At 43.1% G+C, this 288,358-nt stretch overlaps 1 protein-coding gene across 1 annotated transcript; it reads right to left on the reverse strand.

Annotated features, from left to right (window-relative positions):
* Positions 1–40,790: 40,790 nt before the first annotated feature.
* LOC124594902 (low density lipoprotein receptor adapter protein 1-like) lies at positions 40,791–237,969 on the reverse strand. Its single transcript, XM_047133377.1, has 8 exons — positions 237,854–237,969; positions 94,281–94,438; positions 77,094–77,206; positions 65,990–66,101; positions 62,825–62,954; positions 57,855–57,970; positions 51,638–51,687; positions 40,791–42,647 (listed from the first exon to the last, which is right to left on the reverse strand). Exons 1-8 carry the CDS (start codon positions 237,897–237,899, stop codon positions 42,503–42,505), a joined length of 870 nt encoding a protein of 289 aa, XP_046989333.1. The 5' UTR covers positions 237,900–237,969; the 3' UTR covers positions 40,791–42,502.
* Positions 237,970–288,358: the final 50,389 nt, after the last annotated feature.

Consider the following 288,358-nt stretch of genomic DNA (forward strand, 5'->3'; position numbering starts at 1 on the left):
AGACGGCGGATATTTGATGATGCCCGTGCCATGAAACAGCAAACCGATCTTAGCCGACGCCAACTCCGGGACGACGAAGATGAACAAGAAGATGTAAGTGCAAGGTGACGTAGGTCACCTTCACCGCAAGCTAGCCGCTGAAGCGGATGCTCCCCACAAGGTCTCTATTGCTGTTTAGAAGCTCCAGCTGATCACCTAGCCACCGCAACCTGGAAAACTAAAGGGTACGACCTTCCTTGGAGGTGAGGCCGCTGAAGAGAAAAATGACAGGAAACTACATCAATATCCTCATGGATGGCTGACCAGCCCAAGCTCTTGTGGACTCTGGAGCACCATATTCAGTCATTTCGGAAAAGTACGTTGTCAGTTGCAGAAAACCATATTCATCAACAGCAAAACATCTCTACTGAAGGTGGATAATGGGAAATATGTGTCATTCGTGTGGGTATAAGTGGCCATATACAGCCCTTACAATTCATTGTCTTACAAGAGTGTAGTCGTGACATCATTCTTGGATGGGACTTTTTGAAAGCTTCTCAAGCAATTACAGATTGTGGTCACTTGAAAATTATGCCAGACAAGATGAGACACTGTGGACAGGAAGATGCACATCCAAATGCGTGGAGACTATGTGTGCTGGATGAAGTGATCATTCCTGCAGTCAGCGCTGGAAAGGTAGCTGTCATGTGTCCTGCCATGCATCAACCCATGGATCTTGTAGTGGAATGTAAGAGAAGCATACCACTGAAGAATAACTTGGTCATCTCAGCCTCTGTTGTCTCATTTAAGAACAAATTCAGTGAATTGCTGATAGTTAACTGTCGCCGAGAACCACAGGTCCTTCCAAGATGCAAGTGCATAGCAAATGCTGAGCCGTTAATTGCAGAACAGCTGACTGTCATAGAAACCTCCCATGCCGAGTCTGTGGGCGAAATTAGCGCTACCACTATGAGGCAAGATCTTCTAGCTTGACTATCACCAGATCTCACTAAGGAACAACACAAGAAGCTACTTTCCATTCTTCAAGAGTTCTCTGAATGCTTCAGTCCACAGGTGAAGAGCAAATTAGACAAATCGACGGTGAAGCACCGGGTTAGCATTGGAGACCATCAACCAATAAGCCAGAGAGCATACCATGTATCAGCAACAGAACGTTGAATAATTTACGATGAGGTAGAGAAAATGATGAAGAATGACATCATTCAGCCTATGCAGAGCCCATGGTCGCCACCAGGAGTTCTCGTCAGGAAGAAGGAAGGCAGTTGGCGCTTTTGTGTTGATTACAGGAAGATAACTAAAAAGGATGTTTACCCTCTTCCACAAATTGACGATACATTAGATTGTCTGAAGGGAGCTAAGTTTTCTCAACTATGGACATGTAATCAGGATACTGGCAAATCCAAGTAGATGAGGCTGACTGTGAGAAAATTGCATTCATCATCCCTGAGGGCCTGTATGAGTTTAAGGTAATGCCATTTGGTTTGTGTAATGCACCAGCAACTTTTGAACGAATGACAGATAATCCTCTAAGGCACCTGAAGTGGATGATGTGTCTGTTATTTAGATGACATTATAGTGTTCTCAGAGACATTTGATGAACACATAAAAAGACTGAGGGCCGTGCTGTGTTGGCAGAAGAGCCAACACCGTGTTGCTAGAGGAGGCTGAAATGCACGCTTTTAAGCTCACGCAGACTGGCTTGAGGTCTGGAACAATTAAAGGAGTTGAGTCTAATAAATAAAGTATGAAGCTCTTTGAATACTTAACTTTAATCCATAATTGGAGAACATCGCTCTTGTTGATACGTTAATAACAATCTCAATAAAAACTGGTAATGGTGCCTTGCTAGGTCGTAGCAAATGACGTAGCTGAAGGCTATGCTAACTATTGTCTCGGCAAATGAGAGCGTATTTGTCAGTGTAGCATCGCTAGAAAAGTCTGCTGTACAACTGGGGCGAGTGCTAGGACGTCTCACTAGACCTGCCGTGTGGCGGCGCTCGGTCTGCAATCACTGACAGTGGCGACACGCGGGTCCGACGTATACTAACGGACCGCGGCTGATTTAAAGGCTACCACCTAGCAAGTGTGGTGTCTGGCGGTGACACCACAGGCCATTCTTAAATGTCTCCAACAGGCCGGACTGAAACATAATCCAAGAAAGTGTATCTTTGGAGCAAAAGAAATAAAAATACTTGGGCACCTTGTGTCAAATGAAAGTGTGCGGCCAGACCCAGAAAAGGTAAGAGCTATAATGGAATTTCCTATTCCTGAAAGTATTAGAGATGCAAGAAGCTTCCTCGGATTGTGTTCTTATTACCGTCATTTTATCAAGGACTTTTGTATCAAAGCCAGTCCACTCCAATAGTTGTTAAAAGCCGATTCTAAATTTATCTGGGGTGGTGCTCAACAAAATTCTTTTGATGTGCTGCAATGGGATCGGTGCTGTTCTGGTGCAGATTTTTGATGGAAAAGAGAAGGTTGAAGCCTATGCTTCTAGGACACCTACAAAAGCCGATAGAAACTACTCAACTACAGGATGAGAATGTCTTGCTGTGAACTAGGCCATGTGCAAATTTTGACAGTATCTCTATGGAAGGCCATTCACAGTTGTTACAGACCATCATTCACTTTGTTGGTTGACAGGTCTTAAGGATCCAACAGGACGACTCGCCAGATAGGCACTACATCTTCAAGAGTATGACATTACCATAGTGTACAAAAGTGGAAGAAAACACCAAGATGCCTACTGTCTCCCAAGAAACCCTGTGCATGTCCATCAAGACTATGATGAAGATAGTGACCATCTCACTGCACTCCAGGATCTCTCTCCTGAGCAGAAGAAGGATGCCAAGATATCACAAAATATGCTTGCCTTAAATCAGTCAGAGGATGTGAAAGGACAATTTAAGGTAATTAATGGATTACTTTGCAAGGAAAACTTTGATCCGTTTGGAAAGAGGTGGCTACTGGTGATTCCTAAACACATGCACTTAGATGTTCTAAAGAAATTCCATGACACACCTGGGGCCAGACATTTAGGATTTATTAAGACATACGATAGGGTCCACAAGAGATTTTTCTGCCCAGGTGTATTTAGGAGTGTCCATCACTATGTGTTGCACTGTCAAGAGAGCCAGAAGAGAAAGGCAGTTCCTCAGAAACCACCTGGCCGACTCATACCAATTCCACCAGCCGAAACGTCTTTCAGCGTGTTGGGATTGACCTCCTTGGATGATTTCCAATGTCTGCTAGTGGCTATAGATGGATTATTGTTTGCACTGATTATCTGACATGCTATGCCATTACAAAAGACGTGAAAACAGCTGAAGCATTCGAGGTAGACAAATTCATTATAGAAGACATTGTATTAAAACACGGTGCCCAAAGGTCGTTAATTACAGACCGAGGGAAATTTTTTCATCTGAATCTTGTGACAGAGATAAACTGTCAGTGCAACATTACTCATCACATGACAACTGCCTACCATCCGCAAACTAACAGACTTACTGCACACCTTAATAAGACCTTGGCTGACATGCTATCAATGTTCATCAATGTTGAGCAGAGCAACTGGGACGAGGTGCTACCTTTCGTGACGTTTGCCTACAACACCACCAAACAAGATTTATGCCATTTTTCCTGGCGCATGGGCGTGAGGCGACGACGGTGATGGACACAGTGTTTCCACTACAGCCTGATGATGTGGATGATGACTACATTGGCCTGAGGGAGCTCGGCAGTTAGCTCGACTCTGCTTGCTGCAGGCTTAAGAAAACGATCGCCGAAGATATGACGTGAGCCACCGCCCTGTTGTCTACCAGCCTGGGGACCTTGTCTGGATCTTCACTCCTGTTCAGAAGGTTGATCTCTCTGAGAAGCTCCTCAGGCGCTACTTTGGACCTTTTAATGTTATAAGACAGTTGCCTGATGTTACTTACGAAGCCCTATAAGGATCCTGCAACCCATGGTAAATTCAAAGTTCTAGTGACAGCCAACAAGCGGAAAGGTAACAGAGAACGTAGCCAACGGAAGTTCTAAGAAGATCACTGCCAGGGCGAACATCACTCAAGTGACTCGTTCCTGGACTAGGAGGACATAACACTGAGATGCTGTTCCCTTAAGGAGGGAGCAATATTGCAGAAGAAGCCGAGTAGTGCAGTCCCCATAATCTATTGATTATGATACTAGATTGTTGCATGGAGGGTCGTGAGTTCAAAAACTCACCTGTACTGAAAAATTTTAATTTCTATATTCAGTTTGAGTACATTCTAGAAGTATCCATAAATGGCAAGAAGCATTGTATTGGAATGTTCTGTATCTGTATATATACTGCATGTGTCTTGGCTGGAGGCAGTTCGCTCCATGCTCTTGTATGTGCAAGTGCTGAATAAACCTTCATTACGTGATGTTAGTGTTCGTCATTCATCTATTTACACCTTCCTCTACGTGTCAATATTCCAAAGAGTTTACAAAGCAAAACAGTTTACAAACTTTCTTAACAAAAGAAGAATCTTCACTAAAATGTATTATTATTTTGTAAATGAGTCCAGAAATAAATTTAATAATTAGTGTTATATTGTCCAATTAATAATATGAATATTAAGTATGCCAGAAATTTCATAATTTCAAATATTTTAAAAAGAGAGTAATTTTAATTGCATGTACAGGGTACTAACAAATTAATTTATCTTTTACATATTTTAGTCGAAATATAACACATCGTATAAAAAATCATATGAAGTTCATTCAGTTAGACAGCTGATATAATGTGCATAAATCAAACAAAAACAGAAGAAACAATATTTAATCTCAAAGTAACTAAAAATGAAAACAAAACAGTGAAATTACTTGGACTAATCATAGACCAAAAGCTCTCATGGGAAGGACACACCAATTATCTATGTAGTAAACTAGCACGAGTACTTGTCTTATTGTATAAATTAAGAAACAGTGTGAGCAAGCAATTGCTACTCCACTCATACTATGCTGCAATATGGAATATTGCTTTGGGGTAACTCCCCAGGGACTGAATGTATTTTCAGATGACATAAGAAAGCAATCAGGTGCATGGAGGGGTTAGCACTCAGAGAGTCCTGCAGAAATTATTTTAAATCTCTTGGCATAATGACAGTGCCAAACATGTACATCTATAACTGTCTAATATATGCTAGAGAAAACCTGAAAAAATTGAACGTGAGATGTGATGTGCATGCACACAGTACAAGAAACAGTCACGTGCTGGATTTGCCTTCCACAAGACTTGCTGTAGTCCATAATAACAATAAGTACTTAAGCATAAAATTTTTCAATAAGTTACCATGCTCAGCTCGTACAGTACCACTAAATAAATATAAGAATACATTGCAAACCTGGCTAAAAAACAACGAATTCTATACAACTGAAGAATTCTGAGAAACTAATCATCAAAATATATGTTTTACCTAAGTTATGAAGAAAATGTTTTGATATTATATAAGCTAGTTATTTACTGTGATTCTTTTCTTATGTGCGTATTTAATTACTGTATAAAACATTGTTTTACATAATGCTGAAGAAAAGGTCTTTAGTTCCTTTTCTCTCCTTTCTGTAACTATTTGAATATCGTACTGAAACTAAAACCCTCTGTAAACTCTGACGAAGCCAATTGTATGAAAAATACTGAAAGGCTAATAAAAATATTCTATTCTATTCATCTATACAAGAATAGATAGTATACATGGTATTGGTTATTTCTGTATAAAAGAAAGATCATGTTAGAGGAGGGCAACCCATTATAAAGCCTAGGTGTATTTAATTTGGTGTTATGTATTTTTAAATGCTTAACTACTATAATGACTTGTCCCATATCATGTAGTACTCTCTGTACACAAAATGATTCAATGGATCAATAAAGAATGAATGAATGAATGAATACTGTGAGAATGGCATTGTACAAATATGTAACAATGCCTAATAATGCAGGATAACTAAACTGGATATTCTGGCAGGGTTAGTGAAGTTAACGGAGAAAAAGTTTTGACATTAGCAGGAATAGTTAGTGAATTAGTGATGACAAGATTGTTAGAATGAGGAAAGAGAAGAATTATATGAAAGAATATGACATTCCAAATTTATATAAAAATTTCGTACTACTAGTGTTTGACCTCATGCTTGAGAAACTGGAGCATATGAATGATATGTGAAACTATTTCCTAACATAAAACTTTTTGCTTGTGTAGGCCTATTAGGCATTTGATATTGGTACTTCATGAATTATGTTCTGCCCTGTCATTTATGTAAATAAAGTACATAAAAATGACCATTTATGCCAAAACAATCTTGCTTGTTTGGCATGTGTTACAATTACTGCAATATCAGAAAGGCATATTTCATTTTATGTAGCAGACAGTGATAAAATAGACATAATCAAATTGGAAACCTCACCAGTCTTGGGTACTGTTTGTATTAACAGCTTTTTCACTATCAGACAACGACATTTTGATTTTTCATGTAGAAAAATATTTTATGAAATTTGATGAGATAATATATTCTTTTGCAGAAAGGAAAGGACGACGCATAAAACTGTAGCAATATTGGAGAGAAAAAAATGTTTGGGCCTAAGGACTGAAGAAATGTGTACTGCCCCTCTTACCTCTTACCTTTACTGTTTTTTTTTGTTCCTATATTTAATTTTAACTCACACAAAAGAGAAAGTTATTAGCTAATAGGCAATAAAGAGTGCAAATTTTCTGAAGAGTTCTTATTCCCCAGGTTACAAGTTATCTCACCCATTTTAATTTCCATTGTCCTGAATATAGGATTGATGGCTTACATTACAAAATATACGTGTTTGAATTCCACAGAGCTTACTGCTGCATGAAGAAGCATAGCACTGCACTTTAGCACACTTAAAGTCAAATAACATTTCCTCCAACATATATGTTCTATGTATCAAACTCTCCAGAAAGATGTGTGCTGCAAAATGAACATATTTTTGAAAAATAGATTTTTTTAAAATTTTTGTCATCCGGTCTTAAACGATCGCGGGGGTAAGGGGCAGGCGGCACCATTATCAATTTTTTGTCCCTTTTGGAAATATCAGAGAGCCAGGGCTGTTCATAATTAATAATTAAACATTCATTTCTTTGACCATTCCTCATATGTTTCCTCATCCAAAACATTTTCTTGGTGTAAAGTTTTATGTTTTCCCTCTCTATTCCATTAATCATTTTGATCATGAATTTTCTTTTCTCTGGCCTCAGAGTCCTATTTATTTCTCTTTTTATATATTTTTTATACTCCTTCTTTTCTGCAATAGTTCTGTCCAGAATGGGTGTTTCCCTTGCTCTTTTTCAGGTCTTCACATCTTGTTCATTTGTATCACTGAACCATTTCTTCTAGGTTGCTGGCTTTTTTCACCTAGGATTTCCTGTGCTGCTTCAATTACAGCCTTCTATATATTTTCCCATTGATCATTAACACTTTACATTACTCTTGTCTGAAGCCAGAACTTAAAATTTGTTATGTGCTATGATATTATACTGGTGACACAACTCTGTATCCTTAAATTTCTGAACGTCAAACTGCCTCTTGACCATGTTGTAGTTCTCTCATTTATAACATAGCTGTAGTTGCAGTTTGCTGATTAGTAGGTAATGGTCAGTGTCTGCATCAGCCCTTCTGTAATATCTAATATGTGTCAGATACTTCTTGTACTTCTTGTCTATAAGCATATGATCAATCTGACGGATGATATTACCATCTGTGGAAGCCCTGGTGTAGTGTAACCATTTGTGGAGGAATGTTGCAGAGCTCATCACAAGACTCTGGCTTTTCAGATGTAGTACACTGTCATTTGTTTCCACATATATTCTCTCTTTCCTGATTGTTGGCCTATACATGTTTATCTTTTTCACTTTGACATTAAAATCTCACTACATGATCTTAATATTTCTGGTACCAGTGCTTTCCACTGTTCTTTCTAATCCTCCACAAACTTCTCTCAACTACTCCTCATTGCTTACAATTGTTGGTGCATGTGCATTGACAAGTGTTATATTTCAATACTTATGCCTCATAGCGAGACGTAATATTCTTTTGCTGACTGCTCTGAAGCCCTTCACTTGCCTTAGCAAGCTGTCACTCCCCACAAATCCTGCCCCATGTTCATGCTTTCCATTCTCTTCACAGCCTTCATAAAATATTACTGATTTATTCTCACATCACACATCTCCTCCACACCATCTAGTTTCTTGTAGTACAGTGACATGCTTTCACAGCCATGTTTAAAAGTGGCTGCCCATTTCTCCATGGTGAAAATTGAAGGTGAAAAGCTGCCACATACATTTACAAGCCACAAATGAATTTCAGTTGATGTTAAACCTTCTTTTATGAAGAATTCAATAACTGTATGATCTCGATTTTTCTATTTTTGACACCAAGCACACAACAACTGCTTCTAACAACTGCATACAGTCAACTGCTGCCTGTAATGACTTGCAAGTTTGTGTGGTGTTTATAAACATGTGTAGCAATGTAAGAGAAAAAAATCATATGAGTAGTGCTGCAATCTCTGGGCAAGGCCAAGAATTTTTCAGGCAGCTCTCATATTTATGTCACATTCACTACCTTAAACAAAATCAGAATGTCATGCACATAACATTTCTAGTACACAGTTTTTTTCAGTGCTACATGTTTTTGAAAAAAATTGTTCTCTAGATTGTTTGTAAATATTTCTGCTAAGGTACCTGCTAAACTATTGCCCATGGCAGGCCCATCTATTTTGTGATAAATGCTTCCATCAAATTCAAAACAGATCTAAGTTAGTGATATATCTGATAGCTCTATGAGTTCAAAGACTTCTCCTCCACTGAACTTCCTGTGTGACAACAAGTTATCTTTAATAAAATGTGTAAAAATTCTTTTATGTGAACATTGGTGTTAATCCTATGATTTTTATCTGTCACTTATCTTTTCTTACACCTCTGGCAATGTTTCTTGATTTGTAAATGCCAAGTTGTGCAGTGGTTAAAAAACTGGCTGGGTAAGTCAGTTCAAAGGTCAGAGGAAGGCAACAACACACCAACTCCAACAGGACCATGCCTAAGAAAAGCTGTGGTATTCAAAAGAATATTCAGATTGATGGCTGCTTTACTTTTTACTTAGTGTACAAATTGGCATTGTCTAAGAATCATCTTAGCATCATCTGATATTTTAATATCTATCAAAATTTTAGGAAGTTCATAACTATTCCTTGTAGTAAAAGAATGCTGAAAAGTATAGGCTTCTTTTAATTTTGTGTTAAGTGCTTGTTGTGCTTATGAGATTACACAGTCTGTTGATAATCCACATAAACAACATGCTTGATATAAATGATATTTATTAATATTTTATAAATACGGTTAATCCAATGTACACTTTGCATGATGTACTGTCTACATGAGGTATAGGCAAAGACACTCTTATTGCCAGTGATCATCTTTCCCACTTGCTGTGTGACATCATGATTAGCATTCGATATGACAACACATCAGCTTCTCTCTTTTTGAAGAGCTGAAGCTGCATGATGTTCTGAAGAAATGGATTTCTTCTGTGGATATTGACCAGCTGCGTTGTGGCCGGCTGTACGAGCAGAACACAGCTGGACTTTTTCTCCACGTGTTGGTGGTCTTTCTGCATCATGCATTGTGAAAGATGACATTGATGTAAGTCTCTTACTGGAGGTGCCCACTGTCACTTATGCATACATCTTAATGTGAAGTGAGCACATTGTTGTCTGTTGACCAATGACAGAAGTAGGTGTGTCACAGTTTGCCAATCTATGTCTGATATCTGTGAGCCTGCTTGTTGCATGAACTGTGAGCTCCATGTACATGTGAAAATTTACGCTAGATAGTCCTACCAGTGTGAGTAGTAATGGTGACAGGCATTGGTGGTGGTGGCTTTCCTGCATTTGTCACTGTGGTGTCTTCTGCTAAGTCAGACAGCTGAGTGAAGGTGGCTGCTGGGCTCATGATCTATAAGTTCTGAAGTGGTCTTGAGCATTGTGCAGTTCATGTATCCTCATCACTATAATGTTGGTTTGAGTCATTCATAGGAAATGGTGACTGGCTTACTGTCCTGTCAATGATAAATCTGTTACTCTTTTTGTGTGTCTTTGGATTGTGTGATCTGTGTTGTTGATTGTATGCTTCTTAACTGCTGTTCGTGCTGAGGAAGAAAAAGCCATGGTTAGCTCACTGGGACTCTAAACTGCTCTCCTTAAATAAGTCACGCAGGCAAACAGTGCATATCTGCTCTTTCAGTTAGATACCTTTGTTCCATAGCATTAATATCAGCCCAGAGCAGCTCATGCATTTTTTAATGCTGAAAGTTCATTTGGGATAGATGCAAGAGGATGAGGAATCTTGTTGCAGATGACAGAGTCTCATGTACATGACATACACATATGTGTTCTGTCCTGCAGAATCATATATGGTAGAACTGATATGGTTGACATGGTAAAACCAGACATATTTGCCAGTACATGCACAATGCATGTCACATGACCCACTGCAGAAAGGGTGACAGATAAAATTGTCTCCGGGAGAATGTGCACCAGATGTTAATTGAAAATCCAGCATGTGTTGAAAGTGTTTAAGGGAGTTGGCACCAAGCAAAGGGCCACTCACCTCAGCTATCATAAATGTCCTTGTCAGATGAAAACCCTGGTCCAGATATAATGTTACCCTTTTCTCACCATATTTGGGAATTATGGTATCATTGGCAGCTTTCAATATGTGCTGTGTAGTCTTCACATTTTGCTTGTTAAGTCACTGAGGATTAACACTGATTTCCAGTCCTAAGTCTATGAGGAATTCTTCTCCAGAGTTGTCATTCTGCATGAAAACCTACTACAAGCAGTTGATTGTCAACACTGTAGCATGTGTGCAATGATGTCATGTACCATCTATGAAGATTGGATAACTTCAAGGCCTTCTGCACTACTGGACTGTACTCCCAAATTGTCTGTGGTATGAGCACCACCTGAGAGTGCTACAGTGTCCTAAGTTCTCAACCAGCTGGCTGGCAGAGAACTTGCTGTTAGTCTACTGCTCTTATAAAGTGGCTGATGTGCATTCTGGGGCCACGGGTGCTGGCATGCATTGTCACGCATTTTCCAGACCAGGTGAGCTAGCCTGTATACTTACATGCATTGTGGAGGCATGGGCAGTGGCTGTTATGGTCATGTACATTTTGGGGCATTGTCTGGTCCCTGCTGAATTTATGCACAATAGGTTGAATCACTGAGAGCGCTGATTATGACGTTTGCATTGCAGCCAAGTTGTGGAACAGTACATCTGTATAAACTGCTAAATTTTCTCTAGTGTTTGTTGGTAACTTATGTGACCAAAAATGCATAGTGGGTTTACTGGTAACAGTTCAGGGCCAGCCAAAGAATGTAATGTTTACAGCAATTGTGATGGAGATGTGTCCCCAGAGTATTTGACTGATAATACTTATGTAAATGTATGTCTGGCAGAAAAATATAAAGTCACAACATGGCTTTACTGATATAGTGCAACATCGTGATTGTAGAGTTTCTTCAGTTTGTTTGATCTGTCATAAGTCCTTTCAGGGTCACTATATACATTGTATAGTCAGAAAAGAACTCCTACTTGTGTCAACCACAGCTTTGGTTTGGAGGGTCAAAATGCAGGAAACTTGATGTTGATCACCTTTGCGAAAGTACTCACATTTTGTGGGTTTCTGGCAGTCACAATATTTGTTGGAGAGGTGATGTTTGCAGAAAACAAACCTGATTCCAGAAGTAGGTCTCCTTGCTTCACCGAAATCTTTAGTATAGAAGCTGTTCTGGGTAAATGGAAGCATCAGATTCGACCCGCCTTCTTTGACCCATGATGTAAGGGTGTTGTGGTGTGTGACATCATGACAGTGCAAAGTAGTTAATGAGTTGGTTGTGTGTTTGGCATGACTGAGCCAACCTACTGTGCAGTGCTGTAATTTGTTGGTGGTTAGTAATTGTTTTTTTTGGGTCTATTTTTCTCGAGTTGTAATGTTTTGTGTATTTATTGTGTATTGAATATGTTTCAATTTATGTAGGGATGTTTGACTTTTGAATTTTTGATGTGTTGTGGTTTTGGTTTTCATAGTTGTAGGTGGTTTCCCCCCCCCCCCCCCCCCCCCCCTCTCGATAGTTACGGATATAGGTCAAGGGAAATGACCAATTCCAATTTTCGTAGTTTTATGTGTAGTTATAGATGTTTTGGTATCACCAGCTGTGGTCAGGGAAAATGTCTGATTCCAATTTTCATAGTTTTTGCTGTAGATGTTGGTGTTTTGGTATCATCAGCTGAGGGTGACCTATATAGGTCAAGGGAAGTGTCCGATTCCTGTAGATTTTGTAATTTTTTTTTAATTTCACATTTTGTGTGTTTTGGGATCATGATGTGTTTTTTTTTACTGTTATATTTAGCTTGTCCTCTCCCTAAAACCCCCAATTTCCAGTGGTTGTCCCATTAGTTTGATTGTATTTTTGGAGGGAAATATTATTGTCTTATGTATACGTATTTTTGTGTTTGTTGCCGTGTGTATGTAGTGTCATCATAGACGCCATATTGGAAATGCTTAGAATTACCATTTTTCACATATTGATGATGTCATGGGTCAAAGTAGATGGGTGGAATCGAACACGTCCATAATCCTGCTGTCCCATCCACTCCGTCAAAATGCACGTACAAAAGAGACACTGCTTGTGTATTCAAAATAGAGCTGCCACTGTGGGCTTAAATGATCTGTTGAAAAATCCACATAAACAACAAATCTGATATAAATGATAGTATTTTATTAATACTTGATAAGTACACTTAATCAAATGGACATTTTGCATAGTGTACTGTGTACGTGAGGTACAGGCGAAGGTGGTCTTACTGCCAGCAATCATTGTCTGTGTGTGACATCACAATTAGCATTCAATGTGACACCATAATCTCATAATTTGGAGAAATTATATTATTAACAATTGGTCTAATTGATTTTTCTTTTTTATGTATTTCAGTTTGGGATCTTAACTATGGAATGCTAGGATTCATTATCTTGACAGATTTGCTTTCGGTGCCTGTGTAAAGGAAAGCGGTATTTCAGTTTTTCTTTTCTGAGTGTCATGAAAAAATCTGGTAGGATGAATTTCAACCCCAACAATGCCATTTGAGTTAAAAAAGATTTCTGTTTTCTAAATATGATCGCCATCATAAACAGTGGCAGCACTGCTACACTTATCTGGCTTAGTGATGGTAGCCTCCTCCATTTCAAGTTTTTATTAAAGTTATTTAGTGTTTGATCATCTGTATTGGATGAAGTATTAGGTTTATGTTGTGTAGCTAACCATATATTTTGGGAGAGAGAGAGAGAGAGAGAGAGAGAAAGAGACAGAGAGAGAGAGAGAGAGAGAGAGAGAGAGAGAGAGAGAGAGAGAGAGGGAGAGAGGAAGAGTGATCTGAATCTTGGTCTGACGAGGAGAGGACGCCTACTCGTCATCGTTGAACTCGTCCAAATTCATGGTACATGTAGGGCATGGGGAGACATAAAAGTGCCCCAAGTGGGAACTTCAGGCGGCCAAGCATTTAGGAAATAAAAGGAATTTTGACACAGAACTATCACCATGTGCACCTTATCAGTCGTCCCTGTGGGACTCTGTTTAGGAAGTGGTGTTTGGTTCAGGGGTAAGAGAACGGATTCATATTGAAAGGGTCATGGGCTTGACTCCACCCAGCTGCAAATATTTTTGTCCTCTTTGGTAAATATACGATGAATGTTCCAAGATGAAGACAGATTGCCAGCATGCAGTATCAAAGTAATTCCCCTTAAATGTTCGCCACCAATGCAATGCTGCGATATATATTTTTATCGTCAGGTAAAAAACCTAATAAAAATGTCAAAACTGCACTTACCTCATTGAGAAAGAAGAAGTAATCACTGCCCGAGAAGCTTGCATCAAACCACATTCCATTATACATCACCAGCTATCCCTACACATATTCAACGTCATGCTGCATTATGTGTGGCTCACTGCTGGACTGTGCGATGAAAGAAGCTGTTTTCAGAATCTCAATCAAGTTCGTTTTTCTATGGAGACATTAAAAAACTATGCCACTGCAAAAAGGCAGCACTTATAACATGTGAAACATGTGGTCAAAATTATTGCTTCCCCTGTTTCTTTGATGAGTATCACCCCAGTACATGTAATTGATCAACTCCAAAAGAACAGAAGTATCAATTTACATACACGACATTCCCATGTACATGTTAACTACAATCCCTTTTTAAATGTTTGTAGTCTCACATTTCATCCTATGCCTATACATTTTGTGCTTATATAAATTAATAAAATAACCCATATGATGATGTGGTTAATTGAAATGTCGTCAGTGTATGCATTGCCAAGGAGCACAAAACTATTTGCCACCAGGCGGAGTCAAACCTACGACCCTTTCAATGCAAATCCGATCTCTTACCACTTTTTTTGCATTATGTTTGCAATTGTTCATTGTATTTGGTCATAGCAGGCATCAGATGATACCTGCAGAAGCTTGTTGTTGACCGCTGAGCCAAACACCACTTCCTAAAGGCACTGTCACAGGGATAATTAGTAATGTGCACATGGTGATGGATCCGTATCAAAATTCCTTTTATTTCCTAAATGCTTTGCTACCTGGAGTTTCCACCTGGGGCAATTTCTTTTCTCACCACACTCTAAATCACTCCATCCTCAGGCCACAAATGGCCCACCGGGACCAGCTGACCACCATGTCATCCTCAGCTGAGGATGCAGATAGGAGGGGCGTGTGCTCAGCACACCACTCTCCCGGTTGTTATGATGGTTTTCAGTGACCGGAGCTGCTACTATTCGATCGAGTAGCTCCTCAATTGGCATCACAAGGCTGATTGCACCCCGAAAAATGGCAACAATGAATGGCAGTGCAGGTGGTCTCCCTTCCAAGTGCTGGCCACGCTCGACAGCACTTAACTTTGGTGATCTGACAGGAACCAGTGTACCCACTGCGAGAAGGCCATTGCCTTCACCACACCCTACATGTACCATAAATTTGGATGAATTCAGAGATGATGAGTAGGCGTTCTCTCCTTGTGAGACAGTTGCATATATTTATGTTGGCTACTAAAGTTTATGTAGATATATATGCTGCATTTGTTATTTATGGCAGTAGTAAATATCAGCCCTTACTATGATCTACACACTTTGGATACCCAAGTCAGTTATGAAACGTGCAGTTCTTAGAATTTTTGTCACAACATTGTGGCCACCACACAACACTCTGATCAGCATGCTGCTTCTGGATTGCAGTGACAAAAGAACTGCAGTGATGAAAGAATTATAGTATAGTATATAAAGTGTTCTCAGATTGCACAGTGTTGAAAACCGAGTGCACCGATGCCTCAAGACTTGTCCCTATTGACATCAGAGAACCTTCTGTACATCAACAATGCCTACCACCTATGAATCAATTCTCACACTGTGAGTACAGCTCTGATTAATAGTGTGCAATGATTCCAGTGTGTTCATAGGAACATTTTTGCACCATTCACGCCTACCACGCTGCGTGTACAATATGGAAATTCACTCACCACCCCGCAACAACCATTTGTGTGTCACAAATGATTGCTGGCCATGTTCCCTCTCACTAGCAATCTGATTTTAGATTTTGAGGGTAATACCTTCGTGGGGAATGCTCTCATTCAAACGAGTCCAACATATGTATGACACATATTGCATGCCTCCTGCATCTTCTGCAGCATGACAAGCAAATATCCACTTGTTTAACATTTTGCTGCAACAAACAGGTCTTTTTGCACAACCAGCAGTGACCTTGCCTCCCACATAAGTCAATGCTGCAAATTCTGCCCTCATTTCATGTTCAAAGCTTAGTATTCACCTCAAATTGCCATCTTTTGATGTCAACATGCCATTTTGTGGTTCGTGATGATTGACAATATTTTTACAACAATAGAAGTTCTCAGTGATGATGCTAGATATGTCAATTTTCTCTGCCATCTAGCGACTCAAGCAGAAGTCATCAGTGACATCATCTTGTGGCTGCCTCACACAAACAAGTATGATACAGTGAAATTCACACTCCTACAACATATCTCATGTTCCCCTGAACAACAAGTACAAGAGGCTACATACAATCAACGGCTACATGACAATACTCTGTCATGCTTCTGGCAATTTCTACAGGCAACCGTCAACTATGCCATCATGCCAGATACAGTACTATCAATGGTTAAACTACCAATGGAACTACAACTAGCTATTATTATGCATGTATCTGAACCTCTCAACAAATGACTCATGCTAGCTAACCGCATGTTTTCTGTCATCTTTCACCATTGATTAATAAACAACCAGGATGATGACACACTAGGCAGCACATGGGTATTATCATCTTCAGTGCCAACCACTACCAGCCAAGTCAGCTCAACGCAATCTATGCGTGATGTCACACCTCACCGGCCAGAATGAACACACCATGGCAAGAACACCCTGCCCCCGCCATGGGACAAGGACACACTTGACAATGCAACCTCTTTCTTCATGATGATCATTCTGCTGGTTTCATACTATCTTTGGACAGACAGCCTGAAAATGCCGAAAACCATGCCAGTTCTCAAATGCAATTCTTCCTTGTGGATATGGAATCTCATATTACTTGCCTGCCATGTGACAGTGCACCCAATCTCAAATCGTCATTGACTATTAGTCTACAATTTACAATGCACATGGACATTAAATATCATGGATGTGTGCAAACCTATTATAAGCTTGGACTTCCTACACCACCACAAACTTTTGCTTGACATAGGGCATGTGGCGTTAATGAACCACACTGCTGGGGCTTGGTTTTGGTAACAATTCTCTAAGACTGTGCCCACTAAGCCTCATTCTGCTGGACATGTTTCTACTCATGAGTCTATGACAGAAACAATCTGCCAGTGCATCTCTATGATTCAAAGCATTCTCTCCAAACAGCAACAATGTATTCACTGCTTCACTGAAGCACAATTACTTCACAACGAAAATTCTGACCTCCACTACAGTATCAATGCATTGGAAGCTGAAACTTGCAACAGCACACACACATGTATGCAGGCTCACTTGACAATGACCAGTTGCAACAAACAGGATGCTGTCCCACACTACACACCCCCCTCGCAGCCACACGCCAAATTTCATAGTAATTCTGCCATGCCCTGAGGAAATATTGGGCATCAACAATCACTTCAAACTGGATGCCACAGTTGAAGTGCACCATTCTCTTTGTTGCCTGCCTCAACACCAGTCTCAGTGCAGCACTCATCACAGCCACCACTGCCGTCGCCTGACAATGATGCACACCTCAAGGTCCATACCCCAATATCTGCGGTGTTAGCAAACAGTGCACTGGTCTGGCCACTGCCCACATTTGGGCTTGTGGGTGTGCAGTACATGATGGTACAGTGCATGGGATTTTGACAACTCAGGTGTTCCTCCCGTGAGGCAAAAACCTCTTCACCGGTGTCCCACAGATTTACCAACAGCTAAAACCACCAATCACAAACATTCGTAAGCAGGTACTGTCTACCTGCCTGACAGTTTCTGGGTGTCATGAGTTAAACTTGTTCCCGAGATAGTGGATACAACAAGACTTTCTAGTGACTACAGAGTTCTTAACCCTAGAAGAATTCAAGACAGCTACTTTGTCCCAAATCCTGAAGACTATACACATGTGATCGCAGATCCAACAGCCTTTAGTGTTGTTGACTGCAAAAACATGTATCTACAGATTCTGATGTACCCTGACAATATACAAAAGACTGACATCATGACACCATTGGGACTTCAGAAATAACTCTTTATGCCTTATGAGTTAAACAAAGCTGTGCAAACATGGCAGTGGTACGTTGGTGGCCTCCTCCACCAATTCCTATTTTGTTATATGTACCTTGACGATATTTTGGCTTTCTTGCATTCCTCAGAGCAGCACATCTTTACCTAGTACAAGTTATAGCCATGCTGCAGCAGGGTGCTGGTATCAGCAATGATACCAACTCACAGCAGTGTCAGTTGGAAGTACCATTTCTTGGACAAACACTGATGCGTCTGACCTTAAGCCAACCAATGAATGGACATGGTTAAAAACTTTTCTCTTCCAAAAACAAACCACAACTTATGTCATTTCCTTCTCAGCTGTTACCACAGACATCTCCCACATGGTACTGAGCTTTGGTCTTCCCTTACAGCTGGCTTGTCAGGCAAGGACACACAGAGATGTCTGAGGCATTCCATAGGTCAAAGAAAAGATTGACACAAGCCATGATGCTCTGCTTCCCAACCCAGAAGCTCACCTCACACTCACCACTGATGCTAATGATTCCATAGTGGATGTGGTACTTCAGCACATTGTCAACAGAGTACTTCAACAATTATTATTCTTCTCAAAGAAACTTTCCCTTTCTCAGTCTAAATGGTCATCCTTCAACTGCAGCTTTTCATGGTGTACACAGACTCAAACATTTTTGAGAAGACTTTGAAGGGAAACAGGCTACTATTACACACGACCACAAGCCTCTGGTCAATGCCATTAGAAAACCCTTCCAAGATGCCATCTCACAGTGATACAAACACTCAGATCTCATCACACATTATACTACTGACTTGTCTCACATTCACGATGCCGATAACAACATCTCCGATTATCTGTCTGGAGACTATGCAGCATCCCTGCAATACAATTATGAACTTACAGCATCTGAACAAGTAAAAGACTCGCATTATCATGGATCTCCTCAACAATATGGCTACAAATGTGCAGATCAAACATTGCACTCTTCCCTCTACTAATACGACACTGCCCCGCGACGTTTCTCAAGACAGGCCGCAGCCGATTGTTCTGTTCTCCATGCTCTGAGAAATGTTTGACAGACTAAACAACCTTAGGCATCTAAGCATCAAAGTATTGGTATGATTACTGACAGACAGGTTTGCACGTCCCGACATAAAGTGCAACTGCCGTCGCTGGAGATGGAGTTGGCCCGCATGCCAGCATTCAAAAACAAACTGCTATACCCAATTACAACTTGGACCATTCCCAATTCCAAAGATGAGCTTCTATCATGTCCACTTGGGCACAGTTACACTGCTTACAGATTCTAAGGGATTCCATTACCTACTTTCGACCACTGATTGAACGTCTTGTTGGCTTGAAGCAACTCTCCTATGTGACATCACTGCTGTACTGGTTGCACGCACCTTCGTCAAAACCTGTATTGCTCATTTTGGCACACCCAAGCTGGTCCCCACTGATCAGGTATGCCAGTTGAGCTGGGTCTGTTCAGTGCCCTGTTCCAGGTCTGTGGGATTACCCATGCACAGACCACAGAATTATCACTCTCAGAGCAATGGGCTCATAAGAGATGTCACAGGACCCTGAAGGCAGTGCTAATGTGCCACACTGGTATATGGATCAAAGTGCTGCCTTGGATTCTCCTCTGCATTTACCGAGTGAGGTGTCGCAGTGATTAGCACACTGGTCTTGCATTCGGGAGGATGATGGTTCAATCCCACGTCTGACCATCCTGGTTTAGGTTGTCTGTGATTGCCCTAAATCACCCCAGGCAAATGCCAGGATGGTTCCTTTGAAAGGGCATGGCTGACTTCCTTCCCCATCCTTCCCTAATCCTTTGAGACCGATGACCTTGCAGTTTGGTCTCTTCCCCCAAACAACCCAACCCAACCCTCCTCTGCATCTGCTTCTTATATAAAGAACGTCTACATGCCTCTCTAGCAGAGGTGGTATATGGGGAACAACTAGTTCTACCAGCCATCAACAGGACCTACTGGATCTCATACATCACACCCTCCAACATATTCATAAGATGCAACTGGCACCTCCAGCTCCCCAAACAACCTCTAGGTATTCATACATAATGAGCTCTTCACATGTCAATTCATTGTGAAGACGGATGACAGGTTTGGGGAGCCCTGAAGCCACCATATACTGGTTCATATCAGATAATCCAATGCAGGCCACGGACATTTCTTATCTTGCTTTGCAGCAAGTCTAAAACAGTCTCCTTCTTCCATCTCAAGTCCACCTGGGCCCTACAAACATCTCTGGACACATTGCATACCAAAGATGACATCTTGGTTGACACTACTGTCAACAATAGCATGTTTCAACTTCCTTCACCACCAACAAAGTCATCCCTTAATGACTGATCTCTTGCTGGTCTACCATCACCACCATCACTCCCGGCTTTGCCATCCAGGTCACCCTATGGCCACCCATGACATCCACCACAGCACCTGGCACTGTACCATGTTTGCAATACACACATCAGTTGTGACAGTAACTTCAGAAACAGTCCGGCCACATCAGTTCACATGCCAGCCACAAGATGACGAGTCAACACCTGCACCAACTGTGCACATCAATGCAATAACCCACAGTGCCCAGCAACAGCATGCATAAACCAGTTACTTAACATATATTGTCCACAGAAAACCAAACAGCAAAAATCAGTTCAACCTCCTGCTTCATGTTGATTCAGATAAGTGGGTTTTACAATCATTATTAAAAGAACTTGTTTTTGTATTATAATTGTTAACTTTACTTAGTTGGGTCTTTTACCAGAGATTTATGTTATTAAGTTTGGAGTTCAAGAGTCTGTTCAAGTCATTGTTTATTCACTCCATTTTTAGACTGGTTATTCTATGCTTTTATGGTTGTATTTCTTTAAGGGGTAGATCTGATGGCTAGATGCACAAATTGATGGTTCGTGATTAGTTATTCAAGTTTTTGTTGCAGAACATCGTTCTCCCCCAATTTCTTTCCCCATAGGGAGCATCACAAATGCCACCGCCATCGTATGCCCTAGTGGTGTGGAGCTACAGTGCCTGGTATTTAGTGTCCATCAACACATTGCTGGGCCTAGACACAAGACTCAAAGTTTCTGTGGAATTTATGCTTTTAAAAGCATAAATGTAAGGGAGCAAAATTAGTGAACATAATCTGAATCAGCACGATCCCCATTCGATTAAAAACCCAGTGCTCCACTTCCCAATTCCCTTGGTATTACACAGTGTAACAAGTGGATATCATCAATTACAAGTAGCATTTGAAGATTGACCAAAGACAGCTTTTTCTATTCTGGGGGATCATTTCCAATATTGTACAATGGGGAGTCAAAAAGTTTCTAGGCTAACAAATAAAGAATGACAGAAACTTCGTAATTCCAATTTAAAAAAAAAAATATAATACCTATATACACTAATACACTTGCAGGCATGCTCAGATAACTTCTGCAAATTATTCAAATAAAAAAAAGGTCCTCAGTTTTGAGTTCCAGCCAAGTATTCACAGTATTAATCACTGCATCATCATTGTCATATCATCGTCCTTTGAGCTCTTTTATTAGATATGGGAAAAGAAAAAATTCTAATGGAGCGAAATCTGGAGAATATGGTGGATGACATAACAATTTGAACCTGCAGTCACCAGAGTTTCCAGTGTTGTGAGGGCTTTGTGTGCCAGTGTGTTGTCCTGGTGCAAAAGAACTCGACTCGCCAATTTTCCACGCCTTTTTTTCTTTACCTCTTCTCTCAAACGGCACAGGAGGGTGCAGTAGTGTGATGCCTTGATAGTTATGCCCTTCTGCAAGTAATCCACCATAATCACCCCTTCTGCATCGCAGAAGACTGATGCCACCATCTTACTGGCAGATTTTTGCACCCAGAATTTTTTTTGGGGTAGAGTATGAAGGATGTTTCCATTTTTGTGACTGTTGTTTTGTCTCAGGATGAAAGTGGTGAACCCATGTCTCGTCCATTGTCACATACCTTGCAAGAAAGCCATCTTCATCCACTTCAAATTGGTGGAAGATTTCTTCACAACGCTGCACATGCTCCCGTCTCTAATCTGCATTCAAGTTTTTTGGGACCCACTGAGATGAAACTTTCCGCATTCCCAAAATATCTACAACAATGTCGTGAGCATGCCCATGGAAGATTCCAAATGTAGTTTCAATGTGCTGCAATGTTGTTCAATGATCCTGCAAAATCGTATCGTGAATTGCAGTCACTGTTTCATCAGTGGAAATGATGACAGGCCTTCTGCTTCTTGGCACATCTTCAACACTTGTTCTTCCATGCTTGAAATAGGATACCTAGTTTTTCACTGTTGCATAAGATTGAGCACTGTCCTTAAGTGTATTCCTCATGTCTTCCACAATTTTCTTGGGTGTCATTCCCTTCAAATGAAGATATTCAATCACAGCATGGTTCTTGATTCTCTCAATATTCACCATTTTGCTTATGCTATGGTACACTGTGCATCCAAGTGGCAAAACTAATGAAGCTGGAGACATGAAATTTGACTTGCATACCCACAAAGTGTCACCATAAAAGTGGGTGGTGTTGTTTGTGCTAGACATTATGGTAACTGTCTCTGGCGAGAAACTTTTCAACCGCACCTTGTGAAATGCCACTTGGTCTCAAGAAAGCACCTGCCACCTTTCAGAGATTATTGGATGGTGTGCTTAGGGGACTGAAACCAAAACAGTGTTTGATCTACCTGGATGACATAACAGTGTTTTCAGATGACATGGAAGATCATATACAATGGTTGCAGGAGAAATTCAAAAGACTGAGAACAGCACGACTATTTCTAAGCATCAATAAATGTCATTTTGAAAAAAACAGAAAGAAATTATGTCAACATGTAATGTGTGACAACAGATCCATGCTTGGTCTCAGCAGTTCAGTATTTTTCACTACTGAAGACAGTTATAGGGTTTCAGAGTTTCATTGGTCTCTGTAATTATTATCATTGATTCATAAAGGACATTGCTCAGATTGCCAGACCTTTGAACCATTTGTTACAGAAAGGAGCAAACTTTGAATGGTCTACCAAATGTCAGATGACATTTGATGCTTTAATGCGAGCACTGACATTGGACCCAGTTCTGATGTTCACCAGTTCACTAATGTGAATGATAAATGGGAAAATTTATATAAACTATTCAATAAAGTGCAGTGTTACAGAAAGGAGCAAACTTTGAATGGTCTACCAAATGTCAGATGACATTTGATGCTTTAATGCGAGCACTGACATTGGACCCAGTTCTGATGTTCATCAGTTAACTAATGTGAATGATAAATGGGGAAATTTATATAAACTATTCAATAAAGTGCTAAATGAAACATGTCCTTTAGTAAAAGAAGCAAACGAAACTATTAATCATAAAGCTGGCAATTTACCTCCTGAAATCATTGAAATGAGAGAGAGCATGAAGGACTCCTATATACTCTTTAGAGATACTAAATTACAGTATTTTTTTAAATTTTTTTACAAAAAACAAACTTCTCAGAAAAATACAGAGATTCCTAGACTAACATTAAAGCTCAGAGATATGCCTGTCAAGCAAGCTACTCCAGTTGTGTTAGTAAAACAGCCTGAAAAATAATCTATAAGGGGTGTAGGAAACAGGAATCTCATGAACACATCTGCATACCTTTAAATGAATATGATGAAATAATAAATGACCCAAAAGAAGTATGTCAGAAATTCATGTGAAAGTTTAGTACAATTGGCACAAATGAAATACATGACAGGGCACCAAATTTTAATGTTAAAAACACTTGCTGATCTTTTTTCATCCATGACATTACTGAGAGGATCATCCTAGTAATCATTTCAAAACTTCAATCTAAAATGTCTTGCAGTTGGGATGACATTTCACCCAAGCTGCTAAAGAAATGCAGAGGAGAATTAGTGAAGCCTGTGACACATCTAACAAATACCCCCATCTGACATGGACAATTCTCTGATCTCATGAAAATCACTGAAATTCTACCTGTGTATAACAAGCAAATAAAAACTGACACAAAAAAGCATATATCAATATCAATACCTTCAGAGTGTGACAAATTACTAGAGAAATTAATATTAAATCAGTTTGAGGCATATTTCATCATACATAATCTATTCAGAAATCTACAACATAGTGTTAGAAAAGGAAGGTCTACTGTAACAGCAGTAGCAAATTTTATTCATCAAATATGAAACAAGCTGAATAAAATCAAACAATGGAAAATCCAGGATGGAATGTAACAATATTATGAAAAGGAAAGTTGCTACTCACCATATAGCCGAGATGGTGAGTCACAGATGGGTTCAACAAAAAGACTGTCACAAATAAAGCTTGCAGCGATTAAGGCCTTTGTCAACAATAGATCACACACACACACACACACACACACACACACACACACACACACACACACTAAACCAATGCAACTACATATACAACTGCAGTTTCAGGCAACTGAAACCACACTGCAAGCAGCAGCACCAGTGCATGATGGGAGTGACGACTGGGTGGTGGTAAGGAGGAGGCTGGGGCGGGCAGGGGGAGCAATAGTATGGTGGCGTGGCAGGCAGTGAAGTGCTGCAGGTTAGATGGTGGGCAGGAGAGAGGTGGGGATGTGGGGGGGGGGGGGGAGTAGTGGAAAAGGAGAGAAGTAAAAAGACTGGGTGTCATGGTGGATTGATGGTTCTGTAGTGCTGGAATGGGAACAGGGAAGGGGCTGGATGGTGAGGAAAGTGACTAATGAAGATTGAGGCCAGGATGTTTGTGGGAATGTAGGATGTACTGTGGACAAAGTTCCCACCTGCACAGTTCAGAAAAGCTGGTGTTGGTGGGAAGGATCCATATAACACAGGCTGTGAAGCAGTCATTGAAATGAAGGCTGTCATGTTTGACAGTGTGTTCAGCAATAGGGTGGTCCTCTTGATTCTTGGCCACAGTGTGTCAGTGGCCATTCATGTCACTGGCAGCTTGTTGGTTGTCGTGCCCACATATAATGCAGCACAGTGGTTGCAGCTTAGCTTGTCGATCAGATGAGTGGTTTCACAGGTAGCCCTGCCTTTGATGGGATAAGTGATGTTTGTGACTGGACTGGATTAGGTGGTGGTGGGAGGATGTATGGGACAGGTCTTGCATCTAGATCAAGCTGGATAAGGGAGACAAGGTAACAGGCACTTTCCTGGATATGAGTAAAACTTTTGAGTTTGTAAATCATACAATTCTATTACATAAATTAGAAGAATATAGGATGAGAGAAGTAGCCTTACAACTAATTACCCCCTATTTCAAAGGTAGGAAACAGATTACCAAGCTAACTCGTAAAAGAAGTAAACAGTTGGTAACAACAATCAACCTACAGGGTACTTCAGTGTAGTGTGCCTCAAAGAAGTATATTAGGGCCTTTCCGGTTTCTTGTGTGTGTTAATGATTTAACTGAATACCAAACAGCAAGGTAAGCTGATGCTAATGACACATCTTTTGTCAGCTGCGACTGTAATATGCAAACTGATGCCATCAGTGGTGAAATTGATTACAATGTTATGTCATATTACCTCACTGCAAATAAGCTACCTGTAAATAAAGAGAAGACAGTGCAATACAATTCGTGTTTAGATATAATCAGAATGTAAATGGTACACAACTTATACCTTCATTAGCACTTAGGTATAAAAATGAACAAACATTTTTGGGTATTATTGTTGATGAACACCTGTCATGGAAAGAGTACATAGATCATATTTGTAAGAAAATCAGTACAAATATGTAGCTACTAAAATGGGTCTCACTGATCATGTTTGTAAGAAAATCAGTACAAATGTGTAGCTACTGAAATGGGTCTCGCTGTTCCTGGGCCATGGTAGCTTAATGCAAATATTTTTCGACTGATACACTCACATCTTCAATACGGTGCTGAGATATGAACCAGCAGTCAATACAGACTCACTACTTAGGCTGAAAAATAAGGGGAAGTAAGAGTGGTAGCTAAGGTAAAAAAGAGAGCGGCTTGTAGAGACATTTTAAAAAATGTAAAATACTTACTATCTTTTTGATGTACATCCTGCAGGCAATATTGTTTGTGAAATTAACTCCAGAACATAATGTAATAAGCTGTATTCTACATAACTACAGTATATGGGGAAGGAAAAACTTTTAGAGAACTGAAAGTAAAAACAGGCTGCAGACTGTAGTCCACATGCAAGATGAACAACTTTTTACAACAGACTGTCATCCGATCTCAAGATAGCTAATTTAAAAACCTTAAAAAATAAACTGAAGCTTTTATTAATAGAGAAAAGCTGTTATTCAGTAGAACATTTTAAATTGCAATGCCTCTCCTTAGAATGGTGTTTTCAACAACAACAAAAATCATAATTTTTTATCTTCACTCTGTATATCAATGCATTTATATGCATGCATTTATATCAATTTATATCTGTATATATCTATATCTATACAGGGTGGTCCATTGATAGTGACCGGGCCAAATATCTCACAAAATAAGCATTAAACGAAAAAACTACAAAGAACGAAACTTGTCCAACTTGAAGGGGGAAACCAGATGGCGCTATGGTTGGTCCACTAGATGGCACTGCCATGGGTCAAATGGATAACTGCCATTTATCACAAAGCGAAAAAAGTGATCCAACTAAAACATTCATATTTCTTTATGTACTACATGAATATGTAATAAAAGATGAGGGTTCCTATTTAAAAAGATGCAGTTGATATCCATTTGAACTGTGGCAGTGCCATCTAGTGGGCCAACCATAGCGCCATGTGGTTTCCCCCTTCAAGCTAGACAAGTTTTGTTCTTTGTAGTTTTTTTGTTTGATGCTTATTTCGTGAGATATTTGGCCTGGTCATGATCAATGGACCACCCCATATATATCTGTATATCAATGCATTTATACAAATATATATGTGAACTAAATCTTTATATATGTGAACTAAATCTGTGACAATGTCTGAAAACTGATTGTTATGTGGTCAGAAAATAAACAAATAGATAAAATCTTGTGAGAAAGTTTATTCACAAGTAACCGCACATTCTCATTATATATCAAGTAGCAGACCTCTTGAACTATCTCTGTCATAGGAAGTATGTGAGGTGGTTGTTAAGAATTAAGCTTTGTAAGACCTACAGTTATATACTGATGTGTGAACTAAAGGACCAAAATAACTTTCACGTGATGTGTCACTGCCTAGTAAAAAACCTCATTGAAACTTGGACAATATATATGAGGGTAAGTCAATTATTATCCACAGTTTAATTATATTTTTGTTTATTTTGGTAGTACTGTCATTTTACATTGATGATGCATGCTTTGTTTATTTGTTGTTATATCTTTGCAGTTTTCAAGCTGCTAGGTTAGTTTCATTATTGCTGTGTGCTGTTAATCATGGCTGCTCCAATGTCTATTTGCACCAAAGAAGAGCAGCGTTCAGTGATCCATTTTTTGTGGTCGGAAGGTGTATCAGGAGCCGAAATTCATCAAAGACTTTCAGTACAATATGGGAACAGTATTTTGCCACAACGGAGTGTCTACGAATGGATTGAAAGTTCCAAAATGGTCTCACGAGTGTGACATACGATGAAGGAGCCGGATGACCATTTGCTGTCACAAATGAAGAAACCATTGAGCATTCATGTGAAATCATTCTCTTAGGCAGACAATTAACTATTGACAAAGTGGCACATCATCTGCAAATTAGTCATGTTTCTGCCTACAAAATCATCCACAACAGATTTGGGTTTCATAAAGTTTGTGCAACACATTTGCATAAACAAACATGCTTGTACATCTCAAAAAAACATCCGTATCACTATGGTAATTAAGGGGACAATTTTTTAGACAGGATCATTACTGGTGACAAAACATGGATCCATCATTACAAGGTGGAGAGTAAATGGCAGAGTATGGAATGGAAACATCAAAATTCGCCATGCAAGAAAAAGTTCAAGACCCAACTATCCGCAGGAAAACTGATGGTTACGGTTTTTTGGGATGCACAAGGTCCAGTACCGGAACATTATGGGGAAAGGGGCACAACAATAAACAGTGTACATTACAGTGAGAATCTTACTGCCAGGCTAAAGCCTGCAATTTGAAGCAAATGCCGAGGATTTCTGTCAAAACGTGTCGTGTTGTTGCACAAAAATGCCCGTCCGCATACTGCTGCCCACACTGCTGAAACACTCCAGAAATTCAAATTTGAAGTACTGGATCATCCTCCATATAGTCCTGATCTTGCCCCTTCTGACTATCACTTGTTTGGTCCACTCAAACAGGCAATATGGGGCCATCAATTTGCCTCGGACGAAGTGATGAAAGAAGCGGTGCATTCCTGGCTTACAGCTTAACCGAGAACCTTCTTTTATGAGGGCATCAGGAAGCTTGTACAATGATGGACCAAGTGCATTGAAATGCAAGGAGACTATATCAAAAAAAGATGTTCTTGTAAGTTTCCTATTTGATTACAATAAAATTATATAACTACTTTACGGATAATAATTGACTTACCCTCATAGAAAGAACTGCTGCAGTGTAGTACAGAAAGTAACTGGAAGAAATGCACACTGAGATGAACAGAAATGACAATTTTATTCAAAGACAGTAATTACACTGATTTTCACTGTGATTTATGATGCTCTCCTCAACATTACAAAAGGCTAGACAGGGTTTATACTAGGATGTGTGATCACAATGGATGACAGTACGTGCTCTGCAATGTGGCTCTATGCTGGTCAATGGAGTTCTTGCAGTAGGGCATTCCATTCCCCCACTAGTGCAGTTGATAACTATTGCATGGTCACTGGTGCATGTGGACACACTGCAATACATCTCCTGACCACATCCCACATGAGCTGATTGGATTTAAGCCAGGGGAATGTGCAGGCCAGTCCATTCAATGAATATACTCTCATTCCAAGAGCTTCTGCACCTGTGCAGTTTTGATGCAGTTGTGTATTGTCATCTATGAAAATGAAGTCAGGGCCAAATTTGCTCCTGAAAAAATGCACACAGGGAAGGAGTGCAGTGTCACAATAATGCTGAGTGGTGAGTTTACTGTGTTTGAAGATTTAGATCTCATTACATCCATACAACATTATTTTTCCACATGCCGTAACACCTGGACCATAAAAGATTGTGTTTGATAACATTAGTTTAGGCATATTGATGTTTGCACCTCTCCATATGAGGGTATGTCCAGCATTGTCAACTATTACCTTGTTGCTGGTCCAGGTGTTAAGGTGTGGGGACACATAATGTTGTGTGGATGTACTGAATCTTTAAACTCAGTACATTTGCTGGTTTACATTATTGTGACACTGTACTCCTTCCTCATATCTGTGTGTTTTCAGGAGTGCATATGACCTTGAATTCATTTTTAAGGGTAAAAGTTAACAACTGCATAGAACTGCACAGATCCAGAAGCTCTTGAAATGCGAGGATATTTAGTAGTGCACTGGCCTGCCCATTCCCCCAACTTAAATCCCACAGAGTGTGTGGGATGTATTGATGAAATGTGTTGCAGCTTGTCTGCATGCACCAATGTCCATCCAGCAGGTGTCAACTGTGGTGGGGCATGAATGGAATGACCTGCAACAAGAGCTCCTTATGAACCTTGTGGCCAGGATGAGAGCATATTGCAGAATATGCAGTGCCGTCTGTGGTGATCACATGCCCTATTAAGAACCATGTCCCACTTTTTAATGTCCAGGGGATCCCCATAAATCATGGAGACTTCAGCATAATTATTGCCTTTGAGTATAAAGGTAATTTCTCTTTGTGTCATTGTGTATTTCTTTTAGTAACCTTCTGTATCATAGTGTAGCAATTCTGTTGATGTATGGTCCAAGTTTCATTGAGCTATGTTACTTGGCAGTGACACATTGTCCAAAAGTTACTTTTGACTTTAAGTTTTGCACACCAGTGTATGTAGATGCGTCTTTGATATACATGTTGCGGCACCATTTCTGCATTAGAACTCATTTGTTATCAATTTTTATTAATCTGACATCCTTACTGCTAGGAAACATCCTGCTAACATCATCATGGACATAGAAAGCCTTAATTACATTGCAGATATCATGCACAATCATATCAGATCCCTCCTTGTGAGATGTTTCACCAACTATGCCTTCTTTTGTTAGCAATAGTTTGTAGTAAATTTGTGGTAGACCCACCACTCATTTATTGGGTTACTTTGGCAGTCCTTTCCTAGTTCTTCAGCTGCTTTTAAAATTTTTCTTGATCTTGCTTATGTTTCCTCTCTGCAGCCCTTTTACGTTGTTCTTCCTTTTCAGCCAATGTGAAATACTTTCTTCTATTGGTGTTACTCTCTGCTTTTCTCTTGCTGCTTTGCTTTAAGATGTTTTTCTTCTTCACTTGCTACATTTTTTGTCAAATTATGCCATTTTTTATTCCCAGGTCTATGAGACATGGCCACTAGATTCAGCCACTACTTACATAAGACCATATTTTAGTCTAAGAACAGGCTTGTCACATGACTGATAAAATGAAACTCACAGAATGCTACATGTGATATTTCAGAAACAAACATAATTAGATGAGAATTGATTGTTCAAATAGAATTACTTGATGTTGAGATTAGAGTGTGGTGACACAATTAATCAGAAAACTAAAGACAGTCACTGAGTGACACTAGTGTGTGATATCTTTCTGTCTGTTCGTCTTTGTTCAGTTCTCTTTGTGTGTTGGTAGCAGTTTAACTGTTCTTGTGATGTGTGTTCTGCAGGAATGCAAAATAAATTGTTTTTGCTCACCTGTATCAGTTACATACTGGTTTCATTGTGAATAGTGTTCTCACAAGAGCACAAAAGTTCTCAGTCAGAAACCACTGTTCCACACCATGTCGTAAATAGTGAGGTTATCAGTGACAAATCACCCTCTGAGTTTTGACATCACCGTTGAACATCAGTTATGGAAGCTCAAATTTCTCAAGGAACCCTGCAGCAAGTGGGGTTTAATCAAATACTGTGTACCATTAAAAGTGATGTGATTTCCAAGAACTGTGGTGATGACTCATGTGGCTCATTAAATGTAGAGCGTTTTACAAACTGGCAATATGGGTGTAGTGTCTCAAACTTTTAAAGATATCACACCAATATTTTCAATGAATGCTGTAAGAGGGCAACAGTTCCTACTAATGGAGCAGATCCATTTTTTCCAACAAGACATGGGGTCTCTCTAGTGAAAAATCAAGGAAACAGAAACCCACAGTACTGATTCACAATTGCTGTGGGAGCAATGACTGCTGGATCTCTTGCAGAAGTGTCAACAAATGATTGCAGACTTGGTGCTGGTACTATTTATACTTTCGATCACAAAGAAGGATGTGCACCTTCCCTCGCAGTTACCCAAACAAGATGAATGACTGGTTTTAAGCATGACCTGCCACTCCGCGAAAATTTTCCTATCTCCTCGTGTTTCTACTGATCAGGAAAGATAATTGAAATTGATATTGTTACACAAACTAGACAACCTCTGTGATTTCATACACCACATGCAATGAGCTGAATGTCTTTAGCACAAAAGGGGTGCGACTAAAACATTCAGCCAATAACAGGATGGTTGAACCATGGTATTCCACTGTGAAATCTTGTTTATTGTGCCACAATACATTTTAGTTTTTGTCTCTACCTCTGGTGCTGCTGGGACTGTACATGGCCATTAAACCAAGCACTGGGGCCTCTGCTGAGGAACTCGTTAATGGCAAAACCTTCCAACTTCCATCTGACTTTGTCACACAACAGCAAGAGTGTCCTCCACATGAGCCATCATTCTCATGCAACAAGTATAGCTTTGTATTTTCAAGTTCTGTCCATCACCTGTGTCTCATCATAGAGACAAAAATATTTTCAACTGTGAACATTTATGCACTTGCTCCCGCATAATGTTACATGTTCACAAGCCACTTGACGGTGTGTGGTGGAGGGTGCTTCTGGCACCACTAGATGTTCCCTGTTCCCTGCTCCACTCGTGAATGTCACATGGGATGGATTATTGTTGATAATTGTTGGTAAGACTCTGTATTAGCTCTAATTTCTTGAATTTTCACATCATGGTCATTTCGTGAAATGTGTGTGGGAGGAAGTAATCTAATGTTCAACTCTTCATGGGATGCACGCACTCAGAATTTAAATAGTAAACCTCTCTGTGATACGCAACACCTATCTTGTAGCATCTGCCACAGAAGTTTGTTGAAGATCTCTGTAAAGCTCTCACACTGACTAAATGAATCAGTGATGAAGTCACTGCTCTTCATTGAATTTATTTTACAGATGGATGCTGTCAGGGTGTCTTAACAAACCCAACATAAGGGCCTATATCCAATATTGCACACAAGGAATACACACTGAAGATCCTACAAAATTGTAAACCCACTACAGTATCTTTAGAGAGGCTTAAAACTGTCTAATTGTTACCAGATGATGTTATGCAAATCAGTATTACAACTATCACATGATGCCTACACTGGAAGCCTTGAGTGATGCAGGGACTGTGCCATCAGCTGAGAAGCCTTCAGTGTGGTTGGACACTGCACCGGTTTCGCAGAAACAGTTGTCTGTTCATATCAGGGCTGACCTATTATGGGGTGGAGGAGGGGGGGGGGGGGGGGGGGGGGGAGGGCAATGGTGGCGGCTGTGTGATGACATAGTTTATAGGAAAATTAAATACAGTCATTGAGTGAGTGTAGTGTGTGACATCATTGTTTCTCTTCATCTATGTTCAGTTCTATTTGTTGCCTTACATGTTGTATGTTCTTGCAGGAGTGTGAAATTAATTGCTTTTGTTCACTTATATCAGTTACCTACTTGTTTTACTGTGAATAGTATTTCCACGAGAGCATAGAAATTCTCAATCCAGAAGCCACTGTTCACAGCTTCAGCACAGAAAAATTAGGTTAGATTGTTAGCTGTCCTCTTGTTGGATGAGAAAATGTACGTGAGCAACGAGGTGGTGATGTCAAAGTGTGGAATTTCATGTTTCGCTGCATTATGAAGCATGAAGCAAAGAATCTGGCATCTCAAATTTTTGTCTTGTGGGCAGGAATGTCGCCCATGAGATGCGGCATTGGTTTCACGTCACAGAGATGCCATATTGTATGGAGTTAAACTCCATATTTGATGTTCTTTTTTTTATTATATAGTATGTGGTATGAATACAAGCTTTGTCAAAACATCAGCTCATTGAAAATCTCTCAAAAACACATTGTTTTAGGTATGATTTGTTGTGATAAAATGACAGGAAATTACATATTGGTAATTAGGGACTTCTTTTAGTTGATGTTTTTAGTGTTATAACACATGCTATGAAAGCATACCATTTCAATGATATGGCACAATGGTAACTTATCAAAAGCCAGTCATCAAAACTAGATATTTTGTCTTCATGGAGTTACCACAATTGTTTCTTATTAAAAAAGTGTCAAAATTCAGTCTTCAGATCACTTTCCTTTATTTCCATATGAGTGGTTCCGAGCCAGCTGCTCATCTTCAGGTTTATTACAAAAACTTATTTTATAATTACAATTGGTGCAAATTACAAATGGTTTAAAACTTAAGTTTAGAAAGCGTAAATATTCTTAAAAAATACTTATAATACAAATTTGTGCAGCATGCCCTTTGTTACAGTTACAGAGTAATATGTTGATTGTGAAACTGACAGTTCACTGTCATAACTAGCCATACACTATCCTGCTGCAGCTTTATGATTTTTTTAAAGAAACCTGATTGGTGCAACCCCTATAATGCTGAAAAGTGCTCTCTCTTTCTAGAGAGTGTACTTGTGCAATTTATAGTAAATGCTCCTAACTATGCCATAAAATGCTGATGTGGATTTTAATAGCATTAAAATGTTTTGAAAGAACTTTATAAAAAACTTATCAAAAACATTTTTTAATTATTTTATAGGAATCCTGACTGGTGCAAAGTTTGTAGCAATGGTAAGACCCTGTGCAAACTGATATAATACATTAAAAATCATCCTAAATGTAACAAATAAAACATTGATGAGACCATTATTATTTTTAAAAATATGAAAAGAGCTCTCAAATATTCCAGAAATAACTTCTTCTTCCATTTGGCAATTGATCCTAGAGCCAGTAGTGTTCAAGAGTGCACTGTATGGACTGAAATAATTCACACATAAACAAGTTTCTAAGCATAACTTATTTTAAAAAACAGGGCTTTGATATCATTTAACTTTAAAAGAAATATAGAAAATTCCAAAGCTCTCTTCTCTTCCTCTTATTTGGTGGTCATAAAGTTACTACTGTGCAATGTTGAACGTTGTGTTAAGCTGAAGTTTCCTCTGCTGTGTCCAATTCGCTGTCACCAGTGTGCTGAAGGTTGTCACAGCTGATATTTGGTAGAGTGTTCTACCTCATCCCAAAGCAAGGCTGTAACAGGTCTATGAAAATTTCGTAATAGTTATTATGCATGAAGTTCTTCTGCTCATTAAGTGGTTTCTCTTGATCATTCAATTGGTGGGCATGAATTTCTAGTTCTCCAGGACATTCAAAGAAAAATTTTCATAGCTCTGTTTAGCACTTCCATTTGCTAGTTTATTGTTTGCTATCTATCACATGGTCCATGTCTTGTATTGGATTATGAAATTTTGTAAAAATTCAAGCTTCTTGCATCTTGGAAGAAGGGAGGTCATTGGTTCTGTTATCCAGATGTCAGTGCTGCTGGACGAACCCACTGAGAATTGCATGATGTCACCTATGGTGTGATATGGCCAGAGTTGCTTGTTCAGTAGGGGTCTGACTGCATCAATACTTAGTGGCAGCAGTAGTGGTAGCAGAGAGAGCACAGGATATTGGTTTGGCTGGGAGAGAGGACCATTCTATTAGTGTCCTGGAGTGGTGCATATGAGAATCCTAATGTGATGGGCATTGAGTTGGCAGTCACTTAGAACTACAGCCTGATGGAGGTCATGCTGTGTCTCAGATAGTGGGTGTCATCTGAGGCAGAGTTGGTTTTAATAACAGCACTAGCAAAAGCCAACTCTGTTGATGGTGAACCCTCTGTCTCTCTGATGCTTGCAGGGGACCATTAGGTTATCAGTCACAGTTACAGGCCCATGCAGCAGTGCTGCAAGCATACCACAATTGAGGCTGCTTCTCATCGTATATCATTGGCTACATCAGATGGAAGAGGGTCTGGGATGACTGATAATGCAGCAGTCCTACTGGGGTATTTTCATTTACTTGGTTGATTCTATGGGACTTCAAAAAGACTGAGCATATTCTGTTAGTGTGAATGAGAGCACTGGTTTCATTTTAGTTTGAAAGTTGTCACGCTATACTCAGCTTCCTATTTGACTGAGTGCAGATTGGGCTCTCAATAAATACATAATGCCACTTTTTATACAGAAATCGATATGCTACTAATGGGGTAAACTGAGGGCAGTTATGAGAGGCCATTGTGCTCGGGAGGTCCCCTACAACAAAAATATACCCCAAGGCCCAGACAACTGTTCCAATGCAGTGTTTTGGAGCTGTTAAATGTGTGGAAAGTTTTAGGATGTCATCTGTAATGAGTCACATAAAAATGAGAAATGGACTGGAAATTGAAAGTGGGCATGGTTCCCTGGGCCTGCTGGAGATGGCCATGATGAAGGGACATGTGAGGCAGTTGACTGTCGGTAAATGTTGTCTCGCCCTAGTGAGACACTCAGTGTCCCAGTCAGCATACCAACCAACAGCCGTGGTACTGGCCCAATTTCTACTAGCAGCTCAAACTTTCATGTATGAATCATTTATGCTTTGATGGACAGTTCTAATTTAGAGTTCTTATATAGCCACAAATTAAGCAAAAGTACAGTATTTGTTTTATCATTAGCTGTTTCAGTTATAACTTTATTTATTCTTATCCTGTCTCTTGGAAGAATTTACCACAAAAGTCACCCAGTGAAAATGTTGGAAAACAGTGGGATAGGGTAGCCATTGTTTTTGTCAGAAGGATTCCTCTTACAATTAGGCACGCATGCTGACTCTTATGAGCTGGTCTTCTGATAAACTTCAAATGAAATGAAGCTATTAGAAATTATATTGTCCAACAGTTTCCTTAAAAATAGCTTCCACAGTCGAAAAACTTCTTTATTAAGAGTCATATCGGTTGTTCCGGATGGAATCTGAATGATATCAACAGTCTTTTCTTCGCCCTCTTGAAAGACAGAGGTATTGTTATGTCCAGGCCAAGAGTCCATCAAAAGCAATGAATTAATTTCTGCAACTGGTTAGCAAGTGTTTTGAATGAAATGTCAAAAATTTATTCTTTCCTATTTTTCTAGATTTTGATATGTTGATTATAAGATTTTGCTGCTAATAGTTCTTATTAAAACTTCTGGTCATAATATGCCTTAAGGTCCCAGAAGACAGATATAAAGCAGTGGAAACAGTAATCCACTCATACTTACCAATATCATTCTGTTATATGGATGTATCATAGAATTAATTAGTTGCACAACAGACTCTGTCTTTTTTCATCTCAAAATGATAAACTGCAGTCTGCTTGCAGTTCTTTCATGAAACATGAATGATTGGTGTTAGACCTATGAATTAATGGCATCTCCACTCCACTGTTACTTGAAGTAAAGTTCATTGTTTACAAGTTCCTTTACTGTATGATTTCTTGACTCTGCTTAACCAGGTTGAGGAAGACTTGAAATTAGAAGTGTTCATGTCAATTGCAGTGCAGTCACATAGATTTCCATTGTCAATGGTACATTACCTCTCATAAACTGCTCTACATGATTCATATCTCAAGAAAACTTATTTAAAGATCTGTTGTCCATACTATTTATTCAAGTTTAGGGTCTTAGATTGGCCATTAATTGGTCGTAACATACCTCTTGGCTGATGCATCCCAATAAATTTTGCTGTGGGTGCAACTGACTCCAATAACAGTGCTTGTGGGTTGCTGGAAGGAGCATGTTCCATGGCGAAGAAAGAGGGTTTTAAGCACCATGCTGAATGAAAGGCTATGATTGGACAGAGTGGGAGATTGGTGAGCACATCACAAGGTGGTGCAGAAGACTCTGATGCTGGCAGTGGCTCTGTGTCTGATAGTCACGGGAGTGAGTGAGGACTGCGGACTGGATTAGACACATTGTTTTGATGAGAAGCAGTGTGCTAGACATTCAGGAGCAGTTTTGGATGGTTGTTTCTACGGTTAGCTGGACATTTAACTCTGGCAGACTGTGTTGGTGTTGCAGCTCATTAGACTGTTATATAGGGCCTTTGCTGTACTCACTGGATTTTTAATTTACATCCTTCTGGATATTTTGAGGCTTTAATTGATAATACTAATCTCACCTTATGCTCTGTTCAAGTCGTTGTTTGTACACATTTCTTCGCTCAGTGCTGAAATTGTGAAAGAGGCTATTTTGGATTGATTGACATATTTTGCCACTGAGAATGACATTTCAAAAGAACCACTTTGGATTTCTGTGTCTTGTCCATTGTTGCAATGGCTAATTAGGTGCAAATGTTGAAGTGTATGTTATTTAGGTTAACAATATTAGAGAAGGAAAGCTGCTACTCACCATATAGCGGAGATGCTGAGTCACGATAGGCACAACAAAATTATTTAATTTCACTTTTCAGTTTGTTGCAGAAGCCTGTTATCAGTCTGTGCACTAATTGTGCATTCTTGCATGGGTCTATTTTGTAATTTCAAGTGGCCTGTGGCACATTTGCCCACTCTTGACCAACTGATGGGGCATGTTATTTGATGTACAAGGAGTTGAATGAAATTGTTCTCTTTTAAAATATAACTGTAGGTTAATACTTCACTTTTAATTGTGTCATTCTGTTTAACATTAATGTTATTTCTGCTGGGGCTTGGTCCTATATGTTCTAGTTTTGAAAGAATAACACATTTACTCATTAATTGAGTTGAAGTTTTATGAATGTGTATCTTTTGAGTACCAAGGAGTGAATAAATCTGACACTTTGAACCAATAAATCTGAGATTTTGAGTGAATGTTCAGCAGCTTTCCACTACAGGAACCTTGCTTCCTAGCCAACCCGCTCAGTTGGTGTAAAATCTTAATAGAGAGTGCTTTCAGTAAATTTTTCAGATAGTTTTTCTCTCATGGTTTTGTTATTTTAATTTTGATGCATATTTATTGCTTCATGTAAGTTTTCCTTTCATTTGCGCAGTTCTTGATGGGGATAAAACTGAATTAATGTCACTGAATTTAATGTTTAATGCTAAGCAGTGTGCAAATGCAGTTTTGACCCATAAGATCAAAACTGCATTTGCACACTGCTTAGAATTAAAAATTGAATTCAGTGACATTAATTTAGTTTTATCCCCATTGTTAATACTTACCCTACCACATAAGCAACTGATAATTGCTATGGATATTAAATGCATTTGAATTTGAGGGAACAATAACTGTGGACAATTGTTTTAGAGAAACTGTCAACAAAAACTAAAATTTGCTTCACAATTAAGATCGTGCTGAGTTGCATTAATTGTCTACAAAAATGCCATCAGCCAAGATTATGTGCATGTTGCACATGGATAGCCTGCTACAGGTCCAGTAGGAGTGTACAATTCTCCAACCACCTGGCAAGCTACAAATTTGGCAGTTTTCAACATTCTTTTCTTTTTCTTTTAAAAAAGCATTTCTTCTTAGCAGCTAAAATTTTGACAGGATCTTTCTTTCACTGTATTCTTCCCACATAAAAAAAAATTGTGGCATGCTTCAACATGCCTGATTGGACCACTCACTTGTAAGTTAGTTATTGTAAAAAGTTAATTAAATGTAACACTGGAGAGTCATAAAAGAAACCCAGAAGAACTGCAGGTATCAAAATTTTGTTCACAGTGGGAAAAACCATGTATAAAATAGCCAGAACAAGTAATGACCCCAAAATCTATATGTATTAATGTTACATGAGAGAGGCAGAGAAGAAAGCCATAGAAGATGACATTATTTCCGTTAAAGAGAATGGGAGCATTGTAAAGACAGTTCATGGTGTAGCAGATATTTTTAATAATTACTTTTTTCAAAAAGAAAAGATGAGATAACTGATGTGAGTAGTTAAGATGAGAAAGTAAAAAAATACACATAAGAAGCAATACAGGTGCCATTTAGTAAATTCAAGACTAATCTCGTATCGCCATCTGATATAAGGATTATCATCATGACTAAATAATAAATGTTTATACGGGCTGGGTAAGATCTCTGATAAGACATTAAAAACTTGCAACCTTGTTTTATGTAAAGTTCTTAGTCACTAATGTGACACATCATTAACACTGGATATTTTCCCAGATATTGTTAGGTCTGTCTGCAAAAAGGGTGACACCATAGATATCAATAAGTACTGCCCGACATCACTCTTTAGAGGAATTTCTAAGCTTTTTGAGAAGATGACATTACTCACCTTTGTAGCAATGGGACACTTAGCCAATCACACTTTGTCTTTCAAAAGGGCCATTCCACTGAGTCATTCATTTATACATTTAATGAGCACATAATAAAATCTTTAATTGATAATATATTGCCATTCAGAATCTTCTGTGACTTACTGAAGGTATTTGATTGTGTCAGTCACAATATTCTATTAGGTCAGCTCATTTTTTGTGGGATATATAGTTCAGTAAATGCCTGGCTTAGTTCTTATTTAAGAAAAACAATGCAGAAAGCTACCCTAGGCTGTCTGAGTAATACAAAAAGGAACATCACATCACCTGTATGTGGAAAAATTGCAATAGGAATCCCTCAGGGTTCAGTCATTTGCCCACTACTGTTCTTGCTTTATGTTAAGATTCCACCATATGATTTGAATCAGAAGGCAAAATTAGCCCTGTTCGTAAATGATTTGAGCATTGTTGTAAAGGTAAGCAAAGAAGCATCAACAGAGAAAATAGTAAGTAATGTTTTCATGAAAGTGCTAAGTAATTTTCCATAAATGCCCTTGTTTTAAACTTTGAAAAAACACAGTTCATCCAGTTTTGTATGTCAAAAACATCCTACCTCCTATTAACCTAGTAGACCAACAAAAAATAATAAACAGGGTAAAAGTTTGTAAAAATCAATGTGTGCATACTGATGAAAGCTTACACTGGAAAAACCATGTAGTAGACCTGCTGAAATGTTTAGGATCTGCTATTTTTATCATAAGAATAATTGCCAATTTCAGGGATATATAGTGAGAATAACTGCCAATTTCAGGGTATAGGGCTCAGTAAGTTAACATATTATGCATATTTCCTTTTGTTGATATCTCATGAAACAATATTCTGAGGTAACTCCTGCCTTAGGCAAAAAGTATTCAATGCACAAATGAAAGAAATTGGAATTATCTGTGGTGTTCACACACATACATGTTGCAGGTATCTCTTTAAGCAGCAGGGACTATTAACCACAACCTCACAGTACATTTATTCAATTATGAAATTTGCTGTCAGCAATCGGTCTAAGTTTGAGAGCAACAGAGTTATACATAAGTACAACACTAGAAGGAAAAAGATCAGCATTACTCTTTAATGATTCTAACTCTGGCACAGAAAGGGGTGAAATGGAGTTATAAAACTCTTTGGCAACCTACCCATGGAAATAAAATGTCTGACGGATAGCAAAAGTGTTTTGCAATTTTATACCACAGAAGAAGTCTCGAGTAGAGATAATTAGTATCTTAAAACGAAACCTCTAAATGGCCTGCATGTAGCCTCATAGGCCTAAATAATGTTTTTATATATTTCTATGACTCTTAATTACAAAAAGTGTTTTATGTTTGTTCTGTGGACACATTCCACATTATAACATTTAATGTGAATTTTGTCTATGATGCAAGTATCCAGCTAGCTAACTAATTAACTTCAACAATATAAACAATTAATGTGCATATAATGAATAAATTATTTATTTGTGTATAAGATATATTGTATACATAATAAAAATTTTCTATTTTTATTTACAGTAAGTGAAAGTAGAAGTAGTACAAACAAGTACATCTTGTTTCAAAACTTTTTTTGTCACAGCTACTCTTTAGACATGTACTTCATAAGTTTTTACTAAAAATACCATGTAAACAATACAGAATCATCTTTCAGATGATGAGTATGAAATATGCCCATTTAAAGAGCCATGCATATAAGTTTAAGAAATTTGTATGTGAGCTACATGATGCTGCACAAATAATTTTAAAATATGAAACACATTACAACAAAGCCTACAAAAAATATAGTGTACTGTCTCTTTTGTGAAAGGCAGAGCAATTGGTGTTTCATAATTACATTATTATATCACAAATAGTGCTTTCTATTTACTCGAGAGCTTCCAACTGTATTCATCATTGTTGTGACACGTCCTGGACACATGAATAATATATTACTATGACATAAAATGAATGCCATAAATAGTATTAAACATTATAACCTTTTGCACTTTTCAGATGCCTGAGTAAAATTGGAAATAATAACAAAATTCATGTAATTATGAATAATGAAACTGCTATTACATAAAATTAACAAGTATATAACTGTAATTAATTATTACCTCATTCATACATCAATGTATAGTAATAAATTCAGGAATTTCACATGTAAAAAAAACTAGATAACTGTGTGTTGAAAAGGTTAAGAAAGATAAGATATAGGTTTTGAATGTATCGGTTTATGAGGTAATATTCTATTATTTGACAGGTATCTTCTCACTTATGTATTGACTGTCATGACAATTTATATTGTTCCAAGTACAAACAGTTCAATTTTATTTCATTCTACCAGTTGCTATATTACACAATATACTAAAATAAAATAATTTTTAAGGATTATAAAATCTTAGTATGAGAAAATTGCTATTTGGAGTATTTTGAAGTAACAGCAGTAGTGAAAGCAGTAGAGAGCATAGGACAAAGAATTCTCAGTTCACATACGCAACTTCACAATAGCTTCAACAGTATCTCGCAGTTCCTTACACATGTAACATGGTAACTATGGTGGGAAACAAGAGAGCTTGATAGCATAGCAGTAATATGCGTTCTCTTCCTGAAAGTATTCTAAAAAGAAACTTTCTACTTATCTGAAAGGATGCTACTTTTCTGATGATTACCTGCTTGTGGTGTTCATTGGTAAATCCAGTACAAAATTAATTTCAGTGTAATAAAGCAATATAAATTATCTACCAGTCTCTGTGTGCATGGCACACGGTTTGCACAAAAACGTCAGTATATTAACGTGTCCAGAAATTCACCTGAACAGACAAAATATGGTATTACATTTAACTTCATTTCACATCAAATTGTCTTTCTCATGGACAGCTGAAACACCAACTTGTAAAACAGTTCTTGATATGCTTCACTTTTAAGCAAGCAGGAACTACTCTGCCTTCTTCTACATTACAATGACAGATCTACAATTGTATAACTGTCATGGTATCATTGCACTTTGATTCAAAAGCTGTAAAAATCACTACAATAATCTGAGATTTCTTGAGAGAAACAGCAGTCTCTTGGTTAGAAAACTTCACAGAAGAGTTTTTTTACTTCTGAGATTTGAGTGTCTACATCACTGGTACACCTTTTATTGTGGGGTAAAATTATGTTGCTAAGAGCAAAGAAGGTTGACTGAATGCGTCTCTCCCCAGCAGTTGTTACTGCTGCTGTTGTGGCTGTTGTTCTGCAAAAACTGCATATGGTGCTTTGGTGAATTTGATGAGTTCATGGTGTTTTCTGAATTTGACTTGGGAAACCTGTAAAAAAATTTAAAGAAACGTAAATTTTGGAATGATTTATTTGTTTTGTCAATTAATAAATTAATCACATCACTTCCAATATAAGATTGGAATGAGAAATTGCATTGCTTGCACTAATAAGAAATAATACAGCAAAAATGCCTACATACTTTAAAGGGAAACACAACGATATGAAAACTATTTGCACAAAACTGTAAATTCATAAAAAGGAATGAAATGAGTTGCAAAGTAGATAATTCAAAATAGCAATTATACATGATAGTTTAAATGAATGTTTAAGGTAGGAAGAAATAAATTCCACTCCAAATCTCAGGAAAAAATAAAGATGCTCTCAAACAATTAAAGCTGAAGGAAGTGTGCGTAAATAATTTATCAGGTCGACTGGTGTGGACCTGCTGGCCTACTAAAAAGGTGCATGATTAACAATTCTTAGCCTTCTGTTAAACTTCCTTCCATGGAGTAGGCATAAGTGATTGCTTCAGATTCCATGTTACAAGTCAGATATCTTGCATTGAGATTTTTACTCTAGTTGGGCTGCCTCGAATGAGACACAATAAAGTCCCAGAAAATGGAAAATCAAGGGCAGAAACATTATTCTAAGCTCCAATCCTTGTTTGAATGAGTTTCAAAGTAATTTTGTATCAACCAGAATGTAGCAGGAGCACAGAGAAGTTTCTAGTAAATAATCTTGGAACCAAGTGTATACTAAATGACATACGAAATACTTTCAGTTAAACTCTTAAAACATGCTATTAACATTCCAAGTTGTTACGCAGACATTTTAACATGAGATCTAGGTGGAAGGTGTTGAACTATGGATGCAAAAGATTCTGGTAGAGGTCAGGCCTGAGCTCCTCATTTATGATACAGCCAAATTTAGCAAGCAGTTATGAGGTAGTTGTTACCAAATTTTTAAGTACTCTGTTTTGCTATATGTTGTTTGTTGCTTGTTATTTGCTTTTCTCAGTTTTATTTGAGTAAGAGACTAATCCTGGTCCATCACAAGGCTTGAGTACGATTTTCACAGCACCAGAAGGGATTGGCAATCCCTGTGACCATGTGTCAGTTCTGCTTTTGCAAAAGCATTGAATACAGGTGTAGGCTGCCAGCTTTGCAAGAGGGAGGTGGGTTGTGTTCCCAAGCATTACTTGTCTCACCTTGAGTGCTCTCAGTTCTCATTTGTTAATGTTCATGGCTGACTGTCATGTTACAGTGTCTGCACTACAAGATGTTGGGTGTATAGTGTAGTACAAGGAGGAGAAGGAAGGATGAAGAGAGAAAAAATAAAAGAGAGAGCAAAGAAGTATGAAAAATTCTTCACACTATTAAATTATGAGAATGCACAACAGGTGTAAAACAAAGCAGAAGGCTGTAGGTAAGGAGATGCTGAATGACACATATTTACCAGTCAAGAGAACAATGCCTGCAGCTTTCAACTACCTTATTAGAATGTTATTGGAAGACCTCACAGAAAACCCAAAGAAAGTTTGTTCATATGTAAGGATTGTTAGAAGTACCAAAGGCCATCTCCAGACATTTATGGATGACAAAGAAACTGTAATTGAGGGAAGCAAAAGTGCTTACTGTCATTTTCAAATGTTCATTTACAAAGGGAAACCCAGGAGAATTACCCCAATTTAATCCTCATACCACTGAAAAGATGAGTTAAATAAGTATTAGCGTCAGTGGCATTAAGAAAAAGCTGAAATCATTAAAATTGTACATGGCTTCAGGTTATAACAGAATCCCTATCAGATTCTATACCTAATTTGCAACTGAGCTAGCCCCCATTTTAATCATAGTACAAGGCATGTTCAGAGAGTAAATGTACAAGATTTTTGTATTTTTTTTAGAAAAAGTGTATTTGAGAGAAAATTACAGGGTACTGTTGATACACGTGTTGACTATTTTTCCATATAATCGCCATCCCATTCAAAGCATGTGCAGAGCTGTGGCATAAGCTTATTTATGCCCTCCTCAACGTACTCTCCTGCTAGCTCCTTCCCCCACTTTAGAGACTCTTTCTGCACAAGCATATCAATTGAAAATTTAATTCCACTCATGTATGCCTTCAGAGATTTCTTACTGACATCTTTCATGCAACTGGACACTACAGCATGAGTTTATGTAATGCCGTGTTCCTGCAATACTCACTCTGGTAGGGCCACTTCTGCTACCACTCAATGTTGCCAACCCTCAAAAAACAAAAACCCACAGAATGCTATGGCAACAGTGCACTTACTTCCTGAACATGCCCTGTATACTGTAGATCCCCCAAACAAAGAACTTTACATACTAGCTGGAAGAAAGAACAGACTATACCCATCTACAAAAGAACAACAAAATTATCATCTAATAACCTTAAGGACACCCATCTATTGTAAGTTCTTAGAACATAATATGAGTTTAAATATAATGATTTATCTCACACAGAATGAATCACTCCATACCAACCAGCATGGATTTAGAAAATATCAGTCACGAAAAACTTAACTTGCGCATTTCTCACACATCATACTGACAATCACTGATCAAGGCAATATGTAGACACAGTATTTCTCAACACCCAAAAAGCATTTGAGTCAGAACCGCACTTATGTTTATTATGTGAGATATGTTGTATGGGGCGTCAAGTGAAATTTATGACTAGACTGAGGATTTCTAGAGAGGGAGGACACAGCATGTTATCTACGATGGAGATTCATTGGCAAATCTAGAAGGACTTCAGGTGTATCCCAGGCAACTGTGTTGGGATCCTTGTTGTTGCAACATAACAGACTGACATTCACCAAATGAACAGTATGATACACACCTTCAATACATGTCATGATACACTAGCATATTTCATTTTTCATAGTTAATCTTACAATTATTTTATTGCTTCACAGTATTACATTAGAGCTATTTATGTTCACTTTTCCATAGTTTTTCTCTATAAATCAAGTCCTGCCCAGATGAATCAGTAATAGGGATAAATGAAACACTGAATTGTTAGCATTACATCATTCATATAATTTTTGTAAAACACATTAATTCTGGAAAAGTTACAATTATTAGAAGACTGTTAGTACTAACTATTATTCTAATTCATGTGGGTGAATGTCAGAACCCAAAGTGAACAAGAAAAAATATAGTATGTGCAATAATAATTCTTGTAACTTAATAATAAAAGAAAATGTTGATAAAAAAAATCATCACTGTAATAATATCAGTTTAAAACATCAAGTCAATTTTGACATGAATCTTGTAGCAAAATCATTTGGAATATGAAATTGTAACAACATTGTAAACCTTAACAAAGAAGAGAGAGTCTTGTCAGAACAGTTGACTTCAGTTTGTCTATGTTTGTCTTGCATCTTACAGAGACTATCAGAGTGAAGATAATTGACTACTGTTTTCTTTGTACTGTGTCCGTATATGGGCATGCTTGCTTGTGGTGTGTTTCAGATACAAATCTGCTCATCGTCTCTGAATGTTCTACACTGACTACTTACCTCCCTTGCTCACTGGTTAAGCTTACGGCCGAGTGCTCCTCAAGTGACACCCTACTCACTTGCAATAGCTGATTGATGCTGTATTGGAGAAACTGTTGCACACTCTTTGTGCACTGTATCACCTCACAGCTCACTCCTGATGCATGTTATTAACACACCCGGCACAGCCGACACACCGCTGTGGGCCTCAGCATCCACACACTAAGGTTAGTGACATTGTGTTTCCCAGTGTATTGTCCACTGTCCCATGCAGTGACAACTGTATTCCTTCTTCATGTGTGCAAGATGTACAATTAGGTACGATCATTAATGGCACCTGCCATACAGTGATCATGACAGAAGGCCCTCCCATGTGCTACAAAGCGTCCTGCCTCCCACCAAAGAAACTACACCATGTGAAAGTGGCTTTTAATGACCTTTTAAACATGGGTATTGTAAACCCCTCAGACAGTAAATGGTTGTTACCCATTCACCTTGTGCTTAAGAAAGACAAGTCAGTCTGGTAGGGTGGTGACTATTGGAAACTTAACGCTTGCACCATTATTGACAACTATCCCACACCCCACATCCAGGACTTCGGGACTTCGCCCAGCTGCTGATTTGTGCCAATGTTTGGTGTTCTTGACTGCCAGAAGGCATATCTTCAGAACCCTATGTTCAAAGATGACATTGCTAAAGTGGCAATCATTAGACCACTTGGCCTATTTGAGTTCTGCTTTATGCCTTAAAAAACAAGGTCCAGACATGGTAAAAGTCTTTGTCTCTATCTTGTTCAATCTCTCATTTTGGTATGCCTACCTTGACAATATCCTGATCTTCTGACCTCTGTTGAGGAACATGAGCACCCCCTAGCCTAGGTTCAGGCTGTCCTGAGTGACAACAGCATAGAAATTAACCACAACAAACTGCAATTGGGCCATGCGAGTGTAACCTTTCTCGGTCACACCATCACCGCTGACTGCATCCATCCAGTGTATGATCAGGTCAGTTTCATCCATGATCTCTCCCTACCCGTGGCATACCACAATCTGCACCATTTTCTGAGTATGGTAAATTTCTGCTGCAGACCTTTTTCCCATGCTGCCTCCATCCAGGCCCCATTTGCAAATGCTTTGGCCGGGAAAAATACCTTTGGGAAATGAAAAGTGCAGTGGCCAGATGAAGTGATTCAGGTGTTCAATGCCTTCAAGATTGTACTTTCAAATGTCGTCATGCTCATGCACACAGTTTCAGGTGCACACATCTCTGTCACAACTGATGTGAGTAACACTTCGGTCAGCATTGTTTTTCAGCTGGCAATACAACCAAGTCATTCTGGTTCTTCTCGAGGAAACTCAGGGCTTCCCAGTGCAAGTGGTCAGCAGCTGACTGTGAGCTACTCACAATGAGATACTTCCACAATGACATCGAAGGCTGCACATTTACAATTTTTATAGACAATAAGCTATTTGCTGGTGCTGTTCGCAACCCAGCTCAGGATCTTCCTCCAGTGAGATTCTGCCATATGGACCTGATTAGCCAATATACCACTGACATTTGGTACATCCAGAGGATGGGAAACATGATTACAGATTACCTTTCCAGAGTGAATTCCATCACTTCTCCTTTGGACTTGGATGATCTGGCATGGTGACAGACAGACGACGTCAAACTTCAAAATCTGTGACAGGACCCTAACTCGGTGTGACCTTGGTGTCCCACTGCCTTCCAGCTCACCACTCCTTATACTGAGACGTCTCTGGTCAACCTCTGTCCCTTTGTCCTTGAAGCAAGGTCAAATGTCAGGCAGAATCACCACTGGGCGAATTTGACATGCTGAAGGGATGCCTTCGACATGTGCACATCAACATAGTGGGCCTACTTCCACCATCTGAGGGGTGTATGTTCTTTCAGTCATCAATCAGGTAACCAGATGTCTTTCAGACATCACGGCCGATTCAGTTGCGTGTGCTTTCATCTCCACATGTATTACCCACTTCAGGCGTCCCTCGTCAATTACCACCAATAGCTTATGTTTCCAGAATACTCTCCAAGTCTGATATGAACTGTCCAACTGTGAAGGAATGCCTTGTAGTTGCCTGGGACATCAACAATTTCTGGCCATATTTATTTGGTGAATCATTCATCACTGTACAGACCACCACTCTCTATGCTGGCTGACTAGCTTGAAGAATCTATAAATCTGGTGGTGAGAGGGTCACAGAGGCTTTAGGAGTAAGACACTATAGAGATATACTAAAACCAACACAGACACAATGACGCCAACTGCCTTTCAAGGGATTGTTTGGTGAAACACAGCAGTATAGACAAAATCTCAGTAATCATGCATTTAATGATATTTCTCTTGAACAGAGAAAATATCTGGGATTGCGGAAAACTATAGAGACCATGAAGAAGGAGGAACTGACCAAAGGAGAATCCCAAGTAATAAATGGAATATTGTATAAGAGAAGCTGTGGTCCAATGACGCTGAAATAGTTGGCTGTAAATGAGCTGGGATGACATGCAACCATCTTAAAGCAATTCTATGACACTTTCAGTGCTGTATATTGTACTCCATTAACAGTGCTAGATGTTGTACTTCATTAATGAGCATGCTTTCTAATTTGGACTTGAATGTGCCTATGACATGTTAACATGAACTTAATTTCACATTAACAGAACATTTCCTAGTGGAATAACACTACTGCCAATGACATTAACACAGTTCTCTTTGATTTTGTATTGTAGTTTGTGTGCTGATGATTCATGAAGGCTCTAGGCACAGTCAGATGCAGGCGTAACAGGCCAGGTCTCTACTGATCCACTAAACACTTTGTGAGCCAGTGTACAGAATGCCAGTGATGGGAGTACATGCTGCAGTTACATCCAGGGCATCTATTGTATTTCCAACGCCACCTGCAGCAGTGCCATTCCACCATATTGTAATCAAACTCTTGGGTCCCAAAATTTGATAAATGATGATCAATGGATAATGGCAGCCCTGATTACCTCACCTGCTACACTGTCACCAAAGTTTCAAGATTCCTTATACTGTATAAGGCATAATTTTGAAGCTCAGACCACGCTTTGCAATGATCTCTGACCATGGAAAAAGTTTTCCAGTCGAGACTAGTACCAGATGTGATTGATTGTGTTATCACCTACAGTGTGACAACTGCTACCACCCAAAGATAAATGGCCTGATAGAACACTTTAATAAGACACTGGCAGATATGCTTTTATTGTACATTGATGTTAAACAGAGAGATTGGGATACAATACTGTCCATCACGACATTTGCATATAACACAGCAAAACAAGGTTCTATAGGCTTCACACCATTTTTTATGCTACACAGTCTCAAGGCTTACACTGATACTCAGGATGACTACATGAAATACCTCATCACTGAAGAAGCAAAACAGCTTGTTTTCATATGTACCCTGGGCACCCGGAGGGGGCTGAGAGACTTTGTGTGGATTTTTATGACTGTGCAGGAAGTTGGTCGATCAGAAAAGTTAATAAAGCATTACTTTAGGCTGTATTGTATCCCTTGTTGCTTGTTGAGTGTCACATACAAAGTGGAAGATTGTGACCCTTCACCAACAAGACAAACACACAGAGACATCATCCACGTCCTTTGAATGAAGCTCTGCTACAGTCCTGAGTGCAGATTGACAAGGGGGGTTTCTTATTCAAGGAAACAGGAAACCTGATTGATCATCATGAAGCTTCAACTGGAGAGACTACCTTCAATGCTCGTCACAGTAAAGAGGATGTGATAATGCAACAAGAACATAAGGATCCTCCAGTGCTGCTATAAGGGGACCCAGGACAAGACCCATATCCAGGGTGCTCCAATAGAACCTCTGAACAATGGGTCACTGATTCTCCAGGAGAGGGAGCAATGCCTCAAGCTGTGTTGTGCATCTCGTGAAGTTGCGGTTAGTCTTTATGGCTGGCATGCTGTGGGTCACAAACCCCACAACCAGTAAACATTTTTCATTTAGTATTTATTGTGTCTGGAAGGTTCTTGAAATTTCTTATGTTTGTAATGACTGTGTGTTCTGAGGTATTTGATGTTTGTATAAATAGCAATACTATCTGTCCAGGAGTTCAGTTCTGTGTTATCTGTATGTTGATATCAGTAATAAACCTTCTTTCGGTGCTGTATATTGTACTCCATTAACAGTGCTAGATGTTGTACTTCATTAATGAGCATGCTTTGTAATTTGGACTTGAATGTGGTTATGACATGATAACATGACCTTAATTTCACGTTAACAGAACATTTCCTAGTGGAATAACACTACTGCCAACGACATGAACACAGTTCTCTTTGATTTTGTATTGTAATTTGTTGTGCTGATTATCTCTGAATGTCAGTGCAAATGCAAATAATATTTTAGAGTCTCTGACAACTTTAAAGAAAAAAAAACTGCCACTTCTGGCTAACACACTGCTTTTATTCCAATGTATACCCTTTTTTGTATCACCAGTATTAATTTTTTTTTCTGTTTTGTATTGAAGTGCCCTTATATTCAAGAAATAAAACTTGTACACCACAAGCTGCTATAACTTGTTACGAGGACTGCCCAGAATGAAATGCACAGCATATTTTTCTTCAACAACTCTTTATTGAACATAATGAGAATTACACACATGAAAGAATGGTGTTTTATCTACACACCGTTTTTTTCCATGTATCTCCATCCCATTTATGGCCTTCCTCCACTGTAAAACAAGGGCATACCAATCCCTGTCCTGGTGGCAGAGCCAGTGCTTCACTGTGCGAATCACCTCCTCATCATCCTCAAAATGTCTTACACAAATGGCATCCTTTAATCTGTCCTCACAAATGACAACATCACCTCACTGCCACATGACAGCTGTGACAACCGTGGATGGTCTCCCAGACCGCTGCAAATCACAGAGCTCCGCCAAACTGCCTACTGATGACCTCAACCTCCGTGCACAGTGACTAACTGTACTTCTGTCAACAGCAGATGCTCCATAGACTTTGTACAAGCGTTTGTGAACATTCCCCACAGTTTCTTTCTCTGCAGTGAGAAATTCAATGGCAACATGTTGCTTGTAACGTACATCACCTACAGACACCAGTTTGAAACTGTTGTGCAACTACACTATCTGTCGGAAGAGATGGAAACTTGGCATGCTCACTCAGCAGACTTCAAATAATACATAGGTAATGGTTCACATTTGTAGAATTGTTTTTGGCTGAGAAAAAAATGTGGTGCATTACTTTCTGGGGCAACCCTCATATAAGATCATAAAGCTTGGGTACAAAACAATCTAAACATATGCATTTTCAAGCTCAACCCATGAACAGCAGGTAGCATTAATGATTAATGATTAATTTGCAACAATATTTTTAACAGAATATTATTTTGTCATTAGTGCTGATATGACTAAAGAAAAGTTATTTCATTTTTATAAGACTGTTTGGTACTTACTCTAACTCATAATTCTGTGCATATGAAAAACAATTACCTTGCAAAGTTGGTGTTGATGTTTTCAGTGCTGTCTTCTTCAAAACTGACCTGGAATAGAATGAGAAAATAGTTTTGGTTTCAAAAGAATAAAATGAGGTGAATGAAAATATTACAAAATACATATGTCTACCCAAAACTGAAATAGCCACTGACCAGCCTCAACACTGTAATCACACATTTGCTGTGGAAATGAGCATAAGTAGATCCCATGTATGAAATATGATGTCACAAGAACTGAAATGCAATGTACAGAAAAATAATTCATTCAACTTTGTATTCACAGAATGGCCAAATTGTTGGCTTAATAAAAAAAGAGGAAATTGTGATGTTCTGTAAGCTAGGTATAAATATCATGAAAATGAGAAGGATCATGATGACTACATGCTATCTTAGTGCATTCTGGAAATGAATAAACTCCTGTGAAATGAGCACATGGCACATTGCAGGTGGTGAAGACTCCATTATTCCATAAAGCAATTCAGGTGATGGCCTGTTTTGTTATTAAAAATGGAGAAAAATATTGATTAAGGTACAAATAGGTGGCCTCTTGCTATTATTTTGCAAGCAGTTGACTGAATGACTTAATCAGTTACAGTAGCAGTGCATGGGGGAGTATAATGTTTGAAACACAGGGAAATGAAAATTTAATTGATCAAACTCAAGAATTACGAATGCCAGAATATGTCATCTTACAAATACTTCTAGAATTCAGGTCAGTATGCTGTTTGCACAAACATGTGGTTCCTGAAGAGGGGCAGCAGCCTTTTCAGTAGTTGCAGGGGCAACAGTCTGGATGATTGACTGATCTGGCCCTGTAACACTAACCAAAACAGCCTTGCTGTACTGGTACTGCAAATGGCTGAAAGCAAGGGGAAACTACAGTTGTAATTTTTCCTGAGGGCATGCAGCTTTACTGTATGGTTAAGTGATGATGGCATCCTCTTGGGTAAAATATTCCGGACGTAAAATAGTCCCCCATTCGGATCTCTGGGCGGGGACTACCCAGGAGGATGTCGTTATCAGGAGAAAGAAAACTGGTGTTCTACGGACCGAAGCATGAAATGTCAGATCCCTTATTCGGGCAGGTAGGTTAGAAAATTTAAAACGGAAAATGGATAGGTTAAAGTTAGATATAGTGGGAATTAGTGAAGTTCGGTGGCAGGAGGAACAAGACTTTTGGTCAGGTGAATACTGGGTTATAAATACAAAGTCAAATAGGGGTAATGCAGGAATAGATTTAATAATGAATAAAAAAATAGGAGTGCGGGTAAGCTACTACAAACAGCATAGTGAATGCATTATTGTGGCCAAGATAGACACGAAGCCCATGCCTACTACAGTAGTACAAGTTTATATGCCAACTAGCCAACCGCAGATGATGAATAAATTGATGAAATGTATGATGAGATAAAAGAAATTATTCAGGTAGTGAAGGGAGACGAAAATTTAATAGTCATGGGTGACTGGAATTCGAGAGTAGGAAAAGGAAGAGAAGGAAACATAGTAGGTGAATATGGATTGGGGGTAAGAAATGAAAGAGGAAGCCACCTGGTAGAATTTTGCACAGAGCACAACTTAATCATAGCTAACACCTGGTTCAAGAATCATAGAAGAAGGTTGTATACATGGAAGAATAGTGGAGATACTAGAAGGTATCAGGTAGATTATATAATGGTAAGACAGAGACTTAGGGACCAGGTTTTAAATTGTAAGATATTTCCAGGGGCAGGTGTGGACTCTGACCGCAATCTATTGGTTATGAACTGTAGATTAAAAATGAAGAAACTGCAAAAAGGTGGGAATTTAAGGAGATGGGACCTGGATAAACTGAAAGAACCAGAGGTTGTACAGAGTTTCAGGGAGAGCATAAAAGAACAATTGACAGGAATGGGGCAAAGAAATACAGTACAAGAAGAATGGGTAGCTCTGAGGGATGAAGTGGTGAAGGCAGCAGAGGATCAAGTAGGTAAAAAGACAAGGGCTAGTAGAAATCCTTGGGTAAGAGAAGAAATATTGAATTTAATTGATGAAATGAGAAAATATAAAAATGCAGTAAATGAAGCAGGCAAAAAGGAATACAAACGTCTCAAAAATGAGATCAACAGGAAGTGCAAAATGGCTAAGCAGGGATGGCTAGAGGACAAATGTAAGGATGTAGAGGCTTATCTCACTAGGGGTAAGATAGATACTGCCTACAGGAAAATTAAAGAGACCTTTGGGGAAAAGAGAACCACTTGTATGAATATCGAGAGCTCAGATGGAAATCCAGTTCTAAGCAAAGAAGGGAAAGCAGAATGGTGGAAGGAGTATGTAGAGGGTCTATACAAGGATGATGTACTTGAGAACAATATTATGGAAATGGAAGAGGATGTAGGTGAAGATGAAATGGGAGATATGATACTGCGTGAAGAGTTTAATAGAGCACTGAAAGATCTGAGTCGAAACAAGGCCCCGAGAGTAGACAACATTCCATTAGAACTACTGATGGCCTTGGGAGAGCCAGTCCTGACAAAATCTGGTGAGCAATATGTATGAGACATCTTCCCTCAGAAGAAGAATATAATAATTCCAATCCCAAAGAAAGCAGGTGTTGACAGATGTGAAAATTACCGAACTATCAGTTTAATAAGTCACAGCTGCAAAATACTAACACAAATTCTTTACAGATGAATGGAAAAACTGGTAGAAGCCGACCAGTCAATATTGTCAAAAGCTTTCTCTATGTCTACAAATGCTAGAAATGTAGGTTTGCCTTTCCTTAATCTAGCTTCTAAGATAAGTTGTAGGGTCAGTATTGCCTCAAGTGTTCCAATATTTCTACGGAATCCAAACTGATCTTCCCTGAGGTCGGCTTCTACCAGTTTTCCCATTTGTCTGTAAAGAATTCGCATTAGTATTTTGCATCCGTGACTTATTAAGCTGATAGTTCGGTAATTTTCATATCTGTCAGCACCTGCTTTCTTTGGGATTGGAATTATATTCTTCTTGAAGTCTGAGGGTATATCGCCTGTCTTATGCAGCTTGCTCACCAGATGGTAGAGTTTTTTCAGGACTGGTTCTCCCAAGGCTGTCAGTAGTTCTAATGGAATGTTGTCTACTCCGAGGGCCTTGTTTCGACTCAGATCTTTCAGTGCTCTGTCAAGCTCTTCACGCAGTATCGTATCTCCCATTTCATCTTCATCTACATCCTCTTCCATATCCATAATATTGTTCTCAAGTACATCACCCTTGTATAGACCCTCTATATACTCCTTCCACCTTTCTGCTTTCACTTCTTTGCTTAGAACTGGGTTTCCATCTGAGCTCTTGATATTCATACAAGTGGTTCTCTTTCCTCCTAAGGTCTCTTTAATTTTCCTGTAGGCAGTATCTATCTTACCCCTAGTGACATAAGCCTCTACATCCTTACATTTGTCTTGTAGCCATGCCTGCTTAGCCATTTTGCACTTCCTGTCGATCTCATTTTTGAGACGTTTGTATTCCTGTTAATTGTTCCCTAGTGCTCTCCCTGAAACTCTGTACAACCTCTGGTTTAGTCAGTTTATCCAGGTCCCATATCCTTAAATTCCCACCTTTTCCCAGTTTCTTCAGTTTTAATCTACAGTTCATAAGCAATAGTTTGTGGTCAGAGTCCACATCTGCCCCTAGAAATGTCTTACAACTTAAAACTTGGTTCCTAAATCTCTGTCTTACCATTATATAATCTATCTGAAATCTGTATTTCTTACCCCCAATCCATATTCACCTACTATGTTACCTTCTCTCCCTTTTCTTACTACCAAATTTCAGTCACTCATGACTATTAAATTTTAATCTCCCTTCACTATCTGAATAATTTACTTGCTAAGAGACCTATTTGTTCAGACTACTATTACATTTCAGAAACCAATGAATAAATGTAAAAGATAATGAAAACTGCAGATTACAAATGAGAGCAGTAAAAAAGGCATGGAATCTAGTTGATGGAAATGTAATGAGACAATTAATATTTCTCTGAAGTCTGGGTTCATTGCTTTTACTTTTATATAATTGTGTATAATGTTTATCTCCACTTCAGACATCTGTACTTTAGGTTAAGAATAGACTGGATATTCATGAATAAATGTCATACATACATATCTCTATCTCCCAAAATTTTTTAGTTTTCAAATGGGTGTTTGAATGTTAATTGAATAGAAATGTTTGAATTTCCAGACTAAATTTATCAATGAATATTAACTTACTTTGCATGCCTATCTGTATGCCATTTATATGATTTTGGGGACATAAGTTCTATTATACACTCCTGGAAATGGAAAAAAGAACACATTGACACCGGTGTGTCAGACCCACCATACTTGCTCCGGACACTGCGAGAGGGCTGTACAAGCAATGATCACACGCACGGCACAGCGGACACACCAGGAACCGCGGTGTTGGCCGTCGAATGGCGCTAGCTGCGCAGCATTTGTGCACCGCCGCCGTCAGTGTCAGCCAGTTTGTCATGGCATACGGAGCTCCATCGCAGTCTTTAACACTGGTAGCATGCCGCGACAGCGTGGACGTGAACCGTATGTGCAGTTGACGGACTTTGAGCGAGGGCGTATAGTGGGCATGCGGGAGGCCGGGTGGACGTACCGCCGAATTGATCAACACGTGGGGCGTGAGGTCTCCACAGTACATCGATGTTGTCGCCAGTGGTCGGCGGAAGGTGCACGTGCCCGTCGACCAGGGACTGGACCGCAGCGATGCACGGATGCACGCCAAGACCGTAGGATCCTACGCAGTGCTGTAGGGGACCGCACCGCCACTTCCCAGCAAATTAGGGCCACTGTTGCTCCTGGGGTATCGGCGAGGACCATTCGCAACCGTCTCCATGAAGCTGGGCTACGGTCCCGCACACCGTTAGGCCGTCTTCCGCTCACGCCCCAACAGCGTGCAGCCCGCCTCCAGTGGTGTCGCGACAGGCGTGAATGGAGGGACGAATGGAGACGTGTCGTCTTCAGCCGTCTTCCGCTCACGCCCCAACAGCGTGCAGCCCGCCTCCAGTGGTGTCGCGACAGGCGTGAATGGAGGGACGAATGGAGACGTGTCGTCTTCAGCGATGAGAGTCGCTTCTGCCTTGGTGCCAATGATGGTTGTATGCGTGTTTGGTGCCGTGCAGGTGAGCGCCACAATCAGGACTGCATACGACCGAGGCACACAGGGCCAACACCCAGCATCATGGTGTGGGGAGCGATCTCCTACACTGGCCGTACACCACTGGTGATCGTCGAGGGGACACTGAATAGTGCACGGTACATCCAAACCGTCATCGAACCCATCGTTCTACCATTCCTAGACCGGCAAGGGAACTTGCTGTTCCAACAGGACAATGCACGTCCGCATGTATCCCGTGCCACCCAACGTGCTCTGGAAGGTGTAAGTCAACTACCCTGGCCAGCAAGATCACCGGATCTGTCCCCCATTGAGCATGTTTGGGTCTGGATGAAGCGTCGTCTCACGCGGTCTGCACGTCCAGCACGAACGCTGGTCCAACTGAGGCGCCAGGTGGAAATGGCATGGCAAGCCGTTCCACAGGACAACATCCAGCATCTCTACGATCGTCCCCATGGGAGAATAGCAGCCTGCATTGCTGCGAAAGGTGGATATACACTGTACTAGTGCCGACATTGTGCATGCTCTGTTGCCTGTGTCTATGTGCCTGTGGTTCTGTCAGTGTGATCATGTGATGTATCTGACCCCAGGAATGTGTCAATAAAGTTTCCCCTTCCTGGGACAATGAATTCACGGTGTTCTTTTTTCAATTTCCAGGAGTGTATTATGTATTCAAAGATGTAACATACACATAATATTTTACCTGTTTTTATCATGAATTGAATGATTATTGAATGGTAACAATGAAGTAAACTTCACCAACCTCTATTGCTACAATAATGAACTAAATCTGCTGGGAAGACTGTGCATAGATATAAATTAAAGTAATTCAAATAACTGAAGAAATTGAAGGACAGTACAATAACAAATAGAAGCGATATAAATGTGGAAGAAAGTGATGAAATCTTGGTTACTGTGACTTTTGTTATAGTGGCTTCATTAGATGCTTGTGATTTGTCAGCCATGTTTCCTCCAAAATTAGAAATGGTCTGGAAAGTGAGGGGCCATTTTATGTTTTAACTAAAACTCAGAGACAATTTTCTCCCATTTAATTTTTGAAATGCCACTAAACAACTTACCCATGTGTTTCCATTGTCAGACAGTGTAGCTGGCTCTGATGAAAAGTCAATCAGAAGACTCTTATTCTCACTCTGCAATTTGGTGCTGTTTATTTCTTGTCTTGTGTTACTGAACTCTGAAATGAAATAAAATTGTAACATAAAAAATACTATATTAGCAGTACAGAGGAATATTCACTATATACTTATCGTGACAACATAGAGCGCATTGCTCATTACCCAAGGATGTAACTTTTCAGTGTATGAGTAACAGATTTCTATGGATTTTTAATTGGACAAAATCCAATAAGGATATTAGGTCAATGGTATAGCCACATTAGATATTTAGATACATATACGGTAGTGAAGCTGTTGCCACAATGGAGCTGGGAAGGCACTATATTACAAACAAAATTCTGAAATGGTGATTTTTTTTATTTCATTGTTTCCAAGGAAAAAATCAGTTGCGAAAACAAAAAAAAAACAACACAACATAATTGCTGGCTGGTACTTACAGTCATGATATGAAATATCTAATGCTGCAGATAAACATCTATAACACATTGTCCTAGCATTCTGAACTATTATTCTATTAGTTCTTCCTAGAGGGGGGGAAGAAGGATAAGTTGGGGAAGATTAAAGTGGAAGTGCGTATCACTAAGACTCCAGGATTGGATGTAACTATCTTATTTTAAGGATAAGGAAGGACAGAGATAAAGGAGGAAGCATTGGAAGAGAAGGTGGTCAAAGATAGTACAGTGGTAAGCACTGTGCCAGCTTCAGCCCAGTGATTATGAATTGTGTTATAAAGATAGATTTGAATATAAAAAATGAAAAGGGTAAATTAAGAACTAAGACAGTGAAGAAAATGAGAAAGAGGGGGGAGCAGAGAAAAAAGATAAAAAGTGAAAACAATAAAGAAATTAATGGTACATAATAAATAAAAATTATAATAAAAATACAGGATGATAATGGAAAAAGGGTGTGGGGGATATGTTAATGGAAGTTAAGTCCAGGAAGGTGTGGGCATGAATGTAGGGTCTCAGTAGGCAAGTTCCCAGCTCCAGAGTTTAGGGAAACTACAGGGTGGCACATGAAATGTGTTACCATTTTGTTTTTGAATATAAACTTCATTGTCAATACAATCTGAAAGGAACATATACTACAATGAAGAGCCGTCCATGAAGATTTGTTCTAACTCAGCACATGCTCAATATGTGCACCATTTCGTTTCCTAACTTCCTTCAAATGAACACTGAAGTTAGTGATTGCCCTATGGCACATGTCTTCCATAATTTCACTGCAAGCTTGAAGAATAAGTCTTCTGAGTTTCATTAAATCATGTGGACATTTCGGGAAAATTTTTTCCTTAAGGTACCTCCAAAGAAAAAAGTCACATGGATTGATGTCTGGACTATTGGGGGGCCAATTTTGTCTGTCATTGAAGCAACCTGGAAACCTGAGTGAAATGATCCGCATGTTGAAATGCTCATGTAAAAACTCCAACACAGTGTTTGCAGTATGTGGCCTTGCTCCATCTTACATGAACCACTGCATGTTGAAGGGCAAGGCAGTAGCAAGAAGCTGTGGAATGAAGCTATTGTGAAGCATGCTCAAATAATGCTCGCTGTTCACAGTTTCTTCAAAGCAAAGCGGTCCAATAAATCTGTGACTCGAAACTGCTGCCCACACTGTAATCCTCGGTGCATAATGTTGTCGTTCATGAAGCACTTGTGGGTTTTCAGTGGCCCAAAAGTGTACATTTTGTTTGTTAGCCACACCATCAAAATGAAAATGTGCCTTGTCTGAAAACCAAACGTTGTTGACAGTTTCTTCCCCATCCTCCGCCCACTGAGCAAACAGTAATCTCTGCTGCTTGTGTTCTTCAGTGAGCTTCTGTGCACAGGTCATCTTGTATGGGTACATATGGAGGTCACTTTTAAGAATGCATTGAATGGAGCATCTGGATATTCCCAGTTGCACTGCTGCCTTTCTACACAATTTCCCAGGACTTCTCTGTACAGCAACTCGTACCGCTTCAATATTCTCCATTGAACAAACAGGCTTAGGCTGAGGTCGCTTTGCTTCCAATACTGTTCCTTCCTGTACAAATTTATCGTACAACCTGTGGATGGCCTTCTAGCAAGGGACCCATCATGTGTTAAACTGTTGTCATAAACACCTCTGAGTCACAACAAGGCTTTTCATTTCATGAAAAAGTAACACAATTGTCGATCGTTGCTGTGTCGTCAGTCTTGCATTGTCAGCCATTGCTGCTTACTAGTCTCCTAGCAGCAGTATCGTGAATTACACATCATTTTGTAACTCATTTGTTTTTCCATGCTCTGCTGGTACTGCTGTAGAGATCCCAGCGGGTTATCTAATGTGCGTCGTAAATTGTGAAAGAAACAACTGGTAACACATTTCATGTGCCACCCTGTAGTATCGTGAGAGAAGATCCAAGTACCTATTACAGTGTAGCAGGCACTCAGGTCCCTTAAGTCATGCTGAAGATCGTATTCAGCAACTGTGTACTGGGTCAGAACAAAGTGCAAAATTTTTCTATGCCTATTTATTCAGTAAGCCAGTTTAGTGCAGGTTATTCCTAAATAAATCACTGTTAGTTGATAAACAACATGAGTACTTCTGTAAATTGTTCTGCCTTTTGATTTCCTTCTCATCTGATCCAGTAAGTCTCCCTGACCTGAGGTTCTAGGTGACTTTTCTGAACTGTACCCCTTTTCCTAAACCTCTTCAGTCCTTTTCCTTCAACCCTCTTCCTTCTGCTTCAGCTCAACTGACAGAAAAGGAGCTACTGGTTCCAAAAGCTTGCAGAAGTTAACCCTTTTTGTGTTTGTGTTCTCCTGTCACAGCTTGCTGAGTAGATTTTTTTATTCTAGCCACTCACATTATATAGATAATGATTCAAGTATGTCATACAGTTTGACTGGAACATTGTGAATGTTTAGATGATGACAGAAGATAACAGTGGATGGTGTGGGGAGAGCATCAGGTAGAGTGCGTTTCATATCAGGCTTGTCTTGAGAAAGTCATAGCTTTGGTGAAGTATTGTATTGAGGCATTCAAGACCCGAGTGGTACTGGATGACAAAAAGGGAAGCTTCTTAATTTTTTTGAAATGTGAAATGTGTTACAGTGTAAGAGGAGGATATTCTCCTGAAGATTTGTTTGTGAATAAGACTGTAGTGTAGCTGTTGGAGCAGAAAGCCTTGGAGAAGTTGTTGATGTGGGTGTTGAAGGATTTGGTTGTTGAGCAGATACATTTACTGTGTATGCCTTGACTTTATAGAAGGAAGCATTTGATATAGGGTGGCAGCTGTAAATCCATAGTCATTCTTGTTTCCTAATTGATTTTATAGGCTTGAAATTTGGATAGGGATTTTGGTGAGATGGAGGTCAGTAACAGTTCCTTTTGGTTTTGTATGGAGGATATGACATTCCTCAGGACCCTGAAGCTGATCCCTCTAGCTTGTCGCTGACAGCTTTGTGGTCTGGACTCATAGTGAAGAAGAACTTGTCCACTTCCTGTAAAAGCTTAACTCCTTTTCACAACTCAAATTTACCTGATTCTTTCTCCTCTCTCCCCTCTTTCTCAAATATTTGTTCCACATGCTTCTCCTCCAAGTTCTTAATTGCACTATTAAGTTCTGTTCCTTTACTTGTCACTCTGTCATCATCTCTGAACAGAAGCTGACACACATCCTACAAAGTTGCTATCTTTGACCTCCCACTTTCTCTGCATCTCACCTTATCCTCAAAAGAGGTGGTTTCCTCTCAACTTGGGATCTGAATGACCTGTCCTCTATTTTAAACTTTCTCCAACCTATCCTTCTCTCCTGCTTGAAGAAGGAACTAATAGTTTCAAAAGGTAGGATAGTGTGTAGTTTTATATGTATCTGTGTACACTACAAAATATTTTGCTTGTGAATACACTTCAAATTCTAACTGATAGTTACTTCTACCATCAAGGGACACAAATGCTTCCATGCACTTGAAAACAATGTAAGTTTTAATTGTTTCTGATGTTATATCACCTCCAGATTACTATCTGTTGTCACATATTTTTATATAATTTGCAGTTATGTGATAAACATACTATAGTACTAGGTGTCATGATTGTAAGGCACAGATGAACATTAACTGTATGTTGTACATGAAGAAAACGTCTGACAACACATAACTTTTAGAGCATGGTCATTCTAGTCCTATGACTTCTGATGTTTCATTTCCTCCACTGAATAAATTTAAAATAATGACTGCTCCACCTCTTACATTTTTCTTATTTACAGTATCTTCTGCCTATTGGTTGGCAGCTGATAACCTATCATAGAGTAGACTATGCCCTAGTTTTCTAGTGCTTCTATGTAAGTATGACAGTAATGAAAATGAAATGGAGGTTGACAAGATATGCACCCAAGGAGATTCTTTGCTGCATTCCAAGAGACAGGAAGAGACTAAGACAATAATCTAACTGGAGGTGGGTAGATGAATAAAAAAACATGCAGGAGTAACTTGATTGTATACAACCTAGGACCATAATCCATGGCAAAGTTTAGGGGACACCTTTAAATAACAATGGATGTCAAACTGATGATGATGATGGTGATGATGATGATAAACATTATGTTCATTCTTACCTATCATTCATCACTCATTTTTATGTCAGGTTAAAGTAATCCACCACAATATTAAAAAATCTCTTATCTGCTTTGTAAATTCTTGCTCATTTATTGAAGAATATCTCTTTTTGTTACCACCAATACAGTACTTCAGTTGCTATTTCACAAAATGTAATGACAACTTTTAAAGAACCTGTAAATCTTTCCAATGATATACTTTGACATTTTTCCTTTCTTGAAATGTATACTTCATTAGTGTCAGCAATTTAATTCAGATAACCTGAATATGTTACAATATTCAACTCTGTGATGAGCACTGCTTCTTAGTAATAGCCTCTCCTGGTGTACTTACCTGAGATTTTATGTTTCTGAGACAGCTGTCTGTTGATCTCATCTTGAAGTTTGTTGGATCCTTGAGACATCTGCCACATCTCATAGGCTGTGTTGAAAGACCGTGCCACAGTTAGTGTGACCTCTTGTGCCTGCAAACATAAAATGTACTACTGTACTGTACTCTATTAATGACTCATGCTTACAAAAAATGTAGTGCAGAAGGGAAAAGTGTACTAGTATACTTCAGCAACTGAAAATTATTGCGATAACTCCTGGTATGGATGGTGAATTTGTGAACAGTGATGAATCTCAGAAAGTAAAAGTTGAAAATCACACAGCATATTTTTACAATTAGAATTTGACTATCAACTTTCCCTTGCTTCACACATGTAGCACAAAGTATCTACAACCAGAAGTCTTCTGCGGCATGGTGCTAAGAAAATTATCCACACAAGTCTTCCTCATGAAGCAATCTATCTATTAGTGAAAGCCGTATCAAAACCTTACAGAGATTCATCAGTAATCTCAGTTTTATCTATGTATTCTCATCTACACCCAGGGTGTCCAACCTTTTAGCTTATCTCGGTCACATTGGAAGAAGATGTGAATTTTTGGGGGATACATATTGTACTTACCACACACAGTAACCAAAGAGGAAGGGAGAGAGGGTGGCAGTCAGAGGAATGTAGTTAAGACATATACACAATTTTAAGTAGCTTAGATTTCTGGCTCTACTGACTTGTAGTGATAAGAACAATGGGGGAAAAGGTTCTTTATCATAACTGTACAGATTTCCTTGCATTTCCATAAATTCATGTCTCTAAATGTTTAGTTTCCTAGTTACAACCAAAGTTGCTGTAAAATAACAGACCTGTGCATCTGAAGGATTGGCTAGTTATAAGAATGAGACATGGGGATGGGTCAAGTATAGAATGGGTAGCTATGTTAAGAACAGTGTGGGCCAATGAGAGAATAGCATCATGTGGTGCAAGTTCAAAATTGAAAATATTCAACTTATCATAACTGTACATAAATGGAATTTCATGCAATATATATATTTCTGATGCTGTGATAAATGTTTACTTCTTGGACCGCATTGATTTGGACACCCTTGATCTATACAATAATAAAATTCAATTTTAATTTTTTTGTAATGCTTGTTTCAATTGATAGTTCATATTTGTTTGCAGTTTTATTGTAAATTTTCATTTCCATAAAATGGGGAATATTCTCAAAAAATTTGAGACTGTGATATATTAGTTTATAATTTGATCTATCTCTCCTGTGACACTTATTTTCAAAGAAATTTACTAAAACTGTTGATGACACTGTTACATACAATTGAGTGTTCCACATATAAAGATAGAAGGGGTTGTCATTAACTCAAGGCTTTTACACAAAAGTTTACATGTTTGCCCGTTCTTTCCTGCATTCATGGTCCTCCTAAATTTATGTACAGACTTTTTTAACATCTAATTCAGTCACATTGTTTACTAAGTTCATAACATAACCAAGACTGTTCAACTTTTTTATCAAGACATCCACATATTAGTCTGTGTCAAGATTTTATTTACAAGGCCACTAAGAAAATAAGATCTCTGACTTCATACTTAATTTTGGAAAGGATATCTTTACCTCTCTAAGAGACTGTTTGATGTACTGGATTAGTTTTTCATTTGCTTCACCTCATACCATTGCTACTGAATAATCTGCATAAAGTAACCTGTATACCTAAGATGTGTAATGTATCAAGTATTTACCCTTTGGAAACACCCTACTGAGTCCTTCCCAAGGTTGACTGGATCCAGTCTTTATGTTGCTGAAGAACTACTCAATCTGCATTTGAAGTAAAAGGATAACCCGCTTGAAGGTTAAAATGTGGACTACTGCAGAAGTATAGTGAAATTTTCATATGATCTCTTATAAACGGTTTGTCACATAGCACTGAATGACGCATAAGGTAAAGTAGCTGCAAATTAAAGGCTGTTTACAGATTTTTATGATTCCACATCGTCTGTCAAATGTATAAAAGATGGCAGATGTGATGGGTACTCTGCATAAGCAGAGTACATTGTAACTGACAGTCAGAGTAGTGCAGAGACAGTCTACATGGCCCAAATTGAGTGCTACAGTAGTAGAAATATGTTTTCACTTCTTTGCGTAATCCAAGCTTTTGTACTTGGTTTCTCTTCTAGAAGTTTTTCCCAGCATTATTAACATTTATGGAAATCAGAGCTACCTCTTATTCTCAGCGACATAATAGGTTTTGTGGAACATTGCTCCCATGAACATGAATTGATTCCAAAATGGATAGATAAAAATTCTATGCACCAAGCAGCAGCAGAACACACACAGAAGGTTATAATTAGGTAAGCTTTTAGAGCCAGTGACTCCTTCTTCAGGCAGAAGGGTTGAAGGAGGAGAAACAGGGGCGATGAAAAGGACTGGACAGTTCTAGGAATGAGAAGGAAAGACTCCTCATCACATCTGGTAAGTATTCCCTGACTTGCAGTTCTGGATGACTTTTCCTAAATCTTCCTCTTTTCCTAGACATCTTCAGTTCTTTTCCTTCGCCCCTCTTCCTTCCCCTTCAACTCTTCTGTCTGAAGAAGGTGCCACTATCTCTGAAAGCTTGCTTAACTATAAAATTCTTTTATGTGTGTGTTCTGCTGCCACTTGGTGAGTCGATTTTTTATCTACCCAATTACATTATTTTGCCAAAAATTGATTTTTTTTCATTCTTATATTAACTCTCATGAAGTTTGTTGCAAATAACCCACTACAGTTCAAAAGGAACCATGGTGTACATAATTACAATATCAGAAGAAAAAATGATGTTTATTATTCCACATTAAAGTCTACTTTAACACAAAAAGGGGTGCAAAGCGCTGCTACGAAAATTTTCGATCACTTATCCAGTGATGTAAAATGTCTAACAGACAGAAAAATTATATAAGAAAACAAAGTGAACAAGGTTTCCTTGATAACTCTTTCTGTAGAAGAATTTCTATTTACGTGATATGTAAAGGGTAGTCAGTAGGAAATACTAATTCATATAACTTGTTAATGGTCATCATGTAGCAATATTTATATATGAATATGTAATATAAATATGCAACAATATGTTTCACATCATTATTATTAACTACACAAATTATATATAAAACTATATAACTATACTTACAATTTTCCTTTTAGGGCACAGGAATGCATGGCACTCCAGTGTTTCGTTGCTATTCGTTGCAATGAATGCAAATACGTGGTTGTATGTGGCATCAGCAGAGCAGTAGGAGATCCTGGAAACATATGATAGCATATATCATTCTTGACTGGCCTAAAACATGTATGGTATGTGTGTGTACAGATACTAATCGAAGTGACATTGTCCAAGTATGAAACCCCTTAGACGTAAAGTCTACGTCATGTCTGTCAATATGACAGACAGAAGGAAAGTCTTGACTAGTGAGGAACTGTTCAACAACAGTCTGTGAATGAAATGAGTAGCTTTTTATCATACCTCAGTAAGTAACAGGAAGTAACTGAGGTGTTACCCCAAGACTTAAATATTTTACGGGTCAGACACTGGGGGGAGGGAAAAAAAATTGCAACTCACTCAAGGACAAGGTCATTTTATTGAGAAGTCATGTGACAAGTAGTATATTGTATTAGTATATGATAACAAGTTCAGAGCAAATGAAACACACATCACGGTGAAGAGTGGCCAAACAGTCCATCAGTTATCAACACACAGTGTAAACCCCCCCCCCCCCCCTCCCCCATGTGGTGGCAACATGGTTATGTATTCTCAGGTGCAAAAGATCATGAAGGTGCCAAATAACATCACGTGATAGACTGTCCCAACCATCACTTTGCATCCTTTATTGTGGTTTGGTAATGGTTCTTACACGACATGGACAACGACTATGTTACCACTTCACCATGTCCTATATGTATTGAATTGGTGAGAGATCTGGTGATCTTGCTCACTAAGGAAGTAGCTGTACACTACGAACGGCACATTGCATCACAGCAGAAGTATGTGGACTTGCACTGTTGTGCTGGAAAAGCACATCACTTTCCTGTCAAAGAAATGGCCGTAGCACTGGGATGCAGCCTACTATGTAGTGCGCCTGGTTCAGAAACACCAAATGTGATGGCAATAGTTAATTGTGGCCCCCCATTATGAAGTATGGAGTGGGACCTGTGTATCATAGGCAAATGCCTTAGAGAATAGGCTGCTCACCAGGTGTAAGCTGTGCACGTGTACATCTATCACTTGCATATAGACAGAACCTACACTCATCACTGAAGACAATAAAGCACCAGTCCACTCTCCAGGTAATTCTTTTACAACATCAGAATAGCTGTGCTTGGCAGTGTCCCGGTGTCAGTAGCAGCCTGTCCAGAGGAAAATATGATTGTAGTCCTGATGCAAGCAGACAGTTTCCAATCATTCTTGGTAACACATCAGGTGCAACATGTACCCATATTCCTTCTCTGGATGACATTCAGTTGACCACCACTGCTTGCACAGTGCTTTGGTCTTGACATGCACAAATACTGCATGAACATCTAGAAACCGATCTACAGATGTGGGAGTGTTCCACAGACCACTGCCAAAAGCAGTGACGCACCACTGATACTTTGTGCTCAACACATGGAGCAATCCATCGACATGCCCATGCAGCTTCCCAAAGGTCCAGGCCCTTCACTTGACCCCAGAAAAATGGATGAAGTTGTTCAAGAGGAGTGAGTACATACTCAGTGGGGTTTGACTGCACCCTAGAATGAATTTGCAAACACCGATCATCTCTAAACTTAGCGCATTTACCTCCTGCAGAGTCAAAACAGTTGGGGCACAGATCTAATTTTTTATTCATCCCAGAAATCTCATTGTTTTATCATGCATAGTATAGGACAGGTCACATTTAAGTTACACACACACATAAATATAAACATTTTTATGATATACAGTTATATAAATTATATATTGTTCATATACAGGGTGTTACAAAAAGGTACGGCCAAACTTTCAGGAAACATTCCTCACACACAAAGAAAGAAAATATGTTATGTGGACATGTGTCCAGAAACGCTTACTTTCAATGTTAGAGCTCATTTTATTACTTCTCTTCAAATCACATTAATCATGGAATGGAAACACACAGCAACAGAACGTACCAGCGTGACTTCAAACACTTTGTTACAGGAAATGTTCAAAATGTCCTCCGTTAGCAAGGATACATGCATCCACCCTCCATCGCATGGAATCCCTGATGCGCTGATGCAGCCCTGGAGAATGGCGTATTGTATCACAGCTGTCCACAATACGAGCACGAAGAGTCTCTACATTTGGTACCGGGGTTGCGTAGACAAGAGCTTTCAAATGCCCCCATAAATGAAAGTCAAGAGGGTTGAGGTCAGGAGAGCATGAAGGCCATGGAATTGGTCCACCTCTACCAGTCCATCGGTCACCGAATCTGTTGTTGAGAAGTGTACGAACACTTCGACTGAAATATGCAGGAGCTCCATCGTGCATGAACCACATATGGAGTCATACTTGCAAAGGCACATGTTCTAGTAGCACAGGTAGAGTATCCCGTATGAAATCATGATAATGTGCTCCATTGAGCGTAAGTGGAAGAACATGGAGCCCAATCAAGACATCACCAACAATACCTGCCCAAACGTTCACAGAAAATCTGTGTTGATGACGTGATTGCACAATTGCGTGCGGATTCTCGTCAGCCCACACATGTTGATTGTGAAAATTTACAATTTGATCACGTTGGAATGGCGAAACTAAAATAAGCTCTAACATGGGAATTAAGCGTTTCCGGACACATGTCCACATAACATATTTTCTTTATTTGTGTGTGAGGAATGTTTCCTGAAAGTTTGGCTGTACCTTTTTGTAACACTCTGTATAGTCATCACTCTTACAATATGTTCACATATAGTCATCAGATAAAGATTGCAGAGTAATGCCTGTGTACACTATTTACATTATGTTGTCATGTGTGCAAATAAGTCATAACAAGGAGCCAACAGTTATATCTATTAAATGAGGTAAACAAGTCAAGTGAAAGTGAAGTGGTAACACACATATTAAGGTACTTTACACAAATTATTTTAGATTAGTATTCATAAATTCCCGTACAGAACAGTGGCAGTGTTTCTGTAGCACTGACTTTATTTTGGGTCTGAATCCTTTCTGGCAAGACTGTACACTTTCAGGTAGCTTCTTGTACAGAAGTATTACTCTGTACCTTACACTGTTGTGTCCTTTACATAGCCATTGATCAACTATAAATACGTCACTGCAATGTTGAGTATTCTGGTGGTGAACATCTTCATTTTTTGTAAATATATGTAAACTTCCCTGAATGAAACACACTGTATAATGAATATAGATACAAGACACTGGCAAGATAATGAGCTCTGTAAAGAGGTATCTAGTGGTGAAGGATAGGGGCACTTGTTTCATTGTCTTAATTATTCAATTCTGTATAATAAATATCTTCTTGTGGGAGGAGCCCCAAAAAAGAATGCAATGCGTAATTATTGAGTGCACTAATGCAAAGTAGGCACTTTATAGTGTTTCCATTTCAAAGAATTTTCTTAGAATAGTAAAATCATAACAAGGACTGCTCATTCTCTTTAATAATTCGTCTTCATATATGTCCCAGTGTAGTGTGTCATCTACCCACACTCCAAGGAATTTTGTGGTTATTTCTCGATATATGGGCTCATTCTCTACCCCAATATCATCTATGACAGATGATACCTTTATGTTGAGTGGAAATTAATACAGATTGTTTATCTTTATTTAGAAGAAGTTTGCTTTTGTTTAGCCATTTTACCAGATTATTTTGGTGTTGAGTTGATGATGACAATAATTAGAAAGCAGCATACTGGTCTCATCAGCAAACTTTAAAGGTAGACCTTCCAGAATGCTTTGGGCCAGATATTATAAATAGATGGGGACCAAGTGTGGAACCTTGGGGAATGCCTTGTCTTACTACTTGCTCGTTTGACTGAGCACTTTCACCATTTTTTTGAGGTGATTACTACGTTCTGTGCTTTATCTGAATGATATGACCTAAACCAGTAATTGCTCATTCCTCTAATCCCATAATGTAGTAGTTTCTCCAAGAGTAATTCATGGTTGACAAGATCAAAAAATTTTGCGATATCAAGGAACACACATGTTGTGTGTTTTCTTTCATTGAATGCAATATAGATTTCATTTAAAATGAATATGTTGCTTCATTTATTGATCTCCCTTTCTGAAAGCCAAGTTGATGAAGACTCAGTATGCAATTAATTACCTTTCAAGAAATTAATAACATGATCATGTACAGCGTTCTCAAGGTCTTTTGATATGCTGGATAGTATGAAGATAGGTCTGTAGTTGTTTACACCATTCATTTCACCTTTTTTCAAATAGAGGGACAACTTTTGCTGCTTTAAAAATTCTGGGGAATTTACCTGATGATAAGGAGCAATTTATCTGACAGTGGGTCACACAAGGGATGACAGATTTGTTTCAAAGGTAATTAGATATGCCATCAAAACCACGGGAATGGTTGTTTGATTTCTGCCTTATAATATTGCAAATTTCACTTGGCGTGGCTGGGTCAAGAAAAAGTGATTGTGGGAGTACTGCTGAATTTGAGTGACGAGTGGGTGTGGGAGTCTTGATTAAACAAGAAAACCTGTCAGCAATGTTTATGAAGTGACTGTTGAATATTTCACATAGTTGTTTAGGGTCAGTGATAACACCATGTTCATTTTTAATGCATGTTATTGAGTGTATCTTACCTTTTTTACCAACTGTTTCATTGATCAATTCCCACATGGCATTTGATGTATGACTTGAGCTAATTATGAACTGCCAATTATACAATTACTTTGTTTCGAATTCTTTTGCACTGTTTGGAATAGTTATGCAATAACCTGCTGTCTGTAGTTTTACTGTAGAGATATAGCAATCTCTTATTTCTGCAATAGGATTGTATTCCTATTGTTAGCCATTTGTTATTGATGATTTTGCATGTGTACTGCTTAGCTGCAAGTTTGATTAGGAATGCCACTTCATAGCAATGTTGCAAGACACTCATATATTCATGAACCTTACTGTCAATATTGCTACTGCAGTAGACATCCTTCCAGTCAGCTCTATGGTGCAGATGTGTGAGATGTGCTATATTGTTTTTTTTTTCAGTTGATCTTTTGTGTGTGTGTGTTGGAGAGCTTCTGTCTGCTTATTTGCATCTGGCATAGTCATACTTACTGCCAAGTAGTTGTTATATGATATACCATTAGAGATGCTGTATAGTATGCAAGCAAGTGACAAGTCGGTATTAACAAAAAAGCCATCTATTGCAGAGGAGCTGTTATTAGTTGTCTAGTAGGTTTGTTGTTTACTTTTTCGTGTTATAACATCGCAACATGCTCACTATTTTTTGGGAAACAGTGAATGGTATTAAGAAATCTATATTAAAGTCTCTACACAATTGACCATTTGATCACTGATAACTGTGCCAAATGGATCACTAAACACTACAAATTCCTCCTCCTTCGTATGCACATTTGCTGGAACCGCTGAACACAGTCATTGAGGGTGTTGCATTGTTTTCGTGGAATGTTTGTCATACATATTTTCCATGCAATATACCCTATTAGTGTTACAGAACTACTGAGAAATGAGACACTTGATAAGTCTGATCTTCCTAGCTGCCCACTTTAGAGATCATACTTGTATTTAGAAGTCAAAATGTAGCATATAATGTACGAATTTAATTCTTTGATTTCATTAATTGTTGTCCGTTTTAGAGAATGCATTATAAACTTGAAGTGCGCAGTGCGTTACAAAACATTATATTTCTATGGTTCCCTTACTTTATAGCGTCCTAGCAGGAATATGCAAGTGGCAAACGAAGCCAAAACCCTTTTTATGCTTGTGAAATGGTAAGATGTCTAAATTAAATATATCGAATTTTATAGCTGAATGACATAAACAGCTTAAAGGCTGTAATACGTGACGTCACAGTACAAAAGACGATAGGTTGCCTCCAATATGGAAGCTTTGTGGAACAAAAATTGTTACTGTGCAAGTTACGAATAGCAAGGGCATCTGAAGTGCTGTTACTGCGTAAATGCCATCGACATCTTCATGACAAGGTACTGAATTTTTGTCTTTCAGCGCTACGTAACTGAAATGATCGTTAATGAATTTAAGTTTTTCTGTTACTTTCTCGAATATGTAAAATGAAGTCTTAAGTACATGAAGCGCCAGAGTAGCGTAAACAAGGTAACAGAGCTAAACAAGAATCGGAAAAGCGCAATATTAGGTTTGTAGAGGATTTGTTCCCATTTTCGAGAACTGCACAAAGCAGCGTCCTCAGTCGGTGTATCGAAATTTCTTCTTCGTAACTATTTCCATTAGACCAAATTATCAATGTGATGCGAGGAGACATTGTGAAAGACTTTGAGGTTCATACAGAGGCAACACGTCGTCTGTACGAATAACTATCTAAATTTCTATTTACGCGGCAACGAATCGTCCTTAGCGAAGTGCCGTTGCCAACACTTTATCCATTACTATCACTAGTTGATGCCGGCTTTGGTTGTCGAGCGGTTCTAGGCGCTACAGTCAGGAACCGCGCTGCTGCCGCAGTCGCAGGGTCGAATCCTGCCTCGAGCATGGATGTGTGTGATGTCCTTAGGTTAGTTAGGTTTAAGTAGTTCTAAGTCTAGGGGGCTGATGACCTCAGATATTAAGTCCCATAGAGCTGAGATCCATTTGAACCATTTGAACTAGTTGATACAATGTTCGTGCCACTTTCTGCATGATTTAAGGGAACAGCCGCGCAATGTGACGTTTCGCGTGAAAACGAGGGAAACATTTAAAGAATACTTTTGAAGCAATTTTACGAAAATGCTACGAACGGTTCTCGCATTCATAAGTGGTCGTCAATCAATTGAAGAAGACCGTCAACACGGCAGGCTTTTCCCCTCAACTGGTGGTGCCTATTCTTAAAAGGATCTGCGGCACACCAAATGTAGTCTGTCAGAGAACTTGCAAAAGAAGTTGGTTTCATAACTGGTTCCTGTCATGATATTTAAAAAAAACTGCATATTGATCGAGTTGCAGCATACGTGGTTGATGCCTGGGGAGCACAAGGAATATCGAACACTCTACACTCACTACATCGCAAGAGTTTGCGGAAACGGATGCAGATCAGGAACAGCAGAAGGCCTATAGCATTTCCTTGGGGAACGCCAGATATTACTTCTGTTATACTCGATCACCTACCGTCAGTTACTACGAACTTCTCTGACAGGAAACCACGAATCCAGTCGCATAACTGAGACAGACGATACTCCATAGGCACCCAGTTTGATTAGACATCGTTCCGTTTGTGAGGAACGGTGTCAAAAAGCTTTCTGGAAATCTAAAAAAATGGAGTCACTTTTGATGTCCCCTGTCGGTAGCACTAATTACTTCGTGAGAATAAAGAGTTAGTTGTGTTGCGAAAGAACGGTATTTTCTGGATCCGTGTTGGCTGCTTGTCAACAAATCGTTATCTTCGAGGTAATGCATATATGTTTCAAAATCATACTGCAAATCGCCGTTAGTGATATGGGTCTGTTCAAATGGTTCAAATGGCTCCAAGCACTATGGGACTTAACAGCTGAGGTCATAAGTCCCCTAGAACTTTGAACTACTTAAACCTATCTAACCTAAGGACATCACACACATCCATGCCCGAGGCAGGATTCGAACCTGCGACCGTAGCAGCCGCGCGATTCCGGACTGACGTGCCTAGAACCGCTCGGCTACCGCGGCCGGCGATATGGGTCTGTAATTCAGCAGATTACTCCTATTTCCTTTCTGTGGTATTGGTACGGCTTGTACAACTTTCCAGTCTTTGGATACAGATCTTTCTACGAGCGAGCTGTTGTGTATGATTGCTACGTATGGAGCTATTTTTCAGTATATTCTGAAAGACACCTGGCCGGTATACAATCGAACCGGAGGCCTTGCCTTTGTTAAGTATTTTAAGCTGCTTCGCTGCACCGAGGATATCTACTTCTAAGTTGCTCATGTTGTCAGTTGTTCTCTATTCGAATTCTGGAATATATGCTTCGTCTTCTTTTGTGAAGAAATTTCGGAAAACCATGTTTAGTAACTCTGCTTTAGTGGCACTGTCATAGATAACATCACCATTGTTGTCACGCAGTGAATGTATTGACTGCTTCTTGCCGCTGGTGTACTTTACATACGGCCAGAATCTCTTTGGATTTTTACCAGATTTCAAGAAAGAGTTTCGTTGTGGAAACTGTTAAAACCATATCGCATTGAAGTTGCGCTAAATTCCGAGCTTTTGTTAAACTTCGCCAATCTAGGGAACTTTGCGTTCTTTTAAACCTGGAATGCTTCTTTCGTTGTTTCTGCGACAGTGTTCTGACCAGTTTCGTGTATCCTGGGGGAGCCAAAGAAACTGGTACACTTGCCTAATATTGTGTAGGGGCCTTGCGAGTACGCAGAAGTGCCGCAACACGACGTGGCATGTACTCGATTAATGTCTGAAGTAGTGCTGGAGGGAGATGACGCCATGAATCCTGCACGGCCGTCCATAAATCCGTAAGACTACAAGGGGGTGGAGATCTCTTCTGAACAGCACGTTGCAAGGTATCCAAGATATGCTCAATAATGATCATTTCTGGGGAGTTTGGTGGCCAGCGGAAGTGTTTAAACTCAGAAGAGTGTTCGTGGAGCCACTCTGTAGCAATTCTGGACGTGTGGGGTATCGCACTGTCCTGCTAGAATTGTCCGTCGGAATGCATAATGGATATGAAGGGATGTATGTGATCAGATAGGATGCTCATGGACGTGTCACCTGTCACAATCGTATCTAGACGTATCAGGGGTCCCATATCACTCCAACTGCACACGCCCCACATCATTACAGAGCCTCCACCAGCTTGAACAGTCCGCTGCTGACATGCAGGGTCCATGGATTCATGAAGTTGTCTCCATACCCGTACACGACCATGGGCTCGATTCAATCTGAAACGAGACTCGTCCGACTAGGCAACATGTTTCCAGTCATGAACAGTCCAGTGTCGGTGTTGATGGGCCCATGCGAGGCGTAAAGCTTTGTACCGTGCAGTCATCAAGGGTACACAAGTTGGTCTTCGGCTCCGAAAGCCCATACTGACACTTATTGATGGCCCAGCACTGAAATCTGGAGCAATTTGCGGAAGGATTGCACTTCTGTCACGTTGAACGGTTACCGGTCGCAGCGATGTCGGAGATTTGATGTTTTACCGGATTCCTGATATTCACGTTCAGTCGTGAAATGGTCGAACGGGAAAATACCCGCTTCATCGCTACCGCAGAGATGTCGTGTCCCATCGCTCGTGCGCCGACTATAACACCACGTTCAAACTCACTTAAAATCTTGATAGACTGCCGTTGTAGCGGTAGTAATCGATCTAACAACGACGCTAGACACTAGTCGTCTTATATAGGCGTTGCCGACCACAGCACCGTATCCTGCCTGTTTACATAACTCTGTATTTAAATACGCATGCCTGTACCAGTTTGTTTGGCGTTTCAGTGTATTTCTTTCAATTTAAACCACACTGGTCTATGCTTATGTAGTTGATTCCGTATAATCGATAGGCACTTCACTACCATGACTTACAACGGCGGTGAAGGGTCACATGGCGGTACCAGTTCTACATCATCTAAGAGCTCCAATGCGACCAGTGTGCTATTTTAATGGGTGAGTCATACACTACTGGCCATTAAAATTGCTACACCACGAAGATGACGTGCTAAAGATGGGACATTTAAACGACAGGAAGAAGATGCTGTGATATGCAAATGATTAGCTTTTCAGAGCATTCACACAAGGTTGGCGCCGGTGGCGACACCTACAACGTGCTGACATGAGGAAAGTTTCCAACCGATTTCTCATACACAAACAGCGGTTGACCGGCGTTGCCTAGTGAAACGTTGTGATGCCTCGTGTAAGGAGGAGAAATGCGTACTATAACGTTTCCGACTTTGATAAAGGTCGGATTGTAGCCTATCGCTATTGCAGTTTATCGTATTGTGACATTGATGCTCGCGTTGGTCGAGATCCAATGACTGTTAGCAGAATATGGAATCGGTGGGTTCAGGAGGGTAATACGGAACGCCGTGCTGGATCCCAACGGCCTCGTATCAATAGCAGTCGAGCTGACAGGCATCTTATCCGCATGGCTGTAACGGATTGTGCAACCATGTCTCGATCCCTGAGTCAACAGATGGGGACGTTTGCAAGACAACAACCATCTGCAGGAACAGTTCGACGACGTTAGCAGCAGCATGGACTATCAGCTCGGAGACCACGGCTGCGGTTACCCGTGACGCTGCATCACAGACAGGAGCGCCTGCGATGGTGTACTCAACGTTGGACCTGGGTGCACGAAAGGCAAAACGTAATTTTTTCGGTTGAATCCAGGTTCTGTTTACAGCATGATGATGGTCGCATCCGTGTTTGGCGACATCGCGCTGAACGCACATTGGAAGCATGTATTCGTCATCGCCATACTGGAGTATCACCCGGCGTGATGGTATGGGGTGCCATAGGTTACACGTCTCGGTTACCAATTGTTCGCATTGACGGCACTTTGAACAGTGGACGTTAAATTTCAGATGTGTTACGACCCGTGGCTCTACCCTTCATTCGATCCCTGTGAAACCCTACATTTCAGAAGGACAATGCACGACCGCAAGTTGCAGGTCCTGTACGGGTCTTTCTGGATACAGAAAATGTTCGTCTGCTGCCCTGGCCAGCACATTCTCCAGATCTCTCACCAATTGAAAATGTCTGGTTAATGGTGGCCGAGCAACTGGCTCGTCACAATACGCCAGTCACTACTCTTGATGAACTGTGGTATCGTGTTGGAGCTGCATGGGCAGCTGTACCTGTACACGCCATCCAAGCTCTGTTTGACTCAATGCCCAGGCGTATCAAGGCCGTTATTACGGCCGGAGGTGGTTGTTCTGGGTACTGATTTCTCAGGGTCTATGCACCCAAATTGCTTGAAAATATAATCACATGTCAGTTCTAGTATAATATATTTGTCCAATAAATCTGCATTTCTTCTTGGTGTAGCAATTTTAATGGCCTGTAGTGTATTGTGTCCGGAGAGCCCCCTCTCTGCACTCGTCTTATTTGCATGCCACTGGCAGGTGCAGCTGACTAGCCAGATGCAGCGCTCACCTGTAGATGGAGACGTCGAGCAGCATCTCCTCGGAGGAGACGTCGCACACGCGGATGCCCCGCAGGCTGACAGAGACGGCGACGCGCGGCAGCTTTCGGCCGCCCGCCTTCGCCTGCAACAGTCCAGGTACCACCAATTCACGCCATCTGCTGCCTGTTCTCATCACCGTAGCTCTCACCATTGGGGTCCGCAGGGGGTGGGGGTGGCAAGGGCCAGTACTTGCCCACTCTTGCTATTCGGCTCTACATAGTTTTTTCTCATGACAAATTTCTCGCATATTTCTAGCAATGATTCTAGTAAACAGCATATTTAACGGAACTTCCTGGAAGATTAATACTGTGTGCCGAACCGAGACTCGATCTCGAGACCTTTGCCTTTCGTGGGCAAGTGCTCTACCAACTGAGCTACCCGAGCACGACTCACGCCCGGCCCTCACAGCTTTAGTTCTGCCAGTATCTCGTCCCCTACCTTCCAAACTTTACAGAAGCTCTCCTGCGAACCATGGAGGACTAGCACTCCTGAAAGAAAGGATTGGCTTAGCTTTCTTTCAGGAGTGCTAGTCCTCTATGGTTCGCAGGAGAGCTTCTGTAAAGTTTGGAAGATAGAGGACGAGATACTGGCAGAAGTAAAGCTGTGAGGGCCGGGCGTGAGTCGTGCTCGGGTAGCTCAGTTGGTAGAGCACTTGCCCACGAAAGGCAAAGGTCCTGAGTTCGAGTCTCGGTCCGGCACACAGTTTTAATCTTCCAGGAAGTTTCATGTCAGCGCACAATCCGCTGCAGAGTGAAAATCTCATTCTGGAAGCATATTTAACATTACCAGGCATGAAAGAAAGTATCAGCATTAGTCATAATGTTTTAATTGTCACCTCGAAAAAGAAAGGTTAACGTAGACTGAAGCGACGAATAAAAATTTGTACCAATGTCAGGATTCAAACCCGGGTCTCCAGTTCAATAGGCAGATGCACTAACCACTACGCCACCCTGCTACAGCGACTTTTTCGCAACTCCACGGACTACCCCAGCACGCCTCCCTCCTCAGTCCAAATTCCAACGTATCTGGAACCATATAGTTTAATTTTATTAAAGCACCTATGCCTCAGTTTCAGGCAGTGTCCCTCGTTTCGTTCGATACTGCGGTGCTGTTCCAATACAGTTGGAGAGCCTCCGCAATGCTGTTCGAGTTTTGGGGGAGTAGCATGTGAGATGGGGCGTGAAAGGGATTTTGGATGGGGAGGGAGACCTCAATTGAGATGAAAACTTCCGCTTAAAAAATAATTTTCTTTGTAACGGGAAACAAACCGACGCTTTCCGCCGTCACTGAGCGCCGCATAAAAGACGTAATGGGCAGTATTTGTTTGGGCTGATTCCAACTACACTTTGAGAAAACTAAATTGGAAATATCTACTGAAATTCCACAGATAATGCGCATGACGCGTCTTCGCAGAGACGCCCCGTATAACTTGGGTTTGGTTGTCACACTGTTCACGGGAACTACACTGTTTCCTTGGTGCAGCGATGGTTTCGGCGCTGTCCTGCGGTCAAGGCGGACGGGAAACCTTACAGAACGTTATCGAAATGGCGTCCATAATCCGTCGCTTGCTCGTACAGACATTATCGAGTAGCAGAAAATGGCAGGTCCAAAACCCTGGGACGCTGTTTCCGGCAACAGTTCCCATTACAATCAAAACATGGCTGCAGTACATCTGCCCGACCTCCATTCCAAATTCCCGCAAAGACGCCCCCTCCGCCTATTGCTCTACCTAGCAACAATACTGGTCCCCTACGTGTTTGTGGACAAAGGAGTGCCTTGATAGCTTACCGGTTCTACATTCAGTTTTACATGGAAGAGCTCTGGAGAACACAGCCTTGTTATACGCTGGGTGTGTATATCTTTTCTTCGTCTGTGGACTGGAATGCCTCAGTCGAGAAGAGGAAAGAAATAATTGAAATTTCAAGTTCGAAAAAATGTCCGCTCGAGGAATTGAGACTTTCTCAAACTCTATGGCATGCAGCATGCAGTCCAGTTGTTACGGCTACACAAAAATGTGATAAACTGGGGTAACAAATACCATCTTGGTTCAGTCGTAGGCTTTTAAAAAGTCGATTCTGCCAAGTTCAGTTTGTTTTTGGGAGGTTCTCCCATTCACCTAATGAATGCTGGGTTACATTTTACTCAAAAAGTACAAAATATATCATTCAAAACATATTCTGTTCATCTTCGATTAAATCAGTCAGCATTAAATAATCGAAAGCATAAAAATGAACCAGTGATCAATTAACATGGTAGATGTGAATTTCGTAAGCGAAGAAAGTGTTAACGGTGGCATTAAAACTGAATAAGCTTGTTTCCCGTTTCTGCACTTTGAGGAGTGTAAATGCGTTATTTTTAACTAATTATTTTTATTGCTACCCAACAGTATCAACCTAACAATATTGGGGCGTGAATAAAAATATTTTTGTTAGTAATTAGTTGGATACCATGGATTTAATCATAAGAAGGATGTTATGTTACATTGTTGAATGAAAAATGAGGCATTAATTTTCATATTAATAATATCAGAAGATGTACTTTGGGTATATTAATGAAAAATCTGCATACCATTTAAGCATCAAAGTAGTCTACCTTAAAAACATCGATTGGATAACTATGAACTGTATAAAAACAGTAAGTTTTATATACTTCTTATCAAAATTAGTTCTTGGAGGACGATACGTTATCAAAATCAAAGAATCAGTTATATAAAAAATGCCACTCTTAGACTCTTGCCCCCGGTGAATAAACTTCTGTGGACACCCTCGTTTATCGCAGAACGAAATCTGACAGTACCGTTGCCTGTTCCGAATTCAGCAAGAACTTTAGAGAAGCATCCCAAGTAATTATAGAAGTGATGCGCATGTCGTTCCAGATCTTAATATGGCTCAAGGAACTGATCTGTCCAAGAAATGTTTGCGATGGCTTCACACCTGTTGTTTACCTTACACACAAAATTTTCAGTCCGTTAAGTCCCCTCTCCAGAGGGTGATGTTGTTGTTGTGGTCTTCAGTCCAGAGACTAGTTTGATGCAGCTCTCCATGCTACTCTATCCTGTGCAAGCTTCTTCATCTCCCAGTACCTACTGCAACCTTCATCCTTCTGAATCTCTTTAGTGTATTCATCTCTTGGTATCCTTCTACGATTTTTATCCTCCACGCTGCCCTCCAATACTATATTGGTGATCCCTTGATGCCTCAGGATATGCCCTACCAACCGATCCCTTCTTCTAGTTAAGTTGTGCCACAAATTTCTCTTCTCTCCAATTCTATTCAATACCTCCTCATTAGTTATGTGATCTACCCATCTAATCTTCAGCATTCTTCTGTAGCATCACATTTCGAAAGCTTCTATTCTCTTCACTTCCATACACTCCATACAAATACTTTCAGAAACGATTTCCTGACACTTAAATCTATACTCGATGTTAACAAATTTCTCTTCTTCAGAAACGCTTTCCTTGCCATTGCCAGTCTACATATTATATCTTCTCTACCTCGACCATCATCAGTTATTTTGCTCCCCAAATAGCAAAACTCCTTTACTACTTTAAGCGTCTCATTTCCCAATCTATTTCCCGCAGCATCTCCCGATTTAATTCGACTACATTACATTATCCTCGTTTTGCTTTTGTTGATGTTCCTCTTATACCCTCCTTTCAAGACACTGTCCATTCCATTCAGCTGCTCTTCCAGGTCCTTTGCTGTCTCTGACAGAATTACAGTGTCATCGGCGAACCTCAAAGTTTTTATTTCTTCTCCATGATTTTTAATTCCCACTCCTAATTTTTCTTTTGTTTCCTTTACTGCTTGCTCAATATACAGATTGAATAACATCGGGGAGACGTTACAACCCTGTCTCACTCCCTTCCCAACCACTGTTTCCCTTTCATGCCCCTCGACTCTTATAACTGCGATCTGGTTTCTGTACAAATTGTAAATAGCCTATCGCTCCCTGTATTTTACCCATGCCATATTCAGAGTTTGAAAGAGAGTATTCCAGTCAACATTGTCAAAAGATTTCTCTAAGTCTACAGGTGCTAGAAACGTAGGTTTGCCTTTCCTTAATCTATTTTCTAAGATAAGTCGTAGGGTCAGTATTGGCTCACGTGTTCCAACATTTCTACGGAATACAAACTGATTATCCCCGAGGTCGGCTTCTACCAGTTTTTCCATTCGTCTGTAAAGAATTCGTGTTAGTATTTTGCAGCCGTGGCTTATTAAACTGATAGTTCGGTAATTTTCACATTTGTTAACACCAGCTTTATTTGGGATTGGAATTATTATATTCTCATTGAAGTCTGAGGGTATTTCGCCTGTCTCATACATCTTGCTCACTAGATGGTAGAGTTTTGTTAGGCCTGGCTCTCCCAAGGCTGTCAGTAGTTCTAATGGAATGTTGTCTACTCCTGGGGCCTTGTTTCGTCTTAGGTCTTTCAGTGCTCTGTCAAACTCTTCACGCAGTATCATGTCTCGTATTTCATCTTCATCTACATCCTCTTCCATTTCCATAATATTGTCCTCAAGAACATCGCCACAGAGTGATACACACAACGAAATATGCTCTGCAGTCAAAGAAGTCTTACTCTGCTGAGTTAATTGAAAGTACCTCAGTCTTTCTTTCATTTCTCTGTACCTTTCAAGAGCAAGTATTAATATTGGTTAACAATGAAGAGAAAAGCGTGTAGCCAACTCTTAAAACGTGTCCGTTTGCAGCAGCTATGACATGACATGCGAGGCCGCTGATCATGTCCTTCCCACGTCGGTCTCCACCTTCCCAACGTGCCATTCGTTACACCGGTAATTTCCTCGGGAACGTCTGGCAATGCCGGACAATTAGAGTAGCTCGTGCAAGGCGTGGTTTCTGCAGCTGACACTGATCCTTCTCGCGACTTTTAGTCGACATGACCAGCTGAGGAAAAGCTGGTTGAGAAAGTGAGCGTTGCACTCGAGAGACGCTGGATTGCAGAATGACGTTAAGTTAGATTTTCCCCAAATGCCGCTAGGAGGTCTTTGTGTATTCGAAAGTGATGAGTACGTGTCCTTGTCAGCGAGCGAGCGATGATGGCGTGTTCTGTGACTTCAGGATGGGCGTTTATACAGTTTAGAGAAGAAAATTCGAGCTTACCGAGTGCCGAACCATATTTATAGTTGGGTTCATGAACTGCTTGCGTATAAAACTCAGCACGTCGACCTGAACGGAATAAATCAGAGAGATGTGAAGGCAGTTTGGTGAACATTGCAGAACAGCATGACACGACCGTTACTGTTAACAATATACACTACTGGCCATTAGAATTGCTACACCACGAAGATGACGCGCTACAGACGCGAAATTTAACCGACGGGAAGAAGATGCTGTGATATGCAAATGATTAGCTTTTCAGAGCATTCACACAGGGTTGGCGCCGGTGGCGACACCTACAACGTGCTACATGAGGAAAGTTTGCAAACCGATTTCTCATACACAAACAGCAGTTGACCGGCGTTGGCTGGGGAAACGTTGTTGTGATGCCTCGTGTAAGGAGGAGAAATGCGTACCATCACGCTTCCGACTTTGATAAAAGTCGGATTGTAGCCTATCGCGATTGCGGTTTGTCGTATCGCGACATTGCTGCTCGCGTTGGTCGAGATCCAATGACTGTTAGCAGAATATGGAATCGGTGGGTTCAGGAGGGTAATACGGAACGCCGTGCTGGATCCCAACGGCCTCGTATCACTAGCAGTGGAGATGACAGGCATCTTATCCGCGTGGCTGTAACGGATCGTGCAGCCACGTCTCGATCCCTGAGTCAACAGATGGAGACGTTTGCGAGACAACAACCACAGCATGCACTATCAGCTCGAGGACCATGGCTGCGGTTACCCTTGACGCTGCAACACAGACAGGAGCGCCTGCGATGGTGTACTCAACGACGAACCTGGGTGCACGAATGGCAAAACGTCATTTTTTCGGATGAATCCAGGTTCTGTTTACAGCATCATGATGGTCGCATCCGTGTTTCCCGACATCGCAGTGAACGCACATTGGAAGCGTGTATTCGTCATCGCCATACTGGCATATTACCAGGCGTGATGGTATGGGGTGCCATTGGTTACACGTCTCGGTCACCTCTTGTTCGCATTGACGGCACTTTGAGCAGTGGACGTTACTTTTCAGATGTGTTACGACCCGTGGCTCTATCCTTCATTCGATCCCTGCGAAACCCTACATTTCAGCAGAATAATGCACGACCGCATGTTGCAGGGCCTGTACGGGTCTTTCTGGATACAGAAAATGTTCGACTGCTACCCTGGCCAGCACATTCTCCAGATCTCTCACCAATTGAAAATGTCTGGTTAATGGTGGCCGAGCAACTGGCTCGTCACGATACGCCAGTCACTACTCTTGATGAACTGTGGTATCGTGTTGGAGCTGCATGGGCAGCTGTACCTTTACTCGCCATCCAAGCTCTGTTTGACTCAATGTCCTGGCGTATCAAGGCAGTTATTACGGCCAGAGGTGGTTGTCCTGGGTACTGATTTCTCAGGATCTACGCACCCAAATTGCGTGAAAATGTAATCACATGTCAGTTCTAGTATAATATATTTGTCCAATGAATACCCGTTTATCATCTGCATTTCTTCTTGGTGTAGCAATTTTAATGGCCAGTAGTGTAATTAAACTGCAGCTACTCACAGAGACCGAGTGTGGGCTATCATTATCGTATAGCAGCGAAACTTGGCAGATATGCTAATGCATTAATGCGGAACCAGTTTAGGATGGAAAAAATTAATTCCCATTTTGGTCACTAGGTGAAATCTGTCACTGTCCACTGTTTGTGTGGCTGTATGACTTCCACGCTGTCACTTGACAAGCCGCACTTGAGTGAACAGCACGGCTAGCGAGAAGAGGGGCCGCGCACTGATGCTGGAACTGTTTTATTGGAGCTGCAGCAATTACAGTGCTGCATTGAGAGAGTATCGCCGACTGTAAAGTCTGAGGAGAAGGTCGACTGCATCAAAAAAGATGATAATGAAGATGGTAATGAAATTTGAAAAGGCGGATGAGCCTGGTGCGGCACCTAGAAGGGGAAGGCGTCCTATCAGGTGAAATTTATTGACGAGGTTGCTGTTGTTAAAACTGATCGTGCGTCACCCGCGTAGTGCTAGTGTTCCCGCAGTGTCAAAAAATTGTCCATCCTAAGGTCAAAAGTATGGAACGTTTTGAGGGCTATTTTACACTGGTATCAGTACAATATCCAGACGGGGCAGCAACGTTCTCAAATTGCTCTTCGGTTTCTGGCATGGATCGAAGTTGGTGACATGCGGCCGGGCAATATTCTGTGAAGTGACAAGACACATTTTACCCTATAGGGTGCAGTGAATATATAGAACCGCCGAATCTGAAGGAGTGTTAAACCGCGTGTTGTACACAAAGAGGCATTGCACTCGCAGTACGTGACTGTGTGGTATGGACTTACAAGCACCTTTATTCTCGGTCCGTTCTTCTACGAAGAGAATACACCCATAGCACCTGCTGGTGTACCATGACGTCTGCGCGTTATCGAGACTTCCTTGTACAGCATGTAAGGCCTGCTTTGGAAGAACGCAACTGTTTGGGAACCACTGTTTCCATGCAAAATGAGGCAACATCTCATGTCTCTCGGCCAGTGAAAGATCTGCTTAATGCAGGCTTCCACGAACGTGTTATCTCCAGAGGTTTTCCAGATGCATGGCCTGCAAGAGCACTTGGCCTGAATCCATGTCAGTTTTGGCGCTGAGGTTGAACATGTTTCCCAGGGACACGTTCTGTACGCTGACCTACATTTACATCTACACCTACGTATTACTCTGCATTTCACAATTAAGTGCCTGGCAGAGGCCTCATCGGACCAACTTCAAGCTACTTCTCTACCGTTCCACAGCGCGCGGGAAAAACAAACACTTCAATCTTCCCGTGCGCGGTCTCGTTGCTCTTATTTTATTATGATGATAGTTTCTCCCTATGTAGGTGGGCGTCAACAAAGTATTTTAACACTCCCAGGAGAAAGTTGGCGATTGAAATTTCATAAGCAGATCCTGCCGCAGTCCCAGACCGGTGAGCAATATTTAAGAATCGATCGAACATCTTTTAGATTAGATTAGTATTTGTTCCAAAGATCATGAATACGACACTTCGTAATGATGTGGAACGTGTCAGGTTAATAAAAGGTGTCTATACAAGATATTACATTACACAAAATATTACATGACACTTAACATTTTAAAATTTTTGTTTTGTTGGGGTTGGGGAAATTACCCACTTACTATATCCAGAAATTCATCTAATGAGTAGAAGGAATTGCCATTAAGAAATTCTTTTAATTTGCTTTTAAATGCTATACGGCTATCTGTCAGATTTTTGATGCTATTAGGTAAGTGACCAAAGACTTTTGTGGCAGCATTATTTACCCCCTTCTGAGCCAAAGCTAGATTTAACCTTGAGTAGTGAAGATCATCCTTTTTCCTAGTGTTGTAGCCATGTACACTATTATTACTTTTGAATTCGTTCGGATTGTTAATAACAAATTTCATTAGTGAATATATATATATTGTGAGGCTACAGTGAAGATCTTTAGCTCTTTAAATAAGTGTCTGCAGGATGATCTTGTATGAGCTCCAGCAATTATTGTGATTACACGCATTTGTGCAATGAACACTCTTTTACTCAATGATGAGTTACCCCAGAATATGATGCCATACGAAAGCAGAGAATGAAAATAGGCGTGGTAAGCTAATTTACTGAGATGTACATCGCCAAAATTTGCAATGACCCTAATAGCACAAGTAGCTCAACTCAAACGTTTCAGCAGATCCTCAGTGTGTATTTTCCAGTTCAACCCCTCATCATTGCATACACCTAGAAATTTTGAATATTCTACCTTAGCTACCGATTTCTGGTCGAAGTCTACATTTATTAATGGTGTCATTCCATTTACTGTTTGGAACTGTATATACTGTGTTTAGTCAGTTTAATGAGAGCCCATTTGCAGAGAACCACTTAATGATTTTCTGAAAAACATCGTTTACAATTTCACCAGTTAATTCTTGTCTGTTGGGTGTGTTAGCTATACTTGAATCATCGTCAAAAAGTACCAGCTTTGTTCTTCGTGAATATAGAATGGCAAGTAATTAATATATATTACGAACAGCAGAGGACCCAAGACCGAACCTTGCGGCAACCCATTCTTGATTGTTCCCCAGTTTGAGAAATCACCAGTTTTTTTGCATATTATGTAAACTGCTTATTTCAGCTTTCTGCACTCTTCCAGTTAGGTATGAGTTAAACCATTTGAGCACTGTCCCATTCATACCACAGTACTTGAGCTTATATAGAAGTATTCCAGGATTTACACAATCAAAAGCCTTTGAGAGATCACAAAAAATCCCAACGGGTGACTTCCGGTTACTCAGAGCATTTAATATTTCCTTAGTGAAAGTATATATAGCACTTTCCGTTGAAAAACCCATCTGGAAACCAAACTGACTTCTTTCGTGGACGAATCACACTTTTTCAAGATTTTTTTCAACGCATCTCAGCCTGGTATCTGCTTCTCCTACAATTTGTTTTATATGTTCATTCCGCTTTAAGTAGCTCCGGATGGTTACTCCTTGATATTTTACGGTTTCTAGTGATATTTCACCAATAACGTAATCGAACATAATGGATCTTTTCACCTGTTTTGCTCAGTACGATACATTTATTTAAGTTCAGGGCCTACTGCCGATCTCTGCACCAAACGTCGATCCTCTGCAGGCCTCCCTGCAATTCGCTATTGCCTTCTGTAGTTGCTAAAGTCATACAGACAACTGCATCGTCTGAAACGGCTTCAAGTAGCTTCCGATGCTGTCCATGAGATCTTTAATATACTGAGTAGCTATAATTAAAGAGCTGCAGCTCACAGAGGACCAGAGTGGGCTGTAATTATCGTATGGCAGCAAAACTTGGTAGATGTGCTAATGCGTTGGTGCGTTTGCAAATTTGGCCCTAATTTTTTTCAGCGTAAATCGGTTGCGCACCAACGCATTAGCCTATCTACCAAGTTTTATTGCCGTACGGTAATTACAGCCCATGCTGGACCTCTGTGAGTAGCGCCACTTTAATTATAACTACTCAGTGTGTAAAGCAGCTCGAAGTGAAATTGCGTGCTTATGGAATATCGTCACAGTAATGTGACCGAATTTGTGATTTCCTGTGTGAGAGGTCACAGTTCGTAGTAACTGACGGAAAGTCATCGCGTAAAACAGAAGTGATTTCTGGCGTTCCCCAAGGTAGTGTTATAGGCCCTTTGCTATTCCTTATCTATATAAACGATTTGGGAGACAATCTCAGCAGCCGTCTTAGGTTGTTTGCAGATGACGCTGTCGTTTATCGACTAATAAAGTCATCAGAAGATCAAAAGAAAAGATATGTGAATGGTGCGAAAATTAGCAGTTGACCCTAAATAACGAAAAAAGTGAGGGCATCACATAAGTGCTAAAAGGAATTCGTTAAACTTCCGTTACACGATAAATCAGTCTAATGTAAAAGCCGTAAATTCAACAAAATACCTAGGTATTACAATTACGAACCACTCAAATTGGAAGGAACACATAGAAAATGTTGTGGGGGAGGCTAACCAAAGACTGCGTTTTATTTTCAAGACACTTAGAAAATATAACAGATCTACTAAGGAGACTGCCTACACTACACTTGTCCGTCCTCTTTTAGAATACTGCTGCGAGGTGTGGGATCCTTACCAGATAGGACTGACGGAGTACATCGAAAAAGTTCAAAGAAGGGCTGCACGTTTCGTATTATCGCGAAATATCGGAGAGAGTGTTACAGTAATGATAAAGGATTTGGGCTGGATATCATTAAAAGAAAGGTGTTTTTCGTTGCGACGGAATCTTCTCACGAAATTAGAATCACCAACTTTCTCCTCCGAATGCGAAAAATTTTTGTTGACACCGGCCTACACAGAGAGGAACGATCACAAAGATAAAATAACTGAAATCAGGGCTCGTACGGAAAGATACAGGTGTTCGTTCTTTCTGCGCGCTATACGAGATTGGAATAATAGAGAATTGTGAAGGTGGTTCGATGAACCCTCTGCCAGGCACTTAAATGTGATTTGCAGACTATCCAGAGAAGAAATTATGTCCTCGACAGTATCGGAAGCTACTTGAGGCCATTTCGGACGATGCAGTTGTCTGTACAACAGAAGGCAATAGCCAGTTGCAGGGAAACCTGCAAGCCGGCCGATGTGGCCGAGCGGTTCTAGGCGCTTCAGACCGGAACCGCGCTGCTGCTACGGTCGCAGGTTCGAATCCTGCCTCGGGCATGGATGTGTGTGCTGTCCTTAGGTTAGTTAGGTTTAAGTAGTTCTGAGTCTAGGGGACTGATGACCTCAGATGTTAAGTCCCATAGTGCTCAGAGCCATTTGAACCATTTTTGGAGACGTGCAAAGGATCGACCTTTGGTGCAGTAGGCCCTGAACGTAAATAAATTTATCGTACTGAGCAAAACAGATGAAAAGATCCACTATGTTCGATTATATTATTGGCGACACTTCGCCAGAGATCGGAAAACACCAAGGAGTAACGATTCGGAGGTAGTGCAAGTGGAAAACATATAAAACAAATTGTAACTGAAGCAGATACCAGGCTGAGATGCGTTGAAAGAACCTTAAGAAAATGTGATTCGTTCACGAAAGAAGTGGCTTACAAAAGATTTGTTCGATCGATTTTTAAGTATTGCTAATCAGTCTGGGACTCTTACCAAGTTGGAGTAATAGAAGAGGTAGACGAGGTTCGACCAAGAGTGAAGCGTTTCTTCGCGGGACCGTTCAGTGATTAAATTTTAGTCGGTGCGAGAGCGTTACGGATATGCTCCACAAAGTGCAGTAGCAAACGCTGCAAGAGAAGTGTTGTGCATCACGGAGACATTTTCCGTGTAAATTCCGAGAACGTTCGTTCTAAGAAAAGTTGCGCAACATGTTACTCCCTCCCACATACTTGTCGCAAAATGGCTACAACTGGAAGAAATTAGAACTAATTCAGTGATTTACCGATCATCATTCGTCCCACGCGCCCTTCGCAAAATGGAACAAGGAAAGGGGCGACGGGGTGAGATATTGGTATAAGTAGTACCTTCCGCCAGTAGTTCGTGGAGCACTGACCCCAGAAGGTAGAGGAAAGTGCATGCGGAGCTTGTTGGACAGCAGCCATGCCCTTGACACGTGCTCTGTGGCCGATCTCGCAGCTGTCCCCTCTGGGAGTGACGTGAGGCAGAAGTCGGATGGGTAATGTCAACTGCAAGCAGCAGACAGATGAAAAGGGCACCTCGCACATGTGATGCTTTGTATGTCTTTCGGCCGAGCCAAGTGACACATCTCTACTGCTGATTCTTTGCCTTGTGGAGGCTACGTAGCTCCTTAATTGACGAGTCATTTGATAACAAGGATATATCTGAAGACGGATTGCTTCAAATTTGAAACTGGTAATATGAGACAAAAACTGCGATATGTACTGCTAAACAAAACCAATTGACGCGTTTCTCTCGTGGGCGGGCTGTCTCGCCGACTGGTCAGTTCTACTGATGGCATGTCATCCACTCTTGTTTCTTCGCCTACGCTTGCGCGCTAGGAGTCTTTTCCTTCAACTGCAATTCTATTCCGGCCAACTTGATTCATTTTAATCAACCCTGGGTTAGCTACTTCGAGAAAGCCATAACCGATTTCCGTGCATATCCTTGTTCAACTTCTCCAATGGCTTCGGTGCCGACGGAATGTAAACTGTAACCATCCTTCCTTTCGATTAGATTTCTAGTTTCTAGTATAGGCTAACTTATGAAAAGTCGCCGCCGACATCAGAGACTGATAGCCTACTGAAGAGCGTTTTCGAAGTTACCGACACATCACTGACTTTATACGTTTGTGAAATGTGTGCTAGCTACTATATCTGTGTAAAACTGTAAGTTGTTGCAGATGAGCATGAAAAACAGTCCTGTTTTGCTCGAATACAGCTTGATGCAGTGACGTCGATTAGGTATCTAGGCGTAACGATGCAAAGCGATATGAAATGGAAAAAGCATGCGTGGACAGTAGTAGCGAAGGCTAATGATCGACTTCGGTTTATTGGGAGAATTTTAGAAAAGTGTAGCTCATCTACAAAGCAGCCCGCGAATAGAACCCACTCTTCACTACTATTCGATTGTTTAGGACACCCAACAGATTGGATTAAAGAAAGACATCGATGCAATTCAAAGGCGTGCTGCTATATTTGTTATCCGTAGGTTTGATCAACGCGCGAGTATTACGGAAACCCTCCGTGAACTCAAATGGGAATCCCTAGGAGGAAGACGACGCTCCTCTCACAAACACTACTGAAATAGTTTAGAGAACCGGCATTTGCCACAGACTGCAGAACGATTCTGGTGCCACTTATGCACATATTGAGTAAGGACTGCGTAGACAAGGTATGAGAAATCAGAACTCGTACCGAAGCATATGGACTGTCCACCCCTCCAATTGCGACTGGAACAAGAGAGGGAATGACAAGCAATGGTACAAGGTACCCTTCGACATGCACCGCATGTTGACTTGAAAGATTGTATGCAGACATAGATATGTATGCATCGAACCTGCGTACTTCCTTGCTTGGAGGAACTACCTTTAACTGCTCTTCTCAGACAGGCAAAACTTTTATTCTTACTGTATAGATTACGGAGATGAATTTGTAAATGAGCAAATAATACAAATGGTTCAAATGACTCTGAGCACTATGGGACTTAACTGCTGAGGTCATCAGCCCCCTAGAACATAGAACTACTTAAACCTAACTAACCTTAGGACATCACACACATCCATGCCCGAGGCAGGATTCGAACCTGCGACCGTAGCGGTCGCGCGGTTCCAGACTGTAGCGCCTAGAACCGCTCGGCCACTCCGGCGGGCAGCAAAAAATACAAAAAGACTACAAACAGTATATACAGATCAGCCAGAACATTATGAACACCGACCTATATCGATATAAACCCGTCCAGGCGATAGCAGCGTCACCTGGCGAGGAATGACTGTTACTCAGACACACGCTTGGTGCATGAAGTATCAATGAACGTGCTGTCCGTGTGTAGAGTGGGTAAGGCGCGCGATCTGTCCGAATCTGTCCGAGGACAGATATGGACGGCCGGCAGGCTCAGCAATAGCATTTCGGAAACTGCATGACTTGTCGGGTGTTCGAGGAGTGCTGTGGTGAGTGTGTTCAAGGCGTGGCGAATCCAAGGTGAAAACACGTCCAGACTGCGCGGAGTCGGACGGCCACCCATCATTACAGGTGTCGAACGTCGCAGACTGAGCAGTCTGATAAAACAGGGAAGGCGGTCAACTGTAGCGGAACTAACATCATACTTTAAAGCTGGGCAAAGTACAAATGTGAACACACAGTGCACCGAACACTCCTGACGATGGGCCTCCACAGCCGACGACCCATCCATGTGCCAATGTTAACATTACGGCATCGCCAACTACGACTGAAATGGGCACGTGACCATCAGCACTGGACGTTGGCGCAGTGGCAAAGCGTTGCATGGTCTGGTGAACCCCGAACCTTCTTCATCATGTTGATGAGAGAGCGCGAATCCGTTGTTTTCCATGGGGAACAACTCCTTGACATCTGTACTGTAGAACAGAGACAAGTTGCCGGCGGCTCCATTATGCTCTGGGGAACATTTAGGTGGGCATCCATGGGTGCAGTGGAGCTCGTACAAGGAACCAAGACGGCTAAGGAGTATCGTACACTGGTTGCAGACCACGGAAACCCCTTCACGACGATCATGTTTCCCGACGGCAGCGGCAATTTCCAACAAGATAATGCGCCAAGTGACAAGGCCAGGAGTGTGATGGAGTGGTTCAAGGAACACAATGGCGAGTTCCAGTTGATGTGCTGTGCTGGCTCTCAACTTGCCAGATCTGAATCCGATCGAACACATCTGGGATGTTATTCAACATGGCGTCAGAGCTCATCACCCACCTTCACGGAATTTACTTTTGGAAGACGACCAAGGTCCTGATGTTCAGGAAGCCGGGGAAAGACCACAGCCTCCCACAAAATTACCGACCCATCAGCCTTCTGAGCTCGCTCAGTAATACTGTTGAGAAGGTGATTCTCAAACGCATCATCTAGGCACTGCATAACAAATGACATCCTGAGACCGGAGCAATTCGGCTTCAGGAATCACCACTCCACAACACAACAACTCTTACGGGTCGTTGAACATATAACACATGGCTTCAACATAAACAAAGCTACAGGGGCGGTATTCCTGGACATCGAAAAGGCTTTCGACCGTCTATGGCACAACGGCCTCATTCGCAAACAGCGACGCGGGATTCCCCGACGGGCTGGTGCGTCTAATTCACTCATACCTCACAGACAGGAGTTTCAACACTGACGTGCAGGGAAAGCAATCAACACGACACGGTATACACGCGGGAGTACCCCAGGGAAGCATCCTAGGGCCCCTACTGTTTAACCTCTACATAAACGATCTCCCAACCACACACAACACAACGATGGCAATCTACGCGGATGACACAGCCATCCTCGCGCAAATTTGGAAACCATCAAACATTACGTCACGCTTACAGACTGCACTCAGAGTGGCTGAGCCTTGGTTGAAGAAATGGCGTGTTAGAGTAAACGTTGACAACTGCGAAGCCGTTCTGTTCACTAGAAGACCGAAGCAACTGCGCAAACACCGATACTGCAGACCAATAACTCTACATGCACGCCCAATACGTTTCCGTGAGAAAGTCAAATACCTCGGTGTCTGGCTGGACCGGAAATTACTCTGGGGGGACCACATACAACACATGACCAACCGAGCTAGCGCGAGGCTCAAACAGCTCTATCCTATGCTCAACAGGCGTAGCACACTGAACAGAAGGGTGTCGAGGTCCATGTACATGACACTTGTGCGATCCCTGATGACGTACGCAGCTCCTGTCTGGGGATACGCTGCGCCTACACGCCTGCGCCGTCTGCAGCTCATACAAAACAAAGTACTCAAAATCATAAGCAATGCTCCACGATACACACGCATCGCGGACCTTCACCGGGAATACCGACTTGAGACTCTCGCGGAGGTAATCCACAAACTCACCACAAGACTATACAGAAACTCCAGACATTCGCAGAACCCGTTTATTCTGAATCTGGCGAACTACAATCACAACCATAGATGGAAACATAAAAGACCAAAAGACATACTTGTAAGGACCTAACACCTATGGCCAAGCACACGCAAACACAACGCTAAAGGTGAGCCCCGGTTAATCAGACGCCATTACTGGATATCCAGCTGGAATACACTGCCGAATAACTAGCACCACGCAGGGAAGCCGTACCGTACACTGCATGCAGACAAGCTCTACACATCCCCCACACAGTGAGATGATCTACGGCCGATCTCCCACTACTATATAACGATCTTGATTGTTCCAGGAATGTAGCGGCTGCAGCAACTGGAATACATCGCCATCGCTTGCCACGGTAATGATGCATGATACCCATACTAACAAATCCAACCTTGCATGAACTATCGCAGCTAGTAAGCCACTACTGCTCTTACTACCCATCCCACTGTCGCAGAGGTTTTTTTCCCACGGCACGAGCCTTGGCACTTTTTTCCCTCTGCTCTTCAAATCGCTACCCTCACTCGCGTTTCGTCCACTATCTATCACCTGATGGACCGTGTTAATGCGTAGTCTTACCCAGACGCACGGATAACATCACAGCCCAGCATCCTGTGATCCACTTACTAGATAACTAACATGTTGACGGAGGTGACAGTAGAACTTTTGGTTTGGTCACCACGTTGGTGCGGGCGTGGAGGGGCCCCATCTCTATGTTAGGTAATTAGGTGACCTGTGAGTGTCGATGTGGTGCCAACTCTCTCAAGCGATCTACCGAAACCTCACTGCTTCCGTGCCACGACGGGTCGCTGCTGTTATCTGTGCAAAAAGTGGACATACGGGCTGTAAGGTAGGTGGTCACGATGTTCTGTGTGATCAGTGTGTTTTCCTTTTATTTTTTGAATTAGAAATACATTGCAGACTTTCTGGCCAGGACTAGGGTGTAGATCACGTTACTGACCATGGTGATGATGGTCTTGATGGCCTCTGCGGTGGCGGTCTCGCTGCTGGCGGCGCCCACGAGCGCGCTGCCCAGGTACTTGAGGGTGAACGTGGCCGCCTCTGCCGGGTCGCCCTCCAGCTCCTTGCAGTTGGCCAGCGCCCACTCCTCGCACAGCTCTGCAACAACACAAAAGCGCGCTCGTTAACCAACATTTTGCTATCGCAACGTTTTTGCTAAAGGCCTAGGCGTCGAGACAAGTCGCCTTCAGCACAAGCAAGCGAGTCATTTAGAAGCAAAGAGCAACCGATACCGCCAAATTGTTAGGCAGCAAACAGATCGATACAACTTCTGTAGCGACGCGTACCAGCGTATGAAAATACGTAGAGTGAAGCAAGCGCTGGTCATAATGGTGCAGTCGCCTAGGTCTCTGAACAGATAACTACGCGAATATACTAAAAACAGTTCACAGTTAAGAAACCAAGAGTAAGGGAAAGTCTCTAAAGGAACCCCCTTGAGTGCGAGGTTGCAAAGGGCCAACGACGTTTACGGCAATCGACGCCCTACATGTTGTCCACCGCACAATCACAATATTGGCTGCTAATGGCAATAGGGGCGGGACTGGAAGTATCCAGTGGTGAGCACAGCATGAGCCTATGGAGCATAGTTGAACTGCTTAGTCGACAAGTAACTCACTACAGTGTTACAGTGCTAGTGGCTCAAAATGGTTCAAATGGATCTGAGCACTACGGGACTTAACATCTGTGGTCATCAGTCCCCTAGAACTTAGAACTACTTAAACCTAACTAACCTAAGGACATCACACACATCCATGCCCGAGGCAGGATTCGAACCTGCGACCGAAGCGGTCACGCGGTTCCAGACTGTAGCGCCTAGAACCGCTCGGCCACACCGGCCGGCGCAGTGCTAGTGGTGTTGATACAGAGCAGAGCAATAGCAACGATAAACAAAGCAAACATTGCATTATATCTACAACAACAGTTGTCGATGTTGACATTTCATCAAAAAGGCATCCGAGGAATTTTGCAGAGCGAGAAAGAAGTGGCAGATGAACTATTACCGTTTCTGCTAGCTGATTCTGCGGAATGTATGGTGTACACGCTCGGCTATGTGGACAATGTACATGAGGATTACAATGATGACGATACGCGCTCAACAAGTGAAAGTGATATTGAAACAGTTGTCAAGCCATCATCCTTGTTGGACAGGGAGCCGCAGATGCCGTCTCCAATGAAGCGTAGTAAAAGACAATCATTGTCCAAGGAGCAGATATTAAACATAATTACCTACATTGAAGATCAACCGCAGCATATTAAAAAAAACATTATGAACAGATTTCGAATAAATCCGCAGCAGTATGACCGTGTAGTGCATAAGAAAACCGACGGCATTCAAGACAGGACAAAAACTGGTATTTGCCGCGTTTCATACATGCTCGATACCACTTACAGAATGTGCACGATAGTGATCTAGTAAATTATGCACACCAAACTGAGCGCTACATATATTACAGTGATTTTAAATGAAAGCAGTGGATGGTTGCATAACTTCAAACAGTGCTACAGAATTGGAAGACGTAAGATAATTAAATTTCAAACAATTTTTCAACTTGACGGTGCGCAGAAAACTGCGAAATCGGCCCGAAAATGTATAGAATAGATAAACTTATCCCATCGTTCAGTAGAGAATTTGTTTTCGACTCCAACCAATCGGGATTAGAAGAGGAAAAGGATATGAAAAGAACCCTGGAAATTAGAAGTACCAAAATAGTTGTATGAAGATCAGCTAACGTCAATGCCTTATCCCATTCGTATACAATTATGCCCATTGTTAATCTGGATGGTAAATTGGCTGGAAATTTATTTATTGTGGTTCGAGAAGTTGGAAGTGTTCAGCCCCTTACGATTCTTTCTCTAGCGCGTGATCTTGCAAGGGCAGCAGAGTATATTTACATCACAGCAAGCAAGAGTGGGAAAATGGGCTGAAGAGAACTACATCTATGGTATGAGTACTGATTTTGGCCAATAGCTGGTAAAAATAATTTGCTTTTGCTTTACTCCTGATCTGCGTATAAAAATCATATTCTTCTAGAGCAAACTATCTCTCCGGAAAAGTGTGACATTGCAATTCATACCACCTAGAACCAGTGGACAAATTCAGCCTCTGGATGTTTGTTTTTTTCCGTGCTTATAAAACGTATTATCGCACTATCTGCAGATACGCCTTACAGGGTAGCCAGTTTCACGATAAGCTCCACGACAGACTGTTTTGCATTCGGTTGCAAGACATCACATTCCATCAGTTCTCATCATCCTGTTAGGCTGATATGATTCTACTTGAATTCTTTAAGAGTGGATATCTAGCTGAGCGTCGTGCACGGTTCATAACTCCCGAGGAGATCGCCTTCGATCTTGACGGTGCGAACCTTTGTGATCACTGTGGCGCGCCATTTTTCATTCGGTGTTCATGGTGCAAGTTAATAGTTTGTTTTGAACATTTCTTGAATGTCGATGAGGTTCATTTTGTGAAGTGTAATACATACATCGCATAGAAGGCTGACCTCAGCACCTCCAAGCACTCATTTTCTGTCGCCATCCTGATGCACATTGTGTCATTAGCCGCTAATATTTTTCCTGTCATAATTGTTAACACAACACTTTCACATGAGCCTTACTAAAAACTGAGCTTGCGACCCCTACACTGAAGGGGTTCCTGTGAGTATTAATAAAAAGACGCCATAATGCCCTAGAAATCAATAACAAATACAGTTTCGCAGTAATAAGTGGGGATCGCGTTGTACCCCAATCAACCCCATAAGTTTATGAAAAGGTATAAATAGCAATTCTAAATCGTAATGGTGTCGATCTTAAGGGTCGGTCGATCTGTGGCCCCTGTCGGTAGCAGACAAATACTTGAGGAGCGTCCTACCTCAAAGTCAGACACAATGTAATTGAAATGTTCAACTTTAAATGATTCCGTCTATAATATGTGTGCGAGTAACGTCAAGCGAAGAATTTCGTATTCCTTTTCAGCTGTGTAATGATGATAACCCTATTATGTTGTGATGTAGCTGATACTGAACTGCTGTCGACACAATGTATCGGTTCCTGGACTTGTAAAAAGAATGGCACCTTCCTCCTGCAACACGTTACTGCGGATGAATATTCTAACTCTGTTTAGTTGTTCCCGGCAGTAGTTGCAGATGGAAGTCTGCGCTGGGAAAACTTCCAGAGTAAACCCTAACAGCCTGCACTCAGTGGTTCACTAATAGTTGGGAGAGATGCCTGCTTACCTTATCTTCTTTGTCTTGTCAACATATATAAAATGAAGTCCTCTGCTCGGTCCTGTCTGTATGTTTGGTGTAACCTCGGCAACTACTGTCAGGTTTTTGATCCAGTATTGATTATTAGATTGATTCATAAGGAGAGTTCGTGTTCACAATTTATAAATATTTCCTGGAAATCAGCTGAGCTATCATGAATTAAAATCTGTCGCCGCTGTGAAAACGATGAAATTGCTTTCTGGTGGAACAGACGCCGCAACTCTAGAAAGCAGTAAAGGTTGAGTACTCTTTGGGTAAGTCTCAAATGGCTCTGAGCACTATGGGACTTTGGGTAAGGTCTGGTGGTCTATTGGTAAAGCATGAACTTGGAAATTTACATGCTGTGGGATCGAATCCTGCTTTTCAGTCTGTCTTCTAACCCAGCATTCAACTCCAGATAATGTGGAGGTTCACTAGAAACGACATGTGGTTCGGATTCCACTTTAAACTGTAGGTCACTTTGCCAGTTCGGGTAAACAGAATAGGGACACGCTAGTCGCCGTAGTGGTGTCCAATGGATAGACCTGTGCAAGGCCATTGAGCCACACTAAATTACTATTACCATGATTTATACATATCTTCTTCATCTATACATATTACAAATTAAACTGTCCCGCCACGTTTTTCTATCTGTATGTGGAGGGTCAGCTCAGGAGCCATTCTAGCGTCTGGGAGGAAGTATAATGTGTAGCTGACTCCTCCTGGCACATACACACTCGCACTTCTAACGGCAAATCTCTCCACGGTGCACAATCACTCTCTTGTGGCTTGTGGCACAGGAGTTGGATGAGCATCCCTGTCACTCTCTCGCGCCACTAAACAGACCCGTGAAGCGAATTTCTGTGTCCTGTCGCAGGGATGAGCAAAGGTGCAAGTGTGCAGCGGTGGCTTTAGCAACCCACAGCGAGGAGGTGCTGTCTAGAATCTCAATGTCATGGCTACTCACCAGTTATTGTCCTCCAGCATCGAACTGGTGACGTGTTTGGTACACCGGGGCCCGTCTATCGGCTGTTACAATCGTCGATGTCACTGAAAAGTCGTTGCCCATCCCAGTTGACCCTAGCACTGGCGGCTCTCTCTTCATTATAGGTACATAGTGGCCTTCCTCATGGTGTCGCCCGAGATGCCCAGGGCATTCATCATGACCTTACAGGTGCTGCACGAAAACTAAAAGACCTTACTTCCATATGTCACACACCTATCTGTTTCTTCTCATAGATTATTAATTGATTTAATCACACTCGCACCCGTGGAGGTCTTAGAATAAAGCCAAAAGCCAACGAGAAGTCGTAGACTATCGATGTTATTTTCGTCACAGCCCGTCTTTGCCTTATACATATTTATATTTGACAACGAACTACAGTTTCAAATGTGAAAGCCTTTACTCTATGAAAACAAATAGATGGGTGTGTGACATATGGAAGTTTGGGTCGATCCAGGAAGTGTGCTCGGATGCCTAAGTGATAAGGCGACAGCTTGCGATAATCGGGAAATCCGGGCTCGAATTCCGATCCAGCACAAATTTTTACATGTCCCTTTAGGTAGTACATCTATACCCTCTGAGGTGGACAGGCGCATGAGCAACGGTGATATTGCATGGACGCCCTCTGTCAGAACGCAAGCTGGCGGAGATAAATTCAGGTTGTCGAAGTAGTAAAATTAACTGTCGCTGGACGTGTCATAATAAAGTTCTCAAAGTAATAAAATTAGCTGTAGATGGACGTGTCATTAGGCTTAACAATTTGTCTTCCTGAACATATCAGAGGAAGCACCGGATCCCAAGCAGTACCAGACAGACAGCCGCCCTCACTATTAATAAGATCTTCCACCAAACGTATTCTTACAAATTCCTTAATAACTGCCTTGTCGTGGCCAAGATTTTCATGACAGAATAATCCATAGTACGTCTTGTGGACATACAGCATTGGGCTATGACTGACTTACTGCGAAGCAAAAGGCGAGTGTGGCGCTCAAGTTCCATGTATTTTTCATGTACTATGTACGTGGTCGTTCCAATGTAGGGTTTGCCACATTGGCATGGCATTCTCTAGACCCAACCTTTCGCCTAACCAGATCATCCTCTGCCGAGCCGAGAAGAGCATGCGTTTTTGTAGGTGGCCGGAAGATTATTTTAACTTGATGTTTCTTAAGGATTTTGCCTAATTTAGATGAAATCTTTTACGTGTAACGACTAGTCCAGAAATATTAATTTGATTGTTTTGACATCCGAATTTTAAATCTGGAGGTCCACAGTTCGACAGACGGCATGCACGCAATATCACCATTAAGCATGTGCCTGGGCGGAATAGAAGGAGCAATATTCCACGCATGACGCTGAACTTGACAAAGGGCGGTCATCGTCTTAAAATGAATGAGCATGAACCACCGCGTCATTTTTCTGTATGAAGTCAGCGACGTGCGCCAGTAGTCTCCGGTGTAAACACACCTGAAGATGGGTGAGTAGTTTTGAGCCGAAACATCGTGGCAAAATGTCGGCGTCATCTAGGTGCTAGCTGGAACCTCGTGAAATACTCATTACGCTGTTCGCAGGTGTTTATTGCTATCGCCTTTGTGAACTGTAGAAACAGTAAGACACTGAAATAGTTTGTGTCTTCCTTGGAGAAATATAGCTGTAGGTGAACGATGGTGTTTCAGCAGTCACACCAAGTGGAAAAAGTAGTACTACACAGAATCTTTAACAGTAGGTCTCTTCATCATTGGTATAACTGAACTGGCGCTAAGGATAAATTTCTACTTTGCCTCTCCCGCTTCCTCCCACCCAACTTCTGAGCCCCTGCCGACAGCAGCCCAGTTTTTGTTTAGTCCTGGACGTTTCTTGGCCTTAAATTACATTTTCCGTGAGACATTATAAGTCTCTAATTTATCTACGATAACGTTGGAAGCTGAAGAAGTGAATTAAAATTTGTGCTGCAGCCGGGACATTTTTTGTTTTTAAATCTCATGTTTGTTCGCTTTCGTTCGTTGTATCTGATCGGGGCGGACGTCGTAAGACACCCTTTTTTTAAAGTTCGTTGTTGATCGATTAACTCAGTTTTTTTTATTACAGAGGGCAGCTAACCCTCTGACCGAACACGCTGAGCTACCGTGCCGGCATATAGCTGCACGAACTACTCAAGCCAAATACCCTCCCCAACACAAACTCGAATTCACATCTCCCCTTGTATTGTCACTATTACCAGGGCTCTCCGACATTGGAATAGCACCACAGCATTGGATATAATGAGGAAGTGCTGTACTACATGTGATCGTATAGATCTTAAATTAAATTTTCCGTGATTAATTTAAGATCTATACCATCACATGTAGTACAATTCTTCCCCATTACGTCCAATACTGGGGTGTTATTCCAATGTCGGAGAGCCCTGGTAATAGTGATAATATAAGGGGAGGTGTGAATTGGAGTTTGTGTTGGGGAGGGTTGTTGACTTGGGTAGTTCGTGCAGCTATGTTGACCATAATGTTGTGGTGGTGTAATGGTCAGCATATCTGCCTACCCGGCACGGTAGCTCAGCGTGTTCGGTCAGAAGGGTTAACTACCCTCTGTAACAAAAAAACTGAGTGAAAAAAAAGCAAGAAGACCCGGGTTCGAGTCCCGGCCGCAGCACAAATTTTAATTCACTTCTTCAGCTTCCAACGTTATCGAGATAAGAATGACATGAAATGTAAGCACAGAATGGCTTGCCGTAAAGGGTGACGAAGCGGGGCGTCTTCGCTGGTTATCGGTGTTCAGTTCGAAATGAGACTCATCACTGAAAATTCTTCTCCAGTCAATGAGATTCCAGGCCAAAGACGTTTGGAGACGTCCTGGACAGTGGTGGGATTCCAACCTGACTGTCGCTTGCCATAAGGCCCGACAACCGTGAGTGATGGTCTGGGATGCTACTTCTTATCATAGCAGGATCCCCTTTGGTCGTGGAGAATGTCAAATCAAACACCTTTCAGCTGTTTAAATTTCCAGTGTACTAAGTTTGAATGTTAGTCTAACAGTTGGGAGGTGACTTTTGAAGTGATCGCTGTCTCAAGTAGAAATCTGCAGATACCAGTCACTGAATGTTGGCCCCTATTTTGACTGGACCAAAGGTGGGAACCTCCCTATACCTCGGTCAGGAGGCCTGAAGATGGCGTAATATACCGCCGAAACTGGTAGCCAAATAAAATAACAATGTGGAAATTTAGACGTCTGAAACGTGTTTGATTTGACACTTTGTACTGAACAGCCGAGGTCCCGCAACCATCTGGGAAAAGATGGACATAGAGAGACCTTTTGGTTGTCATCTGCGACACCCTTACAGCATAGTGATACGTGTACGATATTCTACGCCCTGTTTGATGCCTTTATGGCAAGCCATCCTGGGCTTACATTTCAGCAAGATGATGACCGCTCGCACACGGCGAGAGTTTCCACTGCTTGCTTTTGTGAGTGCCAAACCCTACCTTGGCTGGCAAAGTGGCCAGATCTCTCCCCAACTGAGAAAGTTTGGAGCATTATGGGCAAAGCCTTCTAGCCAGCGCTCGCGATTTTGACAATCAAGCGCACCATTTAGACAAGATTTGGCACGATATCTCTCAACGATTTTATCAATCAATGTTAGGGTGAATAACTGCTCGTATAAAGACCACAGATGGACCAAAGAGTTGTTGACTTGCTCAATATGTGAAGCTCCTTGTCTTGAATAAATCATCCAACTTTTCAGACAAGCCACTGCCGTAGTAATACCTGTCAGGCACCTCCCCTTTCATTTTGTTTTGGCGATTATCATACAGTTTCATTCGCCCTTGGTGTATCTATATTCTCCCTGACTGATATTAATCTGATGGACTATCAGGGTAAGGGTAAACCACTGATTGATCTCACCGTACTTTCCTGACTTGAGTAGCAGTAGTAGAATTAAACTCGGCTATAGAGACAGAGTTTTGGACGCTGGAGGTGACCACTGCATTAGGGACAGCTTTAGAGCTTTCCCCGAGCAGCAAGCGAATTCGAGGATTCTTTTTGTAATCACCGAAGCGGGCCGTGGGCATGGCAGGGCAGTGGTTTATGGACCGCCATTCTGGCGGTCAGCCTCGTTCCGCTGTCCGCCAAGCAAGAGGGTGGGAACGCCGTGGCTGAATGCGAAATGACACTTCTTTAGTAACTGGCGTCGCTGGGCATTCTGGCGCCGGTTCAAATTGGGTTCAAGTGGCTCTGAGCACTATGGGACTTAACATCTGAGGTCATCAGTCCCCTAGAACTTAGAACTATTTAAACCTAACTAGCCTAAGGACATCACACACATCCGTGCCCGAGGCAGGATTCGAACCTGCGACCGTAACAGTCGCGCGCTTCCGGACTGAAGCGCCTAGAACCGCTCGGCCACCGCGGCTGGCGCCGGTCTAACTGTTTTATTAGCGACTGGACGCGGTGTGGGAGCCTGATCCCCTTATCCCGTGTGCGGGTCCAAGTAAAGCGGCGTCAGGCTGGCGCCCGGCTAATGTGTTTATTACAAGTACAGCATACCCTGTGAGACGGGAAGACGAATTTCTCTGGATGTCACGTTTTTATCTAATAATGTTGATTCATCCAACGCGCCCCGCCAAAACGGCGCCCACTAAATCGTTTTATGGTCGAGACGGAGCTTCATTTCACTAGGAAGCTTCCCTCATGTTGTGAAATACGCCGGGGGTTTGGGCTGCAGGACCTCCAGGCATTGTGCGCTGCTATTTTCGGAGAACAGAATGTGTATTGCGCTGAAGTGATTGGTTGAGGAAGGTCGGGTCTCCTTGCTAGAAAACATGATTGGCACGGTAACCACTGCTGGGGCATGATAGGTTTATTTGAGGACATCCGGGGGAACGGGATTTTTGGAAGGTTTTGAGCAAAAGAGAGAGGCGTGGACTTGCTTCTCGACCGTTGCGGAGTACAGTCTCTAGAGCTCTTCCGTCTCTACAAAAAGAGCAGACGTCCAGACACCCGAGCAAAACTTATATTTTCGCGGACATGAGGCCATCACCGGATGACATGGGGTCATCTCCCGCAGTACGACGCTTCAGCAACGCCCGCACCCCGACAGCGTCTCGCCTTTCACCGGCTATATCGGCAACGTTGCGCAGCTTCGGCAAATTCAGAACCCTGTGAGTGGTTTTCACGACAACCTTTTTTCATAGAAGCCTTCTTCTCGCAGTTGTCACTCCCAATGTCCATTGCATGCTTAATTATAGTTTGACGCGAGAGATCAATCAGTGGAACGATACAGCTCAGTGTGCTTGCCTAGATTGGCATCCTTCCACTCACAGTAGCCAGTCTCGTCTACACGTAAATTCCAGGTAAGTTTCTCAAGCCTATTGCCAACCATCCTGAATTCGTGTTAATGAAATGTTACACATTTGAAGTTTCTGTTTATATGTTTGTTCTCTCTTGACCTTGATATTAGATAATAAATCTCTTTGTGATACTATAGGCCCTTGTTATTAATTTTTCAACAACACCCATTCTCATTCCCTACGATGTCATCTATTTTGTTGTGGGTCTGAAGGAAATTAGCTAATTTTATGACAAGTTAGCCAACTCAGGGGTCATCCACATTGGGGCCACTAGTCAGATTTCATTGCCCTATTGATAGCCGCGGCGCCGCGCGGGATTAGCCGAGCGGTCTGGGCGCTGCAGTCATGGACAGTGCGGCTGATTCCGGCGGAGGTTCGAGTCCTCCCTCGGGCATGGGTTTGTGTGTTTGTCCTTAGGATAATTTAGGTTAAGTAGTGTGTAAGCTTAGGGACTGATGACCATAGCAGTTAAGTCCCATAAGATTTCACACACATTTGAACATTTTTTTGATAACCGCGGCACCTCTTGGATGTGGTGGTTACGACTTCGTAGTCGTTTGGCAGACGGCGAACTGCCGCCACTAGAGGCTAGCTTGCAAATGAAACGTTTTTTTCTGCAAACATCACAGCTGCTGATTTCCATCCCATTCGGGTAATTGCTTCGAGGTGTCTTCTCTTTTTCTTTTCTTTCTTTTTCTGAGTGTATTTTGAAAATTTGTTATGGTCCGTAGAACGAAAAAATATATTATTATCTTCTTGGATCACTGGGGAATATTTGCTGCGATTATGCCACAACTCGTGGTCATTTTAATTTATTTCTATTTCAGTACTTCATCTAATATGTTCATTCATCAGTGATGCACTACGTTGTCGGAGAAGAAATGTAGAAGTGTAAGGAACAAAGTTGGATGGCTTTAGTCCGCCCTCAGGTTCACCGTAGATTTCAGGCGCACGACGTGTGCTGCCGGGCAGTTCTACAGGTAGGAGGCGGAAGTTGGCGTCCGCACCTCGGCAGAGGCTGGGAGGAACGCCGCAGGGCCACCGGCGGCCGCTGGCGCTGAGACGTAGCCGTGCTGCGCTGCGCTGCGCTGCGCTGGATCGATAGTTCAGTGGCAAGCGGCGGCAGCGGCAGCCGCGTGCCCTCAGCCGCCTCGCCGAGGTAAACACCCGCCTGCGCCGCCTACTTAACTCCGGGAGGGCGTCGGGTACGGTCCATTCAGCTGCCCCTCTTTCTCTGCCCCTACATGTCCCGGCAGCGATTTTCATTTTCTGTTTTTTAGGCGAAAGGGGAGACGACGTGCGATTCGTTCACGGTGGATTTTTGTGGCGGTCGTTTTCCATTTATGTAATCTACTTCTCTGTGACCTGTTTTCCCAATATACTTACATTCATGTTTTATTGTGTGTGTAAACAAACTATGAATTTTGTCGAAAATGTGAGAACATTAACTTCCTCCGACGTAAACGCTTACAAGATGTACTATAAAATTAATAATCGTTTGGATTAACATACGCTAAATATTATAATCATTATACATGTACTCTATGAAGGAGAAAGGATAATTTCGAATGATATGCTGTGCGACAGCGCTCAGTCAGCGATAGCATAACGCAGACTAAATGCTCGGTCCCAGTCTTAACATATATAATCACGGCACTCGCAACGTAGTGCATCACTGTGAGAATTGTTACCGTCTGACAGTTGGAACAACACTAGCGCCCCTAGCGACGAGAATGTAACCGTAAGATTAACGTTAGGTTTTTAATCAATTTTCTTTTTAATTAACGAAATAGTTATTATATGTTTGCGTTAAAAGCATTAGTAAATTATCGAGAGACGTAAATTATCGTGCAATATATGTAAAAAGATACGAATCTCGCTGATTCAGGCCGATATTACAGTATCTTATATCTTTGACAAAGATCTTCGGCGTGCCGCTAAAAAGGAGTATTACACTGTCTTCATATTTTTCGTCAAATTTCAAGATGGCGGACGACAACTTGTTATTAATGCGCTGCATTTGCTAGTACCACAATTGCATTGTGTGTGTATTGAAAAAAAAAAAAGCAGCGGAAAAAAGGAAACATACTTGGATGTAGTCCTAGGTATTACGTCGAGATAGTAAAACCATTCAGCAAAAATTGTTACGAGAGCTGCAAGTGGAGGAAGTCAATCTTAATGTATAAATTACTTACGAGTGGATGAGAGTGTACTACAGTATCTGTTCAGTAAAGTGACTTCTCGTATTACAAAACAAAATACTCTCTTGAGAAATGCTATATGTACAGAAGACAGGAAAACTGTGACACTGCGATTTATTGATACGTGAGAGAGCTACTCTAGCTAACAACGCAGCACTCGAATATCACATTAACCAAAATAATTCCAGAAACATATGAAGTGGATTATAAAGCACTGAAGGGGAAATATGTGAAGGTAAGTAAATGTTCAGTACGCTATATGGACAATAAGAACTATTTTTAATCTTGAATAATTTAATTAATGGAATTAGTGCTCCAACAATTACAAAATTAATAAATAGTACGAAACATATGAAGCACTTTTTAACTTGTGGAATCCAGAACTCAAAAAACGAACAAAGTACAATGGAAAGCTAAGAAATAATTTTTTATTTAAGAGTGTGACCACTAGTTCGCGGCAGGCAAAGGTCCCGAGTTCTAGTCTCGGTGCGGCACAAAGTTTTAATCTGCCAGGAAGTTTCATATTAGGGCACACTCCGCTGCAGAGTGAAAAATTCATTCTTGTTGTAAAGAGTTTGCCATCCGACGCGTATCTACAGTTTGATTAGTCGGGAATTCTGTTAAAAAGTGTTCCATGTACTCCGTTGTAACACTTCGTATCGGGGATACCTTTCGTTTCCGGCCCTATGTTTATTAGGTTTATTTGCATGTTTCACTGTCGTATGCTCGCTCCTTTCGTTTGTACCTACAATAGTCAAACCTTTCGTTTGCACCTGTAATAACACCCCGTACATGAAGAAGCGAATGATAATTTTTACTCCGAATTTTGGCCTCAGCGAGCTCGGGAGTGATATGTTACAGTGTTCATACACGCATGGAAAAGTCGGGAAGAGCAGTAGATTTGTGAGTAGCTGTTGTTATTGTTGTTGATGATGATGATAGACGCGGCCGTGTTGTGCAGCGAGGGCACTTGGCGGCGGCGCCTGCCGGCTGTCTTATTGTTAGCCTGAGTCGGCAGACTTTGGCCACCGGACGCCGCCCACCGCGTCCGCAAGCCAGAGAGGGCGGGCGCTCGAGCACGGGCGGTCGTAAACCAGACGAGCGAGCAGCCACTGGCAACTGCACACAATGTGCGCCTCAGCGTCACACCAGCGGACTACTGGTACCAACTTTCTGGTGAATCATCAGCAGACACATTGCTGGCCACTAAAATTGCAACACCAGGAAGGTTAGCAAATATGTAAATCGATCAAGAAGTTTTCGAGATTCATGCTAAAAACTCTCACTCATTATACACTGAAGAGCCAAAGAAACAGGTACACCTGCCTAATATCGCTTAGGGCCCCAGCGAGCACGTAGAAGTGCCGCAACACGACGTGGCATGGGCTCGACTAATGTCTCAAGTAGTACTGTAGGGAATTGACACCGTGAGTCCTGCAGGGTTGTCCATAAATCCGTAAGAGAACGACGGGATGGAGATCTCTTCTAAACAGCATGTTGCAAGGCATCGCAGATACGTCGAATAACGTTCATGTCTGGGGAGTTTGGTGGTTAGCGGAAGTGTTTCGACTCAGAAGAGTGTTCCTGGAGTCACTCTGTAGCAATTCTGGACGTGTGGGGTGTCGCATTATCCTGCTGTAATTGCCCAAGTCCATAGGAATGCACAGTGGACATGAATAGATGTAGGTGATCAAACAGGATGCTTAGTACGTGTCACCTGTTAGTCGTATCTAGACGAATCTTGGGTCCCATATCACTCCAACTGCACTCGCCCCACACCATTACAGAGCCTCCACCAGCTTTAACATTTCCATGGCGACTTGCAGGGTCCATGGATTCATGAGGTTATGTCCATATACGTCCATCCGCTCGATAGAATTTGAAACGAGATTCGTCCGACCAGGCAACATGTTTCCAGTCATCAACAGTCCAAGGTCGCTGTTGATGGGCCCAGGCGAGTCGTAAAGCTTCGTGTCGTGCAGTCATCAAGGGTACACGAATGAGCCTTCGGCCTCGAAAGTCCATATCGATGATATTTCGTGGAATGGTTCACACGCAGACACTTGTTGATGGCCCAGCATTGAAATCTGCAACAACTTGCGAAAGGGTTGCACTTCTGTCACTTTGAACGATTCTCTTCAGTCGTCGTTGGCCCCGTTCTTGCAGGATCTTTTTCAGGCCGCAACCGTGTCAAAGATTTGACGTTTTACCGGTTTACTGATATTCACGGTACAGTCGTGAAATGGTCGTACGGGAAAATCCCCACTTCATCTCTGCCTCGGAGATGCTGTGTCCCAGCGCTCGTGCGCCGGCTATAACACCACATTCAAACTCAGTTAAATCTTGATACCTGCAATTGCAGCAGCAATAACCGATCGAACAACTGCTCCAGACACTTGTCTCATATAGGCGTGGCCGACTGCAACGCCGTATTCTACCTGTTTACGTATCTCTGTATTTGAATACCCATGCGTATACCAGTTTTTGGGCGCTTCAGTGTACATTCATTATGTGTATATGTTTATGTACCGTAAGTCTGTGTCCGTCCAAACGTTTGTTAGAATGTAGTGAAAAAATATGAAGTAAATAGGTCAAGAACTTTTTAAAGTTTCTGCTAACGAATTTTTCCATGTAGTATATATATATATATATATATATATATATATATATATATATATATATATATCGTAGGTAGCCTATATGCGTCCGAATATTTGTTGGAGCATCGTGTGAAAATTTAATTTAAATTAGTAAAATACTTTTCGATATTTTTGATAGCAATGACAAATAACAACTTGCCTTTGTATAGTAGCATACGTAATAGGAAGAATGCACGATGCACGACTCAATTTGTTGGATACCAACACTCGAGGTGCTGGGCCTGTAAAACGATGACGGATGTAATCCGGCAACAATCGTTCTCGTCGGAGCCTCCATACACATACACACACACACACACGCGCGTATCTCAATCGCGCTGCTCTACCAGAACCGAGATGCGTCCAAAAGACTTGAGGCCACTCCTGTGGCCGGCCGGTGTGGCCGTGCGGTTAAAGGCGCGTCAGTCTGGAACCGCGTGACCGCTACGGTCGCAGGTTCGAATCCTGCCTCGGGCATGGATGTGTGTGATGTCCTTAGGTTAGTTAGGTTTAAGTAATTCTAAGTTCTAGGGGACTGATGACCTCAGAAGTTAAGTCCCATAGTGCTCAGAGCCATTTGAACCATCTTATAAGTTTCGTTTTCATGACGGACACACGTCCAGATCGTCCGCTCTCAAAACTCTGCCATCTCTCTCCCCGCATCCACCACTGCTGGCGGCTCACCTCCAACTGCGCAACGCTACGCGCTGTTCACATCCAGTACACGGTTCCTTTAATTTCTTTGGTACTGTGCTCACAACTTAGTCAACAAACGAACCAAAGCCAAGTCGAAAATTTGATGGAATATTTCTCATGAAATCGACTAGTAATATTCCGATGCTTGATAACTTATCCTTGTCATCTTCCATAGATTCTGAAAGGTCCATCAAGTGGTACAGATCAACGGGATAATCCTCTGCTTGGGCATATTCAAATCTGATCCGATAGGCCTGATTCAGTCTGAGCTTCAATGACACCCTCTGAGGAGCAATCGGCACTGCCTCGGAATGGCTCTCTGCATAGAATCCACCACCACTGCTGCTGCTGCTACCACCACTGACACCCTCTCTCCTATTACGCGTTATCTGGCATGCCACGGAGCGTGATGTGGCGCCTGAGAAGACGTGGTCAGAATAGCTCCTCCAAATTTTCGGTACGTCACGGCGTCCAAGACACGATGCATCACCTCCGTGATCAGTTTGTAAACCGTAGGGCCCCACACCACTAAGTACCTGCTCATGGTTGCACGTGCTATATACGGGGTTACGCAGAGAGAAGACATAACTGTCGGAACGTGTTGGTCACGCTTCCTTCCATATAGTCCAAGCATTATGGAGGAGTGATTGCAAAAATTATTACCTAAATTTAAATGTTAAATAGAGTCTCTTTTTTATGAAACTTGACCCAAGATGGCGAAAATGGCAAAAAATTCTACAAAATTGCAAAAAAACAGTTTTTCTTAAATAAGTAAAAAAGCTATAGCTCCTATCGAAAAACTTTAAATGGGAAAGATGTAGGGCTTAAAAGATTATCGATTAGCTTCTTATCAGTATCGCTGCGCGGAGTGGCCGTGTGGTCAGGGGCGCTATGTCACGGATTGTGCGGTCCAATACGCCGAAGGTTCGAGTCCTCCCTCGGGCATGTGTGTGTGTGTGTGTGTGTGTGTGTGTGTGTGTGTGTGTGTGTGTTGTTCTTAGCGTAAGTTAGTTTAAGTAGTGTGTAAGTCTCGGGACCGATGACCTCAGAAGTTGGGTCCCTTAGGAATTCACACACACACTCTTATCAGTATCGATTGCTATGTTACGTTTCAAGCTACGTCGAAAAGACTGTTACTAATCGTGTTCACTATAGCTCGTTAAAATTCGCGTTCCCATAGTTGCTATCTGCTAAAAGTACAACGCGGTAAGTCAAAAAAGTATTTGTTTGAAAAATTAAAAAAGATTAATTACTTTTTTGAAAAACTGGCCGATAATTGGCTAGCTCGTTTCAGCAGATGGTCCTGAAATAACGGTTTCAGGTTTATTTTCCTCGCAAAGAGTTGTGCTACCATGCTATTTAATACATTTACGATTTTATTAAGTTCAAGGGACAAAAAATGACTTCGAAAAACTTGCGCTTTTGTTGGAAGTGTTTTTTAACTATCTCAGTTTTCATTTTATGAAAATAACTACTAAAGAAAAAATTGCTGACTATTTTCACGATCATAAAAAAAGTTTTTACTGTCTTCTCGAACCGACATAACTTTTTTTAATCCAGTGGACGCAATTAACATTTCTAACAGCGATGCGCCTGTTGAAGGTTAACAGTGAGTACTTATATTTTCAAAGAAAAAATAAAACGACATGTTTCATTTATTTTTAATATTAGTAACTGAGTAATAAAGTGAAACGTCCAAGCGCGGAGTACGTCAGCTGGAGCGAACGGCGGAGTTCGGGAAACCGGCGCTCGCTCGCTTTGGAAAGTCATTCGACGTTGGCCCCCGGTTGCATTGTGTTTAGTATTTCGACTTCTGGACCATTTAAAAAAAATAACGTACCATTAATTAAGCAAAAGCACTACGGCATTGCGTGAAAAATATTGTTGTAATAACAAAAAATTATTGAAATGACGATAAATGCCGGCCGGGATGGCCGAGCGGTTCTAGACGCTACAGTCTGGAACCGCGCGACCGCTACGGTCGCAGGTTCGAATTCTGCCTCGGGCATGGATGTGTGTGATGTCCTTAGGTTAGTTAGGTTTAAGTAGTTCTAAGTTCTAGGGGACTGATGACCACAGAAGTTAAGTCCCATAGTGCTCAGAGCCATTTGAACCATTTCTTGACGATAAATGTAAACAACAGTTATAAAATAAAAATTGAGATAGTTAAGAAAACACGTCCAATAAAAGTACAAGTTTTTCGGAGTCATTTTTTGAGCCTGATAATTACCAAAATCGCAATTTTTTTAAAATAAAGTAGCAGCACAACTCTTTGCGAAGAAAATTAGCCTAAAATCGTCCACTGATAAGATATAAGCAATTATAGAGAACGCCATTTTTAAAAAGTCGATATATCTCTAAAAATAATAAATATTTTTCTAATTTTTCTATCAAATATTTTTTTTAAGTTACAGCGGACGATACTTACAGTTAATAGCAAGTATGGGACCGTGAACGTTAACGAATTATATAGAACTCGGCCTTTAGTGTTTTTTCTATATATCTCGAAACGTACGTAATCAAACATACTTATAAAAAAGCAATAGATAGATCTTTTTGAGCTCTACAACTTTCCTGTTTAACATTTTCGATTGGAGCTATAGTTTTTTACTTAGGTAAGAAAACTCATTTTTTGCAACTTCGCGGATTTTTTGTGGCATGTTCGCCACGTGGGATCGAGTTTCATGAAAAAGAGACTGTATTTAAAATTTAATTACATTTACTTTTATATTTTTTGTTTTTAGGTGATAACTTTCGCAAATTTAAGATTAGTCCGTCGCAGAATGCTCGGACTTAAATGTCGGAACGTGTCGGCCGCGCGTCATTACATCCGCGGCGGTGGAGGACCCCCTGAGGCGAGCGCGGGGTGGGGCCAGCCGGCCTCGCTGGGAGTGCAGCTCTCGTCTGGAGGAGCGGCGTGTGATGCAGAGGCCGGCAGCACAGCTGCAGCTATCGACCGCCTCCCGTAGCCTGGCAACCGGCGCGGCGCTGCCGTCGCCCGGAGACGCGTGCAGACCGCCGTCCATCTCGGAGCAGCGCGGTACGCCACAGTAACGGGCTGGGCCTAGTTTCACGTCTTTCGAGATTCCGGGAGTTCTACACGTGTCTGACGGTACCACGCAGCTGTTGTCTGCATCGAAAACCGAGAGCCGTGGCGGGATGGAAAAACCACCGCACTCGCATTCGGAAGGACGGCAGTCCTTCTCGCGAAACACTATTGAGAAAGTTTAGAGAATCAGTATTTTTGCAAGACACTGCAGAACGATTCTATTGTCTCTAATGCAACAGTGTTACAAGATAGCATCCAGTCAACTCCGTTTGGTGGTTTACAGAGTATGTACATAGCTGTAGGGGCTTCCGAATGGTGCCAGAGGCTACATTAATGATTTTCGCAGTGTCTGCATGTCGCTGATGGATCTGCAATACACAATTTCCTTCAAGTGCAACGAAAATTATCTAAATAAACCACCTCTTGTTGCCGGGTTGGCGATGTACCGGGTGATCAAAAAGTCAGTATAAATTTGAAAGCTGAATAAATCACGGAATAATGTGGATAGAGAGATACAAATTGACACACATGCTTATAAAGACATGGGGTTTTATTAGAACCAAAAAAATACAAAAGTTCAAAAAATGTCCGATAGATGGCGCTTCATCTGATCAGAATAGCAATAATTAGCATAACAAAGTAAGACAAAGCAAAGATGATGTTCTTTACAGGAAATGCTCAATATGCCCACCATCATTCCTCAACAATAGCTGTAGTCGAGGAATAATGTTGTGAACAGCAATGTAAAGCATGTCCGGAGTTATGGTGAGGCATTGGCGTCGGATGTTGTCTTTCAGCATCCCTAGAGATGTCGGTCGATCACGATACACTTGCAACTTCAGGTAACCCCAAAGCTAATAATCGCACGGACTGAGGTCTGGGCCAGCCGGTGCGGCCGTGCGGTTCTAGGTGCTACAGTCTGGAACCGCGTGACCGCTACGGTCGCGGGTTCGAATCCTGCCTCGGGCTTGGATGTGTGTGATGTCCTTAGGTTAGTTAGGTTTAAGTAGTTCTAAGTTCTATGGGACTGATGACCACAGATGTTAAGTCCCATAGTGCTCAGAGCCATTTTGAACTGAGGTCTGGGGATCTGGGAGGCCAAGCATGACGAAAGTGGCGGCTGAGCACACGATCATCACCAAATGACGCGCGCAAGAAAACTTTCACGCGTCTAGCAGTGTGGGGTGGAGCGTCATCCTGCATAAACATCGTACGTTCCCGCAGGTGTTTATCAGCCAGACTGGGGATGATGCGATTCTGTAAAATATCAGCGTACCTCTCACCCGTCGCGGTAGCAGTTACAAAACCAGGATCACGCATTTCCTCGAAGAAAAAAGGTCCGATAACGGTAGATGTGGTAAATCCAACCCATACCGTGACTTTCTCGTCGTGCAATGGAGTTTCCGCGACAGTTCTAGGATTTTCGGTAGCCTAGATTCTGCAGTTGTGGGCGTTGACAGACCCTCGAAGCGTGAAATGAGCTTCGTCGGTCCACAACACGTTACTCAACCAATCATCATCTTCTGCCATCTTTTGAAACGCCCACACCGCAAATGCCCTCCACTTCACTAAATCGCCAGGTAACAACGGTTCACCATGCCGATGGATTTCGTACGGATAGCATCGGAGGGTACGCCTAAGTGCCAACCAAACAGTAGTGTATGGAATGCCGGTGCGACGTGCGACTGCACGAGCGCTGACTTCCCCGTGCATAGACGAACCCGCTACAGTCTCCAATTCTTCCTGAACTGTCTCAGCAGCATTACGCCTTGTGCTCGGTAGGCCACTACGGGGTCTATCGTCTAAACAACCCGTGGCTTCGAACTTCGAAATCATTCTCGCCACAGCTGCATTTGTCAACGGACCTTTACCCGTTCGAATGCCCTTCCTGTGGCGATAGGATCGTAACGCTGAACTAGCACATTCCCCATTCTAATAATACAGCTTCACTAAAAGCGCTTTTTCAGGTAACGTCAACATGCTGCGACTGCTGGCGCATCTGATTCTCTCTCTCTCTCATTACAGCTCCTTTTATACACGATTGTCATGCGCAGTCACTGACGTTTTGCTGTCCAGCGCCATCTGTCGGACATTTTGTGAACTTTGTTTTTTTTTTTTTGGTTCTAATAAAACCCCATGTCATTCCAAGCATGTGTGTCAATTCTTACCACTCTATCTACATTATTCCGTGGTTTATTAAGTTTTCAAATTTATACTGACTTTTTGATCACCCGGTAGCATGGAAGTGGCGTTATGTAACAGTTGGAAGACCTTCGCACTACCAAAGACAATAGGGGTGGGGCAGCGTATCCTGCAATAAGAAGTGCAGGCACTCATCACATGAGAGAAGATATGGGAAGAGGACTGGTCTTCGAGGAGGGCGCCAATCCGATACCAGTAAGAAAGTGAAACGAGCTCCCTGCTAAGAAACTGGCACCCTCTACCCACTGCAGTGTGTCATCTGTTATTCCTTATCCATTGGGGAGCTAACTGTAGTTGGGTAACGTTTCAGCGTACACCCTACACTCTTTGGAGACATTAACATGCAGCGATGTAATGAAAAATGAAGTGTCTGATTTCCAAATTTGAAGATAGATGGAAACAAGAGTTCTGACATCAACGATCAGCGCGTTATGTGCTACAAAGACGAAACTCTATGAATAAGTAGGTATTTTAACAGAAATGAATTCATATTCCACTGCAAAATGTACAGCCAAGCTGCAGAAAAAGGAAATCTTTTTAAGAAATAATAATCGATGTATTTATAACTAAGCTGAAACAAACAAACTCACTTAACACATATCAAGTAAAGTCTTTTAGAGTGTTAGTAATAGCGTATATTTAAAAAATTCAGTTACTCTTGCTTAATGTAATAAAAAGTAATTAAATATATACGAAAACACTCAAGCGTCAATCGATCAGAATTACTCAGGTGTATGCTTTGGGAAAAAAAAAAAAAAAAAAAAAAAAAAAAAAAAAAAAAAAAAAAAAAAAAAAAGAAAGCAGAGTTCACGATGAAACATCCAATTACGGAAGAGAAAAACGACATATTTAACAGGACGTAACTTCCAGATGCGGATAAAGAAGAAATTGCGATAGTGCTGCCTACTAGTTTGACTAGTGACGCACTGCAGTGAACATGCGCAAACCTGGTAAACAACATGGCGACTACAACGTCATACACAGTTTTGATTACGAGAATTTAAAATATTGGGAAAAATATTTCCAATTATAACTACTTGAACTGTCACCTGTAAATAAGAGAAACTTTTCTTGGAAATAAAAGGAATCCAGTATCGTAAAACGAAGTTCTACAGCTGTCATGGACACCACGATACACTGAACGAACTAAAAAAAATATTTTTCCTAAATAAATAGTACCTAATATCGGTAAACACACGTCAGTGGAGACTGTGATACAGTTTCCAATAAATGTACTTTTCACTAATAAATGGAAAAGGGATTTGAAAAAAGGACGTTAAAAGTTTACAGGAAAGAAAGCGAGTCCAGCATCGGAGAAAAGCACTCCAGCTGCAGTGGAGGCCAAGATATACAGTACGAATTAAAAAAAAAAGACATTTGTCGTAAGGAAAAAACAACTGATAAATCGATTAGATATCGTAATTTCATAGGAAACAGAAGGGAGAATATTTTGTCATACCAGCAGACATTTCTCTCGAAATTAACGAAAATATGAGAAGTAGTGCAATAAAAAAACGCATATCAAAATGCGTACCAACAAGTGACGTCACAGCAGCCATTACCATTACGCCACTGGTCAAAACGTGACAGGTAGTAACGCAAATTTTAACAGTTTTCATGGCATTAAATATGTCTGGCCTGAGTTCTACTACGAAATTATGAGATTTAATGTCTGATCGATCGATATGTTCCCATCCTCCATTACGTCACGGAAGACCATGTTGCAAGTACCATGACTGGTCATTTCTTAAGGTTATTACAGACATTTCTAGCGGTTCACCAATGGCAACCAATCATCCTAGGCGGGAAGAAAAAACTTCTAAACAGCCACATCCAATCCGCCCCTATCAAACTGTCGTTTACTGAAGACTCCTTCGACATCTCCAACCCTTCAGCAATTTCTAAGAAAAACTGTCTTGTGAAAGACACCGTTTATTTTTACTACACCGAAACATGTTCAGCACATTCTGTGCTATCGCTAATACACTACTGGCCATTAAAATTGCTACACCAAGAAGAAATGCAGGTGATAAATGGGTATTCATTGGACAAATATATTATACTAGAACTGACATGTGATTACATTTTCACGCAATTTGGGTGCATAAATCCTGAGAAATCAGTACCCAGAACAACCACCTCTGGCCGTAATAGCGGCCTTGATACGCCTGGGCATTGAGTCAAACACAGCTTGGATGGCGTGTATAGGTACAGCTGCCCATGCAGCTTCAACACGATACCACAGTTCATCAAGAGTAGTGACTGCCGTATTGTGACGAGCCAGTAACTCGGCCACCGTTGACCAGACATTTTCAACTGGAGAGAGATCTGGAGAATGTGCTGGCCAGGTCAGCAGTCGAACATTTTCTGTATCTAGAAAGGCCCGTACAGGACCTGCAACATAGGGTCGTGCATTATCCTTCTGAAATGTAGGGTTTCGCAGGAATCGAATGAAGGGTAGAGCCACGAGTCGTAACACATCTGAAAAGTAACGTCCACTGTTCAAAGTGCCTTCAATGCGAACAAGAGGTGACCCAGACGTGTAAGCAATCACGCCGGGTGATACGCCAGTATGGCGATGACGAATACACGCTTCCAATGTGCGTTCACCCCAATGTCGCCAAACACGGATGCGACCATCATAATGCTGCACACAGAACCTGGATTCATCCGAAAAAATGATGTTTTGCCATTCGTGCACCCACGTTCGTCGTTGAGTACACCATCGCAGGCGCTCCTGTCTGTGATGCAGCGTCAAGGGTAACCGCAGCCATGGTCTCCGAGCTGATAGTCCATGCTGCTGCAAACTTGGTCGAACTGTTCGTGCAGATGGTTGTTGTCTTGCAAACGTCCCCATCTGTTGACTCAGGGCTCGAGACGTGGCTGCACGATCCGTTACTGCCATGCAGATAAGATGCCTGTCGACTACTAGTGATACGAGGCCGTTGGGATCCAGCACGGCGTTCCGTATTACCCTCTTGAATCCACCGATTCCATATTCTGCTAATAGTCATTGAATCTCGACCAACACGAGCAGCAATGTCGCGACACGATAAACCACAATCGCGATAGGCTACAACCCGACCTTTATCAAAGTCGGAAACGTGATGGTACGCATTTCTGCTCTTTACACGAGGTATCACAACAACGTTTCACCAGGCAACGCCGGTCAACTGCTGTTCGTGTGTGAGAAATCGGTTGGAAACTTTCCTCATGTCAGCACGCTGTAAGCGTCACCACTGGCGCCAAGCTTGTGTGAATGCTCTGAAAAGCTAATCATTTGCATATCACAGCATCTTCTTCCTGTTGGTTAAATTTCGCGTCTGTAGCACATCATGTTCGTGGTGTAGCAATTTTAATGGCAGGTAGTGCATATTCGTTTATTATTCTGCCTCGCCTGATGATGGCAGTTATTTTGTACTGCTAGTTTTATATCTACCTTACATTTTACAACTTGTCGTGTTACTGATGCTGCAGTCTGTCTTTCTATTATTTTAGATGGTTTTAAACACTTACAGTACTTCCTTCACTGTCGCTGGTTTTTTAACAGTTACACACGAGTTTTATTTATTTTATCACGGAACACGTTGTTTCTACTGTCAGTTCACGTGATCCGTACATCGGAACAGAATAATGAGCAAAAACCCACTGAGAAAATCACAGAAACAGATGAAAGATGTCTGAGTAAAGAAAAAATATCTTTGACATGCATAAGGCGGGATTTCTCCCCAGTGTATCTTTGCAAGCGCAGAAAGTAAGAAGAGGTACAGCACCTGAAAGATGATAATTTCTTGGTGTGTGTCTGACAGAAGCATGTCGGTATCAAGATCATTAGAGACGGAGGACGAATTCAGAACTAAATTCGAGACAGAGCAAGCAGATATAATGACAGGTAGATTCAGTCATCGCCGCTAAACGGCGAGCAGGTGGAGCTGAAACCCTTTGGATGCTGCCCAGCAAACAGTCCGCAGGACTTCATTTATAACCCTAGCTCACACGTGCCTCTGCCAGCGGCTACCTCTTTCTTCTAAATAAGGACTTAGGAGTCCCTCCCGTAGCATTACCTCGGCCGTAAGGCGCAGAGATAGATAACAGTACGTCACAGGAAACGAATTCTTCCACTCGTTGCGGGAACAATTCGTTCTCGGCCGCTGACGCGTGTGGTTGGCTTCTCGCCAAGGTCGTTGACACCGTTCATCTGGCAGCATTCTGCGTGTTGCTGTGTCACACTCTTTGCTGAGACACGACGCTCCACGATTTCACGGCAAGCAAGTCGTCTTATCGAGTGTAGCTCTCCGTGTGTTGGGACGTACAGAGTTGTCTATTGGATCATACAGAAGCGAAGTGGTTGATACATGCTATGAAGATGATGAATGAACATTAACTTCTGGCCGCAAGGCTGCTAGAGCAGTGGCTCAGAGGTCGTCTGTTGACGAAGCTCTTATTAAGTTTAAAATCGTTTGGCACTGTTGGCTCATTGACCCCTGGGGCGGATTGGGTAGCGGGGGGCAGGAGGCAGTGCGTGTTTAGTTGTCTATAACCTGTCTATAGAACGAAGAGCGAGAAGCGCTTATGGTGGGGGAAGAGGCTTTCTCGGAAGAACGCTACAACTGCTTTATAGTCATACCAAGAATTCGAGTAAAGACGTCATTCCCTCGGGCTGTATTTTAAAAAACGTACTTTATTGACCACTACCATTTTCGTATGTGGCCCATTTTCAGGTGCACCCAAAAACGTAAGAACACATTCTACTAAAGATAAAGTTGAGACATAAAAGCCACACAAACGCACTGGACGTAGTGTTTATGCAAACATTGTAATTACCTACAACGGATATGGATTCTCTCACGCTCGTTTCGTCATATAAAAATCGCGTGTCATGCGTAACTGTACACAGTACGACCGTCCAAGCGCATCATCTAAAATACGAAACCCACGAAATGATAATTGTTTGAGAGATGTACGTCATTAACGCACTATTAAAACGCCACATCTAACCAATAACAACGAGGACGATTTATCTAGATCTCTTACAGGTAATCACTATGTTAACGTGAACACTACGTGTAGTGTAGTGGTATGGCTTTTATGTCATAACTCTCTCTTCATTGTGATGTGTTATGATTTTAGATGCGCTTGAAGATGGGCAACGGTCGAAACTAGCAGTGTTGGATAAAGTACGACTTAGAGCCCCTCTCAACTCCACCATTCTTACTGAAAGTCAGGACATCTTAAATCGTTGGAAAGAGCACTTCAGCTCACTGTTAAACAGCCCTTCTACTGCCGCTGGAGATTTTCTCAAAAATGTCCCACAGCACCCTCCAAAACCCTGTCTGGCTGATCGTCCAACTTTTCAAGAATTTTGCAAGGCACTCAAGAGTGTGAAACCTGGGAAGGCTCCTGGACCTGACAGCATCCCGATGGAGCTTATTGAGGGTGGCGGCTTGCCTCTAAAAACTAGACTCTTCCCACTTATTATATTAATATGGGAAACCCGCAAGGTACCAGCTGACTTGAAGAACTCCACAATTGTCACCATCTTCAAAAAGGGCGACAAAAGCGTCTGTGGTAACTACCGGGGAATATCTCTACTCTCTGTCACTGGAAAATTTTTTGCAAGAATCCTTTTAAATCGCCTTCAGACACTTTCAGAGACTATACTACCTGAGTCTCAATACGGGTTTCGACCTTCAAGAGGGACAATTGACATGATCTTCTGTGCACGACAACTACAGGAGAAGTGCAGAGAACAGCAAAAGCCTTTACTACTTGTTTTCTACGATCTAGAAAAGGCCTTTGATACAGTTCCCAGAGAAGCCATGTGGATGGTCTTAAAACGCTTCGGCTGCCCTGAACATTTTGTTGACCTGATTGAAGCTCTCCACGTTGATATGACTGGACAGGTCCTCTGCCAGAATGAAATGACTGGTGAATTCCCAATAACAAGTGGGCTTAAACAAGGATGCGTTCTTGCACCTACATTATTTGCATTGTATCTGGCAGCTATGCTTTACGAGACAACCGTAAACAATGCAGGAATAGAACTAAAGTACAGGTTTGATGGAGGATTATTCAACCAGTCCAGACTCCATTCAAAAAGGTTCACCAGTACCACTCGTGTGACAGAACTGCAGTATGCTGATGACAATGCCTCTCCAGCTCATTCACCTGCAGAGTTGCAGCTGTCAGTTGATTCCTTCAGCAGGGCGTACGAACGATTTGGTCTCTCCATCAATATTTCAAAGACAAAGGTGATGGCGCAGCCAACTCCTGGCTCCTCCGTTCCTGACTTCAGCATATCCATCTATGATTCACTCCTGGAACAAGTGGACCATTTCCTCTACCTGGGAAGCATACTGTCATCCAACTGCTCATCTGGAAAAGAAGTGGAGAATAGAATACGTGCTGCACATGTAGCATTTGGTCGTCTTACAAAGCGTGTCTTCCTGAATAAAGACCTAACACTGTACACCAAACTGATGGTGTACAAAGCTGTAGTCATTTCCACCCTGCTATATGGTTGCGAAACCTGGACGTTGTATCGCTGCGATCTGAAGAAACTAGAACGCTTCAACCAACAGAAGCTAAGATATATCATGAACCTAAAATGGGATGACTTCATATCCAACACGGCTGTTCTAGAGAGAGCAAAAATGCATAGCATGGAAGCTCTTATCATTGGGCATCAACTCAGTTGGGTCGGACATGTCCAGCGGATGAAAAATGACAGACTTCCACGCCAAATGCTGTACAGCGAAGTGAGCACAGGTAAAAGGCCACGAGGTGCCCCTCTCAAACGTTATAAGGATCAGTACAAGAAAAATCTGAAAAACTTGAACATCGATCCGAGTAACTGGTCCACAATAGCAGAAGACCGAAGTCGCTGGCGCTCAGTTACCTCAAATGCTCTTCAAAACTTTGAGCTGGAACGTCGAAGAATGGAGAATGACAAACGCCAGAGACGTAAACTCCTCCAGGCTCAGCCACGTCCTCCACCTTCCATCAGCTGTAATGTCTGTGGCCGCCTGTTCCACGCTAGCATTGGATTGCTAAGCCATCAACGACACTTCCACGCCTGAACCGTGACAAAGGAAATCTCAGGAGAGAAATGAAAACTCGGATACGAGTATCAGCCGACGACGACGAGAGCGCGCCGGAACGATGTCTTTCCTGAAACGTGTCTAGGCTGTGGTGTCTACCCAGAGAAAATTATCACTCCAAGAATGTTCCCCGACTACAGTCCGATCCACGAACGATGGCGGTTCGCACATGTCGAGCCACGGACGGGGATTCCACTGTTGGCGATTCCAAGCGACAGTTGCGATACGTGCATGCGCGTGCTTTCCTCTTGAAGAAAGCGTATATCCTGCAAATTATGTCTCTCACTCGATTACACAGAATTTATCACTTATCACCATCATCATCGATGACAAATGGATTCGAAATTCACTAAACTCTCTACGATTACGTTTAATGCTTGAAGTAGCTACGGGATTAACAGCAGAGCGCTCAGTACACTACGAGGTGCATTCAAGTTCTAAGGCCTCCGATTTTTTTTCTCCGGGCTGGAAAGAGATAGAAACATGCGCATTGTTTTAAAATGAGGCCGCGTTCATTGTCAATACGTCCCAGAGATGGCAGCACCGTACGGCAGATGGAATTTTACCGCTAGCGGTGAGAATGAGAACTGTTTTAAATACTTATATTATCATTTCCTTACTTGAACAGCGTGCAATCATTCGTTTTCTGAATTTGCCTGGTGTGAAACCAATTGAAATTCATCGACAGTTGAAGGAGACATGTGGTGATGGAGTTATGGATGTGTCGAAAGTGCGTTCGTGGGTGCAACAGTTTAATGAAGGCAGAACATCGTTTGACAACAAACCGAAACAACCTTGGGCTCGCACAAGCCGGTCTGACGACATGATCGAGAAAGTGGAGAGAATTGTTTTGGGGGATCGCCGAATGACTGTTAAACAGATCGTCTCCAGAGTTGTCATTTCTGTGGGTTCTGTGCACACAATCCTGCATGACGACCTGAAAATGCGAAAAGTGTCATCCAGGTGGGTGCCACGAATGCTGACGGACATGGCTGCCCGTGTGGCATGTTGCCAAGCAATGTTGACGCGCAACGACAGCATAAATGGGACTTTCTTTTCGTCGGTTGTGACGATGGATGAGACGTGGATGCCATTTTTCAATCCAGAAACAAAGCGCCAGTCAGCTCAACGGAAGCACACAGATTCACCGCCACCAAAAAAATTTCGGGTAACCGCCAGTGCTGAAAAAATGATGGTGTCCATGTTCTGGGACAGCGAGGGCGTAATCCTTACCCATTGTGTTCCAAAGGGCACTACGGTAACAGGTGCATCCTACGAAAATGTTTTGAAGGACAAATTCCTTCCTGCACTGCAACAAAAACGTCCGGGAAGGGCTGCGCGTGTGCTGTTTCACCAAGACAACGCACCCGCACATCGAGCTAACGTTACGCAACAGTTTCTTCGTGATAACAACTTTGAAGTGATTCCTCATGCTCCCTACTCACCTGACCTGGCTCCTAGTGACTTTTGGCTTTTTCCAACAATGAAAGACACTCTCCGTGGCCGCACATTCGCCAGCCGTGCTGCTATTGCCTCAGCGATTTTCCAGTGGTCAAAACAGACTCCTAAAGAAGCCTTCGCCGCTGCCATGGAATCATAGCGTCAGCGTTGTGAAAAATGTGTACGTCTGCAGGGCGATTACGTCGAGAAGTAATGCCAGTTTCATCGATTTCGGGTGAGTAGTTAATTAGAAAAAAAATCGGAGGCCTTAGAACTTGAATGCACCTCGTACTGAGCGCTAATTGGCTGTCGGAGAATACGTGACGTAGGTGCGCAGAACAAGCCTAAACTCGACCGCTATCGTTCATGACTCCACCTATAACAGTATAGGGCAGCTTGTGATGATCTACGTAGATTCTGTTCGTATGCATTTTTCCCCTTGTTATATTCGTTACTGTCGTGTTTATTTTTCACCAACTGATGTATGTTAAAGAAACACTCCCCAGGCGTACTTGTGGATCTCGTCGATAATGATTTCAAAGGTGTGCTGTGGAAGGGTCAGTATAACTAAACGAAACAGCCAGTAGGTACATCTTGTGACGTAACTGGATAAGGAGAATGGCGACTCGCCTGCTCGCTCTTCAGTTTGGAGATATACTGCAATGGGACAGGTTTTCTCTCTTCGCGCATACTGTCTCCTTTCCCTTGCGAAGAGCGAGTGTTCGAGTGTTGCGTCGTAAGTGTGCGCGTTGAGTACAGATATTCTTGTCTGACAGTTGGTCGTATGTAGCAGTTTAAAGCTGCTTGCCCTACCAGAACACGTGCATTCCGTAGGCAGTTCTTTCGCAGGTGAGCGAGACGGCGGAGCGCTAAGACATCGGAATTGCAGCGGGGAGAACGACGATTGAAATCCCTTTCCCGCTATCCAGATTCAGCTTTTCCGTGATTTCACAAAACCGCTTAAGAGAAAATTTATGGCGCATCTCAAATGATACGAGGTGTGCTGGAAAGTAATTCCTCGGACGCACTGTACTCTTGTCTCCATCGAACTGATGTAAGGGGTTCATCACCCTGCTGGAGCAAATGTAATCTCGATGTATTGCTCACTTGCTAGAAGGACAATTCACAGGCGCTGCCTGAGACATAAAATATCTCTGACCCTGTCAAAAGAGAGCTGCAATGGGACAGTCTCTGCCGCAGTTACAGTCGCTCGCTGCTACAGTGTAGTTGTACTCTTTCGCTGGGACAGCGCAGTTTATAGTTAGTAGTTGTTAAAGTCACAGTGCAGAACAAATTGTAAAATTTTATTATATGGAACTGAACAATAATTGTGATCAGCTGCAGAGCCAAATGATACCGTGGAATGAGAGCAGTTCGGAAGAAGTTAGTGCCTCTGCTACGAAACTGAAAGATTGTGATAAGGTTTTTTATGTGAATTATGGTTTGAGCTATAGAATCATAAATTTTCTTGACGTTATCTCTGTTATTTCTCAACACGTGAAATGTAAAACGTAGAGTGCAGTCATCACGTTGCAAGAACGAAGTCCTCGAGGCTTAGGCTTACCAATAACTATTGCTTGTCGAAACTGCCCTGAATTTATTAAACCAAATAATAAGTTTATACGGAACGCATATGAAATCAACTGTCGAATCGTTCTAGCAGTGCGTCTTTTTGCGATAGGACTGAAGGGATTTGAAAGTTTTCAAAGTGAACAACGTAGGGGATTTTCGAGTAGTTAATTTAAACAAAAGTTATTGACAAATGACTGTCCTTTTTTGCTAAAGATTGAAAGACTTTATTCAAACATTCACCAATTACAAAAAAATTAATAATTCTAAATCCCCTTCGTGGTTCACTAGGTACACTCATGTAGATTAGATTGATTTTTTTCTGTTTTGGCGCTAGTTATATTGCATGCCGCAGATAGCCTCAAATTCAACAATCCTCGGGTGAATCGCTGCAGTGTCGCCATTTTGTAGTACTTTTCGACAGTTCTTTTTCTAAAATACTTAATTATATGCACAGTAACTACCCCGCGTATTAGTTCTCTGTCGCCTTTCCTTCCTCACAAAAAATTGTCAAGGCGTCGCTTTTTTTAAGCCGTTACGGCGGTGTCACCGCTCAATTCTGAAGATGTTCTCGACGGTGTCTCGTGGTACGGTACTGCGCCTTGGGTCAATACGTATTGCGTGAGCCGGGTATCGACCACACGTCCACGTGGCAACCGCAGGCGGGAACACGCTCCGAGGGGGCCGGCCGGCGTTCCTTGAGGGCCGCTTTCACGTGCGCCAGTCTCTTGTCACCCCAGCGGCCTTCCGTGTACTGGCTCGCTCAAGACGGCCTGCAAGAAGTTCCCCCTTGCAGTGGGCCGCACGGGCAGTCAGCCGCTCTCCGCCACACCAGCAGTGCTCACAGTTCTGCTGCATATACACTACTGGCCATTAAAATTGCTACACCACGAAGATGACGTGCTACAGACGCGAAATTTAACCGACAGGAATAAGATGCTGTGATATGCAAATGATTAGCTTTTCACAGCATTCACACAAGCTTGGCGCCGGTGGCGACACCTACAACGTGCTGACATTACGAAAGTTTCCAACCGATTTCTCATGCACAAACAGCAGTTGACCGGCGTTGCCTGGTGAAACGTTGTTGTGATGCCTGGTGTAAGGAGGAGAAATGCGTACTGTCACGATTCCGACTTTGATAAAGCATTGTAGCCTATCGCGATTGCGGTTTATCGTATCAAGACATTGCTGCTCGCGTTGGTCGAGATCCAATGACGGTTAGCAGAATATGGAATCGGTGGGTTCAGGAGGGTAATACCGAACGCCGTGCTGGATCCCACCGTCTTCTACCACTAGCAATCGAGATGACAGGCATCTTATCCGCTTGCCTGTAACGGATCGTGCAGCCACGTCTCGATCCCTGAGTCAACAGATGAGGACGTTTGCAGGACAACAACCATCTGCACAAACAGTTCGACCAAGTTTGCAGCAGCATGGACTATCAGCTCGGAGACCACGGGTGCGGTTACCCTTGACGCTGCATCACAGACAGGGCCGCCTGCGATGCTGCACTCAACGACAAACCTGGGCGCACGAATGGCAAAACGTCATTTTTTCGGATGAATCCAGATTCTGTTTACAGCATCTTGATGGTCGCATTCGTGTTTGGCGACATCGCGGTGAAAGCACATTGGAAGCGTGTATTCGTCATCGCCATACTGGCGTATCACCCGGCGTGATGGTATGGGGTGCCATTGGTTACACGTCTCGGTCACCTCTTGTTCGCATTGACGGCACTTTGAACAGTGGACGTTACATTCCAGATGTGTTACGACCCGTGGCTCTACCCTTCATTCGATCCCTGCGAAACCCTACATTTCAGCAGAATAATGCACGACCGCATGTTGCAGGGCCTGTACGGGTCTTTCTGGATACAGAAAATGTTCGACTGCTACCCTGGCCAGCACGTTCTCCAAATCGCTCACCAACTGAAAAAGTATGGTCAATGGTGGCCGAGCACCTGGCTCGTCACAATACACACAGTCACTACTCTTGATGAACTGTGGTATCGTGTTGAAGCTGCATGGGCAGCTGTACCTGCACACGACATCCAAGCTGTGTTTGACTCAATGCCTAGGCGTGTCAAGGCCGTTATTACGGCCAGAGGTGGTTGTTCTGGGTACTGATTTCTCAGGATCTATGCATCCAAATTGCGTGAAAATGTAATCACATGTCAGTTGTAGTATAATATATTTGCTCAATGAATACCCGTTTATCATCTGCATTTCTTCTTGGTGTAGCAATTTTAATGGCCAGTAGTGTAGCAGCAATCATTTTTCACGCAGCTGATCAGCTGCCTACGTAACTTCGAATGGTTCAAATGGCTCTGAGCACTATGGGACTCAACATCTTAGGTCATAAGTCTTCTAGAACTTAGAACTACTTAAACCTAACTAACCTAAGGACATCACACACACCTATACCCGAGGCAGGATTCGAACCTGCGACCGTAGCAGCCTCGCGGATCCGGACTGCAGCGCCAGAACCGCACGGCCACCGCGGCCGGCCCTACGTAACTATTCAGCGGAAGGACACTGCTGGCCATTAAAATAGTAACATCAGTAAGGTTCTTTGTATGTGTAGAGAATAACAGGTGCGGCAGTGAAACGGACGATTTTAAAACCTTCACCACTGATAGAACTCTATATTCGGCGATATAAAAGAAATACAATATGAATTTACAATGCAGTTTAAACTGCTCATAACTTCACAATATCGCGTAGGTGGCCACCATTTTCGTTCACACACCTTTCTAATCTTTTACGGGAATTAGACATCAGATCTTGCAGGATTGACCCTGGGATTCGATTAATTTCCTCCCGAATTTGATCCTACGGTTCCTGGATGGTGTGTGGTGGGTCACACCGGAAGATCTCAGATTTCAAATGACCCGAAAGGAAGAAATCACACACTGAAAGATCAGGGATCTTGGAGGCCAGGAAATGTTCCCGTTCGTGGAGATGAGATGACCAGGAAAGATGTTCTGTAGCGCGTTAAATGGAATGCTGCGAGTTATGGCACGGGGCCACGTCTTGTTGGAAGAACGTGTTTGCAGTTACATGAAGATCAGCAAGCTGTCGCACTAGGATGTGGTTCAACATGTGAACATAACGTTCTGAATTCACAGTAACAGCATTGCTCCGATCGTATTCCAGCAAAGCTCAATGATTCCAAACAATGATACGAAGCACCGTGAAATCTTTGAGGATTGTTTTATCCATTTTGGTTAGAGAACATCGCAGCTATTTTCTTAAGTTACTCTGTGGGAAATTCTGCTACCAGCCACAAGTTTTTTTTAATAATTTTATTGTACCATTACTAGTTCCGAGCCCGAGTCTATTGTCAGATGGTAGCGTTGACTTCTTTGCAAGTTTTGCATTCGTGTCTGCGTGAAAAGCCCTGAACTAAATGTTCAGTTCATTAATCAGCATGGACTGTAGAAGAACATCAAAGCTCTGCCGTACAATATGTAAAGCAGGACTTTTCACGAAGACGCAAATGTAAAACTTTAAAAGAAGTCAGACGCTGCCATTTGACGATGGGCTCAGGGGCTCAGGACCGGTACAAGTAATGGTAAAACAAAATCATTTCGAGAAAACTCGTCGCTGGTTGCATTATTTCCTACAGCGTAGGTCTTTCAGGATTTTCTCGTTACCAGTTCTGATCGTAACAAAGTATGACACGTACGAACTGCGATCATCGCTCATGACCAGATTGTCGCACAGGCCAGGTTTGTCGTTCATGACTTCCAACAATTCTCGGCAAAAAAGTAGTGCCTTCGGGCTGTCGTCCGCATTCAGTTTCATCACTATCTGAATTTTGTATGGGTGGCTTTGTATGGTTAGTTCCCTGTTAGGACCAACAGGGAACTCACATGCATCGAGATTAGAAAACCTGCAAATAAATAAATAAATAAATCAATCAAAAATTGTTCTGGAAAATTCAGTTTTAAAACAAGAGTAACAAATCTCTTATTTAGATGTGCTACAAGCTTTGATTTCGATTATTCCAAACTGTCTGTGGTATCATTAGCACAACATTGGGGCATAAAATACAAAAAGAGACCATCTTAAAATTCTATAAATGATGGTGGTTTCTGTGTTATCCTACGGAAGCGAAAGCGTTATCACAAAAAAAAAGCAGATCCCTAAGGAAGACGAGAAGGGCTGCACGAGAAGAGACAAATTTAGAAATGAAAATATTAGCACAGAATTAAATATTTTCGACACGAATAAAAAAACTCAAAAATTGCGGACAACAACTCATTAGAACGACAGAACAAAAACTCCGCAGAATATCCTGAACAAAAAACCGAATGGGAAAAGAGATATTGGAAGATCTCAAGGAAGATTGGGATGATTTTGTTAGTGACTTCGGAACAGGCAGCAGCTTAATCCTCGAAAGGAAGATGATAATGAACATGATGGTACCTTTCCAGACATGAATTCCTTATCAAAACTTTATCAAATGGCTCTGAGCACTATGGGACTTAACTTCTCAGGTCATCAGTCCCCTAGAACTTAGAACTATTTAAACCTAACTAACCTAAGGACATCACACACATCCATGCCCGAGGCAGGATTCGAACCTGCGACCATAGCGGTCGCGCGGTTCCAGACTGTAGCGCCTAGAACCGCTCGCCCACTCCGGCCGGCACAAAACTTTATCCACTACGTCCACTGTGCAGCCCCTAGAAGCCTGTGATAAGAATTGTGAAACATCCTACATTTATGAATCTTACTATTGTTTGAAAACTGTGATCGTTTGTTGATAAATGCCAAAGGAATAAATCTACTGTGAGTCTGCTGTTCGTATGCCCAACTGTTAAAAAGCAAACAAAAGAAAAAATGTTTATGCAGTTACATTTTTTTCTTTCCTCATAAGACGTAACTAAAAGTAGGCGAAGTTACAAAACAATAATCTCGACTGGTACAACGGCTCACATATGATATCTAGCTTGTAATCTCTTAAACAAAGAGGGGACCTGACTGTAGCGAATGTTTTTGTGATCAAAGCGAGTCGGAAGGTATTATTATGATTCGAGTGTCAGAATCTTTAATGCATCCGTTAAGTTTTGCTTTGCTATTTTTAGTCTTTGGAAAACTGATTGGATTTATTTGTACAATAGCAACCTGTAGTACGTTTATGTCATTGATCATAGTGCTTTTTTGCCTGAGATAATAGTTTCTTTTTTGATACTTAGCATACAAAAATTAATTACTAATATTTCCATCAATATTATGTATCATTCTGTCTCAACGTTGGGGCAGTTCCATGATTTCGCATCTAAAGAATCCAGTTCGTTTAGAGATGGAGAAGTTAACGAGCTAGCGTTGGAAATGTTCTATGTTCCATCGAAAGTTCGACGTCTGACGGCACAGAATCGGAAGAATAAGGGAGAACCCGAAATTCCTGCCAGACGAACTAATGGGTAACTACTTTCGTTACGTTAATGATGTGTATTAAATTTATGGACCAGCAATCACTTTCAACTGCGGAAATGAGTGAGAGTAAATTGCTCATGGAGGGAGAGGAATTTGTTGTATGGGCTACCACATTAGGAAACTAATATAACGTAGTACAGCACTGTTAGCTAGGTTCAGCCGCCTAACTGGGAAGATTTCCGTGTCTCGCGCTTGTTGGAAGAGTACCTTTCCCTTAGGAAATAAGAGTGTTGTGTCGAAAGCGTGCATGTAGATTGTAGGTGACTGAGATGGAGTTTTAGTGTCATGTTTCTGTTGCTCCTGAGAATGGGAGGGAATGGAGAAAGCGTCCGGTGGCGGCATATGGCCTGTTCCTCTCGGATAGCACCAAGGGGGCCTCCGAACTTAACGTCCCCATCCGATAGTTCTTTTCCCACCAGGATTCGAACCAGCCACCTCCGAGACGAGCGCAACAGCACTGAGTGCTTTAGCTACCTCGGATGTGAGGACGGGCTAAGACAATAATGAATGCTTGTTCTGTCATGCCTTTGCCTGCTACGTAATCGTCCAGTTCAGAACACGGCAAACAGTGTGAGCTATGCACGAGCAAGCCAAATCTTATCATTTGGCATTGAGCCTTTATTATGTTACAGTGTGTTCGCTCCAAGGATCGGTCACCAGTGCGACTCGAAAAGCGCACGTCGCGGTCATTGTCCAACAAACCGGCACGTGTGTAGGTAACAAAGTAACACAAAGAAGACACGGCCAGAGAGCGGAGCAAGTGACCTCGAACACTGTGGGGAATGGCTTGCGACTGTGGACACTCCTCACTGCTTCGCGGTCTACCGTACCTTCAAGTCGCATAAGCCCTAAAGCTGCCCCTAGGCGGTCAATATTATTACGCAATAATATTGAGCGTGTTGCGGCGAGATTGTTGAAAGGTTGCGCAATACTATTGACAATATCACAGACTTTTGAAGTATATTGCGCTGCCTGGAAATATTGTGCCAGGCTGTGGATTGTATTGACAATATGCTTACTAGTCTCTCGGTGCTGCAGACTGTGGAAGCATGTCGTTGTCGTTGTCGTTGTTGTTATTATTGTGTTGTAAATAAGTTCAAAACAAGACGAAAAAGCGTTCTTTTTGTGGTGCATCGAGATTACTGGCATTATGGGATGTTGGGACCGATGAGTACAAAAACAGAAATGTTAATCGTATATTTTTAAAGAGAAACTGCACATGCAAGCCTCAAATCTTCGAAAGAATTGCCAGCAGAAAGGTTCCGTACCGTAATAGATAAGCGCTGACTTGATGGAATTGCGTCTTTTGTTACTTTGTTTTTTGATCGTGGGGATACAAGCGTCTGCAGGAATTTACCCGGAGCTGGGGGGGGGGGAGGAGGGGAGAGAGGGGGCAAGACTTTAAAAATTGCTATTTTTAACATAAATTAGCTAGTTAGCTGGTCAGTTTCGAGACGTATCACGCCACAGGAACTAAACAGCCGACACAAAAAACTGTTTGTATTCCAGAGAAATGATGCTTATCCACTCAATGTTTACAACAATAGGTAGGTTAATTTGATATTTAAAACCAACAAACAAACAATTATACAGCCATTTCTAAAGCCGTAGTATTGACTCACTGCGGTCAGTCAGATAGTGCTGGATTTGGCAAAATGAGAAGTTTAGTGTAAGTATGGGAAACCACATCTAGAAGTTTGAAAGAACATTGCATCGTACTTCTTAATAACGCAGGCACTGCTCTTTCGCATTTACTCGCCAATACAAGGTCCTCAAATCTCAATAAATATGTCCTTCCTGGACGCTAATAAACGTAACGTACGAGTGCACGTGGTGACATGGAAGGCGACATATGGAAGTTTGGGTGTGGCCGTGATTCGTGCACGGATAGCCGAAGCGATTAAGGCGATTACTCACGTAAAGCGAGTCCTGGTCCGGCACAGATTTTCGTCGCCATCATTCCAATATACAGCCAAAGGTGGTTCATCTTCGCAACTACGAATACATTTCCTGACTTCTAGAATTATATGGGAATTTTCTAATGAATAACTCCGCACACTAGATTCCAAGGGGTAAGTAACTGCTGTCTGCTGTTGTTCTGAAGTCGTTTAATAATACAATAAACGCTACGTTTCGCCCGCAGTTTCATATATTTCCACATACTTCCTGAGGGATTAAGAGCGGTTGCTTTAGCGCGCGATATGATAGCATGAGTATTGACCAAACGGAATGCGTATTCTTGCAGCCGTGTGAATACTGCTATTGTCATCCTGGAAGAAGTAAATGTCTACAGCTTATTCATCATGAAGATGTAGAAGAAAGGGCAACACTTGATGGCCAAGAATGTTGAAATAAACTTGGTGGTTTATGTTCACGGTGAGCTGGATACCCACAACACGACATATTCACGGCCGGCCTGACCTGCACCATCCACATACTGCCTGCTAAAAGATTCACGGGCCGTCGGTGCTCTCGTCACTTTGCATCGTTTTAGCAGAGGTAAAATCGCGATTCGTTGTACCAAATACCACGTCTCCAGCCAGATATTATGCACTTCCAGTGTTTGGCCCGATGAAGACTTGCAGCTTTATGTACCCTCTGATCAATGGCCTTCTGCGAGGTACGTGCGTGTGTGTGTGTGTGTGTGTGTGTGTGTGTGTGTGTGTGTGTGTGTGTCTGTTGGGGCTTACGGGCGCTCAGCGTCGAGGTCATCAGCGCCCTGACACACATTAAAAAAAACGACTTTGGACAAATTTAGTGAAATGGAAACATACACGAAAAGAAAGTGGGAAAAGATGAAAAATGTTGTATAAGAAAATGAAACATGAGAAAAACGAGAGAGTAGCGTCAAGGATACCATAGGAAATTGTCACTGCCTGGCCACTTACGTAAAACATGGGCGAGCCAGTCACCCTGTGAACAAATTAAGATCCTCTGCCCAAAATCTTGGTAAAAACATTGGACAAGTCACAGAACTTTAAACCTTTAACCACATTCGTTTGAGTTTTTCCTAAAAGAGATGGCAGATCCGCCGGTAAGTCAGACGCGGCCCGCTGGTCAGAAAATAAAACGCAATCCAATAAAACGTGGCGCGCAGTGACCTGGATGCCACAAGCACCACACATTGGAGGATCCTCTCGCCGGAGCAGGAAGCCATGCGTCATTGGGCAGTGGCCTATCCGAAGCCGAGTGAGGAGAACCTCGCCCCGTCTACATGGCTGGCAGGAAGTACACCACACACGCGTTGTGGGCTTGACTAAACGGAGCTTATTGTCAGTCATTTCCAGCCACTCATCCTCCCACCGACGCATGACTCGTGAGCTCAACAGCGAGGTGAGTGCGTGCAGTCGTTGTAGTTGGAGGAGGCCATCCTGGATGGTTTGGATTATTTTATCTGCTGGATACAAACGTTCCAATGAGTGAAGGACACTTAGTGAATCGGAACAGACAAGAAATTTAGGACAGGAAGAGCGTCTAATCTGCTCCAGTGCCCGCAAGATCGCAGACAACTCTGCATCAAAGACAGTAAACGCTTGAGGCAGTCGTACCTTGAGGACACGATACGGGAAAACAACAGAGCAACCAACAGAATTCCCCTGTATCGACCCATCCGTAAAAACAGCTACATAGTTGTGGTGCTCAGATAAAATGGCAGAAAATGCTGCATTAAAAACGGTGGCAGGAGTGCAATCTCTCTTGTACTGCACCAAATCTAAAATCACTCCGGGCCTCTCCAGTAACCAGGGTGGCAGGCAGTTAAAACCCTGGATTTGGGGCCGTACGGACTCCACACCGAGGGACTCCAGCACACGTTGTACACGGATCCCAAACGGCATCGTAGCCTGGGGACGGTGGGAAAAAAGACGGTCCAGAGGCGGATGAGAAACAATATGCTGAGCAGGTGAGGTTGGAGCTGCAAGAAACTTACACACCTGGTGCACCAGGAGGAGCTGGCGCTGGATTGTAAGTGGCGGTTCCCCGGTCTCAGCACAGAGGCTGGGTGTGGCACTGGTCCGATAAGCACCCGTGGCCAGTTGAATCCCCGCTTGGCGGACAGCGTCAAGGATGCACACATAAGAGAGCCTCGCTCACCCATACACCGTGCGCCCGTAGTCCAACCGCGAACGCACAAAAGCCCGATAAAACTGGAGGATATGCGCTCTGTTCGCTCCCCAAGACCTGTGGCTGAGGCACTTGAGGATGTTCAGTGCCTTCAGGGTTCTGGCTTTCAAGTCTCGCAGGTGTGGCAACCATGACAATCTGGAGTCAAAAATGAGACCCAGAAACCGCACTGTGTCTCTAAAATGTAGGACAGTGCCCCATTTGCAAGGCAGGCAAATTAAAAGGACGACGAGAACGATTAAAATGAACACACACACACTTATCGGCAGAAAACTGAGAACCCGTCTTTGCAGCCCACTCCTCTAACAGCCGCACTGTAAGTTGCAACTGACGGCTCACCGTTGCAACACCGGAGGAGAAACGGAAAACAGCAAAGTCATCCACAAATAAGGAGCACTGTACTGGACTCCTTTGCGAGGTGCCCAACTCCCGGTGTGCATTGCATGCAGTTCCTTTCGCAATGTTCGCTCGGAAAATGAGATGCATATGCATTACCTGACAGCAGCACTTCCTGTAGCGCTTGAAACAAATTAACATCGACAAGGCCTCACACTTGTCTCCGATGCTGGTTATGTACTTTTTATGACCGGCAACCTTATCGCGTGTTACACTGCTGTGAATGGTATACCAATACTCCCGGACATGCTGGACAACATCAAGTCGGGCAACTTCATTCACGATGTCGTCACCGAGCGAGGTGGCGCAGTGGTTAGCACACTGGACTCGCATTCGGGAGGACGACAGTTCAATCCCGTCTCCGACCATCCTGATTTAGGTTTTCCGTGATTTCCCTAAATCGTTTCAGGCAAATGCCGGGATGGTTCTATTGAAAGGGCACGGCCGATTTCCTTCCCAATCCTTCCCTCACCTGAGCTTGCGCTCCGTCTCTAATGACCTCGTTGTCGACGGGACGTTAAACACTAACCACCACCACGATGTCGTCACGGGCACGTCCAAATACGGTAGCTCCTCTTTGCCATTCTGTGAAGTCCACACGTCAAACCATCTTATTGCGCTGATTCCACACACTGCAGTGGTACGTACACGCAATTGCACTGCCGTGACTTACAGGGTATGAGGGGAGGGGGAATGGACCAAAATATGGAAACACCAAAAACACAACACATTACCCTGCCTAATACGGTATAGGAAAACCGCTTGCATTAAAAACTGCTTCCACCTGTCTCAAAATCGAGAAATATAGATCCTGCATGGTTTTCAGGGGAATCTTGAACCATTCTTCCTGTAAAACAGGGGCAAATTAGAACACAAATAATAACAGTGAGATCTGGTGACTTTTGTGGCTAGAGGATATGCGACAATTCATCATCGTGCTCACAAAATTACTCCTGGAGGATGTGAGCTGTGTGAACACTGAATCACGGAATGGACTTGATCAGCCAAAATGGTCACATAATCCTTGGCAGTAAAGCGATCTTGCCGAGTAACCGTGGTGGCCACGGAATACCACGATATGGCTCCCCAGATCATCACCGAACCCCTGCTATGTTTCACTCGTGGGACATAATCTCGGTCAAAGCTGGGAACAGTGTCAAACAAGACTCATCTTCCATTGTTCCATAGTCAGGGTGTTATGGCTTCGGTAACACGTTACCCTGTTACGGGCATTTGGTCACGTTCGCTTCACTTAGCTCCGCCACATTGCACTCATAACTACACAGAACACTGTTCTGATCCTAACTGACACTTGCACAGGATTGACAACATTGCATACCTGCCGTTCGTGGCGAAACTCAGCAGTACAACCTACAGACTTGACTAGCACATGCACTTACGTTCAAACATGCATTTCTTGCTGTTTGTCCGTATTTTCGTCCAACTTCTGTAGTCAGCAGTGGAGGACGTGGGTCACATGATCACCCGGTATCAGTCCCCCTACATCAACAGCGCTCCACTCGATAAGGGTGCTGTTTTACGGGAGACACTCATGTATTTTCTCCGATGAACTTACAGCTTTAAGAGTTGACAGCTCGTCTCTTCGAGTATTAATATGATGCTTACAATCAGACATCTCTAACAGTTAACTACACAATATTTAGGATAAACGGCGTGAAACAAAATTTGCCCGCGATTCCACTGATTATATCCGAACGATGTATCTTTTTAGGTATGATATCTGAACCTGGTCCCCACCTATTATTTAGATGCGTTGCTCCAGTCAGTACTGAAGAAGAACACTTTTCATGTAAGGTCCTACCTCGAGCTCACACAAGCCTTTCCCGCGCCTGTGGCTGTAGCTATAGGTGACTTCTTAACGTGCGTGCTGGGCTGATCACTTCGCGGCAGCCCTGCTCTGTGACGTCATTGTCGGAACGAGGACGCGAGCTGCCGATAGCACGAGACCTCGCCCCCTACGCAATCAGGACAGAAATAGTTTTATGAAAACCACCGCTTGTTCTAGGGGAGTTTATATAACGTTTATGTAAAATGTGGATACAGAGTCCAGTCAGTCAGCGAATATCGCAAACTCCTCACCCACATTCGTTATCAGCTGGGAAGGGTTTATGTAAAATTTACGTAAGGACCGAAGGGGGATCCGGTGTTCTGATCGCAGTTCAGAAACGCGTGGGATCCACCCTACTCCTTCGCGCTGGTACCATGATAGTAGAAACATCGAAATCCACATTTGTTATAAATGGGAAGATTTTATATAGAATGAACATAAACAGCGAAGGGGAATGCTTAAACTGTCAGAAAATGGTAATCACAACTGGTAAAAACAATTTCCCGCTTGAGATTTTCTCGTGCCAAAAATTTATTCATTTTTTGTTGGTAACCTATCCGTCCGTAAGCTGGAGCAGGAAATCCTGTTAAAAGAATCAGAAAGGCTGCTGGAACCTCCGTAACCCTCTTAAGTAATCATATGTTTTTTCTTATCTGTCTTAGGCATTCGACTATGGAAAACACAGCATACATTTGGAGAAACTTAAGAAAGTACTTCACTTCACAATTACCTAATAGGAAGAAAGGGGTCATGTTAGAGAGCCCCTGTTGTTTTTATGGTGAACCTTCTTCTGATTGGCGAAAAATTACATCTAGTGTTCCACATGGTTCAATATTAACACCACTCCTATTCTTGCGTAAAAAGAGAGCCGATATTCCACCTTAAACTGGTAACTCAAACGTAGTCGCATTTCCGATGATGCAAGCATAATAATGAAGACCTATGGAGTGCAACAGCAGAAGGAACAGTAAATGATATATTTAAAAGCCTACTGACTAGTCCTCAGTGAACTGTCTGTCACTCAACTTACATTACACAGATACAGTTCATTCATCTCCGTACAAGGCAAAACACATTATCACCAATAGCAGTTTAGAAAAAGCAAAGGGGATATGTAAAACAATGTTCAAAATCGCTGTGTGTGCATCTTGATCAGAACTTGTATTGAAAGTGGCGTTTGGAGTGAGAAACATTTCTCTACGTACGATCGCTGAGTTTGGTGTTGAACTCATTTCCAGTCATTAATGTCCCATGGCATAATTTTCTGGTTTAATCCCACAATTAGATATGCAAAAATTATTTCACAGAAACGTGCTCTAAAAAGAAAGGAAGATTAGAGTTTAACGTCCCGTCGGCAACACCGTCATTAGAGACGGATGAACGTGTTTTAAGGATACTACCTGGTTTCCATACTAGAACACTGAGTTGGTCACTTCCTACAAAACTAGACGTATTAACAACAGTATTACTCGTATTTCGTCATTTCTGCGGACGCTTCTCCTCACTGTGGATACTTAAATTGGACTGAAGATTGTTGCACAGCCTAAACCGGTTAGCGGATACAATGAAAGAGCAATTTTGAATGTTTTAAGATGAGTTTTAATAAACAGCAGGGTCAGCTACACTCTTAGATCACATATTGTTTGTTGCCAATGTTGTTGTCTAAACGAAAATATCGTCTTTGGATAACTGTAAGGTAACACTGAACAAATTAGAGAGTACTTTCGGTGTAGTGAATTACAGCGCTTTTTAAAAGCCAGTTAGGTTACGATAATACGCATAAACAAGATAAAGAACCTGGTTACATGATAAGGGGTGAATATCTAGAGCCTCTGATACTGTTCAAAACTGAGGAGAAACAAATATATGAAACCAGTGGTAGCACAAGTAATTAGAAGAATTTTGTTTCTTGAGTGGATTTTGAGAATGGGCAATGTGTCTGTTACGGAGACACATATAAAAATCAAAGAGCGATAAATTCTTGAGTACTGCTTCAGTGTTTGGACTCGTTTTCGGGTGAACCTGACAGATGATGGAGATAGGATTCCTGCTGGTCGCTTGATAGGTGGATACAATATATACGCAAGTGTTACAGAGACACTCAGGGAATTTAAGCGAGGAAAACACTGGGAAAGAAAGGTTACGTTCTTGTCGATAAAGCTGTAATAAATCAGTTTTAAAAGTAAATTGTGTAAATGTTTCTACTGCCCTTATCCTGCAGAGGAGAGTGTTGTACACAGAGGATTGTGTTCCTAGAAGCATGCAATGTTTTTTGGTCGGTACTTCAGTCTAGTGACTGATTTTAGGATCACATGACGGGCCGCGGACTAGAGACTTCCATAAGCGGTATCAGATATTTTCTTGATTTTGTTAGTTTTGCTTTGTGCAGCATGTGTAAATATTTCGAGGCCTACACATCTAAGCTATGTCTAAAATACTGAAGCTTTTGGATGTACTATTAATTCTTCAGTTACACATCGTTGCGGCAAGTAAAATTCTATAGTGTTTAAAACTACGGTAGTTATCTGACGTATGGGTGGTTAAGCCACACTTCATCGGTCGAGCATCATCTTGTACCTAGAAACAGAAGGTCTTTACCATGAAACATGTGATACTTGAAAATTAACTGGATTTTGTTAATATCTAAACAACTTTACCTGTCTTACGGCAATTTCTATTTCAAAATGTATTTAACTTGTAACTCGTTTTTGATAAAACTTCTGTTTTATTTTTCACTTACTGATTATTGGTGCGTAGTAGATTAACAATATAATAGATGGACTGTTAAATACAGTATCACCAAGATTTTCACGACTGCAACCCTCTTAAATATCTGTAGAATGTTTCTTCCGGGATACAGGGCCTTGGAAAATGTTTTCACATTTTGGAAAGAACCTTAACTTTTTGGAGCAATTGCTTTAATTTCCGAAAAAGACTGCAGCACACAAAAGTGAATCATCATTTAAACGTGATGTTGCAGGGAAGGACAGAAACTCAGAACCGGACGCAGTCCCATTGCTTTTTTATTAGACTTGCTTATAGAGATTTCAGCTATAAATAGCCATCTTCAGTGGTAAAATACAAGGAAATTACGGAATCAAAATTGATTCACATAAAACAATAAGTAAAACACAACGTTACCCACTAACAATGATCCATTATAATCAACAAACCATTTGGGCGACTTGTAATCCAACAAACTCGCAGCAGCAGGTGACACCATATGTCTTTACTCGTCTTTAAGCAGAAGGAAATCGAAGTTGTTCTTTGCAACAAGTAGAACAGCCTCAGTTTGCATCATGTAATGTGTGTAACGAACGCCCTCTATATTGCAAACTAACTAAACTGATATCATCCGATGTAGTAGTTTAAAAGGCTTTTCAAAAAAATAAAATAAAATGAAACCAGCAAGTACAGTTGCATATCACCTTTAAAATACAGCAACAAATACCGAATTACAATGTGTTAGTTCATATATTACTGATGAAGCGATCCACTGAATCTTATGCAAAAGTTCATTAATAGGCTCATACGATTGCCCTGTACAGAGCTTTTACATTACAATAAAAATAATCGTCTTATTGTGATGTAACACTTCTTACAAGGCAGTTGTATGAGCCTGTTAATGATCTTTTGCATAAGATTCGGTGGTTCGCTTCACCACTAATGTATAAACAAACACATTATAATACGGCATTTATTGATGTATTTTAAAGGTGATATGCAACTGTCCTTGCTGATTTCCTTTTATTGAAAGAAGGGTTTTAAACTACTACAATAGAAAGGAACAAGACTGGTTAGTTTGTAATATAGAGTGCGTTACACCACATGATACAAACTCAGGCTGCTAGACTTCTTGCAAACAATAGCCTGTTTCCTCCTGCCTATACACCAGTCGGAGTTTGTTGGATTATAGCTCACCAAATGGTATGCTAACTATATTGGATCATTGCTAGTGGATAACGTGATGTTTTACTTATTGTTCTACATAAATCAATTCGGATTCTGTAATTTCCTTTTATTTAACACTGAAGATGGCTATTTATAGCTGAAATCTGGATAAACACGGGTAATAAAAAAGCTGTAGGGTTGCGACTGGTTGCTGTGTTCCTATCCTTCCTTATAATAGCCTACGGTCGCTGAGCACAACAGTTCATATGGAACCAAAGTTGATTTACAAATGTAATAAAAAAATGTATTCAACTTCTATTACAGGGCTGGCTAGAGGAGAAGTCTGAAAAGTGTTGCAAGGTGCAACACTTCCCCTGCTTAACACAAGGATACCCAAACCACTTAATAGATTTCCATAGCAGCGACTTCAATTGACTTGCACGTACGTGCTCTTCCACCCGTGAAGATTCCGGTTGTTTTCACGAACGACCGGACTGCGTCAGATCGAAGAAACAGATTTTTCATCATATAGAGTGAGTTTCCTCTAATGGAAATTGATGTGCTTCGTAGCGGAGCGGACCGATGGGACGCTTCCACCGCTGCCTGTAGCTTTGGAAGTTTCGCTTTACTACTTGCGTAGGGTGCTGCTACGGAGACAAAAGCAGAATTTATTGCACACGTAATACCTAAAGAAGAAGTAAATGACGTTACCGTTATTTTCTAGTGATTTTTACATTATAAATGTAAGACAATGCATAGAGTTTGAAGCTTTATAACATTCTCGCAAATGCAGGCGTATCAAATTTAAATCATTTGTGAGTTCCTTAAGAAATCCTGGCAGCACGTCCTATAGAGCGTTGGTCAGCAAACGACGTGTGAGCGTCATATGGCCCTCCAAAACATTTCGTGCATCCCTCACAACCATCATTGTTTTGGTCACGATATACAGAGCGAAACAACCTGAGAGTTTGATTTTTGGATAATAAAGCAGATTTCAGAGTAACTAGTCAGAACCCAAAGCTCCTACGCAGGCAGTGTTTCACTCTTAAGAATTAAGCCTCCTTTACCTTGTCGATGACAGTGGAACATGGGAGCATCAGTTTTGTCGCGTTCTGCACTGTCACGACTACAAATGCTAGCACCGTCTATAACATTGTTTTGCGTTTATCGTGGAAACGTCTGCTTCTATTCCTATAGAAGCGTCTTCTCTTTGGGCAGTGTTCTTTCGTGATCGATGTTTATCTCCTTGCAGATACAATGGCTGCCAGTGTGGCATTACTGGCAAACTTTGCTTGTGATACTAAAAGGTTGCAGACCCTCTTCTATAGACTGTTCAGGCGCTCGTTAGCATCAGCGCTATAGTGACGTATAGAGTTCACAAGGTGGGCCTTGAAAGATCTCCCTTGGGCTATTTTTTCTAGCAAAATTTCTTGATAAACCCTCTGACAACTTTCACAGATTACGAACTGATCGCACGTATCTGTGCTCATTTCAAAACCCTATATCTCGTAAGACGTGATCGACTAGTAGATGTGACATCCTTCAACACTGTGAATGGGGGAATGTGGAACAGACACTAACTAGTAAAGCTGGTCTCTCACTGCTGCGATAAGTGAGAATGGAAAAATGAAAGATCGACAACTTACCTAACGAGTAAGGAGTAACTTTATACAAGATCTCACACACAAAAAAGGAAACAAATTTCATGTTTGCAAATGAAAATCACAAAATTAGGAATTCTCTGCAGTACTAATTTATTTAGTTAAGCTGACTGTCTTCATCAAAGAGGATGAAGAATAACTGAACAACTTTGAAAAAGATACCACACTTGGAGCAGGAGGTAGAAACAAGTTAAATGTCATCTTAAAACTGTGCAATTATAACATGATTGAAGATCTTTTAAACTATACAGCAAAAATAAATACCAAGGGAAAATTCTCGAAAACATTAAGACTAAACAAGGAAAAACCTTGTGTGTAGATGCGAGCGAGAGGTGGAGAGGAGAAGAAAATTACGAAAGTGAAAAATGCTACACCTGGATCTAAATGTTAGTAACATTATAACTGCTACATAAATGGTAAATCTATATTTATAAGTTTAAAGGTTTGTAGTTCAGCAACAGAATAGCCTATATAATCATGTAAATTAGCACGACAACCACAATAAGATAAAATAAATACAAAATTATAGTATTGGGCAGTAACTTTCTTCTGCGTTAAACTGAAACACATCCCACAATTAACGAAGGTGTGAAGTGGTCACATTTGCGCAAACAGTGGCCCATCAAGTAATAGACTTTCTTTCTTTATTGTTAGTCTGTGATCACAAAATGTAATCAGACTAACAATTTCAGTCGGTAGTGTCCATCCACATATCTGTTAAAGATGAAAGACAAGGAAAGCAGTAAACATTTTGTTATTCTGTAATGCGTATTTGATGTCCATATTTCAATTCAATTTTCCTTTTCTTTTATAAGCAACAGATCTGGAATGATAATTATGCACTGGAATAGACAGCTGGAGAACAATATTTTGTGTTTTTTTTAAGTTTTCTATTTTATTTGATGCAGCCAGCGATGAATTCCTCTCCTATGCCTATCTCCTCACGTAATAGTAGCCGCTACACTCAGTGTCCGCAGTTACTTGTTGGATGTGCTCCAGTCTGTGTCTCCCCCTGCAGTTCTTTTTTCCCACTACAGCTTCCTTTATTACCATGGTAGTTATTCCCTGTTGTCTTAATGTGCATCCTATCGTTCAATCCTTCTTCTAGCCAGTGTTATCAGCTGGGAAGGGTTTATGGAAAATTTACGTAAGGAGCGGAGGAGGATCCGGTGTTCTGATGGCAGTTCAGAAACGCGTGGGATCCACCCTACTCCTTCGTGCTGGTACCATGTTTCCGAATAAAGAAGAAAATAGTAGAAACATCGAAATCCACGTTTGTTATAAATGGGAAGATTTTATATAGAATGAACGTAAACAGCGAAGGGGAATGCTTAAACTGTCAGAAAATGGTAATCACAACTGGTAAAAACAGCCATATGTCCCTTTTCTCATAGATTTTACGCAGAAGCTCCTCATCTCGTACCAGTCCATTAGACACGGAGCACGAGTACGGACTGAGAAATGATGGTGGAGGAAATCGGATATTCCCTTTCAAAGGAAGGATCTCGCCATTTGTCTTTACCAAGTTTGGGAAATCAAGGAAAATCTAAATATGAATAGTGGGACGGGGATTGGAACCGTCGTCCTTCCGAATGCGAATACAGTGTGCTAACAGCTGAGTCACCTTGCTCGGTGATATGGTAAATACAGAAGACGAGCAAACGGAGAGGAGAGGGTCTCGGACACGACAAGGAAAAGGACCACGTTCTTCGGAAACTTCCTTAGAATTAACCACATTAGGTAACGAAGTTTCTTGAGAACATGGGGAAAAAAGTACTACGGATCCAACAAGTTCAAAGTGGCCAGGAGGAAGTGAGAATACAGGGAACAGGGATTTATGACATAATTTCTTTCAAGTAAAAGATGCAGGCTTTCATAGGTTTCCAGGATAGAATTAGACCCAGGACATCGCGGACACAAGAGTGAAGAAGGCTACAAAGCATGAAAATGGAGGACTACTGGACAAAGGTAAAAACAAGAAGGAACGAAGCTGATCCGAATTCAGATGGTCCTCAGATGGCCAAAACGAAAAGATGGAGATGAGATTAGATTAGTACTTGTTCCATAGATCCTGAATACGACACTTCGTAATGATGTGAAACGTGTCAGGTTAATAAAAAGTGTCTATACAAGTTATTACATTACACAAAATATTACATGACACTTAATATTTTTAATTTTTTTGTGGGGATTGGGGAAATTACCCACTTACTACATCCAAAAATTCATCTAATGAGTAGAACGAGTTGCCATTACGAAATCCTTTTAATTTCCTTTTAAATACTATGTGGCTATCTGTCAGACTTTTGATGCTATTATGTAAGTGACCAAAGAGTTTTATGGCAGCATAATTTACCCCCTTCTGACCCAAAGTTAGATTTAACCTTGAGTAGTGAAGATCATCCTTTCTCCTGGTGTTGTAGCCATGGACACTGCTATTACTTTTGAATTCGTTCGGATTGTTAATAACAAATTTCATAAGTGAATATATATATTGTGAGGCTACAGTGAAGATCTCTAGCACTTTAAATAAGTGTCTGCAGGATGATCTTGGATGAGCTCGAGCAATTATTCTGATTATACGCTTTTGTGCAATGAACACTCTTTTACTCAATGATGAGTTACCCTAGAATATGATGCCATACGAAAGCAGAGAATGAAAAGAGGCGTGGTAAGCTAATTTACTGAGATGTATATCGCCAAAATTTGCAATGACCCTAATAGCATAAGTAGCTGAACTCAAACGTTTCCACAGAGCCTCAGTGTGTTTTTTCCAGTTCAAACCCTCATCAATGCATACACCTAGAAATTTTGAATATTCTACCTTAGCTACCGATTTCTGATCGAAGTCTATATTTATTAGTGGTGTCATTCCATTTACTGTGTGGAACTGTGTGTACTGTGTTTTGTCTAAGTTTAACTTGCAGAGAACCACTTAATGATTTTCTGAAAAACATCGTTTACAATTTCACCAGTTAATTCTTGTCTGCTGGGTGTGATAGCTATACTTGTATCACTGGCAAAAAGTACCAGCTTTGTATCTTCGTGAATATAGAATGGCAAGTAATTAATATATATTAAGAACAGCAGAGGACCAAAGACCGAACCTTGCCACCCCATTCTTGATTGTTCCCCAGTTTGAGAAATCACCAGTTTTTTTGTATATTATGTGAACTGCTTATTTCAACTTTCTGCACTCTTCCAGTTAGGTATGATTTAAACCATTTGAGCGCTGCCATATTCATACCACGTTACTTGAGCTTGTCTAGAAGTATTCCATGATTTACACAATCAAAAGCCTTTGAGAAGAGAAAAGCTTAGAGGATATGCATCTATAGGCATCGAGACTACGGAATGGTATACAGGATAAGTGTTAAGTCATTCACGAAGTAGCATGGGCTGTGATCAGTAACACAGAGTTGCTAACGGCGTGCAGAGACTGCGATCATAGCGTTTCGGGACGCTTCTCGTGCTGCGCTATTCTGGGAGTGTGGTAAGTGTGTCGCACGCACGGGGAGTCGCACAAGGCCGCACTGTGGGAAGCAGGTGGCAGAGACGCCGTGGCAGGCAGGCGGTACACAGAGGCACAGGCAGAGCACCGAGCAGCTACAGGCAGCTTCTTCTCGGTAGACGAGGGCACAGGGCCAAATTATACAGCCTGCAGGAGACCCTAATCCGCTTACTTTGAGACAGGAAACCAGCGGTCTAAAATGAATAATTTAGGTACTGAATGGACAGTGTGTGTGAAGCACATGTTTGTAAACTGATTGTCACTGTGGAGAAACCACTTTCGAGGTACCACAAGGTTCAATTTTAGGTCCGCTAATGTTTGTCATATAGGAAAACTACCTACATCTCAGTATACACGAAGCAGAATTAGTGTTTTGCAGATGACACTAGTAATCTGTCTAAACATACATACAGCAACAGAAGAAATCGTAATTAATGTTCTTAAAAGTATTATTGAGTGGTTTTCTGCAAACTCTCTCACTCTCAGTTTCAAAAAGGCACAACCTATTCAGCTGTGCACGTCTAGACGTACTGTGACCTACGCAAATGATAAGTGTAAGACGTTCTGATGAAATGATAACAAAGTTGCAAAATTCAAAATTTTTAGATGTGCATACTATGACGTTTTAAAGTGGAAAAAACATATTTTAGGACTCCTAACACAACTCAGTTCAGTCACTTTGTACTTCGAATCAGTGCAAATCCTGGGGAGAAATACGTACCTTCGTTAACGTACGCTCTAAGAAAGAAAAAAACGACGCAGTATGAAGGAATTATCATAATGGGACGAAAATCGATAGATGTGTTGTACACGCACAAACAAACAAATTATTACTATCGGAAAAACTGGATGATTTATTAAAGAGAAAGAACTTCACAACTGAGAGAGTCTGGCCCTTATGCAAGCAGTTGGCATTGATTGATAGAGATCTTTGATGTCCTCCTGAGTGATATCGTGCCAAATTCTGTTCAATTGGCGCGTTAGATCGTCAAAATCCCGAGCTTCTTTGATGAACTTGCCCATTACGCTCCAAATGTTCTCAGTTGCTGGGAAAGGCAGGATTTCAATTATTCAAAATGACAATCACAATCGCATTATTTATTGTGCCGCCAACCGGTTTCAACCCGCGATGGGGTCATCTTCAGGGCAATTTGGTAACCAACCGCGTTGTAATTCGAACCCTCGATCCTCGGATTATAGTTAACTGAAAATAATTTAAAAAAAAACATGTTTGTGCATTGGGACTCGAATCCACGACGCTGGGAGTAGCAGTCTGTAGTCTTCCCGCTTCGTCTACTGCTCCCTGGAAGCTAGGCTAACATAAACGCACCACGCCTGGCTCGACGCCCATCAAAAATACTATTTTTTAAGGTTTCGTACCTCAGTCGGTAAAAACGGAACGCTTATAGAGTGACTTTGTTGTCCGTCCATCTGGCTGTCTGTAACGGGTAGGCGTATCGAGTTGAAATTTACGTCACATACTACGATCTGTGGTTGTATAAATGTAAGCTTCTAAGTCAATACAGTCAGAACATACGGCCATTTATACCACATATTTTAATGCTCCCAAATTCACTCATCAAAACCTGTAGTGTACTTCCCCTTGACCCAGAATCATGAAATATGACAAGAAGCAAGATTTCACAGCACAACCACACGAAAAAAAAATCAGAGAAGTGTTAGTTTGTAATTATATTACTCGGAAGTGTATTTCTTCTGTCATTTGTTATCCGACTTCAGACTTTTGATTAAAGCATTCTGGCAAGTCTTGGAATTCCCGGGATCGATATCTTGCCAGTATCAATGCCGATAACAAGCTAAAATCGTCGTGGAAAGTATGGATTCCCGGAATGGATGAACTGCCTGCATACGAGTACACAGTCAAGTTTGTATGGTATCCTCAGAGAGCGGATCCCACTCGTACCTGCTCATTTTTGTTCTTTTTAATCAGTGATTTAATTGTCGAAGGAGTATTTTACAAGGATCCATCAGATTAATACAAGAAAATACGCGTCATATAAATATACATACCTCTGTAGTTGACGAGACCGGAGCACGGAAGCATCAGAAGAAGGAATTTCAAAATTGCAGAGAAGTTGTCTTACGAACAATTTTTTTCCTTACTTGCCTTCTTCTATTTATTCACACACAACCGTGTCGCTTACATGAAATAACTGTAATAACATAAGAGGCTCGTCTGTGGATTTCGCTTTCTCATTGTGTCGATTACTTAGTCACTAGCATGAAGGTGAACACTTGTGGTGATTCCTTGATGATGATATGCAGCACGTTACCAAATGTTTTCCTTTGGTTGCTATTCCACGAAATTCGATGATATTCCCCTTCAGTACGGGAAAAGTATTCCCAGAATGTAGCACCTCGGTTCTCAGTAACGTAGGTGGCTGTATGCCCGATCATCGATAGAGCTGCATTGTGTTTAGTAGCTGGGGATCGCATGTTGTCAGGCCGCATCAGTTCCCGAACGCTCAGATAGCGTGCGTTCGTCCTATCGATGATGGCTAGTCGGAGGCTGAAAAAAATCCCCATCTCCGTCAGTGCTCCGCAAACAAAACTGCGCACGAGCGAGTCACCTGTTTCGCATTTGTGGCAGATGGCGATTGCACTGAGGTGCATTTTGTGCAGTTCGTGGTTCGTAGGGATTTTGTCATTGACAATAGCAAATCCAAGAGGGCAGGAGCGTCTGGTGAATATTTTGCCGCAGTACTGTCCAGTTCACCTTCGGTTCCCTTTCTTCAGTCGGGTTTCCAGGTGCGATCTCTGTCATGATTTTGTGTGTTGTCCAGTTAAGAACCTGTCCAGTTCACCTACGGTTCCCTTTCTTCAGCGGGGTTTCCAGGTGCGGTCTCTGTCATGATTTTGTATGTCGTCCACTTAAGAACCTGTGAGGAGCTTGACGTACTGGTGCGCACGTAACTAAATCCAAGAAAGTATTTCTGAATGTGCTGGTATTCAAGAGGAGTCATCGCCAGGTGTAGTGGTGGCGGTTGGATCGCTGGTCTCATGCTGGTTAAAAGAATACGAAGAAGATATGCGTCCTGACGCTGAATTTCTTCTCTCATTCGGTTGATGACGGAAGTCGCGCTTTGATGCCGAACGCGGGCGAGCCCAGCGCCATCCTACGAGGGAGGCAGAGTGAGTGCCTTGACTGTACTTTTGAGGATGTTATCATGGAGAAGAAACGGCTGAATGCCCGTTGAATACTCTCCGCCAAAGCATGATGAAGCTGAAGTGCTTGGGCCATGCAGTACATTTTGCTTGCCACGGGTACATGAACAGTTTGCACCATTTGCAGGATGTTCAGGTGACCCTCAGACTTCAAGAAGAATATAATAATTCCAATCCCAAAGAAAGCAGGTGTTGACAGATGTGAAAATTACCGAACTATCAGTTTAATAAGTCACAGCTGCAAAATACTAACGCGAATTCTTTACAGACGAATGGAAAAACTGATAGAAGCCGACCTCGGGGAAGATCAGTTTGGATTCCGTAGAAATGTTGGAACACGTGAGGCAATACTGACCCTACGACTTATCTTAGAAGAAAGGTTAAGGAAAGGCAAACCTACGTTTCTAGCATTTGTAGACTTAGAGAAAGCTTTTGACAATGTTGATTGGAATACTCTCTTTCAAATTCTGAAGGTGGCAGGGGTAAAATACAGGGAGCGAAAGGCTATTTACAATTTGTACAGAAAGCAGATGGCAGTTATAAGAGTCGAGGGGTACGAAAGGGAAGTAGTGGTTGGGAAGGGAGTGAGACAGGGTTGTAGCCTCTCCCCGATGTTATTCAATCTGTATATTGAGCAAGCAGTAAAGGAAACAAAAGAAAAGTTCGGAGTAGGAATTAAAATCCATGGAGAAAAAATAAAAACTTTGAGGTTTGCCGATGACATTGTAATTCTGTCAGAGACAGCAAAGGACTTGGAAGAGCAGTTGAACGGAATGGACAGTGTCTTGAAAGGAGGGTATAAGATGAACATTAACAAAAGCAAAACGAGGATAATGGAATGTAGTCGAATTAAGTCGGGTGATGCTGAGGGAATTAGATTAGGAGATGAGACACTTAAAGTAGTAAAGGAGTTTTGCTATTTGGGGAGCAAAATAACTGATGATGGAAGAAGTAGAGAGGATATAAAATGTAGACTGGCAATGGCAAGGAAAGCGTTTCTGAAAAAGAGAAATTTGTTAACATCGAGTATAGATTTAAATGTCAGGAAGTCGTTTCTGAAAGTATTTGTATGTAAGTGAAACATGGACGATAAATAGTTTAGACAAGAAGAGAATAGAAGCTTTCGAAATGTGGTGCTACAGAAGAATGCTGAAGATTAGATGGGTAGATCACATAACTAATGCGGAGGTATTGAATAGAATTTGGGAGAAGAGGAGCTTGTGGCACAACTTGACTAGAAGAAGCGATCGTTTGGTAGGACATGTTCTGAGACATCGAGGGATCACCAATTTAGTATTGGAGAGCAGCTTGGAAGGTAAAAATCGTAGAGGGAGACCAAGAGATGAATACACTAAGCAGATTCAGAAGGATGTAGGCTGCAGTAGGTACTGGGAGATGAATAAGCTTGCACAGGATAGAGTAGCATGGAGAGATGCATCAAACCAGTCTCAGGACTGAAGATCACAACAACAACACATGCAGTGTGGCACTGATGTGCTTTGGGAGGTCCGCCCCGTTCTTACACGGTCCAGTCATATTAATGTGATCACCGCCTATGTTCGATGTCAGCGCGCAGTAATCACTCACAGACGGCAGGTGGCAGCACTAGCATTGGAATGAAGACAAAATGTGTCTGAGGGGGGGGGGGGGGGGCGCAGGAAACAGTACAGTCATAACAATATGGAAATGGAGCGATTTATCTGACGTCCAAAACGGCGTGATCATTGGCTTTCGGGCCAAAGGTGGAAGCATTTCCGAAACGGCTAAGTTTGTAAAATGTTCGCGTGCCACCGTGATTAAAGTACGCCGTGCTTGGCAAAATGGCGCTGTCCAGAACCTGTACCGAGGCAACTGTGATGCACCACGAGTCTTAGACGACAGATGTGAACGACGACTGCGGAGATGTGTGTGGGCGAGTAGACGTGCAACTGTTGAGCAACTGTCTGCCCAGATGAACCAGGGGCATATGGAACTCCACAGCAGCCGCCTGGTTCATGCGCCGGAGGCTGGAATTTGCACGCCAATAACGGAACTGGGCGTCCACTGAGTGCCGACAGATGACTTTTTAAGGTGAATCATGTTTTATGCTCCATTGGACAGGTGGCTGTTGGCTTGTGCGACCCAGGAACAATCGTCGGAAGGGTCCAGTGCAGGGGAGGGACCGCTATTTTCTCCCACTTCTAGAAAAGTACAGCTGCAAAGCGTAGAAACGTTTTGACACTTGAGGAATGCCTCATTGTACAATGCCTATTACAGTGACAATGTCATTTAAGACAGCGACAGAAAACATGGAAGATTTAACTGTAAGATGGGATCCAGCCTGATTCAATAATAAGCTAAGGCCTATGAATGATGTACCAAGCATACCGCGATTGGGCGAGGTACTTGGATATTACTCTGGTGGGATGGGGTCAATCAATTGACAGTCAGCACATACATCTACATGTACATCTAACTCTGCAAACCACTGTGAAGTACATGGCAGAGGGTACATCCCATCATCCCATTGTACCAGTTATTAGGGTTTTTTTCCCCTTACATTCACGTATGGAGAGCGGGAAGAATGATTGTTTGAACGGCTCTTGTCCTCACGATCCCTATGTAAGCGATACATATGAGATTGTATTATATTCATAGACTCATCATTTAAAACCTGTTCTTGAAACTTTGTTAGAAGACTTTCTCGAGGTACTTTACGCCTATTTTCAAGAATCAGCAATTTTAGTTTTTTTTTTAGCATCACTATAACACTCTCCCATCGCTCAAACAAACCTCTGACCATTCATGCTGCCCTTCTCTGTACATCTCTATATATCCTCTGTTAGTCCTATTTGGTAAGGGTCCCACATATTTGAGCAATTCTAGAATAGGTCGCAAGAGTGATCTGTAAGCAACTTCTTTTGTAGACTAATTGCACTTCCGCTGTATTCTACCAATAGACCAGAGTCTACCATCTGCTTTATCCACGACTGAAACTATGTGATCATTCCATTTCATATCCCTAGAAATTACTATACCAATGTATTTGTACGAGTTAGCCGATTCCAACATATGTTGTAGGATATTATGTTTCTTCTTTTTGTGAAGTGCACAATTTTACATTTCTGAACATTTAAAGCAAATTTTGAAATCTTATAAAGATCTAATTGAATATTTATGCATCTTCTTCCAGACAATACAACATTATTGATAACTGCATCGTCTGCAAAAAGTCGCAGGTTACTATTAATATTGTCTGCAATGACATTATTATACAACATGAACAGCAAGGCTCTCAACAGATTCCCTTGGGCACAGCCCAAGTTACATCTGCACCTGATGATGTCTCTCCATCTATGATAACATCCTGCGTCCTTCCTACCAAAGCGTTCTCAATCCAGTCACAAATTTCACTTGATACCCCATATGATCGTACTTTTGCTAATAAGCCTAGGTGTGATCAAACGCTTTCGTAAATCAAGAAATACTGCATTTACTTGCCTATCTTGATCCAATGCTTTCAGTATGTTGTGCGAGAAAAGTGCTAGTTAGGTCTGGGGAATATTTTTGTGGTATTTCCAGGATGATGTCCTTATTGTGGAATGCACGATGTGACAACACAAGTACGTTTCTATCCTTGGCAACTATTACCACCCCTAGATGCAGTTCGTTTCTCCTCGTCACGACGGCATCTACCAGCAGGACAGTGCAACATGTCACACAACTCGGAGTATACGTGCGTGGTTCGAAGAGCACCGGGATTGAGTTTCCGTACTTCCCTGGACATCAAACTCCCCGGATTAAAACCCAGTCGAGAATCTGTATGACCACCTCGATCGGGCTGTTCGTACCATGGGTCCCCAGCCGAGAAACGTACACTACTGACCATTAAAATTACTACACCAAGAAGAAATGCAGATGATAAACGAGTATTCATTGGACAAATATATTATACTAGAACTGACATGTGATTACATTTTCACGCAATTTGGGTGCGTAGATCCTGAGAAATCAGTACCCAGAACAACCACCTCTGGCCGTAATAACGGCCTTGATACGCCTGGGCATTGAGTCAAACACAGCTTGGATGGCGTGTACAGGTACAGCTGCCCATGCAGCCTCAACACGATACCACAGTTCATCAAGAGCAGTTACTAACTAACCTAAGGACATCACACATATCCATGCCCGAGGCAGGATTCGAACTTGCGACCGTAGCGGTCCTGCGGTTCCAGACTGTAGCGCCTTCAACCGCTCGGCCACTCCGGCCGGCAGGGCAGCAGTAGAAAATTTTCTGTATTCAGAAAGGCCCGTAAAGAACCTGCAACATGCGGTCGTTCATTATCCTGCTGAAATGTTTTCGCAAGGATCGAATGAAGGGTAGAGCCACGGGTCGTAACACATCTGAAATGTAACGTCCACTGTTCAAAGTACCGTCAATGCGAACAAGAGGTGACCCACACGTGTAAGCAATGGCACCCCATACCATCACGCCGGGTGACACGCCAGTATCGCGACGACGAATACACGCTTCCAATGTGCGTTCACCGCGATGTCGCCAAACACGGATGCGACCATCGTGATGCCGTAAACAGAACCTAGATTCATCCGAAATAATGACGTTTTGCCTTTCGTCCACCCAGCTTCGTCGTTGAGTACACCATCGCAGACGCTCCTTTCTCTGATGCATCGTCAAGGGTAACCGCAGCCATGGTCTCCGAGCTGATAGTCCATGCTACTGCAAACGTCGTCGAACTGTTCGTGCAGATGGTTGTTGTCTTGCAAACGTCCCCATTTGTTGACTCAGGTATCGAGACGTGGCTGCACGGTCCGTTACAACCATGCGGATAAGATGCCTGTCATCTGGACTGCTACTCATATGAGGCCGTCGGGATCCAGCACGGCGTTCCGTATTACCTTCCTGAACCCACCGATTCCATATTCTGCTAACAGTCATTGGGTCTCGACCAACGCGAGCAGCAATGTCGCGATGCGATAAAACGCAATCGCAATAGTCTACAATCCGACCTTTATCAAAGTCAGAAATGTGATGGTACGCATTTCTCCTCCTTACACGAGGCATCACAACAACGTTTCACCTGGCAACGCCGGGCTACTGCTGTTTGTGCATGAAAAATCGGTTGGAAACTTTCGTGATGTCAGTACGTTGTAGGTGTCGCCACCGGCGCCAACCTTGTGTGAATGCTCTGAAAATCTAATCATTTGCATATCACAGCATCTTCTTCCTGTCGGTAAATTTCGCGTCTGTAGCACGTCATCTTCGTGGTGTAACAATTTTAATGGCCAGTAGTGAAATACAGCTAGCCACAGTATTGGAATCGCCATTCCTCCAAAGCCCTGCCGGTACCTTCCTGCACATCTCGTAGCGGTCCGCGCTTCGAAAGGCAATTATTCGGGCTTTTGAGAGACGGTCACATGACTGGACAGTGTAGTTACCTTGTGGACTTAAAAAGCGGTGATTCGTGAGTATACACTACTGTCAGATTCCTTGAGGAGAACTCGCACACATAAACTTGCGTTACTCGCCTACTGGGAACTTTATCCTTCAACGAGTGTGAGTACCAGGAAAAATCGCGGCAGACTGGGCAGTTGCACCCACTCACACGTGATCTATTGGCTTCGCAGAGCGAGTCAGTAGTTGACACGACGAGCAGAGGTCAACGTTTTTCCTGCTCCGCTGTTCCAGGCAGCGGGGCTCACTTTAATTATCCTCGGCCTGTTGCGACGCCCTACAATTGCCCGAGATGCGATGCGTCACAGACTGTTCACGGACAGAGGCGTGGGACGACGTTCCGCGAACGCCTTCCCCTCTGCCCTTAGCCGTTGCGCTGTCTGTGCTATTAGTGGACGCGGCACCCGGATATCGGCAACAGACTGCTAGCTCCCATAGTCGCCGAACACTCCCGGAATAGCTCTGTGGATGCAGTGACGTCATATCCCGCATGGAACATGCGGATAACGTCTGCAGTCAGCATGAGAAAAGAAGTTTTTAATTAATGGGAAAACAGGAGGCCAGTTTCTCATCATTAACCCTGAGTGTAGTATGAGAGCCAGAAATAATTAAAAGATGGAAACTGATTTGGGATTTTACAGTATAAATAGTAGCAAACTACGAGATGTACAGGACGTTTAAAATAATTTGTTCTTCTCTTTAACTTGCAAAATGCAATGAAGGGAAAAAAATCGCTTGACTAAAAAATAATTAATGTAGAGTGATGAAAATTTGGTAATGCATTTCTCAAGGTAACATATTAAAGTGATTAACATTGCAAGATCACAGGTTAATGTAAGCACAAGATAAGCCATTGCAGATGGGAAATTCTGATACATTAATAACCGGTGTAACTGCCAGAATGTTGAATGCGAGCACACAAAGGTGCATGCATTGTGTTGTACAGTGATGTCCTACAAAGTCAGAATCATGCACTACAATTCAGTCATAAAACCGGAAGGACTCTCTGCTTCGGAGTGTCTCATTCTAAATAAAAAGGGTCTGTTGGAAGAACTTGAAAAGAAGGAAGTAAGTTTCTGGGACTTCAGAAGACTGCTGAAGAGGCTTGGAGAGCAAGAGAAACGAGGAGCTCTACTAGCATACCGAAAACTTAACGTACATAACGCGGAAAAGACGGCATCAATTTTATGGACACCTAGATAGAATGGACGAACACCGGCTGAGTAGCTACGTCACATCATTAAAGTTCACCTCTAAGTGGGTAGAAGAGGTAAAAGTAATGCACAAGAAACTGATATTACACTAGCGATGACCCAAAAAGAGAAGAATTTAGAAACAGCGACTCCACTCACGAAAACTGACTGTGACCACATGCCCCTCCATATCCGCATCTAGTGACGCCTAACATCTGAGGATGATACGGCGGTCGGTCGGTACCGTTGGGTCTTTGAGACTTGTTCGGATGGCGTTAAGTTCATTTAAATATGAATGTATTAAAATCTCTTTGACGATATGCGAATATCCACGACGCTAATGCAAAACAAAAAATTGTCTTTGTAGTGGATAAGGTGTATGAGGAAACATTCCTTAAATAAATTTTACTTGTCATGTATAGGAGGTCTAGGTCTGTCTTAGAAGCGTAGCAGCGTCAATGATCACGTCGTCAGCGTGGCTTCAATATACAGCAAAACAGAAAAGAAATTGATTACGTCCAGATTGTTTGCCCGGACGCCTTCTCTAAGGAAAGCGCTGTCGACAGCGTGTTAAAACAGCAGAAGAGGCGAAAAGAAAAAGAAAGCGACGCTGACATGTGAGCGTGTTCTTCGGTCAGGAATAGCTGGCGTTATCTTTCTCGAACACCGCTGCACACGATACCGCGCCTCGGCGGCCGGTGCGCGATGCAAACAGAGCTGGCGCTGACCCGATGAAATTCAAATACCCTCCATAAACAGCGGGCGGCCCTCGCCCTCCCCAGAGGAACGACACGTGTCGGAGAGGCGCCGCCGGCCGCTCTTGCCCGGCTCTGCTGCCTGTCTGGTGCTGACTGGCACGCAGCAGTTCATTCACTGAAGACAGGCGCGCGTGCGTCGTCGCCGGGCTCAGAGGGGCGCGTGTCCGACTTGTGCTGCTGTACTCTGTCCTCCGCAAGCCACTCAACGGTGCCCGACAGAGAGAGTTTTGCACCAATACACAAGCGATTTTCTGTCCTATGCCATTCACGCACTGAGCGAGAGTAAACTGTTCGCCTTCCGTAATGTTCGCACATGCATTGAAAGTGCGCTGACGCATGTTGTCCGGCGTTGTCGGTGGGTCACGATAGCAAATATCCTTCAACTTTTCCTACAGAAAGAAATCCGGGGACGTCGAATCCGGTGAACGTGCGGGCCATGGTATGGTGCTTCGGCGACCAATCCACCTGTCATGAAATATGCTATTCGATACCGCTTCAACCGCACGCGGACATCCATCACGTTGGAAGTCCATTGTCATTCTGTCATGCAGTGAAATATCTTGTAGTAACATCGGTAGAACATAACGTAAGAAACAGCATGCATTGTACCATTTAGATTGCCATCGATAAATGGGGGCCAATTATACTTCCTCCCATAATGCCGCACCACACATTAAGCCGCCAAGGTCACTGATCTTCCACGTGTCGCAGCCATCGTGGATTTTCCATTGCTCAATAGTGTATATTATGCCGGTTTATGTTACCGCTGTTGGTGAATGACGCTTCGTCGCTAAATAGAACGCGTGCAGAAAATCTGTCATTGTCCTATAATTTCTCTTGTGCTCAGTGGCAGAACTGTACACGACGTTCAGAATCGTCGCCATGCAATTCCTGGTGCAAAAAAATAAGGTACGGGAGCAGTCGATGTTGATTTGACATTCTCAACACCGACGTTTTTGAGATTCCCGATTCTCGCGCAATTTGTCTGCTACTGATGTGCGGATTAGCCGCGACAGCAGCTAAAATATCTACTTAGGCATCATCATTTGTTGCAGGTCATGGTTGACGTTTCACATGTGGCTGAACACTTCCTGTTTCTTTAAATAACGTAACTATCCGGCGAACGGTCCGGACACTTGGATGATGTCGTCAAGGATACCGAGCAGCATACATAGCACACGCCCGTTGGGCATTTTGATCACAATAGCCATACATCAACACGATATCGCCCTTTTCCGCAACGGTTAAACGGTCCATTTCAACACGGGTAACGTACCACGAAGCAAGTACCGTCCGCACTGGCAGAATGTTACGTGATACCACGTACTTATACGTTTGTGACTATTACAGCGCCATGAATCACAAAGCGAAAAAAGTAGTCCAACGAAAACATTCATATTTCTTTACGTACTGCACGAATATGTAATAAAAAACGGGGGTTCCTATTTTTAAAAAAACGCAGTTGATATCCGTTTGACCTATGGCAGCGCCATCTAGCGGGCCAACCATAGCGCCATCTGGTTTCCCCCTTCAAGCTAGACGAGTTTCGTTCTTTGTAGTTTTTTCGTTTGATGCTTATTTCGTGATATATTTGCCCCGGTCACTATCAATGGACCACCCTCTATATGCCACTGTTAGCGCCATAATCTCGTCATATTCTCACTATCCCCACAAGCGAAATAAACTCACCGACTGAAATATTAGTCATCCACTTGAAAGAGCATTCTGATCGCTTTGCTTCGTTTTAGGTTAGGTCCTCTGTTGGGACCTCCTGATCCAGATTGTGGGCCTTAAAATTGATTGCCAGGTCCTCGCTGGAAATTTTGGTTCCCATACTGTTGACTGGGTGGTAGCTGATTTGCACCGCCGAACTGAGGGGGTACACCTGGTGGGGGATTTGCAAATCCACCCTTGCCAAAGGGAGGCGGAGGCCCCCTATTGTCAGAACCTCCCAGTGCTTGGGTTCCAAAAAGTGTAGGAGGCTGATTTGCGAACTGTGTGTTTCTACTAGCCTGGCCCATGCTCTGCCCAGTGGGAGCTTCTCTACTGCCGTACGGTTTAGTTGCCTGCAATTCGGAAGAACTGTCCAATTCATGATTTCCACTATCCTCCTCTTGTTTGTTAGGCTGCAGTGAACTCTGGTCAATAAATGATGATCTCTGGGACCCAGTGGAGTTTTGTCCACCAGCATTCTGATTCAAAAAAGTGGAGTCTTGGGCTGACGCAGATGTCAAGTGGTCTGCACGATCGTCTGTGTCTTTGGCACTATTTTCGGTTTCTTCGGTGGCCCCACGTCCGTCTGCAGATACTTTCTTCTCCCCGTCATCTGCTAATAGATCCAAGCCCGGGATCACACCATCTTTCACAGGGCTAGATTTAGGGGGTTTCTCCGCTGTTTCTTCTTTTACGTCCCTCCCTTCTGTGCCATCTTGACCTGTTTGAGATTGGTCTGTCTCTGCAGGTGCCTGAATGCCACTGCTGTCATCTGGTTCTGTCTTCTGCTCTGTGGCAGTTCCCCCCCCCCCCCCCCCCCCCCACCCGCCCCTTGTTTGGCAGGTGTCTGGCAGCAGTCACTGTCTGGATGTCAGGATTCAGCTGTGTTTGCTGTTGGTCATCTTGTTGCTGCTTTTGGTCTTGTTGCTGTTCTTGATATTGCTGTTGATCCTCCTGTGGAGGAGTAGTGAAGTATCCTTCAACAGGAGGACTACTGCTCACACTGTTGCGGTCACGGTTTGGCTTTCCACGACCAGCTCGGTTTGAATCCACAGTTTTATTAGAATTTTCTCCCTTACGGCGCATTTGCTCTCTCCTGTGAAGCAGCTTTGCTCGCCAATTCTCCCATTTTGCTTCATACTCTCTGTGTTGTACCTTATCTGGATGGTTGTTATTTTGCTCCTTGCATTTGTTGAACTGCTCTGCTGACCGGTACCAGACGATCATGTGACGTAAGTGACGGCAGACAAAAATATGGAAACAGCAAAAATCAAACGCATTATCATGCCGAACACGGTGTGGGGAAATCGTTGGTACTCAGAACACCTTCCAATCGTCTTGAAATGGATGCTCCTTTCTCTCCGAAGTAGACCCAAAATGATCTACAATACTGAGATCTGGTGACTGGTGGCAAGAGGAGATGTAACAATTCATCCTCCTGCTCACGAAACCAGTCCTGTACGATGAGAGCTGCTTGAACATGGCCCCTATCGTCTTGGAACAGAACATCACCATGGGGGAACAAACATTGGACCTCGGAATCGACCTCATTGGCCAGCATGGTGGTATAATTCTTGGCACTAATGTGTCATTACAGAGTAACCACGGGGCCCATGGAATAAAACTTATGGCTGCCCAAATTCCTACCGAACCCCCGCCATGTGTCATTTTTGGGACGTAAACTCGGCCAGAAGCTGGAAATGGAGACCGAAGAACTTCCCTCCGTTGCTCCACAGTTCACTTCTACATCTACATATATACTCCGCTAGCCACCAAGCGGTGTGTGGCGGAGGGCACCATTCGCGCCAATCCCCCCCCCCCCCCCCCCCCCTCCGCGGTGATCATTGCGCGATATGAAAGTTGGTGGTAATAATATATGCTCTACATCCTCGGCGAAGATCGGATTTCGGAATTTAGTGAACAGCCCCTTCCGTTTAGCGCGTCGTCTATCTGCAAGTGTGTCCCACTTCAAACTTTCAATGAAATTTGTAACGCTCTCGCGATGGCTAAATGTACCAGTCACGAATATTGCCGCTCTTCTTTGGACCTTCTCAATCTCTTGAATCAGACCCAACTGGTAAGGGTCCCATACAGACGAACAATACTCTAAGACTGGACGAACTAACGTTTTGTAAGCAATTTCCTTTGTTGAAGGACTGCATTGCTTCAGGATTCTACCAATAAACTGCAATCTAGAGTTCGCCTTGCGCGTTACGTGTGTAATCTGATCATTCCATTTGAGATCATTTCGAATAGTCACGCAGATACTTGACGGATGTTACCGGTTCCAAAGACTGGGCATTTATTTTGTATTGATACATTAATGGGGATTTTCGCCTTGTTATATGCAGTAGGTTACATTTACTAAAACTGAGAGATAACTGCCAGTCATTGCACCACGCATTTATTTTCTGCAAATCCTCATTGATTTGTTCACAACTTTCGTGTGATACTACTTTCCTGTAAACTACAACATCGTCGGCAAACAGTCTAATGCCGCCGTCAATACCATCAACCAGATCGTTTACGTAAATCGTAAAAAGCAGCGGACCTATTACGCTGCCCTGGGGCACACCTGAAGTTACGCTTGTTTCTGTTGAAGTCACCCCATTCAGGACGACATACTGCTCTCTGTATGTTAGAAAACTTTCTATCCAAACGCATATGTCATCGGGTAGATAGTAAGCGCGCACTTTTTGGAGCAAGCGACAGTGCGGAACTGAGTCGAACGCCTTTCGAAAGTCGAGAAATATGGCAACAACCTGGGAGCCGGTATTTAGAGCCTGTTGTATATCATGGCTTCGGCACCAGGATTACATACTGAATTCATCTGCATCAGTTCAAAAAGTGGTTCAAACGGCTCTGAGTACTATGGGAGTTAACATCTGATGTCGTCAGTCCCCTAGAACTTAGAACTACTTAAACCTAACTAACCTAAGGATATCAGACACATTCATGTCCGAGGCAGGATTCGAACCTGCGACCGTAGCAGCAGCGCGGTTCCTGGCTGAAGAGCCTAGAAACGATCGGCCACAACGGCCGGCTGCATCAGTGATGAGTGGTTTTGGAGTTCCAGCTCTCCCAACAATTCCTTGATTACGGAGCTTCCTTGGCGTTGTTTTTGTGCTGACAGGGTTAGCGAGTGCGACACTCAGAGTCCTGGAATGACCTCTGCAGCTGTCGTTCTCTTAGTTTCCACCACATACATACGTTACACACCGCCATTTACGAACTAAAATTCAGAGCCCTCTAGCGACAGAGGTCTGCAAATATGAAGACGTAAATAGTAACGATGTAGAATGTTAGTAAGGTATATTTTATTTAAAAATGTTCAAGAGTTTTCACTTAAGAAATTCGGAGGCGTTACTTTTCAGCACGCCCACGTAAGAAGATGGTTCAAATGGCTCTGAGCACTATGGGACTCAACTGCTGAGGTCATTAGTCCCCTAGAACTTAGAACTAGTTAAACCTAACTAACCTAAGGACATCACAAACATCCATGCCCGAGGCAGGATTCGAACCTGCGACCGTAGCGGTCTCGCGGTTCCAGACTGCAGCGCCTTTAACCGTAAGAAGACAGTGTCTGCCTATTTAACTGTATCTCCAACTTGCAAGACAACATGTTTGAGTAAAGCGAGTAGCATTTCACAGCAGTACTTCTGCTAACCCCCTGCTGGTTATTCGACACGAATTGTTTTCCTGCAGGAGCTCAAAATGTGCTACAGCTTCCTGCATCCAAGTCGACGCTCATATCTTTGTGCAGGCCGCATACCTACTTTCGCGGCACTGTCCCATCGTGAAGTTCCTATACGGCCATCCTGATTTCAATATTTTATGTGCCTGCAAACAATAACAGGCGCACAATGCTGTCGCAGCTGCTGTCAAGTCGCAAACGAATGAGGGGACTATTGTTGGGAAGACACGAATGCCGCACTAATCCCTTGCCTAGTGTCGGTGCTTATATACCCGCAACGGAGTCGCGCTACGTTCCATATACGCTGCAGTAACGCCATCCAAATGAAACTTCTTGATCACCCGTTGTAAATAAGAAGGGTAAAGGAACGGACCCGCAAAATTACAGACCAATATTCTTAACATCGGTTTCATGCAGGATTCTTGAACATATTTTCAATTCGAATATAATAAATTTCTTTGAGACGGAATATCTTCTGTCCACATATCAGCAGTGATTTCGAAAGCATCGCTCGTACGAAACACGATTTGCCCTTTTCTCACATGATATCCTGCTAACCACGGATAAAGGACAAAAGGCAGATTCCGTACTCCATGCGTTTCACACGGCGTTCCACTACAGACTGTTAACGAAGGTACGAGCTGTAGAAAGGGTCACGGATATGCAAGTGGCTCGAAGACTTCTTAAGCAATAGAACCCAGTACGTTGTCTTCGACGGCGAACATTCATCAGAGACATGGGTATTGTTAGGAGTGCTCCATAGATCGGTGAGAGGACCGCTGTTATTCTCTATATACATAAATGATCTGACGGACACGGTGAGCAGCTGTCTGCGACTGCTTGCTGATGGTGCTGTGGTGCACGGGAATGCGTCGTCGTCGAGTGGCAATAGGAGGAGACAAGGTGACCTAGACAAAATCTCTAGTTGATGTGATGAATGGCAGCTAGTTCTAAATGTAAAAAAAGTAGGTTAATTCGGATAAGAAGATAAAACACACCCGTAATCCAGAATGAGATTTTCACTCTGCAGCGGAGTGTGCGATGATATGAAACTTCCTGGCAGATTAAAACTTTGTGCTGGACCGAGACTCGAACTCGGGACCTTTGCCCGCGAAAGACAAAGGTCCCGAGTTCGAGTCTCGGTCCGGCATACAGTTTTAATCTGCCAGGAAGTTTCAAACTCGTAATGTTTGTCGATTAAATATCTGAGCGTAAGGTTAAAAAAATGGCTCTGAGCACTATGGGACTTAACATCTGTGGTCATCAGTCCCCTAGAGCTTAGAACTACCTAAACCTAACTAACCTAACTAACCTAAGGACATCACACACATCCATGCCCGAGGCAGGATTCGAACCTGCGACCGTAGCAGTCGCGCGGTTCCGGACTGCGCGCCTAGAACCGCTAGACCACCGCGGCCGGCGTCTGAGCGTAAGTTTGGGAAGCGATATTAAATGGAACGAGCATATCAGGACGGTCACAGGGTACACTAATGGTCGACTTGGGTTTGTTGGGAGAATTTTAGGGAAGTATGGTTTATGTGTAAAGGACCCCGTACAGAACAATGGTGCGACCCATTCTTGAGTTCTGCTCGAGTGTCTGGGATTCGCACTTTGTCGGGTTAAAGGAAGACATCAAAGAAGTTCAAAGGCGGGTTGCTAGATTTCTTACCGTAGATTCGATCTATACGCGAGTCTTGCAGAAATGCTTGGTGAACTCAAGTGGCAATTCCTGGCGGTAAGACGACGATCTTTTCATGGAACACTACTGAGAAAATTTAGTGAAACGGCGTTTGAAGCTGACTGCAGAACGTTCCCGCTACCGCCGACGTATATCTCACGTAAGAACCACGAAGATATGGTGAGACAAATTAGAGTCCGAGAGTAAAACAGGAAAGGAAGTGACTAGCAGTGGTACAAGGTACCCTTCGCCGCCCACCACTCGGTGGCTTGCGGAGTATGTATGTACTCGTAGTTGTAGACCACAAAAGAATGAGCTCTGGGAGCGCATTAACTGGATGGACAATGAAAGACGTAAGTTCGTGCTTAGCTATAACATGGCCAATGTTTCTGTTTTAGGTTGTTAAAAAAATATCCCCCCCCCCCCCCACCATGACGCGTTTAACAAGTCAGAAAAATAATAAACTCGTGTCATTATGAGACATGTTCACAAAAAGATTGGTTTAAGTGGCTAAAAAATTATTCACAGTGATAACAAGTAGCCTTGTTTTTTGTAACATCGAAGATCAATCTTTTGTCTTTAACATCGATGTTTCAAGGACCAGGGCCGATATTAGGCATCCAGTCGTAAATGCTCAGGCACTGTGCTCTCACTGAGGAGGAAAGCTGTTCAGATCTCCCTCTGACAATCCAGAATTAGGTTTTCTGTGTTTCCTCAACAGATTAAGGCAAATGGTTTTCTTGGAAAAGTATACGGCCGATTTCCTTCCCCTTCCTACTCACATCTGAACTTGTTCTCCATCTCTAAAGACCTCGTCATGGGCGGAACGTTAAACCCTAATCTTTCATCCTTCAACGTATGACGTGGTCTTTAAAGTGACCTCGGTGTTTACGGAACGTCCTTTGTTTCCTAGCCGTGTCAACTGGTTAAATTTTCACTAGATTTCGTCGTCAGCTACAGTAAAGTGTTATGACTGTCGTACATAGAGCCAGCGTATCTTTCACTTCTCACCGAATAACGCGAAGTAGTTAACGCGTTGATCTGGTGCGGCGTGGCGGGACGTCTTAGGTTTACCTTGAGAGTGTTAGACGAAAATTCAAATTTCTTCTTTGTTTTTTTTTTTTTTTTTTTTTTTTTTTTTTTTTTTTTTTTTTTTTACCACGGGGAAATAACGTGACAGTTCACTCCGAACCACTCCGACAATGTGTTGTGTGTGATCCATAGTCTGGAGCAAACCTTTCTACTGGATCTTATTTCGACGGGTTATGTGTCCATAGTATAAGATTTGTAAGTGTTAACATTGGCAACAGTTGTGAGTGGCTGTAGTATCCTGCGCTGATATTCACCCAGAGTTGGCGAATTTGGATTACTCAGTAACTGCAAGCTCAATGTGGAGATTTATTTCTGTTGTGCGGGCTTAATACGAAAATGGTGATGAGGATTAAGGGAGGTGGACACCAGTGCCATCAGAATAGCATATTTTTCTCACACAACACAAATGGGCCTGAAAACATAATTCCCTGATCTGTCGGGCGGATCACATCTACTGTGTCACATCTTCGCACTCCATGCTCACGAGGAGCGGTTTGGAATTTCATCCAGAGCATCACCCCCTACTTCTGTCAGTTAGGAACTCTACACCATCACCACTCCCACATTTGTTAGTCAAATAATAGCTACAAAACATCTTTCTACAACCATTTCTATACCTACAGTCACCACACAAACGTATGTTAACCACGTTATCTACGGTCGCAGATGTAGTGGTAATGTACGCTTACCACGCCACATCGAATACATTAATTGCTCGGTTTCTATTCCAGCTACAGACAAATGTGGAGTGGCCCAGTTCAAAGGCAAGGCGTCTAATGCCGGCCAACTTTTGCTGTGAGCCAGTTTCTATATTTGTCAGGTGAAACAAACAACAACAGTAGCACTCTGCAGCACATGTGCTGGCGCCAGTAAAAGGATGACCTGCGTGCCAGCCCCTGCGACCTAACTTGGGCTGCAATCCAGCCAACGGATTATTATTGGCGAATTATTGACGGACTCGGCTTGCCCAATACCTGCACGTTAAATGTAGAGTTTTATTTCTGTTGTTTGGACTCAATATCAAAACGAAAGGGAGATAAAATCCCGCTGCCTACACATCTGAAAAACAGTAACGAGGCTACCACTTTTAACTTTTATTTTATTGTACTTATTTGCTTCTTGGTTTTGTTGCAATACAGCCATCGTCACCTACAATTCTTTCCGCTAAGCCAACAAAAATGGCTCTGAGCACTATGGGACTTAACTTCTAAGGTCATCAGTCCCCTAGAACTTAGAACTACTTAAACCTAACTAACCTAAGGACACCACAACATCCATGCCCGAGGTAGGATTCGAACCTGCGACCGTAGCGGTCGCGCGGTTCCAGACTGCAGCGCCTAGAACCGCTCGGCCACTCCGGCCGGCGCTAAGCCAACATTCAAGTTATTACAAAGTCTTAAGATACAGAAACTATTCTACACTTCAAGTACGTCTGTATATTCAGATACTTCAGATAATAACATCTAAATCAGTCGCTGAAGCTCGACAAGTACATAGTTTGGTGCTACATGTTTCTTATTCAACAGTGGTGCATATATGCAGACTGAAGCGACGAATGAAAATTTGTACCACACCTGGGATTCGAAAGCATGTATCTTGCTCACTATGCCACCCAGGTACAGTGGCTTTGCACACCTGCAGCCATTACCCTAGCACTTCTCTCTCCTCAATCAAAAATGATTCAAATGGCTCTGAGCACTATGGGACTTAACTTCTGAGGTCATCAGTCCCCTAGAACTTAGAACTACTTAAACCTAACTAACCTAAGGACATCACACACATCCATGCCCGAGGCAGGATTCGAACTTGCGACCGTAGCGGTCGCGCAGTTCCAGACTGTAGCGCCTAAAACCGCTCGGCCACCCCGGCCGGCTCTCCTCAGTCGAAATTCCCATTCATGCCTAACGCCGCTTAGTATCCCCCTACACTCAAACAGCCTTGCAGAGGCCCCTGCAACGCTGTTTGAATGTAGGGGAAATACCAAATGGGTTGAGAATGTCGGGTCTATGGTCCTTGTAACCCAGAGCCAAAACAAGGAAAACAATGGGTTGAAGCGAGAATGGGAATTTGCACTGAGGTGAGAGGCATGGTAGGGCAGTCCGTCCAGTTGTGCAAAACCATTGTGCCAGGTTGGCGTGGCGGTTAGAGTATTCGATAGCGAGCAGAAGACCTGAGTTCGAACCCTGGTCTTGGTACAAATTTTCATTCGTCGCTTTAGTCTGCGTATCTACATCACAGATGTTTGAGACTTGAAAAGTCTCTGGAACAACATAATTTCATTTGGTATTCAATTGTCTCGAGTGCTCGTCTTGCTGGTAAGTCATAATCAAAACTGTTTCGAGTTTCAAGCAGATCTGTAAGACACAGATTCAGATCAGAGGCAGTACAATGCCATTTCTCATCCCCTTTCATGGCCAAATCCCGATCAACATTTTACATCGCTAAATACTTCCATACCTTTATCTTGGCGTAAAAAGTGTCGTAGAAACTACATAATGATTCAATTCCTCTAGAGCCATTCACGAATGGTGCATCAGGAGCGGTAAGATTGCACGGGGGGGGGGGGGGGGGGGGGGGAGAGGAAGGAAGGGAATTATGTTTGTGATAATCTTATGTCAATGGAATTAATTCCTTTGGGGTGAATCAGCGAAGACGCAGTGACATGAAATGTAAACCTGAAATTTTTCAGCTATGTTTCACCCAAACGTGGAGGTGCCTCAGCGACTATTTCATGCAGCTCTTACAAAGATAGCGTTCTCGCTTCCCACGCCCGGGTTCCCGGGTTCGATTCCCGGCGGGGTCAGGGATTTTCTCTGCCTCGTGATGACTGGGTGTTGTGTGCTGTCCCTAGGTTAGTTAGGTTTAAGTAGTTCTAAGTTCTAGGGGACCGATGACCATAGATGTAAAGTCCCATAGCGCTCAGAGCCATTTGAACCATTTTTCTTACAAAGAAAATGCACCTAGTTATTCGATTAATAGCAATTCCAATCACGGTTTCAAATGGTTCAAATGGCTCTAAACACTATGGGACTTAACACCTGAGGTCATCAGTCCCCTAGACTTAGAACTACTTAAATCTAACTAACCTAAGGTCATCACACACATCCATGCCCGAGACAGGATTCGAGCCTGCGACCGTTGCAGCAGCGCGGTTCCAGACTGAAGCGCCTAGAACTGCTCGGTCACAGCGGCCGGGTAATCACGGTTTCACACAAGAGGAAAAATTACAAATCAGGTGACCACAGTCAATGGTCGATTGCAGGAATATTTAAGAAATCAGTAAATATAATATGGAAATTTATAATGAAATATCAGTTCTACTCGGTATTCTAGACCTGCCGACATGTTTAGGTACAGGGCTATCGTATGGTGAAGTCAAAGTAATGTTGACATCCAGCAATCATATTGTTTAAGAAAGTCACAAGATAGCATACATCGTGGAAGGAAAGGACCGTTTTATTCAAACTTGCTTTGCAGACACGTCCCGCGAATGGAGACTATTTTTCGGTGGAGTACGTGACTCATGCCACTGCAGAACGGCCAACATAAGCGCCAGGGAGTCTCCACTGGCCATTCCAACTAAAAAGCTGCAAGAATGATCAGCAATGACTCCCTGGTGATGTTGGCTGCAGGTACAATTTTTTTTTTTTTTTTTTTTTTTTTTTTTTTGCCGTTTTAGACACTTCACTGTGTCTCCACTAAGTAATAAAACCAGAAGAACCGGGTTCGCGAATGTGATGTTCAGTTCTGCGGTGACTTTAGCAGCTATTGTCCTCTCACTTTTCGTCACAATCGTCTTAATGACCGTCTGTCGTTATCACTCAACACACACTTTCGTCCGTGTTGTGACTTAATGCATGATGCTTTCTATGTGTGCGCTGTGAAAACTGGAAAGACTGGAAAATTGCTCAAGTCACACCAATACCCAAAAAGGTAAGTAGGAGTAATCCGCTGAATTACAGGCCTATATCACTGACGTCGATTTGCAGTAGGGTTTTGGAACATATACTGTATTCGAACATTATGAAGTACCTCGAAGAAAACAATTTATTGACACCCAGTCAGCACGGTTTCAGAAAATATCGTTCTTGTGAAACACAACTAGCTCTTTATACTCATGAAGTAATAAGTGCTATTAATAGGGAATGTCAAATTGATTCCATATTTTTAGATTTCCAGAAGGCTTTCGACACCGTTCCTCACAAGCATCTTCTAACCAAACTGAGTGCCGACGGAGTATCGCCTCAGTTGTGCGACTGGATTCGTGATTTCCTGTCGGAAAGGTCAGAGTTCGTAGTAATAGACGGAAAGTCATCGAGTAAAACAGAAGTAATATCCGGCGTTCCCCAAAGAAGTGTTATAGGCCCTCTATTGTTCCTGATCTATATTAGACATAGGAGACAATCTCAGTAGCCGTCTTAGATTGTTTGCAGATGATGCTGTCATTTACCGTCTTGTAAAGTCATCAGATGATCAAAACGACTTGCAAAATGATTTATATAAGATATCTGTATGGTGCGAAAAGTGGCAGTTGACCCTGAATAAGGAAAAGTGTGAAGTTATTCACATGAGTAGTAGAAGAAATCAGATAAATTTCGATTACTCTATAAGTCACACAAATCTGAGGGCTGTAAATTCAACTAAGTACTTAGGGATTACAATTACAAATAACCTAAATTGGAACGATCACATAGATAATGTTGTGGGTAGAGCAAACCAAAGACTGTGATTCATTGGCAGGACACTTAGAAGGTGCAACAGGTCTACCAAAGAGACTGCTTACACCCCGCTTGTCCGCCCTGTTCTGGAGTATTGCTGTGCGGTGTGGGATCCGCATCAGGTGGTACTGACGGATGACATCGAAAAAGTACAAAGAAGGGCAGCTCGTTTTGTATTATCGCGAAATAGGGGAGATAGTGCCACAGACATGATACGTGAATTGGAGTGGCAATGATTAAAACAAAGGCGTTTTTCGTTGCGACGGGATCTTCTCATGAAATTTCAATGACCAGTTTTCTATTCCGATTGCGAAAACATCCTGTTGGCACCCACCTACATAGGGAGAAATGATCATTACGATAAAATAAGAGAAATCAGGGCTCGAAAAAAAAAATTAAGTGCTCGTTTTTCCCGCGTGCCGTTTGAGAGTGGAACGGTAGAGAGAGACAGCTTGATGGTGGTTCATTGAACCCTCTGCCAGGCACTTTATTGTGAATAGCAGAGTAATCACGTAGTTGTAGAAGTAGATGTAAATCTTCGATACGGCACCTCTTGTAACACCAGGCACTTGGCCCACCATACGAGCACCAACAATTTGCCCACATTCGAATTCAACTAAATACTTAGGGATTACAATTACAAGTAACCTAAATTGGAACGATCATATAGATAATATTGTGGGTAGAGCAAACCAAAGACTGCGATTCATCGGCAGAACACTTAGAAGGTGCTCCGACACATTGCTCCCACAACTACATTAGACACTGTTCTGACCGCGAGTGATATTTGCAACGTTCTGCGGACACTGCTCAAGTGCGTTTCGTGATAAGATATAACAGCGCAACCTCCAGGCTTCACTAGCATTGCACTCATGTTTAAGCACGCATTTCTCGCGGTGTTTGCATATTTTTGTCCAGCCCTTGTAAGCAGATAGTGCAATAGCGGGAAAGATGAGCGCAATCGGTGACCCACTGGTTGTGCGCTTTCCTTACGAGAGCGATGCAGCGCAATGCAGCGGGGTGCATAGCGACAGCGCAGCGGCGATGACGCAGCCGGAGTGCACGGCGCACAGCTGCGGACGGATATAGACAGCCTCTGAGCGCGCGCCTCGACCACGCGCCCACCGCGTGCTAGCTGCCTGCCTGCCGCCTCTCGCTTACCCAAGAGGGCGCTGCCAGTGCGGCTGCACTAGAGAGCCTGTATACAGAGAGAGTGGCCATAGGTGAAGTTGCCCGTGATTGGTTGATTAGCTTTGGCAGAAAAATGGCGCCAAACGTCTCTCGCACTTCCTATGTTCGCCGTGCTTTTGAGCTGAATTGAAGTTCAGAGGACTTTTTGGAAACGATTAGAAGGTATTTGAATTATTGAGAGACTTGTTATGCATTGTGCATGCATGTTCGATTTAGTTGTATATCGCTTTTAGTACGTAATTAGCGTTTGCGATCTTAAATACGAGTTGAAATAATGAAGCGTTTCGTGATGAAGTCGGTAGGCCTACATGTTTGAAGTAAACACGTTAGTAATTGTACAGTATTGTTTTTGACATCTGTTCAAATGGCTCTGAGCACTATGGGACTTAACATCTTAGGTCATCAGTCCCCTAAAACTTAGAACTACTTAAAACTAACCAACCTAAGGACATCACACACAGCCATGCCCGAGGCAGGATTCGAACCTGCGACCGTAGCAGTCCCGCGGTTCCGGACTGCAGCGCCTAAAACCGCACGGCCACCGCGGCCGGCTTTGACATCTGTAATTCGTTCTGCAGACGTTCGTAAACGGTGCCAGGTTGTGCTGCATTTGGTTGTTCCAATAGAGGCGAAGGTGGATTTCGCATGTTAGCATTTCCACGCAATGAAGAAAGACGAAAGCAGTGGGCAGTCGCAGTCAACAGGGCTGACATAAATCAAACAGGAGCCTTGTGGAAACCAACCAAGTACTCTTATCTATGCGAAGTAAGTCGTTTTTGCTTTCTACTACATATAAAACAACTTGCAATATACATAGTTAAATTTGAAAGCAGACCTTAAATTTGCTGTGTGAAAATTATTATAACACATTATTCTTATAAAGAAAGGCAGCCGGCCGCGTTGGTCTCGCGGTTCTAGCCGCTCAGTCCGGAACCGCGCGACTGCTACGGTCGCAGGTTCGAATCCTGCCTCGGGCATGGATGTGTGTGATGTCCTTAGGTTAGTTAGATTTAAGTAGTTCTGGTGTGGGGTCTGAGTGGGGTACGGTCAAATGGGAGGTGCCCCAGGGATCAGTGTTGTGGCCATTCCTGTTCCTTATTTATACAGGGTGGTCGAAAATTCCCGTTACAGACTTCTAGGACTTGTAGAGGGGAGTGAGTACATCGTATTTTGAATAGAAACCCATGTCCGGAAACGTCATCCAACGAGACTACAGAGCGTCAGAGTTATAGGCGTGGGGTCTGTAAATGTACGTACACACGGGGTGATTCCGTGATGATGTTACAGACTTTCTAGGATGATGGAGAACGATAAATGTACTAATTTGAAGTAAGGATCCCTGTACCGGAAACGAACGAGTCGAAAGTTTTAAACGAAAACCGTTCTGATACCTCTGACAGTTGAATACATATACCGGTTCTTGTGTTGCGATGAGTGTAGGGCTGGTAACTTTCAGTGGTTGTAGTGTGGACAAAACCGAGAAAAAATGTCCAGCAAACGTGGGCTCTAATTTGCATACCTGAGTAGCTATGATCATTCGTTCATCTTCGCTAATGTGAAACACACCTCCTCTACTCAGCAAGTGTTCATAGCTGTTAAGGTACGCACTTTAGAGTCCACGTTTATTGGACATTCCTTCTCGTTTTTGTTCACACTACCATCACTGAAAGTTACCAGCCCTACACACATCACAACACAAGAACTGGTACATGTATTCAACTGTCAGAGGTATCAGAACGGTTTTCGTTTAAAACTTTCGACTAGTTCGTTTCCGGTACAGGGATCCTTACTTCAAACTAATACATTTATCGTTCTCCATCATCCTAGAAAGCCTGTAACACCATCACGGAATCACCCCGTGTATACGTACATTTACAGACGCCCGCGCCTATAACTTTAATGCTCTGTAGTCTCGTTGGATGACGTTTCCGGACATGGATTCCTATTCAAAATACGATGTACTCACTCCCCTCTACAAGTTCTAGAAGTCTGTAACGGGAATTTTCGAACACCCTGTATAACTGATATGCCCTCTAGTATTACAGGAAACTGAAAGATTTCCGTTTACTGGTGACACTAGCTTGTTAGTAAAGCATGTTGAGTGCAACATTGACTCTGTTTCAAATAGTGCAGTTCATGACTTACGTTCGTGGCCTATAGAAAATAAACTAACGCTAAATCACAGTAAGACTCAGTTTTTACAGTTTCTAACATACAATTCAGCAAAACCCGACGTTTTAATTTCATAGACTGGGCATATGATTAGTGAAACTGAGTTGAGATACATATTAAACGGTCGTGGAAAGCCCACGTTCAGGATCTTGTTAACCGACCTGTGTGGCCGAGAGGTTCTAGGCGCTTCAGTCTGGAACCGCGCGACCGCTACGGTCGCAGGTTCGAATCCTGCCTCGGGCATGGATTTGTGTGATGTTCTTAGGTTAGTTAGGTTTAAGTAGTTCTAAGTCTTAGGGGACTGATGACCACAGATGATAAGTCCCCTAGCGCTCAGAGCCATTTTAAACAGCGTATTTACTTGCATTTCAAATTAAAGCATCTCTCAGTAACGTTCTGTCATTCCGTGAGTATTAATAACGAGCAGAATAATAAAAACTGCTTAACGAAAAGGCAGGCGGAGCACTTTGGTGATCTTCGGATCGCTCCCAACTTGGATGGCGGGCGAATTGGTTCGACTGTAAGGTCAGAGCTGGTTCGGCAGCGTGGGCGGAGAGAGATGTTGTCTGCCGCGGCCGGTGTCAGTTAAGACTTTATTAGTAATCTATGGCTTGTAAATATCAGAGCTGGTTCGGCAGTGTCTGAGGACAGACATTTTGTGCTGCGGTATCAGCTAAGACTGAATTTGCAATGCCTAGTTTATAAATGTTAGAGCTGGTTCGGCAGTGTCGGAGGACAGACACATTGTCTGCCACGATCGGCATCAGGATAACACTTTATTAGTAATGTATATGGTAATATGAACACGTAGTTGAGAACAGTGTGATAGTAATTACGGAAATACGCAGTTCATTATTTTGTTGAATAATGGAAATTAATTGTGACTCTGAAGTGGAATGTAGTTGTGTAGTTCCTCGTGTTCTGCCAATAAAACGCGAATGGCCTCCTATATAAAAAAAACTAACTCTTTTTCTACTTGCCATATAGTGGTGATAAGTCTATAGTTGCACTTTATCTCGGGCAAGGCTCTGAGTGTGGCTGCTTAGAAAGATACGCCGGTCAATCACAGTCGCGTGCAATGAGGTCAATTTAGCGTCCTCTAGCGGCGCGTGTGCGTGGCGCCAGCGGACGAACAGCGAGCGGTGGGAGGGCGACGTTCGCCCGGTGACGCTCTGGCGGCAGATAAAAAAAACTCTCGCGTTGCTTCGAGCCGCGCGTCGGATGCGGTGGTCGCAGACGGCGTCGATACCGCATCTTGTTTGACTGGAGTTGTCTGTGTTGGATGCTTGGTGATATTTTGAAATGAGTTAGCACGTCGCAATAATTTTTTAAAATTTTCTCTTGATGCCAGAGATTTTACTTACGATGCATGGATCCCAAGCGTCATTTTGGCGTATTTCCTGGTACAACCACTGTATTATTATTTCTCGCAACCGTCTCTCCACTTACACACACACACACACACACACACACACACACACACACAAACACTCCATTTTCTCATAAAAGGCAACTGCATCAAGATTATATTAGACATACACGGTCCAGTCACACGTTAATGTGGCCCCTCCTATGTTCGACGACACCGAGCAGTAACTATTCACAGAAGATGGCAGATGGCAGCACTAGCAGTGGAGGGTATATAACGTCTGTAGGTAGGACGTGGAAACAGTGCAGTCGTTGTAATGCGGAAACGGAGCGATTCATCTGACGTCAAAAACGGCATCTTCATTGGCTTTTGGGCCAGGGTTGGACGCATTTCAGGAACGGCTAAGTTTATAAATGGCTAAGTTAGTACAATGTTCGCGTGCCGCTGTGATAGAAGTATAACGTGCATGGTGAAATGACACTATCCAAAACTGACGCCGAGGCAGTTGTGGTGTACAAAGGGTCATAGATGACAGGATGTGAAATGAAACACTTTTCAGCCGTCTAGTTTCCAAACTTATTTTATTTGGCTACCAGTTTCCTCGTTTTACTACGCCATCTACAGGCCCTGACCAACGCGTGGGAAGATTCCTCCTTGGTTCTGGTCAAAACAGGGGCCAGCAATACTAATACCAGTATTGCTGGCCCCTGTCTTGACCAAAGCGAAGGTGGAATCTTCCTACACATTGGTCAGGGGCCTGAAGATGCCGTAGTAAATCGCCGATTCTGGTAGTCAAATAAAATAAGTTTGGAAACTAGACGGCTGGAAGGTGTTTCATTTGACATCCTGTATCGAAAAGCCGAGTTCCGCAACCATCTCTGAGAAGATGGACATATAGAGAATAGATGACGGGGGTGAATGGCGACTGTGGAGATGTGTGAGGGCGAATAGACTTGCAACTGCTGAGAAGTGACCACCCAGATGAACAAAGCGGCTACCAACAATACCTTCTCAACGACCGTTCAGCGAACGTTGCTGAGCATGGAACTCTGCAGCAGCCACTTGGTTCATACAGTCACACTGTCTGCTAGTCATCGGCGACGGAGGCTGTAATCTCCACGCCAGTACGGCAATTAGATGTCCACAAAGTGGCGACTGTTGGCCTTTTCAGATGACAGATGGCGCTGGCGTGTACGGCGTGAAACGTCCGAAAGCAAACACCCCGGAACAATCGTCGGAACGGTCAGGGCCAGAGAAGGGGACGGTTTGGTCTGGGGAGTGTTTTCGTGGCATTCCTTGAGTGATTTCGTCACTCTAGAAGGCACAAGAACCAACACAAGTATGCATCTATCCTTGGGGACCGTGTTCATCCCTATATGCAGTTTGTTTTTCAGTGCGCGACGGCATCTATCAGCAGGACAACACAAGGTCTCACACAACTCACAGTGTACGTGCGTCGTTCGGAGAGCACCAGGATGAGTTGACCTTACTCCCTTGCCCAGCAAACTCCCGGGACTTATGCCCAATCGAGAATCTGTGGGACCACCTCGATCAGGCTGTTCGCACGATGTATTTTCAATCAAGAAACCTAGTGCAGCTGACCACGATACTAGAGTTGGCTTGACACCATATCCCTGTCGGTACCTTCCAGAACGACACTGACTCCGTTCCTGTACGTTTGGCAGCATTCTGCACAGCAAAAGGTGTTTATTTTCACTTTTGAGAGGTGGTCATTAACTGTTACTGGACAGTGTAGTTTTCATGTTATACACTACTGGCCATTAAAATTGCTACACCACGAAGATGACGTGCTACAGACGCGAAATTTAACCGACAGGATGAAGATGCTGTGATATGCAAATGATTAGCTTTTCAGAGCATTCACACAAGGTGGGCGCCGGTGGCGAAACCTACAACGTGCTGACGTGAGGAAAGTTTCCAACCGATTTCTCACACACAAACAGCAGTTGATCGGCGTTGCCTGGTGAAACGCTGTTGTGATGTCTCGTGTAAGGACGAGAAATGCGTACCATAACGTTTCCGACTTTGATAAAGGTCGAATTGCAGCGTTTCGCGATTGCGGTTTATCGTATCGCGACATTGCTGCTCGCGTTGGTCGAGATCCAATGACTGCTGGCAGAATATGGAAATGGGTGGGTTCAGCAGGGTAATACGGAACGCCGTGCTGGATCCAAACGGCCTCGTAACAGTAACAGTCGAGATGACAGACATTTTAAGTGCATTCCTGTAACGGATCATGCAGCCACGTCTCGATCCCTGAGTCAACAGATGGGGATGTTTGCAAGACAACAACAAAAAAATGGTTCAAATGGCTCTGAGCACTATGGGACTTAACATCTGAGGTCATCAGTCCCCTAGACTTAGAACTACTTAAACCTAAGTACATCACACACATCCATGCCTGAGGCAGGATTCGAACCTGCGACCGAAGCAGCAGCACGGTTCCGGACTGAAGCGCCTAGAACCGCTCGGTCACAATGGCCGGCAATACAACAACCATGTGCAACAGTTCGCCGACGTTTGCAGCAGCATGGACTATCAGCTCGGAGGACATGGCTGCGGTTACCCTTGACGCTGCATCACAGACAGGAGCGCCTGCGATGGTGTACTCAACGACGAACCTGGGTACACGAATGGCAAAACGTCATTTTTTCGGATGAATCCAGCTTCTGTTTACAGCATCATGATGGTCGCATCCGTGTTTGGCGACATCGCGGTGAACGCACGTTGGAAGCGTGTATTCGTCAACGCCATACTGGCGTATCACTCGGCGTGATGGTATGGTGTGCCATTGGTTACGCGTCTCGGTCACCCCTTGTACGCATTGACGGCACTTTGAACAGTGGACGTTACATTTCAGATGTGTTACGACCCGTGGCTGTACCCTCCATCGATCCCTGCGAAACCCTACATTTCAGCAGGATAATGCACGACCGCATGTTGCATGTCCTGTACGGGCCTTTCGGGATATAGAAAATGTTCGACTGCTGCCCTGGCCAGCACATTCTCCAGATCTCTTACCAATTTAAAACGTCTGGTCAACGGTGGCCGAGCAACTGGCTCGTCACAATACGCCAGTAACTGCTCTTGATGAACTGTGGTATCGTGTTGAAGCTGCATGGGCAGCTGTACCTGTACACGCCATCCAAGCTCTGTTTGACTCAATGCCCGGGCGTATCAAGGCCGTTACTGCGGCCAGAGGTGGTTGTTCTAGGTACTGATTTCTCAGGATCTATGCGCCGAAATTGCGTGAAAATGTAATCACATGTCAGTTCTAGTATAATATATTTGTCCAATGAATCCCCGTTTATCATCTGCATTTATTCTTGGTGTAGCAATTTTAATGGCCATGGTGCAGTTGGTTTGGATTACTTCAATGATTGCTGTTTGGATACGCATGTAATTAAAAAAAAACTTGTGGTGATGAGCTACATAAGCTCGAAATGCGTAGCAAAGTATCAGATTAGAAAATAAATAAATAATGTGATTCGTAACAGAAGAAAACAAGCAATTTATTTCTACAGTTATTGAAAGGTGAGACTCTCCGGCTGGGTACGGCTTCTTGCTGCATGATGTACCGTTACGAACTCTGCAAGCCACTTGTCGGAAAAGAACAAAAGGTGTGCGACGCCGCCGGTCTGTGGGAGGAACGCTCCGGCGCAGCCTTGGAGGCCAGCTGACTGGCGGTCGGCCAGGCGGGGTCTTCCTGCTCCCAGAAGACACAAGGCACAAGGCACGAGGCGAGAGCCGCCGACCCTGAGCAGCTGCGAGCGCACACACAGCGTTGCCTGCCGCCTGTCGCTGATTGCGGAGAGGCCGCGGTGTCTCCCACGCTTAATTTCCGGTGGCGCTGCTCTCCGAACGAATTTCCACAAATTCGACTCCGAGCCCAAACGACTGCCGTCTCGCCGCAGACGAAGCCTGCCAGTTCACTTCCGACGACTGCCGCGTAATGCAGGGTGGCGAAAATAACACTGGCCCGGAAATTGCACACCGAACAACAAACTCAACAATGGCTGTTAAATGTGCTGAGACGGAATTTTACCGGCGTGCTTATTTGATTACTTGTTTATTCGGCTGCCGCTACCGATTGGTTTTATGCAACCCGCAACGCCTTCAAATACCACACGCTAGATTTTCATATTCTCTCTGTCGCTACGCACAAACCAATTAGTCCTACAGAAAAAACGAACAGGATCTTTTATAGAAAATTTAATGTACGAGGGTAATCCCGAAAGTAAGGTCTTCTATTTTTTATGAATACATAGACCTGTTTATTTCTACAACGGTTTATATCAGTCTACAACTTGGACATTTAGCTATTTTTCTGCATAATCACCATTTCTGTCGATGCATTTTCGTAGACGCCCTGTGGCAGTTTTTGTATGCCCATGTCATACCAGCTCGCCGCCATGCTGTTCCGAAAGTTATGAGCCTCTTTGTTGTGTACATAGTTCCGCGTAGTCAGCGCGTACACAACTTTCCCACTAGAGCGCGTCCCGCTAAGCACAATAGCGCAGGCGCAGCGCTCGTTAGTCTCCGCACTACGAGATGGCGCTGTCTTAAGAGACGGACCAATTTCTGCTTCCGCCGATCCGCGTATTAATATGTCTCGCACCCAATGAGATTGCTGCTAACGTAGAACCTTTTCTCCTCCCCGATCACACTCGCGCAGTGATAACTGAACGCTCGAGGTATTATAACGAGTGTACAGACCTCCGATTAGTCAGTCTGCATTCGTCTGCATTAGTCTGTAGTCAAGTTTCAGTGTGCGTCTAATAAGATTATCATATTCCTGTACATAGCCACGAAGATAAATCAACAGACACTTTGTCAAGTATCAGAGATATGTGAGAGTAAGATTACCGTACCAAGACCAAAGGAACTTCAGATTGTCAATTGTAAACAGCATCCAGCATCAAGTTACATAATATCTATGATTTTTATTATTTTAATAAATGTGTGTGAAAATTAATCAAGTTCTGTTTAAAGTTGGTCACCGTCAATCTGCTACTCTAAGCGTGCAAGTGGCATTTCTATCGTCTGATCTAACGGCAAAAGATAAACACGCCACGATAAGACCACGAGACATATTGCTGACACTCGCCTACTTCGTTAGAGCGACAAGTCAAATAATCTGATGGTGTGTGTACCGAAGGTCTTACAGTACGCACACCACACTCTTCTTTCACCTCGTCGTCGGAGCTGAATCGCTAACTGGCCAAATGTTCTTTTAACCTAAGGAACAGGTGATGGTCACTGGGCGCCAAGTCAGGACCATAGGGTGGGTGGGTGATTATGTTCTACTGAAACTGTTGCAGCAGAGCAACGGTTTGCCGAGCCATGTGTGGGCGAGCGTTGTCATGGAGAATGTGTACGCCCTTGCTCAATGTTCCTCTCCTCCGGTTCTGAATTGACTGTTTGAGTTTTTTCAGAGTCCCACAGTACCTGTCAGCGTTAATTGTGTTCCCAGCGATTCAGCTCCGACGACGAGGTGAAAAAAAAGATTCATAACTTTTTGAACAGCATGGCGGCGTGCTGGTATGACATGGGCACACAGAAACTTCCGCAACGTCTACAAAAATGCATCGACAGAAATGGTGATTATGTCGAAAAATAGCTAAATGTTCAAGGTGTAAACTGATGTAAACCATTGTAGAAATAAACAGGTCTATGTACCTATAAAAAATAGGAGACTTTACTTTTGGGATTATCCTCGTAATTAAATTTTGTACTAGGACATGTTTTCACTAAAAGACGTAGTTTTCGAATTATTCAAAAGAAACATATAAGCCGGCCGGAGTGGCCGAGCGGTTCTGGCGCTACAGTCCGGAACCGCGCGACCGCTACGATCGCAGGTTCGAATCCTGCCTCGGGCATGGACGTGTGTGATGTCCTTAGGTTAGTTAGGTTTAAGTAGTTCTAAGTTCTAGGCGACTGATGACCTCAGAAGTTAAGTCCCATACTGCTCAGAGCCATGTGAACCGTGTGTGAATCATATAAAATTCTTCTTAAAATGCATTTTTCTTGCCGGCCGGGGTGACCGAACGGTTCTAGGCGCTTCGATCTGGAACCGCGCGACCGCTACGGTCGCAGGTTCGAATCCTGCGTCAGACGTGGATGTCTGTGATATCCTTAGGTTAGTTAGGTTTAAGTACTTCTAAGTTCTAGGGGACTGATGACCACAGATGTTAAGTCCCATAGTGCTCAGAGCCATTTGAATCATTTTTTTTGCATTTTTCTTGAATAACTGGAAAATCGTGGCCTCCAGTGAGAATATATCCCGGTGCAAAATTAAATTACAAGACGAACTTCTTACCCATCTCTTGGATAGCGTCTTCTGAACGACAAACAAGCCCAAGCAGTGCCCCTCCTTCGGTAAACCAAAACTTAGTTGGACCTCAGAAGGAATTATTCTCCAAAAAATATCAAATCTACCTCACCTACCGAACGTATAATCAAAGAAAATAGAAACTGGATTACGTCCTCCTTATAAGGCTGGCAGGATTTACGTCATCCTTACAAACTATAGGCCTATTATGCGGAATAGGAACGTAGTTGTCAACGTCGATGAGGTTGTTTTTGGTTAGAATTCAGTATCAGATGGAAATGAGACAACTAAATATGAGTAGCTGAAGATAAACTGGCTTCTTGCCGAGCGGTTCTAGGCGCTTCAGTCTGAAACCACACGACCGTTACGGTCGCAGGTTCGAATCCTGCCTTGGGCATGGATGTGTGTGATGTCCTTAGGTTAGTTGGGTTTAAGTAGTTCTTAGTTCTAGGGGACTGATGACCTCAGGTGTTAAGTCCCATAGTGCTTAGAGCCACTTGAACAATTTTTTTTTAACTGGCATCGCGAAATGCGGACGCTGGTTGGCGGCAAAAGGTCAAACGGAACATAAGAAAATGAGTTCTTTACATACGCTTTCCTGATAGAGATCATATACCTAAGGAACATCTTGAGATCTACTAGAATAGCGTTTGTCAACCTTTATTTTTCCTTTCGGGCACCTCAAAGTACGTTTCAAACTTTCGCGACACCCTCTACACGTGTTTTTTTTCCTGGCTGCATAAAAGCAAACAGAGTACATACGCGTACAATATATTTTTTTAATTATTGAGTGCATCATTATCTATAATGATGGGTGATTTCTTACAAATTGGGCTACATAAGAAACGATATGGCGACAAACTTTTTACGTTCTAGATATTTTATCTGCGGAGGATTAGAGGACATTAAAAATTTCGCCTCACATCTGACAAGTATTCGCAGCGCACCAGTGTGTCGCGACACGGCGACTGAGAAACGCTGTTCTAAGGAACAGCTGCCGGAATAATGCGATCAAGTAGTTTGAGTCTCAAATGGTGCAACAGTACAAGCTGTAGAAAACCTGGATTTAATTAGAAAGACGCTGTAAAACTGTTTCAGTGTCTTACAGTTTCAATGACTTTCACGGAAGTTATTCCTTCTTCCGTCGACTCGATGAGCTTTCAGTAGGAAGTACTGTATATGTTCTTACTAATGTTATGCGCATGAGAGTTTCATATCGATGACTAAGGTACGCGACGACACATGTAGTGGTTGATTACATCGTAGCGATCATTTTCGTGTATGGAACGGGTTAGAGAGAGCTGTATACAGAGATATCAGCCATTACTTTGTTGAAGGAACAATCTAAGCAGACCTGATCCACAGCTATGCGTACTCGTTTCTTCTCTATGCAGAGATGACAACCTGGAAACTTAATATCCGAGTCGAATTTGTGCGCCAGAGGACCTGTGATAGCGGAGACCTGCGTTCGTCGGTAAACGGCTTCAGCAGGGACGGCCATTATAGGTCGTTAACACGAGACAGACAAGGTACTACCAGCATCTCGTCCTCTCTTCCCGGTTGCAACACTAGATCTTAGCCACAGCTTCACCTCGCTACGCGCGAAAAACGTGTAAAACCGGGAACTGTCTGCAATGATCACAACAAAGAACGACTCTTGGCTGTGACATTTGTAATCATTCGATGACATAACGCCGTACAAGTACACTCTAAAAGAAATAACTGGATTGTTTGCGGAGTAAATTCAAGAAAATATGTTTACTTGTGTGATATCTGGGGTGCACTGATAAGGTAAATCCATAACCCGTGCATCAATCTGTTGACAAGTCCCGATACGTTATCGCTTAACATAAGTTCGTCGTCTCAGACAAGGGCTACGCAATGGCCAAGAAAAGTCGCAATGAAGTGGATTTTCGACTGCCTACGATGGACGAGGTGTTGGTATAGTCATATATCTAGTCATATATCTTGCTGTCATGCAGTCGGCAATGAAACAGAAAGGAAGTAAAAATAGAATTTAACGTCGCATCAACGACGAGATCGGTAGAGGCAGAGCACATGGTCGGATTGGAGAAGGAAATGAGCCACGCAGGTTTCAAATCAACAATCCTAAACTTGATAGAGAAATCACTGAAAATCTGAGTCTGGATGGCCGGACTGGAAACTAAGCTGAGGTCCTCCCAAATGCGCGCCCAGTGTCATAACAAGGACACCCCTATCCTTGATGACGACAGATCAAGTACTGTTCCCCAAATGGCGATCGCGCAGCATGTGGTTCCACAGAATTCACATCGTATGCTAACAGTTGTGTTGGTCGTAGTATCTGAGCTTTAGTATTTAACGCCACGTTGACTGACGAATGACTGTAATTTTGCCTGCTGTTAAATATTCGCGTAGTACAGTGTTCTTGATGGTTGTGTCGTATTGGTGGGAGTTCATGCAGTCAGTTGGAGAGGTGCTTTAAAATATTGCGTTTCTGTGAGCTCTCTGCATGTGTTCAGATTTTTATATAGGAACACGACTTATTGTGAAACAGGAAATGCGGTCATGGCCAGTAAATGTCTCATTCACCGATTGGGGGAAGAGGTAGGTTACAAGAGAACAAAACAAGCTGTGTTCGAGAAAAATAACACATATACGTCAGATAAATTAATTAATTGCACTATGCAAAGTGAGCAAAACAGAAATGCCATTTATTCGGAGTTAACCTTCGAGTCAAGAAAGCAGTGTCCGTAAATCACACACTTATAGAACGATAAGAGAAATTCCTACAATATATTGGTAAAGAGATCAGTATTTGCAATGGTTTGGAGTGGATAACTGACCAAAGTGAAGGTTTAAGACACCACAGACCATAGAGTAATGATAATTTCGTACTCGGTGCATTTTATTAACGGGCTTCATTTTAACAATCAAACCTAATGACACTCCAGCTTTAAAACTCTTCACTTACGGTTGTTTTACAAATAAACTCTTAATTTTTTACTGTGGTTTCCATTCTTGTCAAATGCATAAAAGAAATCAATATGCGAATCTGACATCGCTGCATGTCTCAGAATTAATGCCTCTTTCATCGCATTTCATTATTAAATGATGATAAGTAAAACAGTCACGACGGATCTAAGCTGTGTGGACAACTGGGAATTGAAACGGGGATCGTACCTTTCTCAGAATGTGCTCTTCCAGCTGTGTGGTACACGCACAAACAAAAAGCTTTCATTTCGCAGCGCCGTTAACTTTGATCTCCTCAATATCTCTCCTGTTAAATATTTAATATTAGCGCATCCTGGGAGAGTAGAAATGGTTATTGGCTTAACCTCTAATTAAATTATGAGCAAAGAAAGATTATTTCTAATGTATTCAATGGGACAAATGTTACTGACATTAAAACTGTATCGTACCAGAAATCAGACGTTTAAAGACCTATCCGAGTTCAGAGATCAGAGCAGTGATATTAACATTACTACCAAAATCATTAGTTGCCCTGTTCAGTGTATTGAGTCAAATCCCACACGTCTGCACAATACTGTTTACAGCGACGGCATATGATGATGATGATGATGACGTGATCTGTCCTTGGTGTTATTCGAGAGAAGAACACTATGCCTAGGACCGGATTTCACCGCGGCTCTTCTCGGAGTCACGTCATCAAAGACACAAACATCACACTGCATTCTATGCTGAGAGAGGTGCTCAATTTGTTAACTCACTGAACCCACATTTAGACAGAAATGGGGTTGAAATCCCCGTCCGACCATCCAAACTCAGGTTTCTCGCAGCACCTCTAAATCATTTCATGTGAATGCCTTTGAAAGCAAAGCACTGCGGTGTTTAAATTGATCTTCGTGTTGACGACATCATTATTTTTACGCCAAATGGAGAGAGCTGCATTACTCGTCACGTTATCCGTTAATGTGACCTAAAATCCTCTTATCTGGGAAACTCTTAAAGAAAAACATACCAAAATGGTGCGCTAAGCAGAGAAAAACACGACCTGTAAAATTATATATAGTATCTCTCAACGTCATTTGTGAAAATCCCTATGCATTTCCAACATTCTAACCAAAACATGCACTGTAACGCCAAAAATCCTATCAGTGTTGTCCATTTCAAAGACGCCAATCGTCTAGCCAACAACGTTTCATTGTAGTTCGACGTAGTTGTTCTGCAAAGAGCGGAAATTTTACTGAGGCATACGTCACAACGCACTTCACAGTGTCCGTGGACCTCTATCTACTTCTCATTAGGTCGTTACTAAGGCAGCCAGCTGGCAACGCGAACAGGAACTCTGTGGCTGTCAACACAAAGACGAGAATGGTCTGCTCAAATTGGTGGATCAATTAGGGCTAATCTTAACACCGTATCACTACACCTAGTTTCGATGTTCATGGTATCTTCCACTACATGACTTCGAAGCACTGGTAACAGTGCCTAGCGCCCAAAAGACTGAAATTCGTCACATTGTTTTATTTACTGGGCAAGCCCCACAGTTTCGTATCCGCAGGACAACGCAAAACAACTTCAGCTCTGTCAAGTGGATAAATTAATTTTACTAATCTACCTGAGGACAGCTTCTCTATGCACGCGAATCGTGTGTCATCTGGGGCCACCATGCTCCTTTCTTATCCGCAAGGGAGAGTTATCTAAGATTGGATTCCATTAGGAACTGTTGTAGTCAACGTCGTGCTTAGGTAGCTCAGGTGGTAGAGCACTTGCTCGCGAAAGGCAAAGGTCCCGAGTTCGAGTCTCGACCCAGCACACAGTTTTAATCTGCCAGGAAGTTTCAGACTGTGAAAATGTTATAATCAAGGATGAACACAGCGTGATGTTGATCCTTAATTATAAGTGTTCTCTAAGCTTCGCTGTCACCCTCAACAGGCTGCACTGCAACATTTATCAGTTTTGCCACACGAGTAGTATGAGGGGCAGTCAAATGAAAACGAGACACATGGGAAAAGAGTAAGTAATCTGTTTATTATTCCAAAAGTGGTAATTTCCAAGAATGATTGCCTATCGAAGTCGCAGGGTCCAAATGATACATATTGAACGTGCAATTGTAAATCGATCATGCGATTCTGGTGGCGGGCGTTATGAGTATGTTTACGATCGTCACTACAGCAACGACAAAAGAAGAGCGTTACAAAATTACTTGTAATTGCAAAGGAGACGACTTACCTTACTCGTCGTCGGTGTTGTCGTCATGTGAAAGTTCATTACGGTGGTCTGGATGGATATTTTGGAAGAATAGAACCATGTATTCCTGATACTCGTTCGTTTTTCGCACTGTCCGCAATGAAATTGTAATGGTATTACAGCATCGAAACTGTTCTTACGAAGTTTTACACACTTCGCACCACCACAGTCTGCACAGTCTCCTCTTTCCTCGTTCGGTAGTACTCCATATTTGCGACAAAAAGCCGGACAGTTTTCTACGGTAGAAAAACATGGAATTAGATTTTTCCATTTGAGAGAATCCGCCGAAAAAACGTCAAGTACACCAGACATCCCACTCAGTAACGACATAAATCGTCTGGATTTCCCTAGAAACTCATAAATAATTCGCGGAGGTATGTCATTTAGAGCAACTAAGGGAACGACGGAAAACAGATAAAAATGACTATCACAAATAATTGATCAAAACGCCCGCCACTGGAGTCGCTTGATCGATTTACGATCGCACGTTCGATATGTATCGTTTGCACGCAGCAACTTCGATAGGCAATTATTCTTGGAAATTATCCCACAAGTTACTACCATAACTCTTAATATATTTATCCCACCGTGAGACAAGACGGTCAATGCCTTCATGGAAAAATGTCTGCGGTTGCCTAAAGAACCACGATTGTGCCCAGCCGTGCACGTCTTCATCGTGGGCGTGCCCACATGTTGCCAAGGTTGTTTCCACTACTCTGCAGAGGTTTCGTTGGGAAGCCCTTACACATCTTCCATACAATCCCGGTCTCTCCCCACGCGATTTCCATATTTTGAGAGCCCTGAAGAAAAACGTTCGCGGAAGTCGATTTGTTGCGGACGACGAGGTGCACGGCTAGATACAATCATGGTTCCGTAGGCAACCGCAAACATTCTTTCTTGATGGCATTGACCCTCTTGTCTCACAGTAGGGATAAATGTATTAGGCCTAACTGGTATGGCGACTACTTTTGAAATAATAAACAGTTTACTTACTTTTTTCCACTTTTCTCGTTTTCGTTTGACTGTCCTTACAGTCTATTTCCGAGTTTCTGAGAGGTAGACCGTATTACAGTGTTAATTTGCATTCCAGTGTAGTATACTGACACATTACTATTGATGTTAGCAAGGTAGCTTTCTAAGTGAGTACACAAGTTAGCCCAATGGATGATTCGCACTCACACAACTGATTTTTATACCAGCACCTGGAACGGTCTTATTCATCAACGAGTATTGCACACCCGCCAAAAGAGAAAATGAAACTGCTCTGAAAGGAAACGGGCAGACTTCCACTCCCACTGAGAAGAGAAGCGTTACTCGTGTGTTACTGCTGCAGCCGGCGCGCAATCGTCAACTTGGAATTGCACCCCTCTCAGGGAGCAAGTTTTCTGTGTCACGCGCTTCCAGAAACTTTTCTCATGCGTTGGCCTTACGTGCATACTTTATTTATTTACTCATATGGCTCACAGCCTGGCGCAAGACTTCCTACCTGACGTCACTTGAGGAGCTGAACTGTTAATGTCTCGTGTAGGTGGCTATGATGAGTGTGTTTTTGTAAGTTACAGCATTGACGGTGATGCTGAGAGAGACAGACAGGGGGTGAACCTCGGTTTCGGTACACAGTTTTCTCCACAGTCTGTTCCCTCGAAGGACACCATGGGGACCGACGAGTCGAACATCCCTATATGACGGACGGATCTTCAACAGTGTCACGTACCCTTACCCTATGAGACACTGCAGTGACGTTTGAAATTTATCCCAGAAATGGTGCAGTGTCTGATAATTAGCAATATTGCCCTACCAACGCCCCCTGTTTTGCCGGCCAAATTCTTCTGAAGATAATTCTTTTTTCTGTGCCATCCTAAAAGAGTGCTTCATCGAGTTCGACTACGGAAAACTATTGTTACATGCTGATGCAGTTCTTCGTCTTTCAATCCTACAGCAACCACATTTGCATACAGCTTGTTACCACGATCACTATTACTTACTGCTGACTCATCTTTTTCAAATAATCCTACACAAAACTGGCGCTAATAGCATAGGCACGTAGGGAACACACACGACACAGATCTGTAAGTCCACGATATTGGTGATAAGTTGAGAAAACCGTCCCGAAACACGTGTGCTACAAAACGCAACTGTTTCCTGCGCATGTACCCCGACATCAATATATGATATGATCACCATGCACGCGTACACAGGCCGCACTATGGGTTAGCATACTCTAGATCTGGTGGTCGAGCAGCTGCTGGGGTATAGCCTCCCATTCTTGCACCAGTGCCTGTCGGAGCTTCCGAAGCGTCGTAGGGGTTTGAAGACGCGCAGCGATACGTCGACCGAGAGCATCCCAGACGTGATCGATGGGGTTTAGGTCTGGAGAACAGACAGGCCACTCCATTCGCCTGATATATTCTGTTTCATAGTACTCCTCCACGATGGCAGTTCCATGGGGCCGTGCGTTATCATCCCTCAGGAGGAAGGTGGGTCCCACTGTACCCCTGAAAAGACGGACATTCTGGTGCAAAATGACGTCCGTATACATATGACCTGTTACAGTTCCTCTGTCAAAGACATGCTAGGGTACACGTGCACCAATCATAATCCACCCCACACCATCAAATCACGACCTCCATACATGTCCCTTTCAAGGACATTAAGGGGTTGGTATCTGGTTCCTGGCCCAAACTACCTCCGCCCAAAAGATAGAAAGCAAACAGCCTGCAGTAGAAGAAATGTGTTTCACAGTATCGGAGGTGAACAAGTATTCATAGCTTTTAATGTACGCATCTTACAGCCCATTTTTACTGGACTTTTTTCCTTGTGTTGGTGGGTGCTTATACCTCTTAAAATATTCGACACTTTTTAACGCCTTGTAAAGATCTAGAAAATTCTTGCTATACGCCTTGTTAATGACTAACAAGTGACTGTAAGTGGACTTTGTTAAACAAACCGGTAACTTCTTCTTTCTTTCTTTCTTCCGCTTACGCCATAGTCTCGCAGCGATCCCAGGGTCGGCGTGGTTACAACGGATTTGGCAATGTTAGTTGTAGGGATGGCCGGATGCCCTTCCTGCCGCCACCCTGTACCCCCCAGGACGGAATCAGTGTACTCCAACTGTCTGCGGCTAGTGTAAATCGTGAAATAGTGCGGATGTGTGCAAATGTCTGCGACGCGTGTAGCTGAGGCGGAACGTGGGGACCAGCCGGGTATTCACCTAGCGGGATGTGGAAAACCGCCTAAAAATCACATCCAGACTGGCCGACACACCGGCCCTCGTCGTTAATCCATCGGGCGGATTCGATCCGGAGCCGGCTTGCCTACCCGAGTCCAGGAAGCAGCGCGTTAGCGCTCTCGGCTACCCTGGCGGGTCTTAAACAAACCGGTAGCGATCAGGAGAAAAATGTTGTTCGGGGAGAACATGAAGGTTTGCTTCCTGGAACCCCTATCTGTGATGGTGATTCAGCACACTGCCATGCGTATGGAGCAGCCAGCCGTATCAGTGACAACGAGGCTCAACGGCCATTCCGTACACGTTCGCCCTCCGAAGCAGCCCTTGGCGCCGAGCGGCCACTGGAAGCCTTGAGGCAGCGCGCTTCCGCGTATGGCGAGCCTGCGCTGCGCACGTGGGTGCCGCTTTCGGACGCGTCAGGGATGAGTCACATGCCTGCTACTCGGCTCACGTAACGTGTGTGTGATATATGTTTGGAAGGACTTGTCATACACACTGTCTCATACACCTTACCGCGCATCCCACACTAACTGGATGGGTTTGTTGGCTACTGCATATGGGTTTACCTATCCCGCACCGCTGCATCTTTACAAGACGAAGAATTCGCCATTTGCTTCGTAAGCCGTTCCTCCTATACGTTTGGAAAGAAATTCTGCACGCGAAAGCTCGTGTAGCTGTCTCTCGGCTGACAAAAAATGGTTCAAATGGCTCTGAGCACTATGCGACTTAACTTCTGAGGTCATCAGTCGCCTAGAACTTAGAACTAATTGAACCTAACTAACCTAAGGACATCACACACATCCATGCCAGAGGCAGGATTCGAACCTGCGACCGGAGCGGTCGCTCGGCTCCAGACTGTAGCGCCCAGAACCGCACGGCCACTCCGGCCGGCCTCTCGGCTGACACTTTGTGCCAGCTTGGAAAGGCTGGGGTTTAACGTACTATCGACTACTAGGCCAATAGAGAGGAATAACAAGAGCGCACAGGACGTGTGCATAAAAGAAAATCGACCATGCCCTTTCCAAAGCAACCATTCCAGCATTTACCTCTATCGATTTAGGGAAGCTTCGAAAAGCCTAAATCTGGAAGGCCGTACTGTGAATTTAATCCCCAATATCATAATCTCTGCGGCACCTCGCTCGGGAATATCTTATTACCGCCGGCCGAAGTGGCCGTGCGGTTAAAGGCGCTGCAGTCTGGAAGCGCAAGACCGCTACGGTCGCAGGTTCGAATCCTGCCTCGGGCATGGATGTTTGTGATGTCCTTAGGTTAGTTAGGTTTAACTAGTTCTAAGTTCTAGGGGACTGATGACCTCAGCAGTTGAGTCCCATAGTGCTCAGAGCCATTTGAACCATTTTTATCTTATTACCGCTGTTTAATACAGGCGCAAAAAATTGTTTCTGTATGTATTTTCTATTGATCACGGAATATTAATTCTTGGGGCGGAAATAGACAGAACAAAAGCCGATAAAAATTGTTAGTCGAGTATCAGGGGGCAGAATTTCATACAGAATGGAGAAAAGGAACGCGCATGAACTTACCAATAAATAAATGTTCACTTCATGACGATTTTTATTATACTTCGCCACAAATGCAATGATCATAATTTATATTACTACTTTTTCCCTTCGAAGAAACATGATTCGTTGCAACGACACGTTGATGGGAAATTAGAAAAAAAAATCAATAGAAAATGACGCCACACGAACGCAGTGCGGCCAGATTTCTAGCGCCAACGTCGCTGCTCGGCTGCTGACGGTCTCTTATGTTGCTAAGCTGTATCATGAACCTGTGAAACTCGATTTCCCAAGAGTGATTGAGAAACACATAGTATTAAAGCAGAATCTGTAGAACAGTTCTCGGGTTTCCGACCGGGTAGCGTCGTAATTTCTCCACAATATTTCGGCAGACGTACACGCTGACGTCTTCAGGTGGTTCCTAACGAATGCTGTGCTGTTCCTCTCGGCGCCCTATGTATACTAGTCGTTACCCCCTCCACCGTTCCTCTCCTGGTGTCTTCGGTGCGGCCGGCGCGGCGGCTACTGGAGGTGGTGGGGGAAGCGGCGCCTCGGTCTAAACTGGGGTCCGCAGCTCGTGGTCGTGCGGTAGCGTTCTCGCTTCCCACGCTCGGGTTCCCGGGTTCGATTCCCGGCGGGGTCAGGGATTTTCTCTGCCTCGTGATGACTGGGTGTTGTGTGCTGTCCTTAGGTTAGTTAGGTTTAAGTAGTTCTAAGTTCTAGGGGACTGATGACCACAGATGTTAAGTCCCATAGTGCTCAGAGCCATTTTTTTTCTGACCTGGGGTCTGCAGTCTCCCTACTGCCGCCGTCGGGGGCGGTCCTCGCTCTCTGGGACCGCATCTTTCTCTCCAGGCTGAGAGCAGGGTTCCAAGCCTGACTAAGTTGAAGGCCCCTATAACTTTATTAATTAGGTCGTCCTGTAGTCGGATTTCGATGGCCTCTTTAGTAATGCAATCCTAGAAGTAGGGGAATCAGTTACTTCTCTGAACACTGTGAGATCAGAAGTATCAGGACACCTTTTAGTGGACATTAATATAGGGAGCGTCCACCTTCACCTTTATGACTGCCTGAACTCCTGCTGAGGACACTGTCAGTAGGTGTCTGAATGTCTGTAGAGGAATGGCAGCTCAATCATCCTCAAGAGGCGAAACCAGAGAAGGTGTTGATGTGGGACGTTGGGATCTGGAGCGAAGTCGACGTCCTAACTTATCGCAAAGGTGTCTCATTGGAGCCGGCCTTTGTGGCCGAGCGGTTCTAGGCGCTTCAGTCCGGAACCGCGCTGCTGCTACGGTCGCAGGTTCGAATGCTGCCTCGGGCATGGATGTGTGTGATTTCCTTAGGTTAGTTAGGTTTAAGTAGTTCTAAGTTCTAGGGGACTGATGACCACAGATGTTAAGTCCCATAGTGCTCAGAGCCATTTGAACCATTTGAACTCTGTGGACGTCAGTCCACTTCAGGAATGTTCACAAACTATTGCCTCACAGATGCTGATTCCCGATGCTATACAATCATCGTCTCCGAACTCTTCGTCTACTGCACGGAGCCTACAACGCTGTAGAATGTATTGATATACTGTGCTACTGAGCATTGCTCCACCTAACCCCGAAGAACATCCATACAGGCTGAAAAGTATTTAAACCGACAAACTCTGGGAGGTTGTAAAGGACATCAAAACAAATATTTTTCCCTAACGTCATTTTTTCGTATGAGGAGTATTTAAACCGGTAGAGGAACTGTGCTCTGGGTGGATAATCAACTGGTTCCAGGTTGTGGACACACTATAAGTGAAATGGACGTAACAATTGCTCTCGAAGGACTGTTCTTACATTCGTCTGATTCGTCCCCATGTTACGTGCAGAAGAACGAATGCTGACTGAAAGATCCCGCTCCACATGCTGCAAGACAGCTTCCTCAAATTGCAGCGTTCTTACAGTGCGACGGTGTCCCTGTCCTGGTAATCTGCTAAATGACACGTTGGTACACAGCAGCAAAGGTCGTATGATCCGGGATACGGCGATTAGGATATTGCTGTTGATAAACCCGCTGTGCAGCTCGTCCGTTGTGGTGCGCTACGCAGTACGCACCAACCAGGTGTATCGCTCCATTAGTAAACAGAGACACTGCACTACCACATTGATGGACAGCAGTTGCCTGCAACTGAAGAGCGTAATACGCCCTCCACCGGTTTAAATAATCCTCATAGGAAAAAATGACACTAGGGAAAAATATTTGTTTTCATGTCCCCTGCAACCTCCCAGAGTTTGTCGGTTTAAATACTTTTCACCCTGTTTATCGTAACACTACTTCCTGTGTGCTTCACTATTGGCGGTACACATAATATTCTCCACGCGTTCGCCAAACCCAAACCTTCAATCTGATTGCGACAGGGCATAGCGCGATTCATCACTCCACAACGTTCGTTTCCCGTCATCCACAATCCAGCACCTTTCGTCGCTCTTTACATCACCTCAAGCGTTGCTTAGTACTGACTATAGAAATGTGTGGCTAACGAGGAGATGCTCGACCAGTGTACCCCGCCCTTTTTAGGTCCCTGAACACAGTCATTGTGCTAGATGGACTGCTGGCATCGCTTTGAAACACACGAGTGACTCCTTCCGCTTATTTAACGCGAGTTCTTAGAACCACCCTCCGCAGTGCTCCATAGCTCCTGTCCGTCAGTACGTGATGTTTGTCTGGTCTTACTTTAGTCGTGGTTGGTGCTTCGCATTTCGCCAACAGCCGACTTGGGTACCTGTAGAAGAGCTAAAATGTCTCTCATGGATTTGTTACTCTGGTGATATCCAACGACTAGTGCACGTTCGAAGTCACTGAGTTCCTACGACCGACGCACAAAGCTGTTATTGCTTTTCTACTGACATCGCAGTTCACCTTTTATAGTGGCGGGTTCACCTCTCTTGATGTCTAATGGTCAATTCCGCAAAACGTAGTGGTGTCCGTTTACTTTTGTTCAGATGGTGTGCGTTCGAGGGGGGTTCAGTAAGTAGTACAAGAAATTTTGTTTATGAAAGCAGTTTGCTTTTATTCAGGATTCCAATTCACCATATTTTTCCCCATTCTTTTGGCTACAAAGCCCTGTTTTTCAAAATAATCTTCGTACAATGCGACGGCTTTACGTCACCTTATTGGTTCAAATGGCTCTGAGCACTATGGGACTTAACATCTGAGGTCATCAGTCCCCTAGAACTTAGAACCACTTAAACCTAAGTAACCTAAGGAAATCACACACGTCCATGCCCGAGGCAGGATTCGAACCTGCGACCGTAGCGGTCGCGCGGCTCCAGACTGAAGCGCCTAGAACAATTCGGCCACATCGGCCGGCCACCTTATTGGGAGGGTCTGTATGACTGCGTGATACCACTCTACTGGTCGACGTCTTGCTGCATCAAAACCTTCCCATCATCGACGTACTGCTTCCCGCAGAGTGCATCCTTCCACTACCAAAAGAGTCATCCAGTTGAGCAGCGAGATGTTTCGTTATTATCCGTCGATAACCTCGAATGAGAGTGTCCGCACGTTCCAACATTGCAGGAGTCATAGCTGTGTGTGATTTGCGGGACCTCGTTGCAATGACGACAGACATCTCGTCCAACGACTCACCATACTTTTGTTCACTCCCAGGTCTCCGCAGATATTCTGCAAGCGGCTATGAATATCTGCGACGCTCTGGTTTTCCGCCAAAACAAACACAATGACAGCTCTGCTTGGAACACATCGCCGTTACAGACGCCTATCGGATCTTTATGAAACTATAGGGGCTGAAACTGGAATATTCCACGATGCCCCAAAACAAATTTGAAATTTTCTCAGTCGAAATTGGTCGAGGAAAATAAAAGTGTTGCATTACTTGTCGAACACCTCTCATACTACGGTTGTGCGAAAGATGAGTAACCGAGCGAGGTGGCGCAGTGGTTAGCACACTGGAGTCGCATTCGGGAGGACGACGGTTCAATCCCGCGTCCGACCATCCTGATTTAGGTTTTCCGTGATTTCCCTAAATCGCTCCAGGCAAATGCCGGGATGATTCCTTTGAAAGGGCACGGCCGACTTCCTTGCCCATCCTTCCCTAATCCGATGAGACCGATGACCTCGCTCTTTGGTCTCTTCCCCCAAACAATCCAATCCAATCCACAGATGAGTAAAATCGGAGATTCTTTGGAATCGTGCAGTTTAAAGTGTGGTGGTACGTCTTGTGTAAGAGCGCGGGCCTCTCAGAGGACTCTGACCAGACGGCAGCCTGCCGCATATGTGTCAGTGAAGCTGAGGCGATAAGGCGGGTCCTGGACGCGGTCTGTGGGCTGTGGGCACGCGGCTCGGCGCCCTGGGGCCGGCGCTATCTGTGGCGGCCGTGGCCAGTGTTTCGGACATGCGGAAGTGTGAGACGCGCCGCGACGCCGATAACCGGCGCTCACCCAATGGCCTCCGCAGCGTGGCGCAACTGTCCGCCGCCGCGGTGCAGCGGCTCTGCGCCAGATAAGCGCACAACCGGCCGTGTCTGCGCTGTTTGTTTGTTTATGTGCTCCCGCAATCTGCTGCCCGAGCTAACCTCGACGAGCCTGCAGCTGTAAGCAACCTTATATCTCAGTTTCGCTAGTAGTCCAGCCACGAGGGGCGCCAATATCAGCTAGTTGGTGTAATAGCCTCCCCCAGCGCCGTCCGCTCTTGCTGAAATGGGCACCCCCGCCTTCCAGCTTCGTATCCTGTGCATGATCCAGACACCAGCTTCCTCTCAAACTAGCAGGTCTAATTAATCTTGGTATCTAGGTTAACCACTGTGAATACGATCACGCTGGTAACAGAAACAAAGTTATGAAAATAAGCGTCGATGAGAGACCCGAAGAGTGCCGGCCGGTGTGGCCTTGCGGCTCTAGGCGCTTCAGTCTGGAACCGCGTGACCGCTACGGTCGCAGGTTCGAATCCTGCCTCGGGCATGGATGTGTGTGATGCCCATAGGTTAGTTAGGTTTAAGTAGTTCTAAGTTCTAGGGGACTGATGACCACAGATGTTAAGTCCCATAGTGCTCAGAGCCATTTGAACCAGAGACCCGAAGAATCAGATAAGCTGCTGCAAAAAATACAAAACCATCAAGGACAATGTCGTTTTATGGACAAGTGAGATGGCAGGCAATTCATTAACGTGGGAGTATAATACATTCAGACCATATGAAACACACATGTCACAGTAAAGGGTGCCCGAACAGACGCATCAATACACAATGTGACATCCTGTAGCGGCAGCCTAGGCGTGTATTCTCGCATGCAAATGATCATAAAGGTGCCGAAAGGCACCCATCCATATATGTATTGAAACTTCCTGGCAGATTAAAACTGTGTGCCGGACCGAGACTCGAACTCGGGACCTTTGCCTTTCGCGAGCAAGTGCTCTACCAACTGAGCTACCCAAGCACTACTCACGCCCCATCCTCACAGCTTTACTTCTGCCAGTACCTCGTCTCCTTCCTTCCAAACTTTACAGAAGCTCTCCTGCGAACCTTGCAGAACTAGCACTCCTGTAAGAAAGGATATCGCGGAGACATGGGTTAGCCATAGCCTGGGGGATGTTTCCAGAATGAGATTTTGACTGTGCAGCGGAGAGTGCGCTGATATGAAACTTCCTGGCAGATTAAGACTGTGTGCCGGACCGAGACTCGAACTCGGGACCTTTGCCTTTCGCGGGCAAGTCCTTTACCAACTTGCCCGCGAAAGGCAAAGGTCCCGAGTTCGAGTCTCGGTCCGGCACACAGTTTTAATCTGCCAGGAAGTTTCATATCAGCGCAATCTCCGCTGCACAGTGAAAATCTCATTCTGCATCCTTATGTTGTCCTCATCATCTCGCGGCTTTTGTTGCAATTCGGCAATGGTTCTTGCAGGCCCTGGAGAACGAGTAAGTTCCCGATTCATCACGTCCTACACGTTTTCAGTTGGCAAGAGATCTGGTGATACTGCTGGCCACGTTTGTTGTATATCACGACATCTGGCACTGAACGGTTTAAGTCTCCGAAAACATCTCGCATAAACATTGAGAGTCATTCTCAAACATATAACAAAAATTCCTCCTCTATCTTTCGAAGTGCGTATAATAAACTGGCTGATAAACCCGCCATTGCGTGGGTGTTCATTTTGCCAATATTCTATTAGGAACGGAAACAAAAAATGAGCTGTGTTTGTAGTGTAATATAAAAAAATTTGATTTCCATGTTTTCGTGAAAGCACTTCAAATTATGGAACAGTACGCTGCGTGCAGCTGCTTCGCGTGTTTACATCGCGATTCTGTAAACGTGTCTATGGCAACGCCTCTTCGTAACTCAATAGACGGTTGTTGTTTCCGCCCGTTTGCGCTTCGCAGTTGAATGCTGTCATAAACACTGCCAAGTGTCAGGGATTTGAGCCGACTGTGGGAGTGTCCTAGCACTAAATAACTGTATTAAAATTTCATGCATCATGAGGCAGTTTTTCACGCATCTCATTGATTGTGACGTCATATCTCCTGAACTATGTTAGGTAGGTGGTTCTTAACCCACAGATATCGTTGCCTGACAGTAAGGGATACGGGTACCAAGGATGGGTTGAAATCGGTCCATTGGTTTAGGAGGGCTGTGAACATACACTCACACATACATACACACGTTTTTATATTATTTATGTATTATTCTTTTTTCACTTTCCGTACTCCGAAGGTAAAATACCTGATAGTAATACTAAACTACAATGAAACCAATTCACTAAATAAAAGTCACTCTAGACTGGGACTAACGCCGCTGGTACACGCTGAACTTGGTTACCACAGCGCTCCCCTTCAGGTTACACCTACAAAATCTTAATCCCACACAGCCAATCCCCTCAGACATTTCCCTTGTACACTTCCAAATGCCGCCCATGCGCGGCGACTCTTGACCAGTGCGTATTATTTTCCAGACAATCAGACTGGCCTAGCCTCTAACGCTTCCCTTGCCTACTTTACACCTCCGTCCTCACTGGCCACCGGGCATCGAGTTCTCTCCCCCAACAAGAAGCCGTACGCAAGCAGATGGGAGAGGCCCTTGCCGCTGTTCACTGTAGCTGCAATTCGTCCCTTCCCGCTGAGCGGTTTGGAGCAGTCGTCATTTCGGAGGACTCTTATTCTGGCCACTTGAATTTATTGGTTAAGCATACTACCCAAAGCAAAGGCTGGGATGGTTAGCTGTACAAGGTGAAAGCCATTTTCTTTTGCCCGACCTTCTCCAACGCGAACTCGTGTTCCGTCTTTGATGGTCTCAGCTTCGACGGAACACATAATCTAATTTTGCTTCTTTTCTAAATAGTAAAAAACAGTCTTGAATCAACTTTAAAAACCATCACATAGACAATGAATAATCCTCTCACAATCACGGCCCATTATCAAATCTTGTGCATATCATTATGTGAGATGCCAAAAATTATGTCAAGTGATGCTGTGACCTGTACATGCTATTTTTGTTATGGTCTCACCGTAATTGTTATGCCTTTCCTTAAACTCATCCATCCGTCAGTCAGTCCACGCCCATCTGACGGTCTCACATACACTACCAAACATCTCTATCCATTTAACCTGCAAATAGGATTTCCATTTATTTTCGTTTCCTCCCTTCTTGCCTCTTGTCAACTTCTTTACCAGTAAGAGAATTTGGTATACTTCAGTTCTGTTTTCGCTCTCCGTCCATTACAGTAACTAGTGTAAAGTATTAATGACATTCTCATATAGCAGGCCATTCATCTAGGAAAGAGGAAAGATGCACGTCAAACACGGTAAGATTGACGCAGTGCTTGTGCTTCAAAGCTTGACAGGAAAACATTGGACTCCCTTGTTTATTTCTCTCTAGATGGTTTTATTTCTGTTTAGAAGGGATATGCGACAGCTAAACCACACGGCAGGAATAGAACATGTTTTTAAAAAATCGTCATTCCTTGGTGGCTCTGTGAGGAGCCAAGACAGTTTCACACAAAGATTACATATGGCTTTAGATCCGATAGATATTCCCTGCCGATTAATGGGAACTACATCAGTGCTGAACTCGAATACGTTTGCCAGTATTACGTAATGATTAGTTACCTACAAAATGAACTGAGTAAACTTCAGACCAGAGAGTCCTATTCGACGATAACAAAATAAAGTCTACTTAACCCTGTCCAGTCGAAACACCCAACCAAGGAACGGTAAAATATACGGCGAAATATTTGCAGTCCTGTGCTTTCATCAAGAGTCGCCTGAAGCTGGTTTGATTTTGTTAATGGAGTAATGCCCACAGGAGGAAGACCACGCCGAATTAACTTCAGGCCGATCGTATACAGTGTAATTAGTGAACTAGTGGATTCGTTTGAACTTATCATGAACTGCAAAGACCAAAACCAAATATGGAAATCACTGAGGAAAAGTTGATGTCAGTGAGCAGAACGCCTGAGACTACGAAAAGCATCAAGAGGCCTTGTGTCACGGAGACGTTGTTTACTGTTGAAATTCCGAGAGTATGTGTTCGAAGAATGGGCAACACTTTAGTTTCCTACATATGTCTCGCGAAAATGAATATAACACGTAAATTAGAGCTCATTCGAAGGTTTATTTATAGTTGTCTTCCCAAATCCCACAAATCCCATTCGCTGAATGAACAGAGGTGGGTGGGGGGGGAGGGGGGGCAATGATAGTGGTACCATACGCTTTGCCGCAAAAGGTAGCTCTAACGAAATGTAGATGCGGGTACTCGGACCTCGCTCTATGGGTGCTCCATTATAAAGAGTGCCATCCAGCCCATCTCTACATGTGTTAGGAGTATTGTGATCATTGGAATCTTAATATGTACCCACCTCAGTGTGTTATTTGATTTTTCTCTGCGTCTAACAGTCTCTCCACCAAAAGTCATATAATTTACTATCTGATGGTTTCTACGCGGTCGTGACTGCGCCACTAAATGGACTACGCTTTTCAGTGTAGACTAAGTGTTTTGCGTCGACGCTCCCTGACCTGCTTCCCAGGGGAAAGTAAACAGTAATGGCCTTCTCTTGCCACAAATAATTGGAGGTATTAACCAACATGAAAACATACTACTGCTGATAACTATGATTATTAGTCAGCAAGTGAAGTAAATACTGGTGTCATGTTGTTCAGTACATTGTCCTCAGTCACCAATAAAAATATCTGCACTTATAGATCCAACACAAGATAGTGAGGAGACGTCTGAGAGCCGGCCGCTGTGGCCGAGCGGTTCGAGGCTCTTCAGTCCGGAACCGTGCTGCTGCTACGGTCGCAGGTTCGAATCCTGCCTCGGGCATGGATGTGTGTGATGTCCTTAGGTTAGTTAGGTTTAAGTAGTTCTAAGTCTAGGGGACTGATGAGCTCAGATGTTAAGTCCCATAGTACTTAGAGCCATTAAAAAAAAAAAAAAAAGACATTTGAGATTTAAACTGGGACACTGCTTCACAGTATGGGTAACAGCCAACAGTGCTACCACGTGACGACCAGCCAAACCTTGGACAAACTTTCTACATCCATATGGATTCGGATCTAGCGATCTCGTCTGTGATATGATCGGTACCATTTGCAGCAGACGACATACCCGAAAAGTATGTAGGTTAAATTCCAACCATGCTCGCGGCAAGAATCAAACCTGCGACCCCCTTGTTGCCTTATACTTGTCCGTCCCGAGCTGGACTAACCCAGGCGGTCGCATAGAACTACCAGCGGAAAAATGCTCCTATCGAAACACAAAAAAGGCGAATATCCAAATGTTCATTAAAGGACTCTGATTGAAAAATGGGTTACCAATTGCCTCATTCTACCTTCCTCAGCACCTTTAAAAATTTCCCAAAAAAATCGACATGTGAGCATATTGTCCCTGTTTTACAAATGAAACTCGCCTCTCACTTCCACAAGCTCCACTAACTGTAACTCACTCATACCCACCAGTCCACAGCTGTTAAGACGCTTGAACCATTTCCATTTGTCCACTCTCATTCACTCATTCAGCGCAACTCATCGTCATTATCACTGTCCCCTGTGTGACAGCCACAGTCCCCTTCGTTCTGTCCTAGTACTACTCTCACTGTCATTGCCTCCCTCTTGCTCTCTCTTACTGCTACTATCTCATTCATTTCTTCCCACTGTTGCTGTCTCTTCTCATTGTCACTATCTCTCTCTTCCTCGTCGTCATTGTCATAGACTCTCATTATCACTGGCTCTCCCCCACTTCCACTTTCCTCCTTCAATCTTTTTGCTAGCACTATTCTGTCAATGTCAACTGTGTTCCCTGTCAGTATGTCCCTCTCTCACACATACACACTGCTACTGTCTCCTTCGCTTTTTCTATACCACAACCACTGTCTACTATCTTCCAATATTTGTTGCTTTTCCGCCTCTTTGCCACTTCCACTGCCTCCTTCTCTCTCAGCATAAAAAAGTGCGAATATTGGAAAATTTTTTTAAAGGTGCGGAAGAAGGTAGAATGACTCAGCTGTAACCCCCCTCTTCAGTCAGTCTTTTAATAAACAAGACCCTATCCGACTTTTTTGCACTCAGATACGAGCATTTTTCCTCTGGTTCCCTTCTTTTTCCTGTTACAGCAGGGATCGTCACTCATATGAAAAGAACTTTCTGGGTCAATTAAATTTTGATAGTTTACTTATGTGAAACTGAAATAACGGAAAACTATATAATTTTGCACCTCAGACCGGATTTTAACGCAAAAAAATTTTGCATGTGCTCCAGGGCAACAACATGGCGTTCGAAGAACCCTTCCGATGATAACGGAGACACGTTACAGCATATTTCCTCTCGCTACAACAGTTTATAAACTACGTTTCCGCCTCACACCATATTTTACGTATGCGATTAGCGTAACATTAAACCTGTGTACCTCGGGAACGGGTAAAGTTCAGATGGCTCTGAGCACTGTGGGACGTAACATCTGAGGTCATCAGTCCCCTAGAACTTAGAGCTACTTAAACCTAACTAACCTAAGGACATCACACACATCCATGCCCGAGACAGGATTCGAACCTGCGAAAGTAGCGGTCGCGCGGTTCCAGACTGAAGCGCGTAGAACCGCTCGGCCACAACGGCCGGCGGGTAAAGATATAAAGGAAATTATCAAAGTTGTTCGAGATCGGGTTTTTAGGACCATATCGTAAAAATATGAGACAATGCTGTGCCCTTGAAATCCGCGGCTCGGTTTTCTTAGGAACCGCCATGAACTAAATGGTGTCTTCATATACCCCTTAAGGCGCGCCGTACACCATATCTGACGCAAAAAGAACCAACAGATTTGCTCCGTTTGCTTAAGCTAGAGGAAGTGCGTACTATTCAACCAAGGCCCCGCGCTATAGGATAATTACAATAAGACGATCCCCTTGTTCGGTACACAAATCGCCCCTAACCCAAGGGCTACCCAGAATACTTGACCCTACCTTTCTGTCATCAATAGACACGATGTATGAGCCCCGGGAAAATCTCGATCTTGCGCGCGGCGTTGTGGAACATACACTACTGGACATTAAAATTGCTACACCACGAAGATGACGCTACAGACGCGAAATTTAACCGACAGGAAGAAGATGCTGTCATATGCAAATGATTAGCTTTTCAGAGTATTCGCAAAAGGTTGGCGCCGGTGGCGACACCAACAACGTGCTGACATGAGGAAAGTTTCCAACCGATTTCTCACAACACAAACAGCAGTTGACCAGCGTTGCCTGGTGAAACGTTGTGATGCTTTGTGTAAGGAGGAGAAATGCGTACCATCACGTTTCCGACTTTGACAAAGGTCGGATTGTAGCCTATCGCGATTGCGGTTTATCGTATCGCGACATTGCTGCTCGCGTTGGTCGAGATCCAATGACTGTTAGCAGAATATGGAATCGGTGGGTTCAGGAGGGTAATACGGAACGTCGTGCTGGATCCCAACGGCCTCGCATCACTAGCACTCGAGATGACAGGCATCTTATCCGCATTGCTGTAACGGATCGTGCAGCCACGTCTCGATTTCAGAGTCAACAGATGGGGACGTTTGCAAGACAACAACAATCTGCACGAACAGTTCGACGACGTTTCCAGCAGCATGGACTATCAGCTCGGAGACCGTGGCTGCGGTTACCCTTGACGCTGCATAACAGACAGGAGCGCCTGCGATAGTGTACTAAACGACGAACCTGGGTGCACGAATGGCAAAACGTCATTTTTTCGGATGAATCCAGGTACTGTTTACAGCATCATGAAAGTAGCATCCGTGTTTGGCGACATCGCGGTGAACGCACATTGGAAGCGTGTATTTGTCATCGCCATACTGGCGTATCACGCGGCGTGATGGTATGGGGTGCCATTGGTTACACGTCTCGGTCACCTCTTGTTCGCATTGACGGCACTTTGAACAGTGGACGTTGCATTTCAGATGTGTTACGACCCGTGGCTCTACCCTTCATTCGATCCTTGCGAAGCCCTACATTTCAGCAGGATAATGCACGACCACATGTTGCAGGTCCTGTACGGGCCTTTCTGGATACAGAAAAAGTTCGACTGCTGTCCTGACCAGCAGATTCTCCAGATTTCTCACCAATTGAAACCGTCTGGTCAATGGTGTCCGAGCAACTGGCTCGTCACAATACGCCAGTCACTGCTCTTGATGAACTGTGGTATCGTGTTGAATTTGCATGGACAGCTGTACCTGTACACGTCATCCAAGCTCTGTTTGACTCAATGCCCACGCGTATCAAGGCCGCAATTACGGCCAGAGGTGGTTGCTCTGGGTACTGATTTCTCAGGATCTATGCACCCAAATTGCGAGAAAATGTAATCACATGTCAGTCCTAGTATATTTGTCCAATGAATACCCGTTTATCATCTGCATTTCTTCTTGGTGTAACAATTTTAATGACCAGTAGTGTATTAGGTAGGGCATGTTGGCGCCTGCGAGCTTATAGCCAAACAACAAGCAGCAACTCGTAAATATTTGCCGAGGAGCAAGCACAGCGAGTGGGGTTGGCGCAGCGTGTCACGTGCGCGGCCGGCCTTCTTACGAATGCGACGCCACACGGCGCGGCGGCCGCGTGTGATAGGGCCGCGAAACGAGGCAAGCGTGGGCTGCGATGCAGGGCACGGGGTCAGAGCAGCCCTTATCGCCGTCTGCGCTGTGGTCAATGTCGCGACACGCGTCACGAGGGCCTCCAAACACATCGCACCCGTGACCCTTTCGTCATCCCTGGCGGCTGGCTCATTTCGCAAGTCTGCCACTTCACGCTTTTATCGACCGCGGAAGCGTACTAAAGCTGCGATGTTTACGCGGCATCAGTGTTATCACTTGCACCATGCTTACTAGAGCAAACTATGCATTCTGTATTATTTACGTCTGAAACTTGTGAATTTCGCCGCAAAAAGAGCCTCTTCATTATCGCTGTGAACCAGCAAATGACCGTGATGGGGTCAAAGAACATATTGCACTGCTGGCCATTGAACCGCAACACCATGAAAGCAGCACGCAACAAACGTAAAACTGATACGAAATGAAGTACATGTGTGTGGATATTCAATTCACTGGCACTCAAGAGTAATCGCACGGTGAATCGAAGATTGCCGTCAAAACAATTGTTCAAATGGCTCTGAGCACTATGGAACTTAACATCTGAGGTCATCGCTCCCCAAGAACTTAGAACTACTTAAACCTAACTAACCTAAGGACATCACACACATCCATGCCCGAGGCAGGATTCGAACCCGCGACCGTAGCGGTCGCGCGGTTCCAGACTGAAGCGCCTAGTACCGCTCGGCCACTGCGGCCGGCTCGAACGTTGTCAGGTGATTGGGTGTCACTTGTGTCTGTAAGCGTGATTTCCACACTCCTAAACACACCTAGGTCCACTGTTTCCGACGTGGTAGTGAAGTAGAAGCTTGATGGGACACGTACACCACAAAAACGTACAGGCCAACCTCGTCTGTTGACTGACAGAGACCGCCGGCAGTTGAAGAGAGTCGTAAAGTGTAATAGGCAGACATCTATCCAGACGATCACACAGGAATTCCAAACTGCTTCAGTATCCAACGCAAGTACTATGACAGTTAGGCGGGAGGTGAGAAAACTTAGATTGCAAGGTAAAGCGGCTGCTCATGAGTCACACATCACGCCGGTAAATGCCAAACGACATCTCGCTTTGTGTAAGGAGCGTAAACATTGGACGATTGAACAGTGGAAAAATGTTGTGTGGAGTGACGAATCACAGTACACAATGTGGCGATCCGATGGCAGTGTGTGGGTATGGCGAATGCCATGTGACCTTCATCTGCCAGCGTGTGTAGCGCCAAAAGTAAAATTCGGAGGCGGTGGTGTTGTGGTCTGGTTGTGTTTTTCATGAAGGAGGCTTGCACACCTTGTTGTTTTGCGTGGCACTATCACAGCACAGGCCTACGTTGATGTTTTAAGCACCTTCTTGCTTCCCACTGTTGAAGAGCAATTCGGGGATGGCGATTGCATCTTTCAAGAAAACTTCCGGCACCTGATTGAACTTATGCCTGCGAGAGTGGAAGCTGTCATCAAGGCTACGGGAAGGCGAACACCATATTGAATTCCAGCATTACCGATGAAGGGCGCCACGAACATGTAAGTCATTTTCAGCCAGCTGTCCGGATACTTTTTATCCCACAGTGTTTGGAGGTATTGTGATCGACAGTACCTTAATATGTACCCACTTCAGTGTCTTTTTCTTTGCGTCTATCGGCCTTCCCGCGAACACGTCACATAATTTACTATCTGATGTCTTCTACAAGGTCGTAACTGCATCGCAAGGTGAACTATGCCTATCAGTATAGACAAAAGTTTTTGCGCCCAGGAAAAATTGAGCGTTACTGGCTTGCTCTTGCCACACGAATTATAGGAACTTACCAACCTAAAAACATACTATTTCTATAGTTATAATTATTAGTCTGCAAAGGAAGTAGATACTGATGTTATGTTGTTCAGTACACTATACTCAGTCATCAATAAAAATATCTGCGTTTATAGCCCTCACATCCTCTGTATTCCTGAACGTATCATGCATCAGTAGTACTAATATTAGCTGAGAGGCTATATGCATTTTACTGGATAAAGTCGTGAAGTAAAAGTTTAATAACAAGAATGAATACTGGATGGATGATTTTTAGTAATAAGAGCCATTTCAAAGCAGGTTCTAAAGAGAGAGAGAGTTAGAATGAAAACTATCCTCTTATAAAACATATTACCGTATTTACATGCAAATGTAAATATGCTGTGGAATGGCAGCAGAGCACGTTATCGTTCTATTTCTGTCGGCAGAGATATTCCACGACAGGAATCGACAGTTATCCGCCGATGGGCAACCGGTCGCTTCGTAGGTCGCACGAGTGCTGGAAAATCGCAGCGATCGACTGCTGATAGCATGGAAATCCCTGGCAGTCTAATGGATCGCTTGCGATTCGTGCTTTCAGTATGGCTGCCTGTATGGTTAGCATTGATGTATGGCAATGTGACTACGACTCGTTTCCCTAGAACTTCAGAATATACGAGCGGTTGTGCTGTTTTGTTTCATTCGCTTTGCCCACATCAAGTAAGGCCCTTATGTTAGAATTATTCAGCGACCACGAACTTCTCTGAAAACTGATGTGGAAGCCGGAGTTGGGCGTTTATATTAAGAAGTGGTACGAAATACACCTTCCGATTTTGCAGTGATTTGCATCTTGAAGCACATGCTACAGAAGCAGTACTGATGAGAAGTTCATAGTAATGTCGCGATACAATTTGAGTTATTTACCAAACAATTACGAGTGTTATTAAAGGTTTTAACTTCTAAGCAGAATAATGTACCATAATATCAAGTGGATATTTTAATTTAAATATATAAGTGCTGTACTTAAGTCCCTTGTCATTTTATATCTACATTTACATCTACATTTACACTGCGCAAGCCACACAACGGTATGTGGCGGAGGGCACTTAACGTGCCACTGTCATTACCTCCCTTTCCTGTTGCAGTCGCGTATGGTTCGCGGGAAGAACGACTGCCGGAAAGCCTCCGTGCGCACTCGAATCTCTCTAATTTTACATTCGTGATCTCCTCGGGACTTATAAGGAGGGGGAAGCAATATATTCGATACCTCATCCAGAAACTCACCCTCTCGAAACGTGGACAGCAAGCTACACCGCAATGCAGAGCGCCTCTCTTGCAGAGTCTGCTAAACATCTCCGTAACGCTATCACGCTTTCCAAATAACCCTGTGACGAAACGCGCCACTCTTCTTTGGATCTTCTCTATCTCCTCTGTCAACCCGACCTGGTACAGATCCCACACTGATGAACAATACTCAAGTATAGGTCGAACGAGTGTTTTGTAAGCCACCTCCTTTGTTGATGGACTACATTTTCCAAGGACTCTCCCAATGAATCTCAACCTGGCACCCGTCTTACCAACAATTAATTTTATATGATCATTCCACTTCAAATCGTTCCGTACGCATACTCCCAGATATTTTACAGAAGTAACTGCTACCAGTGTTTGTTCCGCTATCATATAATCATACAATAAAGGATCCTTCTTTCTATATAACCTAACTCACCCCTCAAGCAATTTATGACAAGTGTTATGGTAAAAATAATTCTGCTATTGAAAACGTCTCTATAGATACAGCGAGTTTGGAAAAGAAAATTGTGTAAATCCTTGAAGTTAAACCACAAGAGCCGGCTGGGTGACCGAGCGGTTCTAGGCGCTACAGTCTGGAACCGCGCGACCGCTACGGTCGCAAGTTCGAATCCTGCCTCGGGCATGGGTGTGTGTGATGTCCATAGGTTGGTTAGGTTTAAGTAGTTCTAAGTTCTAGGGAACTGATGACCTCAGAAGTTAAGTCCCATAGTGCTCAGAGCCATTTAAAGCATTATTTAAATCACAAGACTAATAAATGGAAAAGGAATTGAGGACTATTAAACGAAAAACAAATTTATTAAAGCACTGGCGAGATGTACGCGATACACTAGGCGTCAGTGTAAAAAGTATTATACACGGTGGTTATAACTAAATTTTCGGTACTTAATGCCGTGTAGACGGAAAATTGTTTATCCTGTGGATACCAAACTTTATAGGAATGATGTTCATACCGTACTCTGCAGGATTTGCGTTGTTAATAGTGTAAGTTCATGGCTTGCCGTTAAGCGCTTATAATGGTACAGCGGTATAGCGTTGGAACACAAGCATCCGTGTGCATTAGAGTTGCAGACAGTCAACATGGGTCTGGACAAGGTGAGCTGGGTTTTATTCGTAACGTTGTTTTATCAAAACAACAGCAATAGTGCTGCTGCACTTCGCGAATATTGACGCATTAAGGAATACGGAGAGGTCCTCTTTCCGCAGCGGGCTTGAAGCACATATTTCGGAAGTTCGAATTAACAGGCGCTTTGGGAACTGCTCCTGGGAGATGCCAATGGCCAATTCGGCTACAAATTGTCCGATTAGTTACTGTTGCCGTGGCTGAGAGTGCTGGAACAATGTGAGATCTTCGAGCTATGTAACGACAGTTGAATATTCCGTGGTCCACCGTTCGAAAAGTGCTGCGAACAGTCGTGAAATGGTATCTCTTGTGCGCTTCCAGACCGTCGTGGATGCAGAAGGGCTTCACAGCGAGCCACGTTTATAACCTAGAACGTAAACATGGTACGCAGTTAACAAATGTTCCCTCTAATGTGGAAATTAAAATGCGTTTATTTCACAGGTTTAGTCATTATTTCTTTTACGCGTGCCCTTACAAATGTTTCTACAGCGTTTCATTGTCCTACCATCACACGTTTTACATGGGGGAGGGGGGTGGCCTCTCAAATAGCGAAAGTTTAATTATAACCACCCAGTACAGCTCCCAGGAAAAGCGTTTCAATACGTGTTTAATCACAATTTGCGCTATTTTCAGTTTATATCTTACTACGGGGGTAAGTCAAATGAAAACCTTAAATATTTTTAAAAAATATTATTTATTGTACAGAAGTGGTACAAAGCTGTATCAGTTTTCAACATAATCTCCCCCACGCTCAATGCAAGTCCTCCAGCGCTTACAAAGTGTATAAATTCCTTTGGAAAAAGATTCTTTTGGTAGTCCGCGCAACCACTCATGCACCGCGTGGCGTACCTCTTCATCAGAACGGAACTTCTTTCCTCCCGTTGCGTCTTTGAGTGGTCCAAACATAAGGAAATCACTTGGGGCAAGGTCTGGTGAGTATGGTGGATGAGGAAGACACTCAAAATGCAGGTCTGTGATTGTTGCAACTGTTGAACGGGCAATGTGGGGCCTTGCATTGTCATGTTGCGAAAGGACACCTGCTGACAGCAATCCACGTCGCTTTGATTTGATTGCAGGCCGCAGATGATTTTTTAGGAGATCTGCGTATGATGCACTGGTGACAGTTGTCCCTGAGCCGTGTAATGCTCCAAATTGACGCCTTTTTCGTCCCAAAAGAGAGTCAGCATAACCTTCCCTGCTGATGGTTCTGTTCGAAACTTCTTTGGTTTTGGTGATGAGGAATGGCGCCATTCCTTGCTCGCTCTCTTCGTTTCCGGTTGGTGGAAGTGAACCCAGGTTTCGTCCCCCGTAACGATTCTTGCAAGGAAGCCATCACCTTCTCGTTCAAATTGCCTAAGAAGTTCTTCACAAGCATCTCTCATTTCAGGAGTCAGCTGCCGCGGCACCCATCTTGCAGACACTTTGTGAAACTGGAGCACATCATGCACAATGTGGTGTGCTGACCCATGACTAATCTGTAAACATGCTGCAATGTCATTCAGTGTCACTCGGCGGTTTTCCTTCACTATGGCTTCAACTGCTGCAATGTTCTGTGGAGTCACAACTCGTTGTGCCTGACCTGGACGAGGAGCATCTTCCACTGGAGTCACCGCATTTGCGAAATTCGTACTCCATTCGTAGACTTGCTGCTGTGACAAACATGCATCACCGTACTGAACCTTCATTCGTCGACGAATTTCAATAGGTTTCACACCTTCGCTACGCAAAAACCGAATAACAGAACGCTGTTCTTCCATGGTGCAAGTCGCAAGTGGGGCGGCCATCTTTATACTGATACTGCGACGGTATGTGTGCATCTGTACTATGCTGCCATCTACAGGCCATTCTGCACGCTGTTTTAGGACGCTTACCAACTTAGAGGATAACGGAGCGAAATTTCGATTTGTTATTACAAATTTAAGGTTTTCATTTGACTCACCCTCGTAGTATTCGTGGGGCTACTGAAATCAACTGCAACTGCTGCTAAACATTGCGATTCATTTTTCATAACAGAACTTGTCAACGCAAGGCGTTCGTAATACTAGTTGAAATTGCTTTGTTAATCGCTCGCGAGTGGCGGGTTCGAAGCGAGCGACTTATTGCAGGCGATACCTCATGCGACGGATCGCTGCGACCCGCCGCTAGTGTGTGTGGGGTCCTCAAAACGTTTTCTCTCTTTCCGACGACACCGCAGTGTGTCTTGTAATACTGACGCTCTGTCTACCTTAACCCGGGACGGGAGCTGCGGTGGAGCCGCTGCGCGCCTTAAGGAGCAATTTAGCCATCAGCGGCACCCAACGGTCGAGGAGCCTGCAACTACCAGCCCAGCCTGCGGTGCTGCACTCGTTACGTCCGGCGCCTCGCCGTGTGAGCTATCTCATTCCTGCTATTCGATTCTCTCTGAACAAGAGTCATTCCTTGAAAATCCCCGGAGCCAAAGTATCGAAGTAATTTTATTGTTACACCTGTTGTTGTTGTTGGCCGGCCGGTGTGGCCGAGCGGTTCTAGGCGCATCAGTCTGGAACCGCGTGACCGCTACGGTCGCAGGTTCGAATCCTGCCTCGGGCATGGATGTGTGTGATGTCCTTAGGTTAGTTAGCTTTAAGTAGTTCTAAGTTCTAGGGGACTGGTGACCTCAGCAGTTAAGTCCTATAGTGCTCAGAGCCATTTTTTGTTGTTGTTGTCTTCAGTCCGAAGACTGGTCTGATGCAGCTCTCCAAACTACTCTATCCTGTGCAAGCTTCTTCATCCCCGAATAACTATTGCAACCTACATCCTTCTGAATCTGCTTACTGTAGTCATCTCTCGGTATTCCTGCAGAGTTACTGCCCGCAACACTTCCTTCCAATACTAACTTGGTGATTCCTTGCTGTCTCAGAATGTGTCCTATCAACCGATCCCTTCTTTTAGTCGGATTGAGCCACAAGTTTCTTTTCTCTCCAGTCCTATTCAGTCTCATTAGTAACGTTACCTACCCGCCTAATCTTCAGCATTATTCTGTAGTATCACACTTAAGAGCTTCTATTCTCTTCTTGTCTAAACTGTTTATTATCCATGTTTCACTTCCACCCGGCAACACTCGATAAATATACTTTCAGAAAAGTCCTCCTAAACTTAAATCTATGTTCGATGTTAACAAATTTCTTTCCTTCAGAAACGCTTTTCTTGCCATTGCCAGTCTACATTTTATAACCTCTCTACTTCGGCCACCATCACTTACTCTACAGCCCAAATAGCGAAGCTCATCTACAACTTTAAGTGTCTCGTTTCCTGATCCAGTTCCCTCAGTATCACCAGACTTAATTCGTCTACATTACATTATCCTTGTTTTCCTTTTGTTAATGTTCATCTTATACTCTTTCAAGACCCTGTCCATTCCATTCAACTGCTCTTCAAGGACATTTACTGTCTCTGATAGACTTGCAATGTCATCGGCAAACCTCGAAGTGTTTATTTCTTCGCTCTGGAATTTATTTCCTACTCCATATTTTTCTTTAGTTTCCTTTACTGTTTGTTCAATATACAAATCGAATGACATCGGGGATAGGCTACAACCCCGTCTCACTCCCTTCTCAACCACTGCTTCCCTTTCATGCCCCAATGTTCTTATAAATGCCATCTGATTTCTATACATGTTGTAAATATACTTATATTTGCTTTATTTTACCCGTGATAGCTTTAGAATTTCAAAAACAGTGTTCCAGTCAATATTGTCAAAAGCTTTCTCTAAGCCTACAAATGCTATAATGTAGGTTTGCCTTTCATTAACCTATCTTCTAGGATAAGACATAGGGTCGGTATCGCCTCGCGTGTTTCTTCATTTTCCCGGAATTCAAACTGATCTTCCCTAGGGCACCTTCTACCAGCTTTTCCATTCTTCTGTTAAGAATTCGTGTTAATTCTCACAGCTAAGTAAAAGTAATTGGAGGTAACATGCCCTGTCTTCCTCCAACCTTTGGGCTGACTTACCAGACATTTACAGAGGTTTAATATGAACCCCGACCCACGGTGCAACTCAAAAAGACAAAAGTCATTCAGTTCTACACATCTAGAGGTACTGCACCAGTGGCAGCCGGCCGGTGTGGCCGAGCGGTTCTAGGCGCTTCAGTCTGGAACTGCGCGACCGCTACGGCCGCAGGTTCGAATCTTGCCTCGGGCATAGATGTGTGTGATGTATTAGGTTAGTAAGGTTTAAGTAGTTCTTATTCCTAGGGGACTGATGATCTCAGATGTTGAGTCCCGTAGTGCTCAGAGTCATTTGCACCAGTGATAAGTGAAGTAATAAACAGTCCGGAAAGTTCCAAAATTCTTAGGTGCCCATATTGATGGTAATTTTAACTAGAAAAAGCACATTTTGGAACTGCTAAAACAACTTAGTTAAGCCACATTTTCACTGAAAATCATGGGGACAGACAAATCATGGGGTTGGCATATTTACCATATTTTCATTCAGTTGTGTCATGTGAAATAGTGTTCTGGATTAACTCATCTTTAAGAAAGAAAGCCTTCATTGCTCAAAAAAGAGCTGCAAGAAAAATTTGCAGTGCTCACCCAAAATCATCTTGTAGACATCTCTTTAAGGGGCTCCGGAACGCCCTATACTTGCAATGTTAAAATAACGCTTATAAATTACATCTTTCCTCACAAAGTATTTGAGGTAGGAAGTTGAACTTTTTACAGATTATTTATTGGAATATGGGCTACAACTTAACACAGGGAAATTACAAAATTTTTGTTCAGTTATTAAAGATGATTTTTTTTCAATTGTAATGAAAATTCACAACATTTTTTTGCAATTTTTTATTTATATATTCAAAAATATACAGTTTTTTGGAAAAAGGCTGTGTTAAATTATGCAGAAGGTACTGTGTAACATTTACTGAAAGTTTGAAACAAATATGTTTGGAAGATCCTTAGAAAACATGTAATTAGTATGAGAAAATAAAAGTTTTGGGAATCGAGCGACAAAGATTGGATTAACTTTTTAGTGCATTCCAGGTCCATAGGATGGATTATCTTCATCCTCTGCAAATTCCTCCTCCAGCTTCCTCTTGTTCCTCCTCCTGTTTACTCTTGCTTGTATTTCTAGACTCTTTACAGCCCTGTCTGCAGCCCGAAGGCGTTCCTTGTCTAAAGCAAGCATCGCTCGTTGTTGTGTTCGTAGATTTTGCTACCATTTTCTTCAGTTGCAGTTACTGCAACACTGTTCCAAAAGGTGGTCATGTCTGAACACTTATCACATTTCAGTTGTATTTCACTAGCAAGTCCTACGTGCTTTATTATGGAGAGTTCCAGACCAACTTCACTACAATGAATACATCTTACACAGTTTGAAAAAATTCCTTTGAGAACCGACATATCAAATATTTCATTCACATCCGATTCGCCCATAAAACATTCATAGTTTTCACTCATTGAACCATGCTTCTTCTGTGAAGTATTTTCTTTCCCACTTTGACTGCTATGGGCAGGTGTACTTGAGAGGTTAGATTCACTCACTTGGTTATCGTCTTTATTGTTTACAGTAATAACACATACCTTTGGCTTTCCAACATTTCTCCTTTTCTTAAAAGCCTTCAGAGGATTTCTAATAACTTTACTTTTACTCATTATTATACTTCAACAAAACAGAGACTCAAGAAACAGAATTAATTACGAATATTTTCGAGATAACGACAGAGTAAATAAACATGAAACAATCGACAATCACACCAGCGATATATATTGAACCATCACAGGTTAGCCACAACACATACTTTATCTCACATCACTAAAATGTACCTGATGAACACGGACGTTAATAATAACACCATTTGACAGCAGGTTAACAGCGCCACAGTGGGTCACGCCCATGTAGAACACATTTCAAAAAAAATTTAAAAATAGTTGTAGTCTTCGGAATTAATAAATTATATATCTATTAAAAGGTAATAGTCTGCAGATTCAGAAAACGCAAAAAAGTAAAAATTGAACTTTTCATGATTTTGAGCCTTTCCGGAGCCCCTAAGGAGTTAACAATTTCGACTGATGTTTCACGGTAAATTTATTCCCTCATGTCGCTTGTCGTAAATAATCAACTGCAGTCCAAGAGATGCAGGGATTACATAATTACAATACTAGAAAAAACAATGATCTTCATTACTCCACATTAAGGTTGTCTTCAGCGCAAAAGGGGTCCACAATACAGTTTTTGATCACTTGCCGAGAGATGTAAAATGTCTGACAGACAGCAAAGTAACATTTGAAAACAAACTGAAAAAGATTCTCCTTGACAACTCCTTCTATTTAGTAGAAGAATTTCTATTATTGTAATGAGTGAAAGGTGGTGGGTAGGATTTACTAACTCACATATGTATATTTAAAAAAACTTATAAATGTTAGGCATGTAGCCATACTTACAATTAATTTGAGATGTGAATATAAAATCATTCGTCGAAGGTCATTATGATTTACAGTGAAAATCATCCATGGCGCATGAAACAAACAAATTAACTAACTAGCAGCAATTATGCAGAAAGGAAGACGCTTGCACATGATAGCTTCATCAAACCGAGCTTCGGTTTGAGGACCACGACAGCAACAACAACAATAATAAGTGCTTAGAGGAGTTTCAGTCCATATGACAAAAACTGACATGTAACTTCGATTTCTTTCTAAAGAGGACGATTCACAATGCACCGTCGTTGTTTTCGAGATCCGCACAGAGACACTGCTGACCCACTTTCGTTCGTCGCGACGGAGGCCAGTCTGAGGCGAGCTCCTTCGGAACTGCGCTCGAGTTTCTAGTTCGCCGGAATGTGGGCACCAACCGTGCCACGGAACGCGTCGATCCATCCCATCCCCGATGCGATGCTTGACAACTGCGATCGAGCTGCCTCCCTCTACCAATCTCGCGAATGACGGGAGGCCGAAGCAGTGAGCAGCTAATGGTGTGCTGTCAGGACCAGCAGCTGAGATGTACTACGGGCCCGCGTACGTTCCATCACAGTTCTGCGCTTCTCGATTACACACTGCAGCGTGTTCCTTGTCTTAACACCCTATATACAGGGTGGTCAGAAACAGTCTGAAAAGCGCAGGGGAGGTTGTGCTGAGAAATAACGGTTAAGAAAAAAATTGGATACATTGCACCGTTTCCTAGTTATTTAGTACTAAAGTTAGCCAATCAGGTCTTTGCACACGAAAATTTAAGAACTTGCACGCGCTAAATTGCGGTAGTGCACAGACATTTGTGCGCCCGTCACTTACCACGTGTGGAAATGCTCATTATCAGTTAAAATGTGCCATTTTCGAAAGTGATACATTTAAGCTAGGTGAGCAAAAGCTACGTTTGTTCGGTTCGAGGAAACGAAACGAAGAGCTAGTTTGCCGACCCTGTGTCTGGCAGGCTGCTGTAATCTGCGCGAGCGACGACCTGATTGGCTAGCTTCAGCGCTAAATAGCTCGGAAACAGCACAACGCTTCGAATTTCTTCTTAAAAAATATTTCTCAGCAAAACATACCTTGCAACATACTTACAAGCTTTTCCGACTGTTTCTGACCACCCTGTCTATGATAGCTTTCTGTCATTCGGGATTAGCCGAGCGGTCTGAGCGCTGCAGTCATAGACTGTGTGGCTGGTCCCGGCGGAGGTTCGAGTCCTCCCTCGGGCATGGGTGTGTGTGTTTGTCCTTAGGATAATTTAGGTTAAGTAGTGTATAAGCTTAGGGACTGATGACCTTAGCAGTTAAGTCCCGTAAGATTTCACACACATTTGAACATTTTCGAACATTCAAGAGGCTTTAACGAACACAGTCTTGTGGATAAGCAGAGCAAAGAACGTATCTTTGACTGCAATTAAATGGTCTTAATTTTACTTTGACGTCTTCCAGACGATACTTTATGACAACTGAAAAACTGATGTCGATATATATCAGAACATCTAGTGATGAACCTAGAGACCTTAAAATCGATAATGGCAAAGTGAAGAAAATGTAACTGTAGTTGGAGGCAAAATTTCTTTCCCCTTGTTTCTCTCAATCTTACTTTGTCTGATAACGAAAATGAATTCATGAAATTAAACTATTTCGAATTACGTGAGTTATCGCTGGCCTGGATATGTAAAAATATTGAAAAGTCAAAGCTTCACGTGCTGGCCATGATCGGCCAATCGGAATCGACTGACTACCAGGTCATCCTCCGTCAAACGTGTCGTGAGATGCTGTATGGAGGGGCCTGGAGTCAGCACATATCGCTGTCCATGGCGTTGTCGGCTTTCTTAACCTTGGAGCCGCCACTAATCGATCAACTAGCTCCTCAGTTAGCACAACGAGACTGAGAGCGCCCCGTTCGAGCCCTGCCACCAAGGGAAAAAAAGCCTTGCAGTTCTGGGAATCGAAGCCGGGTCCCCTCGCAGCAGCCAGACACACTGGCCACTGGGACATCATATAAAATATTTTTTAGTTCTCTGAACGACCCTGCGTTCGGTTTCATCTAGGAGTATTGAAACAACAAGCTCGTAATGTGACTACAATTATTTAGATATAGGCCTACTCATGATTTCGTTAATCGCCGTCGTGAAGCTGTCACCATAGATTCTTTAAATAGAAATGTACTCGTTTTCATTGAAAGCTATTCACGTCACGATGAAAAACTGAGAGGTAATGAAGCATGTGCAGATTGGCAATACAGTCAAGAAGCAATAAAGGTTCAGTGTTTCAACAACACCGGCACGCCCTCCAGTGAATATCCGAGAAAAACGGTTCAGGTTACTCATTAAAAGAAAGATTCTGCCTGATATGGTATCCTTAGTTTACGAGTTTAAAAGTGGTGTTTCCGATATGCACTGAAAATTCGACATAGCGCAAATACCCTTTCCCAATCTATGGCTCGTTCGTCGAAGGAAATGGTTAGAAACTGTGTTGGTACCACTGACACTCCGTCGGCGACATACCACGTTCATTTTCGCAAAGTCACACACGAGGCAAAAACGAAGCTACCAGTGTGAGAAGGTGGGAAGTTCCAACGCCAAGGGCGTTTTACTATAACTGTTTTACGCAGCACTCACGGAATGGAATTCTGCATAGCCTTAGCACCTGAGCTCGTTGACCGTGACCGAGAAGGCGTTGATAACCTCGACATCGCAGCAACGAGCGTTCTGATGCAACGTCAAAGAGAGAGTGGAAGCGTTAGAAGCACGGTTTAGGCAAACAGTCGCAGATCCACAATGCGACAAACAAATAAATATGAGGCAATCACACGGAAGGGCCAAAAAAAGTACAGGTTACTTATTCAGTTTCCTGACTCTGAGAAGGCATTACGGATCACGTTAAACAGAAACATGTTGTGAGCATAGTTGGTTCAAGTGGCTCTGAGCACTATGGGACTTAACATCTGAGGTCATCAGTCCCCTAGAACTTAGAACTACTTAAACCTAACTAACCTAAGTACATCACACACATCCATGCCCGAGGCAGGATTCGAACCTGCGACCGTAGCAGTCGCGCGGTTCCGCACTGAAGCGCCTAGAACCGCTCGGCCACCGCGGCCGGCTGACCATAGTTAATAAGTTACTTACATACAGAATTTAAACAGAAATTATGGCGTTGTGTGAAGGAAATTTGCGACACCAGGATCGTAGAGAAATGCGGTAAGACTGATAGAAAAGGCAGTAAAGGGGCTAGTAGTTGATCACCTACAGCAGGGCAACTGGTGGACAGATTCATCATTGTTTGATTGCCCTATTGCTAATAAATCATTGTACACAGTCATAATCGAAAAAAAATTCTAGGAGTATCAGGCTGTAGTGACTTTAAGTAGAATGATCACATAAAAATGAATCCAGGAAGACCAGAATCCAGACTAGGATTTAGCGGAACAATCATAAGGCAACGTACTTCACTCTCGCAGGATGTACACTATATGATCATAAGTATCCGGACACCTGGCTGAAAATGACTTACAAGTTCGTTGCGTCCTCCATCGGTAACGATGGAATTCAGTATGGTGTTGGCCCACCCTTAGCCTTGATGACAGCTTTCACTCTCGCAGGCATATGTTCAGTCAGGTGCTGGAAGGTTTCTTGGGGAATGGCAGCCCATTCTTCACGGAGTGCTGCACTGAGGAGAGGTATCGATGTCGGTCGGTGAGGCCTGGCACGAAATCGACGTTCCAAAACCAAGGTGTTTAATAGGATTTAGGTCAGGGCTCTGTGCAAGCCAGTCCATTACAGGGATGTTATTGTCGTGTAACCATCCGCCACAAGCCGTGCATTATGAACAGGTGCTTGATCGTGTTGAAATATGCAATCGCCATCTCCGAATTGCTCCGAATTGCTCCGAAACAGTGGGAAGCAAGAAGGTGCTTAAAACATCAATGAAGGCCTGTGCTGTGATAGTGCCATGCAAAAAAAACGAGGGGTACAAGCTCCCTCCATGAAAAACACGACCACACCGTAACGCCACCGCCTCCGAATTTTACGGTTGGCACTACACACGCTGGCAGATGACGTTCACCGGCCATTCGCCATCCCACACCATGCCATCGGATCGCCACATTGTGTACCGTGATTCGTCACTCCACACAACGTTTTCCCAGTGTTCAATTGTTCAATGTTTACGCTCCTTACATCAAGCGAGGCGTCGTTTGGCATTTACCGGCGTGATTTGTGGCTTATGAACAACCGCTCGACCATGAAATCCAAGTTTTCTCACCTCCCGCGTAACTATCATAGTACTTGCAGTGGATCCTGATGCAGTTTGGAATTCCTGTGTGATGGTCTGGATAGAAGCCTGCCTATTACACATGACGACGCTCTTCAACTGTTGGCGGTCTCTGTCAGTCAACAGACGAGGTCGGCCTGTACGCTTTTGTGCTATACGTGTCCCTTCACGTTTCCACTTCACTATCACATCGGAAACAGTGGACCTAGGGATGTTGAGGTGTGTGGGAATCTCACGTACAGACGTATGACACAAGTGACACCCTATCCCTTGACCATGGACTTCTGGCCGTGAGTTCCGCGGAGCGCCCCACTCTGCTCTCTTACGATGTCTAATGACTACTGAGGTCGCTGATATGGAGTACCTGGCAGCAAAATGCACATAATATGAAAAACGTATCTTTTTGGGAGTGTCCTTAGATCACATAATGTAGCTCAGAAATTCGTGTCTCGAACTAGTCCTGAGCGTTGTTCACCAGTGTAGGGCTTTTACCAAGTAGGATTAATAGAGGAGACAGGAAAGCTTCAAAAAAGAGCGATCCGTTTCGTCAGGGGTTCGTTTAGTAACGTTACGGAGGTGCTCAAGAAGCTTCAGTGGTAGACGCTACACCACGGAGAAGTTTTATGAGGAAACTTCTGATAACCAGACAGTCAAGTACATTTCTCACTTGATATGCCCTCCTGGTAAATTCCAGCTTATACGGAGTCTTAACGACAGTCGTCTCATTATCGCGCATCATTTGCGAGTGTATGAGGAAAGAGGGGAAATAATGGCGGTTCTCGAAGTACCCTTTACCACACACCGTAAGGTATCTAGTGGTAGTAGTAGTAGCTTTATTCATCCGTAGATCTCTTTTTGTAAGGATATAGGACATGTCAAAGTATGTACAATTTTAGAACATTTTAAAATACGCTAATTCGTAATCACATACACTTACAGACTTCTAGATAGAGACAATCACTAGATTTACTCCTGGTATGCAATACTTATTTTACAAATAACTTATTAAGTAATGTAATGCCACACTTTCACTTATATCTCACTATCAGTCACTGCACACACTATAAACACATTGTTTCATAACACTTCACTCAGTACACACACAAACACACACACACTGGTGATCTCTGGGCCATTTTCTGTACCACGAGTGATGCATATATAGTATGGATGCAGATATGGTATGAATGGGGAAAATCTGCCGGTTAAAATCGATACTGGTATTTTAGTTCTAAGTTGCCAGTATTTTTCTGTTATAATAGGCTATTTTCGTTTTTTACGAAAACCAGATGAAAAACAAGCATATAAATTTGGCATGGCAAAAGTGCTAGAATTATTTATTTTTAAATATTTTTTTAAAAAACGTTCCATGTTCTTTGTAAAATTTCCATAGCTTTGAAATATTGGTTATTACAGAAAATGGCAAAATCGATCAGTGCTACTTTAAGATCAACACTGACAGAAACGAGCAACCGAAGTATGACATGAGAATCGGAACAGCACTGTGGAGACAATAACTTACCTGTTGCCGTGTGACGTGGCCTATTATGCGGTACGTTTAAACGTGTAGCGTCCAAAACTTGCCCACACCTGGCCTGTAAAGTAGTTTCTGTCGTCCTCGGATATCGGTTGTATTACAGAATGTCATTATCCCTAATTGGCAAATATTTTACGAAGTGTGGTAGCAATCAAGTACAATGCTCCATTTGCCACAAAAGATTAAAAAAGGGAGGAGGCGCAACAAAGTTGTGACGTAACATAAAGAAAAAAATACACACAATGTTCCTTGGAAGAGAAGGTAAATTTAACTGATATATCTATAATTTTATTGACATGCTATAAACTTGGGATGATAACTGATCTCTTAATACTGTGGTTGCTTCATGGTGAAAAACTGATACTGTCCACAACTGATGGTGCAGGAAAGTCATCAACTTGTGACGTTTCACTCTCGGCATCACCATGCCCGTCTCCTTCACGTTCGCCATCTTTGCTGGAGACACTGAGACCCATTTCTGCTCCATGTCGGTCGAGATCTCCTACTCCTTCACAGTCATTAGAAGTTTTCTCTCTTTGTTCGACGTCTACATTTATTCCTGGAAATAATAGCAATAAAAAAACTAAAATCGGTTGTTTCAGAAACCGGTTATTTTCAGCGGTTTTAACAGTCATGTTAAACTGAAGACCAAAAAACGGTGAAACCGAAAACCGGTTGTTTACGCTATAACCGCCATCTCTAAGGTATGGATGTGTGACCATTGCAGGTGTCCATTTACCTGAACAGCTAACAGCAAACGCATATAAAAAACCAAAGATCTGCTTTCTGGCTCAGACGGGCTAATCAGAACCGACCGACCACCGTGTCATCCTATGTCAATGGCATCACTTGGATGTGGTATTTCTGGCTCAGACGGGCGAATCAGAACCGACCGACCACCGTGTCATCCTATGCCAATGGCATCACTTGGATGCGGTATAGAAGAGGATGAGGTCATCACGCTCTCCCAGTCGTCGGCTTTCTTGACACTGGAGCCACCACTTCTCAACCACATATCTTCTCAGATTGTCTCCTGAGGGTGAGTGCACTCCGTATTAGTCCTCCAACCTAGGAAAAATCTCAGGCAGTACCGGGAACCGAACCCACATCCTCCGCATAGCCTCCAGACACATCGACCACTGATGTCCTTTTCTCCCTTCTTTATATCGGTCGCGAAATGGAAACGATAGTGAAAATCAGATGAAGCTTTGCACAGATGTGATAGGCAGTATCTTAAGTATGCCCATGGATCCCGTCACGTCACTCTTTTCAGTTCTGAGCACACAGTGAGCATGTAAAGATGCCTAAAACAATAGCGTCTCCCGAAAATTATGGGTGCCTGTCGCGAGGTTTCGCCTGATTTTATGTAACCGCACATAGCGTACTTGTCATGCATTCCCCTTTTTAACGATAATTCTCGGCCGCACACTGCAGGGGTAATGAGAACACTCCTGCAGCGTTTCCGGCGGAAGTGTTTGGTTTCCCACCGTACAGCCCGGACTTCGCCTCCTCTGATGTTCGTCTCCACTCACATGAACCGCTAGCTAAGAAGATATTTTCGCACAGGTAACAGAATGCAAACCAACGTAGAGAAGTGACGGAAAACACAAGTAGCTGTCTTCGATGACGACGGTAGAGGGAAGTTGGTACAGCGCTGCGACACATGTCTAAGTCGGAAAGGCGACTATAAAGTACCTAGGTGGAAGATGTAGCAAACTGTTGCGGATAAAACATTTTCACTGTCTTTTCCATTTAGCGGCTGATCGCACCTAGCTTTCCGAATAGCCTCCGTATTACAGAAGAGGGCCAGCCATAGAAGATGGCCAGTCACCTTACCGAATTTGCTGAGCTGAAATGGTTCAAATGGCTCTGAGCACTATGGGACTTAACATCTATGGTCATCAGTCCCCTAGAACTTAGAACTACTTAAACCTAACTAACCTAAGGACAGCACACAACACCCAGCCATCACGAGGCAGGGAAAATCCCTGACCCCGCCGGGAATCGAACCCGGGAACCCGGGCGTGGGAAGCGAGAACGCTACCGCACGACCACGAGATGCGGGCAATTTGCTGAGCTGCCGTGTCGTGTGCGAAGGCGGACTGCAGATACAAATGAACACGATATAAATATGTGCAAGAAAGACATCGTTCTTCTTTATTCTTTGCTTAGGCGGGTCGTCAAAAAGTCTTTCCCAATCTTCTGTTTTCTCTCACACTCTGCATTTCCTCCCGTTGTAGTCCCCTTCGATTCACATCATCCTTCACCTGGTCCCTCCATCTTGTTCGTGGTCTTCCAGTTGGTCTTCTTCCAGATTCTGTCCATTCTATTGCTCTTCTTGGTAGTCTTTCTTTTCCCACCGATGTTGGCATTTGGCGACCCCATCGGCCATTGATTAACCACTGCAATCAGCCTCCCGAATATCGGCGGGTAAACCATACATCTTCCTGACATGAGAAACTGTGTGTCAGGCACTGCAAATCTTGTGCACAGCAGTACATTAGCGCAAAGGACCATCATAGGTCGAGCTAGCAACCAGTGGTCATCGTCATCGCTTTCAACAACCGAAGAAGCCTCGGATCAAAGACATCGTTATCGAGATGAAATTATTTTACTATTGATGAACTTTATACTGTGTTGTTGGTCTGCGATAGACATAAACTGCGTGCAAAACAGCGACTCTATCTGGAAGGCAGCGTTTGTTTGATACAAAAGGGGTGCACCCTTCAAGGCTAATGGTATAAGCAAAAAATGAAGTTTATGGAAAAGATGACTAAGTAGCACAAAGGAAATCTACCAGGAATAATCATACGCTATTCATTAGCGAGTAAAAGCGTTTACTGTAGATACAGACTGTATCAGCTACCCATCAAGCGTCTTTTATAAATGAGAACCACACGTCTCGTGCAACAGACATATCAATTGGACGGTCGATGACCAGTCTTTTGGTCCTGGCACATCACTGTTTTTACTCCACTATAAACCACAAAGGAGCAAAATTAGGGTTTAACAACATCTCGTCGACGGCGAGGAAATTAGAGACGGAGCACAAGCTCGAATAGAATAAGGATGGGGAAGGCGCCATCCTTGCATCCACTTTTTTGGATTTAGAGACACACCGGAAAACCCAAGTCAGCATGACTGTAACTGCGTTTAAACCTCACCCTTATCTAATGCAAGTGGTAATCAGTGAACCACTTCGCTCGCTGCCCGCAGAACCGACTATATGGCTATGGATGTTATGGATCCAGGGTCCGTACTGTCTACATTACAGATTAATGTTTACAGTTCTGTGATGTAGATTGTGTTTACTTAGCAATAACTTGGTGTACTGGTACCTAGAGAGGAATACATGTGTGTTTCAGGAACTGTGTTTTCTTTTCAGAATGCGCAAATCAGTCGATATTGCACTCATAAACAGCGATGACACCTTTGAATATTTAGAAGAACGTAGAGCGGACATTCTTAATCCTGAATGGGTAGCGAGCTCATTAACACGGCGTACTTGAACAGCTCTTTATGGCAAACGATACAATCCCCCTCTCCACACATAGATGCGGAAGACTATTGTACGCAGCACAGATGGCTATTGCTCAGGACCACTATCGACGAATTGAAAAAAAAAAAGTGTTTGTGTTAGTTGGTTCGGCCGTAATATACAGTTAACACCTCAGATGATAACTACAAATGGACAGAAGAAGGGGCGGCCGCTGTGGCCGAGCGGTTCTAGGCGCTTAAGTCTGGAACCGCGAGACCGCTACGGTCGCAGGTTCGAATCCTGCCTCGGGCATGGGTGTGTGTGATGTCCTTAGGTTAGTTAGGTTTAAGTGGTTCTAAGTTCTAGGGGACTGATGACCTCAGATGTTGAGTCCCATAGTGCTGAGAGCCATTTGACCCATTTGGACAGGAGAAGGTCTCTGTAGTGATTTTGGTGTGGATAACTCGAACATGAGCCTGTTGCCTTATTAGACCAGCTCGTTTAGTTTGCCGAGCAAGGTATCAACTTAGAGAATACCTTCATTTACTTCTTTGACAATTTTGCGGGCAAATCAAAACTGCTTTACAAGAGTTGCAGAACAGAGGCCAACGATATTTTCCATTTATTTCTGTAATGAAAATTAGTCTCCTCTCAGTCTGTATCAGTAAATGTATCTAGTGTCAAGCCTAAAATACGAAGTGCGCAGTTGTTAACAGTACAGATTTCAATTTACACCGTTAATCGATGCGCACTAGGGTACTCGCCTTATAGTGACTTTTCAACAAATCAGTCTATTACGTAAGATAACAATGACGTCCTCGCAGCTTATCGTAGTTACTTCAAAAGTTTCGCAAACTGTTGTTTGTCGATCGCCCAAAATAAAGTCGCGAATCACAAAACATATTGCGTTATGTAGCTAGCAGGGACTTCGACACACAGCTGTTGTGGCAAGACATCTGCGTAATGTTTTGACCAAGCCATTATTTACATACGTCATTTGTTTTACTACTACTGATAGCGTTATAGTTGTCTGTTATTCTTGGTCACTGTCTTACAATAACAGTCAGGGAATTTCATTGTGGAAAACATAGTACTGCATTTGTATCCAGTTGTTTACGTATTGATCCACAAATCCGTACCATTAGTCTCAACAGTTTCCACAATATGTAGAATAATTACAAAAACAAAAATACTGCAGGAAGACAAAACATCGACACGACATTTATGTTGTCACAGCCAGTCTTTTAGTCGCCTCCCTATCACTAACCTTAGTGATCTTCCCATTTCGTGTCGCTTTTTAGTGTTACCCTTAAATACTTATTCGGTTTGGCTGGTAACTTTCCCTAAGGGTAGCTAGATTGCCTGTGAGAATCCCAATAACTACTCTTAGTGATGAGGGTTGATGTGTGTAGGTTATAAGCGTATACCAATGTAGATATTTTTGCTTTACTTCTGCATCCCTGTGATGGCTTAGAGGATTGCTGTCTTCGGCTGGGAGAAAAGAACAGCTTGGGAAAACACACAAATTCGGTGAACTTGCAGGAGCCTACTGCTCAACTTGAGGAGGTTGCATCTGAGACGAGATTGAAGAACGATGGCGGAAATATTAGGGTTCAACACACCGTGACGACGAGGTTATTTCGGACGAGGAGTACCATTTTAGAGACTGAAAACAGCTACATGTGTTATGTCCGTGTTATCACGCAGAGTCTCTCACAAGGGAAGCATACACTTAACGGCTCACCGATTTTGCCCATTTTTCGGACGATTGTAGAACGTAGATGTGACAGATGAAGCTCTTGTTCAATGCGATCCTCAAACGTTTTCAAGGTATTGAGATTGAAAATTATACGAGTGTACACGTACATCTACATCTACGTGATTACTCTGCTATTCACAATAAAGTGTCTGGCAGAGGGTTCAATGAACCATCTACATGCTGTCTTTCTACCGTTCCATTCTCGAACGGCACGCGGGAAAAACGAGCACTTAAATTTTTCCGTGCGACCCCTGATTTCTCTTATTTTATCGTGATGATCTTTTCTCCGTATGTAGGTGGGTGCCAACAGAATGTTTTCGCAATCGGAGAAGAAAATTGTTTATTGAAATTTCATGAGAAGATCCCGTCGCAACGAAAAACGCCTTCGTTTTACTGATTGCCACTCCAATTCAAGTATCATGTCTGTGACACTATCTCCCCTATTTCGCGATAATGCAAAACGAGCTGCCCTTCTTTGTACTTTCTCGATGTCATCCGTTAGTCCCACCTGATTCGGATCCCACACCGCACAGCAATACTCCAGAATAGGGCGGACAAGCGTGGTGTAAGCAGTCTCTTTAGTAGACCTGTTGCACCTTCTAAGTGTTCTGCCAATGAATCGCAGTCTTTGGTTTGCTCTACCCAAAATATTATCTATGTAATCGCTCCAATGTAGGTTATTTGTAATTGTAATCCCTAAGTATTTAGTTGAATTTTTAGCCTTTAGATTTGTGCGACTTATCACGTAATCGAAATTTAGATGATTTCTTTTAGTTCAAATGGTTCAAATGGCTCTGAGCACTATGGGACTTAACTTCTAAGGTCATCAGTCCCCTAGAACTTAGAACTACTTAAACCTAACTAACCTAAGGACATCACACACATCCATGCCCGAGGCAGGATTCGAACCTGCGACCGTAGCGGTCGCGCGGTTCCAGACTGTAGCGCCAAGAACCGCTCGGCCACCCTGGCCGGGCTTTCTTTTAGCACTCATGTGAATAACTTCACACTATTCTCTATTCAGGGTCAATTGCCACTTTTCGCACCATACAGATATCTTATCTAAATCATTTTGCAAGTCGTTTTGATCATCTGATGACTTTACAAGACGGTAAATGACAGCATCATCTGTAAACAATCTAAGACGGCTACTCAGATTGTCTCCTATGTCGTTATACATCAGGAACAATAGAGGGCCTATAACACTTCCTTGGGGAACGCCGGATATTACTTCTGTTTTACTCGATGACTTTCCGTCTATTTTAACCCTCCTTATCCTTCATAAACATTTGTATGGCTAGAAGGAATCATGTTTCTTCGGAAAAGAACAATGACAATAATAATAATAATCTGTGTGGTACATTGATGATGAAGTATAATCGAGTTGCAATAAGGAATCGTGATGAAAAAACATTTATCTATCCATACATTCTCCAAGGTATCGTAGTGAAGACATACTGGGCTATAGCTGCCTTGAATAAAGCACTGTATATTGTCGCGATAAGCGCATTATTGTACCGGTAAGTAAATGTTGGTTTCATCACGTTTACTTATTACCTGCATTATATTTCACATCGTATGTACCACAACGATTATCGTTCCGTTACTGTACTTATCGACCATGGTTCGTTGTTGCGATATAGGTGTTTGGCAGAAGAGTAGGACAAAAAAAATTACGTGACTTGAAGGCAGTAGCCCCGTTAGTTGTCTGCGCTGGCGTAGCCGCTCCATGGCAGGCGCTCTCATGTGGTGTATAACAGGCTCGTAGAACTTCCACCCCGTATCGTGCTAGAACAGCGTTGGGTACTCAAATGTACGTACCACAGTCGTGCTGTCAACCGTTGGGTGTGAGCTTCCCTTGTCAGCCGCTGCCTAGCAATTGCCCAGATGGGCGCGCACAGCGAGCAGGTTGCCTGGTGGCTGCAGAACCGCCCACGCCTGCAAACTTGGCGGCCCGACCTCGCGCTCCTTCCCGCAGCTGTTCTCGCCTTTGTGTAGGCAACCCGGCTGACTCACCCGGAGCCGGCAACGCTCGTACATCAAACTTCCCAACACAGGCATTACGCCAACATGTCTGTCAGACGTACATTAACTGTCCCGTTCTGGACTCTTACTGAACTATTCCGTATTATCTGGACGACGCAAGGCTAATCAGCGAGATGGAAAAGGAATCGACAGAGAACAGATTCCTTGGACGAGGAGCAAAACCTCGTATTTGAAAATCGTGTAGGAGAAATGATTTTAAGTTACATTTAAAACTTGTTTCGTTACCTGTCAGACATTTTGTGTTATTGAGAAATTATCGGAGATTTTTGTTGGTACATATTGAAATCCTTTCTGAGGCACTGATAGCCTTAATAATGGGTAATAAAGGTAATTTTTCCCTCTAGTGTTGCAGGCATGAATATCTCTATTCATCTCAAATTGCGATGGATTATTTATGATGAATTTCATTAGTGAATGTATGTGTTATGATGGCACAGTTAAAATGTCTAGCTTCTTGGAGATGTACCTACATGATGTCCGTGGGTGAACACCACGTATTATTCTTACTGCTCGTTTTTGTGCAATCATTAAATTCTTTCTAAGTTATGAACTACCCAGAAAATTATTCCATAAGAAATTATGGAGTAGAAATGTCCAAATATGTCAGGAGGTTGATGCATTGTTTCCAAGATTAGCAATTATACTAAGAGCAAAAGTAACTGAACCTAATTGTTGAACAGTTATATGCGTTTTCCAATTCAAGTTTTCATCTATGTGTGTGTCCAAAAATTTGGAACATTCTACCTTATTTACTTACTTCTTCCCATGTGCTACCTCAGTTGCTGATAAGACTCTGTTGTACAGAACTGAATATAGTGCCTTTTTTTAAAACTAGGCAGAGCCCACATTCTGAGAACCACTTTATAATTCTGTGGAAAATATCATTTACCATCTCTTTCGTTGATTCCTGTCTACTGGGATTTAATATAACATTAGTATCCTCTGCCAAATGTATCAATTTTCCTTGTTGAGTGTGTAGTGGAAGGTCATTCACAGATATAAGGAACAGGAGTGGATCCAAAATTGAAATCTGTGGGACTCCTTATTTGATTTCTCCCATTCACTAAAATTTTCTAATCTTTCGAGATGGTCTGAAATATTCAGCAGAACCTTTCGCATTCTGTTTCTTAAGTATGATCAAACAAACTATGCGTATGGCCACCAATGCCATAAAACTTGTGTTTTTCTAAGAGAGTGGAAGACCACAGAATGATCAAAAGTGGTGTAAAGGCTAAATATTGTGTGTGACATTCAATAATTTTTTTGGATAACTTATTTTGCGTTTACGAGTCTCGTACTGGTTTGCCGATCTTCATTTGAAGTCTAAATGTGGTTGGAATGTGACAGTTTGGTTGTGACCTGGTGAAGTTAACGAATGTGAAAGGAAGAAACTACCTGAAGTGTCTTGGACTCCGCAGAAAAGTCAACACATTCCATCACCGCACAAGCGTCACTCCGTACCACCATCACAAACCCGTTCGCACGAGTTTGAGAGGGTTTCAGAAGGTCTCACCTCCTGTACTGTCAACAGAAATATCTCAATCACTGGGCTCAATGACCCATGTCGCACAAACTTATTTGTTTCCGGATATGTGTTCATAGTTTTTTTTTTTGACCAATCTCACCTCCAGTAAGGGCATGGAACGTTTTTAAACACGCTCCACAGAATTAAAAATGTGTGTAATTAATTAATGAGTAACAAGGGAATGAAATGGTTTCCTTATTTTTCTGAAGATGAACGTATCCGGAAATCGTCGCCTCTCATCTACTATTATCATCACTTCAGAAGACTCATAATGGACCGAACAACTATCGGCGCACAGCCGAATTCAGGTGCTACCTACGCGCACGCGGAACGGATTCGCGGCGCAGTGGAAGCTCAACATTCAGAATACACGTCAGGGCGGGGGAAAGTTCAAGTACGGCGTGGGCGCCAGTCGCAGGTCAGAACCTCAGACTCTCCGTACACCACTGTATCAAGAACAGGCGGATAATCTTCGTTCTCACAAAAACGCAAGGAACTGTAGCTAGTCATGAAATGACAAACGCTGCCTCCACTTGTTTATTGCAGCTATTCGGCTCATTGTCCTTAGGCGTCAGGTCCAATTAGGCTCCGGGAAACAAGAAAACAAAACTCACGACCCCACTACCGATCGTACGGTGTGCGGCGAAGGGTTTCTAATGTGCTAATATCATTTCCGCCCTTTCTGTTTCAGTCGTGGATAGTGCGTGTGGAGTGCGACAATTCGTACGCGTACGTGACGGTACGAATTTCTCTACATTCATCGTTAAGGTCATAGCACGATATGTGTCTTTTTATATAATCGTGTCAGAGGCATCAGATACCGTATACACGGTGATTCCGTGATGGGGTTACAAACTGTCAGATGGAGAAGGGTAAGTGTAGCAATTTGAGGTAAGAGACCGAGTCGAAAGTTATAAGCGGAAGTCGTTCTGATACCTCTGACAGTGGAATACATGCACCAGTACTGCTGTTGGTAAGACTGTACGGTGGGCACGTTTCAGGGGTGCTACTAGCGACCAAAAGAAGATAGAAACCCAATAAATCTGGGCTCTAAAATGCATACGTTAAGAGTTATGAGCATTTGTTCTTCTTCCCTAATGTGAAACACATCTCTTCTACTGAACAAGTGCCCATAGCGCTTAAGATATGCATTTTAGTGTCCATATTTACTGGGCTTTTTTCTCGTTTTGGTCCATACCATCTCCTCCAAAAATATGAAACAAAAGAGCTTGCACTAGAAGAGATGTGTTTCTTAGTATAGAAGATGAACAAGTGGCCATAACTCGTAAGGTATGCATTTTAGAGCCCATGTTTACTGGACTTTTTTTCTTGTTTTGGTCCTTAGTACCACCTCTGACAATTGCCTACCCTACAATCTTACCAACAATAATACTGGCACATGCTTCCACGGTCAGAGGTATCTGAACGATTTTCGTTTATAAGTTCCAACCCGGCTCCTTACCTGAAGTTGATACATTTGCGCTTCTCCATAACCCCCGAAATTTTGTAACATCATAACGAAATCTCCCTGTGTAATACAAACAATGAATGATAGTTGTACAGCTACGAAGGTTGGAACTTAATTCGTGGCAACTATTTATTTTCAACTTATTAAAAATAGGTACATGTTTCAAAGTTTTACTGTGTATTACCCGTTGCCAACGATGTGTTGATAGCTCGACTGGAGTGTTCTATTGCCTGACGAATCTCTGTTACAGTTATGAAGTGAATGCCACGAAGTGCTTCCTTCAATTTAGAAATAAGGTTGAAGTAACAAGGGCTGAAGTCCGGGGAGTGTAGTGGGTGGAAAAGCTCTTCCCAGCGTAGTCGATCGAACAAATCAGTCAGAATTTGCGCCAAATGCGCCGACCATTGTTCAGCAAAACGATCTACATCTACATACACACTCCGACGGAGTGTACCCTCTACCATTACTAGTCATTTCTTTTCTGTTCGACTATCAAATAGAACGAGTGAAAAGCGACTATCAGTATGCCTCCGTATGAACCTTATTTCTCTATCTTACGAGAGTTGGATCTTTAATAGTGGCAACTATTTATTTACAGCTCGTGAAAAATAGATTCGTGTTTCAGAGTTTTACTGACCTTCACAGTAGTCACCAGCATTGTGTATAACCCGTTGCCAGTGATATGGAAATCGTAGGATACTCTTAGCAGTGCCAGTTGTGTTCACAGTTCAAGCGGCGCGGTCTATTGCCCGAAGAATTTGTAGCAGTTCTGAAGCGAATGCCGTGAAGTGTTTCATTCGATTTAGAAACCGAGTTGAACTCTTGAGGGTTTAAGTCATGTGAGTGCAGTAGGTGGTATAGCACTTAGCAGCCCCATCAATCAAACTAATCAGTAACAGCTTGCACTGTACGTGCTTGAGCATTGTCCTGCAAAATGATGCTCAGGTCATGCAGAAAGTGTCATCATTTCTGTCTCTATGCTGTTCATTTTTGGAACACAGCCTACGACCAGCTTAGAGGTACGTTAAACGCTGGGTAAACAAATAGTTGATAATTCACGCAAGTGTTCCCCGAATCTCCATCTCCTCCGGTAAATACTGCACAGTAACGGTACCAGACAGCCACACAATATTCGACGGACGAGATTTCGTAAGCAACTTTTCTTCTGGATAAATTAAACTTTCTCAAAATTCATCCATTGTATTACATTCACGGCTGATTTCAGTCGCTGGACAGTAATCGAAAAAGTATTTAGTGAAAAAAAAACCACGGTCCGTATTAGGCTGTGCAGATATATCCTTTATTCGTTGTGCGATTGTCCAGTTACGTCACAAAGACATTTTAGAGCATTTACATATAATTACTACGCTGGGTGTCGTACGTGGCGTGGCGGACAATCGGAAAGTCGTTCCATATGTGAAGTCATACCTGAAATAATCCATCTATATTATAATTTAAGGACGAAAACATCGTCCTAGAATCACGTAACCACGTCATATCATGCGTGAACCACAATACTTTCACATTCAGATGTATGTGGAAGTATTCTGGTTCACCCATGACATTACGTGTTTACATGGTATTAGGACTGTTTTCTAGAATTGTTTTAGGAAAAGCATATAAAACCTAAATCTTTTTGGGTTAATGAATATGTGTTAGTTTCGTATTTTGGTACTGTGCATCCTTGGTTGGGAGCCGGGAAAGGAGGGGCGCACAAAATTTGTTTTTATTTACAACCAAGAACGCCGATAACTCAGACTTATCTGGGCCAGTAATTCGAGACGAGGTTGCGGCGCAAGGCCACCGGCCTTGCTCATTTGAATGAATTAAAACCGTGGTTTAAAGAAGGAATACCTCAACCGTCTCGTGAAATGTTGCTACAGAGATCCGAATCATGGCTCCCGGAAACACAAACGAGGAAACACTTCGGTGCTATCTGTAACCTCGATATAAGACGCGCCGGAGTAAGCAAAGTTACGCATACGAAATTTTGTTTACGGAAGAAGTACGAGACGGATAATATAGCTGGTATAAGAAATAAACTCAGCTACGTATTGAACTAAAACTTGAAATATTTTATAAACACGAATGTATTTTCGATGCTTGCACTACTTTACTCAGGAATGACAAACATTTGTTTTCTCGTGAATACGAACGTTGATGTCTTCGTGTGGCAAACGAAATACTAGACAGATCAGCTTACAAGGTCGAGAAGGAGCCTGCTCTCCCGAAAGAAAATTTCTCAATTATTTGAAAATATTGTTCCTTTTCACTGCGTATGTTTCTGGACAAAGATTAGACACCTATCTGCAGAGAGCAGTTTTCTCGTTTTTTTCGGTAAAAATGTTCAAACTGATTACACAGTTTCAATGGTATATATATAATTCATTAATACAGACTGTTCGGTAATTCCCGTTACAGTCTTCTAGGACTTATAGAGGGGACTTAGTACATAATATTTTGAATAGGAATCCACGCCCGGAAATGTACCGTTTCCATTTTACGACAGTTTCAGTTCACATGTTTAGCTCATTCACTTTTCCTTGAGGAACTGAATTAGGCGTGACGCAGTCCAGTTATTAGGTAACAATTCGAAAGGAAAGATAACAAAACATCCATTTATGACTTAAGCGCATTTGTTTGTATTAACAATGGAAATGGAAATGTCGTGTGGCTAGGGCCTCCCGTCGGGTAGACAGTTCGCCTGGTGGCAGGTCTTTCGATTTGACGCCACTTCGGCGACCTGCGTGTCGATGGGGATGAAATGATGATGATTAGGACAACACAACACCCAGTCCCTGAGCGGAGAAAATTTCCGACCCAGCCGGGAATCGAACCCGGGCCCTTAGGATTGACAGTCTGTCACGCTGACCACTCAGCTACCAGGGCGGACTGTATTAACAATTAAGCATTACGTGTTTACATTATTCCCAAACAAAAAATAATCCAACAACTGTACGTACAGAACAGTACTGATGCATCACAACAGCGGCTCGATGTGGCGACCGCCTACGTTGTTACACACATTTCACCTACGAAGCATGTTCTGGTACACACTCTCCATCCCACCCGGAGACTCTTCAGTTTCTACTTCGGCGGCCACAACTCGTACCGGCAGACGTTCCTCTGTCTCTCTAGGAGTCTCGTAAATTAAACTTTGCATTTGACCATACAAGGAATAGTTCATAGGGATTAAATTCGGCGACTGCAGCGGCCACGCGGTTGGATCACCTCGGCCTGTCCATCTTTGACCATAACGTCTGCTGAGATGTCTCCGAACCGAAACTGAGAAGTGATACGGTGCATCATCACGCCGAAACCACGTTTCCTGACGAACGTTCAGTGCCATAGCTTTCAACAACGAGTTCAATAACGTTTTGTAGAAAGATCAAGTACACAGAACCAGTTATCTTGAGTGGAAGGGAGTATGGCCGAATCACATGACCATCCACAATACTTGCCAACAAGTTAAAATCAAACTGGTGCTGAAATTTCTGAAGATGTGTGGCATAAGGGTTTTCGTCTGCCCAGACATGGCTGTTTCACAACTCTGAGACTTTTCTCTTTCCCTCAGCATACGTGAAAGTGTTACACATCTGAATTGAAACCATCGTAGAACGGAAACAGTACGTTTGCGGACATGGGTTCCCATTTTTAATATTATGTACTCATTCCCCTCTACAAATCTTAGAAGTTCGTAATGTGAATTTCCGAACACCCTGTGTATCGCAGGCAAGGTTTCGCTTTGGAAGACGTTCCGTATGTATGCTGATGGATAACCTCACATAAGAACAAATGTCATAGAGGAGCAATGAAAACGAAATGGAAAATCTATCAAGACGTGAAAATTACATAAAATTTGGATAATCCAAAACCAGTAATTGTAAACATAAAAATGAAAGACAGTGTGGTGCAGGCCAAGTTGTTCCTATTATTTCTGTCCCATTCTTTGTAAGGATTACACCAATGTATTCATAGTTTTACGTAAAGGATGTTCACACAGCGAACAGGGTTTATTTCGGTGGGTACAGCAGTTTGCGTCAGAACTCTGCCGAGGTAATTACAGCAGATGTAATGGCAATACGTGGTTGTTTCACAAATTCTCCGCAAAACGTCTCTGTCATGTATATGTTGGCAGCCGTTAAAATATGCCTAAAAATGCAGTCTGTTGATACATGCAAGTACGTTGCAGCAAACGAAGTTACATTGCGTGAATGACTTGTAGTGGATACTAATGAAATAACATGAGTCAAATTATTTGTGGCTTCGCGTACTTATGACGTATATGTCACTCTATTTTTTTCCCCTTTTTATGCCACCTGTGGCTAAGTATGAACATTTAAGCTTTTGAAGTGATTATTTATTGTTGTACTAGATAGCTCAAATTGTAATTAGTTCCACACACTCAGGAGCAAATTTACTAAACTAAACTGTAATTTCTAATGTAAGTATGGTATTTTATGGAGGAAGTTCACTTAGTCTCGTTTAAAGAACCAATACTTATTTTTGGTATCGAAGTCGATTTGTTTTGTTGTTAGTGTCCACTGTCTGCTCTTGTTACTGTGAAGAGAAATGGAAAAAAAAGTGTGGCAGACACATTGTCCCTGTGGCTCACAATAACATACGGTATTAGAAGGGTTGATTACAAAAACATGTAACAATCATGTAAAATCAGCACTCACCATGTGAAAGCGAAAGTGCTGAAGTGTGGAATATCTGGAAGATATTTAGAAGTTGCTGCAGCGAAGTTTGAAGTGCAGTTTCTAACCAGCTATCTCTCGACAGCAAGCTCATAAGACCTGACAAGGATTAGGAAACAAAGACACATTTCTTCATAACGATAGAAGTTGCCGTAAGTACCTAGCAAGTGACCGCCCGACCATGTAAGAATATCCCTACATCGTTGTTTCGCGAAAAACTCTAATTTTAAAACCTCATAACGAGAAATGGGTCAAATTTTTGTTTGACGTTCATCACCTGCAGAATTCAAGAGATGCACACTTGAACCGCTGTTTGCCGCACTTGACTGGAGCGACTGGTACAGTTGTTTGTATTTACAGAAATTATTTACTACCTCGTTCGGTACTTAACGGTTGCTTTGAAATCTGTAATGAAGGCTTTTAAGGGGTACTAATGTAATTTTCCGTCTTGATCGCTTTTTTATTGTTTAAAAATCATGTACTTTTTTACGGGTTTCGGCTTACGCTATCGTCAGAATCTGTCACGCAACAAAGCAGTAAATGAGAAGTAGTTGTTCTACTTCTCATGATGTTGCTTTTCACCCTTAAAAAAAATTTAACCTCTTTTTAAGCCCGACAAAGTGTAATGTCGTCACGTGGCAAGAAATCATTATACGAGACTGTAATGATTATGTGAATAGTTAAATTAGTTGACCGCTTTTTCATTTTTTTGAACTAAACTACTTATTGTAGTCGTACATCTATGTCTACATGACTACTCTGCAATTCACTCTTAAGTGCCTGGCAGAGGTTGTTCGAACTACTTTCAGACTACTTCTCCACCGTTCCACTCTCTGACAGCGCATGGGAAAAATCAACGCTTAAATCTTTCAGTTCGGGCTCTGATTTCTCTTACTTTATTACGATGATCATTTCTCGCTACGTAGGTTGGCGACGATAAAGTATTTTCACATTCAGATGAGAAAGTTGGTCATTGAAATATCGAGAAAAACACACCGCGACGAAAAACACTTTTGTTTTAATGGTTGCCACCCTAAGTCGCTTATCCTATTCGTGATGCTCTCTCCCCTATGTAGCGACAATACAAAAACAGCTGCCCTTCTTTGGACTTTATCGACGTCGTCCATCAGTCCTCTCTGGTAAGTATCCCACACTGCACAACAATACTCTAGCTTTAACTTTAGGCGTTTCGACGTAAGACATCTTCGGAATCCGATATTGGATGCATGTCGGAAGGAACATTGCATCGTTCTTCTGAGCAACACAGGCACTGTAATATCGTATTTATCCGCCGATAACAGGCAGCGACTTTTAATTAAAATGCCATCTCCTGTACGGGAATTACATAATATGTGTACGAGTACAGATTTTGACGCAGGAATCACGACATTTGGGACTTTGGGTGTGGCCCTGAATCGTACACGGATAGCCAAAGCGGCTACGGCGGTCGCTCGCATAAAGCGGAAGTCGGGATTCGAGTCCCGGTCTGGCACACATTTCCATCGCCGTCATTCCCTTATACAGCTGATGGCTGTTAGTATTCACAACTGCGGATACATTTCTTATACATTTGTTTCTTTGCTGTCTGCTAGATACTGGTGGTGGCTTAATCCGAAAAAAAGTAAAATTGTATGCTTACACAAAATATGAAAACAATAAGACGAAAAATTACATTTACTAGTGACGTTATTACTGCAGACTCGTACAGTGATTTTACGTCATTTACTGACAAATGTTTGAAGAGTGGTCTCGGTGTCGATAGTAAAATGATGACAGGAGGTTAATCGTAAGGGCTCTAAGGCATATTTTCCGTAAGAAACATTTCCGTGTCGACGTAAAGCAACTCACATCAAATTTAATCACAAATATAGACATTCATATGCAAGTGGGAGAGAAAGAGAGAGAGAGAGAGAGGGAGAGAGAGAGAGAGGAGAAGGAGAAGAAGATTTGGAATGTTTGCAGATTGCGTTAATGGTGAGGCATGGCTACCAATCATTAAGTATCGAATAAATCGCAGCTAATGATTAGACACGTGCTCATAAGCATAAAATGGTATGATCACTTATCAGCTCGTTACAGATACCCATAGGTCAGCGGTATCTATGGAGCGAGCATTCACATACGAAGAACAGATTTTATTTGTCGCCAACATCCACTGCCTCCAAACGTCTTGTGACTTTGTACTACCTGCCTATGAAAAATAACTGTCCTTCCTACTACGTATTTTGATTTACATCCGAAACAGCAACAATTACTCATCATTGCTTTCACCAATAAAAAAGCACGTGAAAATAAGTGAAACACTAGTAATATTAAAGTTTCAATCTTGGCGCAAAATGTAAACAAACAGCGTTATAGCGAATGTCACGTGGCATTTACCGTTTGATATTGGCGACATCTTCACTACTCTGTAACAGCTTCTCTAGACATACAAAGAGGTGTCCTAAGCTGCATTCGAACTGGCTATATTTGCTTCAAGCGACATGGCTTATGAGCATAAAGTTGCGACACTTCCTTTGGACTTAGCAACTTTTTTTAAAACATTTCAACTACAATGGAATTACAAACAACAAATAAGCGTATTCCTATTAAATTGAATTAATCTCGAAGTTCATCATTCTGCTTCGAGAACATTTAGAACTGTCGTTGATCTGACGCTATCAGCGTCAGTAAGGAAGACACGAGTGCCGGAATCTGCAACACGGCTTTATTCACCAAATAGTTTCCATAACATTACCATAGTCTCGTCAGCGTAATTGATTCATACTGGATAACTATGAAGAGCCATTGTGACTCTGAGCCATAAATCACTAAATACATGACTGACATAAGCTCCGAAATTTGTGAAGTTTAGAATTTACTTAGAAGCTGTGGCGCAACATTTCCCCAAAATACTCGCACATCCATAAATAGACTTAAATGGCTGCTGGAGTAATATAGATGCTGTTGGTAGCGGAAGCACGCCTTCCTTTCGATTCCACATTGGTGTTCCCAAATGAACACTCAGTCGCCTGCGGCGTTAAAACTACCGCCTTCGCTATGCTCGAGCAGTTGCAGAAGTTGGCAGAGTGCTCGGTGTGATCGCCTGTGCGGAACGGAGGGCACGCACGCAGATGCAGGCCCCGGGACGTTTGGCAGCCCGCCAGCGAGTACTCACTCTCGTGCTTGGAGTTCCCTTTCCAGAAGGCCTTGAGGAAGGACATTGTCGCGGTGGCTGTCGGCGCTGACTGCTGCGTCGTGTGCTGTCCTGTGCTGTGCAGTGACGTCCTCGCAGTCCCACCGCCAGCCTGAAACTGACGGCCGCCCGGCCGAGCCCGCGCCAGTCACCGCCGCCCCCACCACCGCACCCAGCCGACGGCCGCTAGGGTGGGGGGAGGGGACGCCGAGGCCGGCCGACAAAGGCTCGGCAGCTGGACGCTACGCGAGCTGCAGGCCAAACAAGCGGGACGCGCGGTGGACCCTAGATGGACTGCAGCGGGCTGTCAAGACCGTCGTAGCTCGCCAAAACAAAGGCAGCGCGATGCCCTTCTGGGTAGCATTCCCACACAGCTACAGTCCTGACGCGTTTGTAGGTAACGCCTGTTGGAAGGGCGTTCGACGCTGCGCCACATCGTCGGGTACATCTACACGGGCATACAACTATCACCGTCGTACCATAGCAAAAGATCTAGCCGAGAACACGAGAAAATTCTGGGCCTTCGCAAAATAGCTGAGCGGGTCTAGCGCTTATATCCATTCACTCTGTTGATCAGTGTGGTGTGGTAGTGGAAGTTAGTAAATGGAAAGCCGAACTTTTAAATTTCGCCTTTAAGAAATCGTTCACGCAGGAGAATCGTACAAACGTACCATCATTTGGGCATCGTACCAACTCCCGTATGGAGGGCATAGTAACGGGCATCTCTGGCGTCAAGAAACAACTGAAAGAGTTGACAGCAAGTAGGTCGACAGGTTGTGAGTGTGGGTTTTATTCTGTCAAGTTGTGCAATGGATTGATCCAACAAGTACCCTTTGGCTCCTGCAAGAAACAATTTCCACCTCACACTACTACAGAAGTCAGACAGACGCTCCTAATGTACCAACAAGAACTGCTTGAAAAACATTCAGCAACAAATATCTTCTGGAGACGTCTGATGTAGGGAAAGGACACAAAAATATTCTATATATTCTTACTTAACTAGTGGAATGCTTGGGAACGGGAGTATTGCTAGTTAGTGTAAGAAAAACATCAAACGAACTAAAAATATTATTTATTACAAAAAATTCTGAGAAATCAAGTGAAATTTTTTCTTATAAAATAATAATAAATTTCCGGTTCCTTTTCGGAACAGTAGATTGCCTCTTATGGATAGAAGAGCTATTATTTTTACAAAGTATGGAAAGGTTCTTTTCTCCCTTTTCTTTAAGAATGTTATTTACTCGGCAGAATGGCTGAGAGCCACGCCTACACAACTTGAATAACTTTTCTAGGTATGGTCAAGGCTGTCACGTGAGAAATGTAATGGAGTGTACTGCTATGGAGGACAGATTGGGCTCGCATACGCTGTAGCACATAATAGTGTGAGCTCCAACGACTGGTGCCTGCGCGGCTCGCTGCTGACAAATAACACAACTATCTCTTTCTATCTGGACTGACCTTCGCCAATCAAACTCTCCCTACCCCTTGATGAAGTCAAGGACTCCTATCCGCCCCTAGTCTAACTATTGGCACGGTACACCAGTCAGATAACCAGTCCACCGCGATGCCACTCAATACTCGCTCGCAGGTGTTTAACTAGTACTCTGCACAATAAGTGTGTCGGTCAACACAGTGAACAATGCTTAATCGCAAGGACTCAGTATAGAGAGTCGCACTTCGATTCGCTCTCAGCCGGCTGTTGTGGCTGAGCGGTTCTAGGCGCTTCAGTCTGGAACCGCGCTACCGCTACGGTCGCAGGTTCGAATCCTGCCCGGGGCATGGATTTGTGTGATGTCCTTAGGCTAGTTAGGTTTAAGTAGTTCTAAGTTCTAGGGGACTGATGACCTCAGATGTTAAGTCCCATAGTGCTCAGAGCCATTTGAACCATTTGATTCACTCTCGACAGAGGTGCTCTCCCAGTGAAGTACTGAGGTGAGACTCTGTTCCTCGGTCTTTGCGTACACGTACGAGCGCACTCGCTCTCATTACGTGTTCCCACTCTAAGAGTGACAACAGAACGGGCCCTTTATCTGGAAAAGTTGCAAGGGTATATCATTCACTGTCTTCCCTCACTCCACTGGCTGTTTGCATTAGAAATATTCTGCCAATCAGCGTTGCTCTTTTAAACGGGAGAATGACGTTTCGTTTGAGTCGGGACTGGCGGTATCCTATGGTGACCATAGTATGAGACTACGGAGCGTAGTTGAACTGTTTAGTCGCCAACTAACTGACAACAGTGCTACAGTGCTAGTGGTGTTGATACAAAGCAGAACAACGGCAAAGATAAACAAAGCAAACAATAAATGGACAATAACATTCCTGAAATGGACTCGCCGTCCAGAATTTAGTTTCGGGATGCAGCATTGGAGTCCATGTTACACGACAGCGCTAACATAAGCGGACTGGTAGCATTTGCAGATGACGCGCTGTTAGTTGTAAGTGATGACTCCAGAAGACAAATATAACGCGGCACTCCACTAACTTGAGGCCTGGTGTCGAAGTGTTGCACGGTCGCTAGCACCTCACAAATGCAAAGCCAATGGAGACCTCTGCATGAAAGACACATTATGTGCATCCACAAGACATTTAGCCTGTAACTGAAAAAGAATCATGATGATCTCCCCATTGGCAAAAGATTCCAGACTAATTCCCATTCGATATCGGGTCGCACACTGAAAAGAGAAAATATCGAATAACCAACGAAAGGATAACGTTGTACGAGTCGGGGCGTGGAATGTCGGACGTTTGAACGTGGTAGGGCAGCTAGAAAATCTAGAAAGGGAAATGCTAAGGCTCAATCTAAATGTAGTGGGCGTCAGTGAAGTAAAAAGGAAAGAAGACAAGGATTTCTGTTGAGTATAGGGTAATATGAACAGTAGCAGAAAATGGCATAACCGGAGTAGGATTCGTTACGAATAAGACGGTAGGGCAGAGAGTGATTTACTGCCAACAGTTCAGTGATAGGGTTGTTCTCATCAAAATCTATAGCAACCAGCACCCACAAGATAGTTCAGGTATACAGGCCGACTTCGCAAGGAGAAGATGAAGAGACAGAGAAGATACATGAGGATATTTGACGGGTATTTCAGAAGGGAGACGAAAATCTAATAAATGAAATGGTTGAAATGGCTCTGAGAACTATGGGACTTAACATCTGTGGTCATCAGTCCCCTAGAACTTAAAACTACTTAAACCTAACTAACCTAAGGACATCACACACATCCATGCCCGAGGCAGGATTCGAACCTGCGACCTTAGCGGTCACGCGGTTCCAGACTGACGCGCCTAGAACCGCACGGCCACACCGGCCGGCGAAAATCTAATAGTTATGAGGAATTGGAATGCGGTTGTAGAGGAAGACGTAGAAGAGATGGTTACGGGAGAATATGGGCTTGGTGTTAGGAATGAGAGAGGAGAAAGCCTAATTGATTTCGTCAATAAATTTCAGCTAGTAATAGCGAATAGTCTGTTCAGCGATCGCAAGAAGTGGTACACTTGGAAAAGGCAGGGAGATACGCGAAGATTTCACTTAGATTACATTGTGGTCGGGTAGTGATTCCGAAGACAGATACTGGATCGTAAGGCGTGCTCAAGAGCAGAAATAGACTCAGATCACAATTTAGTAGTGATGAAGAGTAGGCTGGAGTTTAAGAGACTAGTCAGGAAGATTTAATGCGCAAAGAAGTGGGATGCGGAAGTACTAAGGCATGAAGAGATACGCTTGAAGTTCTCTGAGGCTCTAGACACTGCGATAAGAAATAGCTCAGTACGCAGTACAGTTTAAGAGGAATGGACATCTCTAAAAAGAGCAATTATAGAAGTTGGAAAGAAAAACATAGGTGCACAAAACAAAATAGCGAAGAAACTATGGGTAATAAAAAAATGCTTCATTGATCTATGAAAGAAAGAAGTACAAAAATGTTCAGGGAAATTTAGGAATGCAGAAATACAGGTCACTTCGGAATGAAATAAATAACAAGTGAAGGGAAGCTAAGGCGAAATGGCTGCTGAAAATGTGGAGAAATGGAAAAAGAAATGATTGACGGATGAATTGACTCAGTCGAAACAGCCTTTGGCGAAATTAAAACAAGGATGGTTACATTAAGAATGCAGTTGGAATTCCAGTGTTAAATGCAGAGGAAAGAGCGAAGAGATGGAAAGAGTATATCGAAGGCCTCTAGGGGGAGGGGGGGGGGGGCGAGGGGAATGACATGTTTGATGACATGACAGAAGAGGAAACAAGAGTCGATATAGAAGAGATAGGTGATCCAGAAGTAGAATCAGAATAGAAGACTTAAAATCAAATAAGGCAAAAGGGATAGACAACATTCCACCAGAATTTCAAAAATCATCGGGGAAAGTGGCAACAAAACGACTATTCACGTTGTTGTATAGAATGTATGAGTCTGGCGAAATTCCATCTAACTTTCGGGAAAAAAAACATCATTCACACAATTCCGAAGATTACAAGAGCCGACAAGTGAGAGAATTATCGCACAATCAGTATAACTGCTCATGCATCCAAGTTGCTGACAAGAATAAATATTGAAGAACAGATGACGATCAGTCTGACTTTAGGAAACGTAAAGGTGCCAGAGAGGCAGTTCTGACGTTGCGGTTGATAATGAAAGCAAAACTGAATAAACATCAAGACACCTTCATAGGATTTGTCGATCTAGAAAAAACGTTCGACAGTGCCAAATGGTTCAAGATATTCGAAATTATGAGAAAAATAGGGGTGAGCTACAGGGTAAGTCGTATAAAGTACAATATGCACAAGAACCAGGAGGGAGCAATAAGATTGGAAGACCAATATCGAAGTGCTAGGATTAAAAATGGTGTAAGACATGGATGTAGTATTTTATCCCTGCTGTTCAATCTGTACATCGAAGAAGCAACGACGGAAAATAAAGGAAAGGTTCAAGAGTGGGATTAAAATTCAGGGTGAAAAGATATCAGTGTTAAGATTCGCTGATGACACTGCTATCCTCAGTGAAAGTTAAGAAGAATTGTAGGATCTGTTGGATGGAATGAACAGTGTAATGAGTTCGAAATATGGACTGAGAGTAAACCGAAGAAAGAAGAAAGTAATGAGGAGCAGCAGAAACGAGAACAGGAAGAAGCTTAATATCAGAAATGGGGACAGCGAAGCAGATGAAGGTAAGGAATTCTGATACCTAGGCAGCAAAATAACCCTTGATGGATGGAGCAAGGAAGACATGAAAAGCAGACTAGCATTGGCGGAACAAGCATTCCTCGCCAAGAGAAGTTCATTCATATCAGGCAGAAAGAAATTTCTGAGAATGTACGGTTGCAGCACAGTATTGTAAGGTAGTGAAACAAGGACTGTGGGAAAACCTGATCAGACGACACTCGAAGCATTTGATAGGAAGAATGTTGAACAATGGGTGAACCGATAAGGTAAGCAATGAGGAGGTTTCTCACAGACTCAGCGAGAAAAGGAATATATAGGGAACACTGACAAGGAGAAGGGGCAGGATGATGGGACATCTATTAGGACATCAGGAAATAACTTCTGTGGTACTAGAGGAAGCAGCAGAGGATAAAAATTGTAGAGCAATACCGAGATTGGAATATATTCAGCAAATAATTGAGGACGTAGGTTGCAAGTGCTACTCTGAGATGCCGAGGTTGGCATAAGAGAGGAATTCGAGGCGGGCTGGATCAAACCAATCAGGAGACTGATGAGTCAGAAAAAAAGAGGAATGGGCTGCCATTGTCACCTCATTAAATGTGGCCCCAGCAAAGTTCAAGATGTTATAAAGGAGAAGAGCAGACACACCCTGTATTAATTTCCATTATTAGATATCCAGAGACTTTTGTTTAGACAGTGTACATACTGTTACGGAGCAGTTTTTCCAAAATTGCTCCATAACCTTATTAATAAACCATTATTCAGATGAGGATACCAAGTCCATATAATTATTAATGCTGTATGAAAGTATGTCAACTGTAAATTCTAAGTCCGCAGCTTGTGGTCGTGCGGCAGCGTTCTCGCTTCCCACGCCCGGGTTCCCGGGTTCGATTCCCGGCGGGGTCAGGGATTTTCTCTGCCTCGTGATGATTGGGTGTTGTGTGCCGTCCTTAGGTTAGTTAGGTTTAAGTAATTCGAAGTTCTAGGGGACTGATGACCATAGATGTTAAGTCCCATAGTGCTCAGAGCCATTTTTTGTAAATTCTAATACCAGTGATTGCACATCTACATCTACATCTACATCCATACTCCGCAAACCACCTCACGACGTGTGGCGGAGGGTACCTGAGTACCTCAATCGGTTCTCCCTTCTATTCCAGTCTCGTATTGTTCGTGGAATGAAGGATTGTCGGTATGCTTCTGTGTGGGCTCTAATCTCTCTGATTTTATCCTCATGGTCTCTTCGCGAGATATACGTAGGAGGGAGCAATATACTGCTTGACTCTTCGGTGAAGGTATGTTCTCGAAACTTTAACAAAAGCCCGTACCGAGCTACTGAGCGTCACTCCTGCAGAGTCTTCCACTGGAGTTTATCTGTCATCTCCTTAACGCTTTCGCGATTACTAAATGATCCTGTAACGAAGCGCGCTGCTCTCCGTTGGATCTTCTATCTCTTCTATCAACCCTATCTGGTACGGATCCCACACTGGTGAGCAGTATTCAAGCAGTGGGCGAACAAGCGTACTGTAACCTACTTCCTTTGTTTTCGGATTGCATTTCCTTAGAATTCTTCCAATGAATCTCAGTCTGGCATCTGCTTTACCGACGATCAACTTTATATGATCATTCCATTTTAAATCACTCCTAATGTGTACTCCCAGATAATTTATGGAATTAACTGCTTCCAGTTGCTGACCTGCTATTTTGTAGCTAAATGATAAGGGATCTTTCTTTCTATGTATTCGCAGCATATTACACTTGTCTACATTGAGATTGAACTGCCATTCCCTGCACCACGCGTCAATTCGCTGCAGATCCTCCTGCATTTCAGTACAATTTTCCATTGTTACAACCTATCGATATACCACAGCATCATCTGCAAAAAGCCTCAGTGAACTTCCGATGTCATCCACAAGGTCATTTAAGTATATTGTGAATAGCAACGGTCCTGTGACACTCCCCTGCAGCACACCTGAAATCACTCTTACTTCGGAAGACTTCTCTCCATTGAGAATGACATGCTGCGTTCTGTTATCTAGGAACTCTTCAATCCAATCACACAATTGGTCTGATAGTCCATATGCTCTGACTTTGTTCATTAAACGACTGTGGGGAACTGTATCGAACGCCTTACGAAAGTCAAGAAACACGGCATCTACCTGTGAACCCGTGTCTACGGCCCTCTGAATCTCGTGGACGAATAGCGCGAGCTGGGTTTCACACGACCGTCTTTTTCGAAACCCATGCTGATTCCTACAGAGTAGATTTCTAGTCTCCAGAAAAGTCATTATACTCGAACATAATACGTGTTCCAAAATTCTACAACTGATCGACGTTAGAGATATAGGTCTATAGTTCTGCACATCTGTTCGATGTCCCTTCTTGAAAACGGGGATGACCTGTGCCCTTTTCCAATCCGTTGGAACGCTACGCTCTTCTAGAGACCTACGGTACACCGCTGCAAGAAGGGGGGCAAGTTCCTTGGCGTACTCTGTGTCAAATCGAACTGGTATCCCATCAGGTCCAGCGGCCTTTCCTCTTTTGAGCGATTTTAATTGTTTCTCTATCCGTCTGTCGTCTATTTCGATATCTACCATTTTGTCATCTGTGCGACAATCTAGAGAAGGAACTACAGTGCAGTCCTCCTCTGTGAAACAGCTTTGGAAAAAGACATTTAGTATTTCGGCCTTTAGTCTGTCATCCTCTGTTTCAGTACCATTTTGGTCACAGAGTGTCTGGACATTTTGTTTTGATCCACCTACCGTTTTGACATAAGACCAAAATTTCTTAGGATTTTCTGCCAAGTCAGTACATAGAACTTTACTTTCGAATTCATTGAACGCCTCTCGCGTAGCCCTCCTCACACTATATTTCGCTTCGCGTAATTTTTGTTTGTTTGCAAGGCTCTGGCTATGTTTATGTTTGCTGTGAAGTTCCCTTTGCTTCCGCAGCAGTTTTCTAACTTGGTTGTTGTGCCACGGTGGCTCTTTTCCATCTCTTACGATCTTGCTTGGCACATACTCATCTAACGCATATTGTACGATGGTTTTGAACTTTGTCCACTGATCCTCAACACTATCTGTACTTGAGACAAAACTTTTGTGTTGAGCCGTCAGGTACTCTGTAATCTGCTTTTTGTCACTTTTGCTAAACACAAAAATCTTCCTACCTTTTTAATATTTCTATTTACGGCTGAAATCATCGATGCAGTAACCGCTTTATGATCGCTGATTCCCTGTTCTGCGTTAACTGTTTCAAATAGTTCGGGTCTGTTTGTCACCAGAAGGTCTAATATGTTATCGCCACGAGTCGGTTCTCTGTTTAACTGCTCAAGGTAGTTTTCAGATAAAGCACTTAAAAAAATTTCACTGGATTCTTTGTCCCTGCCACTCGTTATGAACGTTTGAGTCTCCCAGTCTATATCCGGCAAATTAAAATCTCCACCCAGAACTATAACATGGTGGGGAAATCTACTCGAAATATTTTCCAAATTATCCTTCAGGTGCTCAGCCACAACAGCTGCTGAGCCAGGGGGCCTATAGAAACATCCAATTACCATGTCTGAGCCTGCTTTAACCGTGACCTTCTACTACTACCTCTACGTGATCAGGCCCAGTGGACCGCACGCATCTACAAGTTTCCTCCTCCACTGTATTCTGTCCATTGCTGCTATCCGCCATTCTATTGACATTTGTTTTCATGGAGTCCATCCCTCCAACGCTTCTTGGGTCTCCCTATAGGTGTGAAATCCAGGAGCTTCCGAGGCCATCTGTGATCCTCCATCCGGGCCACATGGCCGGCCCACTGCATTCGTTTGGCTTTGACAGTTCCTGCTATGTTGGGCTGCTGGTATAGTTCCTCAAGCTCTTGGTTGTGTCTGATCCTCCATTCCCCTGTATCTGCATCCGTAACCGGACCGAAGATCTTCCGAAGCACTTTTCTCTCAAAAACAAGGAGCTTATGGAAGTCCTGTTTCCAGATACTCCATGTCTCACAGCCATATAGAACAACAGGCTGGATCAGGGTTTTGTACAGTCGAATCTTGAACTGTTTGGAGAGAGATTTGGACCGAAGCAGTTGTACTAGGCTGTGGAAAGATCGGTTTCCTGCTTGTATTCTGGCATTGATCTCTGCTTCACACGACCAGTGCCCCTAGGTGTTTGAATTCTTGCACTCTCTTGTAGGAATGGTCCCCAACCTGCAGTGATTGTAGATGATCAGCAGTCTGACAATGACCATGCGTCATAACGAGGTACTCTGTCTTAGCTTCGTTTATGTTTAGCCCAAATTTGCTGGCAGCCTCCTTTAGTGCTTTGGTCAGTTGCTCCAACTCCTCTTCCGACCTAGAGAGTAAACAGATGTCGTCTGCATAAGCTAAGTATGCCAGTCGCTTTCCTTCGATGTCAATCCCTTCGTTCTCTTGGAAGGTCTCGCGTACGATCTTCTCGAGGGCAAAGTTGAACAGGATAGGGGACAACCCATCTTCTTGCCTTAATCCTGTCACAATTTCAATTCCTCAGTTACGCGATTTCCCATCTTCACCTTTGCATGTGTTTCGTTCAGACAGATCTTTATCATATTGATGAGTTTCTCTGCTATGCTAGACTCCCTTAAACAGTTGAGCAGGCTCTTGCGATGTATGCAATCATAGGCCTTCTTAAAATCAACGAATAAAATATTCAAATCTTTACCATATTCACTCAGTTTCTCAGTGAGCTGCCGGAGACTGAAGATGTGATCTACTGTTCACCGTCCTGGCCGGAAGCCTCCCTGGTACTCCCCAGTCACCACTGGCTGAATTCTATGTATGAGGCAATTGGACAGGATCTTATAGCAGACGTTAAGCATGGCGATTCCTCGATAGTTGTCACATTTCAGTATGTCGCCCTTCTTATGTATTGGACAAATCAGAGCTGTTTTCCATTCTCCTGGTAGTTCTTCTTTGGTCCATATTGCCTGTATCAGTCAGTGTATTTTTTTCTGCAAGTTTCTCTCCTCCTGCCAGGATCATTTCAGCCTGTATTCCATCTTCACCTGGACTCTTATTCTGTTTAAGGTGTCTGATTCTGGTTTTTATCTCATCCAGGGTAGGTGGGGGATAGTCTGCATCGGCTGTAATTGGGTAATGGAAATCAAACTCCAGTTCGGGTTCATCACAATTCAGCAGCTGTCGAAAGTACTCTTTCCATCTCTCAACTATGTCCCTATCGTTCGTCAGGATCTTATCACGGGAATCTTTGACAAATTTCTGCTTGGTCTGGTGACCTTTGCAGAGGTACTTCACCCTCAGAAACATTTCCCTCGTCTTTTGTCCTCTGAAGTCTGTTTCTGCTTCAGTGATGATATTCCTTATATATTTCCTCTTTGCTCTTCTCAGAATTGCTTGTGTAGTCTTTCGGACCTCCTCAAATTGTGCTTTGGCCTGTGCCAGATTTGTCCCCTTCAGCCATTTGTTCCTGGCTTCCTTTCTCCTTTCCAGGGCATGTGCACATTCCTTTCCAAACCAGATCTTCTTGCCCACTGGGTTTCCCATGAGTGTTTCCTTTGCTGTATCCCTAACTGAGCTCTGGATGTTTCCCCACATTAGTTCGAGGTCCTGATTCGCGTCCACTTCACTGAGTGCTTCAAAGCGGTTACTAAGTTGCAACTGGTATCAGGTCTTCGTTGCCTCATCTTTTAGTTTCTCCACATGGTACCTTTCCACTCTTTTTAACTTAGGCCCCGTTCTTCCTTTACACTGTATGTTTAAATGGCCTCTCACCAGGAAATGATCACTCCCACCTTTGGTACCCCGCGCTCTCTTAACGTCTAGCAACCATCTCTTGGCTCTGAGATCAACGGCAACGTGGTCTATTTGATTTACAGTTCTCCCATCTGGTGATATCCAGGTTCCTTTATGTATGTTTTTCCGCTGGAAGTTTGTGCTGGAGATGAACAACCCTAATGATGTAGCGAAGCTGATGAACCTAACTCCATTGTCATTGCTTAGGTTGTGTGGACTGTGCCTACCTGTTGTGTCTTGGAATATTTGTTCTTTCCCAACCTTGGCATTCATATCACCAAGGAGGATCCTCAGGTGTCCACTTGGAATAGCGTCCATCACTGCCTCTAGCTGTGCATAGAACTCGTCTTTCACTTCACATTCGCTCTCCTCCGTGGGAGCATGAGAGTTCACAAAAGTTGCCTTAATATGCTTTACTTCCAGTGCTAGAACAGATATTCTTGGGTTGACTGAAACGAATTCTGAAACATTAGTTGCCAACGTCTTACTGACGCAGAATCCAGTGCCTAACAGATGACCTCGTTCACAGGCCCCATACAGAATTGTACAGTTTTCAACATCAATGCTCCCAGCATCGTCCCACCGGATTTCGTGCAGTGCAACTAGATCTAGTTCGTACCTCTGAATTTCCTTCACGACACTGATTGCAGCTCCTGTCTTGTACAGACTCCTTACATTCCACGTTCCAAATCGTATACCGTTTCTTTGCCATTGACGTCGTCTATCTTTGTCAGTAATGTTCCGAGGCTTACTTGTAGTCTTGAAAGCATGTTTAATTTTTTACGGAGAGAGGGTGCTGGCCTGCCGTCCAACCTGCGGTGTTACCCTCACAGCTCACAGGACTGCTGGCTTTTCTTAAGGGGTGTGCTCCCCTCAGGAGTTGGGTTATAAGAAGGGATAAGAAAATTGGAAAGACGCCCTCGGGCCTCGAAACCTAATACCGTTGGGGTCGAAAAAGCAAGAGTTGGCCAAGGGAGGCCGACAGTGAAGGAGAGAGAAGGAGTCTGACACAAGTAAGTGGAAGCAACGTCAGACTCAGCTCGGGTCCCCGCGGTCGCCAACCGCGTACTTCTAGCTGAAGCCCCTGGGGACCTACACCCAAATTATTTCACATTTCGGATCTCCGTCAATTTCCTTCGATACTATTGCACTTCTTATCGCTATAAACACGCCTCCCCCTTCACTGTCCTGTCTCTGCGGTATACATTTCAATCTGAGTTTAGGATTTCATTACTGTTTACGTCTGGTTTCAGCCAACTTTCTGTCCCTAGTACTATATGGGCGTTGTGACCGTTTATTAATGAGAGCAGTTCTGGGACCTTTCTATAGACGCTCCTACAGTTTACTATTAGCACACCAATATTGTTATTTCCTGTTGCATTTTGCCTACTCCTTGCCGGCCGAAGTGGCCGTGCGGTTAAAGGCGCTGCAGTCTGGAACCGCAAGACCGCTACGGTCGCAGGTTCGAATCCTGCCTCGGGCATGGATGTTTGTGATGTCCTTAGGTTAGTTAGGTTTAACTAGTTCTAAGTTCTAGGGGACTAATGACCACAGCAGTTGAGTCCCATAGTGCTCAGAGCCATTTGAACCATTTTGCCTACTCCTACCTTGCCGCGTCTCAGGAGGCGTCTTGTCGGGCCTAGGGAGGGAATTCTCTAACCTAAAAAACCCCCATGTGCGCTCCACACGTACTCCGCTACCCTTGTAGCCGCTTCCGGCGTGTAGTGCACGCTTGACCTATTCAGGGGGACCCTACATTTCTCCACCCGATAGCGGAGATCGAGAAATTTGCACCCCAGATCTCCGCAGAATCGTATGAGCCTCTGGTTTAAGCCTTCCACTCGGCTCCTAACCAGAGGACCGCGATCGGTTCTGGGAACGATACTACAAATAGTTAGCTCTGATTCCACCCCGCGAGCGAGGCTTTCCGCCTTCACCAACTCCGCCAACTGCCTGTACGAACTGAGGATGACCTCTGAACCCAGACGGCAGGAGTCATTGGTGCCGACATGAGCAACAATTTGCAGTCGGGTCCACCCAATGCTCTCTATCGCCGCCGGCAGGGCCTCCTCCACATCTCGGATGAGACCCCCCGGCAAGCAGACAGAGTGAACACTGGCCTTCTTCCCCGACCTTTCCGCTATTTCCCTAAGGGGCTCCTAAGGTTGGAGCTCCCAATAACTAATAAACCCCTCCCCCCGTGTGCCTGCTCGGACCTTGCTGAAGGAGCGGCCACATGTCCACTCACAGGCAGAGTGGGCGATGCCACACGGCCAGCCTCCACATTTACCCTTCGCCTCGTGCGCCGCGAACGCCGCTGAACCCGCCACTCCCCTTGGGGAGAGGGTGGCCCAACCGCGCCCGGTACCCGCGAAGATGTCTCGACAGCAGGGACAGTGGGTGAGGAATGTAACACCTTGGGCGTACCAGTACTGTCTCCTTTAATTCTGTATGGTCACAGGTCCTTGTTGCGTTTTTCTGGAGCTTGGTACAGTCGTGAGAATGAACAAGAGTTCTGAGGGGAGGACGGCACGCAGACCATAAATATTTCTGCTGAAAGCCAGGATTCAGTCAGGTATGCAATGGAAAGTGAGTGATGTTTTTCGAGACATTGTAAATCCCAGGCGGTCGCTGTGGGTATGGCAGGCCGAGATTGCCCAGTTCATTGTAAACTTTCAGTGTGCGAGCAGCTTAAAGAATGCCCGTTAGAAAAGATAAAAACTGTGGAGGGAAGAGGAAAATACGACAGCGCTAGGCATAAGCGTCAGGGGTCAGAAGAGGTTGCAGGTGTAGATGTTTAAATTTTGTGAGGTGGCCTACGGTTAGCTCAAGACTACCAAATTCGTAGTGGTGGCGGAGATTTATGAATGTAGTCATGCAGCCACTTCTACTGGACGAAACATAAAAACACACATACAGTGGGAAAGGATTTCTGTCTTCTACCCCACTCTAACAGTGAACCGAGCAGTATTGTTCAAACACGGCAGTTTCGGTAGGAGAAGGGAAACAGCTGTGATTGTTATAAAGTTTTCATTGGTCAGAACTGAGAAAGTATGCTCCTATTGGCTAGCAAGATTCTGGAGCTGACAGAACCAGCTATATTTTGCGGAGAAGAGGAGAAACACACTTCTTCTCAGTGTATCTTAGAATACAGACTCCATCTCAGGCATCCATAGCGAGAAGACTTCGTCTTGGGACAGCAGGCAGACAACACTTCATCTCAGATCCCGATATGAAGGGGGCTTCATTTTGGGACTACAGACAGAGGTCACGTAAGTACTATACAGGGAGATGTCTTTGCTTTAGAGTTGATCACAAATGCTGTGACTGAACTTAGAATTCTCAGCCACCACCGTAGTCATCCTCTGCGCCTGAGTATTAGGAGAAGTGGTAAGCGTGGGTCGCTTTTGCATACATCGTGAGGAGAGGACAGCGAAATTATTTGTTTCATAGTGTAAATTAATCATTACAGCCAGCTAGCTGTACTCAATATGCGCTTAGGCGAGAGAAATGGTACTTGTTTGTTCTCTTCTGTGTCTTTTCCTTGGGTTATCAACTTATTCAGCTATCATTGGCAACTTTCGTGGAGACCGTTTTTGTATCATTTCTGTCTCAATTCCACCCATTTGTGTCTTTCCTACAAGTTTTTGCATCACAATACCTTTCTGCAGTTGGCTGGCTCTGAGCACTATGGAACTTAACAGCTGTGGTCATCAGTCCCATAGAACTTAGAACTACTTAAACCTAACTAACCTAAGGACATCACACACATCCATGCCCGAGGCAGGATTCGAACCTGCGACCGTAGCAGTCGCGCGGTTCCGGACTGCGCGCCTAGAACCGCGAGACCACCGCGGCCGGCTTTCTGCAGTTACCTGAATTATTTACTCAGTAGCTAGAATCACATTAATGCATCTAGCAATAAACTAAATTATTATAGTGACCTTTAGTTTCATTTAGAAGTTTGATGGAAATCTTTATCAATAATTTCATGTATAGTTGTGTCACTCCTTGTAAATTCAGATATTTAGTTAGTTATCCGTTGCTCGACTTTGCTTTTTCATATCACATGATCTCAAATGGTGCAAATGGCTCTGAGTACTATGGGACTTAACTTCTGAGGTCATCAATCCCCTAGAACTTAGAACTACTTAAACCTAACTAACCTAAGGACATCACCCACATCCATGCCCGAGGCAGGATTCGAACCTGCGACCGTAGCGGTCGCGCGGCTCCAGATTGTAGCGCCTAGAACCGCTCGGCCACTCCGGCCAGCCACATGATCTCATTGGGCACGATCTATTCACTGTATTGGCCAGTGGATTCAGATTTCGCAGCATCTTAGGGACGAGCTAAATGCTCAACCAACTCATCACAATACATGCTCTGCAAGCCACTGTGAAATGTATGACAGAAGCTTTTTAGAATAGTACCAGTTGTTGGGGTTCTTCCTGCTCCAACTGTGTTTGGAGTATGGGGAGCGTGACTGCTTAAATTACTCTGTATGCTTTATAATTAGTCTAATCTTGTCTTCACAGTTTCTACTGGAGCGATACGTACAGCGATGAAGATGATCGATCGATTGCTCACTCAATACTCGTTCTTGAAATATGGTGAAGAATTTCGCAGGATAAGTGGCGTCTGTCTCCAAGAGTCTGCCGATACAGGCTTTCCACATTACCGGAACACACTCCTGTACTCAGTTATGTGACAATACGTGCCGCCCTTCTCTGTTTATGTTCTCTGGTAGCCCAGTCTAGTATGGGTCTCACACACTTGAGCATTATTCTAAGTTGAGACACATGAGTGATTTGTAAGGAGGGCTTGTTTACGGCGCAAGCGGCACGAGTGGGCACTTGGAGCACCAAGCTGAGAGTGCCACCACAACTGTAAAACTTATTTACTCAGTCCATGACGGAGCAAGGTGGCGCTGTAGTTAGCACAATGGACTCGCATTCGAGACGGCGACGGTTCAAAGCCGCGTTCAGGCACCCTGATTTAGTTTCCGTAGTCTCCCTAAATCGCTTCAGCCAAATGCCAAGATGATTCCTTTGAAAGGGTATGGCCGATTTCCTTCCCCATCCTCCCCTAATCCGAGCTTGTGCTCCATCTCTAATGACCTCGTTGTCGATGCGGCGCTGAACACCTATCTCCACCTCCTCTTACTGAGTCTGTCACAACTGAATAATAAAAGCAAAAACGATTCAGTAAACTTGGGCCCACAAAAGTGTCATTCGCGAGATAATTGCGAATATCTGGCTGAAAGCTGCCACTGACTTCAGAATCAAGGTCACAGTAGGTAGAAACGTACACAATAAGACAAAAAAGACGACGACAACGAAGGAATTATCCAAATGAGATGGTAATCACCAGCCGCGAGGCACACGAACAGACAAACAAGTCATTACAACTACAGAAAAATTGGATGACTTATTCAAGAGAAAGAGCTCCCCAAATCGAGCAAGTCAATATAGCTTTGGTCCACGCCTGGCTCTTATTGCAAGCAGTTATTCGGATTCGCACTGGTTGACAGAGTTATTGGATGTCCTCCTGAGGGGTGTGATGCCAAATTCTGCTGAATTATAGCATTAGATTGCCAAAATCCCGAAATTTTTGGAGGGCTCTAACCCCAGTGCTCCCGACGTTCTCAGTTGGTGAGAGATTCGGTGAACTCGCTGGCCGAGGGAGGACCTTGCAAGCACGAAGACAAGCAGTAGAAACCCTCGTCGTGTGCGGGCGTGCGTTATCTTGCTGAAATGTAAACCTAGGATGGCTCGCCATGAAGGACAGCAAAACGGGACGTAGAATATCGTCGACGTACTGTTGTGCTCTAAGGCTGTCACGGATGACAACCAAAGCTCCTGCTATGAAATGAAACGGCACCTCAGACCATTACTCCTGGTTGTCAGGCCGTATGGCGGGCGCCAGTCAGTTTGGTATCCCTATGCTGTCTGGGTCATCTCCAGACACAGCTACACATCGGGGCTCAGTACGAAGCGGTAGTCATCTCTCAAGACAATTCTATTCCAGTAAATGACTTTCCCCAGGCCGAAGATGTCTCTTCTTTCCTCTTCCTCCTTGCCTTGTGCCGTGACTTCAGAGGGTCACCACGATCATCTGGATTTGGCAATTGTGAGGTGTCGCTTGTGCAGTTTTGCGTTCCCCTATGATGGTGTAGTCTGGTCCCTGGTGAGTTACAGAGAAGTAAATCACCCCATATGATCATACACGTTAATTAAAGAAAATAATAATGTCATGCAATGGAAATGTCACACTGGATGGTAATTAACAGGCGTGGTCCAATCAAGAATAACAATATGGATACCACACCACGCACTTGGATATATTAATGAGAGATGGAATCGTCTAATCTTTAACCGAAACAAGTGGTCACTATAGCAACCAAATTGATTATCGAAAAATAAAACACATGAGTTACTCACTGAAATAAACAATGGAACATTAAATAGTTGGGTAAGGGGTTCTAATGATCACCAATAATCTTGTCACAGGTGGGTGTGCTCGATAAATGAAAAGTTATGCAGATAATACACGGATACACCCAGCTACTGTAGTAAATTACAGGAAGAACACAAAAAAATTGAATCGAACACCATAACCGCATATTAAAGCAAACTAGTTGGCTGCAGAGTATTGAACCTGAATAACTTGCTCCTGAAGGGAGTGAACTAACATTGCATCCCTACAGAATCAATTATCACCACGTTAACCCATCTTACTGAAGTCATGGCTAAAATACTGAAGGCGGCGGCAGTAGCTACTGGAGACCTGGGAGTTCAGCTCCCTCTCTGTACTCAGTGCTTCTGTGCGACAGCACGTGTTCGCCTCATCAGTCTTTACTCCGTCATATCCTCACAGCCTCTGCCTTTACTCCTCCACTGCCGAGCAGCAAGTGTCCTCAGTGTTAACGCTCTGAAACTGCACTGTCTCTGTCAGTTCGCTGGCCAGTCGTGGCAGACACTGCAAGTTCCATCCAGCAAAGATTTTACACAATCTCCTACTTTTGCGGATTTCCGACGCTATGTTTAACCGATAGCGCTGTGGGTTGGGGAAGCGGGTAAAAGATCTCTCCAACACTATGGTACAATTTCTAAACAGACCTATGAAACACTTGTCACGTAGGCACCGACAAGAAAGTGATGCTTTATGGAAAATAATTGTAAGAACCAACTAGAACCCTGGATTTTGAAATGTAAACCGAACGTTGTTTTGTGGCACCGCTCCTGACAGTGACACCTTGCTAGATACTTTATCTTCCTAAAAGGCTTCTTTGGACAATGCTGTGTTTTTCTCTGTAAAATAGGTGTCCGATTCACTGCCTAGAGAGCTTAGGTGGGGGAACTGAATGCCACTCTGGCTACCTGAGCTAATACCCAGCCTTCGACTCTAAACATTTATATGGTAACCAGCTTATTTGAAGAGACTTATCTTTTACCAACCATCTCATAGGCTTTCAACTGTGTAGTCCCTTCACTGTACTAAAAAAGAGAAGTGAAAAGAAAGCAGTGAAAGGGATAGACACTGGTAGTACTGAATATTGATTGCACTACTTGATCAAGGGAATGAGCATAAAAATATTCTCAACAGTTGCCTAGAGAACCGGCCACGTAACACAACGTTAGCGGCAGAGGGTGGCCGGATGCCCTTCGTGACGCCAACCCTACCCTCCTCCAGGCCCTCCTCTTCACACCATGAATCCTGCAGGGCTGTCCATAAATCCGTAAGAGTACGAGGTGGCGGAGATCTCCTCTGAACAGTACGTTGCAAGGCATCCCAGATATGCTCAATAATGTTCATATCTGGGGAGTCTGGTGGCCAGCGAAAGTGTTTAAACTCAGAAGAGTGTTCCTGGAGCCACTCGTAGCATATTGGACGTGTGCAGTGTCTCACTGTCCTGCTGGAATAGCCCAAGACCGTCGGAATCCACAACGGATATGAATGGATACCGGTGATCAGAGAGGATGCTTACGTACGTGTCACCTGTCAGAGTCGTATCTAGACGTATCAGGGGTCCCATATCTCTCCAACTGAACACGCCCCACACCATTACAGAGCCGCCGCCAACTTGAACAGTCCCTTGTTGACAGGCCGGACCATGGACTTATGAGGCTGTCTCCATACGCGTACCCGTCCATCCACTCGATACAATTTGAAACGAGATTCGTCCGACCAGGCAGCAAGTTTCCAGTCATCAACAGTCCATTGTCGGTATTGATAGGCCCAGGCGAGGCGTAAGGCTTTGTGTCGTGCAGTCATCAAGGGTATACGAGTGGACCTTCGGCTCCGAAAGCCTATATCAATTATGTTTCGTTGAATGGTTCGCACGCTAACATTGTTGATGGCCCATCATCGAAATCTGCAGCAATGTGCGGAAGGGTTGCACTTCTGTCACGTTGAACGATTCTCTTCAGTCGTCGTTGGTCCCGTTCTTGCAGGATCTCTTTCCAGCCGCAGCGATGTAGGAGATATGATGTTTTACCGGATTCCTGACGTTCATGGTACACTAGTGAAATGGTCGCACGGGAAAATCCCCAGTTCATCGCTACCTCGGATATGCTGTATCCCATGGTTCGTGCGCCTACTATAACAAGACGTTCAGAGTCACTTAAATCTTGATAACTTGCAATTGTAGCAGCAGTAACCGATCTAACAACTGCGCCAGACACTTGTTATCTTATATAGGCGTTGCCGAACGCAGCGCCGTATTCAGCCTGTTTACATATCTCTGTATTTGAATACGCATGCCTACACCATTTTCTTTGTCTCTTGAGTGTATGTGGTATCTACAGGTATCTCATCCACTCCAGACACCCTTCCACTACTGAACGAGTGTGACTGAGTTTCTGTTCCACAATTACATGTCATCTGCCGTTTCACGTTACGTACACAATCGGTAACTCTCTTGGTCTTGTGATACCTCTGCACTTGGATACCTGGCGACAGAAATAATGCCTAAATACGTCTGCATACTTTGCGATCAGTAAAGACATTCTTGACCTGCTGTATGACTTTATTTGCGACCTAGCTAACTTAACTATATATCTAAGCGCATATACTAGAACTGTCGCTAACCTCCCACGTGACACTATGTCGCACCTTTATTGCAAGTCAAGATATCTGCCTTTTTTTTGCTACCCTGTGATCACCGACGCCATTCTCTACGTTAAGTCATTCGAAAAGTTCGCATCAGTCTGTTCCTAGGAGATCTAACACATTGTTCTCAACAGCTGGTTGTCTGTCTGTCTGCTGGAAGTAAATTTCAGACAAAACATTCAGAACAATGTCACATATGTCGCTGTCTCTGGCACTAGTTTTGTTCGCATGGCTCTCCCATTCAATAGCTGGCAAGTTGAAGTCCCTACCTGATGCATGATCACGAAACTTTCTGCAGCCTGTCTGTGAAGTGCTCTGTCACTATAACCGCTGACGCAGGTGGTCTGTAAAAGCAACCGATTACCATGTTTAACCCCCCTTCGGTGTTTAGCTTCACCTACATTATTTCACATTCGGATACAGTAATGACCTCATTAAGTGCTATCGAATTCCTTATGGCAATAAATACGCGGCCAGCATTGTCATCTAATCTACCCTTATGATACGTATTCCAATCTGAATTTACCATTTTGCTGCTTTCACTTCCAATTTCGATCTATTTTCTGTTTCGACTACAATGTGGGTATTATTATCTTTGATAAGCTATACTAACTCTGAAACCTTGCCACATGTGCTCCTGTAATTTACTAATATCACATTAATATTTTCTCTTTCCGATCTGCGAGAACAAAAGTTCTTGGAGAAACGCTCCTGATTTCCCTTTGACATCGGTAGGCATTTTATCACTGACGCCTAGGAGGAACGACTCTAACCTAAAAGAAATCCAATGTACTGCTCGAGTAGCAGAGGGCAGCCCACCGAAGTTAAACGCTGTCGGGCGTGGTCGGCACTTGGATGGGTGACCATCCAGGTCGCTATGCGCTGTTGCCATTTTTCTGGGTGCACTCAGCCTCGTGATGCCAATTGCGGAGCTTCTCGACCGAATAGTAGCGGCTTCGGTCAAGAATACCTTCACAATGACCGGGAGAGCGGTGTGCTGACCACACGCCCCTCCTATCCGCATCCTCCGCTGAGGATGACACGGCGGTCGGATGGTCCCGGTAGGCCACCCGTCTCCTGAAGACGGAGTGTACTATTCGCTAACAAACTAGGCATTGCCCGAGTATTCGTTTGGCAATTTACTATTAGGAGCGAAAACAAAAAATGAACTGTCTTTGTAGTGTAATATGAAAAAAAACTTCATTTCCATGTATTCGTGAAAACACTTTTCAAATTACGAATCAGTCGTACAAAGAAATATGCTTAATGTACAAATGTGTAAGTACAGCTGCTTCACGTGTCTACAACGCGATTTTGTAAACAACGTCTCTTCATAGCTGTGTAGCAGCGAAGCGTATTGTTTTCGCCAACAGCCGTTTGCGCTTCGCAGTTGAAAGCTGTCAGAAGCACTGCCAGGTGGCAGGGATTTCCATAGGGCGACTCGATTGTAGGAATGTATTAGTAGTAAAGAATGAAATAAGGTACTGAAACTCCATGCATGATGCAGCAATGTCTCGCGCATCTCACTTGTTATGACGTCACATATCTTTTGATCTATGTGTCGCACAGTGACATAATTTTGTAGGTACATTCAGCGGCATATGTGGATGCTGTATGCACAGAAGTAATAAATTTAAACGTCATGCGCAATGTGGCAGTTATTCATGCATATCAATGTTCACGAGATCTTATTTCCTGAACTATGTGTGCTACCATGATATAATCTTGTAGGTGCATTTAGCGGCATATTTGGATACTGTCTGCCAAATTTATTGGGAATAGGATCAGTAACACAGAAATAATAAATTTAAACGTCATGCGTGATGCGACAGGTTTTGACGCATCTAATTGTTTATAATGTCATATCTCTTGAACTATTGTAGGCAGGCGATTCTTTCCCCCTTTGCCCGACAGTAAGTGATATGTGTACCAAATTTGGTTGAAATCGGTCGGTGGTGTAGCTGGAGATGTCGGACATACACACTCACACACACACACACACACACACACACACACACACACACACACACATCCATTTTTCTATTAAGCAGGGATAACAGCGGCCAAGAAATTCATGTCTCACATTGTCGCAGAATCGCCGTAGCCTCTGATTTAGACTTTCTACTCGTCTGCAAATCAGAATACGGGGATCGACTCTAGGCACGATTCTGTAAATAGTGCACTGAGCCTGTACCCGGCGTGTGTTGCTAGCTCCCCTCAGCAACACAGCCAACTGCCTAAAGGAACCGAGAATGGCCTCGGCATCCATGTGTCAGGCTCCATTCCTACCGACATGAACTGAGCTAGGATTTGCAGCCGGTTGTACCAATTGTATTCGATGCCATCCGTCAGTGTGTCCATCACAAGTCATGAGCCCTCCCGGGAAGCATACCGAGTGTACACTGTCCTGCCTGTTATTTCCATGAGGGACTTCATTACCCACCTAACGTTGGATCATACCCACCCTTCGTCCTAGTCCGGTTCAAATGGCTCTGAGCACTATGGGACTTAACTTATGAGGACATCAGTCCCCTTGAACTTAGAACTACTTAAACCTAACTAACCTAAGGACATCACACACATCCATGCCCGAGGCAGGATTCGAACCTGCGACCGTAGCGGTCGCGCGGTTCCAGACTGTCCTTGTCCGGGCTTGATAGGAATATCGGCTACTGCCCCAACAGAAGATGTTGCGCATCGGAAGAGGCGAGTACAACTGGACTTCCAGGGTATTCGAAATGGTTCACAGGTACAGTATCGTTGCTTTCGCCACAGGTGCCCCTACCTCGATGCAGTTTAAATTGGCAGCCAGAAGCCTATCGACGGTGACCAAAGTATCTTCTAGCTGTTTCCGAAAGGTGTCCAATTCTCCTTTTAGTCTGACACTTCAAGCATAGTCCCTAACCATTTCGTAGTGTGCAAAAATTGTATGGAATTACGAAGAAAACATACCTAACCGTAGTAGTCAGAATTCACTGACAAAAACAAAAGGACTTCAGCAAGAGGTCCAGCTGAAGCTGCGATGCACTCAATGCATAAATAAGAAAAATGAAATTAGAAACTAGCACTAAAATCTATTCTATAAAGTTGTCATTGTACACTAAAAACAGCAAAAAGTGCAAACTGTTACAATAAAATGATAACAATACTGAAAGTACACAAACAGCCACTGTCCACTGAAATGTCAGGTCGCTCAAACGCTAATACTCGAAAAAATTACGCAAGTACTTATAAAATGTTATTAAGCATTAGTCAACCCAGATAAACGAAACAAAAATTCGCCGGCGGTACAGTAGAGATCGTCCAGAAACTGGGTTTTTAAGGTGTCAGAGTGACAAGGGTATACCGTGGGTACCTGAATTCGGAGAATATCTACCGCTGAAAAATAGCTCTCGTAGTCAGCAACATGTTGATCAAGCGTCGGCGTGGATTTTTTTTTTTTTTAAATGGCTTTCGAGACGTGACCACACAGCCATCTCAGCAGTGGAATTTACGACAGTGTGTTTCGACAATGCAGAACTTTCATTAGAGCCAAGCCGTACACTGGTACGAAGTTACAAATGCTTATACTTGTCATTCTTGAATTCTCTATTCAGACGGGACCTGTTCCTCGCTCCTGTATCCGTTAAAGAACCACACAGCGTGCAAAGGAAGACATAACAGTTAAAGAAGGAGCTCAGTTGAGGGCCTGGAACCAACATGTCTGCGTGCTGGACAAACTGGACCTACATCTGGAGCTATGCTCTGGGCTGCTATTTCGTATGACAGCTGGAGCACTCTAGTGGATACCCCACGCACCCTGACTGTTAATTTGTACGTCAATCTGGTGATTCGACCTATTGTGCTGCCATTTATGAACAGCAATCCGAGGGGTGTTTTCTAACAGGACAACGCTCGTCCACATACCGCTGTTCTAGTCCAACATGGTCTACAGAGTGTCGAGATATTGCCTTGGGCTGCTCGATCACCAGATCTGTCTCCAGTGGGGCACATATGGGACTTCATCGCACGACATCTCCATCGTCGTCCCAAACCAGCATTAACCGTCGCTGTACTGACCGGCAAAGCGCAACAGGTAGGGAACTCCGTCCCACAAACTGACATCCGGCACCTGTACAACATACTGCATGCAGCATTCTGGCGGTTACACCGGTTATTAATGTAGCAGCATTTCACATTTGCAATCGCTTAAATATATTATCTAGACAAATGCATTCGCGAAAATCCATTACTCTACATTAAGTATTTATTGGTGTTGCGATTTTTTTCGTCAATGTAGATTCAGTAATTCTGTACAGATGTTAGTGTGTTTGCGTGCAACTGAACTCAGTGCTTTTTACTTGGTCGTAACCTAATTCTCTTTACCCCTAGTGTTCAGTTCTGTTTTGTTTATTTAAGGCTGCGAAGAAGTTTTTTCATAATGTAAAAAGTTAGTGCTACGCTGTTCATTTATAGCGCAACACCAGTCACTACAGAGCGGTTCTAGGCGCTACAGTCTGGACCCGCGCGACCGCTACGGTCGCAGATTCGAATCCTGCCTCGGGCATAGAGGTGTGAGATGTCCTTAGGTTAGTTAGGTTTAAGTAGTTCTAAGTTCTAGGGGACTGATGACCTCAGAAGTTAAGTCCCATAGTGCTCAGAGCCATTTGAACCATTTGAACCAGTCACTACACACACTGCACTCTGTCACCTGACCGTAGACCACGTATGAATTAATACTGTACTGTACCATCGTTATTGAGCAAGGAATAACTAAGCCCGTAGACAAAGTGGTACGTCGCTAACGTTTGTTAATAAAAGTGTGAATCTCTTTGTTGCAGCACGTAATCACAAGGGAGGCGACATAGTGGCGTAACTGTCAGACATAGCAAAATGTTTAAGATGTTGATCCCCAGTTCTAAATAGGCACGTTTTCAACTCCCAGTCGTACTGATTTGCCTCGGGTTTCCTATAGTTCTAAATTACGGGAGGTGGATTCCAACGTCTTTGCCTCTAAAGATCTCGCTATACACACGTTAGTTTGGGATAAATTGTTGTACGGTACACAGTGGCCGGTCACTTTTTTTCCTAAAACAGACCATAGTTTACACACTTCCTTAAATTTTTAAACAATGCTAGAAGACAGCTAATGTATTTTAAAATTATGCAATATTTAGCACAAAACAGGAAAATGATAAACACAAGCAGTGTACTTATCATGCTGCCATAAGAACATGTTAAATATTGTATTGCTTCTTCTCATCTAAGAATGAATATGCTAACATTGAAAACGATGAAAACGCATAGCCTTCACCTTCTCAGTCAGTGAACTGAGATTTTGTTAATGGAAAGTTCATAATGCTGTAGCGGTATTTGAGACAAAGTGGCACTCACTCAGTTATATTTGCAGACATTTAAACGTACATTTTTTAAAACGTCCATCATTTAAAAAGGTTCATCGCTCATCTAACTGAAAGTTTTCGGAAACAGGTTGAAAATAATTTCCTCAGTAAATAACTTCACACTTAGGGATTAGAATAGTGTGCAGCTGCCGCACGGGCTTAGCCGAGATGCCGGTACGGTAACTCAGCGTGTTCGGTCAGAGGGTTAGCTGCCCTCTGTAATAAAAAAAAAAAACTGAGTTGATCGGTCAACGACGAACTGAAACGGGTGTCTTGCGACGTCCGCACCGAGCAGATACAACGAACGAAAACGAACAAAATGAGACTAAAAAAAAAAGGCGGTCTAAGACGCTGCAGTCCTGGACTGTGAGGCTGATCCCGACGGAGGTTCGAGTCCTCCCTCGGGCATGGGTGTTTGTCCTTAGGATAATTTTGGTTAAGTAGCGTGTAAGCGTAAGCACTGATGACCTTAGAAGTTAAGTCCCATAAGATTTCACACACATTTGAACATTTCTTGAGTGTGCAGCTCCAATAACAGCAATAGAAAAGCGACGAAAAGTTAGTGGTCAATCCACCACACTACCGCTTCGGAGAGCAGTCTATGTCCGTCTAATATCGATACGGAATTAATTTACACGAGATGCGGGAACGATATAGAGACGTGGTTCAAAATTAAAATTTCTGTGATTTTATTGTTAGCAAATTTCCGTATTTTAATTTACGGATAGTATCGTTTGACGGCTGATTTTATCCTCCTCAGCTCTCCTGTGGCATATACGCTACATGCAGCTTTTATTTTCTTCTAGCTCATTGCCAGTCTAGTAAGTAAATTTTCTGTTCCTGATTGTAGCGTATACTTCACGCCACATACTTATACTGAACCGTTTGTTTTCGTATTTTCAAACTCCCAGTAGATGGCAGCATCTGGCTAAAGTAAATTGTATACCCCATTGTGGCGTATCGTCGAGAAATGAAGGTAATTTAAGCTTTTTTTCGTAATTTTGCAATATAATGTGTTTAGAATATGCTGTCGAATAAGTGATTGTTATTTCTCCTTAACAACACGCCGATACATTTTTTTTTTTTTTCGTTGTAGCACTGAGTCTACGCTCGGCAACGATGTATACTTCACATTCACAAGACAGAAAATAACACCCCCCCCCCCCCCCCCAATTCTGTAAGTCCCTCAAGATCCTCAAGCGCTATGCACTCCGCCTCGCCTTCTGTACACGCCTTACGCCTCCCGTCCCCCACACGGATCCTCTACGACCTCCTTCCTTTCCCCCATTTGCTCCTATTCTTCGAACATATCCGCATACTGTACACCTCCCGCCACCTTGATCCCCGTCACACCCTGGTTGCTCCTCTCCTCTCCAACCCCACCCTCTACCACACCTTCACTGTTGTGTCCCCCCTACCCTCCATCTCTACACCCTTCATCTCCTTTCCCAAGGCGGCTTCCGTCAACTCCCCCTCCTGGATGATGCCCTCTCTCCCTCCATTTATCCTTCCTATCAACTCTGATCCTCACCCCCCCCCTTTCCTTGTCCTTTTACTGGGCTCCCTCCTCCCCCTCGCCCCTCCATCCTGTTTTTCCCCACCTACCCTCTCTCTGCCTCCTTACTTTCCCTCGAGTCCTTTTGCGCTTTCCTTCCTCTGCCTTTCCCCATTCCCTCTCGCGTCTACCCTGCTCCCCCCTTCTGAGACCTCTCCCTTCGTCGTTCTCGCCCCCCCCCCCCCCACCTTTAGTTTTTTCCTCTCTTCCCCCTTTTTTCTTCCCCCTCCTCTGTCCAGGTCCCCCCTCCCATCTGCCCTTGCCTGTGGAGTATCATCCTCGTGCCGATCTTTTAGTGCAGTGTTCCTAGTGATTGTAAGTGTTGTGCGTCTTTCCAAAGTGTTGCAGGGAGTGATTATATATATATGTCTCTTGCGAACAGAATCCAGACTGCCTTCTTTTTCCCTGCCTGCTTCCTTTGTATTTTATTATCATCGCCCACCTTCCGTTTTATGTTTTAACTTTCCACAATTTTCCGCCGATTTACATTTTACATCACCGTTTTATCGCCTGTTTTTATTTTTTTCTTACCTTCTTATGTCCAAAAAATTCAGTAGGCTGAAGAGCAGCGTACTAAGCTGTTGCCAGCTCGCCCCCTTTGGTGGGAATCGAGATCCAATCAAGGGAAAAAAAAGAAAAAAAGAAAATAACAGGGAGAAGAGAGTGAAGAAGAAAAAGGGGAGAAAGGTGCCGACAAAAATGATGAATTCCCAGTGAGGAAACGGCTCAGAACACTATAACATCAACTGTCACCAACAAGAAGAAATTTCCATGCTATGCTTTTATCTGAGATGACGAATAACACCCAGAAAAATCGTTTCAGGTGTGGGTTGCCTGGATGTAAGGATTTAACTGTTGTACAGTGCGCTAAATACAAAATACATCTGTGTTTCACAGCAAAAAAGCAAATGTTTTTATTTGCACTTCCATAAAAAATGTAGCAGAATAGACCATAAATGTAGGGACTTCAAAAAACAAGTTACGAATGTCGCCCCACGCTGTGATCATCACACAAGACTGACGCACTGTCAGAAGTGAGTACACGTTCCGGATTTCCAGTAGACACAGGTCTGCTGTGGTGCGGATAACGGGTAGATCACAATGTGGGAGCGAAATGGTGCGGCAGCTGAATACGTACTCCAGAGTTGACGTACGAGTGGCAGTACGATTCTTAAGGACTAAAGGTATAAGCTGCATACAGGTTCACCTCGAATTTATGGACGAACGTGGACCAAACGTAATGTCGCTTCCAGTAGTCGTGAAATGGTGCCAATAATTTGACCAAGGCCCCATAGACGTGTTCATCGGAAAGGAGGCCCATCGACATCGACCACAGAGGATAATGTTTAGGAAAAAGGCATGGGGGGGGGGGGGAGGGAGGGAGGGGGGGGGGGGGGGAGAGATTTTCCGACGTTGAAGAGAGGTTCACACAGCGGTTCTCGAAGATTCCATCCCCCAAAGAGCAGATTTCTATCGTCGAGAAATTGAACTATTGGCAGAAAGTTCCAGCCGTTTTTTACAAAGACTTGGTGTCTACGATGTATGTTCAAAAAATTCCGGTACATTCGTAATTTGGTGCCAATTGTGTGTTGGAGCAAAATGCGGTTTTCCGTCCCTGCACACGCCAGTGTTTAATGTGTAACTGCCGCAAGTTTCATTGTTGTATGTTTGTTAGTTATTGTTCAATGCTGTATTGAGTAGAACGTTGTCTCGCACAGTTTGCGGATTTCGAGATGGCAGAGTTACAGAAGCAACGCGTCTGCATTGAATTTCGTGTGAAGCTTAAGAAAACCTTCACAGAGACACACCAAATGGTGCAGGAAGCCTGCGGTGTTGGGTGCTTAAGCCGCACGCTGTGTCACGAATGGTTCGCACGGTTTGAAAATGGCCGGAAGGAAGTTGCATAACCCTTGTTCAAGACGCCCTTCGACGTCTACCGACGACGCTCCTGTCAGGTATGTCAACGAAATTGTGCGTGCCAATCGAAGACTGACTGTCCGAGAGATTGCAGAAGAATGTAACGTTTCAGTTGGGCTCTGTCATAAAACCCTGACACAGAATCTTGGAAATTATCGTGTTGACGCAAAGTTCGTCCCGTAGTTCATGAGTCAAGACCAGAAAGACCTTCGCCTCGTAATCTGTGAAGAGCTTTTGGATCGCACAAATGAGAACGAGATGTTCCTTAAGAGAATCATAAGTGGCGATGAGACGTGGGTCTGCGGTTGTGACGTTGAGACCTAGGTTCGGTCTTCACAGTGAGTCGGGAAAGGCTCTCCAAGACAAAAGAAAGCTCGTCAGGTCAGGTCAAATGTCAAAGCCATGCTGATAGTTTTCTTTGAATTTGAAGGATCAGTTCTCCATGAATTCGTCCCACAGGGACAAACTGTTAATCGATGATAATATCGGGACGTGTTGCGACGCCTGCGAGAGAATGGAAGAGGGAAATGGCCCGAAATAGGGCGAGACAATTCGTGGCTCTTGCATCACGATAGAGCAGTCGCACATTCATCCCTGCTGGTGCGAGACTACTGCACGAAAAACGAAATCACTGTGCTGCCTAATCCTCCGTACTCCCCAGGCCTGGACCCTGAGCATGTGTTTTTTATTTCTAGAGTTGAAAACCCCGTTGAAAGGACGAAGATTTGCAACGATAGACGAAATAAAAGAAAATTACCAGACGGCGCTTCGCGCGATCCAGCAAGAGGCGTATCAAGACTGCTTCCGGAAGTGGAAACAGCGTCGGGAGCGGTGTATCAATTGTGGACAAGAGTATTTCGAAGAAGACCATGCACAATAAGTAAAAGGTAACCCTAGAAAATTTTTGTGGACAAAGTTCCGGAATTTTTTGAACCTCGTATGTTGAAAAATAGCGCCATGCTTTTGTGTCACTTCGAAATTTAATGCAGTTTTCAATATGAGTTATTTGGCCTGCTACGATAATATACAACTTATTTTTTGAAGTAGCCTGATATGAAAAATGTTATGTTTGTATTTTCGGATGTAACAATAAAATAACATCTTGGGACACTTACATAAATATATTTACATACTTCAACTGTCTGTTTATAAAATCCACCAAAGGAATCCCTCAAAACGTTTTATTACTAGGACAAAAACAAACGTATTTGAGCTACATGCCGTACTATTTTAATGAACGATAATTTCTTTAAAAAATTAGTATTTTCATCTTATTTTGTCCCAGAAAAATTAATTTAAAAAAATATCGTCTTACAGATTGGCAAGGCTCACAATCTATACGCAAATAAGCAAACAGACACAAACACTGTAAGACTGTACTGAGTGGGAACACACATAACTACAGTTCGATTTCCAAAAGTGAGGTGAAGTGTAAATAACGGAAATGCAGCGCAAGAAAAAGTGCAGGAAGGCAAATCCTGCCAAGTGTATATCTGAAACGAAGTCTTTCGACGTCAACCTCTTCTAACAAAAAAGGAAGAAGCAGTGGTTTGGAGAATATGTAAACAAGAGGCAGAAACACTGTAAGTAATATGCACACCATCTTTACATACAAAATGCTGTTTTTAATCTAAAACAACCAAAAATGTACAAACATATTAATCCAATTTGCAGGATAACCGCAGAAGCTCCTTTATAAATAAAATCGAAACGCGTCTGGCATAAAATTCTCTTTAATTAAAGCACACTCACTAAGGCATCAACATAAGATTAAAATGTATCTGAAACCCAAAAGAGGGAAGCATACGATTTAACTAAAGAATTATATTTAGGAGCGCCAATACCTGGATCAGATGTCTCTATTAATTAATTACTTTACGGGTACAAACAGGAAGACAGTTCTCATCAAAAAATACCTTTAAAAACACCAAAGACAAAACTAAACAGTGTAACAGAGAAACTATATTTTACAGGTGCCAACAATTAAAGCAAACACTGTACTCCGCTATGGATTTAGTACGAACAAATTTCCAATCATGTGGGTTAAATTACTGGGTTTTTTGGTGATGAAGAACGCCAAGGCCTCGCCCTGAAAAAATTTCCTAGAAACTGATATTTACTCGTCCATTCGACATTGGCAGCAACAGGTCTTCCCACTTACTTTACTTACATTTTCGTGTCCGGAGATTTGTTTCAAAGCCTTTCAGCCCAATATCGGGCCAAGTCCAATGTTTCTCTCTTCTCAAGCCATAGTTCGTCAAGGGTACACCCTGTGGGGCAGATGGAACACTGTAGAAGGTGTTCCATATCCTGAACTTCACCACAGTCGCATTTGTTGTCTCCTTCGTCCTTGAAACCCCATTTGACTAGGTTTGCTTTAACTGGTGCTACGCCTGTTCTTATGCGGTTCAGTGTTCTCCAAATCTTCCAGCTTGATGTACTGCCGCTGGGTATTTCTCGTGAGGCAGGGTAGTCCTTCGGAGGCTCGTTCAATTCATTAGTGAGAAATTTCTTGCGGGATTTAAGTCTGCTACGTCCACATGAAGAAGCATGCAGCGGGTGGCGCTCGAAAATCTGTTTAAATTTTTCTGTATGTTCGTGCGCAATTCTTCGGGATTCAGGAGATGAGAATCCAGCTGCTTTGTATATTTTCCCAAGTGGAGTGGGTTTCATGCATCCTGTTGTTAGCCTGCATGTTTCATTAAGGACTGTAGTGACTTTTTGGCATGTGTGGATCGGGACCATACAGGGCATGCATATTCTGCCGTGGAGAAGCAAAGTGCTTGAGCAGTTGTTCGTCAGTTTTCTTAAAATATTGCTCGTGGCAGCAACATTTTGGCAGGTTTTTTCACAGTGATATCTGTACGTCAGTGATCTATCCAGCACGACACCAAGATATGTTGGTTTGTCCGTATGGTCCAGTTTGTTGCCATTCCAGGTGACGTTAAGCTTTCTGCTTGCCTGTTTTGTGCGGAGGTGGAAAGCGCTAACCTGTGTATTAGATGGATTTATTTTGAGGGAGTTCTCTTTATAGTATTCAGACATTACGTGTAGCGAGCTTTCTAATTTCCCTTCTACTTCCTCGAAGCTATTTCCTTGCGCTGTAATGGCCAGATCATCGGCATACAGGAAATGGGTAGTACGTGCTGGTGTTGGTTGATCATTGGTGTATAGGTTAAATAGTAGGGGGGCCAGCACACTGCCCTGGGCGAGACCGTTCTTTTGTCGACGCCATCGGCTTTTTTTCCCGTCCAGCTTTACATAGAACTGTCTGTTTTGCAGCAGAGATTCAATGATTTTTGTGAACTGATGATCCTTAAATGTACAGTACAGTTTTTCCATGAGCTTTCTGTGGTTGACGGTGTCGTATACGGAACTTAAGTCCACCAATGCTACACCTGTTATTTGTTTGTTTTCAAACCCTTCCTCTATGTTTTCTGTGAGTGCTAGGATTTGACTGATGCATGATTTCCCGGGCCAGCCTGTTGGGGAATGAGCTTTTGGTCTGCGATATTTGCTATGCGGTTTAGGATATTCGTTCGTACAGTTTGTACAGATGGCACAGGAGTGCTATTGGGCGGTAGTTCTTCGGTTGACCTGCGTCTTTCCCAGGTTTTGGTAGCGCCACTACCTTTGATTTTCTCCACATCTTTGGCATCTTACACGTTTATAAGCAATGATTAAAGACTGCAGGATCCATTGCTTGGCACTAGGTCCGAGCTGTTTGATCCGTTCCACGCATATATCGTCGACTCCCGCTGCTTTCCCGTTTTGCATTGAGTTCATTCCATGATTAAGATCTTTCATGGTAAATGGTATTTCGAACATGCCTGACTCTTGACTCTGAATTCTGCTGATTTTTATTTTCTGACATTTCTTGTTGGGTTTTCCATTTAGTAGGAGCTCATGGGCAATTTGATTGGGTGTTACTGAAGAGCATTGTTTAGCTGTCCCAAAGTCATAATTAAGTTTTTTTATTAAGTTCCAAGCGACTTTGCTACTGTGGGTCATATCCATTCTTTCCAGAGTTTCGACCCATTTCCTTTGTCTTGATTCACTAATCATTTCCATTAGTGTTTCTCCACATTGGACTACTTCTTCACTAAAGGGGTCCCGTTCGTAAAGCATTTCGTACTCCCTCGTACTCCCTCAGGATGTTCGTCAGAGAGACCTGGGATGAAATGCTCTCTGCAGCCTCGGGGTATGTGTCTTCGAGAAATATTTTGGAGGGTCTCTACGAAAGTCTGATAATTTTCTGGAATTGGGTGTAGATTTTTTATTTCTGCATCCAGTTCCACAGCATATTCTGTCCATTTAACTTTTTTATAGTTGAAGCGTCTGCGGAATGGTATTTTCGTTGCTCTCAAAGCAGCGTATATTTGGATTCCGATAGGTCGGTGTTGTGTTTTAGGAAGAGGCGCGTATGCAGTTTTTAAGCATCGGTCTTCCACGTTTGCGCTTACAAAACAAATATCGGGGTTGTATTCGCGCTTCCAGATTTTGCTGCTGAACGAGCATGGTAGCTTGGGATCATGGATCAGGGATAAGTTATTTATTTCCGCCCACTGGTCTAATTTATGTCCGTTGTCGTCTGTATGTTTGTAGCCCCATGATGTGCTGTGGCAGTTGAAGTCTCCTAAGATGAACTGTGTTTTCTGGTTGTTGAAGTTTGGCGGCAAAGTCAAGTTGAACTTCTCTTCGGGCGGCTTGTATACTGACGTTACGGTGAAGGTGCTACACATGACAGTCAGTAATTCTATGTTATTGTATGTAGTTCTGTTAGTTGATATTATGGCCATCTCAGGTTTTGTGAAGACAGCGCTGCCATATTTAGGATGTGGATTTTCTATGGCTAATTTCATTCCTTCTATTTCTGGTTTTATTGCCCCTTCTTTCTTGTGTGTTTCTTGTATGCACAGTATGTCCCATTTTGCGTGCGGCAAAGTTTTGATATGATTTGTTGTTTGTTTTTGGTGATACCCTCTACGTTTAGGCTTGCAATCGTCAGAGTTGGCTCTGAGAAGGGCCCATTCTTTTTGCTTTTCCGGTGTTGGAAGGATTGGCCGTTGTCTTTTATTGCAACGCCGGCATTATCCGACAGATGATTCTTGGGCTCTTATCTCAGATAGTGCACGCGTGGAGGCTAGTTGTACAAAGGTAGGACGAAATCTCTAAAAATACAGAAAACAACAGTATCACACATATAATAGCAACTCGAAACAATTACATATCATCTAAGACAAGGAATTAGTTTTTCACCTTTTCCAACATTTACAGCGTTAATGAATGAAGAAAATAAGTAAACGTTTATTATATAAAGATGTGAAACAAATACTAACAAACAGATAGAGGGGCTGGCCAGTACTTAGCTCAGTACAGCCGATAGATACACAAAAAACAGAACCAAAAATTTACGTTCCTAGCTTTCGGAACAAATGTTCCTTCATCAGGGAGGAGAGAGGGGAAAGAAAGGGAAGAAGGGAAAGTAGATTCAGTTACTCACAACCCAGGTTATGAAGCAACAGGGAAAGAAAAACAGGGAGGGTAGCAAGGATGGAGGCATGGTTGTCAGAGGGAAGCCAAAGATGTTCTACTGTAAGTACTGTGCCAGCTTCAAACCAAAGAGGATGCATACAGAAGTAAAGAGGTATATAGTATAAAGATAAACACAACTATGTAGGATGAAAAGATGCGTGAATGGCTAAAGAGGAAAGGGAAAGAGGAGAAGACTGAAGAGTAAACGGGAGTGAGGTGGTTTAACGTAGGTTCAGTCCAGGGGGATGGCGGGATGAAAGGATGTGTTGGAGTGCAAGTTCCCATCTCCGCAGATCAGAGGGACTGGTGTTGGGTGGGAGAAGCCAAATGGCACATACAGTGTAGCAGGTTCCTAGGTCCCTAGAATTACGCTGGAGGGCATGCTCCGCTACTGGGTATTGGACATCTCCTAGGAGGACAGTTCGTCTGTGTCCGTTCATGCGCTCAGTCAGTTTAGTTGTTGTCATACCGATGTAAAAGGCTGTGCAGTGCAGGCATGTCAGTTGATAAATGACATGTGTAGTTTGACATCTTTGTGGTCTGGACTCATGGTGAAGAAACACTCCTTAATTTCCTCCATAACCTCAACTCCTTTTCGAATCTAAATTTCACCTGGTCCTTCTCCAAAACCCAAGCCACCTTCCTGGATGTTGACCTTCATCTTGTTGAAGCTCACATCCACACCTCTGTCCATATCAAATCCACAAACAAAGCTGGCACAGTACTTACAGTGGAAGATCTTTGCCCTCTGACAACCATGCCTCCATCCTTGCTACCCTCCCTGTTTTCCTTTCCCTGTTGCTTCATAACCTGGGTTGTGAGTAACTGAATCTACTTTCCCTTCTTCCCTTTCTTCCCCCTCTCTCCTCCCTGATGAAGGAACATTTGTTCCGAAAGCTAGGAACGTAAATTTTTGGTTCTGTTTTTTGTGTATCTATCGGCTGTACTGAGCTGAGGTAAGTACTGGCCAGCCCCTCTATCTGTTTGTTAGTAAACGTTTATTACGCAGCTGTCTGGCCGAATGAGAATTAACGAAATGACGGCTCAGGTGGACAAGGACCAAGTAGTTAAAGACAGACCGTGTAACAGTGCCAAAAGTATTCTGATCACCCAAAACACAACCAATTTTTCCACTTTCAGTTTCACCGCAATTTGGAATAATAAGAACTCATAAATGATGCGGCAGCCAAACTCTGACGATGACCATTATGCTCACTCGCGCAAATCAATCTTCTCGGAACACAGTGGACAGGAAGTCACGATTAACTTACGTTTTATGGTGCTAATAACTGCCACGTAGCTTTGTAGCAGGTATATCTAGATCAAATACTTTCATGGAGGAATTAAAACCTGGCTCCACCACTTTCAGTGTTCCACAGAAGCAATGAAGCTGGCACGAAGGAAGCGACAACTTTACTTGTGGTTGCCCAAAATTGTATTGCAGTAAGCGTAAGAGGGAGAAGCTAATAATAACTGATTTTAACAGCTGCTGCGGAAGATGGCAACGCAAACAAACAGAATCTGTACAAGAGTTTTGTCGATTATTGCAGAGGACTTATCGTCCACTGGCTTGGGGGGCAGAGCAAGGTAATAAAAAATATTGCCAAGAGCTGTCCCCAACGCTCCATTAGTGGCTCATTGTTCTGGGGTCTAAGTACTGAATTCCTATTGCATCAGTTAGGGGGGGGGGGGGCAGACACTCTTGAAGGTCTTGCTGCATACGAAGATGACGTCCTAGTAGTTGTGTGTACTCCAGAGCGAGACTAGCGGAAGAGCCGAATGATGTTCTTGTTCAGATGCGGCGGTATTGCACGGGCGACAGATTGGCTACGGCTGTTCATAACACCACATGCAAACGTCTACAAGGAAAACTTTCTCTCTCCAGAAATCCTTCCTTGAGCCTTGACCATATCCCTACAAAACGGCCGGCCAGAGTGGCCGAGCGGTTCTAGGCGCTACAGTCTATAACCGCGCGACCGCTACGGTCGCAGGTTCGAATCGTGCCTCGGGCATGGATGTGTGTGATGTCCTTAGGTTAGTTAGGTTTAAGTAGTTCTAAGTTCTAGGGGACTGATGACCTCAGAAGTTAAGTCCCATAGTGCTCAGAGCACTTTGAACCATTTTGAACCTACAAAACGCAGCACTGTTTCAATCTAGACGAGGAAAGGAACTTTCCAGAAGACGCAAAATCCGTTCCTCAGAAAACAGCTAAAATTATGCGTAAGATAGCCCCTGCTGGCACAGCCGACTATAAATTAGCACCGCCTGTTGTGCGGTCGTATCATGAAGCTGTCTTGAGCGCTATTCTGCGCTTCGCTGGCAGCGTGTGCGCACATCGCCTTCGACTGGAGAGCTACGGAACAATAACTGCGACGAGTACAGAGGAGCGTGCTCCTGAGACTCACATTTGGCAGCACAGCTGTCGACGTTTTAGTGGCGATTCTCGGGATACGTTCGATGGATGTGGTACGTTACAGGGAAGTGTTGTGTTGGGTGGAATGTGAACAATATGCTCGAGTGTACATCACAGGCGCTCATATCTGTATTACTAAACGGCAAACCTTCGGTGTGGTCACCCTGTTCATTTGCTGGTTGCCTTTCTAACGGCTTCCAGGGGTAACAGAAATTTAGTTTTCAATATTTCTTACAATTATTGACCGAATATTGAAATTTAAATGGCTCTGAGCACTATGGGACTCAACTACTGAGGTCATTAGTCCCCTAGAACTTAGAACTAGTTAAACCTAACTAACCTAAGGACATCACAAACATCCATGCCCGAGGCAGGATTCGAACCTGCGACCGTAGCGGTCTTGCGGTTCCAGACTGCAGCGCCTTTAACCGCACGGCCACTTCGGCCGGCATTGAAATTTAAGATTCTGTCATAATCTAATCATTAAGCTGTATAATATTATGTTAAAGGTTTACACAGTAAGGCTAATATCACAGCTACAAACTGCGTACGTCTTTTGAGGCAGTGTAACTCAAAGCGCGCGAATTATCCAGATTATATTCGTCCAGTATTTGAGAATGAGAGCACTTAGCGACTTCCAACAAACTTTACACACAATTTCAAAGTTTTAAAAGGTTTTTTTTCTCGGACCACCTCACAAAAAGAAAAGAGTTTTATCTCTTACTACATTTTCGTTTTTCATGCAGTAAAACTACTTCATCAGGCAGGAAGTTTTAATTTACTGCCGGCCGTTGTGGCTGAGCGGTTCTAGGCGCTTCAGTCTGGAACCGCGCGACCGCTACGGTCGCAGGTTCGAATCCTGCCTCGGGCATGGATGTGTGTGATGTCCTTAGGTTAGTTAAGTTTAAGTAGTTCTAACTTCTAGGGGACTGATGACCTCAGATGTTAAGCCCCATAGTGCTCAGAGCCATTTGAACCATTTTTTTTTTTAAATTTATTAATTCATAGTTGCTAAATCTACTCGCAGTACATTTTGCAGACAGGATCCACATGTACCACTGAATATACCTGCAAAATTATAATATTACACCACACGTAGTTCAGGAGAAATATCATAAACATCGAAATGCGTGTAAAACTAGTTTTCATTTAAAACGGAGGACAAATTTCCCTGGTAATATTCATCTAGTGTTTGATAATGAGAACCTTAAGCGACTTCCATCAAACTTTAAACATAATTCCAAAACTTTCCTAATTTTTGTCTCTCTTACATGCTTAACGTTAAATATTTAAATACATTAACAGATTTGTTAAGGAAGCAGAAATTTGAAACTGTTTTATACAGGGGAGTTCGATTCTTTACAGAATTGGGGGGGGGGGGGGGCAGTGGTGATTTCTAATCAAAGATCTTTACGATCCTGAAACTTAGGTGAGTGGCACTCTGATTGGGATACTAGAAGGGTATACAGCATAATGTCAGGTACTAGGAATGAGCTTTGTATACGTGACATTGTCCCTACTAGAGATATAGTACATCTGTTAACAGGTCATGATCCAAATTCCAAATATCTACATCGAGTAGGATATGAACATGGAGAGGAAGCTTCCGCTGATCATGTCGTTTTCACTCGCCCTCGTTTCCAAGTAGAGAGAGAAAGCATATAATTTGACTGCGATATGCGAACAATTGCATTCGACCTAAACTTATGGACTACAGTTAATGTGATTCCACATCTAATATATAAAAAGAAACTGCTTCAATCTAAACAGTTAATATGATTACATATCCAATACATAAAAAGCAACTGCTTAAATTTAAACCTGCAAGATTACATGGACACTATGAAGAACAAAATAACGTCGACACATCAGAAGAACAGTGTAGAAGACTAACAGAAAGTGTTTCCTTCACAACAGAGAATGAGAGGCACAAATAAAATATCATTATGAGAAACTATTAGAAGAAGATTAAAAAAATGAATTTAAAAAATTCCATGGTCACCCACATGGATGTGCCTAGGATCGAGGATCGCCAAGGCACGCACTTACTAGTGGGGTCAATGAAACGTAGTGTAGGGACAATAGGTTTAGGTGTGTGTAGGGTTGTAGTTAGTTGGAAAAACCTCGATCTCTTCCAAGGCTGCCAGAAACACATCTAGCGTTACAACCTGAGAGTTAATCACTCTGAACTTTTAATTAATTTCTTTTTATTTTATATTTTTATTCGATTATATTTTCAACATTCTGTTTTATTTATACATTAGTATTAACAGTGGTTGCACCTCATCATCATCATCAGTGTCCTGCGTAACTGCATGTCTTCATATGTACCTCTCCAAGCAGCCCTGTCAATTGCTGCCCTCTTCACTTTCTCATAATTATTTTCTGTCCTTACACTATCCACCATTTGGTATCTTCTGGACTTATTCTTCCATTCACCGTTCCTTCCATAGCGTCTTCAGTAAACAATCTCTTATCATCCATCTTCCAAGTCAATTATGTGTCTTCTTCCGGATTAACTTAAAATTTCTCTCTCTACCCGCGGTCTTCTCAACATTTAATTTCTCACTTTGTCTATTCATTTTATCGCTAGTCCATCCTCCACCAAATCCACATCTTAATTGCTGTATTCTGCTTTCTTCCTCTTTCCTCTTTGGCCATGTCTCAGCTCCGTATAACACCACGCTCTACATAAAGCACTGTGCCAGTCTCTTCCTCAGGTTCCTGTCCTTGCACCTACATGGAAGCCTTCACCTCTTATTAAATGCATTCTTGGCAGTTGCTGTACACGTTTTCACCTCCTTATTGCACCTCATGTCTTCCGTAATTATGCTTCCCAAGTATTTGTAAGCGCTAACTTGTTTTATATCTTCCTATCCTAACTTTATAGTTGCTCTTACCTTTGTTGCGCTTATCACCACAAATTTTGTCTTCTTCTTATTCTCATTCCGAATTCCTCACAGGTCTTATTTAATTCTCTTAACATTCCGATCATAGTTCTTTCGCTCTCTGCCAATAAGGCCATATCATCCGCAAATCAAGTACATTCTAGCCATGTACTATCAACTTGCACTCCTCTCTTTAGTTTCACATACTTCTGAATAATAAGCTCCACAAATACGTTAAAAAATATTGGGGAGAGGCAGCAGTCTTGCCTCACACCCCTTCCAATTGCGCTTTCCTCTGTCGTCTCATTCCTAATCTGTACTCGTATTTTCTGCTGTAGGTATCGATTTTTAAACAGCCTTCTATCGCTTCAGTCGACACCATCCTTCCTTAGAATGTCCATTAATTTTTTCCACTGTACTCTATGAAAGACTTTCTCCAAGTCAATGAAAACAGTATAAACTTCTCTTCCTCTTTCAATGTATCTCTCACTTATAATTCTCAACAGTTCAGTTGAATCACTTGTAGCTTTCCCTCCTCTAAATTCACTCCGTTCATCTGCAATACTTTTTTGCTATTAACGTAATTTGTAACTATTTATATAATATAAAGCATTATATTCATAGGTACTGAGTATGTACGATGCGTTTAGAGTTTCAAGATAATAGGTCTAAAATTCATGGTAATAAACTGAAATGAAGAGAATTGATACTATCTGGTCCTTACAGTTAAGGTAATAGATTTTGCCTGTACTTATATTTAGAAAAAGAAAGACTTTGCTTATAAAATTTAAAAAGGCATTATATCGTTACTTTACATGGGTTACTTCGCAGCCTGTAGTACAACCTCTACAACTGGTAATTTACAGACTTGTCAATGTACGAGGGTGGTTTGAAAATTTCTCGGAATCACCACGAGAGGCCAGCGCTAGAGCAACGAATTGTTCACGTGATATTCATTGCACTATTACCTCTAACACATGCACGTCAGTGATCTTGGAAGAGAGCTGTGGCGGTGACGTGGCTCTTTTATTGTTCCTGCGTAGTGACTTGCGGAGATGGGAAAAATCGAGACTCGAGCAGTGATTAAGTACTTCGTAAAGAAAGGTATTAAAGCACAGGACATTCGTGCCGATTTCCAGAATACACTGGGGGATTCTGCTCATTCATATTCAACTGTTACCAAGTTTACAAATGAATTTAAGTTTGGTTGGGAAAGCGTAGATGATGATTCGCACAGTGGTCGGCCAGGATGTGTTACTACTCCAGAAATCATTGCAAAAGTGCACAAACTGGTCATGGAGGATCGTGGATTGAAAGTGCGTGATATTGCTTGCCAGATTTCATCTGAAAGGGTATATCACATTTTAACTAAGAATTAGAAATGAAAAAGTTATCTGCAAGATTGGTGCCGCGACTCTTGACGCTGGATCAAAAACATGGCAAAATTAATGTTTGAATTGTTGCCACACCCACCTTATTCACCTGATATGGTTCCGTCAGACTTCTGTCTCTTCCCAAATGTGAAAATTTTTCTTGGTGGACGAAGATTCAATTCAAACGAAGAACTGATAGCCGGAGTTGACAACTATTTTGCAGGCCTCGAGGAAACTCATTTTCGAGATGGGATCAAGGCACTGAAACATCGTTGGACCAAGTGCATTATTCTACAAGGAGGACTACATTGGAAAATAAAAAAGTTTGAGTGATAAAAGTACTTATTTTCTAATCCGTTCCGAGAACTTTTCAAACCACCCTCGTATCTTACCTAGCAACAGCTTAATTCTTTTCTAAATAAAGACTTGGGTGCCTTCTGTACACCGTCAAAAGTGTTTGTCTCTTCTTTTTGGCAGAATCTGCCCTCGAACTGTTTATCAACACAGTTTTTTCTGTTTGATATTCACGCAGGGCCACATTGTCGACCTTTGAAACTGGATCCACGGCTCCGGACTGGGACACTTAACTTACGAAACTGGTATTCTCCGTGTTATCTACATGGTAGTGCACAGATTTTGTACCAGGCCTAGCATTCAAATGGTAGTGCACAGATTTTGTACCAGGCCTAGCATTTTGCCCAGCAACTGGTTACCAAAAATTACCAAATTCTTGTTTAGCGAAGGTACTCTGTTGATGAACATTAAATTGTCATTTGAAGCGTATACAGTGTTGTGTAAAATTCTGCTACAAACTGTAATCGGTTTTGTCTGATTGTTACAACGATAGCTAACTGAAAGAAGCATGATGTATAGATGTGCACGGAACTCACAGCGGTGGCACTAAAATACCAAAGTGACCCACAGATACGATTACTAGGATTACTAGGGGACTGTACGAATAATGTTAACTTCGCGTATGAAAGCCTACGCCGGTTTATCCTTGGATATCAGCAATAATAATCACTTTGCGGTTACAAGTTGAAGGGCAGTGTCAATATTACTAGCGTAATTACACGAACTTCCTGCTTCCGTCGTACCAGCGGCTGCTTGTCGTTCCTGTTTCGTTTATATTAACAGAGGTCACTTATGACTTATGCAATTACCCAAAGCTGCCACAAAATGACATGAAGGGTGTCCTAGGACACTTCATCCATTATAACTTTCACTGCATGGCATGTCTCCCATTTCGTATTTCACATACAACATAAATATTCTACGGTATGAAATCCGTGATGTTATCTACTTCTCTCCTTAACAAATTTGCGAGGATACAATCAACTGCTTATTACACTGACAAGTGTAGTACCATAACATGATTTAACATTATGTTGAATTAACACTCATTTGGTAAACGAACGATATGGCTAATATTTAACAGTTAGCAAGATGTGAGAACAACTTGTAACACAACTCATTTGACTTCCCTCTGTTGAGGAACAATAATGTGCCGAAAATTTCACACAATCCGTTACAGCAAGTTGGGCGGAAAGATGTAACGTAAGGAACACATCAAGAAATTCTACGGTATGAAATCCGTGATGTTATCTACTTCTCTCCTTAACAAATTTGCGAGGATACAATCAACTGCTTATTACACTGACAAGTGTAGTACCATAACATGATTTAACATTATGTTGAATTAACACTCATTTGGTAAACGAACGATATGGCTAATATTTAACAGTTAGCAAGATGTGAGAACAACTTGTAACACAACTCATTTGACTTCCCTCTGTTGAGGAACAATAATGTGCCGAAAATTTCACACAATCCGTTACAGCAAGTTGGGCGGAAAGATGTAACGTAAGGAACACATCAAGAATATCACATTGTAGTATTAAAGTGCGGTTATGATCGGTCTGTACGTTTTTGGTTGGTGTAACGTAAATTGTAGGTTTGGCTTCAGTAAACAAAAAGAGATGCAACGTGTTGAATAGGATAACATTTTAATTTTAAAAAAAATTCAACGGTTGAAAATTCGTGTTTTGCGGATGCAGTGTGGATAGTATTTTTCTTATTAGTTCTGACTGCTCGCGATGACGATATCGTAAACGATAGAACCATTCATTCCTGACTTTGTACAATATTATCAACAGACACAGAAGTGTTTTCCACTCTGACAATATCTTCTTTATAAATGCTGTCTGATTCCTCTTACAAGTTGAAGATAACCTTGCCCCCTCTGTACTTCAACCCCGAAAACTTCGCCATTTCAAAGAGCTTATTTCATTCAACACACTGTCAAAAGGGTTTTTCTAAGTCAACAGTCGGGTCTGGTGATCTGTTAGAAAAGCGCGTGCCTGGAAACAGAGGTCCTGGGACCGAATCCCGCTCCAAACGCGAATATTTTTCCGTCTGCCTCTAACTTCACCTGTGCATCTCAGTGTTGTAGAGATTCGCCAAAATCGACTCGAGATTCATATTTGGCGTTATACTGTAGGTCCATTCTCCCCGATAGGGTTACTGGAGTGCGCTACGGACAAGCAACGGAATTAGTTGGAAGACTGACACTAGGCAGCTGCGCCACACAAAATTATTAATGTTGTCTGATTCCACAAATGCTATAAATATAGCGTTGTCTTTCTTCAACCTATCTTCTAAGACAAGTCCTATGCCCATGCACACCTCCCTTTCAAAGTAATCGTCCAGAAATCGCTTTCTACCATACCAGTTTTCCAGATATAGTTGAAAAGATAGTGAGACAGGATTGTAACCATGTCGTAGGTACGCTACCTATGGACCGTCAGAGCCATTGCCAGAGATGCTTCGAACCCGAAGCACATGGCAGACACTACCACCAAGTCCTGTGATCGGCTGATCCTTGTTACATCGTTTTCAAAAACCTTATGGTCCTGACCGTGCTCTCCAAGACCTACCACCAGCAATTCCACCCCGAGCAGTACCTTGGGGTGAAACTCGAGCGGATCCACCCTAGATCCACCAGCATTTCCTGGGCGGAATGCTGGTGGAACCAACCCAAAAAATATCCCAGAATTAAAGTGGGCGGGTCCAACTCTAGACGCAACCGCGGTCTATATGGCAACATTGTCATCTTCCTAGGCAATTACACGTACATTCTGCTTCCCTCGTACCAGAAGCTGCCCTGCGTCCGTCTCATTCCTGTTTCGTTTCCTTTAACAATACGTTTGCAGTGAACAGAAAGAACTACTCACAATAATGCGCCTGTAACCTCTAATGTGATACCTGTCGACTAGGAAAACACTCTTAGAGTGCATTGTGGCTTTGGATGAAGTATGGTCTCACAATTTCCGCCTGGCTGCAAAGAGGATGAGAGGTTGGAGACATCTGTCGTTGCCCTTGCCAAACTAGACCCAACAGTCCGCTGTAATTGGGTAAGTCTTATGAAGCCTTTTTCTCTAGGGAGTGTATGTCCCTTGAGACCATAATTTACACTCAACCTAACTGCGGCACTTAGCAGAACTTGTAAATTGCCATTTAAAAACAACTGATCAGGCTACTTGTCACAATGTATGACTTCGCTGAACAATGACGCATGGCCCCCAACTCAGTGTTCTCACCGATGGAAGATGTTGAATCTCCGCCTTTATCGGGCGCTGATAACCTCGTTGTTGTGCGCCCTAAAACACTAATAATCATCATAATAAAATAATCATCCGTCCTTACAATCCAGACTTATTGCTTGGAAATAATCAAAAACACTGCCTGGCCAAAAATATCCGGATACCCTGTGTACTGCGGAATTGACCACAAGATGTCATGAGAGACGTGCCCACCAATATAAAAGGAGGTTGGGATCATTGCGTTCTCAGTAGGAAAGCAGTACCAGCAAAGTGGGTCGATCAGGAGAGTTCATTGACTTCTAACGAGGACTAGCTATTGGATGTCACCTGAGTAACAAATCCATCAGGGACATTTCAACGCTTCTAAAGCTATCCACGTCGACTGTTGGTGATATGACTGCGAAGGAAGAACTTCAGGAGAGTGGTTGTAAAAACCAGCAAGTAAATCGCTCGGATGTTTCAAACTACTACCAGCATTCCGTGTAGCATAATCATTACGTACATTTTTGTAGTCAATCCTAAGCGACGCGTGAGATGGTGTAAACAGCGATGTGCTTTGGAGTGATAAAACATGCTTATACTGTAACAATCCGATAGAAGGGTTTGGGTTTGGCGAATTCCTGGAAATATTACCTGTATAGCGCCAACAGTCAAGTACGGAGCAGGTTGAGTTACGGTTACAACATATCAGTCAGATTCGTTTCATAACCCTCACAGAAGACTGAACAGTGAAAGATACCAGGCGAGCTGAACATGCCTTCCGTCATGGGCTGGAACTTTCGAGAGGCAGATAGCGCACCATGGACTCAGATAGGTTAATGAAAACTCGCGCAACGGAATAACATGTTTAAAAGGGTGGCCCTGACAGAGGGGTCCTGTTGGGTCTTTCAAAAAGCTTTAATAACCTCAATAAAGGGGGATTCATCTGTCTACTGAAATAAAAGATGGGTCCAATTTGACCTCGATTTTTAATAAATGTGCGAAACATATGACACGAATTTTCTGACAAAATTGTACCGAGAGGAATAACACGCACAGCTAATAAAATAAATCTTTGTGGATAACGGTCAGTCTAAACTAATAACTGACGCACTTGAGAGGGAACGTGAAACCTAAGGAAGAAGGGAATAGTCATCATCTCGCAAATCATTGATAAAAAGAAGCGATCGCGATGTCTGCACAATTATTGCTCCAAATTGCCACAGGGTACAGAATGTCATACCCAACTACCGTAACTGACAGTGTCCTTAAGTAGCCTTGGAACACCTAATCAAAAATATCGCAATTTCAGAACCTAACACAGTCAAAACTATTCACCTACAGAACGACTGATAAATCTCGTTCCCGGTCACCTGAGTAGTAAATTCTTTGGTTACAGTATTGTGGACGGCTGCCGACAGATTGACCGCTGGATACTGTCTCCTTCCCCAGAAGTAACCCGTCTCCATCCAGAGTCATGGAAGCAGCTGGAGAGCTAGTGTGCTCTCGCAGAGGTGTAGAACCTCTGTGTTCTCTTAGAGCTGTTGACCCACAGTCTCTCTGCTCTCCCCATACTTCATATTAATTATCTTTTGCCAAAGGCAAGGCCCGCCAAATTCTTGCAAACACAAATGCTAAACTCTTCCCCTAGGGAACGTTTTATCAGATAGCCAGTAGCTTGTGTTTCCATCACCACAGCTCTTAAAAGTTAAGCACAAAAATTCCCACTCTTTACATATGTTTTTATTTCAGCCAATCCGCGGTTCCCCCACATCTGTAATTCTCGGAAAGCGCCCTGCTATCTCCAACTCTATGAAAATTTTTTAGAGACAGCCAATGGAACTCTATCCCACGTTTTTTACGACACAAGAGGTCGTTCACCCTGGGCGAAGAAGGTACTTGGCAGACGGCACCTGGCTTCCGCAAAGGGAGAAAAGAAAATTTGGACTGTTTCGCCTGCATAGTTTATACTGCGAGTGGCATCCCATTCTCCTGTTTTCCAGGAAGGCTGCTGGCCGCAGCAAACAAAATTCTATAGGGCGGTGCTCGACTGAATAACTTTGACCTTTAAAAATGGGTCGTTTTCCGCACAGTTTTTGTCACGGCTCGTTATACCGGCGTTTTAAGGTGGATTCGATAGGATTCTGATGCTGTGCTGACCATCGTCTTCAGAGAAAAAGTCTACGACTGCTGGCAGTCGGGCACCTGACCTAAACAAAACGGTGGCGGCCTACCTGCCCTGCACAAGGCCCATCGACCCCCGGTGGCACCTCTCTTAGAAATGTAATCGACCCCCCGGGGACTACCCTGGTGTCATCGAACCTCGCCCGCCGCTTGGTCAGCCCATTACGCGACACAGACATGCAACAACAGACAAATTTGACATGCAAGAGCTACTCAGTGTAGACAGAATATTAATACGGGAGTTGGGAGCTTAATCGGTTCATCATTGAGGCTCCTCAGAATCAGAATTTATACAGGAAGTAACGTGTATAAGTGGAGATATTTTAATTGGTGACTGAGAATAGCGTACTGAACAACATTATATCAGTATTCACTTCATTTGAAGCATAATAATTATAGCTTTTACGAGTAGTATGTTTTTAGATTGCTGAGTACCTCCAAGTACATGTGGCAAGAGAAAGCTATTAATTGTTATTTTACCCTGGGCAGCAGGTCGGGTGTTGAAGTGTGAACACATGACACTGACGGGTGTGGACCACATAGCGGCGCTTTACCACCGTGCACAAAACATCACACAGTAAGTTATGTGACGTGTTTGTATAAAGACTGTTCGATGAAACAATCAACGCTCTGATGTGTGTACATATTGAGGTGGCGCATAAAAAGATATCGGCATTTATACCTGTTTCACCCTGTGTATTTAATCAGCACAAGAACGATTCAGATGCGGAAAATGAATTAAAATAGTGAAATAAAAACGATACAATTCAGTTCAGAAGGAACTGACGCATTTCGACACATCTAAGAGTGGTTACACCGTTGAGTTCACAACACGCATCATTCAGTCAAGCTGATAACAAGCCTCTGGGGAAAAGAGGGGTCAAGTTGTTCATTTTATTTCGTTTGTACAAGATGTTTCACTTCCCCATTTATCCTATAAATGACCATGAAAGAATGAATGTGAGTGCGAGTGCATTCCACGTGTCTCTGCGGGCAACCAGGGTTGGTAAACGTAGTGCGTAGGATGTATCCAGAATGACATTTTCACTCTACAGCGGAGTGTGCGCTGATATGAAACTTCCTGGCAGATTAAAACTGTGTGCCGGACCGGGACTCGAACTCGGGACCTTTGCCTTTCGCGGGCAAGTGCTCTACCAACTGAGCTACCCAAGCACGACTCACGACCCCTCCTCACAACTTCAATTCTGCCAGTACCTCGTCTCCTACCTTCCAAACTTCACAGAAACTCTTCTGGGAACCTATCAGAACTACCACTCCTGGAAGAAAGGATATTGCGGAGATTTGGCTTAGCCACAGCCTGCGGGATGTTTCCAGAGTGAGATTTTCACTCTGCAGGAGACGAGGTACTGGCAGAATTGAAAAAAATGGCTCTGAGCACTATGGGACTTAACATCTGAGGTCATCAATCCCCTAGAACTTAGAGCTACTTAAAGCTAACTAACCTAAGGACATCACACACATCCATGCCCGAGGCATGTATCAATGTACACTCCTGGAAATGGAAAAAAGAACACATTGACACCGGTGTGTCAGACCCACCATACTTGCTCCGGACACTGCGAGAGGGCTGTACAAGCAATGATCACACGCACGGCACAGCGGACACACCAGGAACCGCGGTGTTGGCCGTCGAATGGCGCTAGCTGCGCAGCATTTGTGCACCGCCGCCGTCAGTGTCAGCCAGTTTGCCGTGGCATACGGAGCTCCATCGCAGTCTTTAACACTGGTAGCATGCCGCGACAGCGTGGACGTGAACCGTATGTGCAGTTGACGGACTTTGAGCGAGGGCGTATAGTGGGCATGCGGGAGGCCGGGTGGACGTACCGCCGAATTGCTCAACACGTGGGGCGTGAGGTCTCCACAGTACATCGATGTTGTCGCCAGTGGTCGGCGGAAGGTGCACGTGCCCGTCGACCTGGGACCGGACCGCAGCGACGCACGGATGCACGCCAAGACCGCAGGATCCTACGCAGTGCCGTAGGGGACCGCACCGCCACTTCCCAGCAAATTAGGGACACTGTTGCTCCTGGGGTATCGGCGAGGACCGTTCGCAACCCTCTCCATGAAGCTGGGCTACGGTCCCGCACACCGTTAGGCCGTCTTCCGCTCACGCCCCAACATCGTGCAGCCCGCCTCCAGTGGTGTCGCGACAGGCGTGAATGGAGGGACGGATGGAGACGTGTCGTCTTCAGCGATGAGAGTCGCTTCTGCCTTGGTGCCAATGATGGTAGTATGCGTGTTTGGCGCCGTGCAGGTGAGCGCCACAATCAGGACTGCATACGACCGAGGCACACAGGGCCAACACCCGGCATCATGGTGTGGGGAGCGATCTCCTACACTGGCCGTACACCACTGGTGATCGTCGAGGGGACACTGAATAGTGCACGGTACATCCAAACCGTCATCGAACCCATCGTTCTACCATTCCTAGACCGGCAAGGGAACTTGCTGTTCCAACAGGACAATGCACGTCCGCATGTATCCCGTGCCACCCAACGTGCTCTAGAAGGTGTAAGTCAACTACCCTGGCCAGCAAGATCTCCGGATCTGTCCCCCATTGAACATGTTTGGGACTGGATGAAGCGTCGTCTCACGCGGTCTGCACGTCCAGCACGAACGCTGGTCCAACTGAGGCGCCAGGTGGAAATGGCATGGCAAGCCGTTCCACAGGACTACATCCAGCATCTCTATGATCGTCTCCATGGGAGAATAGCAGCCTGCATTGCTGCGAAAGGTGGATATACACTGTACTAGTGCCGACATTGTGCATGCTCTGTTGCCTGTGTCTATGTGCCTGTGGTTCTGTCAGTGTGATCATGTGATGTATCTGACCCCAGGAATGTGTCAATAAAGTTTCCCCTTCCTGGGACAATGAATTCACGGTGTTCTTATTTCAATTTCCAGGATTGTATTTGAATCAGATAGTTTAATTAGTAAAAGTGCAGGTCATGGATCAAGGTGTTTGAATGAGATAGCTTAACTTTCAAAAGTCCTTAACCTATTCGCTTCAGTTTCGTTACGTTCGGAAAGCGTTTCGTGATCCTCTCTTTTACTTAATTTTGCTTACTGAATGTGAGCTGATGATAGGTGCTTGTCCCTTTCGAAATACCACCACATGTGAGCTTTTTACGAAGTACATGAGCCCGTTTTTGTTAACCTGATTACGTATTCACTCACAGATCGTGTAAGGAATATCGTTTTGAATTTATTATTCTTTTAACTGGATAGCCATTGTGACCCATGTTAAAATCTTTGTTCGTTAGATCACCACGTGTTCTGAGTCTCACAGTTACCAGTTGAAGCCGCTATGCACGTTGCAGGGCTTGAAATTACCCGCTCAGTGAATACCTGTATACGAGAAGAATGTTGCTTCGTTCGCTATTTCCTTTTTTTCATTTAAACAAGATTTTTGCGCTCCAGACCCGAGCGTCCAACATCAGTGCCTTCTCTGCTTTCAGCTCATGAAAAACAGTGGGCTGCCACTCCTCCACAGACATTCAGAAACCTCACTGAAAGTGTCTCCAGCAGAGTACAAGTCGTTCTAAGGGTGAAGTGTGGACAAAACCACCAGTAATGTCCACTAACAGG

This window comes from Schistocerca americana, chromosome 2 (assembly GCF_021461395.2).
Source record: "Schistocerca americana isolate TAMUIC-IGC-003095 chromosome 2, iqSchAmer2.1, whole genome shotgun sequence".
NCBI lineage: Eukaryota > Metazoa > Arthropoda > Insecta > Orthoptera > Acrididae > Schistocerca > Schistocerca americana.

What these genes read in the sequence shown, in the direction of transcription:
- LOC124594902 (XM_047133377.1), bottom strand. Translation starts at nt 237,899, where the DNA reads ATGTCCTTCCTCAAGGCCTTCTGGAAAGGGAACTCCAAGCACGAGA. An exon ending in TCAAGACCATCATCACCATG is followed by an intron (nt 77,207 to 94,280) that starts GTCAGTAACGTG and finishes GGACTGTTGCAG; the next exon opens with GCGAAGGCGGGCGGCCGAAA. An exon ending in CTGACAATGGAAACACATGG is followed by an intron (nt 51,688 to 57,854) that starts GTAAGTTGTTTA and finishes ATTCTATTCCAG; the next exon opens with GTCAGTTTTGAAGAAGACAG.